Below are 230,937 nucleotides of genomic sequence, written 5' to 3'. Positions count from 1 at the left end.
AACTCAGTTAACAGGCTCTTTCATATTCTGTTGATTACAGACAACCTGCTCTTGTACCTTATTCCTTTCATTGTTTTTCTGAACGGTAACTTCGAGTAAGACAACCTTAAATCAGTTTACATAGAAACCTGTAATCAGCCACACGGTGGAGCGGAAGCCGATTCATTAATTTCTCTATACATTTGTGTCAAGTTGGAAATAAACAATCATACAAAACAAATAATGTAGGAATACTCACGTCTGATCCTTTGTGTCTGCTGCTTTGCTCGGCTTTATCGCTGTTCCCACGCTCTCCTCTCTCTCCACTGTCCTCCAGATTCTCCATCTCCTCTTTGATCATTTACCTTTTGAAATGTTCTTAAAATGACCCTACATGTTATCTACAATCTCTGTCTTCTACCCCCTTTAACACATTTGAAGTATTCCTTTAATAAACTAAAACATCATTCTTAGATTGTTCATCGGCATCATCAACATCCTCCTAACATTCTCTCAAGCTGCCCCCGCAGCCAAGGCAGAACACACGTAGCTTATCATGAATGAAACTGAATATAATAAAATAAATATAGACTAAATTAATGATCCACCTTAACTAGTTGGCAACAGACAATGCTCCCGTTTTTAGACTTCTTCCACTGGTTCTCTGCCCCGTGGGTAATGTCCAGTATCTTTCGCACAGGTTTCTTAATTCTAATTAATTGTAACGCTATTAAAAGCAACTTTGATTTTGGCGGTCCTTGTGGACGGAGGTGATAGTGTTTCCGAGTGCTAGATTCTGGTTGTCCCGTGCCTCCATTGCCCAGCAAACAGGCCTGCATCTCCAGCAGTGTGGTGTCGGCGTCTGCTCCCTACGAGCACCGACGGAGCAGCGAGGCGAAGCTCTGCTCCTGGGCGGAGGAGGAGACGCTGCTGGGCTCTCCTCCTCCTGCCGGAACTTCCGACTGCAGGTCGAAGGCGACAGCAAAGCCAGATCTCCATTGGAAACGTATGCTGCCGTTTTTGTTTGGGAGGGATATTCTTATACGATTTGATGACATCTAGTTCTTGTCCTACAAAACACTCTTAAGACATTTTGAACAAAAGCATCTGCTAAATGAATGTAATCTAATGTAGCTGTCTGTTTGACTCGTATCTTGTTTGTATCAGCATGTACCAAAAAAGTTCCTTTGTTCACAAAACCAGACAACTATATTTTTCCAAAGATGGTTCTCATGCATCATATTGTCACTACATGAAAAAAAAAAAATATTGATTAAAGTTTTTATTTAAAATGAGAAATCCTACATACATCATTGGCTCCTGGCAGCTCAAAGACTAAAGGACTCCACTACTACACCCTTCTCCATGTGTGTGCGTACGTGTCTCTTCAGCCTCGTAGAGGTAGAGAAACTCTTCTTACAGAGCTGGCAGCTGTGTGGCTTCTCCCCGGTGTGTGTTCGGACGTGCATGTTGAGGTCGGAGGAGCACCTGAACCTCCTCTCACAGTGGGAGCAGGAGTAAGGCCTCTCACCAGTGTGGATGCGCTTGTGGAGGAGGAGCTCGCCAGAGGTGAGGAAGGTCTTCCCGCACTGGGAGCACTGGTGGGGCCGCTCTCCCGTGTGAGTCAGGTTATGTCGGACGAGCGAGGTCGACTTGGCGAACCTCTTCCCGCAATGGGCGCACGCAAATGGACGCTCCCCCGTGTGCGCGTTGAGGTGTTCGCTCTGAGCTCGCTTGGTCTTAAAGCTCTTTGGGCACTGTGGACAAGCGTACGGCCTGAGGTTGCTGTGGCTGCGCTGGTGCCTCGCCAGCTCTCCGTGCGTGAGGAACGTCTTCTCGCAGGTGGTGCAGAGGTACGGCCTCTCGCCCGTGTGGGTTCTTTCGTGGCGCGTGAGGCTGGCCAGCTGGGTGAAGCTCTTCTCACAGCGGGAGCACTCGAAGGGCCGCTGGCCGTTGTGCGTCAGCTGGTGCCGGTTCAGGATCTGGAGCTGCGTGAAGCTCTTTCCACACTCCGCGCAGGGGTGCGGACGATCCCTGGTGTGGATCTGCTGGTGCTTGTTCAGGAGCCACACGTGCGTGAAGCTTTTCCCGCACTCGCAGGCGAACGGCCGCTCGCCGGTGTGCTTCATCTGGTGTCTCTTGAGGTCGGACGCTCGGCTGTATATCTTCTCACACATGGAGCATTTGAACTGATGCCTGACCACGTGTCTCTGCCTGTGCCTCATCCGCTCCAGGATGCTGCTGAAGCTCTCGCCACATTTCTGGCATTTGTACCGACCGCCCCCTGTCTCCGGCGTCTCCTCCGCTGCCACGACCTCCGTCGTGAACTCGACGGGAGGGTTGCACGTCTGGCTGCAGGCGGTTCGCTGTAAATGCAGCTGGAGCAGCCCCATCTGTGTGAACCGCTTGCCACACTGGGAGCAGAGGAAGGGTCGCTCTCCGGTGTGAATGCGCTGATGCCGGGTCAGATCCCAAGAGTTCTTGAAGCCCTTCTTACATACCTCGCAGGTGTACGGGCGCTCGCCCGTGTGCGTCCGCTGGTGACGAGTCACGTCCGAGGCGCGCGTGAACGTTTTTCCACACTCCTGGCACGTGTGAGGGTCGGGCCGGTTGTGGATGGGGAAAGGCGATGGGAACTCTGGATGACGGTCCTTCTTCTTGGGGACGTCGGCTGCCTCTGCAGAGCTCTGGAGTTTGCTGTACTGCTCAGGGTGACTGTGCTCAATGTGCTGCAGCAGGTAGGACTCCTGCATGTGGAAGAAGGGACACTCTGAGCAGGCGAAGACCTGGGTGGACATCTCCACAGTGGTACCTGTGCAAAACACAGAAAATATACGTAGTTGTTCTATGTTTCCCGTAAATGGGGGAAAGCGTTTGTTTGGAGGCCCTTAGGCCTACAACATTGGAGGTTTCTCGACCTTCTCATCTAAGTGTCCCATGTGCCTTCCTTTCCAATATAACTACAATAAACTGGATAAAACACTAGTGGGTCCCAGAATCATTTTATAGCGATCTCCATCCACACAAGAACACCCGAAGAACAACAGTAGAACAAGTCTCACTGTCGTGTTTCGTCTGTCAGCATCTCCACCAACATGTGGTCGACAGTCTGGCTACTCTGCTGAGTCTCAGCTCATTCAATGTCTGTTCAGTGTCCAACGCTGTTGTTTTCATTTGTATCTGTTTTCTCTTTCTTCTGTCAGAGAACTGACCATGGATAGATTACTGAACAGGCCTACCAGGCACAGGAACAGGGGTCCTAAAGTGTCAGGGGCCCTCCTGGCCTTCACCTGCAAAATGTCACTCGAAGAGACACTTACTGACCACAAAGCGATTTAAAACAACCACAAAGAGACACTAATGACGACAAAGAGACACAAAATGGCCAAAAGAGAAACAAAATGACCACAAAAAGATGCACATCGACTCCAAAGAGACGTAAAACTACAACAAAAAGAGGCAAACGCATCACAAAGACAGTGTGTCTGGCTCCTATGGAGGACAGGTTGTGGGCCCATTGTCTCATAATGAGCCCATGCAACTGAATGAGTAACATTTTTAACCCCGAAATTGGTCGATGGCTTTAAAATTCCTTGTGCATGAGAAATTCTATCAAACTGTAAAGTCATGCATCACATTATTACAGCCTACTGCTGTGTTGCGTAGTCATGGAACAGCGAGTTCTAACATGCAGACGGGGAGCTGGACGCTTACCCTGTGTTCCGAGGTGCTCGAGACATTTGTGGTGCTGCAGGAGAGACCTCAGGTCGTCGGGATTGGAGAGCGCTTGCAAGCAGTCCTTCAGGACGGAGGGGGCGGACGTCAGCCACGACACAGTCTGTTTAGGGACAGAAAAACAGCCTTGTCAGCAAGAATGAGCTGATCAGTACAGGGTAAATAAAAAGTGACACAACTTAAACACGTAACTCTGGTACTACTCCTGGAAAAGATAACCATCGGTACCAAAGCTAATAGGGATTTCATTCCACCCAACACTGGTTATTATTTTTTATATACACATGCAGGGTTGTAACTATTAAAAGAATATTTTTTAATAATCATAGAAGCCATTAACTTTAAATCAGAAATATAAAAACTCACTAAACACAGCACTTAAAAATGTATAAATACATTCTTATATACGTATGGAAAGAAATAATTACGCCATGTTTATATTATAACCCATATTCCAGACTTAAAATCTGAAAACTGAAAGGTTGGGACATTCTTAAGTGCATGTTTCAAGCAGCAGCAGCTGTAACGTGAGGCTGTCTCCTACCTGACTGAGGTCTGGTACCGGCAGGAGTTTCTCCAGTTTAGACAGAAACTCCCACACGAGGAGCTGCATGTCTGTGTCGTAGCTGGGACCGTACTCAGTGGGAAAAACCTCCTGGGAAGAGCAAAGGTCACAGTGTCGGGACATAGTTACAAAGAGGCAGTTGGGTGCACAAATGGGTCCTCTTTAGGAGGCCAGATGGGGCCACGTGTGAAGCTGCCTTGCCTGGTAAAAATGCTCCCTCTCTGCTGGGTCCTTCAGTAGTGTTTGGATGAGCTCCACAAAAATGGCCTCCTCTGCATCCACCTCTGCATCTCCACTCTGAAACACACTACCAGCGTTATGTCCCCAGACAATATAAGCATATCATCTGACCAATAATTACAAGCTTCAGGCCATTGTGCTGTACAATGAGAGAACCTGTTATAGGGAATTGTAATAACACTGCTCTCACTTACTCCTGTGTTTCCTGCTGGGCGGATTCGTTCTAGGTGAGGCCGTACGCACAACATGTTGGCCGTTTCCTCATTTCTGCACAACTCAAGAATAACCTGAAGAGAAAATATGTCGGAAGAAGAGAAAGGCGTCCCCTCAGTAAAGACTGAGTCCATGAAGTACACCAACATTGTCCGATTATCAACGTTTATGGGGACGTGATCTCACGTGAAGCCCCGCTGACTCACTCTTGCTCTCAGCCGCAGAAGCAGCTTGCCCCGTTGCTGTGGATTGAGCAGGTCTGGCACTGTAGCCGTCACCAGCGTCACAAACTCACCAAGCTTTTCATAGTCGAGAACCTCTCTCCGCTGAGCCACCTGCCACATCGCTGCAGAGAGCAGCCGCAGGGGAGGAATCAGCAGCCTCAGTGATGACAACGGCAGGAATATATCTGTGGCAACATAGAGACATGGGGTGGACAGGGTCATATTATATATACATATATATATATATATATATATATATATATATATATATATATATATATATATATACACACCTTTGTGATGTGACAAGTGTGGAACCTGACTAATATGTGCATGGTTGCTTATAAAATAAAAATACACTCATACATAGTCTGATGTGACTATTTAGGTTGAACACTTTAAATATGGCTTACATATTAAGAATACGACGGTAGGTAACTATTTGCTCATTGGGGATCCTGCTCTATCGGATGTCTTGTTAGAGTAAACCCAACACACTCCCACGGCGCATGTCAGCGCAGATATGGACCCTGTATTCCAGTCACAACATGCAAATTACACAGCAGACCACATCGAGAACGTGTCAGCTGAAAGCCGCAAACGAACGCAGGTTCACAGCACGACTGCAGCTGACGAGATAAAACACCGTTTAACAGCGGGACTTAGCTTAGTTAGCCACATTGGCCAAAACAGTGGGAAATGTGGCTAAATTACAAGCGACTGGTTTACAGTTTGTCGTAATCACAAAGGAGACTTCAGACTGTCGTTTGCCAAAGAGGAACGCTTAAGCTGTTGCGTAAAGTATATGTTGCCCTAATTGCATGTTTTGGAGTGTTTACATTACGTTTCTTACGTTAGCTAGCATCGCTGCTGTTAGCCGGGGCTAAGTGATAATGCGAGATAACGACACTATGCAAGTTAGCGATTAAATGCGACCATTATTAAACACTCCAAGAAAACGGACCTGTGTTTTCCACTTGGCCGGAGCCACCAGTCGTTTCCATGGTTAAGGGGACGTAAAGTCACTTTTTAAAGTCTACCATCAGCTTGCAAGCCATTTGTTGTTAGCTCCTCACGGACCGGAAACACGTGTAATAATATTTCAGAATAAGAGCGTAAATAAATAAACAGTAACTGCTCAGGAGGATTAAATTGGAGCTGTTCAAAGTACTTGTCATTAACCGTACCAGCTGGTTATATGCAGAGCGCTTTTATACAATAAGAGATGTTTAATGTGTGTGGAATGGGGATATCAGCGGTGCTAAACAAGAAATAAATGATCACCATTTAGCAGATAGGTAAAACGTTTTATTTGCAATGTATTCATTGAAAACTTTCAAGATTTAGATGTGCTGGAATTATATTCGTCAATATCAAATTGTCCTTCAAAATGTATAAGTAAAAGCTCTGCTGTCATCACAGCCCCCACACTGGATCACCAGATCACCATTGTCACTTTTTATTAAAAAGTTAGTCTCTTCCCCACAGCAAGAACGTGAATCCATCCATGCAGAAAGACGGTCCAAGCCAACTAGCTACAGGTCACCGAGGGAAGAGGCTTTGTGGGGTCAAATCTCTGATGTCAAAGCAGGACGCCACAAGTATACAACTTGCAGTTCCATGGTCCAAGCCATGGCAACTTGGGATGTGACATCCAATAATGTGGTGTTACATTTCAGTCAGCAGGACTAACGCTCCATGTCTTCAGTGTCCAGAGTCCTTTCAACAAAAGCAAAATGTTAGATCCCGGTGAAATGAATAAGTACAGATGAATACAGTGATTTGACTAGACTACAACAACTTTATTGAATTGAAGGACAGGATGTATTAAAATGTCAGTGGTTATACAAGCAGTTCATACAAATGTCAGCACAAATATTACTGAAAGAACAGTATTCAGCTAAACCTACATCAGACTTTACGTTTATGATTCAAGATTTGAATACAATCAGTGGTTAGTTAATTTCCTAAAACTACATCATTTAAACAAAAGCTACACGTCAAACTAATCATCAGTCATTTAACAGGCAGGGCACGGTGACATGGACATTTACATGGTCCAGCTGTATAAAAGATGATGATGAAGGGTCGGTTAGCCTAATTCATTAGTGGGTCGACAGAGACGAACAGAAAATAGATTGCTCAATTAGTGAATTCTCCAGACAAAAACACGATAAATTAGCTTTCTCCAGCTTCTTCTTTCATTCTATGTCTTGACAGTTATATTAGAGTACACTGGGTAGTGTTTACAATGTATTTACGACTTTTTCCTACGCAGTAACATTTCTAATATTTGAATGGGCAAACCTACATGAAGGGCAAGAATGGTCAGTGGTTAACTTGAGGAACGTTACTTTAAAAAAATAAAAGCTTCTGGGCTTGGGTAAGTTTAACTGAAATGCAACTGTGTTAGTGACAAATACATAGCTTGACGTAAATTATCTATCAATTCACATTGCGTTAACAAGACTAACTTCGCTCAGTACCGTTACGTTAGCTTAGCAACTTCCGTAGCCGCCCTCTCTAATACAAAACCTCTCCCACTTACCTTTCTACGGGACTATGTAATACATGACGAGGAAAAACACGATGTCAAAGATCACGAACAACCAGCAGTCGTACCAGTACGAATGTTTCGGTAAAGATATCGAAGCTCCGTTAGTTTTAGACATTTTAAGGTCTCTTTCTGACTCAGTCACGGGAATCGAGTCTTGCCCCATGTTTGCTTAGGCTACAGCTGCGTGCAACCCGGAAGAGAACACACATGTGAAGTAGTCCTTCAAAATAAAATAGAAAAGCCTTTCTACATTTTGAAAGCTGTGATTACTGGTATTTTATTTGTACTATTTCCCATTGAAAACATGATTTTGTAAGGTAAATAAATTTAATACTTCAGTCTTTTGAATCTTGTATCATGTGAAAACATATTGGTTACCCTTTTTAGCTCATTTGTATTTGTATTGTCAATAGTCAGAAGGCCATCACCAAAAACGTGTTACCTACGGGCTCTAGCAGTCTGTCTTTCTATCTGACTACACATTATCACAGACAGAGAGAAATTCACACAGGCAACAGTCACTTTGGCTAAGATAATATCACATGGGACCATCTACATTGTGGCCAGTGAATACATTTAAGATGTGATTTGTCACGTGTACTAAATGTTTTTTGTTTTTGGTATCGTCTCAAAGTAAAAGGAAACTGTAACATCTTGACACTCTCAATATTCACTTTGAAATACTCACCCCTGATGCCTTTACCCTCCACTCCATAAACTGGCCATAAACAGAGCACACACAAAAAAAAGCTCAGCATGCTGTTTGCTCGTGTGACACCAAATACCATTTATTAGGGCTTTACAAAGACTACAAAATCCTCCAGATGAGTTAAATCACTGTCTCTGTCTATTTACATGATATGTTACATACAAATGTACAAAATATAAAACATTTAAAGACAAATGTTTCACCCAAAACAACAGAAGAAAACTTTCCCTCAAACCAGAGTAAATGCTATGGTTTTTCAACTGAGATGTAACCGCAAAGTGTTGGGTGGGAAAAACGACCAGCTGATCATCAACACTATGGCGCACACTGTTAACGGTGTCAGTCTTCTGCTAGCTCAGGAACTCATGGCCTACAACAGGAGTGTAGAGTAGCTGAGAGGGTGAATTGTGGGAGATCTAAGCTCAGGATTGATGCATGGGTGCAACTGTAGGTAAGGAGCAACCTGTTACCCCGTGGTAACGACCCCCTTATCATGCAAATACACACTCTTGCAGGTATATGTGCGAAACCATCAGAGGCTTGGCCGCAGAGACACGTGTGAAGCTGAGCACAGGTAGGATTGTAGAGGGTATAGGATTGTCCTGAGGTTGTGACAACACGACTTCTTGGTCTCTGGTGGGCTTTGACTGACCAGTAGCACCTGTTGGTTGTTGGTAAATGTATACAGTACGCAGTCAGTTCAGCTTCGGTGCCTCGGACAGCCGGCAAAGCCTAACGTGGCGGTAAGCTCGGGTGAAAATATCCAGAGAGGAAGTGCATCCAAGGAACAACAGGGATTCCTAAAGATGGAGAGGATCCAGAGAATATTACGGCAGGAGGGGGGGGGGGGGGCTGGAAACGTGCCAATTTTTTTGTTCTCAGTCTGTGATTTTAGTGCGTTAAAAACTTGTTCTGACTGTACACCTTGTGCCTCCTGCATAGGCAAAGCCATCCAATCACCACAAGACACACACCTGTTTTCGAACAGCATGTCGAGTTTTCTCCCCCTCTGTTCTCAAAGTACAATAATTTACTCAGCGAGTTAAGCATATTGTAACATCTTTGATTCACTGTGCAAGACTGAAGTATATACAACCCACCCTGACCTCAAAGTGTGCAAAACCAACCCGCTCATTAAACAAAGAGAGGACAATCAAAATTCAAAATGGCTTCCGTCCAATACACGCATACATAACGGTAAAGGTCTCCCCTCAATGCGTCCCCTTTAAAAAGCTTTAAAACATGCTCATCAGGCTAGAAAACCCAAAAACTGTTTGGTTGTGCTCCTGTCAGTTCAAGTGAGCCCAGCTCAACTGGGTGAGAAAACAACAACTAAAAAATACCCCACCCCCTTTTTAAATGTTCTTTTTTTCTTTTTTTTTTACAATATTGGTCAGTTTTAAATTCAAATACATCAAATCCTTTATACTTTGAGGGCGGTTTGGAGGAAGAGGGAGCAACCAAAAAAACAACATAAAAGGCTGTTTTTCCGACTACAAGCAGCTTCTTTGACGTAGCAGGAAGCAGATCATCATCAACCGACATCAACGTCTCTTTTTCTCACTCGAGAGCAGAGGATGCCTCCCGAACGTTTGCACATCTAAGGCAGTGAGAAAGCACCAGTATCATTGTTCCCCTATTCAGCTCTTGGGCCGATCTGGTTGACTTGCATTTCAAAACACTTTGGATTCTGTTTTTGGTACCTCACGGGTCCCAGAGGGGTGCAGATGCTGAACAAGACAAGTCTAATGAGTGCCGGGAAGTTCCAAGCAGGACACTGTCAGCTTGCCTCACTCAATTCAATACTACTGACACTGTGTTGATTGATCAGCTCTGATTCATTTTTGTCAGTCTACTGCTTTCCTGTTACTTTGCCCTGTTGCAGCAAAGCCCCACCCGCTTGGTTCTCCATGCAGGGTAACGCAAATGTCACAAGTATTCAGCTTTTTGCAATTGACTGTTGGCTAAGCCCCCCCCCCCCCTTCGCAACTGTTGCCATGCCTGGCAAGCTTTCCGTTCTCGCACCTATGCAGTGTGCAAAGACAACGATTGCATATTTGCCACTAAATCACATTTGATCAACTTTTTTTTTTTTAATGTTTTAAAATGATAATCTTGTAGCCTATATGGGTCTTAAATGTGCACTTGATGCCTACATGCATGATCTCAGGCTAAAAGACGAATAAACATGTCCCGGGTCAACAGTCAGCATCCAGTCAGTTGCTGGTCCACGTGGAAGTAAAGAAAAAAAGCATCGTTCTTGACTGCTATTTCATTCGAGCATAACTCTTTTTGGCTGCTTCGCTTGCATACTTTTTCATAAACTGTATGTATGTTCTCACTTTTCAACGATACACGGGGAAAGGCTTTTAGGATGGTGACTAAGCTATGTGCTCGGCTAATGCTATCTCACTACTGTGAGTAGTAACCATGTCAGCCCATCGTGCTAACATTTGCAACTGACCTTCCAAACTCTAACTCTCAAACTACATCTCCATGCGCAGCACCATTTAACTTGTGGAGAAGGCTTGACAGGGTTGCAGAGTCATGGGTGCTACTGATAGGACAATCGCTGTTCATGGGAGGCCCACAGAAAGTGCGGCCTGCTGTTCACGTGACGCGTTGTAAACTGTGGAGTGACACGGAAGGCCAAGAACAACCTAATCCAAGTTTACAACCATGGTTAGTTGTGCCTTGTGTTAAGTCTCTATGTGTGTGCGGTTGCGTGTGTGTAAATGGCAGTAAATCAAAGGGAAACATTGGCACTTGTCCGTTTTCTTTTTCCTTCACAGTCGCAATGTCGCTGGATGACACGCAGACAATGGCGCTTTCCTTATGCTCGTTGTTGGCGTGCCGGGGGAGAGCGAGTGGCGGCTTGGCAGTGCCCCGACACCGAGGAGGCTCAGGGCGGGAGACCAGCACCGTGACACTCGACTGGCGACTGAGCCGGAGGGGTCGCGTGTGTGTCGCAGTGCCCTCAGCTCAGCAATCAAACCGAAAATAGCAACTTGCGAGGAGCCACTTCAGTTGAACAGCTGGTCGCTGACATTGTTGAGGCTCAAAATCAATCTGATGGATCTGATTTGTGTGTATAGAAAATCAGTTGTCTGCCAGCTTTTTGACTGCTGAGAGCCTCGACCTTGGCCAGCAGGGGGCACTACATCACCTGTAAACACTCAACAGTATTCTCTTACTTGACTCCCGTCATAAGTGGAGTGGAGATGAGGGTCACAGGGTGGAATAAACAGTGCCTTGCTCAAAGGACACTTTGGCAGACTGGATTGTTGGTCACACAGGGTGGGGGGGGGGGGGGGGCTTGAACCAATCAAAGCCTCTGATTAAAGGACAGGTTCCTCCTGCAGCCTGTGTGTAAGCATATATGTGTGTGTGTGTGTGTGTCCTCAGCACCTCTGTAAACAAGGAAAGACATAAACAACAGAACCCCCCACACACATTGTAAACATCTGAAGATATATCTGGGATAAAAAAGAACAACAAAAAAAAAGAACAATCCAGTTGAAGTTCTTGGCTTTCTCTTTCTCTCTGTGGTCGGTCACGGCTGAGCACAAATGTGATTTACTCCTCGAAAGTCAACTTCAGAGGAAGTGCTGTCCCTCGGCAGACCCGTCCTGCCTCCACATACAGGGCTGTCTCAGAAAATTAGAATATTGTGATAAAGTTCTTTATTTTGTGTAATGCAATTAAAAAAACAAAAATGTCATGCATTCTGGATTCATTACAAATCAACTGAAATATTGCAAGCCTTTTATTCTTTTAATATTGCTGATTATGGCTTACAGCTTAAGAAAACTCAAATATCCTATCTCTAAATATTAGAATATCATGAAAAAGTATACTAGTAGGGTATTCAACTAATCACTTGAATCGTCTAATTAACTCGAAACACCTGCAAGGGTTTCCTGAGCCTTGAAAAACACTCAGCTTGGTTCAGTAAACTAAATCACACGTATGGGGATTATCACAATATTCTAATTTTCTGAGACAGTCCTGTATATGAAAAGTTGTATTCTTAAATGTTATACATCCAATAAAAAATGACTAGCTGACCTGCCTATCGGATGTGATTAAAATATAGAATGGATCCAACTTGCATGATTGTTCATCACTTTGATCACTGAGAACCACGTTGGCCGCTGCTCTTGAAAACATACAATAATTTGATTTGAATATTGCACCATTGTAATGTAAAAATATGGGGTGTTCTTTCAATACCATTTCGGATAATAAAACATTTCATACATCCTACATCTGTGCACTATCGGAGGTGTCCGGCGGCGGTCTGAAGGTCCCCCTCGGGCTCTGGGTCTCATAGCGCCGACTCCAGTGAGGAGTCCAGCTGGTCGTCATGGTGACTGGTGCTGTCGCTGTCGCAGCTCTGCGTGCTGGAGTAGTTGGCTGCCTCCTGCAGCCGCAGCAACATGTTCATCTGAAAACGCAACACACAGACGAAGCCTCAATGATATAGAGATACGCAGTATTTCAGATAATGCACGCACTGGCACACTGAGCAGTACTAGTAACAGTTTAGTAGTTTTAGTTTTTAGCAGTGGTGTTTCTTCCTGTTCTGCTATCTGTCTATCTATCTGCTGTCAGCCAGAACCTGCGATGTTTATGCTCACACTGTACAGATCGAATAACAGAGTTTCCAAAGTGCTTCGACGGACAAAGCAAAGCAAAAGCAGGGACACAAGGCGACTTCACAACAGAGAGCCAAACAGCGAGGCCAAGCACAAGCAAGACAACACTCAGTGAAAGAGCAGTGAGCTGGCGTGATCTTTAAAGCACCCATTATAAACTTAGGTCTCATGACTCACAGACTTTGTCTCTGTACTTTACATGTGGTAAAAGGCACTTTTTAAATGCGTGCGGTAAATCACCACAGTAAAACTGCAGAACTTCTCATCCCTGCACCTGAGCTAATGGACTAAATGATGCAGAAGTGCTGCTGCATCTGGCGCATTGCCTCAAGTGTTCCTAAAATGAGCTTAAGCACACCTACACTAGAACTGGTCTCGTCTGGATGAACAACACACGCACGCGCACTGGTTAAATCGAGCCAGTTGTTTTTGGATGACTACCCTTTAATTTCTCTTGGGCTGCAATAACCCTTCAAATGGAAATTCATTCTATCTCTCTCTCTCTCTCTCTCTCTCTCTATCCTCCCTGAATAGTTCCTCCTGTGTGTGTGTGTGTGTGTGTGTGCCAAGCTTGTGTTCAGGAGCCTAGCCACGTTACTAGCTTCTCTTTGTATTTTGTTTGTTGTTTGGAAAAAGCCAAGGTAACACTCATCCCAAGTTTCTATGGAAACAGCCATCCTTGAATTTTACTTTTTGGCTCTGCATCATGTGCTGTATCACCTCGGTCCCAGTTCATATGGGGAGAATGATCTTTTCTGTTCCCCTCTTTTTTTAAGTGGTGACACATGCAGCTAACATCACTTAGCTCAGATTCCTCTCCTGCAGTTTGATTTCTTACATTGGAGATATTTTAATTCACTTTGAATATATTCATATAAGTCCATCCATATCTTCCTCACCAGTGGGTCTCCCTCGGTGTCACTCTGGGACACCTGCTTGGACGAGGCTCCCTCTTTGGACGAGCTGTAGCCGTCGTAGCCCACGTCCTCCGGCCTCAGTTGGAGCAGCGACTGGCCGTCCTGCTGCAGCGAGGCGGCGTTCCATGGATACGTGTCGTTCACCCACTTGGAAGGATCCTCCCACGCCGCTCTTTTGCCGTACAGCTGCAGGTGTGTCACAGAGGGAAGAGGGGGTGTGAACAATGCGGGAGAACAGACACGAGTGAAGAAGAAACACTCGTACTAATCGCAATCACCAGCACGCGGACAAATTGAGGAGTCCTCGCTCACCTGCTGTTGTTTTTCATATTCGGTCTACTTTATGTGCCTCTTGTGATGTGCAGTGACATCAAATCAGAGAGTGTGGTGAATATCATTATCTTCTCAGGTTCATTATCATTTAAAACAGCTATGCCAGTCACAGTGGTGCGTGGAGAAAACGCTTTAGTAAAAGGACTCGTTATGCAGAATGACATTTCATGGTTCCAAATTCTCAAACATGAAGATTTGCTGATTGTCCTTAATGAATGAATGAATTATATTTTGGGACAAATAAAACATTGTGAAGGTATCACTTTGGGTTGTGGCTAATTGTGAAGGCTTTTCCCACTATTTTCAGAGTTTTTACAAACCAAACTAATCCACTAATGACGAAAATAATGAGCCAATGAATCCATAATGAAAATGATGATTAGTTGATAGTTTTAGCTGTAGTGAGCATAACCTCCACCAACAACAGTCAGCAACAATGATCCAATCACAGCGGCCATTACTTTGCTTTGAGTACATTTTCTGGACGACACTTACACACTTTTACCGAAGTAACATTTTGAATGCAAAACTTTTGATCTTAACTGAGTATTTTTACAGTGTGGTACCACCACTTTTACTGAAGCAAAGGATTTGAATATTTTCTGGTAGCTGGTAGCTATAGCTGTCAAATAAATGTAATCAGGTGAAAAGTCAAATATTTCCTATTTTTAAATGTAGTGGAGTAAACCTATACTTATATATAAAGTCAAAGTACTTCTAAACTGTACTTCGGTACAGTAGTTGAGTTACTTTCACCTCTAGATGTGGGAAAACATCTTTTGTCCTGGAGGTTTAAAATGTTGTAGCCACGCAGGCTGGTGATCCAGAGAGCTCATTTCACGTGTTGCCAGGACGTACCTGCAGCCCTTCCCTGACAGCCTCCAGCAGGTAGGGCACCAAAGAGTAGTTCCACAGGTCGGTGAACCAAACCCGGGAGCCTTCTACGTCCATGGGACAGGACAGGAAGAGACGGGGGCCTGTCGGGGACAAAAGAGCCCAGGGGATGAGTGTTTGTTGAATGGAAGGCGGAAAAGACAAAAGACACACGGAGCAGACTCTGAACACACACACGCTGATAAAGAGTGGAGGCACAAGCTCACACTCACTCACTGGCTTCGGTATCAGTCTAACAGTACAGGCGGCCAGAGAGAGAGAGACAGAGAGAGAGAGAGTGTGAGTGTGTGAGACTGACCTATGGTGACATCGGAGGAGCTGTGTGCCTCCAGGAAGCCGTTGAGGTGCTGCCAGGTCTTGGGGATCCAGTCGATGATCTTAATCAGGTCATTGCTGCGCATGCTCTTGTCGATCTCCGTCTCTATCAGCTTCCGCCGCAGGAAACGGCCCAGGAAGCCTTTGACCGGCTCGGTGTGGTTGGTGCACAGCACCCACCTGCGACAGGACAGACGATCGATGGTGAACCAGAAGAAGCGGAGGAGCTGATGAATCAAGCTCAAGAGTAACCCACATCTCTCATCAAAGCAGCTCAGAGGTTTCAGCTCATTCCACTCTACCATACTATAATCGTATTAAATGTCTGGCCCGTGACGGGCTTTCCCTAATGACTTTATATTTGCCAAATCATCAGCTAGTCAAACATGCCGAGCAGAAATGATTCTCACTCAGAACCTGCATAATGTTCCAATCATTTTCATCTAACGAGGGTAATTATCTGAGAGATGTAATTACAGCGCTCCCCCGTGGAAGAATGCCTTTAGTTTACAATCTGTGAGAAATAGCATGTTGACGGAGAGGTGAAATCAAACGCATTATCTGACAGGCGAGACGACGCAAAGCCAATAAAACCACAAGTCTTTTCTAAGCGGAGCCGATAACATCCGTGCACATCACAAATATCCCAATGTGGTGAGTAACTTCACCGACGCCGTCCCGTTTTCAGTGACAGCGTCAGAGTTCAGTAGAAGTCGAGCTGGTGGTTAACGCGTGTGTCACAAACCTGAAGTTGTGGTGTAGCTCAAGGTTAGGAGAGGAGGAGACCCCCTGGTTCATGGTCCCGATAACATAAGGGCTGGATGGAGACACAGACAACAACACAAGACGCGTCACGAAATGTAGATTTAAAAAAAAAAAATGATGTTGCTGTTGGACCAGCCATTTCTAAACATGTGTTATTTCTGCCATTATAGTTCTTTTAGGTAATATTTTATTGTTTAAACAATAAGTATAATACATTGCATATCTGACTCACCATTTGTGGTACTTGCAGTTGAGGAAGCCGTTGAATATGTCACTGAGGGAGCCAATATGGTGGAGGTTGTCCAGGATCACCACAGTGGGGAGCTCTGTGTCCGTCTCCTCGGAGCTACACTGCTCCGCCAGGTTGGACAGATACTGACGCAGGTCCTGGGAAACAAAGCATTACCAGACAGGTTTTCATTTGGACACAAGTTTTTGAAAGGATCTGAGTCCCTTTTTACCCAATTTATGTTAAACTCTAGTTATTTATACGAAAGCCAACCTCTACCGCTCACAACTCCTTATGCTCACTCCTGTCCGGGGTTTTCTCCCACTGGACAAACCTTCACTGCAGATAAAACGTCTGCTACTAGTGATGCTTGTCACATTCTGGAGCCCATTATCTAAATGCTAGTATATTTTTTCTGCTGCTGAAGGATCACGAAAAACATCAGAGGAAAGTGTCAGGTTGTGGAGTCGGTCCATCAGAGGCACAGCGTAAAGGCCATTTTCTAGAGATTCAGTTTGGTACCAGCATTCAGTACGCAAGTACGATCAAACAGGGAGAAAATCCATGGCAGGAGAGGCAGAGAGACCAATTTGTGCACCAGAATGAGAATCAAATGCATCCAGGCATACATATTGCAGATCTGTTGAAAGGATAGTTTGGATGTTTTAGAAGTGGGGCTGTACGAGGTACTTCTCCATAGTCAGTGTATTACCTACTGTAGATGGAGTATCGGCACGGGAGCAGCAGCAAAATGTATTTTAGCCACCTAAAGAAATCGCTTTAAGTATATACGCTATATTTACAATATTTTCACCGCTTTGGTCCAACGCTGCCTTGATTGATTAGTTTGTATGTTATTGTGTGACTTTGGTGTTTTAAGGGGTTAGTTCGGACTCACCAAAGTCACACAATAACACAACAAACAAACTGACCGAGGCAGCGGTAGACGAGCAAATTCTGTCTCCTGAGAGGTGAAATGACTGTTCTTTTGTCCATAGCTAACGGCTTCAGTTTCCCCCTTTAGAAATGGCTGTCTGACAGCAAAATAAAGCACTGAAAATATTCTAAATATAGCCTACACTTCAATTGTATCGATTTCTTTCGGTGTTTAAAATATGTTTTGCTGCCGTCCACAGCAGTACATTGCTTTGCTCCCGTGCTGGTACTCCTGTCTGTTTCTCTATACATCTACTGTAGGTATAACACGCTAACTATGGATAAGTACCTCATACAACCACTCTTCAAAAAATCCCTTTAATATGTGCATGTTTTGCCTTCCCATGTCTGGTAGGCTGGTGGTCACTTTTCACAATTTAATATCCTGAGAATCTTCTCTTGGCGTAGGAAGGCATTCTGGGAGATGTGGGGAGTTACTAAACTGAAACGTAAGTGATGTAGATGAGGTAGACTGGGTGGGAGGGAAGACTCAAGACTTTGGATTCGGATCCAAAGAAAAATCGCTGCCTTGTTGGAATTCCTCTTCCTACCTTGCTGGAATTCTGGTCCACGTTGAAGCTGGCCACGTTGTGCTCGGTCACCGGCTGCCCCATCTGGGAAATGATGTACTCGGCCAGCTTGGCGGCCATGAAGGATTTGCCGGTGCCGCTGGGTCCTGAGAGGATGATGCGACGATGCTCCATCAGCAGGTTGAGGTACCGCTGGATGATGGGCTTCGGGATCAGCGTGTCAAACACCAGGCTGTCTATACTGTTCTCCCTCACACCTAGGAAGAGGATGGGAGGAAGGAAGGAAGGAAGGAGGGAATAGGATGGATAGAAAAAAGAAAAGAAAATTGAAACAAATGCAGTTGCATTTTGTATTTCATTAAATGCGGTTCAAGTTAATATTTCTTTCTCTACTCCAGAACCCTTTCCTTGCCAATTCAAAGCTGGCTTCAACATCAGCCGTGATGCTGAAATAGAAACTCCTCGTTTCCTCGCTGCCGTACCTTTGAGGTTGACCTTGATGACGTTGTTGTCGCCCACCAGGTAGCCGCAGGGCAGCAGCTCAGGCACTTCGGAGGTGTGGGAGCGAACCACCTCGCCTATCCTGTAGGAGACGATGCTGTCTGAGCTGAGACCCAGGCTGGTCAGAGGGTCCACCCGAAACACATACTCCTGCAGGGAGGGAGGGGTTAGAGGAACAGAGGGAAATAAAGAACTGCACTATTGATTATGCTTAAATATAGGCTGACCAACTCATCTTCAAACTGACAGTGGAGCTTGTTGTGTGCGCCTGTGAATCTGTAATAACAGCAACAGAGACAGTGTGCAGGATTGTCTCTTCTTTTTTTCATTTTTAATCGAGCTGCACCTGCCACACACATTGAGGTGTGGAGAGATTTTTAACATTTTCTTTTGGAGGTTTATAATTGACTTCAGAAGAGGAAAAAGTACGCCTTCGTCCGTGGGTAGGATGGAACAAACTAAATACAATTCCATGCAACCGAAGTGGATTAAAAGGGCTTTAATAAACATGGACCACTGTCTCGGCAGACAGCATTTGTAATAACAGCACATGCATCACTCTCTTTTTTCAATTAGTTTCATTTGAAAGAGCAGTTGTATCTTAAATGAATTCATTAACTCCTCTTATTAGAATAGACACATGACAAATCATCTATTCTACACCACATATACAAACCAGAGGGATCCAACTACCATGAAATATTTGGATAAACATTTCTTCGTGACATTTTGACAAACTAAATGGAACAGAACCATCATTACTGTAACTAGTCGTGTGTGTGCATATCCTGCCATGACAAGTCAAAGTGTGCGTCGTGAACCTCTGAGCAATGGGCGCGTTTACCTTGAAGAGGCGTCGGATGACCCCATCCAGGACGTCCCACTTGGTTTTCCCACTCACACCTATAGACCCAATCAGGTACGCCTGGCCTACCGTTCCCTGGAGAGTTGGCAGATGAATCAAAGCAACAGGAGTCAGAACCAATAAGACCCGTACAGTGGTTTTAGCTGGAGGAAAAAGGGGGAAAGAACGTCCACCCCTCGTCCACTGACCTTGGTGGTATATGGCCCGCGGCTGATGGTGACCACTATTCGCACACTCCGGCCCTCTTTGCGCAGATTGCCCTCGTAGCCGTCATCCAGCAGAATATCTGAAAAACAGAACTTTTCTGTTAGGAAACGCAATCAACTTGATTCATTACAAACAAACTCTCACTCTGCCCGCTGGCAAATTAGAGCTGGACATGGACAAACAGACTCCAAAGTAAAAAGAAAGATAATAGATAATGGGTTTCTTTCGTGTGATAATTACTTTTACATTCAATCAATGTTTCCATACAGAACTTTTTCTAGTGAGTGCACAGAATGATAATTTAAGAACGACTACGTGTTTTGAGTACAATCTAAGGCAGAGAAACAAATAAATAGGATGGGAAATCACTCCAAAGGATGATATGAGGTATTTGTTGAGAGGATGGGGACTGTGACATCATTGGGACAAAATCATTACGTAATAAGTCAGAAGAAATGACAGCCGTTGGAAGACATAAATGACTTATGATTTATCAACCTGACAATGTGTGTAAAGAAGTAGAAGCCACTACCGTCAGCTTACAGCAACAATCAGACACCCAGCACCTTTCACATTCTCCACCGACAGCAACGGAGCCGAAGGCAAACTGATAACAGCTTCCTCAGTTTACGAATTTCAAAAATATCTGGAGGCGGAGCTTGTTGAGTTTTAGATTCAAACTTATTCTAACCTTTGTGACGGATCAAACACCAGAAACAGTTTCATATTTGACCGTCATTTTTCATGAAAACCACTGAAGTTCTTTTCAGATGTTTCTCATCTCATGCTTAATGGAACCGGCAACAGCTGATTATTTTCCAAACACGACACATCATCACCGTTTAAGTTGACAGACTTGTTAGCACGGCTAACGGCTGCCTATTTACACATCCAATGGACAAGGAGCCACATTTTAATTGATGTCGAGTCGTGTTTAGGACCACCTGGGAGACTTTAGGTAACTATTCACTCTCCTGAAGCTCTATTTCTGGTCTCCACCAACACCTGGGAAAAATATGTGGCTATTTAGCTGCTAAATGCTCCTCTGTGTTCACCAGCTAGCTAATAACTTTGTCTATCTGTCTTGTAAAGTGGGCTTTTAGAACTTTTTCTCTGAAAAACATTTGGCTGCGTCTGCCATAAACAGTGAAGTTACCGGTCAAAAAAGCCACAACAATGAGCTGGTTGCTCTCTAAGGGTTTGTCACAATGATCAACAGCTTTAACATTCAAGTAGTCATGTGATCCAGTGTTAATCCAAAACAAATATAGCAGCTTTAACTATTAGGGACCACTACTAACACAGAGTGCACAATAACAAACAATACAAAACTGTAGAAATTAGTATTTTACTTTGTGCAAGTTTGACTTATTTGTTAGTTTCCCGCCACCTCTAACCTTTGACAACGACCACGCCGCTAACAACTCCAAGTCTCTCGCTTCATTCTCTTTTTTCCCGGAGTCCATTTTTGGAGAGGGTACTTTGTATTCGGCTGGCCTCCCTTAGCTGAGGGCTCTGTGCTGGGCTGATAACAGCCCGTTGGCCCACTCGTCTTCCCACGCGTCACTGCCCTCGGCTCATCCCCCCCCCCATCAATTAATGAAGGCCCGAGTCCTCGGAGAGAGCTGCGCCTTCTATGTTAATTACAGGACAAGTGAGAGAGGGGCAGAACTCTTTCACTTCTCCAATGGATCGGGCCTGGAGACATTTTCAGCATGTTCTTGTGTGTGTGTGTGTGTGTCTGTGTGTTACAGGCTCCTGCTGCGTTAACCAGCCCTCGCAGTAGAGAGAGCAGCTATTTCGTCATTTCACGCGGGGCTCCTCCGGATCATTTCTCTCCACAAACACAGTTCTCTCACATTTATCGAGGCGAGTGTGGAGGGAGCTAATCCAGCTGGATTCCCTAAGAGTTGCTGCAGACCATAAAGTGTGTCCTACGGCTTAACTAGACAAAAGAACATGGCGCTGACATGACTGAGGTTTAATTCTTTATAGCTCAATACACCTGCCGACGGTTTTGAAATGTAAAGAAAAGGACTATCAAAGTCTATTTTTCTCACTACCACCACCCTCACACGTCTCACTTCTGAGAAACAACTGCAGGCTGCTAGCGCTGATGTACAAAAACACTTCAGATGGACAACGCTTGGCAGGCTGACACTGAACTGACCTGACATGATGGTGTCAGTGATGTTGAGGTTGTTGAGCGACAGCCCCAGGGACTGACGGGAGGAGGACGAGGACGTGCTGGAGGTCTCGGAGGGCGGCCGGGCCGTCTTGAGGGGCGTGGCCGTCGGCGTGGCGTTGCCGCTGGACTTGAGGCGATCGTTCTCCGCTTTCAGCGCCTCGATCTCGTTCTGTTGGTCCACAAACAAATGAAAATGAGACAAAAACCGGACAGAAGTTGCATTCAAAGACTCATATTCCTGCATTCAGGCTGACCACTGTTGTTATATCGAATCTGTATGATTGGCGTTTGATCTTCAAGGCTCTCTTTGTGCTGAGGGGTACGTCTCAGATAAGACGCCTTAAATGATCCCCAGATCTGAGAGGAGACTATGAGCTTCTACAGACGAGGCAATCCACAAAGAGCTGCTTAACAGTGGAGACATTTATGGTAATATCCTTTGAACATGTGCTGCTTTTAAGAATATGAAGTGACGCAGCACCTCTGAACAGTGTGCTTTGAACTGACGGGTCGCGTTTCATTGCAACACTTCATGATATCAATGAATGATATCAACTAATCAAATATGTGTACTTGCGGGGGGGAAAAAACCTTCACTTTGTATCATTTTATTCAGCTTCATGAGGAAATCAAACAGTTCCATTCCGCCTCTCTGAGGCGTGTTTACCGTGACAGCTCATTCAAATGACACGTCATTTATTAAATTGCTAGTTTTGGAGGTGATGCAGCATGCCGGCTCACTGTGATAGCTGGAAAGCCTCCGTATCCAATGTTCCCCTAGTTTCTTATTTCCTTGTATTGCTCTTCTAAAAATATTCAGACTTTCAGACTCCGTGGGGAATGAAGCAATATCATGAACTACAATTTAATAGCGAACCTGCATGAGTGCTATGTGTATAGGTATAGGATAGTAGGAGCCCTCCTGGTGCCCCTCTGGACCCCCCTCAGCCATCCACTGAGTGCAGTGTTAACTGTTCTAACTGGTAGCAGCTGTCATGCTCCAGTGCCTTTAGGGAGGAACACACCGCTTTAGCACAAATAAATTGGACGGACAGAGCGAAGAGTCTGAGCCTTTTGCGAAAAAAAGAAAAAAGAACTGTAGAACAACTAAAAGTGCTTCTTTCTCCATGAGATGCCTCCATCTGCGTTTGGCAAACAGAACTAAAGCCTATTTGACACCTAGAGTTGAGTCCTTCACCCACAGCTCACCCAGCACTCAGGTCACCAGGATCTCACCTGCATGCGGTTCATGGCCTCTCGGATCTGGTCCAGGTGGTGGGCGGAGCTGAGCGCCTCCAGGCGGATGTCCGTCAGCTTGAGCTCCTTCTCCCTCAGCTCGTTCTTCAGCAGGAGGATGGTTTCTGCCTCGGCTTCGGTGCATTCGCAGAGCCTGCGACCGGGGGTTACACACAGGGAGGTGGAAGGGATGGGAAGGGAAGGGGGGGGGGTTACCAAACACACATAATCCAGAGAGAAAAAATGCACACTTTAAAGGAAAGTTCAGAGGGAAGCTGGAGTCAGTGGCGGAGATGTGGGACATCTGGGAAAGTGTGTGACCCCCCCCCCATTTATAATACTCCCCATTTACTTACAATGCATTGCCAGCACATTGAGCAACTATAATATACATGTTGCAGCTATACTGAAGAGGTGGTAGTTGTCCCATCATCATGATTCAGTTACTTTCACAAACACCAGGCAGAGATCTGATACGGAGTTAGATGCAACGCTATTTTGCTCAAAGTCAAAAAACACAACAAGACTAAGTCACATTTGGGTCGTTCACTGCATGACAATTCTATAACTGACGCCAGCACATGCTTTGGCCTACGTCAAACTCCTTAAAAAAGAAGTCATCTCACCAGCTGCCACAGGTGCACAGTACCTGCATGCTGGTTGCCGGTCGGCAAAATGGCCTTTTGTACCAGCGGCATAGAGCCAATTTGCTTGGGTGCGAGCTCATCCGTCTCACCCTTTATTCAGCCTACTGCTACTTCTCCTGAGCCTGAGACGCTTCAGAGAGACCATCACCTCCGACATGCCGAGGTGCTCACGGCACCGAGATGCAGAGGGAAAAGTCACACCAACACAACCCCACGGCACACACACACACACACTCCCTGGGAGCACGCTGCGCAGCGCCTATTACCGGGATCGGTGCTTGTAGACCACGTGACCGTTTTGCCTTTTCTTTGGCGTCCAAATGGGGGAGTACTTGCTATCGCAAAAGCACTTGCTACAGCGGGAGGGGTGTTCAAGAACAGGATGAACAGAGAGGTCAGAAAAGAAAAAGCGTGGTGAGGATTAACAGACATTTGTGAGAAGATAAAAAAAAAACAAGAAAATATCTGAAAAGAATTTAGTCGATTTGTATGCAAGGAAGCGTGTCCGAGTGGAGAGAGCTACCTGTGTGTATACGTTATGTGTAACAGCGGATGCATGCGCATACGCAAAACTCACTCGGTGGTGGAGGGCGAAGAATGCAGCGTGGCGATGCTGCCCTGCCTGTTGTCGTGCTGCAGTTTGGGCGAGGACGGCAGCGAGTCGGTCATCTCCTCCATCTCGTCGTGCGCCGACTGGGATTTGGATTTCTTCTTGCTGAACGCCTGTTTGAAGGAGCTGCGCAACTGCAAGACAGAAAAACACAAACATGCCGGCGTCAGTTCCCTGAGAGATCAGGGGTCTGGTGACATCACACCCTCGCCAGATCAGGAAGTCACTCTGTGTTGTTTCCCAAGCAGTGGGCACTGTCTGGTTTAGGTAAAGAGAAGGGGGCAAAAAGCAAGACCGTAAGTAGAGGTGGAATGAGAGATGGGGGGGACCAGGCTTTGAACAGGCAATCCAAATGAACAAGGGAGCAGGAAAAGGAGGAGGGAAGAATAAGGGGGGGGTGGGGTTGCCGTATCCATGCCAACTGTTCCAGAGAAGGGAAAGAAGAGGTTGCTCTGAGGGGGGAAGGAGGAACAAACAAGGGAGGCGAGGAGAGGATGGAGAATAGCCACAGCACACACACACACAGAGGACACTCTGGGAGCCACTGACCTGAGCCGGGATGGAATCGGCCACCTGAAGATGCAGAACACACCCAAAGTTAAGCCGCGCAAACACACACACACACACTCACCTCACCCGCCCACAAACAAACCCCCCTCTGCTTGATTAAAGATAAACGCCATTAGTGCATCTGATTTACAGAGCACCGTGTCCTCAGCAAATACAGTTAATGCTGCTGCGAGGGGGATGATAATGAAGTCGATGTCTGTTATGATTGCGTAGCGTTCATCTTCCCGTTATCTGATTGGCGGCCATGTTTGTCCCTAGGCTGTAAGCACGTAGTACAAGATGTTGCATGAAATCCACGGCACCTAATCATGCTCAACAGAACACACCAACACAGCACATCCGTTCGATTTAAGTTCACGTGAACGGCTTTAAACATTTTGCAACGCCGCCCAGTGCATTCTGGGAAAGGCTCCAGCCTCCCTGTTACGCTTGCAGGATGAGCAACTATAGAAAAAGAGGAATGGATTGGATGGATTTCGACACATTTCCACATCCATGGCCAGTCGTGTTTGTGAGCCAGTGGACAGCCCTGATGCTTAAAGAACGTCCTCTGTGGGGTCGGTGTTTGCCACCTTCCACGGGGAGGCTCCTGTCCTGCTTGAAGCTACTTCAGCAGGTCAGCAGCCTGCTTGCTGGCACAAAGCCGCTGCCCTAATGAAAGGCACTCTACCAATTTATTATGACAACCTTTGTTTGTTTGTTAGCTTGATCTGCTGCTTTTCTGCAAGTTCAACTCAATCCGTATCTCCAGCCGTGTGTGCAGGGAGGCAGGATTTATGCAAATGAATAATTAATTGCTGCTTAAGTAAGAGTTTGATTTGTATTCATGAGCCTGAGGGTTATTTTTTTTGGGGGGGGTGTCACTCTCAGCGGTGAACTTTTGGGCTGTAAGCGTGCGTTTCATTTCAAGGGCAGGCGTTTTGCACTGCAGCAGAGAGTGAACACTGGCTCTGCGCTCTTTGGCTGAGACTTCTCATATGTCATCCGTCTGACTCAGGGGGCTGCAGCAAACAACAGCTCTCCAGCCAGGGACACGGAGCCGCTATTGTACAGCGAAGCAAAGAACAGAAACATCTGAAAGAGGGCTAGAGAGAGAGGGAGAGCAGAGAGCTTCATGGGCATTTTTAGATAACTTGGCTCTTTTTTTTCTTCTTCTTGGCCCGTGGGTATTTGTGGACAGTCCTCGGTAGAAAGGACACGCCCCATGGGAGGTGAAAGTACAGCTTTGGACACTTATTAAGCAAACTGAGCCATCAAAGGAACAAAGTTTTGTTTTGTCTTCCCAAAAAGAGACGGAAGTTAAAGTGAACTTTGTGGAAGACTTTTGAGTCTTTCGAGACCATCAAACCTGACCAAGTCCCGTCGAGTACCTGGGGGATTAAGAGCCCTTCTCAAAAGCACTGTGTGAAGTGAGAGTGTTTCTCAGTTCCACCCACTTGCCTCAGATATTCAACCAGCACTTCTCTAACCTCTGGGCAGCTATTGCCGTGGTGTACAGCTGGACTTCAGTAACCATGACGTTGGTGGCCACTCCGCCTCTTTACCAGCCTAATTTGCATGCTGCTGTCACTGTCTGTGAAACTCAAAGTGCGCCTCGCACAATAATTGCGGGGCGGTTTGACTCTGCTCGACCCCTTCTGTTGGCCCTCGCCGCCGGATGTTACCTCAGCCACTCCGCTGACACCGTCTCGGCACTGTAACCTAGCAACGGGGATATGATGGTAGGGTGCACGGGTTTGAGGGTATTGCAGATCACCAATGAGAGAAACTGGAGAAGTTTCCAAGCACATGAAGGTAAGTGGTGATTTGACCGCAAGCAGTGACTGGTTTGAAATTGGAAGACCAATTATTCATTTCACAAGGGATGAAGAAAATCACAGCAATACAGAATTGTATTGCCTTTTGGGATGGAAATGATCAAACTACTTGTGATTTGGGAGCTTTGATTTAATGAGTCACGTCCAAAGCCAGTCATCCGGAGGTCATGGTTAGGTCGAGCTACTGTATATGCAGGAACACTCCAGAATACTAGCTGATTGTGAAGCTCTTTCAGTGGCTGCAACAGTAGAATAAGCTTTATTCCACAAAACTGCCTTTATCTATGTAAGGAAGACATTTAATCTTTCAATGCGGGCTTTATGAGTATATATGAAATAGATTAACTGCCACTGAATTATTCATATGTGTTTAAATGTGGAGTCTTTCACTATTTAAACCAGCCCCGAAACAATGACAAGTAAACTGAATGTAAAATACACATCATTTTGTGCAGGAGAGCAGTTTTGTTTTTTTGTTTTTTTTACAATTTCTGCTCTCAACCTTTCTTTGCTGCTTCCGTCTCACAATGACAACAGTTTCTACACCTACCCAGCTCTTCTTCTTCTTCTTTTTGTCCTCGGCGTCCTTGCCCAGACTGCCCATGCTGGAGTGACTGGCTGCGCTGTTGATGCTGGACATGCTCTCCGACGAGTGCTGCCGTCTGATCCGCAGGTCTGCAAGTGACGGACACAATCTTACTCAGTGCTCCGAAAAGACCGGTCACAATGCAATGCTGGGCCATGTACCAAAACGTTCTTCAAGCTTCTCTTTGAACTTATGATCCATTACATTTGAGTCCCGGTTGATACTGATGGTTACTGGTGGTATCAGATATTTAAGTTAAATACTACAGCCAACACTTGTTGAATGGCTACTTTGTCAGAAATGTAGCTCAGCCTAACAAACTAACGTTATTTAAAATGAAGAAGTCAGAAGTTAAAAGATCAGATTCTAGTAGCCACTATACATTGATTTGCTTTTGCTGCAAAATATGGACCATGAATTGTATCAAAATCTGAGTTTTTAAATTGTAACTTATAATAACTTTATCAGTCAGCTATGTTGGGCTCAGCTTGTCTCGAATAATCAGCGATGAGGAGTTTTGATACTTGAAATGAAAATTGATCACACAACTGATTCAGGTTGTTTCTAGGACAAAAAAAAAATGGACCTATACAGCACAAAACACTTCATTTATTAGGGGCTGGATTCCCCTTGTGGCCAATCAGGCTTAAAAAAAAAATGCATCGACACATGGAACACTAATGCAGCCTCATCATGGTCGCGCCTGCTGGTTCCCTCATTACCTTTGTGCAGGTGGTCAGGGCCGTTGAGCGCCACCTGGATGGCGGTCTGCGCGTCGGTGTTCTGGGTCTTCAGCGAGTCTATTGTTTCCCTCAACTCCACCAACTCGGACTCCTGGAGAGAGACACAGTTGTTAAAACGAAGGGCGACGCACCGAAAAGCAGTTCCTCGTTCGGCCAAATGTGTGGCGCTTCGTCACTGGAAACAAATTCCTAAATTTGGCTTTGGCGTGGCTTTTAGTGGAAGGGAATGAGAGGCAAAACATGAGGAGGATAGGAGTCTCCCTGTGGATTTGCCCGAAACCCCGCACCACCTGCTTAGAATTAAAAAAACGAAAAAAGCTCCACTCTGTTGAACCAACGATCAGATAGAAGGAGTCTCCTATTCTGCCATTCCCGAACCCAAGGGCTGAAGATAGGGTTTCCGCTTTAATTAAAAGTTGGGACGGCCTTGTTTAACAAAGACATCCCACCAGATCCCAGTCTGCTTTAATTTATAGAGGATTAAAAAGAGCTGCCAGGGCTCGTCAGCATTCTGTGTGTGTAATATGTGTGTGTGTGTGTGTGAACAGAGGGAAGTATTCATAATTTGTGGTAAGGATATATCTTTGAGCATATTGCTGCTGCTGTGTGATCAGTGTTTCGTTGCAATTCAAGCTCTTTTCAAACCTCCCGTCGGTCAAAAGAGTCGAATGGAGAGAAATAGACCCAGGAGCAGATGAATGCTGGAGGTTTTTCTGGAGAATACACTGGTTTTAAATGGGTTTGTGGGCCTTAGGGTCAGGGAATATGCTGAACCCTTGCATGTTGGGCCAAAATCGGGCACTTTCACCTTCAAGTGAAGCAAACATTTTTTACTTCAGACAAGCAAGTCAATCACCTTGGTTAAGGTTAGAAGTAAAGTTAGAGAGAAATTCAGGCAACGACGAAAACCTTTCAACGAAAACTCCAAAAGAAACCTTTCAAGTGCTTCGGGAACTGAACCTAAAGATAAAACATATCCATTAATGTGCAACCGCCGACCTCTCACTGAATCATGTCAATGTCAAACCGGAGCTGGTTTCTCATCATTTCTCCTCTCTGTGATCCCTTCGCCATCCATTCACACGCAGCACATTTCAAACTCAGGACTGAGCTCTTGTACCTTTTGTTCGGCCGTCATGGTGAGGCTCTGCAGGCGGCAGGTCATGTTGCTCAGGCTCTTCTCGAAGGCCGCCACCAGGTGAGCCTGCAGACACACAGAGAGACACATATTACAGGCTGGAGTGCAGGATAACATTTAGTTTACCACAGGCTAGCTATAAGAACTGTGTTCAAACTGTTTGATTCTCCTCCGAATATGAAAAACTAAAGAACCCAAAACCGATGAATTGGGACTCCTGTCAAAAGTCAAAATGAGCTCAGGCAAAATGTACGCTACGCTAAACAAAACTTATCACTTGTCGATGCATAAATCAATATTCATGAATGTTTTCAAAAAGCCCATGCAGAGAATGAATAAGTTGGTCTGCTGGCTGGCGACGATAGCTGTCAAGTGAGTTTTTTTGCTCGAGCCAAACAAGACGTTCCGTGGAAGGTTTGCCCTTCTGAAGAGGTTCCCTGTACCCCATGAAGAACTGCTGCTGGGATATCTAGCTTTAAAATACGAACAAACAGCAAAAACACGTTGAGTCACTCTCAAATTTCAAGGGCAAGTTCACACGATGCATTTTGAGAACGATTTATTTGCAGAATGTTGTGAATTAACCATTATGGATGTCGGCATGCTCCAAAATCCTCTTTCTGGAATAATAACACCAAGAAAATAGTGAAAGAAAAGATGGATCCCACAGAGGCACACAGATCAACGACCCCCCCCCCCCCCCGACTTCATCTGTCACCCGGAGATGCAGAGGCGACGTGCTCAGGGACGGCAAATGTATCGTTGGCGTCATGCCGTCTGCTCTGCTGAACCTGTGGGTTGTGTATGTGTGTGTCTGGATGTGTAACTGGATTTGCTTGAGCATCTGTGTGTGTTTTTTTTTATATACATGTTTGCGTCTGAATGTCTGGTGAAGCCTTATGTTCACGACTGTGCAAATGTGAGTCTGCAAAATCTGCGCTTGTTCTGCCAGCTCATCCTCTCATCCTTAGCTAGAGACCCTGAGACACCTGTCAGGCCTGGTGTGTCACACGGAAGTGGGCAGCGTGCCCAGGCACATCAGACAATCTCTGCTTAACACAAACACACACACACACACACACACTTGCATTTTTATACATTCAAGGACTTTCATTGAATTTAACAGCTTTTCTGTTCCAAAATGTGCGATCTAGCTCTTTTGAAAAAGGGATAATTAATCATCTTTCTATCCTTGTGAAAAACCAGAAATAAACAGACACACACACACACACACACAATAGCACACTATGCTGCCTCCTCCACTTTGTGTCCCTGGCTGAATCAGCAAAGGTCTTGACCTCTAGAAATGCCACCTGCTCCGACTCATCTCTCCAACTCCACATCTCTTTCCAACTCCACCTGTGAGCTCCGACTCAACAGCCCCCCCCCCCCCCGCGCCCACCTGTCCGCCACGGAGGAGGCGCCGATCAAACTCTGACGCATCCCGTGGCTGAACCGTCTGTCCTGCTCATGGGGCCTGGCCCCGGCTGACACACTTGTGCGCCGGGCCCCCTGTTTTTCGGACCGCCGATCCGATCCCGGGGTCTGGGGTCTGGGGTAGAGGTTGACGGTGGGCCAAACCAGTGAACTGGATGAAGAGAAGTCTTTTGGGGCAAGAGTTGCCAGACGACATAACAAGGAGGACAGTCACGACTACAGCGGTCCAAGCCAGCACCTGCTGCTGGGCTACCTTCTCTAAACACTACAGCATAAAGGGGAGGTGACGAATGGGAGGGAGGGAAGGGGATGATAAGGGAGAATACGGCCAATATAGGGAGAAAGAATAACAGAATAGAGAGTGATAGGGAGGGGGAACCTTTCATGGCTGAGCAGAAAGGGAGAGGCGACAAGGTTAGGGTGACACAGTGACGGGTGAGTAGAAAGAGGAAGGGGGATTGAGAGGGGAGGAGAGGTTCCTGTGTAAACTCTTAAACCAGAGTTAATGTCAGTCGAGGCAGGAAAACGTATCGCCTCCACCGGCTGAAAGGTGGTACAATACTTCACCAGTTTGGCAGCATTTGCTCTTCTTAATCCCTTTGACAGGATGTTGGTTTTACTAATTCTGCTCCATTTTGATCAAATAATACCAAAAACAAACACGCGGTTAATTAAAAACGACGAGTGTGGGGTGTTCTTAAGCCAGCGTGAGCGCACTGCGGCAAATATGTTTTTAATGTGAGAGTCGGCATGCGTGACCGTTGACACCTCCCCTAAAATTCGATTTAAGATCCAAATTCAATTTCCTGCACAAAAGAAACCCAGAAAATGATAATAATTATAATGATGTATGCAGTGGCACAGCAGAAGCCAAGATCAGATGACCTCAATCATGGAAGAATCTCCTCTGTGGCTCTCTGATGAAAAGACAGGAGAGGAAATTAAAATGCATTCAGCCAACGCAGGACGACACAATGCAGGCAACTGTTTTGCAAATCTCTTCCCCACAAATAAAACCCCTCTCACTAACCTTAAAATATACATTTTTACATTATCAATTTTGGGGATTTTTATGGCCAAACTCCGAAGGTTGTGTTCCTCTTCTGACATTTGGATGATTGACGCACTTTCTAAAACCACAAGTTAAGGTCAAATATGCATTAAATTGAGGTCACAACCAAATTGAAAAGCCCTTATAGTATACACACCATATTAAAGGATAAATGGCGAAGAAATTAGTGGTAAAAGGAAGCAAGGTATCCTCAAAATACTGTTTCAAAATGATAAAAAAAAGAAGGTTCTGTCTTTTTCAACATTTTGGAAAAACCAGTCTTTCTCTCTGTGGCCACAATACGAAACACCCACCAATGTGTAGGTTTCCTGTACATTTCAATGTATTTCTACATGCGTTCCAGGAATATACACGACGTCTCTTTTTTTTGGACCGTGGGTGGGCGGCATCTCGGGGCTGCTAAGGCTGACGTATCCGTGTCGGGTCACACTCCCCATTGAGAGGATAACACAAGCTCATAGCACCATCGACTCACCGCGCTGTCATGTGGATACAGTGTGATGCAGCTCCAGTACAACACCAGGGATGTTGGTTTTTTTTCACCTTTTCTTTTTTAAATCCCAAGCCTCTAACATGAGAGTGGGAGCTGTAAAGCACATGTGGGTGTTTGCATATGGCTTGGCACAGTTCAGCTTTTTCCACTGCCGTTTTATATGCTAAGCGACCCTGTTAATGGCCACTGAACATCAACACATACGTATATGTTTTTAAATGTTTTTTTGCTGCACAAAGCCACGGCAACATACTGTAAAAAAAATAGACGCCGCTAATAATTTGGCCCCTGCAAAGTGTAAAAATGTTTCTTCTCACCCAGCCATACTTGAGAAGTTCTTGACTGTTTTTTTTCTTCCTGCTTCATATTGTTGCAGCATCTCTTTCTCGCTGCAGGGTGATCGCAATCCTACCAGTAGCTTTTGAAACCAGCTCGTGTCAAATACTGTACGCGATGATGCAGCATCAGCAGGCGCTTACTGAACCAAGATAAACTGTAAAGAAACTGTAAGAATTCTCTGTTTGTAATGTACACATAAAATGTGGGCGCGAGCCACCCACTACTACAGCTGTGGCATCGACCTGCGACGGGGAATTGTCTCTACTTTCATCCGAGGCTCCACAGTGGCTTCACTGCTGGTGTCCTGAGGTGATGACATGTGTTATATGGCCTGTAAACGTGCCACACTGTGAGGTACAGCCTAAGCTGAGTGGATGCTGTCTCATGTGTGAGTCATGCTGGCGACACTGCCAAACACTTGTGTATTTATCGGTGTTGGGCAAGCGACTTGAAAAATACAGATTACATTTTTCTTATTGCTGTACTAACTCCTCAACAGCAAAAGTCATTTTTTTACATCACTTGTTAACGTGGCTAAAAAGCCACATTATGTAAACAACACAACTTTGGAGTTAGCAGTAGCATTTCTCTTCTTTTGGTAGAAGGTTAGTAGCCTCCCCACAACTTGTGAACCTGTGTCAAGCTAACCCGTACATGACCAGTTTATCTGGTTAGCCTTCAACTAAACTATAATACCAAGTCCTTTGCTACGTTACGTACAAGGTCTTCACGGGTCCACCCGACCCTTAGGACGCGAGACCCAACCCAGGACACATACGGGTTTGGATTCATGGTTTATACGGTCAATCGGTTCCTGTTCTATAGCCCTGGGTCCCTGAACTGTTCAGCATTATGTGCAATACTCAACTGGATCCGAGAGCACCCGGCCTGATCAGAAAGCGCCGATTGTGATGAAACAAGCAAACTGCAAAGAGCATTTCTGGCCCAAAACTGTGTCCCTGCTCTGGAGGTGAAGGGTCGGAGAGCAGAGGTCGGACTCATGATAGAAAATGAGCAATGACAACATTAGCAGCTATTGTTGGCATTGCTCATTTCCTATCATGAGTCCGACGAGCCAATCGTTATTATAGTTAAAAAGTACAAACAGTCAAAATTATCTTTATTATGCTTGATGCAAAGATGATGCTGAATGAGTCCCAATTGTCATCCATCCCCGTGACAGCAAGTGGACTTTTAAGATGTGAAAACGAGTGGATTAGCAATGCTAATCAGCAAGTGAGGAATAACAGAAAACCTGGATGTATCCAACCAACTGTCTTGTCAAGGAGGACGGATTATATGCGTCAAGGCCAGCCACAGGGGAGAGGGCTATCGGGTGACCTTAAGGAACAAAGTTCTGTTTAACTTAAGAGTGAAATGTTGAACTAACTTGAACCTCTTCATAGCAATTAGCTGTAAAATCAGTGACAGTCACCTGTAAACAGACTTTGATATCTAAAATCGGTGGAGTTCCCCTTTCAGAGTATTGAATTGTAAATGATTCCACTGAGACTATATTGCAAATGTGAAGCTTCATCTATCAAGTCCTTTCACATGACCCAAACAAAAGTGTTCTGACTCTCCCTACAGAACTCTTTCACAAAGTCACGTCTCCCTCTTCCATTCGGCAACTTTCCCTGCTGTTTAGCCTTCAGTTTCAGCTCGGCACAACTTTGTGATCAAAGCCTCAGACCGAAGCGAAGACCCCGCCTGCCTCCACGCTTGATCAGGCACTTGGCATTGAGGGTGGAGCGGCTGAGCTGAGTCGGGCGCTGAAGTTTGTCGATCTATCAGCACAAAGACAGGCTCCGTCTGGGGGTTGGAGGTCTCTGCATCTTGCTCTTGTTTCACCCACGCGTGACGTCTAGATTCACTTATCCTCGTCTCCCCCGTTCTCTCTCCTGCGCCAGTCTACCTCTCTTATTTGATTCTTCCTGCTCGGTTGAATCTGGGCGAGGCTCTTGTTCTCACTGAAAACCCCCCCCACCGGCTGAGACAAAAGGCAAGGAGGCAATCCTAGCTGTGCCGCAGGTACACAAACACGCACAAGAAAACACACACTAAAAATCAAACAAGCAAAAGCCTAAATACAAGCACCTGGCTTCAAAAACAGAGATAAGGAATTAGTGGGCGTCTGAAAGATTTACAGTATATTCTTTCCAGGGCTTTGATAGGCAACGCTCCCCATAGAAAGCTCTCCGACAGAAGTTTGTCATGCAAATGAGCCGGCTGTTCTGACGGAGTCTTCTGAAGTAAACAAACTCACGTTGGTAGACAGCTGAGACGTCAGGGTCGCCACCTTCTCCTGAGAGGCGTCCAGCTCCCGACGCAGCTTTCTGATTTGCTGTTTGGGGGGAAGAAGAGAGAGCAAAGAGGCGTAAGTTAGCGCTCCTGAAAAACACAAAGACAGCAAGAACTTTGAAACTCCCGTGCTGATAACTTTGATGTGAAAACTGTGCAGTAGCATGGTAATACTGTGCAAAAAAGACACTGGGGTAAAGTGTGAACACAAAGTGTGGGGGATTACCGTGGAATTTTGGACTGTTTGGCCCTTGATTGAAAAGAGAAGAGTAAATATTAACACTATGTTGCATGCCTCCATCAGACAGAGGTTATCACAAGCCACAGCACTGGTTTTCTCATGGCAACACTTTGAGCAGCGCCTGGGTCCTGGCTCAAAAAACATTTGCAAATACCTGATATTGTTTCTTACATAATAAAATAAGTGCCAGATGTGTCAGTTTACCAAAGTGGACGACACAAGGACAACGGCGTCTTAGTTTCTTTCACAAGTTCCAAATTGTTGTCAATATCAGAATTTTGGATCACTGTTTGTCTGTTTTTTGGATATAATCCATATGACAAAAGACATGTTTCCCTCTCCTTTCCAACACATTGACAGTTTTGACATTTTAGGAGGATTTTAGATTTTTCCTCGTTTGAGAATTCTCCAAAAAATACCAAGCGAGTCCCTTTTATGATTTCTTTTCATTGCCGTTACTCATCCCCAATGCCAAAGCTGCGTAGCCAAGTTGCTGTTGTGCCAACATGACAGCAAACGTCTCAAGTAAATGATGATAAATTGGAGTCATGTGCAGGTCACCTGTCTCAGGGTCTGAAAGTGGAAAACATAAACTGTTGATGTGAAGGAGGGAAAAAAGAACCAGGATCGTGGTATTGCACTGTGACTGAGCATTATTGACGGTTTGTACCTCATGAGCTCTCCTCAAATGCTAAACTCCACCCATCTGGCAGGGTTGAAACCAACACCGCAGTGTATTTGCCAATTTAGTTTGATCCAAGCTTGAAATAAAAGCTCGAATAAAGACACAGGACACAGAGCAGGGATTCTAACAGAAGTCAGAAAATCAAACCATAAATCTACAAAAACCTCAAAGAAGAATCAGTGAAGAACTGAACAGGATGGTTGAACAACGGCCAAAGGGCGGGGCATGCACTACATATGTATAGTGTACGTTTCTGTAATATGTTAAGGATATAAGCTATGTAGCACTGTATGGTTGATGAAAATGAAATAAATGCAAAAGATTCACTGATGCAAAAAGCAATGCAACATAGGGTTAAACTGCTTTGTTGTAGAACCTGATACCATTTTATCCACCATCACCGGTACCATATTTATGTGATTTCTGGCTCAAAGTATTCATCAACAATAGGCCAAATTTAGTCGAGCAAATATCACTGTTTGAGCTTTGATTGACAGACAGACCCTCTCTGATTATAGACGCAGTGCAACAGAAAAGCACAAACGTAAAGACGTGTAGATGCAGGAAAACACCTGAAGGGCATAATCAAAACGAAATCAGATAAACTCCTTTGTTCTTCCTCACAGCTACCTTTGAGGTGCTCATGACTTAACACCCGCCCACATCTGCAGAACAAGGTTTGAGTGTTTAACTGTCTGAATGTGAAGCAGGAAGGTGCTAAGGAGAAGCGGACATGCAGACGGATGGATTATTACCCATCCTTACCTCTGAGTGTGCTTTCTCCTCCGTCTGTAAGGAAGAAAAATGAAAAAGATTATTGGCTCCGCGTGGTGTGTTTAATCAAGCATCTTTCAAAGAGTACATGGCATTTCAATGTCAACGAAGAGAAGTTATGAAACGGCCAAAACATAGCCGAAGAGATTTAAACCCTACTTCAAATGAAATGAGATTAAAATAACAGAAAATAATCTCCATCATCCTTCCAGGCCTTTCCTCTGCAACCTGCGAGTGCAATTGGAAACAGGCGGGAACGTTGACTGGAACGCTGCCTGTGCTATTAGAAAACCCAACACTTGTCCGGAGTCTTATCTGCCAAAGTTAAATGAGAAGCATGCAATGACGGAAGGTTCTTTCTTTGGGCTCTACGGACACAGAAGGGATGAGATAGAAATAACGTAAGAAAGTGTATGTGAGATTTAATGCATCACTGGGAACAGCTGATGCATTTTTTCAAATGTACTGTCACATTTAAAAAAAGTTAGTGCAGCTTTACACCTGCACTAACGTTTTTGGGCAGGGAAACAAGTTGTAAACACAACACTGACACGTTATATAAAGGTTTTACGGCAAACTTGCATATTTACACATTTCACAGAAGCTAACCGACATTAGCATTAATTTGGAGTTGTGTGTCTGGCCACCTGGCGAATAAAAGTGCTTTATTTACTTTCCTTTTCCTGTTATGGTCTCCATTTGAGGGAAATAGCTTTCTTTTTGGCTGCTAAATGCTCCACTGTTTCACAAGCTCGTCACCAACTTTGCTGTTTGGTGCTACGCCAAACAATAAAACCGCTGGTTGGAAAACCAAACCAATGAGCGGAATGAGGCTAAAACTCCACAGAGGTGAGTGGAACTATCAAGTTGGATTGCAATTCAATCTGCATTTGTCTCTACAAACTCCTTAAAATGTTAATATAAAAGTAGTGACTGGAGCAACTTTGACGTGTTTTTACATCATATGAATTGCCATTTCCCCCCCCCAAATGTTCAGGAATCAGTGAACCATATCAACATTATGGTTAACATTAAGTTTAATAATGACACCACATCAAAATGAAAATCTCCAACCGGTTTGTAGTTTTATTCCATCCATACAGGTAAAGTTTTCTCCCATAATCAGGACATTGTAATTATATATATGAGAGCACTATACAAGCACGGTGCTATCATTATGAAAACATCCACATCTAACCCTACCGACCTTCAACCGTCTGCTTAAAAGGCAACGAGTACTAGCCAATCAGAGGCAGAGCAGGGCGGGTCTTTGCGGAATGCGGGAGCAATTGGTTAAGCTAGTGACACCTAAGGTTGCCTACTTCTAGTTTACATCATGCTTTACTAGTTTTACATGAACAGCACCTGACTTTAACTCTAGCTCTGAAAGCCGTACATTTAGGAAAGAGAAGTTGTCCGGCTACTTACCGCAGAGTACAATGAAGACGTGCTGGAGACCAGAGACAATGAAGAGCCATGGACTGTAAGCACATATGGAGAGTAAAGAGTGACAGAAGTAATTAAAACAGGAATTAAAGAATGACTCTGTGACCATATAATATTCTAACCTTTTATATTAAATCTGACCAGGAGGCAGTTCTGCAATTGCTTATTTATTTATTATAGCTGGCTCAATAGCTATGGTAAGTCATTCAGATGATGTGCTCAGTTATACTAAGTGACTGAGGCAGTGAAAAAACAACATGATTTAGCCTGTTAAAAAGCTGACCTCTACATGAATGCAATCACAGCCTCTTACATCTCTCACAAAAAAGATCAGAACAGAGTGAGCCATCAGCCAAGAGCTCATTAAATCTGGTATTTAAGTCCTTGGTGACTGATGGGACTTTGCTTTGCTGAATGTGGCCCTAAAATGATCTATAATGGCTCCTCAGTAGGTCAAGAGTGTCGGAGAGTGTGTCCTACCTTCGTCGGTGCTGTCCCTGAAGGAGCCGGAGCGGCTGATGCCCCGTTGGCGGTCCTCCAGGGAGGTTGCGCTGCCACCCAGTGGATGGCCCTCCCCGTACAGGTCAAAGGAGTCCTGGGCAGGGATGCTGTTGGAGCGGCTCATGCTGGTGCTGCCTGGTGGCAGGTTATACTGGCTGATGTTGGTGGGGCTCACTGCACGGAGGGGAAAAACACCAAGATCTGTGTTGATAACATTATATTTTCCCATCGTTACATTTGTGCATGTGTAAAAATCACCAGTGATCAACTATTGATGCATGACATACAGCTGGATATGATCGAACAATGTTGCAGATGTGTCATGAATTAGATATTCTTAAGCACAGGTTGAAACAGACAGTTAAAACTATTGTTTTTCACCATTTAGTTTGCTTGTGTCTCGCCTTAAGTTGGCATAAAATGAAGAAGCATTAGTAATGGCTGGTGGCAAGTTGTACAGGCTATCACAGGCTCTTGGCTGTGAGAAATTACATCATATTAACACATGAAAATAACTGGGAGCAAATACAAAACATTCACTGCCTATGGACACGTTGTAACTCAGATCTATTCCAGATGTGCTACAGTGAGTTTGTTCCTATAGCCTTACGCAGGTTGGAGTAGTGGTATTTTCCAGTGTTCGTGCAGGAAGCTCCCGGAGGAGACAGTGGGGACTGGCTGCCTGTGTCCTGAAGTCCCCCTGTTGAATGGGACCTCAACCACTCCTTCCCTTCCTCGTGGGACGTCTGCCGGGAGGACGGAGGGTACCTGAATCCCACAAAGACACAGTAAGCACGAGGCAAGTAGAGACGTATTTGAAAGTCCAAGCAGTGGATTTCTGTGGTGATGAAATGAGTGCAGAGCTACATAATAGAAGCATGTGAGCAGATGGCGAAAAAACAACAACCACCATGCAGCCACACACAGATGCTTACACGCATGCATCTACACACATTTAGTCGTTTATACACGCAGTGCGCCAAAGCTGCCAAACGCACTGCCGCTCATCTCTTCTCTCCCCAGCTCCAAAGTGGCTCAGCAACAGAAGGCCCCCTTATCGCCGGCGTGACAATCGGCCATATTTAATCCTCTGAGGATGATAATTGAGTTTTGCACTCATCCCTTTTCAGAGCCGCCTTCCTTCCGACGTCCCCATTACTACGCTTGTCACATCTGACCCTGCTTCGGTCCCCCCCACGCCTGTGCTTCGCATTCCTCCCCCAGCGGGGATTGGGTGTCTGAGAGTACAGCAACGTTCGACGCTCGCTGGTGTTGAAAGGGAGCAGACTGAAATATCCAAGGGTCAGTGTGTGACACAGTATACTTGCAAAATGCCCATAAGCGGGACTAAACATGCTTAGTGATATGACTAAAGGGGTCAGGCAAAAAAAAGCTGCCTGGTTTAAGATGTGAACAGACGGCCGTAAAAACACTGCAGTCTATACTGAACATCCCAACCAACAGGCATAAAGTGGAGTATAAGATCGGAGGCTTTTAGGCTAAAAAAGAGTGTCAGCACCAAATGCCATCGAAATGAAAGAATGGTTTGAAGCCAGCAGGCCCCATTCAACCCCTCTGCAGCGCTGCTGTATAATTGGCTAGAGAGGTTGTTCCCTGCAGAGGTTGTGCCACTGTGATGAATGGGTTATGGTATTTCTGTCTCAGTCTCTTTAGTCCCAGCTCAAATCAAAAGTATCCATTCTACTTCCGCCCCTTCGGCTAACACTGCAAATGTTATCAGGAGGTTTGGGGCCATGTTAGGGAGCTGAGGAAGAACTGCGCTGTCATGGCGGCTGCGTTTTGCCGCATTTCTAAATGATGGCAATCGGATGAAGATGCACACAGAGAAGCAGACATACAAACGGAGGGACTTAGGCAGCATTTACACTGCATCAGAACATTTCGCCCCTCTTAAAGAGAGTTATAATCTAATTTGGACTTCAGGATCTGTGGTAAAACAATCAGATCCTGACACATGAGAAAGCATTATCTGGAGGTGAAACAATAGGTCAAAGGTTTAGACTTCATTAGGGTTTGGGTTGACACTTCTGTCGAGTCAAACACTATTACTGGGTACACAAGGTGACCAAAGCAAGTTGGAGTCTGCATTGTATTACGTAAGGCATTCTCAAAATCCACAGCTAGTCTGATTTGTGCAGGAACGTAGTACTGCAGTGTAAATGCTGCAAAAGACAACCACAACATTTGCTAACCTGTAGTTCCCAACCTTTTCTCTCAATTATAGATTACTTTAAGCTAAATATTTAACCTGTATATTCATTACAGGAAACTCTGGTTGGGAATCACTGCTAAAGACGGTGTGTTCATCGTCCCACCCACACATACAACAACGTGAAAAGTACACTTGATATCAGAATGATTACTTTCATGCAAATGTCTACTAATGATCTATGTGGGTGATTAAAAGAAGAACAGTTGAGGATGGGCTCTTGCTGCAGATGTGTTGTACCTCAGTCCCTTTTTGGGAAGCGTGTTTCTGTCAAGAGGCATGCTGTTAAAACACAAAGGATGAGTGAATTAGATGGACAACAGAAAACATTTTTGTTTGATTTACATGAGAAAAAGACTTGGGTCACATTTTACAAACTTGACCTTTGACACACACACACACACACACACATACACAAAGACACACACAATGAAGAAAACAAAGACACTACTAATGTATCACAGTACAGAAATATATAGGCCGATTTAAATATGAATCAATTGTTTCATTTTTGAGACATACAGCTAAGCTAGTAAGGGAAAATAAACTACCATGATTACTCTTCATTCTGTTTATGTATTGCATGGACAGTATGTGGACAAAACAATGGAAACACCCTGATAAAGACTTCTCATGGGAATGAGCGTCTGGAATGATCTTAATGTATTGTGGGACTTTTCTAGCATGGCTTCAGACCCACAACTACTAGTGTCTTGATTGTTTTAAATAGGTTAAATGATGATCCCAGAACCACTAAGACTGGTACCTGGTCAAGGCAATAGACTAACTGTGGAAAAGTTGGCACGTCAGGTGGGTCAGTGAGTAATAAAAGGGTAAGACTCTGGAAAGAAGGAGAATACCAAAACCATGCTGGAAAAAAGAAACCTAAATCCAACCAAGCTTTGTGTTGGATTGGTCAATTTCTTCTTCTTCTTTTAATTATGTTGCTGAGGCTTCCTCTGCATTCATGTTTATATCTTAGGATAAAGACCTCTTGTCTCTGTTCTCAAATGAAACAATGAATACGATTCAGCCCAATCGTATTCCCCGTTACTCACCCCTCAGACAGGGTGGACTTGACACTGCCGGTTCGTGTAACCTTGGGCCCGTGGTGGCCCAGCGGGAGATCAATGGACTCAGAGCTGGTGTGCAGACTGGTCATGCTTTGGCAGCTCAGTGTGTCCTTGCTGCCAGCTGACGAGCTACAGGCCGGCCAGGGCCGAGCGTTGGAGGGCAGGGAGAGGCCAGAGGCCGGGCTGGACGCCGGGGAGTCGGTGCACAGGTCTGGGGTTTTGCCGTATAGCGGGCTACTGCCGCCGCTCAGGCCGCAAGCGCTGCCCAGGCTCCCCGTGCCAGAGGAGGGCGAGTCCAGACTGACCTGCCTCGCCAGCGTGCCGTGGGGGCTGCCAAGTATTGAGGGGCACTTGCCAGAGTCGGGAGTGCCCGGAGAGCTGGCCTTGCTGCTGGCTTTGGTGCCAAACAATCTGGGGGTAGAGAGGTGGGTGCAGTCATTCAGAAATGCTCAAAGTGATGAGCCTCTGCAAGATCCATACTGGAAAATGAATTCATTTTGGTACTTTCAGAAAGTGGATTACATTGAGGTTATCTAATGTATATTGCATTTGATATTGTATTACTGCAGTGGTCACAGGCATCAAGAAACTACAGCAACTCAAACATCCCCACATCTTTGTTGTAACACCGACGTCAAACTACGGATAAAACACTGAGCACACTTCTCAACACATGTATCCCTCGCGGCAAACTCCACCTCATTTCAGCGGCAGATCCTCAGTAACTTACATCGACACATCTGCTTTCACAGCTTTGCACGTTTCAGCCCTGTGACTTTTAAGAACCTAATCTGTTAGGCCACTCAACTCCGCTCGCCTCCCACATATGCTCAGACAGCCTGCTACTCATATTGCGCCTGTCCCAGTCTGTCATCGCAATCACATGAAATATAAAAAGGTGAAAAAAAAATATAGCAAGCTTGAAGGCATGCAGATGAAACGGGTCGGCCTGACAGATCGGATAGGGACGAATGTCTGGCCGCGCCTGCACAACGCGTGCTTCTAATGAGTCAGGGATCGGCGAGGCGAGAAACTCCTGTCTCCTGTCTGTTCTGATCAACAACTGCTGAGCTGGATTTGGCTGAACCCGAATGAAAAGCCATCGCCCCTTCATCTGCGGGGTAAATATATGTTTCATCTGCAGTGGCTTATCACCTACACCAGCGGACAATCTATGCGATGGCCCCCATTGGCTGTGCAGCCGAGTGAACACGCTCAATCAATCTTTCTGTGGAGGCGCAGAAATGTGATTTATTAAATGTCACGTATTGATCTTGCGCATCAAAACATATCTAAATTTGCCGGAGTACTTTTGGCGAGACTTTACCACGACAGACGAGGTCTTCAATAAATGCCCCCTATCTGTTACAGGAGTCTGGGGAACCAGGAAATGATAATGAATGAAAACAGCCTTCAATTCTGAAATAGACAGAATCACCTGAATCCAAAGTACAATCTAAGTACTGCAAGACCTGAACTTATATTGCATCTAAAAGGCACGCTTGCTGTAGAAAAACATCCCTTGTAGCTATTAACCAAATACAGCATGTGATGAAATGCTTGAGTCACGTAGAAACACACACGGCGAGGGACAAAGACAGAACGGAAGCCGCGTGCATGTTATTGTGTGTCTGACCTGCGGAACGTAGGGGAAGCGATATCGGGGTACTTGGAGCCCGGCTGCCTGAGGCCTGATTGGCCGGTTGAACTGGAGGTGGGGCTGGACTTGGGAGAGGTGGACAGTCCTGCTGAGGCGTCCTGGTCTGACACCGCCACTTTCTCCTTGTCCGTCTGGTTGATGGTGATGGGACTGGAGCGGTCAGAACGGTCGGAGCCCACTTTTCCGTCCCTGCGCTTGGCACCCGCTTGTGTCGCCGCAGCCGCCGCCGCTGCCCCCCCGGCTGACTTGCCGCTCACGTTCGAGTCGATGCTGCTGGAGCTGGAGCGGTGCCCGCCGCGCCCTGCTGCTGCTCCGCTGGAGGATTTGGCCGGTCTGGGCAGAGAGCGGTACTGCAGGGTCACTTTGGAGGCACTGCAGCTGAGCAGGATGCCGTCATCCTGGGGCTGTGAGCCGTCCAAGCTGGTCTTGCGCACGCCGCCGATGCCTGTGCCTTTGCCGAGGGCAGCTGAGGATTTGGGCGCCTTGCCCAGGGTGGCTGAGCCGCTGGCGAGCGTTGCCCCGCTGGAGGTGATTAGGGTACCACTGGCACCGGGGATCTTCTTGTATCCAAAAGACGCAGTGGTGGGTGGGCGGCCGATGCCGGAGGGAGGTTTCTTACCTTCATCTCCGCTACTCTTCCCGGCATCGGAGGGTGAGCGCTGGATGGCTGCTGAACTCTTGGAAGGCGCCTTGCCCTTCTCCGAGGCCTTAGTGTCATCAGTTTTGCCTGTGAATTTGCATAAAGACTTATTAGCACAAATACAAAAAACATCACCCCCAGCAGATTCTTGGCCCAGCGGTTGTTTGTTTTTTAATCACCTGTGGTGCCACAGAGCAGGGAAAGCCAAATTAGTGTACATTTTGACCAGCAGCCAGCTGTTTATCACAGCTCAGCTGCAGTGAAAAGCGAGCGATACTTATCTGCAACAAAGCTGCCCAACTTGCTTAGTGGACAGAAAATGTAAGAGCAGCTGCACAGTCTCCAAGCACAGCTAACAGTGACACAGAGGCAACAAATATGCTGCAAATTCACGACTCTCCATTACAAAACATCTCCCAAAACCAATATTAAAAGCAAAGGCACATCTACTGTATTTCATTTCTACCTGTGGATTATAGATATTAAAACAAATCTCACCTGGTGTTTTGTGGGCAGCGGAGGTACCCTTGGTCCTGGGTGGCGTAATGCCCACCTGGGCCGTCATGCCCCGCCTCCACGAGCCCGTCTGGGACATCTGGGCCAGCGCGGCGGCCTTCTGACCGGCTTCCTCGTACTGACTCTGGGCTTGAGCGGAAGAGGAGGACGAGGAGGGCTTCCAGCGGGAGGAGCCGCTGCCGGGGTCCATGCTCGCGTCCAGCTCCTCCTCCACCTTCTTCAGGTCCTCGGCTCCGGCCCAGCTGCTGCTCACCTCCTGCTCTGCATGTTTGGACCTGCTTCCTTTCTGGGACTGGGGGGGGGTGGTGGGTGTCAAAGAAAGCACATATAGATTATTCCGTAAAAATAATGACTGCTGTACCTAAAAGAGTACGTAAGATCATACAGCCACCACAGTGAGATATAAGTCCCTGCACCAACGGAGCAGTGCGGTGTGTGTTTGTGTGTGAAGTCGTAGCTATCTCTGGAATCACACACGTCAAAATCTCCTCTTTTGGGACTCGCGCAAACACGCCCACACACACACACAGCAGTGATAACTAGCCTACCTTGACAGATGGCTGGTCTCCTTAGCAACACCAGAGTCTCTTAAGAGCCCGGTCTGTTGAGTATTTCATGAGGGGCCAAAGATACTTGGCAGAATACAGCTAACGCCTGCGAGGAGAGCTGAGCGGTGGCCTTCGGTTCACAGTTAATTCCCTCAGCTGTGATTTCAGAGCTCACACAAAGCCTGGCCTTGGGTTTCATGCTCAACCAGCACGCTTGCAGCTCCGCATTTGATATAGATATTTAGTCAGATCTCACAATTCAATCTTTTTATAGCACAAAAATGTGACTTATTTTCAGTCTTTTACAGCTAATTTTCTGTAACTGCTTTGTAAACTTTCCCCGTGATGTTTTGTGTTAAAAAGGTACTCCATGGGTTTAGTTCTGCACTTTCATAAAGTTGAGGGATTCAGAAGAGACAGGTTGAAAAAAGAATAACCCTACTTCACTTCCTGGTATGGGTCAAGCTACAAACACACGACCTACGTTTCCCGCGATGCAACCAAACAGCATCTTCCATTAAACCCTCCCCGCCAAGAGGACCGCTTTAAAACTGGAGTTGAAGTTGAGAGACAACGCGTACGACCGGATTCTTTCACAAGTAGCCAGTTTACAAGCTCATTTTAAACCAATGAAAAGACAATAGCGGGTTTCCCAGATTGGATTTCGGCCAAAGAGCTCCGCCTCTTTTACTCTCCACTCGGACAGTTTACCCGCATTCAACCAAAGCCTGCTAGAACGTGATTGGTCAATACTACCCGGACTACAAACATGAATGCAGAATCTGTTTTATGGAGGTAAAGCCCCTCGTGACCGGTAAACTGAACTTCTTGTGTAAAGAATACAAAATAAGAATCACACCACATAATGAGTTCTGGCTTGGAAGGTAATTACTGTTCCACTGATGTTAATTAACTCCATCTACAAGCTGCTGTATAGCTAACAAGACACATAGCTACATGCTAGCAGCTCTGTGAGGCTGAACGTAGACACAGTGGTGCTTTGAGATAAATGCTAGCACGGCAACATGCTCGCTATGACGATGCTAGCATGCGGATGTTTAGCATGTGTAATGTATACCATGTTCACCATCTTAGTTTAGGATGTTAGCATGAAACTGTTGCTAGTTAAACAGAAAGAACAGCTGACGGGAATGCCATTAGTTTTGCAGGTATTTTGGTGAAGAACCAAAGTATTGAAAATAAATGAAACGTTTTGACCTGATGGCGGCGCTAGAGGAAAGCTCAGGGCGTGACCAAGCGGTTAGTGCACGTGTCCTCACCTGCGCTCCTTTGCTTTTGCGCGATGAGCTGTCGGCGGAGTAGGTGGCCGTGTTCAGATCATCCGTGCTGATGTTGTCCAGAGTGTCGCTCAGGCCGCTGCTCACCGAGCTGCTGTCGTCCCAACTGCAGAAGGAGAAGAGCAGAGGTCGGTGAGGTCATTTCTCTAGTTTGTGTAGTAATTCCAGCGCGTGCAGCGGTGGCGTGCGACAGCCATTCTCAGACCAGGATGGACCGATTTCCTCTGACCGTACACAGCGGTGCTCTGTGCTTTACTAACAAAGCCTGCGGCACATCTGCCACCTTCACCTTCTCACTCGATTACAACTTCTAAATCACTCACTGACTGAAGGTTTTTGCAGAATAAAACATCATTTTCTCACCAACGGATTTTTAGATAAATTGTAATTGCCCAATTTGTCTCTTCAAACAGCGGCACTTCTTTTTTAGGGCCCCATTGAATTCAATTGTGGGTATTAGAGTTATTTTTTCTAAACCCCCCAACACTCACAAAAAAGGCGTTGGCTCATTAATCGTTAAGCTTTTTATTGTGCAAAGGAATAAAAAGGATCTTCACTGGCACCGTTATCATTTAGCTGTTGTTGAAGGCTGACAAGAGCCCCCTAGACGTGGAGCTTATGGATCCAACAGTGATCACTTCCACACACACACAGACACACACACACAGACACACACACACACAGACACAGACACTCTCTGTTTAATTACAACAGAATTAAAACTCCTGCAATATGTTTCACTAATCTGAAAACCCATTTTCAGCTATCAGACACAATGAATCACCTTCAATTACTATATATTATCTCATCTTCTCTTTCATTACCTCTATCTCTCTCTCTCTCTGTCTCACACACACACACACACACACACGCGCATCGCAGGTGTGACAGCTCACATACACCTCACAGGTATCAACACTGCATGCATGTGTGCCTTTATGTGTGTGTGTGTGTGTGTGTGTGTGTGTGTCAGAGAGTTTGCATGACAAATCTGATCAAAACATCCTTGAGAGTTTAATTTAAATCCAGAAGGAAAAATGACTGAGCAGCAGACACACAGAGAGAGAGCGATGACAATCAATACTAACAAAATGGCTGTTAACACAATGGCATAACAGACAGATAACAAAAGAGCCAACTCATTGTTTTTCACAAACAGATCCTTTCATCTGATGTGAATTTCCAGTCTGATGGATCGCAAACAACACCCCGAGTTTTTAAACAAAAAATAAAATAAAAAATACTTCCAGAAGATAATTACACTTTTATCAACCAGTCAATTCGGGCTCGCCATCTATAATTCATCGCAGGCAAGGATGGGACCCGAAGGCAGGCGGAAAATGAGAGAATAATGACTCATTCTTTACAAAGGCTCACAATGGAGGACGAGGACGGGGGGACGGGGGCGGGGGGGGCTGGAGACATGCGGACGTGTTCAGTTGTTCTCCGGCTGAAGATAATGGCGTTATTGATTTTCTAAAGTTTGTTCCGAAAATAATAATAATAATAACTATAAGAGTTGTTTTGCTTAAAACGTACATGCCAGTCATGAGCTATATTGCATCCTTTTATTAAATTACAGTGTTAACGGTCATGAAACAAAAAAAGATAAAACACTCTGGATGATAAATGTAAAGCAGCCAGTTGCTCGAGTCTACATGCAGAAATGAACGGGCGGTCTATTGACCTGCCACCTGAGAGCAGACAGCTTGCAACCCAGTTGCCCACTGGTGCAGTGTGAAGGTGCAGTGTGAAGGTGCAGTGTGAAGGTGCGGTGTGAAGGTGCGGTGTGAAATTGATTTGCTCTTATGACAGATTCATTTATTTAGAGTCATAACCGCATACAACTACAAACTGCAGCTTTAGCTCTGTAGAATATGCTCTTATGCAGACTTTCAGTCTGAAAAAAAGAAGAAATATATAATAATGAAAATGTATATTAAAAAAACGTAAAGAAGAAACCGTGAAAGAGACAACAGGCAATGTGTCTTTGTGTTGTTGAGCATTATAACCAATTTCTCCTTTTACCATCCATGATCTCTCATCTTGAGATTCAATTTTCCTTCAATTCAGAGAAGGATGTTTAAAGAGCAGAGCAGCTTGTCATACGACAAAATAAATGGCATCCTCGCTGTCAATCAGAGCTTTAGCGTTGTGTGTGTGTGTGTGTGTGTGTGTGTGTGTGTGTGTGTGTGTGTGTGTGTGTGCGTGTGTCTCCACAGTTTTACTGCAGTTCTTTAGTTAAAAGAAAGGCAGCTGCCGAGCGCTGAGAGTGGAGCTCTGATATCAGAGACGAGTGTGTTTGAGTAAGTGTTTCTACACACGCCGGGCTTTTGCAAACAAAGCTCGTGGAAATCGATGGCTTTGAAACACGCCCGGCTTGTTTCCCTTTAATCGGTTCCTCTCATCTGCACTTAAGCCTGTCTATGCTGATAACGCGGCTGTGCTTTGAGTTGAGGGCGGCGTCTGTTTTAAAGAAGACCACGGCGAGCGGAGGAACATACTTCGGGTGTCGAGGTTAAACTCGCGGTCTTTCGCCGGGGGGGGGTCTTTGAGCTTTAGTGGTGATGGCGGCTGCCGGGTCACCTTGACGATCTGATTCGAAGTTTGCTCAGCTTTACAGCGACAGGGGAGTTGCAGTGCACTCTGCAGAGTCCTCTGAGACAAGCCTTCAGCGCGGGCCAAGACCGTGGGGGGGGGGGGGGCTCCCAACAAAATGAAGCAGTCCAAAGTGACTTGGGTGCACAGACATACAGAAAGCCCTGTCTCTATAAACTATTATATTCATTTGTTGTAAAAAGAAAAGAAAAGGCTCCTATAAGCATAAAATTCTCAGAGAGAAACTTGCTTTAGAGATGAAAATCAGGAGAGATCAAAGACACAGATGGTCTTTTTACAAGCACTGATTGCTCCTTATGCCTAATTGCAGATCTCAAATATCATTCAGGCGCCTTTTAAAGTGAGAAAAGGTTCACCTTTTCCACATCGCCATTCATTTCCCCCAAACCGAGACAAATTGGAAACAGAATTCAGCGTTCAGAGGACGGTTCGCCTATCGCCGTCTACAGGCAGATGGCAGCGAAGGAGCTCACTGACTTCCAGTTTGATCTAAACAGGAGTGTGGTCTCCTTCCTCCTCGGGTCGTCTCTCTAATACAATATTGAAAATCCTCTTACTGGCGAATCAGCCGGAGACCTGTGGGTAATATGATTCTAACTACGTGGTGGGTAATTCCCGATTAATTAACACAATGAGTCATAGCGGAGAGCTCTTGGAGTCCTCGTCACAAAGTAAAGACGCCCTTAGCTTTTTGCGTTCACTTCTGTCAATGGAATTCTTGAGTCAAGTTTCTGTTAATGAACTGACTTGCACTGTTAGTATAATGGAGCACGATAAAAACAATACTTTACAAGATTTTAATAAAATAGAATATGACGCTTGCATGATTCTCAAACTACAGAAAAGAATTTCTGAAAGACACATAGCATGGCAATAGCTGAGTCATCGATATTGATCAACCACCCCATAAACCCTGCTGATAGGGCAGGGAAGAAGCTTCACTATTGCACCCCTCAGTGCCCGGGCTGCTTCAGCGGAGCTTCTAAGCTAACAGTAATGGAGGACTGTGTTCGTCTTTGTCGATGGGAAGATGGGAACCGACGCTGAGGAGGAGCATCCGTGCTCTGTGGATTTTTCCTGATGTAAAAAAAAAAGGGGGGGGGGGGTGTTCATCCTCAAAAAACCGAACTCGATAACCCTACAGCATGAGCGGGCGAGCTGGACTTTTGTGTCATAACTTCTTAAATTAACAATGAGCGACGATGTACAGAGCGGAATGCTCGAGAGGAGGCCACTGAGGAGAACGTTGCCTTCTCTCCCATATTCACATGCGAGGCAGTGAGCTGCACAGATGGCACCAAACAAGTCGCAGTATCCATAACACACTGCATTTCCATTGTCAAAGTTCTTTTCATGAGAAGACTGCGATGCCTTGGATCATAACGCCCTACATAGCGCGACCTTTTGTCGGTTGGTGTAAAACAGAGGTGGTATGGAATCGTATGATAACTAGAGCTATAAGAAGCTCTGGCCTGATTTTCAAAACCCTGAACCTGTTGGGGAAATCTGGGGCGTAACACCAAAAAGCCGGAGCAGAGCTTCTCACCAGCCAAAGCCAGCTACCTAGTAGATGGGGACTTTGAAAACAAGTGAATTGAATGAGGATGGAAACAGATGCCTGCCCTTCCAAATGTTTGCAGTTCTTTGCAGATTCTATTGCAAATCCCTGATTTGCGCCCGCTGCGACGCGGCGTTCTGCTGCTCCCGTGCTATGAACACACTGCTGTGGCTCCACTCAACCGCGCAGTCATCCCCTCATGCAATATTCAACAGGCTTGGTCTTGTTTCTTTTCAAAAGACCCAGAGGACGAAATGCTATTAGCAGCATGAAATAAAAGGAATAACGTCGGTGATTTCTCCGTTTCATGGAGATTAATGAGATTATGATGAGGGGGCTGATAAATATTTGGGAGGAATGGTGTTGAAGGGAGTGGAGATGGGACGTCCACAGATGGGGGAATGCAACGCAACGCGTACTCAAGGGGACTTCTTACGTAACGCTCATATGTAATGGTATTTGAAGGGACCCGTATGTATTCATGAGCGTCTAACACTTCATTTAGAATATGTATCATTACTGTCAAAATCCTAACTCTATGAACAGTTACTAATGCTTTTGGCTGAAAAATAAAAACACGGGGATGAATTGTAAAATATATTGGCAACAACATAAAAGTGGAAGAATTAAAAGTAAAAAAACAAAACACCTTGCAAATGAATTCCTATTTCCTCCATCCTTTGATCATTCCGTGTACAAAGAAACAACAGTTTGTCGAAGCTGGAACGAAGGGAGAGGCTTTTTGCTGCTGCTTGGTTGACAGTAAATAGGAGGCTGAATGAGTGGGCTGATAATAAGCCAACGAATAAATCACCTTCATCCACAACAGAGATGTTAACTCTGAACTAAAGATGATACCAAGGTTGAATAAAAGCCAAATACCTTCGCTCTTTTATTCACAAACCTTCTCATTAGCGATTCATGTCCTTCTGCCTCAAGTAAAGTATTTATTTACCTGTTCACCGGGGCACACTGGCACTTCCTGTGTTTGCTTGTGATGTTCGCACTGAAGTCTGCTTCAGTTCATTCACTGTCTGTGGATCTTAGTCTATCATGCAGTCTAGAATGACTTTACCATCCCACAATATGAGAAACATCACCACTGATGGTCAAAAAATGCAGCAACGGGGGAAAAAAAGCAAAAAATATAGGTTTGTTCAACAGCGTGTAAGTTGGTCTAACATACATAAAGACATCGAATACATCGGGCCTTGGATCACAACTTTTAATGGTGTGTCATTGCGTTTGGCGGATGCTCGCTTCAGGGACCATAATAAATCTAACTAACTAACTGTACACACAGCAGGCTAGAGAGCTCAGAGAGGGAAACACAAGAGCCACAACAAAGACGTCCTTTCTCCAACCACCATGACAACTATCTGTGTCACACGCAAAACTTTGAAATGCACGGTTTCTGTTCTTCACACACACACACACACACACACACACACACACACACACACACACACACACACACACACACACACACACACACACACACACACACACACACACACACACACACACACACACACACACACAGAGAGCAGGGCTCTGCAATGTAAATGGAAAGCGCTCATCCTTCATTTGCCTGTGCCGTAATCCCAGTTAATGCCTCTGAGCCCTCGCAATTAAACATGAGAAAACACCAAGACATCCGCGCAAATGACTCTTCTTCTCTATGGGCCGCCAAAGCTGGCGAGGGTCTCACAGACTCTGATGGAGAGCACAAAGAGCCGGCCTATCAGGGCACATTAGGCAGTCTGACTCCACTCAAACGGCAGCACAAAGAAGCATCAATGAGCCGTCTCGCAGGTCGTGCGGGCGGAAGAGTTTCTAGCTGTGCCGTCAACTCACCTCTCGTGGGATGGACGCCGCCCGTCCCCTTGCCACAGAACTCTCCCACTACCACGGGAGGAGATACCCCACCTGACAGAGAGGCTAGAAGCTGTGAGACGACTGGGAGTCCGGAGAGGAAATGGGAAGGAGAGACCAAGGAAGGAAGGAAGGGACTACCTCACTCTTCCACTTTCACCCCGGTGCTTTCTGCTGCTGTTGTTGCTGCCCCTCCCCTCTCTCTCTCTCTCTCTCTCTCTCTCTCTCTCTCTCTCTCTCTCTCTCTCTCTCTCTCTCTCTCTCCGTCTCCCCTCCCCTCCCCACCAAGATGGGCCTGTCAGCCCTCGGAGAGGAAATCAGACATGTCATCAGCAGCGGGGCTACCGAGGGTTAACCAAAGCGGGATGACAGTGCAGAATCTGGCCAAATCAAGAAAGGACGGGCTTTGTACCTTAGCCTTGGCCGAAACCCATCTGACTGGAAGTGATCTCATGCATAATACGTGAGACGCTCAGAAAAGTCAGCCCGGTGTTGGGACATTATTCATGACCCGCAAGCAGCGTAATGGCGGGCAGCCGAGCAGGAGAAAAGGATGATGGAGTTGGTACGTTTGTCTTTGTTCATACAAGAAGACTCACATCAGTGCACCAAAGTCTTTATTTGCTGAGGTCTGGTGTCAGAGGGCAGTCAACGGCAACCGCAGAGCCAGAAATCTCCTCCAACAGACTGCAGTATATGAGCCCCCCTGCTTCATCCTGTCTTTTGGGGTTTCCGCTCACTGCTCATGCTAACAACCCAATTCTTATTTCTATTACAATAGAACGTTTCGTCTCTGATGCTGGAAGTGTCATTGTACTCAGGAAAGAGCTGTAATGAGCTGGATACAGGTTGAATCACCACTGGGAAATGAGACTGGGTGAAAGAAATAAGCAAAGCAGGATTATTAAGGTTTTGTCACAGGAAGAGAAAGAATATTTGTCGAGACTTGATCGACTGTGGGATCCAATTCAGCTCGGCACAACTCAATTAAACCAAAGGAACAGAGCGACCTTGGAGGGACGGGACGCAAATGTGTCCGTTGCCAAGCAGCGACGGACAGAGCTGACGGGCTGGGCTGGTTAAAAAACGTCCAGGCTTCCAACCGCAATGCAGTCAAAGACGACAACAAAATCGTTAGCCGCCCAGCAGCGAGGGGTTGCCGTCGAGCTGACGCAGCCCGGCAGGGGGTTCGTTTGAGGCAAACTGCTGGCAAGTGTGCAAACAAACAGCCAGCGTTAAGTGCTCGCGAGCCTCCTCCTCCTCCTCCTCCTCCTCCTCCTCCTCCTCCTCCTCCTCCTCCTCCTCCTCCTCCTCCTCCTCCTCCTCCTCGTCAGGCCAGAAAGGACATGAACTCACTAAACCATGTTTTAAATACACTGTAAAGTGCATTATTTTCTTCTGACATGTGAGGAAGACTGATCTATTACTTTAAACTATTCAAACACATGAATAGGAGATGAGCTTAGAACGTAGAGCCGAAACAATACAGCGATTAAACGAAGGACAGAAAATTCTATGATGGTTATAATGACTATCTCTGGAGTTCGGACTGCCGGTCAGACAAAAACAAGCGCTTCGAACACGTCATCGTGGGCTCTGGGAAGATGCGATGGGCAAACTGTTCCCCACCAAACCCGGCACCATCTCCTGTTCCGCCATAGAGAATCCCTGTATCTTTCCCAGGATCATGGCATCAGAACTTGACAGATAGCGGCAGCTGTCCCAAGCCCCTTCAGCCGAGGTTTGAATCCCACCACCGGTGATCTCGGCGCGCGTCCAGAATCACTGATGAGCAACCGACATCGGACTGCCTCTCTATGGGAAACACTTGACGGAGTTATAACCGATCTGTCAGCCTTCACCTCTTTTATTGTGCTTTCATGTGCTCAACCAGCAGGAGAGATAACCAATGATGATGAGGTAACGTGATGTATGTATGGGATATTGAATCTATTGATATTCAGTTCGGGTCATTACGGGTTATCTTTACAGGGGCACTGAAGAAAAAAGACAACAATAGGTCGCGATGCAGCTTCATAAATGTTCGACTGCCTTAATTACACCGTAACGCTCGTCATCTAACCAGATTACATTTTCATAATCCACAACAGACTCAGGCTCCACGGCTCTGAAGTGAATTAGCAGCGATGGGAGCTTTGTCGATTCTTATCTTCACATACTCATTAGGCCTGTCAGATGACGAATGGAGTCATATCCTCTGCAAATTTTCGACCACACGAAGTGGCCCGCCCGCAGCAGAAGTGCCCCGTAGCCTACTTATCCTAAAATCTACCTCGCATTAGCACGATATGAAGACGGATATCTCACGTACCCTGTTATCTACAGACACATTAGGGTTGTGTCACACAAAACGCGAGACTTTTCAGACCATACCGAGTCACTCCTGCTGGCTGGGTGGATTCAGAAAATATGGCAAGAATGCTTTCAAATGCTCCCATTTGCGAGTTATGAACAAAATGACAGGAAGTTGCTCAGATGAATGACGCACAATACCCTGAAAGTGATAACAAGAGCTCAACGCGAGCCTGCAAATCCAAATGTTGTTTTTCTTCTTTTGTTTTATCACAACTTGTTTCCGAAATGCGTCACAGAGAATGCACGCTTTGAATCATAAAACATGCAGACAATTCAATCCTGCAAATGAGTTCCCAATCCAAGTCAACTCTCAGGGGGGGGGGGACACAAATAAGCTGCCGCTCTCTCCTCGGTAAACACTCGGCCCTTTTAACTACAGACAAACTTTATTCGATTAAAAGTTGGAAAAATCACCGGAGCGTTCCAGATATATTGTAATCATTGCGGGTAATGGAGGGGATCGCTGTCTTCCTAATGCTGCACTACATCACCGCGCAGTTAAGATCTACGGGGTCACCTTCCTGTTTCCCTTCTAACAATACATCACGCGCACACAGACGTTCATTTACATATGGGGCTTAAAGACACATGACGGTTAGAGGTAGAAATGTCTCAAGTCTGAAGTCTGTCATTTGAGTGTGAGTTCCCAACATGCCGTGTCTGTTTCCCTCGAATCTTTAAGAGATCAGAATAAATATGACTGCATGGCATGGACATTATGTGGCTTCTTCAGCACATGCATTCTGCACTAGGGAGGGCTATGAATGTCTTATTACTCTCTTATGTCACCTGTGTCACCAGCTCAAGAAGGACACAACAAAAAGACTCGTCCCAAAACTGTGGCAGGCGAAAGATTTTGAGAGATTTCTTCATAATTACATTTTCCCTCTATTCTGTCAGAAGCCGAAACATGAGTGGAACAGTTGAGGAAATGGAGGAAAGTTAGGGATCGTAAGAAATTGATTGGTGTGGGGAGTAAGGTCGCCGAACAGAGAAGGGTTTTTGTTTTTGCCACAGGGAGGGTCATCTGAGTTCTTTCATTTCTTCTCACTATGTTTCATGTTAACCTTCCCTACAAATCACACACCAGCATTATCTTGTTGAATTATAATGTTAACGCTTTAAATGACATCATATTTTCATGCTTTGCATCTCTCAGTTATTTAATGGTGTAACAATTCACAAATGGAGGGTCCGAAGAAATATTGAAAACTTAAAAAAAAGAAATCTAAACATAAGTTTCAGCCTCCCTCCACAGCCTAATGCTGTCATACGGTCCCTTTACTCTCATAGAAAATAAATATAAATATATTATATAAATATGGCCGGCATTGAGGCTGAAATGACCCATCTAGACCGTGACCATATGGGACCCGTCATCGATCAGAGGTCTGACCTCACCCAGCGTTAGCCCTTCAGCCTCGTCAGCCCCCGGGTCCGGCCTGAGTCCAGGTGGGTAGACCACCTACGGGTGACATCTCCAGTGTGTCTGCTGTCGTCTGTGTCTTTAATCAAGTTGAATCTCTTCCAAATTTAAATATCTTGTGAGTTATTATTCAACAGTGGCTGCTCGTGGTTCCTCATAAAGAATTCACAAAGTCGTTCATTCGTCCCGTCTATAAGGTTTCAGCACATCAGTATTCTGATACACATATGGACATTTATAGGTTGAATAATGGTGAGGTGAAGTAATAACATTTAGAAAACCTTTAGAAACAAGCCACTTCACCTTCTTGCAGTTGAATATAACCCGAACCCTGGAGCCGGCAGTCGGTTAGCTTAGCTTAGCATAAAGACTGAAAACAGCTAGCTCTGCTCTGTCAAAAGGGAAGAAAATTGCCCTGACAGTACCTCTGAAACGCCAATCAACAAATAATATTCAAGTTGTTTATTAAAAAGCTTGAAGTTGGAGGGCTGATTTTTAAAAAACTTTTGGACAGAACCAGGCTCAATATTTCTTTATGCTAAGCTATGCTATCTGGCTGCAACTTCATATTTGTGTGTACTACTATGAGTGATATCAACACCAGCAATAAAGTACATTAGCGTATTTCCCAAAATGTCAAACCACAGTTTTTAACCAATGACTTGGTGCTAACTTGTGGATCAAATGTAAAATCCTGGAGCTTTTTATTACTCGCAGCAGTTCATTTCTGGTGGCTTACACTGTCAAATATAATGAAGAGGTCGCCAGAAGCTACATATTTCTAGAACATGGTGCCATTTATCAGCAGTTTCTGTGACAACATCTCAAAATGAATGATCTTGCGTTCAGCCACTGAGGGCCATGCTGTGTTTCACCTCTCAGCAGATAAATAACCCGCCCGACAGACAGAACTCAGAGGGGCATATGGTCCAAAAGATCATCATGCTGAGTCAGCCTCAGAGAAGGACGAGCTGCCATAACAGAGTATCTTAACAGCACCCATCAAACATTTTATATCTAGGATACAGTATGTCGATTCTTGTCAATTTGTTCCAAAAGACAGGACATTTAGGGGAATAATTGGGGAGATATTTAAGCATGCACAGATCAAACACAAAGCAGGATGCTTTCACAAAGTACAACTGAGGTTGTGTAAAAAAATATTGACTAAATTGGGAACTCATCTAAGGCTGAATTCAGACAAAAATGGATGTGTGATTGCTGGACTGGAAGGATCGTATTTAGCCAGTGACACAGCAGCTGTGGACATTTGGGGCTTGGAAGAGGAAAATAGAACTACATTCATCCGAGTGTCGGCACTACAAAGCTCACATCCAGAAAAATGAAGCGGGGCGGTGTGTCTTTTGGTTTCATCACTGCCCGTTCTGCAACTACTTGACTTCACTTATTAATTCAGTGAGCAGAGTAATTAATGAGGATATCCAGCTTCCTCTGGAGGAAATTAAGAGAAATATTCAGATTCCTGACGAATAGAGGGAGAAGCATCCAGAATGAATCACCGCCAGAGATTAAGAAACAAGAGGATAACTTAGCCTCCCATTCCCCCCCGACAATGGAAACTTTCTCTTGAGCTACTCTGAATGAATAGATGTTAATTAGTGCGTGTTTGTGTGGGCCGCAATTTGCCTGTTTTTGAGAGGAAATGTATCTGTATGCAAGCACCTGCACAAGTGAGGACACACATTTGCATGAACACACACACACACACACACACACACAAGGCAGACACAGCTGGGTACTCAAATCGGGCGATAAAACTTCTTCCAATTACCATCACAGTTTGCTAAGTTTAGCCTGTGCTCGTCATTAAGGGGGGAAAGACTGAAAAAAGACAAGTGTCTGAGAGACTGACGAGTGCCAGAAAACTCCAGACAGCTAGAAAGCTGAGACGTCGAGGCGCTGCACTTTCAGGTAAGACGTGAGGGGAGATTTTTCTTCCTGAGAAGAGACGAACCACAACAGGAACTTACATAACGACGGGCTTTGTCATTGATGGCAAAAAAACAACAACAAAAAAACATCTCCTCTCAAATCTCCTCGCTGCTTACGGCAGCACCGAGGAGCCGCTGCAGCCTCAACCACGACTGTCAACCGCTCCGCAGAGTGACAGCCGGGATCCACACACACACACACACACACACACACACACACACACACACGCACTCACACAAGCACGCACGCACTGGTCTCCAATCCCCCAAAAGCTTCAAATGACAAAAAAAAAAAATGCAGAGCAAGCTGCCATAGTCCAAGCCTCAAACAAGAGGGTGAGAGAGGAAGAGCGAGATAGTGCCACACACACACACACACACACACACACACACACACACACACACACACACACACGAGACACCAGGATGCTAAAAGCGGGGCCCCCGCTTACTTATTCATGTCTCTGCTGAGAACGGGAAGCCTGTCGGTGTCAAAACACTCTCCATGGGCGTCTTTTCTCGACAGTAGAGCCACGAGTATGCGCTCATCTATGTTGCATGACAGCAGGGTATTTTTAGAGAGGGGCAAAATCCACCATTGTTTTAAAAATGGACCGATCGGAGGAGAGATCTGAGCTTTTGCTGTTCTGTTTGGCCGCTCTGGGGCAGATGGTCAGTTTCAGGACTTTCTACTGGATTCTTAGCATGAGCCTAAAGCAACTGTGTCTTTGACACTCTTTGTCACACTAATTAGGGCCTGTATACAGACATTTTTTAAACAGATATTTCCCTCAACATTTCCAAAAAACGTTTATGTCTACAGCACCTTAATTTTACAAAATATTTACGCTCACACTAGAACACGAAAAACATTCCCAACACTCGTTGGGCCTATAGGTGACAATAAAGGCGATACTTCAAACACCAAAGAAGAAGATTTTGAGCATGCTCATTGAGCTTATTTTCCAAAGAAAAAGCAAATTATTTCTTTATGTATACATACTTGATATGTGGTGCTATGGAAACTCAATTGGACTCGTATGTGGACGGACGACGAGGTGGAGTTGCTGCTTAGCGTCACTTTACTATATCAGCAAGATGGACACCCACACAGCTGATCTGATCAAGGAAGAGAGATCAGCAGTATCTAACGCCAGCTACTGTCACATCATGCACAGATCGCAAAGTGCGGCAAAAATAAGCCCTCACTGTTCCAGCCCCAGCCGGTCTCTCAGTCCACCTGCAGGCCGCGAGTCTCGGATCTGGTGAGTGGTTTCCATGAATCTCCTCCGGGGCTCTGTTGGTTTGGGATGAAGCTGCCATGGGGGTAGTTATGGATGGAGAAAAGCATAACGAGCCTCGTGGGAGATCGGTTTGTGTACACAGACCACAAGTCTCTCTACTCCTGCCAGTGTGCTGGGAGAACTATGCTCCCAATTAATGCTTATTCCAAGAGGTGGGAGAAAAATGCTCTGTCGCTTACTTTACTGATAAAAAACAATCATTTTACAGTTCTGTATAATAAAAATAGCAAATACTTTGTCCAAAATTATACTTCATATCCAGCCAACAAGAGTTAAAATCCCCCGCTCTGCTCTCCCTACTCCTAACTCGATATACAGCCACTCTATGTCACGAGGCTTCCTGAAAGTCAACTTATGTAACCACAAACATTATGAAGAAGCTGTTACTTAGTAGTAACACTGATAGCCACTGAAGACGTCAAATACTGCAGGCTGTGAAGCCAATGCGGAAGCCTTGCATTCCCTCTACTGACCAGCAGGGGGCGACTCCTCTGGTTGCAAAAAGAAGTTTGATTGTGAGAAAGTGACTCTACTTCTCTCTTGATTTATTACCTCAGTAAACATTGTAAACATGAGTTTATGGTCTCAATCTCTAGGTTCAAGTGTTCTTCAATACAGCATGATGTTCATTTAGTAAATGATAGTCCATTTAGTGTCAAATAGACCATAAAGCAGAGGATGCTTCAGGGCGGGGCTACCTTGTGATTGACAGGTCGCTGCTGCTACCAGAGTCGTATTCAGTGTCTCTACGTCACTCCTCCATCGTCCAAAAACTGTCACTTCCATTCACTGGTTGCAAAAATCCAAGACGGCGACGGCCGAAACGCAGAACTCAAAACGGCAGTCGACAAACCAACGGGTGACGGGCAGAATTACTGAACCCGCAGCATCCCAGATCGGATTTTATGCTACTGGAAGTTTTTTTGGTATTGTTACTTTCTTCATTGATGTTTTTCAGAGACATGTCCTTGTAGCTGTTACATTATCCCAGAGGACAAACACACAGGACAGTAGGGTTGTGTGTTGTGGTTTGACTCTGAAAAGCTCTTGATAATACACAAATGACTGCCACAAGTTCATATTCCTTCTCTGGGGATCCATTGGTTAAAGACATTCAAGGACATTTACATTTAAATGAGCCACTAGATAATGAGTAGAACATAAATATTAACTACAACTTTTATCAGAAAATCACTACTGAACGTCATCAATTGAAGATACACTATAGGCCTGTTTTGCCTTTAGTGAACTACTTACTGCACACTAAAATGTTCTCTTGGGAGCAAAAAGAAAGCAGCACTGGAGCAGACACACGAGCAGAAACATCTACGATGTCGCCTGCATTCCGGTTACAGTGACCATAAAGAAAATAAATGTGACAGGGGGCAGGAGAAACTACACAATATTATATTCGTCTCACTTACAATCTAAGAATAAATGCTTTGCTGGTATTTGTCGTTCCTAGAACGGCAGCTTGTGCATTTGAGGAGATGAAAAGTTCTTCAAAGTTAGCGAACGGATTGTTTGAACTTGGGACTTATCCGCTACTCATTTCACTTAAAGCCGGGGGGAGGAGGGGGGAGGGTTATGTGGAAAGGAAGACGAATGCTTTGGGATAAAGACGGGAAAGCAGATCCTGTCCTACGGAGGGAGCTAAAGCCGGGCTGAGGTGTGCAATCGCTTTGGAAATGAATCCCCCCCCCGAGCTGTGTCGCGTGTCAGTGAGAAGTGACAGCTCAGCTTCCGACAATCACACATGTCAGAGAGAGGCAGCGGGGAAGCATTAAAGCCATGTGTGCTTTTTTTGTGTTTGTACACTCACATAGTTTTGTCGGGGAAAATGGAGGAACGGAGAAAAAATAAATACATAGGGAGGGTTTCAGAGTTCAAATTCTGCTCCAGTCGGGAGTCTGATGCCTGCAGGCATCTTAAGGGGAAGAAGGCATCAATATTTCCTCATCGCCCCCTGAGGCCCCGACGCGCTAACACAGACTGTAGCTGTGAAAAGCCGCAATTCTTTTCATGTCAAGGCAAGGTGAGGAACACTTTAGGCATAATATCCAAATACAGAGATAAATTGCGAGCGGGGTGAGGCTGTGACTTGGAAAACAGTTCACGGGTTTCATACTTATTCTAATCCGATCCGTCCCCTTCTCCCTCTGAGTGTCAAAGTCTGACAGGCAGACCAGCGTGAGACTGACAGGCGGCGCCGGTTAATCGCCCGCTCCGAGCCTCTCGGTCAGGTCTGGTGCGTTGGGACGCTTGGCCGATCACAGACATGGTCGGACCGGCTCGGCCGACTGTTAGTGACGGAACGCGCCCCTGTGAGAGCGAGCACGTGGACCAGAAACAGAGGGCTCGACAGTTGGATTATTTAGACCGGTGGCACAAACTAACTCAGCAGGAACAAAAAATCTTCAAGTCTTCAAGTCCTACCTGGTTAGAATTTGCCTTGTATAACCGTGCACAATTAGCACATTGGCACCTGGAATGGGATCTATAAGGAGTCTTTAACAGCCCTTTACTGATTTAAAGCATGACAGCAAACTTGAGAGCTATATCTGATCGCTTTACAGGCCTCCCACTCCTCCAAACACTGCCACTCATTAAAATCTTGGCAGAAGTTGAGAGTTGCGACGCTGGGAAATGTCAGCGGGTCGGTCGATTCCCAGCAGCCTCTCTGACGGCCTGTCATCACAATCCTGGCTTGACGGCCTTAAAAAAAAATCGATGGCACGTCTCTCCCTCTCACCTCACTTAGTCTTGGATGTCCCTGCAGTGCCCTCTGAAGGACACAAACTTACCTCCTACTTTTTTTAATGTGTGGCTTTAAGTTTGTTTGTTTTTTCAGTAGTTTTATGTTTTATCATGTCAGCGCTCTCAAGCTACTTCTAGAGAGAGCTAGAGGGCTTCTTCTCTTTGTTAAGTAGCGGCCACAAGGTGAGCGTGTTACCTGCCGACATTTGCCCTGGCAAACTTCCACCTGGCTCCGGCTGAAAGTGAAGGGCGAGCCTCTGGAGCTCAAACTGTCCAACCCGTCGCAAAGGGATCGGCTCAGTGCCAAAAATGTAAAATGCAGTCACTGTTGGCAAATTTGGGATATTTAACAATTTAGCATTTTGCGTATCCAGCGCGTCCGTGCGTGTATCGCAAAAACCTTGGAAGGTCAATCAAACCTGGGGTGTGGTCCACGCCGAAGTCAAAACGCACACCAGGTAAAAGCGGGCAGGGTGATTGACGGGACTGTGTCCTTACCTGTCGATGTCGCCCTGCATCTCTTTGCTCCCTCTCTGGGATGCTTCTCGAGAAGAGGCGTCGGCGTCGGCGTCGGAGGCTCGGCCCGCGTTCCGCGCATACAGATGGAGGCCGCCGTCTGTGAGGTATCTGTGGGAGGGAGGCAGTCAATTAGAGGAAGTAGATGTCGAAGAGGGCGTTGTATGCTGTGCACAGTTGTGAATGCGTGATATTGGGCTATGTAGATCGAACTGACCCGACTTGACATGTCCGGCCTCAGTTTTGAATAAAAAGTCAGTTATTCAGTGTTTCTGTTTTTTTTTTTTAATGAATAAAAAGCAACAGATCAATTAAACTAAACCAGTTGAGGGAATACACTGATTAATGAGCACTGTTTAGGTTGTGTGTGCTTTTTTTTTTGTGAACTCCCCCAAAAAAAACTGTTTATATGAATACGTGTGTGTGGCAGCGAGTAAATTGTAAGATTTCGAGGCTACTGCCAGAAAGCTATCAGACACGCCTGATAAGACACGGGGATCATTAGTGTTGAGCTAATTAAGCTAATAATTCAGCTAATCACCGTCCCCTCCCGACGTGTTCTTACATTTTCTGTTCAGACACGTCTTGAATCCTGCGGCTGCTTTACTCCATCAGTCCTCGCTTTACTTCCCCCGACAGTTTACCCTGCGCCCAAACTTTTATTCGGGTAATCTGAAAGTGGGAGTGTGTGATCTTGTGCGGTGTGTGTTGAATGTGAATTCTCTTGTGTTCTTTTTAACAGAACTCCCACTCGCTGAAGGCATTTATCGCTATTCTGAAGGTGATTGAAGGTCAGAAGCCCACGCTCGCTCGTTGTCGTTGATGTTTTGTGGAAGACACTGACTCATCTTTTTTCCATTCGGGTAATCTGTCAGTGTATAGAGTGCCCTCGAGATCCACGCTCCCCTTTCAATGCATGACGAACCTATGATGGCCTCGGTGCACGTCAGCCGGCTATGTGTATTACACAGAAAGATGGACGAGGCCTTGGGTGACAGTATGAATACACAGCCAGCCGTGAATTTCGGACAATTTCTGCGACATTGAATGAAACTATTCACTTGTATGGATGATCCTTCAAAGAACAAACGGCCTCTAAAGCAGCATTTAAGTTAGCATAAATGATGTGGAGGGTCAACCCATATTCAAGCTCCTGGCAGTAAAGCTTACTCGTCTCACATTATGTTTTTAACAAGTAACGTGTTGTGGATTATGAAGTTATTGGAATTTCTTTAAGCTGTTTTAACATTGCAATCCCATGAATCAGAGGATTATTGCAGATATCTGTTGTTAGCGTATAGCGTTAGCCTTCTGCTTATTATTATGATATCCGAATCATGTAATAACAATGACTGATCACAGACTTCGCGAGCTATATGAGTCCCAAACCATTGCAACAACGTGCGTGGCCCGGCCGTGTGCATCACTTTTTAGTGTCCCCTGGAGACAGTTGTTGTTGTGTTGTGAGCTTCTTGCAGCACGTTGAAATGCTGCGCATGTGTCGTCACATGGAGCTTTTCCTGTGTGCGTCAAGTTAGTGAAGATGTCGAGCTCTCGGAGCAGTCAGAACATTTGAATAGAATACACAGAAATATTCAGTCACTGATTCAAATATAAAAGCCCCACCACCAAAATTCAAAACAAAGGTTTGGTAGCTGTTATTCATTTCAGAGAAGTTTAAATGCAAAGCCTCTAGCAGCACTATGGAGCAAGGTTTTTGATTTGCATAGCTCCTTCATCCTACAGTCAATTTCATGCTATTCCTTTGGTCAGCAGTTGGTGGCGGTAATGTGCAAAGACACATAGCAATGCGCCAACAAAGAAGAACAGTGCTAGCAAGCAAATAAGCTAGTAAACAATGCACATAAAGGAAAATGTGCATAAACTTGAAATTCTTATGGTCAAACCATTGATTGGGCCTTTAAAGCAGGAATTTAGAATTAGTCAGTGCATCAGAGGAAGCTAACATGCTTAGCACTAGTCATCCTACCCGCTGGTGATCTCATCCATCCGGCCGTTCCTCCCTAGGATGTCCCCATCACTCACGTACCCTGCCATCTCCATCTGCTTCCCTCCTTCCAGCCCTCCTCCTCCTGCCCTTTCCCCCTGCTCCGCCCCCCTCGCCCCCGCTGCCGCTCGCCTCAGGGGGGCGCTGTACACAAACCTGGAGGGGTCCGAGTGGCCGCTGTAGCGCCCGGTGGTGGTGCCGGCGCTCGTCGTGCTCGCCCTGGGTGCAGCATAGCTGCTGGGCATTGAGGGGGCATCGCCCGCCTGGAGGCGCGGGGTTTGGGATTGGCCCAGGCGCCAGGCCATGGGGGAGGAGCGTGTGGTGAGGGCTGGAAGGCTCCGCCCATTGACCTCGGTGGTCACCGTGGTGTCAAAGGTCGTTTCCAGTGTACTGTGGAGACAGAGGGAATAAGGGGTTAATTCTGCCGTCTTTGGAAAAGTGCCTCAAATGATCCCAAAACCCAAGTCGTCATATCAAGTGCACTCCTGTGCAAAGGGCAAATCATTCAGGTGAAAAGATCACATTTGAAGCAGAGAGCTGTCCACATCCGTTGAGTGCCACTCCCCTCATGCCCCCGCACTGTTTCTTGTAACGTTGCCTTATGCATGCGTGTGTATGGCTGTGTGACCTTCCCTAAAGTGCTGTTCCTTCCAGTGAGTTAACTTGAAGGGGGGGAGGAGAGGAGCGAGTGAAGGCTCCCATGAGAGCGCACGTCAGACCATCACGGTACATCACATGGAGATGGGGAGAGGGAGACAGCTCTGTTTCCATCCAACTACCAAGTATGTTTCATCAACACAAAATATAAAACTGGTTGATTTACACCAACTGGGCTGTTAGCAAGTAAATAAACCCCCGAAAGGACAGGAGAAAAGGTGTTAATGGCGAGGCTCTTTAAACGGAAGCTTCACAGGTCTTTACTGATTTGTCATTTCCAGATTTCTAAATGGTTTTTATTACCATAAGCACATGAAATGCACGATGACAATGCATCTAGACTAGTGGAAAGAGAAATCTTGTTTTGGAAAGAGACAAAGGTGTGAGTTTGAGAGTAAGTGAAATGTCAGCAAGTAAAAGCAGCCAAGACAAGGAATGGAACCTGATTGAGGGAGACAAAGAGGACTGACTCACTATCTTACCAATCCTCCATTAGCCCCGCAACAGCCACCGCATCCTGTTTCTTGTCACTAATAATAATGCTGCTGCGGAGGGATCGGAACAACTACTGCGCAACACGCGACTTCCATCTATCGAAGGATGCCTAAAATCCTAACCGATTGTTTTTTTTTTATTTGCAAGCAGCAACAGGACTGTGAATGCAAAAACAGCACACTCATTGCCACTCACACACCGAGCCCTGCAGCTTGATGTGTACGGACACAGGGAGCCGAGCGTGGCGGCAGTGGCACCTAGCTTGAGCTCTCTCTGCTGGGAAGAAGGGTGCACTGCATTCACAGGCTTCATCATATTTGAGTTACACATTATAAGGATATGATGTTTGTATGTTAATATAATAAAGTAGTATTAAATTGTAGCTTTACCAGCGTATTCCTTTTCATACCCGTATTGTGTGCCAGTGCCCACTAAATGATGTAGATGTAGTTTGCTGCAATGTTGCCTTTAGAAGTAATTATAAGGGCATAAATGTAGATCGTGATGCGGATGCTGGACATGTGGGATGGGACGGCTCTTTGGATGCCCGCCTTTGTATGCCGGCCTTCATTAGGTGACACAAAGAAAAAAAGCAGTGACATCTTAAAGCAGCGTCTCACACATGGCAGTGAGAGAGGTGTGAGAACAGATGTGTGTGCGTGTGTGTGTGTTGTGTGATTGGCGAGAAAAAAGGGCGGACCGCTGCAACCCCGCGATGCCAAGTTGCCAACATGACAGGGGCAGCGAGGCCAGCCATATTCGCAACACATCTCCGTCAACACCTCCCGAGATCAACACACACACACACACACACACACACAAAACCAGTGACACGCGCAGTGTCATGTCCGACAAGCCAAATTAAGCAAACACAACGACAACAAAAAAAACAGCTGCATATCTGAAAAGCAATCACAGCAGATTGTGACGATACAGAAATCAATTTGCCGCGGTGTAGAAATCAAAATCATTTAACCATTAGTACACAATGTAGCTTGCTAAATCAGCTTATCTTTATCTCCAGGCAGCAGAGAGAGAGAGAGAGAGAGAGAGAGAGAGAGAGGCAGATACACTGAGGGGGACTGTGTGGGTGTGTATGTGTTGAGATAAATGAGCATGCAAAACGAAGGATATGGCTGAGCAGGAAGTAAAGGGAAAGGTGTCGAGATATGTAAGATACCACATATGAGCATACATGTTCCATTAAAAAAACACACAATGTAATGCATTCTAAAATGTATGATAAGAGACATTCATACATTATATTGTTACTGTATTACTAAAGCCTCATTTCCCATAAACCCTGCTGCTTTTTCACTCTCTAGTATGAAGCAGAACCAAAAACCAAAATAAAGCAGAACAGAGGGAGAGTATTTTGTTTAGCCAAGAGCTCAGCAGGAGAAGAATCCATGTTGACAGCAGGGGATTGGTTATTGCTGAGCAATGCTGAATATAAATACACGGGCACTTTTCTCCTGCTAATGAGGTCTGAGAGTTTAACAGTTAAACATGTATTTCTCCTGGCTCCTTCACTGATCTTGGTAAGAATTCTGTGGAACCACTTCAGAGGCTCTCAAATGTCATGTACAATATCAGCCACGGTAGTTTTTCAGAGCGGCAATTCTATTATTTTAGTTGAGTCCAGCCGACAGTGCAATCACAAAAGCGTAGCACCTCCAGCTCCCCCTCGGATAAACACCGGTAGCTTTGTCAGCACTGTTAGCAGCGTGGACCGCAAGCTGCCGGCTCAGACGTCCTCGTATTGAGAGCCGCGTGGAGGCTCTGAATTTTGAGTTTTGTACCTTTAAGAACAGGTGAAAAATAATTGGTCAGGACAATCCTACGTTCCTGAAATCCGTTAAAGAAGTGGGAAAAGAGGTTTTGCACGCAAAGATAATCACAAAAAGTACGACATTAGCCCATCTTCTAAATAGGACTAAAAGCATTCACGGTTACTTCTCGGTGAGAATTTGTCCATGCACTCAAAAAACAAGGTACATATAGTAAAAGCAAGTATAATAATAAGTATAATAAAAGCAAATAAGTACAATTTAAGGAACTTGGAAAGATTATCCTGGCTTTTATTCTACCTGTTCTTAAGAGCAATTGTTTCCCTTATGACTTAATGCCTCTCAGGGCTTCTTGCCTCTCTTGCATGAACATTTATGGTGGAGGTTTATGAGAAGATTGTAAACCTCAAGTCTAGTTTATGATCGATACTTATTGAGTAATGACAGGAGATTTCACTCCAGCAGTCATCTGCTGTCTGTCAAATAACAATCCAATCTAGATCACCTAAAGAGTGAAACAGTATCAGACTCTAGACTTATTGAGATGAATATATTTTAGAAGACTGCCATTAGTTTTGGTTTTACAGTGAAAGGATCCAGACACAGGCTGTGTTTTTCTCTTCAGACAAAGCTATTGCAGCTAAACACATCATCGGCCCTCTATGGGTGTGAACTTGAGTGCAGTCTGCACCATAAACTGAGAGTGACATCACAACAAAGACTTTGTACGAGAGGGTGGAGCTGGGGAGGGATTTGCATAGCCCCGCCCTAAAGCATCCCCTGCTTTATTGTCTATCTGACTCTAACTGGACCATCATTTACTAAATGAACATCATGCTGTATTGAAGAAGACTTGAAACTGTAGATTGAGACCATAAACTCATGTTTACAAAGTTTATTGAGGTAATAAATCAAGAGAGAAGTAAGAGTCATTTTCTCATAGACTTCTATACAATCAGACTTATTTTTGCAGTGGATATCCAATATGCACGTTGTAAGTCGGCAACGGATGCTTGCTGAGTTACTGCTCTTCAGCTTTGGTGGGGCAGAATGAAACTGGCGCCGCTGCCTTGTTTTGTGTGTGTGTGGCTGTCGCAGGGAGGCTGACAATGGTGCCGGCAGATGTTGAACCCTGCTAGTTTGAGAGCGATTCAGAGCGGTAGCTCGACCGCCATCACAGACACACATCTCTCCAGTCTGGATCGCCATCACTCACACACGTGCACACACAAGCCAGTCGCTTTATGATCTTCCATCATGGACTAAAACACTTGTGTTACCTTCCTCCAGCTGAATCACGTCCCTCCTCCACTCAGGCTGACTGCTCTTGCAGGAACATTGTCGGGGATTGGAAAGTGTCTCTGGCTTTGAAACATCATTACTGGTAGGAACTAGTAATTTTGGCAACTTCGGCCTCATTTCTGCGTTACGGTTGCAATCTTCTCAAATCGCTTGGTAATGACGCGTCAGCCAATTGTATATCTACAGAGAAAACCGTGCTCTCTTCAGAATCCCGTGGAAATAGCACCAACGGCTTTCTCCCCAATTCAAAAGCAATGAATAATTTAGCCTGCCCCGTTTCTCTCCGGACTCAAGAAATGTGAAGACAAAATAAACAAACCAGAACGGGTGAAGCTATCATGCTCAATAAGTCATCTGGTGGGTTGCTGAATCGCCATGGGACCAGACGGGCATCCCTCAGGACCCAGCAGAGAGGGGAGACGGGGGAGACGGGGGAGACGGGGGAGATTTGGCTTCTCTGTTTGCTGTGCCAGGTTCCTCCTTGAAGATGACAGCATTTCTTCACACATGCAGATGTTTTTTCCCCCCTGTTTAAATGCCGATCATTACAATTTTTCATTGTCTGGATAGAAATAAACCAGTGGAGGGATATTCAATGTGTTTTTTGATCAATACAGATTGTCTGTGCGGCCCCAACACATCGGGATCTCTGAGCTAATGCTGTGTTCATACTACGAGCAGCAACACGACCAGCGTTGCCAGCTACACTTTCAGCGAGTCGCCGTTAAATTGTTGCTTGAGCGCTCGTTGACGTAGTTATGTTTCCTTTTCGACGGAAAGGAACGCGGCGAAACAAAACTCATACGTTTGGCCAACGGCTGACCACGTCGTTGGAGCGCCGAAAAAAAGGTTGAGCCAGCTTTGTGCTGGCTGCAAGTGTCTGCCGCCAGTTTGTAGCCTCCATTGTACTTGTAGCGTATTGCTGTGTGAAAACAGCACTAGTGGCGACAAAGGACATAAAAAAGACGGTAAAGATCATAAAAAAGCTAGAATTGAAACATATTGGGGCTCCCTGGGGACCTGGGTGTTGGGGGGGGGCTAACTATGAATCGCTGGTTGGCATCCAGTCGGGTACTTGTGCTACAAGTCATTCCACATAAAAGGCATTAAAATGCCTCCATATAATTTAAAAATCCCCAAAATGATGAATGGAAAACACTTTAAATAAGTAAGTAAAACGTTTAGCTATATAAAGAACAATTTGAAAAGAAGGATCCTGATTACGCCTTCACAAATATACTTCAATACGGAGCATAAAACATCTGCTCTTTTGAGGAGCATAGATGAGGACAATGTTTTATCTGTGACACGTAAAACAATCCTAATGTTTCTACTAACTCAGTGCTGTTACCCTTAAAGAAAGAGGGAACTACGGTGTCTGCTTCTGTGCTAGTGGACTCCATGTCCATGCTTTGAGGGCTCCAGCTGGCGGTCCTAAAACCCAGTCTGCATGAATGAGGTATAACCAGGAAGGGAGAGCGAATCTCAAAGCGCTGAATATGACAGTCTTGTCTGCTCGAGCATAGCGGCGATTAATTACCGAAGGTGCCTCAGAGCTTCATGGCGATTACAGCCGTTTCTCCTCCGTGGGAGAGATTAAGATGGTCCGGTCGGGCTTTTGTCACGGACAGGATTGGCATGCGGACTCTGAGACAATCCTTACATTGAGAATACAAACATGTCCACAGAGGCTCGCACACAGGAGCCGACTTCCCTTTTTTGTCCCACGTTAAATCTAATGGCTGCTTACTGCTTAGCTGCTCACACACCGTGCAGGCACACCGTATATGATGCTGATGACGATGATGTATCATGATGACTGTCCGTCTCAGACCGATCAAACACCTCCCGCCCCATCCCCGTGGGCCCCCCTGCCAGATTAAAACGCGGTGATAAGACAATGGCGCTGTATTGATCGCGCCTGGCTGAGACTCCTCTGAGGAAAGAAAAAACAAATGCACACACACAGACTGCCATCTGTCATGGCTGTTTGCAGCCCGGCCACCATCTTCCACTGCAAATGGGGCAAAACACACAAAATAATAGACTAAGGGAGAGGGGGAGAGGCAGAGCGGGGAGCTGCTGCCCGGGGGGAGCCGACACAAACCAATGGTTATCATTTCGTCCTCGCCCGAGCCGCAGCTTCCACACTGTTTAGACTGTCCACGTCGCCCCGTGGCTCACAGATGGGACGGCCTTTTAAGGTGCCGGTTGTCCATCAACTCCTGAAATGTCATTACATGTGTGCCAGCTGGTGAGGAAGGTGGCTCCTGTACTTTTCTAATTAAATCCAGAAAAAAAACCGCGGAGGAGAAGAAGGCATGGCAACAGAGGGACCATCATTAACAGTTGGAGACGCATCTCCCTGTTGGATCGGTGCGGTGAATTGAGGCAGAGATATCAAAATCTGAGCCGCTTCTGTTTTCCAAGGACAACGGAGGCACAGGTGGGAGAATGTGATCACAAAGGAAACTTTGGGTATTTTCAGTGGTTATTGGTCTCCTTCACAGTCTTTGAGGAAGCTCAACAGGTCTCAGTCGGTGTGAAAATAGCCTCTGAAAACCGACCTAAAGGCTGCAGCTGAATGGTGACGTTCTGGTTGCTCTGTTGTTCTTGCGAGGGAAAAGATACGTGCTACGTTCTCCTTTTTTTGTTTCCTGTTGAGGGTCACGGAGACACTAGCATATACCCGCAAGCAACATTAGCAAAATTCTTTCGCGAAGCTGCTTCGACTAATAATTTCATATTTACAACGGATCAAATGTGTAATGTGAAAGGGGGTCAACCCAGATAAATTCATCACCACCTCAGCTCTGTGGAGTGTTCTTTTAGTTTGTAGCTTCTTGTAAAACTCACTGTTCTTGGTCCAGCCTTAAAATGAATTGTTTTGGTTCACTCTCAGCATCATCAGTGTTGTTTCCAGATGCTGCAGCCGGGTGTTCTGAGCCGAAGAGCTCTTAAAACCAACAGTACACTGCGGTTCCAGTCCCGAAAAAGCAGACAGACACGGCGGAGCACTTAGCAGCTAAAGAGCCAGATCATTCGAGGAGTTAGTGGGAAGCAGAGTTGGCCTGAACGAGCCGAAAAACAGCGGAGCAACTTTTCTCATTGTTCAGACGGAAAAGTGAACTTTAGATGTGACTGCATTACAAGTCTCTCAAAAAGGTGGAAGTATCTTAAAATAAACACTGGCAGCCAAATCCCTTTTCTCTGCATTTGGTTTACTTCTGAAACAGTGTCTGACTGAAGTTGGGTGCTGCCTGCGGTGAGCCAGTCGGGGGGGGGGGGGGGGGTCTTTGAAGCCGAGTGGGCAAATGTTGCAGCAGTGGTCGGACACGACACATGCAAGGTAACACTAATCTAACGCCAGCAGAAGTATAAATAATGAAGTGAACCACCTAAGAAGCAGATGGGAGCATTTTATATTTGGGCTGTGAGAGATTTATGATCCCATTGGAGGTGCTACATTTCACTATTGTCTCGGTTAAATAACACAGCGGCCTGCAGGCAACATCATTCACTTCAACCCTGAAACAAGTCAATTAGGTTGACGTTTGAAATTGCTTTAAAAAAATGTATTCTGATTTGTGGAGCTCATTTTAAACTCCATGAATAAAATGAAAGTGTAAAAGCAGATGACAACAAATTGACTTTAAGAACTTTTAGACGTGTGTTTTAGGAGTGAACTACTGCGATAGTTACAGCCTTGACATGTTGATGGATTGAATCTGGTAATGCCTGGGAAATTGTAGCAAGGGGATATGAATGGGAACTTTCAGGAAGCAATCACTTGTTGCTCCTTTTCACCGTATGCACGCGGTCCTACAAATAAACCAGGCAATTCATTGTCCGTGTCCCTTTTCTTAACCAAAAACCAGACCAGAGTCATTTACTATCCCCAGTAAATAATGGGTCGTACCAACTGTGTGCCTTACCTGTGGCTGATCTGTGTCCCCCGTAGATTGGACATGGTTTCTTCCAGGTTCTGCCGCAGGTCGGCGATGTTCTTCACCGTCCTCATGCGTCTCGTCTCAGGGTCCTCTCCTAGAGACACGCATTTTTACATGATTTACTGAGAGCTTTGGACACACACACACACACACAGCACCCACCCACAACCACAAAGGCTACACACGCAATACAAGAAGCGAGGAAGACATCTGACATGCAGCATTTTATTGAACGTCTCCGTAGGGGCACGATATGACGACAGATCACGGCGACAGCCGGCAACGGGCGCCCGTCTCTGAAACCATGTGCTGACAATTGGGAATGAATAGGAATGAATAGGCCTGTCAGGCTGCGCCACACGCATTTTCTTTTTTTAGTCTGAGAAGTGGATACATTATTTCACGCAGCGCTGACATCTTTCCTTCAGGCCAATGCAGAAATGTTGTGCCGTGACATAACACGCGTGCTCCGTCTGTTAGTGCGGGACACAGACGTGCCCGCGAAAGAGATAAGGGACTTCTCTGTCGGGCACGTCGGTGACGCTGCCACCCTCGCCCTACATCAGCATGCAGCTGAGAATCACATGTTTCATGTTTGTCTGAGTGCCATGTTTACAGAACTGCACTTAGGCCTATTCTAAAGTGTGCTGCCACAACAAGCACAGGGTGGGCAACACTTCGGGAGACCAAAGTATCTGCTCGTCTGCTCCAATCAAGCCTCTCTGTTGATGCCGGATTATGATGCAGGTTAGTGTTGGAAAGACGCAAATCAGCTGAGCCAGTTTTCCCAGGATAAATGTATCAATTTCAGAGTTGCCCTCAAGGCATTTGGATAAACTTTACAGCAAAAATGCACAGACTGTATACGTTTCATTCGAGAAAAAAAAAACGGTGCTCTGCCTTATTCCTACAGTTCCACACTGTAACTTGACTTGATTTAAACAGACCAGCTCGACACTGCCACCTATGTTACTTTGGTGTGCGCTGTGTGGCGGCACACAATGTTGGAGCCACCTTGTCCAGCACCGTGACACAGTCGCTTTCTTTAACATGCTGTGACTATCTGTCCTGTAGAAAGACCTTTTTAAATATAGGTGACATCAACTGAACCCTTTTCTTCCTTTTACTGCAATCGTCTTTCTTTCTAAATGCTATAAAACTCCAACGCATAAGCTGAAAATGCTGGGAGGCCAGTAACCGTAGCAGACTTAACTTTGTCTCGGTCACATTGTTTGAAGACTTGGAGATTCAAACACTGCGCCGTCTGCATTTTTCCAAAATGAAGTCAAGACACGACCTCAATTATATCGTATCAAACTGTGTGATGACCTCACGGTCTGGCATAATTGAGGTCATGTTTTGTCTTCGCGGAGCAAACAGACGGAAGATTGCGCGAGGTGGAGGTGGTGACCCATGCTCTTCACCTCCGACCCCGTGGCAGATTTTCGCACTATATGGCCAGTAATTAGAAATCCGTGAGGCACTTCTGAGCTAAACCCTACGAGGAAAAGGAAGGTGTGTTGGCGGAAGCCCTGAATGAGTTCCAGTCTTGTCTAAAACAGAGCTGAGAGACAAATGATATGCTGTCATTCCCCAGCAGGTTGACGGATCTCTGCTGCCACAAACTCAAAGCACCCCTGTGATCTGATGTTCTCTAATTCTTCTTCCTTTTTTCTCCCGTCTTCCTTGCTCCTCCTCCTCCTCTCCTCCTCTCACCAGGGCCCCTTCGAGAAAGATCCAATTACGATCCCATTATAAAAGTGACATGAGGAGATCTGGCCCTGGAGTCGCCACCATGAACGGACACCTCATGCAACATTGAGAAGCGGCCAGAGGCGTGTGTGTGCATTTATGCTTCTTTTTTTCCCATGTGTGTGTGTGTGTGTGCAGGAGCAGAGGTCTCCCCTGCACGGTAGAGAAGATAAAGGCCATCTGGGAATTTTCTGCAACGCAACTGCAGCCCCCCACACAAACAAACATATACACGCACGCATTGGTGTTAGAAAAAAAGACACCGATTGACCTGTGAGCGATTTAACCAGCTCAGCTCCCTTTATTTGGATCAAGGAGAGCCGCAGGAATGGGCTAAGCTAAATTCCCTTCGCAGCGGCGACTTATACGCGTGCGTAGCCGGGGTTTCCACTTTGCGGCGCCGCAGAGAGGTGAGAAGCCACGAAGCATTCATTTGGATTCAAGCTCTGCGTCCAGCTCTCGGTCCCCAGTGAGGCTGAGAAGCAGCCAAACGGAGACCGGGACGTTGGGGAGGATCGAAAAGGGCACGGAAGGAAGGAGAGGGAAGGTACACACACACACACACACGCGTGCCTAGAAACACACATAATATGAGGTGCAGAATGAATGCTGCTCGAGATAAACTTGCAAACGACTGTAATTTGGGACTGACACATTTAGGCACACAGGCACTGAAGCAGCGGGTGCTGTAGTGCCAGTTCTCTCTCTCTCTCTTTAAATAATGCATGGGATCTGGTGCCGATGCCCCTCGCTCTTGCTGAATACTATTAGGGAACCATCCCAGTCACCTAATTATACAAGCGCATGCCAACACACACACACACACAGACAAATGCACAAGTAGACAGCTCTACCGTTGTTACAGCGGTTTGTCACAAATCAGCCTTAATGAAGCTTTGGCTGTCAGTCACTGGTGTGTCGCCATGGCAGCTCACACACACACACACACAGATAAACAGACGGGTCGATGTATCCACACGCTATTTATTTTGTTTGTTTATTGCCCTGTTGCTGAATGTGTCCTAACAGGCGTCGCATCATTAATGCGGATACTTTGAAAGACAACTTTGACGGGGTGGACGAGTTCTTTAAGGACGGATACGGCTTCTCAGATATCCGGACAGGATATCCCCGAAACACTGGTAGCAACACGCGTGCGGAGGCATGCACCTGTCTGCATGAACAGAGTGCGGATAAACACACACGCAGGTGTATTAATAAGCTATTGATTATGTTGGCTGTGTGAGTCACAGGCGGCGAGGGAGGGTGCAAGGAATACAAGCTGTGCTTCTTCAGTGGGTGTCGGTGTAGATTTTTTTCCTTCATCTACATCTCAAGGTATTTCTTCTTCCTGCTGCATCATGCCGTGATCCCGCTTACAGGAAATCAGCAATCTGCCCACCGCCAAAGCTCCAAACGGTCCATCTTATCAGCTGAACACCCCCCCCCCCCCCTCCCACGTCCCCTTCCCTCAAGCATCAACGCCAGGTTTGTTACATGGGTGCTCTTTCCACAATCACACTGTGGCGAGCTTGACGTTAATTCACAGCACGACACTTAACAACGCTGCACACACACACACACACACGGCAGAGAGCTGCATTTCCAGAGTGTGACAGTGTGCGGATGCAAGTGATAAAACAGGATGTGTGTAAATCCGCCTGTGTCCATGACATGGAACTACTTGCTGCTTGTGTAAACCCTGTGGATGTACTGGGTGAGTGTGTGCACGAGGGAGGGTGTGTGTCCCGGCAACGTCTTACGAATTTATTTTGAATAACGTCTTAAAATGCTAATAGTGTGCCCTAAGAAATCGTCAAGAGGATTAAGAAAATAACCGGCTTATTGAAGGCTTTTTCTGCTTCGACGTAATATTCTGTCCAAGTTTGCATTTATAAACTAAACCAAAACTTCACATTACTTTTTTTACTTCCTGTACAAAGTTTCCAATTTCCGGTGTTGTCAAAGTAATCCCTTTTATTGTGCCTATGAATGTCCACATTCATGCTCATTTTCCTGACCGTGTTGACTTACGTGGGCGGGGCTGTGTGTGCAGCACCTGCTCCAGGTCGCCCAGCATGGTGAGGATCAACTCTTTATCCAGCTGTGCCGTTCCCTCGCGAGGACCTCCCCCTGAGACCTCCTCCTCCGCCCAGTACCCGCCGTCCTTCTCCCTGCCTACCCGCTTCCCGCCAGCCCTGGCCGCCGCCGGCTCCTCGTCTGAGCGCCCGCTGCTTCCCTCTTCGCCTGTGCCCCCCTCCCCCCTGGACGTCCGCGCCGGCTCCGTCCGTGGGTGGCCGCTGTACGACGCCCGCTGCGGTCGCCCGCCCGCGCCCGTGCACCGCCATGGGACCGGGATGAGGGAGTGCTCCGACTGAGAGAGCACCTTGGTGAGGGAGAGCGACAGGGATCGACCCCTGGTGTCCTGCGCGCCTCCGCCCCTTGCGACCACCTCCTTCCTGGGGCTTCCCTGCAGGCTGCCTCCCGCCCGCTGTGTGCAGGACGAGTGCAGCGGCGAGCTCCGGGGTCGGGAAAGGAGAGGCGGCGGCTCGTCCAGCTCGAAGGAGTAAACCCGCTGCTCGCCGTCGCTGAGCAGGGTCAGGTTTGTGAGCGAGCGCTGCTTGATCCGCAGGTTGAGGTTGTCGGGGAGAGGCTGGGGAGGCCGTCGAGCCGGGCTGCCTCCCTGATACACCGAGAACTCCGCTCCTCTCTTCATCTCCGGCTCACCGCTCCCCTCCCTTTGTCCGGCTTACCTTTCCGCCTCCGTGGGAGAAACTGTGCGTGCGAGTGGATCCACCTGTGCGCAGCGGTCCGCTTCACATCGTGGCCGCGCTGTCACTGGGAGAGCGAGTGGAGTAAAGGAGGAACCAGGGGGGGGACGGAGGAGGCAGAGAGATGTGTCCCACGCCTCCCGACTGAGCTCCAAGCTTTGGTGGGCTTGGTCGAATGATCGGACAGGAAAGCTCCCTCTCAGGCATGCAGGTAGAATCCAGATCCATCCTTGAGTCGCTCCATGGTCACGGCGAGACGGCGAGCCGGACGCAAATACTTGTTCCTTCCACTCCGTCTCCCGTCCTCATGTCTTCTTCCTCCACCACGATCAGGGGCGTGGAGTCGCTACATCTCTCTTCCCTCACCAAACACGTCCTCTCTCCCCTCCCGCGCTCTCTTTATCTTTTCCCCCTATTAAACGACAGCCTCTTTTCGCTCACTCTTATCTCCCTCCCTGCGCCTTCTGTCTCTCCTTTAATTACCACCTCACCGCTAGACTTCCCTCTGACTCTCTGACAGTCCCTCTCTCCTCACAGCGGAGAGCGAACGGGTGGTGAAGCCAAAGAACGGACTCGCATAGCTCTCGGTCTGCTTTTTCGTTCCTGCGTGCAGCCTGCAGTACTCCCTCCCTCTCTCTCTCTCTCTCTCTCTCTCAGCCCTCCTTCTCACTGCTCATCACCCTCTCTTCCTCCTAATCCTTCTTGTTCTCTCGCTTTTCTGCTCGCTCCCTTCCTCTTTCCCAGCCCATGTCTTGTCCTCCCTCACACTATCCTCCACCCTCTCTCTTCTCTCCTTCTCTCCATCTCTCCCTCGCGATGTGACAGTGAGTTGTTTGGACAGCAGCACCTGTGAGCTCGCAGCCACGCCGGCCGACCGACTTAATTAAATGCTATCTCGAGGAGCGAAAGCAGTGAGCCGGCGGCTTATCGCGGATCAACAATGAGACCACAGAACCCACGTACCCCCATCAATCAGTGCAGGCTTTATTAGCCCTGTCGCTATTACTCACAGCTGTCTTCCACACATTGTTTAATCGTGGTTACCAATAGCTAGTAAGGAGTGGAAGCAGGTTGCCTCAGAAACCCTAATTAAGGTTTTCCTAATCGCATGTGCATATTGGTCAGCAGCTATTCACATTTTTTTTTTTTTGCACTATTCCAAATCAAAACAGACACTTAAAAATCAATAAAATGACTCCGCTGTTTTTACTTTCCCTCGTCTCCCGATCACTTCACAAAAAGCTTAAATCAACGTGTGGATAACGAGCTTGTGCATGTAAACTGAGCAGGCCTGTCATGTGGTCGCTTGTGGTATTTGCATACACTTGAATTTCCTTCCCCAGGGACTCATTTCCGCCCCTCTGCGGGGCAAGAGTCGGGCAGTGAGCGGAGGATGTGAAACGGCCGTGAAACGAGCGACAGCAGAGAGCGTTTGAAATGGACCTCAAAACAAAGGGAACGGTCTAATTCTATCCTTCAGATGATGGGCTGCGGAAAAGCCGCGGCCGAAGGGAAATGTCTGGAATGTCGCAGCCAAACCTGACATCCCCGAAACCTGTAATCACGCGCTGTTGTTTGTGCTCGCTGCACTTTGTAGACACTCAGAGTCTCTCCGGCTTCACTTTGAACCTGACGTCTTATTTTTTTGCCGTTGAGTTTATTGCTCGTTTTGATTCATCGTCCATGTCGCCCTCTCTGCTATTTCTGTTATTCTAATGGTGGAGTTTCATTCCAAATGGCATTTTTCTACTAAACATGTCAAATTCAAATCATTTTAGAATTTTTGGAAGGATTTTCAGTGACCTAACTCAATGACAAAATGCTTAAAACAGACAATACGGTGGATAACGGGGGAATGTGCGGCAACGCAACCCTCTTTAATGTGAAAAGGGTTGCTGTTGTGACACTGAAGTCTTCTTTTGCAAATGGCAAAGATGCATTTGAAACACTGGAATGTGTCTGTGCCAGCGGTTTGTGTTGTGTGTCGCCTGCTTTGAGCTCTCATCCTGCTCCTTTGTCGGAATTTGGAGTTTGTGGTTAGAAGCTGGTCAAACGTCCCTCGGCGCCGACCTCTCGGCTGCAGAAGCTCAATTGCTCAGATGTCCGCTGACCGTAAAGGACGATAAAAATGTTGGGAGTCATCGCAAACAAACGGTAGGATTTCGATTTAGCCAGCAGCTTTCTGGTGCCGTTGAAACGGATGATGAACTCAAATATAAATGTACTGTTCCTAAATGACTGCAGCCTCTTATCACTACACCCTTCTTAAATCACATTGCATCTCTTGCTTTAAGGCTTAAAACTCTTCCCATTCCCAAAACATCCATCAAAATGTCCAGCAACTCTTTGCAAAAGCCCTCCCTCTGCTGAGGCTGAAAACAATACACGATGTGTACGTATCGATGATGATGCAGAGCTGGGATCTTAAAAACACGACGATGGCATGCAAGAAACAGAAACATCAAAGAGCCGCAGATGCTCCCTGTGTCCGTCTGTCAGCGCTGACCTTTTCCCTTCACTGCATGGAACCGGCGCGGAACAGGGATCCCCCCAGTAACCACGACTAACACACACACACACACCGAAAACACACTTGCACATCAGCTGCACGACACCAGTACATTGTGCTATACACAGCGGTAGCCTTCAAAAAGTCTCCCATCCTGCAGCGACTCTTTAGCTATTCTGCATTAAAACCCCTGCAGCCTGCTCTCACTTAAATGTTATGTAGGGCAGCTAATCCATAATGTAACACAACAGCGTTAAAGTGTGCAAAACCAATTGTTCTATTTCCTAAAGAGAGTAAATGCATCCTCTAAACACACAGAGGAGCAGTGCAGCAGGTCAACAGTAGTTAAATATGGACGCTGAACAGCAGATGAAGGTTAAATCCCGAGAGTGTATGACCAGTATTATAGGAGACAAATGTGTAATGCACATGGCATTACACACTCACGCACCCACACGGACGAATATCATGCATGCAGAGCCCGCGGCATGTGTGTCGACCCGCTGTACCTGATATCTCCTCCAGGCACTGTTTGGCTGTCTTGCTGTAGACCAGCTCTCCCTTGGTGGGGCTGAGGCAGGGGTCAGCTGGGGCCACCATGGTGCAGTCGTTTTCTGAGAATGTCCTGGAGGCACAGGAGAGAGAAAAAACAACAAGACGCAGCTGTTACAAAGGCGAGATGAGATATCTGAAGAGCTCCACTGCGGCCGCTTCAAAAAGGCTGAAAGAGGCGAGTGCTGCTGCGGTGTCTGGTTCACTCAGTCGCTGTCAAACAACGGGATCTGGTTTCCCAATGCAGGTGAACATGTCGAAACTCCTTCAGAAGAAAACTATCTCAAGGAGTTCACTCCAAAACAATATGAATTGTGTAGAGTACTCACCTCCATAAAGGAATGGCGTTAAGGAGAGCGGAGCGCCCGGTGCAAACAAACCGCGTCAGGAGACGAACGAAAGACAGCAAAGCTTATAAAACCAATGAAAAACTTTCAGAAGATTCCTGTGCAGCATCACCGAAGTGTCCTGCATCCAGCTTGTGGGCTCATGGAAATCCCCAAAAGGATTTTGCTAAACTATTGCCAAACAAAGCATTTCCGTATTATCCTCCCGTGAAGGAATGTATCGTGCATCTTCACTGGAACTGCTTTGTTTAGCAATAGTCCAGTGGAAATAGTTGTTAAATTACTTTTGCTGTCTTTTGTTCATCCTCAAGTCTTTTTGCACTGACATGCTTTCATAGAGAGCCTCGGGAGGTGAGGGCTTTACACCTTTTCCCACCAAAATTAGAGACGTATATGCAGGTTTTATTAAACGCAAGAAAACCCGCAAAAACTAGCCAACGTAAGTAAACAGCGGTAAGCAGCATGGAGGCCAGTGGAGATGTTACGGTGGGTATACGTCCTTTTATTTATCCAGTCACTCTTCAAGCTCAGTTCAGAATGATGTCCGAGCGCTGCTGTGGATGGAGACGGGTGGGATTTGGGGCTAAGTTGAGGGCCGGGTGATATGGAGAAAATCAAATACCACGATATCAATATTGTGCCGATATTTTAAGGACCATATCTGTGTATATGTGCTTCAACTTTGCAAAGGCAAAATGGTATCATGACTACTATAGTTCCTTTTGTCCCATTAGCACCATTTGGTATTTATTTATTATGGAATAAATACATACTAAAAATGTAGCATCACATAAATATATATTTGTACAAGAAAGACCAGTTACTGAGAGACGTTAGTGGTTAGAGCAGCAGCTAGAATCGTACCTCCCGTGCCTCCAGTCTGCTGTCTGTGTTTCTGTCGTGTTAAACAAAAAGAAGAGTCTGAACGTCTGAGTCACTTTTTAGTCTCAGTCACATGTGCAACAGATGGACGCCTCTAAAGGAGTGAGGGGACGCTTTCTGTGAGGGCTTCAGAGTGTGAGTGGAATGCGTGTTTGTGTGCAAACTGCCTCTCCTCCTCAACCGGGAGCTGCATCACGCTCCGCCGTTTGTTTGCCGATCTGAAGAAACGAGGAGCGAGTCCATACACCCTTCATGAGATAACAGTCCTACGCGCTGAACGAAAAGGAAAACCACGCATGTGTAAACAGTCAACAACAAACCAACGCGAAAAATAAACCCGGTGACAGTTGATACACATGCTAACACAATCAAATGCACGCACACACTCACTCACACACACACACACACAACGAAAAGCGTGCAAACTAACAACCACATGCACATGTAAACCCTGGAATACACAAAGTCAGGTTTGCATACAAAAACACACAGACGGGTCTCAGCACAAGCTACTGTATAGTATTCATTCCCTGCCACACAAACACACACACACACACACACACACACACACTCCGGGGACCACCACCACCACCTGCAGAGCTGCAGATAAAAATTGACTTCCAATTGCAACAGCAGCATCAGTCTGTGACTTCAGCTCATGTGAGAAAAAAAGCTTCTTTTTATTTTTTTTTTCCTCTTCCTGCAAGCTTCCCTCACCTCAGTGGATTCACAAATAACAGAGTTATTCTCTACTACTGCTGCACACAACAATCAGGGCCCAAAATAAGAGAGCAGATATATGGGTTAAGGGAACAATTTCAGTTTTTACTAAAAAACTGAATTCTTTCTAATTAAAAGGACGGGTAACTTCACGGATAAGGTTTACTCCTGGTTGTAGAATTGTGTTGTTTCTATCATTCCTGATACTGTTTCTGAGCAGAGGAAGATACTGAGGGGGTGAACCCAAATCAATCCTGCACACTAACTGCGGCAAAGTCCTGCAACCACTCCGGTCTGTTAAACTTGGCAGAGGCAACGCCTTGAAGTGGGCATAGAGGAGAAAGTGAACAAGACAAAGAAGCCTAATTGGGCTGAAAATGATGGTAAATTGCAGCACAGCGGGAGGCCTTTACGCTTACTGTCTGCACGCCGGGTGGAGGAAGAATATTTATAGCCAGAGAAGAGGAGGACAAAGATGAGGAGGCTACAGAAATACCTGGGCACAGAGGACAAAGGTAAAGGGGGGGGGGGGGGGGGCAATGAAGCTGCACTGTAACTTAAAGGCAAGGACAAAGTGCAAACACAACCAGGGGGTTCATTTTTAGTGCAAGTCTAACAATCTCTTGTTGGAGTCCCTTGTGGGGCTGAACTCGATCTGCACCATTTGTTTTGCTGGCAAAACTTTGATGAACTACAACGAACATGCAAGTGGCTGTTAGTAAGCCAGCTCGCTCGGAGAGGTTCCCCACTTTCAGGAACACTTGACTGATGTGATGTACAATTACACAAACTAAATGCCAAGGAGAGTAAACAGCCCAGTACAGACAAACAAAAGAGACAGACGCTTGGAGAGCTATAATAGTTCACCAACTAGCCCCTCAACACAGTCCCTTTGTCACCGATCCTCAACACCTCCTATTGTTTAAGGGCGCGTGGATGAATTTCACTGTACCTGATTCTAATTGGCCGGAGCCTTAACAGCCCAACTGTCCATTGACTCTGTTGGCTGTCAAGACAGATACATCAGAGTTTTAAATATCAATAATCAGAGATTATTGCAAATATGTGGTCTCTAATGGCCACTAGAAACTCAAGCTGTACTGATGTGATTGAGCAAACCTCCAGCTTCTCTCCCCAAATGCAAATTGTGAATTGGTTGCCCAAGTCTCTTAATAGCCAATGTGTTTTTTGGTGTTGATTTGTAAAAGCTCAGTGAACGGTAACGCTGTACTGGGTGTTCCACATCAAATCGACTTGCTATGTCGTCATTTGGAATTTATCTTCCCCGATTAGCAGAAATGGCAGAAAGTGGTAAACTCAAGTCCAGGCCTCAAAATGTTCCTTCAGAAACCTGTGGCAGACATCACAGACGGTACGTGCTTCTACACTTTCACTTTTGGTTCTTTTATAACTGACTATCACCCGCTATCAGCCCGGGACTGATGGTCGCAGCAGTTTAAACTTGCTAAACGCGTGGGATTAAAGTAATGCTAATGCTCGAAAGAGGCATCAGCTCAACGTGGCAAAGCTGACTGTGCACAACGGAGGAGGAAGACGAGAGAGGGAGAGAAGGGGTGAGGATTAAGCCTTGTTTAATGGGATTCCTAACTCTCTTTCTCTCTGAGCACAAAGGCATCTCAGAGACTTTGGCGGCTCCACCGTTTTCTCTCCCGCTGGATTACCTCTGCCGTCGTAAGAGAAAATCGGCCCTGCTGGGCAGATTTACCCGCTTCCTGCACCTCCGGTGGCAGCAACGCCAGCGAACCACGCGCCAGCTGTGTGCGTCACAACAACACCGGTTGAATGCAGAGAAGACGCTGCCGATGTCTGGGATCCTAGCATCAAAGATGAATCCCAGACAAGTGAAATAATAGGCTTTGGCAAGCGTCAGGCAAAGGATGTTAATTTGTTCTGTAATGACTGTGAATGTGGAGATGTGGAGGCGAGAGCAAGATGCAAAGTAGGGGAGCGCCAGCTGATCACTGGGAGTGCTCCAGGAATATTCTGGGTGAGTGTCTGAGGGTGTGCAGTTAGGATTTTAAGAAAAAGGGTCAATATATTGACTTCTCCGGGATAAAAAAGTGTGGCGGAGTTGGAAATAGAATACTTTGCTTGTATATGGATGCAATACACACACAGGTCTCACCTGTACATGAAGGGGGCCACAGTGGCAGTATTGGGGTGGTTGTGCTGCTGCTGCTGGGGAAGCTGAACTACTCCGTTCCCTCCAAGAGCTCCTCCTCCACAACCCCCTCCCATCAGCCCACTGGACCCAGACAGGGCTGAGGTGCTGGTGGAGGAGGTCATGCTGGTCCTTTTGCCCTCTGGGCCCCCACTGGGGCGCTGTATGTAGAAACTCCCTCCCTGCCCTCCTTTCGTCAGCTTGGCTCGGTCCCCCTCTCCACCGCGCATGTTGCCGCTGCTGTTCAAGGCGGCCTGGCTCTGGCTCTGGCTCTGGCTCTGTGGCTTGGATGTCGTGGTGGAGGGAGCTTTAAGTCCCGGCTTGGGGATGCCGCTGGAAGCCGAGGAGGCACCGCCTTCTTTCTTCCCAGATGACGGCTTCCCTCCCTTGGGGATGAGGCTGGCAATTTTGGAGGTCTTCTTGGTGGAGTCGGCAAATGACTCGCGCTCCTCTTTGGGTGGAGAGCTGTCCTTAGAGGATTTCCCAGATCTGCTTTTGTCCTCCTTGTCTTTGGACGAGGCCATGGACCTGCTGCCGTTGGCAGATGCTTTTGAAGAGGAGAGGTTGGAAGAAGAGGAGGTCTTGCTTGGTGCAGCGAGGGACGGTGGCGTGGTCTTGGTCGACATCTGCTTGGCCGTAGCGCTGCTACTGCCGCTGCTGCACACCGACCCCGTGGGCGTCAATCCCTCCTCGCCGTATTCCGACATGTCGTCTTCCTCCTGCAGAGCCATCTCCGCCACGGACGGAGACGCTCGTGAAGCCGATCTGGGGTTGATCAGGCGGAACTTCTCCAGCATGGACCTCTGGGGTCCGCCACCGCCGGCCGACCCTAATTTTGACCCGTCGCCTAAATGCGGCTGAAGGCCTTCAGAGGCCTGGGGTGAAAGGGTTGGGGAGGGCGAGTGCGTGGGGCTGGCCAGCATGGACGAAGTGGCGCTGTGCTTGAGGTTCATGGACTTGCTGCGCCAGGACTTGCCGGTGGTGGGTGAGGGGATGGCAGAGGCCAGCTGCTGCCCGCTGAGGCTGGTGGGGACCGTCCCACCAATGCCGCTCCCGTTCATCCCGCCGGGTACTGGGATACCCCTCACCGCTTCTGAACCAGGGAAGAAGAGACAAACAGGAATGATTTTTTATGATTAAAAGCAGGGTTATTTGGTACATACAGTGTCTCATATTCACAATTCAAATAACTGAGCCACTGACGGATTTGATTAAAACTTTCAGTGTTACAAATTCAATTGCATTATATCTGTTTTAATTCTGTTCTGCATTCATAGTCACCGATATCTAGATTGAGGAGAATGTGACATAGTATCCACTGGAGTGACTCTGACACTGGTAAGGACCAACATTTGTTGGAGCAAATACTCAAGTTCTGATTGTGGCAAACTTTTACAGTCTTCTTGGATTTATCTGACATGAGAAACAACCTTTTCCAAAGTCACAGCTGAATGCTCTGCTGTTGTTCCTCTATGGTTTTGCACACATTTAGCTCAAAAGTCAAGCAAGAATTGGAAACTTTCAGAGGATTTCAGTGTTCAGTCCCAGTCGGGAGAATATCTACGGCATGTTGGGTTAAAAAAAGAAGGAAAAAAAAGATTTCACTGTTACACTGGAGTCCCCAAGGAGTTTGCACTCAAGTGTGCTGTAGCTCCGTGTTCAGACTTCCACTCTCCTGATTTACACTTGTATAGAGGCTTGTCACAGCATGTTTGAAGGTGGATGACTGTGGATGACTGCAGGGATGTTGTAACCGTGACAACAAAAGAGATCACAGCAGCTGGGTGACAATGGATGGAGAATTTCCTTCCGAGAGGACACCATTCACCCAGATTTACTGTTCAACATCATCAGCCTTAGATGATAGCACTCTAAGAGTTTCAGGAGCGACTTTTGAATTTAGTGTTTTGAATCCAACTGCTTTTTATGTCAGAGACGTTCTGCCTTTCCTAGAATTATGGGTCTAGAAAGTATGGAGATGGAAGTAAAAAGTGGGCACTTCTATCTCAACTCAAAAATGTCTACATATTGAGGATGCAGCGGGTGTAGAAAACCTGATGCCTGCCTCTGATCCGGGGATTTCTCCCTGCATGATTGTTCGTCGCCGGTAGAAAATGGCAGCTCTGGAAGAAAGCCCTCGCTCCTTGTGAGACTTCAAAACCAAAATCCATGAAAAGCTGCTGGAAATAACGGGTCATCGTGTCATCCACCTTTAACCAATTATCTACACATATAAGAGCATTCGTGATGGATTTCAGCTTATATTTGTCATTTAAAGGCACCCTGGGGATTTTTTTTTTTACCTCGAGTAGCGATATGGAGCAGTGTTTTGATGAGAAACGCTGAATTCTAACAGAGCACAAGTTTCCTGGTTGTGTACATTCACCTCTATTATGTGCAAATAAATGGATTACGTTCACTGACATACCATATTAGGACAATGTGATATGTATGTATGACATGTAGCGGTTTACGTAGCGGTTACGTAACACAAATAATCGTGGCATCGATGCCAAAAGTCAAATATGTAGCAAATTTTTTTTGCCTGTTTATCATAGTTGTACAAATAGTATCCAGAGATATTCTTTCATATTTGACCACTTATCGCATTCACTGCCATGTTTCACCATTACAGGCCCGAAGGGTGAGCTACGATGCATTACAAATGTGTTTACATCTCCCAGGTTTACAGTTACATGGTGCTAGAAAAATATGACACGCAGAGCCAACTCACACACACACACCCCCGCACAGAGCACATAAACATCCGTCATGCGTGTAAAATAAACATTTTTAAGATTCCCACATTGACCTTTACACACACACACACACACACACACACACACACACACACACACACACACACACACACACACACACACACACACACACACACACACACACACACACACACACACACACACACACTACTTTTCCTGGCTGGTTGACACCCCGACCATCAGCACTCCCCCCTCCTCTCTGACACGCATAGAGGATCCAGATCCAGCAGCACCAGACAGATAAGTATAGTATTTGAGGGAGATGGACACAAAAGGAGACGGGCAGGCATGGACAGAAAAGCATCAGAGTTTGAGGCCACTTTCAGAGGGAAAGAGATGAAAGAAAAGAAACGAGGAAAAGGCAGAATCAAATCAGGGATGTGGCGGGAATGAAGACAGGAAGGCGACGGAGTGACAGCATGAAGTTATGCACCATTAGACAGAGTGAGTGTCTGTCTGGCTGTCAGTCAGCACAGTGAGCGGGGTTCAGCCGGCTGTGAGTCACCAGTCTGCAGTTTAAAGCCCCTTCAGGCAGGCAGAGGGGAGGGGGTTCGGTTTCAGCTGTGGCTGAGAGACTTTAACCGGCTTACACGTCTGACGACATTCTGTAGAAGCTGAAAGCGCCCCGGTGTACTGTGTCAGATCCAGAGTGTCGGGCTTTGCCAGAGACTCTTCTTTAAATTGGAAATATGTCGCCACTAAAACACCTTTTCATTTACCTCCATGTCTTCATTCAAAACAACCAATTATTTCGGTTTATTACTTCACAATATACACCATAATAATTCACAGCAATATCTGTGAAACGTCTGGTTCTAGTATTTTTTACGAGTGCATTATGCTTTTTATGCTGCTTTTTTTTAGGCCTGCCGTCGATCAGCAGGCGTAAAACTACTGCTGCTAATGCTGAGGTCATGAATATCTGTCTGACATCATTTCAGGAAACAAGCTACCGAAGCAGCCGGGTACTAAAACGTACCGGTCATCAGTTATGCAAGAAAAGCACCGATACACCAACTGACCCAAACACGCCGCACGTATACACAGTATAGTATCTCCATTGAAGCGTTGATATTTTAAGCCATAAATGTCACATCAATTTTAATAACTCTTTAGGTAAATCTCAATTAGTTTTGAGCCTAACATTTATTCCTCACTCCTCAGCTTAAGTAAGTAAGTACAATTTATTTATGAAGCACTTTTCACAGACATTAGTCACAAAGTGCTTAACAGCAGTGGAATTACGAGCATCAATAACACGTAGTGACCATATAAGGGCCAAAGGTTTACATTTAAGACGACTGAAAGAACACATGGCATAGAAGCTCAGGACATGAGTTTTAAACACACACCAGTCTGAACAGGTGTGTGTTGAGCTGATTGTGGAAAGAATTCACGGAATCTGCAAAACGTAAGGCTGCAGGCAGAGCACTGCACAGCCTTTGGTGCTACTGCCTCAAAAGCTCGGTCACCACGGGCCTGAAGGCGAGCGCGTGGGACAGACGACCTATCACGTTCCATCAGAGAGCGCGGGCGGGTGAATATGGGCGAAGTAGTTCAGCTACATATGTAGGAGGGCTTAGGGCCGGACAGAGAAGTCAACAGAACAGAACGTAGACATTAGGAATCTAAATATTATCTAAATATTAATACTCATCCTGTTCAAACCTGATATATTTCTGCACAGTTGCAGATAAAGATTTGACTACACTGTTATCATTAGTACTGTTATAATGTTTGCCCCACAGCTTGGAGGCACACAAAGGGAGGCACACACCTGTATCACTCATATCTATCACAACAACAACTAAATCTATGTCCCTTTCCTTTCTTGGGGGGGGGGGGGTGATAAAATTAGACGTCAGACATTCAAACCTTCACTTGAAAACCTCAATAGAAGCTTCCAATTAAAGAAAATCCAGTACAGCCCTACCTCAGCTACTGTTATCTTTATTTAAATTTGTGCTGTAGAACAGCAAGGGGTCTTACTACAGAACCTGTCATCTCAAAAACACAAGTGTGGCCAATACTACTCATCACCCTCCTATAATTCTGAATATTGATTCTACTTAGTAGGTGTTTGTGTGATATTAAGATTCGAGCACGCACAAAAGAGTGCATGTGGCTTGTCTGAAAGTGTTGTTGAGTGGTGGGAAAGTGTATTAGTACAACAGCAGAACCTCCTCTTGCCTGTAAGAGAACATTGTTTCTGCAGATCTCAAAGGCCATCGTTCTGGCAGACACTCTCCTGCTTTCCAGTAATGAGCTCGCAGGTTAGAAAGGTGGGATGAGTCGGAATACAGAAGGTTCTGATCTCAGACCAGCAGAGGGATAATTGGATTAGATTTGAACCATCAGATCCTCACAGCCCGGTCTCAAATACTCGCGCTTGGTCACGCCCTCTTCATACCGACGCACAAGGCTTATTCTGGCATCTGGATGAGATGCACCGGGCTTTGAATTTACTCCGACGTAAACCCAGCCGCATCAGAGAAACTGCTCCGATCAACATTAACCACGTCCGTGTAGGGAGGACGGATCAGACAGACACAGGACTTTCACCCAGGAGACCTGTGTGGAACCAAAATTCTACGCTGACTTATTTTAAGTCACGTACGTAAGTTAACTTACGTGACACACTTAAGTTACATCTCTGTAACGTAATCTTTTCCTGAACCTCACCAAGTAGTTTTCTTACTCTAACCCAGGGGTCGGCAAAGTAAAGTAGTCTTTAACAATGAAAGGTCGTGTTTGATACTTAAGATCTTCCTCTAAAATCTTCCTCTATGAACTCAAACAGACACATTTCGTGGAAAGTTAAATTTGTCAGACTTAGTTACAACGCTGCGGGTCTTGCTCTCTCTATCTCACATCACATTTACTTTAAAATAAACACTTGCACATAAAGGTTTACTAAATGATGGGTCCATAGATGAGGTCAACACACATCTGTCACTACAGAGCAATCAATGTTTAGTTCCTTTATAGTTTATGTGTGTGCACTTCACAATAGTTCAGAAACAATAATAAGAAAAGGAAAGTCCTCCGTTTTGTGTCCGTCCTCTTCAAAGCCGCTAACCGTGAGGTTAAGAGCTCTCTAGGGAGCAGTGCTCCTGTGTATGTGTTTGGTGGAGAAAAAGAGGTTCTGGTGAAGTGCGGGAGAAGTGAATAAAGTTGCTGCCGTCTTGGCGCAGATTAAAGGGGACCCGTGTTTATTATTTCATTACTATCATAAAGTATAGGCGCAACATTAACCCTCTGCTACACTATCAGTGGATAAATCCCCAAAAAGAAAAGTCACGGAGGAAAATAGAGTTTAACTCTGCGTGGACGTATTCATTTGCTTTCACTGCCAACGATGCTGGCTTACCTGTATGCTTGAAATGTGGCGAGAAATTAGCAAACAACAAAAAATGTAATGTTGAAAGACACTTCCAGAACTAACAGCATTCGCTGAAAAGTATCACGCTGGAGATGAACGAAAAAGAGCGATTTCTCAACTGCTGCAGCAAACTGAGCAAGTTTTCTCCTCTTCATAAGAGTTTGATATTGTTCTAACAGGTAAAATAGCAATAAAATGTCAAGATAAAATGTATTCTTGTTCTATAATTTCATAAATACAACAAACTATAGCTTTTGTATATATAACTATATATAAAACTTTATAAGCTGTGATATCAAATAGCTTTTGCGGCTTCAGACACATTTTATTTGGTAAAAATTCGGGCAAAATGTCTCTTTGGATGGTAAAGGTTGCCGACCCCTGACCTGAACCTGACACCTGACGCCAAGGAATCCTGACCAAATGTGCTAATGTGATGGAAAATCAGCTGGCATAAAGACAAGAAACCCTCATTGTGCATGTCTTTCTGTGTGTGTGTGTGTGTGTGTGTGTGTGTGTGTGTGTGTGTGTGTCTAGACAGTCAGCTGATATACATGGATGAGACAGCATCCATGCTTGTGTTTCTGTGTTTGTCTGTGTCCTCTCTGTTACCCTTCATCTTTAGAGATAGTGCAGCGGCCCTCAAGGCAGCTGTTAAATGTGAACGAAGGGGGTTACAAACATTTGCGTGACTCTGTGTGTGTGTGTGTGTGTGTGTGTGTGTGCGTGTCCAGTCAATTAACCCCGTCTTTAGAGATCCCCCCCCCCTTTCGCTTCCTCCATCACCACCCCGGAGGCGGTTTTGCAGCACCACACTTTTCACCGTGCAGTGACTTGTCGTTGCCATGGCAACAGACTCCTCTTGTCTTGTTTTTTTTTTAGTTTTTTTTTTTTTTTCCTCCGCGGCCGAGAAGAGAAATGAAATGTCATTTCTCCTGGTCGGCCCACGAAATTGAACGCCTGGATTCAAGTGATACCGCCCATGTTTGGAATGACACATTCACACACACACATTCACACACACACATGCACACACACACACACACACACATGCACACAGATGCATGGATCGCTTAAAACCAGCAGCACACATGTTGCAGCAGTGACGTGTGTACTCTTCCAAACCGTTGCTTCTTTATTATCTCTCTCTGAGTTGAACGCTTCTCAACTCCAGCTGCTCCCCCTGTAACATCGCTGTCAGACAGAGAACACGTCAGCGGCGTCTCCACCTTCGTCCGAGTTTCAAAATGGCCTCCTCATCCGGATTCCACACAACGAGCAGAACAATCACCAGCTTTCTTTGGTCCAATATCCCAGGCATGCCCTTTCCCAGCTTCAATTTAGTCGGCTGAAGCTAATTAAATAGTTGCACGGCAGCGAGGGTGACGCAGCGCTCTTCGTGCCCTTTGAGCTGTTGTTCTGTTTGGTCAGAGCAACGCTGTGTATGCAGAGAAACACATTGCTTCATCCCCCATGAGGCCAGACGTGCCTTACATTAAAAAAAGTTATAGAAACAAGTCAACAGAAATATGACTTTCACCCATGTAGCCCCTTTTCCTGGCAGATCAGCCACAGTTAGGGGTGGAACACAAAGCTACTGCCCTCATCTGTAAACATCGGTGCATTTTCACACTATAACTGCTTTCTACTCCTCATATGTAGGTGCTTAGCTGCCAAAATACAGAAAAATGATTATATTTTTATTAGAACACTACCTGAAAAAAAAAAAAGGTCTCAACTGAGTCAAAATAACAGCTGATAAGATGAGCATAAGATCACCGTGGTCATGAATAGGCCCAGTAGAAGTTAGACAGGAGGCCCTATGGAAATATAGAAATGATCATTGCGTTTGGTTCTGTTCATTCTAAAACTGCATGTAATGAGGATGTGGTCCAGATGAAAAAACATGATCAGGCTTTTGACAAAAAGGGGAAAAGCTCTCGAGGCTACTGCACCTTTGAGATGATGCCTAACTTCAGCCAGGCTTCACTATCAGATCATGATGCACTGATCTGAGATCACCAGGTCTGCAAAATTCAGATGCTGTTTGTGTCTTATCAGAACCCTTATCTGATCATATCTGAATAATGTATTCGTATATTAAAAACCTGAAAGAAAACAAAATCAAAGGATGTAGAACTGAAGAGAATGTGAAGGAGCCTCCTCCTGCTTCTCCAGAAGGTTCTGTCGGCATCGCTGACATTTCGCCACAATTGATTTTTTTCCCCTTTTACTTTTCTTCCCTTTAAAACTAAAAACATCACTGATTCATCTCCCCTGCAGTGAAGCTCACATGCCTGGCTTCTTTTTTGTCTTCTGGCAGGATTGAACCGCACCGTGTGAATAGGACGCATCCACCTATTAGAAGAAGTCAAACCAAACCGATCGACTGAATCATTCGTAATTCTGTTTGCTGAAGGAGAGACACAAACAAATAATTGATTTTTAAATGAAAGCAAATGAGAGTTCCTTCATCATTTACACTTTGTCTTTGCTCTCTTTTCAGCTCCAAACACTTTTTGCACACGCTCCCTGTGCACCCTGTGACCTTCACCACCTCTCACCATGCCCTCCCTCTTCCTCCCTCTTCCTCCCTCTTCCTCCCTCTTCCTCCCTCTTCCTCCCGCACATCCTGCGTGGACTTTTAGGATCTGACGGCAGGTGAGAAAGACGGAATCAAAAAGAGAAAAGTTCTCCCCCTCCTCCACCTCCATCACCTTCTCCTGCTGATCCTCTCTGGACTCTACAGACTGAATCCTACCGTGATCTCATCGTTTCATGATTACATACACTTTGAGCCAAAGCAAAAGGTTTGTTATTATAATGTCATAAACCCGCCGGGACTGGTTTTAATTATTAAAATAACTGTGAGCAGTGGGATCTATTTTATTCATCATCACTCTATGAGCCAGCGAGTCATGATAAATCTTCTGAATGAGCCAAAAAGAAATCTTAAAGCTATTAGCAGTACAGTTAGTGAGCCAACCTCAATGTAATTAAAGCCTTTACGAGCAGCTTATTTACTTTTGAACAGAAAGGCTGTAAAGGCGACTATTTATTTGTGAATAACCAGTTTGGTATTAAATAAACTACCGCACAGTGGAGCTCCACTGTGAGACCCTGCTCTCAAAAACATAATCACTCTGATTAGCTTCGTGGCGCTCGGCGGAGCAGCTGTCTGAATTTGCCCCTTTCGGTCGTCCCTCAAACGGCTCTTTCCATGCTGGGAAAATGTGCCGCCGCCTCCACTCAGCGGCGTCCATTATAACTCTCTTTTGAATGAAGAACTGGGGATGATTCAGCAGACTGGTGAGGACTGGGAGAGTGAGGGCCTCTCTGCAGCCTCGCCTGTCTGAGCCAGTGGTGCCACCAAGTGGCCAGGATGGGGAATGTGAAAACGGGCGCACCGTCCTACCATCTGCTCCTACCCAGGCTGCAGCTTTCTAACGCGATCGGCAGCGCGCCGCCCTCACCTCTGTCGTTGCCGCTGGCATACTGGAGGGGCTTGCTCTTGTCGATGCTGTTGAAGCTCTGGCTTCGGCGATTGAGGTTGGACGAGCCCGGGCTCCTGGAGGCCCCGCTGCCTGCAGCAGGTACTCTGGAGGGGCCTGGCAACCTGCAAGAGAGGGGTTCGGATGTTTAGATGACATATTGGGAGTTTGAGGCAGAGCTCTGCATGACAATATTAATCAGGTAGAAAAATTACAAATTGCTGTCACGGGATTTGACTTATTTTTGTCTAGAGAGAAGGCACTTCTGTGTTCAAAACCTGAAAAAATGTGAACCCATCCTTTAAATTTGAACGCTGGATGGTGAGAGAAGCTGCCGGGAGCGGAAAACAAGTCTCACCCGGAACTCAAAGAGACAGACAAGAGACCACGAGTGAGGCTTTGAGCTGTGCTGCACAGACTCTACACATCACCTCATCAAGAGAAGAGAGGAACGTTTTTGACTCAATATGAGGTTGGAAAAAAAAAAAGGTTCTCCCATCGTGTCATGATTACTGGCCCTGGGCTCGGCGCGCGTCAGTGTGTGAGATGAAGAGAGATGAAGTGAGTGCTGTGAGACATTGTGCGCTCCCTCGTGGGTCGAGAGAGGAGGAGGCGTGAACGTGTACAGAAAGACAGCGCGAGACGTATGATGGGCCTTTATTCCTCCTTCATGTATCGTCACTATTCATCGCTGTAACTCTGCTGACACTAAAACCAAGGCGGACACTAACACCTACCAAGGAGGTCTGTGTTTTCAGTCAGTCTCTGTAGCCTCTTACAGCCACACACACACACACACACACACACACAGACGCACACACTTTGGCATAATCATTCTCTCCCGACAGAGTCAAAGCTTGCCAGTGTCAAATGTTGATTTGCCACGCTGCAGCTGGAGGGTTGTCTCGACTCCCGCGAGGGCGCTAAAAGAATTATCTCATCAGAAACCTGTTGCTGCTGTACAATAACTTCACATTGCATTGTTTTATGCCAGATGCGTTCAGCCATTTGTTGGTAAGTCGTTCCAAACACAGATCTGGCATCTGGCACACGGATGTCAACACGATTTACTGCAACTTGGATGTACAGTATTTCTACCATTGATCTTTATCATCGTGGTTTGATGCGTACCATATATATTTCATATACATGTTCATCTTTTTAGATTGCTTGTTTGCACCTTGTGACTCGACTGCGGGCCGAGGTCAAGCCAATCAAAATACGTCTGACAAGAGAAAGAAAGACGAGAAGCAGTCACAAAGTCTCCCAGCTGACAGGGTGGGAGCCGATTGTAATGCTGTAAAAAAAGAAAAACAGGCACTAAGAGACGACCTTGCTTGCATCAGAGGGTCCGTGGGTGTTTCCATTCATAGCCTGGTCTTTCTAAAGAAATAACCCAAAAAAAACCTTGAATAGATTCTAACAACTTGGTGTCTTTCTGCCTCTGTGCATGAAGGCTGCCGCGATGTCCTTTAACAAAGATAATCGATTTGCTACGCGAATATGTCACTCGCGTCTGTATCACAGATGGAGCCGAGATGTCGGAGGGGAAATTCTTTTTAAAAGGGTGGAATCCTGAAGTGGTCCAAAAAAACTAAACGGCGGGGTGGGGGGGGGGAAACAACATATTTCATATGTTCCATTTTGCCTTTAAAGCCTTCACATAATACAACTAAAACAAGACAGAAATTGTATTGATTAAAATCCTGCCTGTTGAGAAATGTCTCCCAACACTGCCTGAGGGGCTGTTCTATTCCTTTGGCAGACAGATGGAGCTATGATGAAATTCATCTGGAGGTTTCGGCTTTTCCTGCCACACTATCTATCAAACATACCACAGGAGCCAGTCGGGTCAACTCTGCTTTGTCACACTGTGACAGCAGCAGGACAACCTGCAGCTGAGGGGCCACAGAGTCAATAGTGGGGCAACTCTTAATATTCCGTTTCCCTGGAGTGTCCTTTCAACACTTGAAGACGTGGGTCAGTAACGCAGCAGAATTGGAAAAAGCAGGTGATCTGTCTTTGGGCCTCGCGCACATCACTGGACGGGAATCTATTTCTTACCGAAACGAGTCCAAATAAAAGGACAAGAGCTGGCGGTCCGAAAACTGCTGCCTGCTCCCTAACTTAAGTATAATAAGTATGCTTTATTTTAAATATGCTGTTAACTATTATAAATCTGATACATGAGATAGCACTGTCTTCACATACTACACACACCTGGATAAAAAGCATTCACCCCCTGGTAATGCTAATGCTGTTTACGAGCTCATCAGACTAACCGTCCCCTGCAGTTTCTGATGCAACGAGGAAACACAGATGAAGGAAAGATTCTAGTTTACTTTGGCTGTGAGAGCGAAGCTCAGCGACTAAGCAAGCTGCACGACGTGTAGAGCAATGCAAACGTTGTTTTAAACAGGCAGCTGTGCAAAAATAAAATGTGCTCAAGAGCAAAAACAATAAAACTGTAAAACTGCAAATGTGCGAGAGAGAGAGAGAGAGAGAGAGAAAAAGAGAGAGAGAGAGAGAGAGAGAGAGAGAAAAGAGACTTTTGAATTTTGATGTTTGATGAAAGAAATATCTCACAACAAAGCAGAACTAAAAGCACCTACATGATCCCTAAACACACACACACACACACACACACACACACACGCGTACACGCACATGCACGGCAGCTACAGGGCCTTTAGCTCCCACAGGTACAATCAACAAGGGAAGGAACAGAAGAGAGGGAGAGACCAAAACAATTAAGAGATGAAAAAAAGACGACATGAAAAAGAACAAAGGAGAGAGTTGAGAGAATGGGAGTGAGAGGGGAATGGATGCAGATAGGGAGAGAATCAGAGAAAAAACAATAGTGTAGCTGAAAGAGAAAATGAGAGATAAACAGTGGGAAAATGAGGGTGAGATTGAAGCAATTCAGATGGAAATTTAGAAGGAAGTCCCTTTTATCATGAGATTCTTTCATCTTCCAAAATACATGTTTGATTATGCATCGGCAAACTGGAGCCAGAGAATGAAAAATGTGACAATGATTCTGTTTTAGGACAGACTTGGGACTGTATCGGACACAGAACGCATGAATCGGCCAGTCAGTCTCTGGCTATCCACAGCAGTTATTGCAGAGGAGGAAGCGCTTACTATCGGTTTGGGCTCTTTTGGAAGTGAGGAAGGGGCCATCGGCCCCCTCACTTTATGCACGTGGCACAATTTGGCGTTGCAGCCAGAGTGATCCCATCACAAGACGGACTCTAGTTTAAATCCACATCTTCTACTCATCCAGGACGCCATTGAGTGGTGCTATAGTCTGACAGAAATCACTGCGGACTTTACGCTGATGGATTACACAAGCGTCAAAGAGTGCGCTGATTGAGTTTGTACAAAACTGAATGGAGATCAATGGCCGATACGTTGTAGTTAAGGAGCTAAACCTACCTCGACCTCACTGCAGACACCATCAACCACAACATCCTTCTCTCTTGCCTCAAATCCTCCCTCAATATCACCGGAACTGCTCTCTCTCCTGGCTTCAATCATATCTTACAAACAGACAAACAGTTCATCAGCATCAACAACTGCACCTCCTCCACTGCTCCTCTGTCTCAAGGCGTCCCCCAGGGTTCGGTGCTTGGTCCTCTTCTGTTCATCCTCTACATGGAAATATCATACGTCAACGTGGTCTCCACTACCACTGCTACGCCGATGATGTCCAGCTCTACATCTCCACAAAGGCCATTACCACTGCTACTCACTCCACTCTCACCAACTGCCTCACTGGCATTAAATCATGGATGCAAACCAACTTCCCTCAAACTCAACTGTGATAAATCTGACACGATCATCATCGGTCCCACATCCCTCACTAAAACCAGTCACAACATCTGCCTCACCATCGACAACTCCACTCTGTCTCCCTCCCCACACATCCACAACCTCGGAGTCATGTTTGACAGCAACCGTCAAACAAATCACCAGAACTGCCTTTTTCCACTTAAAAAAAACATAGCACGTCTCCGCCCATCACTCTCCTTATCTGCTGCTGAAACATTGATCCACGCCTTCATCACTTCCAGAATTGACTACCGCAACAGCGTTCTTCATGGCACATCACCCAAAATCCTAAATAAACGCCAGTACATCCAGAATCTCCACTGGCTCCCCGTCCCACAACGGATCCAATACAAAGTCCTTCTCCTCACTCATGAAGCCCTCCATAATCAGGCCCCCTCCTACCTCACCAACCTGCTCCATCACCACACTCCATCCCGTCGGCTCCGCTCCTCTGATGCCAACCTCCTGTCTATTCCACCCAGGACCAAGCACCGGACATGGGGCGACAGAGCCTTCTCCATAGCTGCCCCCCTCCCTCTGGAACTCTCTCCCCAAAACACATCTTTCCATGTTCAAATCCCAAATCAAAACTCACCTTTTCAGAACTGCGTTTAATGTGTGACCAATATTGTGTGTTTTATGTTTTTAGAGTATAGCTTTTTTACATGATGATTTTAAATGTAAGGTGTCTTTGAGTATTCTGAAAAGCGCTCTATAAATAGAAAATATATGACTAAAGCTTGCAAACAGCTATGGTCCTTTAAAGGCATTACATTTGCCCAACAGTGCAGAGCTGTCCTCATAAAATAGGACCACAGAGCGGTTCATCGGAGAGAAAGAAATGAGTTCCAACAAGAGGAAGCAACACAATTCGGAATTGTAGAAATGCACGAGAAGTGGCACCCAATAATCACCAGTTACTCATCCTTGGAAAGCCAAGCGTGAAACACACCACACACAAAAATTCAGTGGAATGTGTTCCGCCCGCGTTAAGAACAATGAAAGTAATTCACTGTTTACGAGTACAGTTGTTGCTGTTGTGGGTAGTTCCTTTAGCTCTGGCTAACGAGCTCAATGTCTCCAAAGGAGCTTAAAAAACAGTAAAAGCACCTTGAGGGGAACGTTCTTTCAGCCGCATTCAGCACAGTATGTGGGAGAGACTTAAATTGTTGTCTCGTCGTAGAAGCGCTTAAACTTCCTCGCTTCAGGGATAGAAGAGGAGACAGTTCATGGTGATTAAAAGTAGTAATCACGCTTGTACGAATGAGGATCGGATGGCAGCGGGGCAATGGTTACAATATCACCATTGTGTGGTGTGTGTGTGTGTGCACGTTCATATTTGTGCGGGAACGGAAAGAGCTATTTCTGCAAAGCAGCAGCATTGAGGTTTGTTGTCAGTGATGTGAGCGGACCGATTACCACCCACAGGGCCGGAGCTGCTGGCTGCAGCATTTTTGCCATTGCTCAGTGGCGGCTGGAGAGGAATTATTTGCCAACGTTTCCCACTGCCCTCCAGCTGGAACAGATGCTGCGAGCATCAGACAACTGGACTCTGGGGTGTGTGTGTACGTACAGTATGTGTGGGTCTCACACGCGTGAGGGCCTCAATGCTTATGTTAACGAGACGAGAGGAAGGGCACTGGCCTTTTTGGTGGGTTTGATAGGTTTACCAGCTCACACGTGACCCCGAGAAGAGTAGCTGAAGCCTGTGGTTCCCTGACTGCTGGCTGCAGCCTAGAGCCTGGCAACACAAAGAGTGTCATTATAATGTCTGGTGGCTTATTTAGCAGCAGCTTCTTCTGCCAAGACGTGTCAAAGGGGTATTCCCAGAGGACACACCACACAGTGGAAGACTTCTCAAGTAGCGAAAGCGATGGCCTGAGGACAGATATTAGGTGCAAGTCAACTATTTGAGTGAAAACTTTGCAGGGATCCTGGATTTTCTTTGTTTTTGTGTGATTCTAGCGACCTTTTTTTTGGTGCAAAGGACTCACTGATGAGTTCATCCACTGAGCTCCTCAGCGGCCACTGGCCATTCAAATCATGTGGGCGTGCCTGTGATGTCCGGCGGTGAATGTTTTTTTCCCGTAAAGTTGGACCTAGTTTTGGTGTGAGTCATTTCAAATGAGATACTGTCATTCATTCTTCTTACTGACTGAATATTTGCTCGCTTGCGGAATACTGGTTTGGAGGAAAATGATGTACAAGCACCGATACAATTACACGTTCGCTGAGTCGGGCGAGTTTAATTATACCGAACCAACCTGTGAAAAGGTAACAGAGAGTGTTATAATGAATATGTAGCGCGTCTTCTCACTGTGAGGCACTGATGCAAGCCGAGGCCCGTCTACGCACTGCTGCAGTATCCTCGAGCCAAACACTGAATCCCTACCAGCTGCTCTGTAGCTGACCCTGACCTTTGACCTCCCCGAGGTGGTAACACAATATCACAAAAGCATTACGCAAAATGTAAAAAAACCTGTGAGGGCATGCAGGTCATGCAAAAAACACAGACAACAAAGAATCCATAAACTAAAGGTGGTACATGAAGTGCCATATTTACCTTGTGTTCTTCTTCTGTGGGGACCCTATTCCACTGTGGCCTGGAGGACTTGCATATCGCGCTGTGAGACTGAAGAGACAGAGAGCAGATGACAGAGGGACCGTTAACACGGTTAGAGGAGGAATGAGTCCAGCGTCTTGCTGGAATGGTCTTAATCCATGCCTTAATGTAATAATGTGCGTGAGAGGAGTCGTTCAGATAGAAGCAGAGGAGATAACCGGGGGGGGGGAGACAAAGAAAAGAAGAAGAAGCGCATACCGCATGCTGGCCTGTAGCACGCCAGAGCACATTTCAGTTCTTCTGCACATGATGGCTCACATGTGTTTATTACCACGCGTGTATGACTAAGCCAACAACATTTCTCCGCTGACATAAAACAGCTCGAGACACTTTCACAATCGAGAAGTTCACTGTGGCATCGTTTGAAGAAAAAACCCAGAGACCCACTACGCACGAGGCAGAGGCGAAAAGGAAATGCCCACGGTACCAGTCATGGTTTACAACCCGACACTCACTGTTAGTCATCCACGGAGACGGGGAATCAAGGCGGGCTGCCCCTCCGTTTGTGTTGGACAGGAAGTAGTTAAGCTACTTGTGGAGTGCTTTATGAACAAAGACGTGCCTTTAATCATCGTGCCTACACCCTGTAAACAATGTAAAGTGGAAGGCCAGGTGGCGGGGCTGCTGTTTATTCCTGTGTGTAAATGTTCTGAGTGTAACGTCCTGTGACTCACAAACCATGTGAGAGTTTCTCACTTGTTGTCATAAACTGTGAACAGAGCCTCTATTCAAAGCCCATATCTTCTTATTTCTCGAGCTTAAATACCTCATATCACAACATATTGTTTGTGGCTGGCTTTATTATTAAAAAGCAAGAAAGTGAACCCCCCCCACTCTGAGCAATAGTATCATTTTAACTTAAAAAACATTTGGGCTAACTGCACCTCAGCTAGCATTGAAACACATGTGGCCTTTTCTGCTGTTTTTTACACTCTTTTGACAAAGAAAACTGCTTTTTTTACAAAGAAGTAATGAAAATAAACACAGAAAAACAGACCGGGGTAGAAAATGTAACCAAAATATGATGTTGATGTCAGTGTTGTGAGAGGCAGGCTTAGCTAATGGGCGCCGACATTATTGGCTTAACCGACTCAGTATGTTTACAAAAGTATTCCATTGTACATAGAAAACTCGACATTAAAAGAGTTCTAAATTAAAGAAACAAATGTGATATAGCATCAAATAACTGGCACACAACAAGGTCCCCCTTCAAGGAGTTTTGAATACTGCAAGCAATTTCTTCTTGACTGTTAAGTATTACAAATAAATCACTTTATAGAGAATTCCAGACTTGTATTCATACCTTTCACAGGCTGACCCGAGACAGAAACCCGAGTTTTCCAATCGGTCCCTTTTGAGGACGGAGTCACAAAGTCGCAGAAGTTCATCAACTGTAAAACAGTCTTCAAACCGTCCTCTACAATGAGCGGAGCAGTTGAGCTCTGTGCTTCAGTTGGAGGACAGAAGACGCAACCGACACCAGCAGCCTGTTTAGACTTCCGTCTTCTCTGACAACGAGGAACAACTCGTCCTCTGTTTTGCGATTGTGGGCCTGCTGGTTTGGCGTTGGTGAGTGAAAGTGGACCGAGACAATAAACCACCTATACTGGGATGGCTGAGTGACGCACTGCAGTCATCTTATTTCCTGCTCTGACTGCTTTTGCCGTGCAGACTTTGCATAAGACTGAATATGAATAAATGGCAACGGACTTTTACATTTCAGCACTTAAGCTCTGTGACCCGAAGTGAAGAACCAATACCAGAGAACCAACAGCACAAGTGACTCACAACATTGCTTTGAGTATCAAATGATCACAGGGACAAGAAATATGAAATATGAAAAAAATATGTTTAATATATATGAATCGCATGCCCCAGATATACCATCAGACACTGGTATCACAAGGCACAGGGTTCAGAACAAACAGTGCCCATGACTTCTGTTGAGCATTTCAAGTACAACAAAAGGACTGCTGCAGAAGTTTCAGTCAATATCATTTCCATCATTCTGTGAAATCAAATCAGCCGGCACAGAGCGAGCCGTCTAACTCTCTTAAAGTGTGTCTCTGGGTTCCTGTTCTCTGTGACACACATTCCCATTCCTCGTCTGCCTCTGCTGCAGATGCACACACACCCTCTCCAACACACGCGCAGTCCTTCTGTGTTTACGCCTCGCTTTTAAACCCCACCTGCGATAAAAGTGCAGAGTCACTGTACATTGCCAATTGACCTTGCGGGGTTTTCATGACGCGGCGTTATGCTAACGAGCTCCGGAGCAGACAGCAGAACAGAGGGGAAACAAGTTCAGGTTAGTTTCCCATTATGGCGGCGAGCGCCGTCGTCATGTCATTAATTAACTCTGTGATACATGACACGTTGGTTAATGGTGTCTGTCGACTAAATATGTTCTTCTTCGTTCTCCAAAGCCCCTCCCCCCCACGGCCCGCACCACATTTCATCTCCCTGTGGTATGTTTTGTGCTCTATTAAATACCCTAAATGGCACTTAGCACACAGACAGGACCTGCTTAGACAGAGATTAATGGAGCCTGTCACACTCTAAAAACGCCTTTTCAGCGTTTCGTTGGAGAAAGGGGGGTCGAGCTTAAACTTGTGCATCACATTCCTCTCGAAGCAAAGCTTTTGTGCTTTTGCTTTCTTCTCTTTCTCTTTTTTTTGTGTCCGTACTCAGAGGGGTCAGCGAGGGTCGTCTTTAAGAGCGAAAAAGGCCGCAGAAGTCTGAGAGAAGGTAATGTAAGTGAAGCTCATGTAGAGGCAGCCCACAGTTGTATATGACAGTGTGGTTCATTTTTCCACCACAAGGCCTGTCCTGACCCCCCCCCCCCCCCACACACACACACACACACACTTCCAGCTTTATGAAATGCAGTGAAACATGAAGGCAATGGTATAGAGTCCCCAGTCTGGAGTGCTCATCCAACCCACAGAATTTAAGATCTTTCCAATGTGGAAAAAGAGACACCAGAACACATGAGAGGGCAGGATTTAGGACTGGGGAAAGGGGATGGGTGGAGGTGAAGAGGAGAAGAGGGGGGTTACAGTCTGTCACGTTTGATCCAAAACAACATACATCAACAGGGCCTCCGTTTAATAGCCCACGACACTGCGGTGCACATGCGAGCGATATTGGATGCCTTCGCTGTCCTGTTAAATGTGAGTGGTATCAGTTTCAGCTTGATTGTAGCCGCAGCCCTGAGGGCAGACACAAACTGTTCGGGTTTGAGATCCCAAATGGCGTGCGCTCAGCCACTACAGGCCAACGTGATGACAGCAGGTAATGAGATGTCATCCGACCTTCGTGTCCGGGGGGGGGGGGGGGGCTGGACACATAGACTCCCACATGAAGCCACATATCCACTCAAACTCAAGTAGCTAATGTGTGCTGATGCTTGATATGTTGCAACATGTTGAACTTAGCGTCTACAGCCAAATGCTGTGGAAATTGGTCTTCATGCATTTACAGTATGCTGCATCTCACCAGCATTAAATGTGTACACAGAAGAATCCACAGTAGTCCAAGCTCTTGTATTCATCTTGCACCTTTCATGTGACCAACACAAGTCGCCCCAAACTTAACTTCGACAAAACAGGTCATTTTGGAGTGTCCTAGTGTTCTAAGGGTTTAAGGTGCCAACAGTGAAACCACAACATCCCTCGTCTTAAGTAGAGGTCCCATTCCAGAGAAAACTACAAAATATGATGTGTGCCTACGTTAGCTGGTACCAAACAATTTCAACCGATAACATCATGGCAATCTAAAACCTTCAGCGACAATAGAGGTGTGTGTGGAGCCACAGTCCGTATCAAGCTCACCCACTAAGCCCAACATAGAAAACGACATAGTCAGGGACAGATCATGCTTCAAAGAAACAGTGACCGTTTGCAGGACATCGGATGCAAACGGCGGTGAATTTGTCGTCGAAGTGAAACGGTTTGTACGCCAAAACCATCCAACCTGCCCTGTGAGGTGTTCATGTGCTACAGCAGTACGCCGCTATTTACTTGCTTAGCTAAATTAAAAAAGTTGTATTTTTCAGATGAGAGCACTTTTCAGGATCAAGTGTCGCAATACAAACACATAACTAAAGTGTATCAAGCAACGTCACGAGAGTGTCAACCACGAGCACACACATGCAGCACATAAACGGGTATTTATTGTGTAGTACTACATACTGCTGATAAAAGACTTTGACTAAGACTTCACCCTGACAGTATCCCACGACAAAGATCAGGAAAATATCCATATCTATGCATTGACAACCGATGACAGCTTAACACAGATAAATAAAAACTGGAACCAAACCATTTACCAGTTCATGATGCCACTGGCACTAATCCATCCTCCTCATACCAAGCTAGAACAGTACCTAGGAGACGAGTCGGGCTTGGCCAGGCTGTTGGCTCTCCCGTAGGGCAAACGACTCTTCCTGTCGCGGGACACGGCGGTCGGCAGTCGTGAGGAGCGCCGCACCAGGGGGTCAACTTGTTCGCCCCGGGACATGGCGAGTTAAAGAGGGAAGTTTTCGCTGCGCCCTGCCAGTGCCCGGGCCCCCCCTGCCTTCTAGAGCACCGAACAACCTCTCGTGGCTCCGGGCTGTCGCGATCTGTCCAATGGGGAGTTCCCCTCGGACACACACACACACACAGTCACAGTCACACACACACACACACACACACACAGTTGCATACATCCCCTGCCCCAGAGAAACCAGTCAGGCCAGCAGGTGCTGTCTATAGAAAGCTCCTCCATATCCCGACTGTAGATGCGCACTAGGCCAAATGTGTGTGTGTGTTAGGGCGTGTGTCTCCGCCTGTGTGAGTCTGCGAGGCAGATAATTTGATAATTTAAAAAAAGCTTAACATTTTGAATTTGAAAACATCCATTCTCCTGGCTTATCTGATAGCTTATGATGTTACTCAGAAATGCTTAATCTTCGGGGTCGGCCAGCCCTCGCAGGAATTCATCACCGTGGAAAATTGGAATTAAAAAAGATCTTTTTTTTTTAATGACTACATTTAATTACATTTCAGTGCTTCCAAAAAGTGGGTGAAAAGCAGAGGGAGTGTGCACACCAGCCAGGCGTGAGGCCTCAAACAAAAGGAACCGAACAAATCTTTGAAATGATTTGGAGTTGACAGCGCGATATGAAAAGTGCAGAGAAAGCAAACTTGGACAACAGACATATCATCACTTTGTGCAGTAGTCAGATGCTACTTTACATACAGGAGATTCTTCAGATCAATTCGACACAGTCTGGGTGAAACAAGCAGCATACATTGCTCAAGCAAATATGAACCTATTATTCTTTACTTACGCTTACTCTTCAATATTGATTGGAAACAACTTATTCCACACTGTCTGACAGCATCAATATCAACTTGATCCTGCTATTCATTAAAGCTATATAATCTTTACAATGTGTGAAATGTTCAAACCCAAGATGACACGGCTGCGTCATTTCAGACTGAAATATTTGATTTCTTTCTGCTTTGGAAAACTCTGTGATCTCCGCTCGAATTGAAAATAGACTTCTGTGGGTTTAAATGACGTCTGACGGCACAGCGTGAGTTTGTGATGACTGACTGTACCAGTGAGTCAGTTGCGTTTAAGAGGTCAAGTCATCTCAGAATCTGTTTAGGATGGATTTTTCTTTTCTTTGTGTGTCAAAAGTGCAGCAGTACCACTGCATTATGAGAGCGTCCCATAACAACTCAAAAGGAATCTGTGTCTTGATGGCGGGTGTATTGACGGGGACTCAACGGCGTGTAGAGACACATTTGGTTCAATTTGGACATGCGACACATCCAATATTAATAAACTTGTGCAGCAGCGGGGGGGCGGAGCTTCAGGGTCGAGCGTGACGTCCGCAGCGGGCCTTTAAAGGTTGCGGGTCATTGACTGCAGTTCACCGTTGCTGCCGGATGTACTAAAGGTACAACCGAACTCTTCTTCACTTGGCTGGAGTAAAACGAGCGATGAGCGGATCTCGAGTATTAATAGAGCCGAGCAACAGGTTCCAAATAGGCTCATGGTCCAAGCGGGCACTTGCTAGTTATTAAACCGCCGGAGTCCATTCTGACTCACACTTGAGGCAAAATTCCTCTATACCTCCAGACATTTCTTTACACTGGTTGTGTGATCATATCAGTGCAACATATTTGTAATCCTTTCCCTGATTTTCATACTCTGACTGAATTCCCTTCGGGGCGGTGAGAGGTTGAATGGCGGGGAACGTCCCCAAAAGCTCACAGTTTAAGGGCTCACTCTTAACGCTGACGGACAAGGACTGATCCTCCGACCTCCGCTGTGGCCTCCAACATTCAGACGTGATTAACTTATCAGCCCCCGGGGGAGGGAGACTCTACCGGGGCCACGGCCGGCGAGGGCAGAGGGGTCTGTTTGGAAGATGAACTGAACCACTTCAAAGTCTTTATAGAAGTCTTTTTCCGCCATGAATTTATATGTCCTCCCATTTGTTATTGGAGTCCACGAATATCTCATCGAATAAAACCTCAAGTGTCTCTCAACCAACTTGTTATCGGACTCGACCTGGTACTTCATGATGGTGAACTCCTGTAAACATGCTTTCCAGGACTGGACTGTGTGCTTCCAACTTCACTGATCGCCGTCTACAGTATGTGTGTGAGAGGGCTCTCCACCTGTTGTGGCGGGGGGGAGTGTGGGAATAGGAGGCAGCTGTGCCCCTAATAACCCCCTCCCACACACACACACACACACACGATACACCGACCCCATCGCTACCACCTCCTAACTCGTCCAAACAGGGGCTAAAGCGATCGACGATATCATCTTACCCACATGCCCCTTTCCTCAAGCGCTGGGACTAACTGCTCTTATTGCACACACACACACACACACACACACACACACACACACACACACACACACACACACAGCACTGCCAAACAGAGCGGCCGTGCAGCAACTCGAGCCGGTCAGGGGGAATGCTGCTCATGTGTGGCATGTCAGGCCTTCCTTTAGATGCTCTTCTGGGCCTGTTCTGTCTATTTACATCACACAGGGTCAGGCCTCCTTTGCTTTTACTGCATTTTAGTGCTTAGCTGCCTGTTTGACCAAGACTTCCACTGCACCATGCACGTCTTCATAGTATGAAGTTCCTCTCCTACCAAAGCTCAACATCCCTTTAAAAGAGTGCTTCGCAGATATAGCATTGCACTACTGCCACATTGAGAAATGTTGAAAAGTTGTTGCGAAGAACCAGTGACAGAGGTCGCGTTTTCGTGCAAATGTAATGCACATTTTAACAGAAAATCAGCAAAAGACAATGCAAAATGACTGCTTGTTACCATCCAGCACCCTATGCAACTATCAGGAGTTGGTTTCATGGAGATAAGCAGTAGGTGGTGCCATTTCTCCACCCGGGAAACCGTTTTACTATTGCAGAAGGCGCAACAAGATGACATAATTAAAAGAACGCCAGTCAAGCCTAGCTGTTTCCCCCCTGCTTACAGTCTTTATGCTAAGCTAAGCTAACAGGCTGTAGCTTTGTTTTTACCAGACAGAGATGAGAGCCATATTCATCTTCTAACTAACTGTCAACCAAAGAGTGAATAAGCAACTATGCATACATTGTGAGGCTAGGACTGCATCCTAAATGTAATGTAAATCTGTCCGTTAGTCAGCTTGAGTCCTCACGTGTCAAACCTTCCATATGGAGCTGATGCAGCACAAACCCTGATGAGAAACATGTTCCATGAAGGCTGTTATTCATTTCACACTGAGAGACGGTCATAGCCAACAAATTCCTGTTTACAAAACCTCTAACTGGACCTAATTAAGCATCCAAAAGCGATAAATCAGTCGACCCCTCTGCCAGCAGAGATCCTTAAAAAAAATAATTGGTCCGCTAATTCAAAACAGTGACATTGACCTAACCTTCTGGGCTCCATCTGCCCCAGACATGAGACCCAAGCCGACACCAAGCTACTGCAATGCAACTGTGCGGAGCGCAGCGTACCTGGACTGCATCTCCTGCGTCTTGAGGCTGCCGGCGGACGGCGCGGTGCTGCTGGTCTGCTGGCTGAGCTCCACCAGGGACTGGTAGTACTGCTGCTGCTGCTGCTGCTGCTGCTTGTAGCGCGACAGGATGAAGAAGAGGCCCAGGATGCTCTTCAGGTTGCCATTCCTGATCTCTGCGGGGGCGAGACAGGGAGGGGAAATGTCAGTGATGTGCCGTGGTACGTGCGGTGCTGCTCCACCATGTGCAGGGATACATCTTTACCCTGCATGGAACAAACGCATCTTCTTGGTATGAAGCCATTTTTGCGAGTGAAAGTAGTGCAGGACTTTTTTTTTGTTTTTTTCGTCTGGAACGAAAGCAGTGTCCCGTGACGCTTCAAATTAATATTTTCCAAACCATTTATTGTATCTTTCAAACACTGTAAAGTGAACACGTCACTTGGGGATAGAGCGGCAAGTGCAGCTGCTGTGCAGTAGGCTGATGAGTTTTTTAAGAGTAATTGTACCCTGGCTTTAACTGGAAGAGATACGGATGTGCTGTATATAATATGCAGAGTTATAGCATTTAATTGTATAAAGCACGAGGTAACACTTACTGTGTGTTGGAACAGTTTAGGCCAGTTGTCATAGATTCCGGTCTAAAGCGTCTGCTAACACACAGCTGGTTCATTTAGGCGTGAAGCTCAGCATGGGAACTGCTGCGCTGGTGTTTAACTGGCTGACGTCTGGTGTGAGGGCGCGTCTGAGGCCAAGCAGCCACAAATATACGACGGGAACTTCAATTACGGTTCTGCTTTTGCCACGAAATGAGGAACTGATAGTGTTTTTTTCACAGGTGCAGTGAAGTGATATGAATGGATAAGATACAAATTAAAAATGATACCAGCTGACTTGGACTTCACTACATAAATGACAACTGAAAAGAAACAGTAGCACGGATAATGGGGCGAAAAGACAGATAAAACACAATAACACAAAACACATTAATATTACAAAAATGAACTCAAGTGTAAGAGGGAGATTGAATTCATTATTTTTGATCCAGCAGAAACTGCAGGCCTGCAGATAAAGTTACATTTAAAAAAAATGCTGAGCTGGCAACAAACAGCGTGAAAAAGCCCCTAATCGATGGGCAGCTCTGTCTGAGGTGTTCATGTTTATCATCAACAGCTCCTGAGTCAGAACTCACACACACGCAGCCGCGGTGGGATCCAGCAGTCGCAGAGGCGGAAGAATTGATCGCCGTGGCTAACGCACCCATTTGTGAAATGGGACTTTTCGGATCAGAACCCTCAGTGGGAGCTGGCACGCGGAGGGACGGCGGCGGCTGACGCAGGCTTTTTTCGCTCCATTTTTCAATCAGGCGTTCTCCCCGGCCATCCGTGGCTACAGTGTGCCGTTTGCAGGCTGTGAAAGTTGGAGACGATTAATCTCTCGGGATTGTTGTTTTGCTTTTGCATTTTCTAACACCATGAGGCGGTCATTCATACGGGGCCTTAGAGAGTCTGAACAGCAGCGTCTTGCTGGGCTTTAGGGAGAGACTTTGTTGCAGATTCAGCCGCCCCCACGGGGGCTGAAACTAGTGGCATCTGGTAACAAAGTAACAGAAATGATAATGATGATGATGCTACATCATCCATCGCAAAGGGGGAAGTTGCCCTGGAAGGTCAGATCAGAACAGCACATTTGCGTCAGTTGACCTGCTGTCACCTGATCTTCGAGCCACGTTTTGATGTTCCTACTAAATGTAGAATAGTGTTATTGTCAGAAAAACTGCTGTTTTATCTTGTAATCATTTTTCCTTTTGCTGCACAATGTTGGAAGAAGAATTCTCTGCAGTTGTAAAGCAGGACGTTTAGCAGGATTTATGCATGGAAAGGGACTTTGAGAAGTTAAGCATAAAGTGACTTTCTGCCTAAACTTAAAGCACTGTAACACGGACAAGAGAGCGCCACACTGTCCCTTTTCCTCCAAAAAGGATGTAGGAGAGCTACGAGCACTTTGGATGCTTTTCACACAAGGTTTCACCTTTTGCCCCCTTTTTCAACTTGGTGAGAGTTCTTGGGGAGAAGTCGTGACAGTCCGTGAGACTGCGATAGGACATCGCTCAGGCTGCCACAGACTTTCCATCCCATGAACGGAGGAGGGCTCTTGTCGCTCTGGAGTGGTGCGGAGAACAAGTGTTTCCTGCTTGGCCCCCGCTCAGTGAAAATGTGCCTTTGCCGCTGGAGGCCTTTTAAGTGGTTGCAGTGGTTTTATTCAATCTTTTTTTCATTATTTCTTGGAGAGGTTAGTTATTTCATTCATCACAGAGGACTTTGGAGGAGGAGGAGGAGACGTTCTAGCACGGTCGGGTAATAGGAAGAAGACTACAAATACCCTGTGAGCATTTATGACCACATATTCTGTCTTTACCTTCTTTAATCAGCCTTTCTTTGGGTTTAATCCCCAGACAACACACATTCAAACACGGCCTCTCCTTACAACTCCACAGCTGGTCGCGTCTTGGCTTCCTCCGCTGCCCTCGGCTTTCTCTGAGTAAACTTGCTTTGAATTCATTTGTTTGGCTTCCATTTATTTCCAAATTAGGTCTTCAAACAACTATCGTTCCAGTGTTGTGTATTAAACTAATTACACAAACAGTTTTTGTTTTTTTTGCAGCTAAGTATCAGAGATACACTGAGCTGTTCTGGTCAGAGACCCAAGTGCGCACCCCCCCGCTGACCTCCAGCACAGTGGCCCTAATGAAATCAGACCCACTTATAAAAATAAATGGACCCACTGAGATCAAGCAGGAGGGACTTTAGTGCGGTGAGCAGGTCATTCTGTGGGTTGCCCTCTGGCTCTACAACCAATAAGAGGCTGTTCTGCTGTGGCAGAGTCCCTTCAGCGGAAAGAGGCTTTAATGACCTGCTGTGAGGACCCCTCACTGTAACCCATTATCAGATGCAGGAAATGTGTGTTTTGGAGCTTTACACCTGCTTTTTAAGGCTGGTAACGACAGACTGAACTTCCTGATGATAATTATCACATTTCAAGTCGTAAAACTTCTTTTTTTTTTTTATTTCTGGTGGTTTAGATTTTCTGTGCTAAGGGGCCAAATGGGAGTTTAACTTGCTTTTTCAAGAGTTTAGAGCCACACTAGTGGCCCTGCTGTACTTGTACAGAGCGGTGCTTGGTTTCTCAATGACAAAAAAAAACAACAACCGTGCCTTGTTTTCATTATGGCCTGTAACCTCCCTCAGCGGAAACGTCTGAGGGGGAACCAGAACGCTCTTCAACATGATGGCTTTTTCCGGAGCTTCGGTTTACAGCCTCCCAACCGGAGAGATGCAAGGCAGCTTCTAGAGAGGTTATTACAATAAGTAGGCTCTCTGAGGAGAAGGGGGAAAAAACATGTGCCTGTATGCACATCAAACATTCCACTTGGAGTTTCAAAACCCACGCCTTGTAAAAAGATAATAAAGGCCACATATGCCAGCCAACAGAATCTGGAGCGCAAACATGGCCTACAGAGTAAGAGGCCGACACAGGCAGGGAGCGACGGAGAGAAAGACGGGCAGAGGGAAGTGAGTGATGACACGCGGCAGCAACAGTGATGGACAGAGTAACCCAATAGCCCATATATTTACAGGCCCACTTTGAAATACCAGGCCCAGCGAGTCACCCTCGCTGCTTTTAGTGCTGCAGGATTTAGAGCTGTCGGTCAGTGTGTCAGCCTCTCGGGCTATTTCTGCTGCGGGAGAGGTCAAGGACACGCCCACCTCTTTAAGCTTTTAAAGGGGAGCAGAAACAACACAGGGTATGCGGGTTCTAAATAACAGCTGGGGACATTCTCGGCGGATATACTTGTACCTAGAAAAAGACAAATCAGAAAGATTTGACCAACTAGTTCTCAGATCACTCTATATTTTTATAAATTACTTTTACACTGTAAACTGTACAAAACATTTGTGCCTCTTTGAATCAAGATACGCCACTAGGTTCCCCTTTGACACGTGTCAAAGCTCCAGAAAAGCAGCATTTGTTTCACATTTTGACCTTGTAGGGTGGTGTGGTTGAGCGACAGAGAGAGAGCCAGGTGGAGGCGCTCTGAGCTGATCAGCTGCCGGCACCGCGGCACAGAAGAAACTTGTGTCGCGTTAATTCACGTGCAGTGTCACACACACACACACACACACATACGCACGTCCTGGTGGGGATGATGAGTTTACTGCTTCCTATTGAATTGAACGCTTCAGAGACGGAGGACACGTACCAAGCAACCTCACTGGAAATACATCGCTACCAAGTTGTAAATGGGCTAAGATCATGGAAAGTTGAAATTTGGAGATACGTGGTTTTCACAGGACAGCAACTATTTGCTCTCCAGTGTGACGTGTCAGGTGTGGCCGACAGGTGTCGAATGGGACACGTCACACGATGTAATGCTACACGCATCACTTTGCAAAAAGAAAACTGACTGCAGTTGGACTCATTCAGAGTCCAAATCAAGTGTAAAAACAAAATCATAACAGATGGTTTGGTACCTTAACTGTAATTTCAGCCCTGGCCTTGTGAGACAATTTTTAGCTTATCGTTCAATTTGACATGATCCGTGTTCTGGTCGTGGGCGACGAATCCCTCGCTGGAGTTTTTTTTTTTTATCCTCCCACAATCCACTTTGATGCCCTAATGATTGCCTACACTGCCGTAGTGAAAGCTGGAGCTGGAGAAACTGTGCACCCTGTCACGATACCAACGTGGTAAATTCCACTGCCGTGAAGTTTAATAGTGTGTCTTGGAAATGGGCTTCGACCTGCTTTTTTCGAAGGTATTCGGTCCTGTGGAGAAATGGAAAGCTGCCCGCAGAAGGTCGGTCGGCTCTGGAGCCCGGTGAATTTTCCAGGTCTAGAGATACAACAGGGAGATCCGTCTCGTGCCGTTCCCCGCTGATTTAATTAAGAGTTTAATCAGGCCTCGAATGATGCGTTGTTGATTCGTCTTACCTTCTGCCGAGAGCCCTTGCACGTTCACTCCTCTGGCGTCCAGGAAACTGAGGCAGGCGTCCACATTCTCGATCTGTGGGGGAAGACGGCAGACACAGTCAGCACAAAAGGACACACACGGCGAGAATGTGACCATGCTTTAACATTCAGCGAAGCCTACATGTCTCGGGGCGGAGGGCCCCGAAAAGGACGGGGACCATCGGCCGTACCCGCCCATAAAGCCAACCATTGTGTGGCTATTGCCCGACCCCCCCCCGCTCCACTCTGGGACCCGGTTTGCGTGGCATACTGACTGCAGTGTGTCGCCACCTACACAGCCGGGGGTTCAGCCGGCTTTTGCATATCTCACACACGTCCATATATATATATATATGTACAGAGGCAGACATACATAAATTCATATCCACACACAAACTATAGAAACACACAGACAACAATGTACACATTTGCACATAAACACAGGTCGTGCGGGTCAGCGGGGCCCACTTAAGGCCTTTAACAGCGTAGCCAATGTGTCACCTCGGGAGCCTGGATTCAGTTTCACAAAGTCCCACTGAGGTCGCCGTTGTGAGGGGGATTTTTTTGCATTCGTCGACCGCGGCTAGAGGGTGGCTTCATTAGCATGTCGGCGAGCCGCCATTGCCCCCACAGGAGCTCTTTTATGAGGAGGTCAAAGGTCGGAGCGCTCCCAGTCAGCGCAGTGTGCCAGGGCCACACAAAGGGCAGGCCGGCAACGCGGCCAGACATCCAGCGGGAATGATGATTCATGAGCTGGGACTCCGCTCGGCTCTCTCTCTCCCTCTCTGGTTTAAATGCTCTCTCACTCAGCGTCCCTGTGTCTCTTTGTTAGCGACTTAGAGCAGCACTGCGATAATGAGTCATATCAGCACACGGGACGTTTGGATGCTCAACCGATTCGTCTTTCACTCCTGATATCATGAACTTTGTTTTCTCATAAGTTCTTATTTGTTGTAAGAAGCAACAACATAACAATTATCCCAATGTTGGCACTATCGAAGGAAATGAATCAATGTGTTTTCTCCAGTGTTTACTGATCTGGAAAGAAAATGACGCAGCTGATTCAGCTGCAAATTGATGGAAAGATGTGAAAGTGCTTTTTTTAACCAAACTATTTCACGATCACTTCACAGCGTTTGACGTGTTTTTCTCCCTCTCAACATGATAAATGTCACAGTCACGTCACGTCACAGGTCATGGACAAATTTGTCCTTTAACTTCGAGGCTTTCAGCGGAGCTGCGTGGCGACGGCGAAGAGCCAAGATGGCGACTAAAAACGGCATCCACAAACCAATGAGGGACGTCACAGAGACTCTGTCCACTTCCTGTAAAGAGTCAGTGGTGTCAACTTGCCGCCGTAGAGAGAACAGAAAACACAGCCGATGTATGATCACTGCAGTGGATGAGTACTGCGAGCGTTTAGAATATTAAGCTTCGATATGTATCAATAATTCAATACAGGAAGGATTGCTGCCTCCACATGCTCTCTCCCTGCACCCGTCTGCACACTGCCCGGTGCAACCACATCCTCGGAGCAGCTACGCTGCGGCTCGAGCGCTTTGCATTAAGAGCAAGCAAACAAGTTGCTGAAGAAGAGCTCTTCCCCTCCCCGTCACTTTTCCCTCCGCAGACTGATGTGTTTACCCTGGTCGTATCAGCAGGGAGCCCCTGCGGGACAAGAATCCCGACACGGAGCTCCTCCATCTGCCCGCCACTACACGCGTCACCGCGCGCATCCTCCCAGCAGGCTCCCCCCCTTACATGTGGGCCTCCGGCTTTTCTCTCTCCCCACACACCAGACGCTGACACATGTGTGTGTGCCCTCGCCCGGGGTGCTATAGTTGTTTGATTATCCCACGCGCACTCTCAGACGTTCGCATGTTGGGGCGACATGTGCCGAGCAGCGTTTTGTGAGGGCTCATTACGACGCTCTTAATTAGACCAAGCACCGGGACAACGTGGGACGTAGGAGGTTGTTAAAGTGCCACCGCCTGCCAAAAATGCACAGCCCCGCGGGCACGGACGATATGTAAACGACAATATTTGTGCGGTAACGGACATTTTCGTCAAGCGACTTCTCAATTAGGGCTCAGTCAGTTTGAATACAACAGAAAGCTTCGGGAGGCCTCGCTGAAGGATGTTCTGCTCCGCAGGCAGCACGTGCATGTTTGAAGGCTGCTTTAAGAGCTGATAAAGACAAAAAAGGAGTGAACTCATAAACGGTAAATCTCTCCATTTGGAGGCAGACCTCTGTGTGCAGGCGGGCGGCGCATGGCCGACGAAACCCGCGTCCTCTTCCAACGAGGCTTTTAGATGCGAAACCGCCGTTTGCCTTTAGTCGGCCTTAACTCCGAAATGACGTAAACGAGCGGAATGATGATTGAAGGCGTTGATGACGGCCGGGGCATTAATGTTCCGCAGGGTTTCTGGCGATGTTTAACTGCTCGTTTGGTGGGCGCTCTGGCTTTGCGGCATCCTGTGATAGCTTCTCGGGAAACCGACATCGTTTATTTTTCCGACGCGGGCTGGCATCAGACCGATCCACGCGAGCCATTAAAAGCAATTTGGAAGAGGGCATTTTGATGAGGCGCACTTTGCCCAATCGTGAGGCACTTACAGCAGGGGGAGCATATTTTTGTGAGAGGTGACAGGAGGGCACGTGTGGGGGAAGGAGACTCACCACTAAGCCTGGAATAATGATGGGGGGGGGGGCTGTTAAGTTTCTGTGATAATCAGTTTCAATTATGCGATGTTGCCGTTACAGAGCCGCACCACAAATCTAAATGTCACGTTCCAACCAGAGCGGAGGAAAGTTTGTGTCACGGCTGGCAGACGAGAGGAAAAACCAGAATCCCGGCTTCAACCTGTCCTCCACAGTCTCCTCACCACCACCGTAATACTGACGGAAACCCATCCTGGACAGAACACACATGCGCTATATTGGCTTAACACAAAGCTATTGTAACTTTTGGTGGTTGAATTAACAAACATTTTTCATACAGTTCTTCATGGGTAAATGTGGCTGAAAGCTTCAAAAGCAGCATGTAAGTGGGCCCTGCGATGGTGACTTTTTGGTCATATTCCATGTCTGAGGTGAAGAATGAACCCTTATTTGACGATATCATTGGTTAAAGGATCAGGCCGGTGTTTTTGTTCAAGTTGTAGCTGCTTTACTTACACTTTTTCAATGCACACTTTTTTTGTCCTTCTGTTCAAAGCTTTTATTCACTAGCAAACAATCTCTGCATTTTAACTTCATCATCACCGAGTGATATAGTATCTTTAACAAATGCAAATTCAGACATGAAGTACACACATGATACAATTACTCTCGAATGTGTTCATTGATTTTTTTTTACCAAAGAGAAATGAATGGAAACCAAGAAGGAAATACCAAAATGTGTATAAAAACACCCTGGTTTGGTTCACTATGATGTGAAGCATGTGCACTTTTCTGAGTAAGTGACTCATGATGCAGTGGTTTTGAGCAGCTGTAAATTGGCCATTTGTGGTTCCACCAGCAGTCAACAAGAAACAAACACTGTATGCTGGCTTTCATTTGCTTTTACGCTTTTTCTTCTTTTCTTTCTTCCTCACTTGAAAGACAAGTGTGAACTTTTAAAGCTGCACGAGGAAAATCTGATATAAGAATGTTCTTTGTGAAAAACGGGTGTCATCTTTAAAAAAAAAAAAAAACTAAACTTAAAACGTCCCTTTGGTAAAACGGTTGTTAAATCTCTACAGCAACGCTGCAGCGTTCCTACGGTACTTTAGTGCATTGTGACTCTCTTTCCACTCCTGGTGAGAAGGAGACATGGTGAGACACAAGAGGAGACGGTGGCTACATCTGCTTGTTCGCAGCTTAATTTCCTCACGTCCCTACAGCCTTGTGAAAAGTGTCCCGGGGCACGCTGGGCCTCTCCAAACATATCAAGTGACTGATGCATGATGGTTGGATTTGGAAAGTGTTATCCCTTAGATGCAACTGTCAAATACAAATGGGCCAACACTTTAATTATCGCTTCCTACGGGGGGACAGAAAACAACCTCCTTCAAGACGGGACTGGAAAACCAGGCGTTAGCGCTTTTACAGCACATGAGAAAGGCTCGATAATTGAGGGGTTTTAGTGCAGAATGCTACATATCCAGTGGAAAAAAATCACGCCACCTTAAATCCCTAAGTCAGTATTTCAAAAACACAGACGACTTGAGCTTCGCAAACAAAGCCATTTTGTGAGTAAGAGTTGGGGCGGCTCAGCTGAATTCTAGTTTTTCTTTCCAATGTGTTTGACTGTGGACGCAGTGGTTACTTTCTGGATGCTGTCGGTGTTCATCAATTCATTTCAAATCTCGTCCTGGTTGTTGGAACCTGAATCACCAGTGGGGCCGTCAAGGGCTCTGTGTAGAAAACCAAAGCGGCAAAGAGCTGATTGGCTTTTGTAGCATCCCCGTCTTTTGTCCAGTGATGAGTCGGGGGAATCTAAGTAAACAAAAATCCCCCACGTAGGAACCACTGTGTCATCGTTTTAAGCCGAGCAGATCAAAATCGATACCAGCTTACAAAGAAAATGAGTTTGTCCTCAGACACCCCCCCTGTATCAACATTTGCTTTTTCTTCTTCCACTCAGGGCACCTGGCAGAAAGTTGACAAGATGAACACGCACTTTTTTTGCACCTATTAATTCCTCTTGGCACTGGACGCCTAATGAAGCAGAGCTCATCACTCACGCTGAGGCGACACATAACTGGGATGCCTCTTGCAGCAGGAGTATGCTTTATTAATCATTGCCGCTGAGCGGAGCTGCTCTGAAAGCCAAACATTTACACGCAGACAAAGCCAAGTCCCTCTGCTCACTGCAGCGGAGTTGAAGCCCAGAGGTCTTGAAAATGCGAGAGTTATTTGTTTTTCCCGAGCTGTTCTCTCTCTCCCGCTGACGGTGGCCCTCGCCGTCTGATACCCTTTAGACGCAGCACGCTTTCATGACTCCAATGTAAACCCATTACTGGACGCTTAGAGCAACTGATTTAGTATGAAAAGTGAGCGAGTCCGAGTAGGGCAGGTGGGATTGGTGGATGGACGGGTCAAACAAACACAGGACTTTCACTCAGGAGACATTTGTTCGCATCCTGTGTGAAGCCAAGTCTACGTTGACTTTACTTTAGTTTTATTGTAGTTTTGTTACGTAACTTACACACTTTACTAACGCAGACTGTATGTATGTAACATTGCACTTCGTCCCTGAGTCCAAAAGTGACTCTTGAGGGTTACCCAGAGCTCTGGCCACTGACCAAGCTGTGGTATTTGACGAGCTGGGATTGAGAACACGTTTGTTTTTTTCCCCATGAAAAGCCAGGACCTGAAGGACATGGTGGCTTAGAGTACTAACACTAGACTGTCAGAATCTGAAGTCTTCATTTTACCAAACAAAGCACTGCTCCAGTTGTCCATCACCTCTCCGTCAACTCTCCTCGTCAGACCGGGGGTCTGACCCCGTCTCTTCCCCAACACTCCATTGATTCCTCTTTCACCCGGCCCTTTTGCTCTGAACGCATCCAAAGCAGACAGCTGCTGACAGGCGACGAATCAGAATGGATCAAATGGGACGGAGCTTTACGGCGCCTGATGGGCAGAGGGTCGGCTGGGTCAAAAGATCCTGTCTCATAATCCGGGGATCATCGCTCATCACGTCAAAAACCCAAAGTAAAGAAACATTTTCTCATCTGGCACCGGCGCGGGAACTGTTTTATGCAATATTGATCACAGTGGCAGCCCCCATAATTCCTTGCCCCGACTGAAATCTTTCACAGCCCATAGTTTGTCTTTCCTAAAAATCTATAAAAAAGTGGTAATTGCTCATTTTTAGAAACACCATGAGAACTTCACGCTGAACCTCCTAAACCCAGATGTATCTGGCCTGCTGGGGCTGACAAAGACGATGTTTGCTTTCATAGCAGCCTAAATGTTATGAAAGTGAACGCCATAAAACTTTCTAGAACGCAAGAAAACCGAGCAAAGATGATTCAATTCAAGTAGCACAGGCTCCTGGAGACAAAACAAGCCCCTCGCTGATTTTTATCACATCATGCCTCATATTTGCGTAAATACAACAATCATGTTCTCGAAGGATTTGACTGGCTGTGACGTTGCCAGTTCTGCAGTTCTGAAGCTGCAGTACTAGCTCAGTCAGCATATAAACACACATGATGTATAATCAACGGGCTCTGCATGGCAACACAGGCCTATAGCCGCGGATGTGTCAATGACATATGGGGGTTCAATTTCAAATGTGTACAGCATCAAATAACTCGGAGGGCCTCCATGTGGCTTTGCGCATCTGCTGCACAGACAGTGTGTGTGTGTGTGTGTGTGTGTGTGTGTGTGTGTGTGTGTGTGTGTGTGTGTGTGTGTGTTGGCTGTGTGAACGAGTGGCAGGGAGCGAGAGACAGTCAAACAAAGATGTCTCATGGTTGACAAAGACCAACAAGTCACCTCATCAATCTCTCATGATCACTTCTGTTCATGGTGCCGTTTCAACGCCTGCCAATATTTCACATCAAAACATTTGACACCCCGGCAGCGATGCGAACTTACGACAGTTGCAGCACTTTTTCATTAAAAGGTTTGAATAGATTCGTGCAGGATCAACTATTATTGACCCAGAGCAGCGTCTGGCAGTCTGTCTGAGGTAAACCGTAGAGCCTAAACTACTGGATATTTTATTGAATTTCCTTCAAACAAAATGCTCTGAGTGAATTCTACTCTGGTAAACAGTTACGCAGTGAATATGTCTTGGGCTTTTATTGTGAAAGGTAAGAACGGAAAAGGACTGGATCTGGTCTGCGCTGCCTTTGTCAAGGTTTTAAGGAGTAATAAAGTTTGCATCATGTTAATCCACTTTTGGAAATCGCTGTACTCCAACCATTTAGTGATGCATTTGCATAAGGTTGAGGGACACACTTTAAAAATATGTCAAAGTCAAATGTCAACGTAAAATCCCTTTAAGATAAATGTTAAACAACCGGGAGACAAGCTAGAAGACTGATCTTGGTTAACCTCCTCTCGGTTGATGGTTTTGTAAGTCAACATAAAACAAACAGCTGAAAGAAGATGTAGAGGCATTATTATTAATCTCCGCACCAGAGCACATCAAAGTGAATATGCAGAGGAGGATAAATGAGCGGCAGATGTTTTTCAGTGGACCACAGCGGGCGGCTGGGGGAATGACTCGGCTGTGTCACGTACACACCGTTACAGTCTGCGTAGGTAGACATCGCCAACATGATGGATAGCGTTACTGTTGACAGGCGACAAATTCGTCTGTCAGCCCTCGTCTGGGGCTGCTTCTCCCCAAAAGGGTCAGCGGGGTTAAGCTGCTGACTCTCAAAGGGTCTGTGTGCGTAACCTGCTGACCGGCGATGACGCACGGTGAAAAATACCTCCACGGTTCTCAACCTCTCTGCCCGACTGTATCTCACTGCAGCTGTTTACAGCGTGTAGAGTTTAAAGTGCAAAGAGCTGTAATGCAAACGTGACTTTTGTTTTCATCAGGCTCTTTTGCTTCGTGGGCAATTAAATGCCGCTTAATAGTATCCGATGCCGGACTGTCAACAACGGAGCGCATTCAAACGGTGTTTTTCTGTTTGTGAATGTGGAGAATTGGTTTAAGAGACGACACTTTTGGAGCTGCATTCATCCTGCAGGAGGGAGGCTATGCTGTGTGTGTGGAGACATCACTTTAACAGCCTGATGTTGTCAGCAGCGATGGGTGGGTTTATGATGAAAAATGTGTGTAAAAAAGCTTTTTGCAGCTACCAGATAAAACAAATGAAATGTAATGGGCCTATTTAGTATTATTGGCTGCTTGGATCATAACGTACCTAACTGAAACTGCTGCGTCAATAAAAGTCAGGAAAATTAATCAGGGTTGATGTGCAGATAAATTCGTTTGTCACATTACTATTTCGTCTTGTGTTATGGTAAAGTAACTTCATGACGCACCTTTAGAATTTGCTGCAGCAGTGTTGTGGCCACTGCAGACGCTCAGTCACTGACCATTCGTACTCGTCTGACGTCTCTCTGTCTCTCTCTCTCTCTCTCTCTCTTTCTTACTTTCTGTTTAAACCTGCCACAGTCTCTCACCGTCTGTGTGTGACCGATGCAACAGTGAGGACAGATTGTGCACCAGCTTTGCCCAGATGTTGGATGTCAGATGCTGCAGTGGTCAGTCAGAAGAAGTGATACGTTTTCATTACCTCCACCTGCGCGGTAGGGCCAGCAACGCGGCAACTTCGGTTTAGTCCTTTAGTAAGTAAGAGCACGTTTCTCAAAAAGCGGTGCAGCCCTGTTTCCTGAAAATTAACATTCACATACAACGAAAGCGCATGGCGAATTACGGGAGTTAGCGTTCAAAAACAATTTCTTCGGTTTTGGGCAGTGAGGAATGAGAGTGGCGCTCAGCGACCACTTGCAGCCGTGACACTCACCGTGTCGAGTCGCGGGTGGCCCAGAGGGGAGCCAGGCGGGTTGGGGTTTACTGAGGCCCAGGGAGGCTGGAGAGGGAAGCTGGCAGCACCAGCTCTCCTTACATACAGTAAGCTTGTTTGTAAGATGCGGAGGACGCAGGGAATTTGTAAAAAGACTGATTTATACTTTATTAGGAATGAGAAAAGGTTCAGGATAGTAAATAGAGACTGCAGCTGGTGCTTCACAGTCCAACGAGATCAAAGGTTACCAGTCCTCCAATGCGCCCGCTTTAACAAGCCAGCTCATCGCTCCCTTAACAGAACATCTGCCATTGCCATTCAGTTATAATGAGTGATTAAAAGCTTCCAATTGAGCTACAAGTGAGCCTGTAACGAGCCCCCCGGTGCTCAGTCAGTGCTGCTGAACTGGCTGCCATACGAGGGGGTCGGCCTGTGCACCAGAACACACACGTCTCGCAGTAAAAAGCAAACACACTGTCACTTTAGCAGGGCGCAGCAAAGAAAAAGACCCCAAAAGAAGCTTCACAAGAGTCGGGGAGAGCGATGCTCACGCACTGTGTTTCAGCACGACAGCTGCTGAGGCACTTGAGCAGCCATACGTTACGAAACCCGGATCGCACTCCAAGTCCTTGGTACTGCCTCTAGACATCCTAATTCGGAGCATCACGCATTCATCATGCACCCCCTTTCAACGCCCGGTGCACTAATACGAAACACGCTGACACAAGATATCTTGCTCTTTGACTGTGTGCTGCGCTGAAAGCAAGACAAACGTGCGTCGGTCCAAACGAGACACGCCTGCATTGGCAACAACCTCCTTTTCAATACGTAGATACAATATGAAGACGGATTAACACCAACTGTTCCTGTTGAAGCTATATACTGATGATTTATACTGCATTCATAGTGCAATATCAAATGGAAACAAATTATTGAGGACCAGCTCCAGCTTCTCTCAACCAGCTCTCTTTAACATCTGGCAGATAAAATGAGGGGAGTGCATGTTTCTTCATCTGATTAAGGGTACTCTGATCAATGGGCCAGAAAGGCATTCTAAATAGTTTGATCGTTGGTCTCTATAAAGCCCCTTTTACATGGCGACTACTTCCACTTGTATACAGTCTATGGCTGTAGGGAATCACTCACTGAAGTGCATTTGACTTGATTTACATTGTAACCATTGTGACTCCAAGACGTCTACAGTTGGAGTTGTGTTTTTAACGGACAGATGTTAGTCCAATGTGTTTTGGGGCTCCACCAACTCCAGAGAAAAATATCCGGCCCAATGCTCCACTGTGTTCATCATCAGCTCATCACTAACCTCGCCTGGGCAGGTGGTCTAGAGTTCTTCATGGTATTGAATGTTTTGGAACTAAACAAAGGTTTCCCATCTGACAAAGGATTTGAACTTAAAACCTTCAGGTCCCAAACTCCCGCTCTTCCATTACGGCATCCATGACTGTGAGCAAGAAGAGAGAATGAATGATACTTCTTGCATAGCTATAGTTTCAGCGGTCCAAACAGGCCATCTGCCTCTGCACTATGTTGGCCACTCGCTGCCAATCGCTGGGCACGCACAATGACATCAGGGATGTTTCAGAAGCCCACAGTTCCCATCAACCGTTTGTCTGCTTATATCCAGACCGACCAACTCTCATTACGGGGGAGTAGACTGACAGACAGGGCTGGTGTACTCAAATCAACGACCTGAGGAAGAGTGTCACGCAGATGCCAGTTGGTTTGGCCTTGCAGGAACCCGAGCCAGGTGCTTAAATTAGGAACACAGGATCAATTAGGGGCTGAGATTAATGGCGAGCTGTGCTGATGATGAAGTATCAGGCCGGTGAGGATGATACTGCTGAGTGGCTCTTGCTATTTGTCCTCTTGTCTGGCTGGTGTGCAGGCTGCCAACAGATGGGGCCCAGATGACACTGGTGGGGTTTTATAGTCTCCAAGAAACCAGAGACTCAATTAGACCTTAAAGGCAGCACACAGTCCAAACCTGCTTCTACTGCCAAAACACTGAGCGGTGGTACCTTTTCTAGTATAAGTAGAAATTACTCATCATTTTGCTGTTTCCAATAGGTTTGTTGAGTTAAGTTTAGTTGAAAGATTAACCGTCACTGAATATGGGGTTAACATATGAACATCATGCTGTATTGAAGAAGACTTGAAACTAGAGATTGAGACCATGAACTCATGTTTACAATGTTTACTGAGGTAATAAATCAAGAGAGAAGTAGAGTCATTTTCTCATAGACTTCTATACAACCTCTTCTATACTTCTTTTTCAACCAGAGGAGCCGCACCCTGACGGCCATTAGAGAGAATGCAAATCTAGGGCACTTAATTAATTAAGTATTGGCTTTGCTTTTCAGACCCAGAGGTTGCCGCCTGATTACACCATGAGGTTTCAGAGCTCCTCTTTAGCTCAACCTTTTGTTGGTTTCCCTTTTCTGTCAGTTTAGTACAAAACTAGAACTGTTAAAGATTGCAGCTCAGCAAGCACCCATCAGCTCCACCGCTGAAAGCTCCTGATTTGGTCAATGACACCGAGGAGTCAGTATTTCAGCTGCAGATTTATTGTTTAACATTTGTATGTTAATGGTCCGAAGAATATTTTCCATGGGAATAAAAAACACCACCTATCTCTGAATCACAGCATTTTCCCTTCAGTTTGAAGCAGACAGATATTCACTCAGCATTCATTCATTTTTCCTTTTCATTTATATCATAAGACCTATGTAGAGTTTCTTCATCATCTTGGAAACGTCTTACTTCTGACAGCACTATCATTTATTAACAATGTATTCAGAAAGATCCTTCATTTTCTAAATACTTACATATTTAAAACACAAAGATCACAGCAATGTGACATTTTCCTGTTCACGCCGTCCTGGACATGGTGCAATGTAACATAAAGTCATTTATCTTGAAATATGTGGTGCACTAAAATTTGACAAATTGTATCGCAACTTCACACAAACGCTCCCTCACCGTAAATCAACAGCCAAAGAAATTAAATTGTAAAACGAAACTGGATTGGGCGTGAGGCCAGGGCTGCATATAATCGATCTAAGTATGATCCATGACACACTTTCAAATCCAATACCACAAATGAGAAGCAGCGAGAAGGAGTTGACTTCAAAACGTTAAGAGTTGTGTGATGTAATCTCTCGGCCCGGTTCTGCTGACAGATGTTTGCATCTCTGCATCTCTGCATTCATGTAACATTTTGACTGTGTTTGTTTTTCCCTGACATCCTTTGCTGAAGTCGCTAGAAACACACACACACACAAACACACAGAAAGCAAAACTGCACAGTCATCCGTATTGCAGGGACGCGCTCTACGGTTTGCTAATGATGTCTGTCTATAATGAGGAGGATTAGTGCTGCGAGGCTTTCATATTTTCTGCTGAATGGGCCTCTTCTGGTTCCCTCGCCTGCCATTCTCGTGTTTGAGCACGACTCTTCTGAGGAATTAAGAATATACAAAAATCCTTCACTCCTTCATAACGCCGTTGGTTGTCTGCACAACTACGGGGGAAATGCACCGTCAGAGGCCGTGAGGTTTGGGTGAGAGAGACATTGCAGAGTGCACCGTGAGGTGGAGCGAGAGACTTGGAAGGCTTCACACAAACAACGTGTGAGATCCTCAATCCAAGGAAAGTGTTTATAGTTTTACATCACATGTATTTAGCCGACACATTTATCTAAATCCCTTTCATTGCAAGTGGACAAGTAATCTAGAAAGGCTGAAGACCAGAGTGTGAGATATGATAGGAGAAGACATTAAAAGGGAAGGTCCATCTGTATTCCTTTTGGTTTTCTTCAAATGAAATACACTCGATAGCAATAAAACAGTAAAAACAAGACGTGCTCAATCTTAGGGAAAGAAACAGAACCAGCCTGTGCCGAGTTAAAAGCCCCTCCTACCACACTCCTGTCATTTCTCATTCCCATCATCTTCACCGGCTCACTCAGCAGGTTTCAGACGATTCCTTCCAGGACCAAACATTCGGTGTAGGGTTGTGTAGACGAGCCCCCTGCTCATCCCAGCAATCATTAGCTCCGACACAAATAAATCCAACTGAAACTATTCCCCGAAACACACCTGCCACAAGCTGTTCGCAATTCGGTCCAGTCTGACCACGGGGAACGCCTGGCCTCAAATGTGTGGAATACCATTTGCATTAATGACGTAGATGTGTCTACATGAAGTAAGGCCTCCGGGAAATGCAAAAGAAAAAATACTTATTCTCTTCTGAAAGCGACTACTGCACAGCAGGGATGCGGCCAAAGCGGAGGGTCTGACGTCTTGTTGTGGAATCGCTGCACGTTTGCTCGCACCTCAAGAGAAACATTAAGAACGGAAACCTGTCCTGATTTTTCAAAGTAGTAAGACCAGCGATTCTGAGAGAGGATCAACCAGGAGTTAGTTAAAGGCTGGAAGTCTTTTTTTAGTACGGCATTAAAGTAAAAAGCTGGGGCATTCCACCTTCTCAACCAAAATGACCAAAGTTTGACCTTTTAGTATTAATACTACACACTATAAATAAACTGTAACAGACAGGAGATCAAAGGTCAGACTCTTTCACATATTGTCAACTGAAGGCACGGCTGAGCTCATATAAACAGCAAATACAGAGATCACGTAGCTTCATCTGATCAGGTATCAAAATGAATAGAATACACTGTAAATGCTCCCATTCACTCCAGCGATAAGACGCAACTGGAGCATTTTGAAACAAAAAAGGACGTGGATGAATTGTCTGCTGGAGGCAGATGTCTGTGAGAAGCCATAAAAGACGTTTCTTGGCGATTACTCTCGCTGATCGTCCCAAGTTTTTTCACGACGGATTAGCTCTGCAGGAAATGCTCGGACTTCAGCTGACTTTTCCCTTTCATTGTGAACTTGTGGTTTTGGAGAAGAAGAGTGCATTATGCGAGTAGATTATCCGTAAAAACTCGCAGATTCCGTGCTGGTTTTCTGCTCCTCAGCTTCCAGCAGCTGCTCCGTTGGCCTCGGTCCACTCACCGGGCCGGCAGCGACCCACCACTTGGACAAACTGGCTTGTGCCTGCAGGATCACCATTTCAAGTCCCAAGTGGGGAAAAAAAGACAAAAAAGAAATCGTCTGCCACTGACAGCTGCTACAGCGATGTCTCTGGCCGAGGAGTTTAAGCTCCAGGTGCTACAGAACGTGGCCAGTGGCAGGTTTTCAATAGTCACGTCTCGAGTTGTCAATATGTGGCCAAATGTTATTCTCAAGACGGGGGGGGGGGCTGTCTGTAAATAACGAACGCTTCAGATTGATAACCGTGTTCAAGCCTGTGGGATAAACAAGTCTAACAAATGAGTGTTGCACTTGGAGAGCAATTGGTTCATGTGTCATCACCGTGGTCTTTGGGGGGTTTAGCTCATTTGGTCCGGCCAAGGAGAAAAAAAGCTACATTATTGCTTTATAGCTCTGGCCCGGTTCCTGTTCACACTGACTTTTTTTTTTTTTTTAGAACAAACTGAGATCTGTGCACATTAAGTCAAAGGACTGAAAGGTAAGAAATCGATTGGACAGTTTTGGCAGCTGTCATCTGACCCGCGTCATCGACGTGGCGTGGATGCAAGTTTATGTTTCATTCATATTCGCTGGTCTCAGTTCATAACGAAACAGTGGACTCATTTTATGAATAATTATGACAAAAAAAATAGGTTATTGCAACAATCATATTTAACCTAACAAAATAACTATAGATTGCTTATAGAGACACGATCGCTTCCCCGACAGTTCACGATTTTATCCAAACAGTATGTTCTGCTCGCCGGCTCCATCTCTCTGGATGTTATGTGTGTTGGTTTGAGTCAGATGTCCCCCCCCCCCCCCCACACACACACACACACACACACACACACACACACGCACACACACACACACACACACACACACACACACACTCCCCTTTTTGCAGCCACGCCATAAGAGTGCTTTCTCAAAACTTTTCCCCAAAAAAAGAAACAGTTTTCCCAAGCTGACTCTCTGTGGTCAGAGCAGGTGGTGGATCAATGGGCTTAGTAAGAGCAAACCACACACACACACACACACGCTGACGTTAAGGGTCACCAGGGCTCACATTACATGGCCTTGACATTTCCATCCTTCCTGCTTCTTTAATGTTGTTTTTCTAAACGAGTGCCTCCATTGCAGCCGCAGGAAGAACTGCGATGGACGTGTGAAACCAGTTGTAAACCAGTAATTACATTACATTACAGTCATTTAGCTGATGCTTTTATCCAAAGCGACTTACAATTCAGATGCTATGATACCGTAGGCAAAGCGGGTTAAATGTTTTACTCAAGGACACATCAACATGCAACCAGTGGTGCCGGAGCTGGGGTTTGAACCGCCAACCATCTGATGGAAAGACGGCCCTGCTCTCCATTCAGCCACAGTCGCCCCCGTGAGGCCGTCGTGGAAAGAATCCTCAGATTCTACTGACTTCTCTACTAACTACCGGAAATGCTCTCACACATTAGGACAAAATACATGGTGCAGAAAGTGCTGCACGGTGAGCTCTGCATATACAAAACACCGCTTTAAAGAAAGAGGCACAAGGACCGACACACAGACGCACTCCTCGCCCGCGGCAGCTAAACAGCCTTAGTCACTTTTAATGGAAGGAGGGCCGATGCCAGGGCCAAACCAACGCTGCATAAACACTTACTCAACTCTAGTTAAAGTGAGGGGCAATCATCTCCCAGTGACGACAATCAGCGGTTAAGCAGCCAGTCATCTCGTTAAAAACAGAGAGGGTGGGGTGGGGGTAGTGGTGGGGGGGGGGGACACACACCGCCTGCATCGCTCAGCCAGATTACACAGATTATTATAGTCGAGTGTGTCGTAATTTCTTCAGTTTTAAGTGGCCATGCGGTTACTGCAGTCATCGCCATCTTTCTGAATAATAAAGATGATGTGGGTTTGTGACCTGAGCGGCTACGCTTGGCCACTTGGAATCATGGAGTGAAATCAAGACGCAGAGTGACACATCAGTGAGCGTGAGTGGCAGGTGGTGAAAGAAGTATTCAGATCCTTTACTGGAGGAAAAGTACTGATACAGAAATTAAAAAAATAAAGAGACTTACATGCACTCAAACTCATACAGAAGTACTCAGCTTGCTGGAAAAGGTGCAGGTGAGTGATATTCATGTGTGCTACGTTACTGGATTGTAAATACTGAAGCATTAATGGCATTTTAATGATGTAGCTGCTCGAGGTGGAGCTAATTTGAACTACTTTACATGATTAGGTATCTTTGCCCACTGGTTCTCAACCTAGGGGCCGGCCCCCTCCAAAGAGCCGCAGGATGAATCTAAAGTCTCATCTTTTGCTTTTTTTTGTGAAATATCACATAATTTGACATCTTTGGGCCTCAAATTCAAAAGAAACCATCTGAGAAGTCTATGGGGACAAGTGTCTCACATCTGAAATATGATGAAGACGACGATGCTTTCTGAGGAGACACGAGCCAAAAAGGTCGGGGTTCACTGGTTAAACAATGCATAGTGTTTTAGAAGCTCATCTCTTGTGTATTCTATTCTCTGAATCTGAGCAGTCTCAACAGCTGTCAAACAAGTGAAGTGGAGTAAAAAGCACAATATATCCCTCTGAAAGTCTAAAGTAGCCTCAGATATTCCTCTTTAAGATCATTCTCAGGGCTTTAAAGAAGATAAAAGTTGGAACACTCACCATTTGCGACTGGCTCCTGGGGCTGCCATTGATATCCTCCACCTTCTCATTTGCTGCGGGACAGAAGGAATGAAGAAACGAGATGTTTACTGTCCTCCCATTTACCGAACCTTATCATCGCGACGTCCAGTGACTTTTGAGCTCAGGTGCACAAATCCAGCAGGAAGGTTGGCATAGGAGAGTGTGTGTGTGTGTGTGTGTGTGTATGTGTGTGTGTGTGTTGAGGTGCAGAGCGACGCAGGAAAAGGTCTGGGAAGCAAAGCTGCCTAATTCGTCAGCTGCCGCCAGAGAATTACTGACAGGCCAGCTTGGCTTCATTGTCTGTTGGGGGGCGAGCAGGGAGGGTAAAGTTTCAATCCAACGGGGGGGGGGGGGGGGGGGGGGAGAGAGAGAGAGAGAGAGAGAGAGAGAGAGAGAGAGAGAGAGAGAGAGAGAAAAAGAGAAAGCGAGGGAGAGGGAGAGAGGTAGAAAGAGTGGTAGCGAGAGTGAGAGAGAAGTTGGAGAGAAAGGAAGACGGGTTAAAAAAAAGAGAGATTTAGGGAGGCAGACGGCATCTGTGAGAAAGGCAGCATATGAAATAGAGGGAAATGTGTTTGTGAGTGTTGGAGTGTGATAAACACAAGGAGTCCCAGGAAGAGAGAAGCTCAGTACCAGAGACACAAAGAGAAAGAGAGAGAGAAAGAGGGAGAGGGAGAGGGAGAGAGCGCAAAGACAGTGGACGTAAGAAGTAGAAGGAAAAGAATGTGTGAGAGCCGGCGCTCAGAGGGTTGCTTCAAAATCACTCATTATTTGTCCCGCTGTGATTAATGGCGGGTTCAACAGGCAGTCAGTGGTGGCAACCGTTAATAGACCACATGACCGTTGTCTGACCTGGCGTGCTGACCACAACGTATACGACTGTTCCAGACTGTTGATGAAGGGTTTGATTAAAACGGTAGTTGTATACGGTTGAGGAAATAACACCTGCATGCTACAGTTTTAGTGCCTCCTTTTCAATCCTACTTGGATCTCCGTCAGGTCAAAGTGGTGTGTGCTTAACTCCTCGTGATGCACGTATATAATACATCTTCTTCAACAGGGAGATATTGTAACCATAGACTAATGAAACCAACATTGACCGTCGGTTAGATGGGAACCGTGAAGAGGAGAGGACCGTCTTGAAGGTGACACATGTTTCTCTTCTGGCGTTCATGATAGTCTCCTCCCACGCACCATCAATCTACCCCCATCCATCACACTCCTGATGAGACGGTCAAAGAAAAGCTATCAAAGAAACAGGGTTACGGAGATTAGTAACTGCAAAGCCATCGCCGCATATTAATTGTAATCCCTCACACTGGTGTTTGCTCAAAAAGGGAACGCACATCACTGTGATGCGTCAGTCAGACCAAATGTGTTACGGCCCAACACTGGTGAGAGCAAGTCGGGAGGAGAAGAAGAGAACGTGAGATCAGAGGGAGGAACGAGGGGAGAGAGAGCGAGCGAGAGACGGAGACGAAGAGAAGCGGAGCACCAGAGAGGGAGAGATGCAGAGACAGAAAAAAGGGGGAGCCACAGAGAGACAGAGGGGTGCCTATTGCACCCCAGGGTGTCAGAGAGCCCATAGATCTGTGCCGCTGCAGCTCACCCTGCCACCCAAAAACAAGAGAGAGCTGCTGAGATTTGGCCCAAATATCAGACTGAGGAACCGCTTCCCTGCAATTCACCACAACAAAGACCAAACACAGAGTGTGTGTGTGTGTGTGTGTGTGTGTGTGTGTGTGTGTGTGGTGGCTTCATCTACCAGACAGAATGAATTATAGGCACACGCAGTGTTTTATTACTGCTGATAACACAGATTTATTCATCTTTGCTCTATTGATATTATTTCTAAGCACTGGAACATGGAGACGTTCTGTCACGGTAATTATGTAATAATAGTAATAATTATTGCAATTGAATTAACCTTAGGTGTGAGCTTAATCACTTGAGCAGAAAGAGAAAGAGAAAGCTGTGGAAGGAAGACGAGAGAGGCAGATGATAGAGTAAAAGACACAGCAGATAACGGAGGAAAGACACAGGTATGTGTGTGTGTCTGTGTGTGTGTGTGTGTGTCTGTGTGTGAGCGGATGCCTACCTATGATCTGGATGATCTGTGCCAGCAGGACTCCATCGGTGACGTCCTGGCTCAGGTCCTTGATGAGGCGCTGACAGCCAGACTTGGCCAGGTAGTGGTTGGCCCAGTCCGTGTAAATCTGAAAGACACAACGGGACGTCCTGTCAATGTTTCTGTGTGTATGTGTCTGTGTGTGTGACAACGTTTTAAAGGTTTTACATTTGGCAAAGATGAGCTCACATGCATTTTCTGAAAACATAGCGTACGTTGGGACGGTGTAAGGGAAGGAAAGGCCAGTTTCTGGCTTTGCCCCTGAAGCCTACAGTCGTAAACATTAACATAGATGAGAGGGGTGTTAATGTGACAGCCTGCACTGGCAAATACACAATGTCCTCTTTTTAATAGAGTACTTTGAAGAACCCGAAAACAGATGGGAAAACAACGACGAAGCAGAGTAAGAACCAGCTTCAAACGAATGAGGCTTTTCTATGATGAAGTCTTAATGAAGACGTGTGCTGCAACAGGTGGCTTCTCTTTCCCCCGAGGTGTGCCTCTAAAACCCGAAGATCTTTTGCATTGTCACCTAAACCTCTCAGCGGCCGCTTCGTCTGTCATCAGAGCCCGTGAGCCGGCCGATAAGCGGCGCTTTGTCCGGGCCGGATCGACAGACTGATCTCGACAGCTGCTGCGGTTTCACCGGGCTCCGAAAGACGTGAACCACATTTTGGCCCCGTGGACCCCCGGCTTCTACTTCTGTGCGGATGGCTCCATTTTCCACACGTGACCTTGAGGGTCGAAGCAGCTGCTTTGAAGGTTGAAGGGCCGTCCTCCGTCCTGGTTACGCTGGCTCAAGCACCCCAAAGTAGTTTTGTATACCCTAAAAGTTTTAATTTGTTTCCCTCTAATCTAGTCCTTCCAGACCTCTCTCACTGAGAACCAGACCCGGGAAATGAAGAGAACTAGAAAGAGGAGCCGGTTCAGACGGAACATCTTTCTTCCTGCTAGGCCTGAATTGAGATTCTGGGAACAAACGAAGAGCTGCACCAGCTCACAAAAAGACTCTAACTGCTGCTCCGCTGCTTCTGGAAACTTATCCCCGGATAAGAACAAGAAGAAAAAAAAGCGCAGGCGTGAAGAAGAGCTTTGAACGGTGAAAATCCCCTCAGAAATGTGAGATCTTCCATCGAGTGTGGGGGTGTTAAAAAGAGGAATTAATTCAGATGTATTATCCTTCCTGTCTGTCAAACTGTGTGGTGGGACTCGAACATCTCTGTCTGCTGATGAAGTCTCTATAACTACAACAGGCTCCTCAGCACTTCCGATGGTTGCCATTTCCCGAGGAATCCCCCCTCATGAAACGCGTTTGTCACGATGAAATGATCCCGTTTTCCCCTCGTTTACCTCACGCCGCCCCGTAATTACGAGCGTTCCTCTCCCGCTCTTTTTCCCTTTCTTGGAAAGTCTCAGAACTTTGCGTCTGTTGTGGTTTCCCTCGGCCACTTTCTCCGTGATGAGGAGTCGTAAAGTCGAGCAAAAAAAAAGAACCCCAATGCATACAAATAAACACACACACGCAAGGGGCTCTCACACACACACACACACACACACACACACACAGGAAAACACCCACACACTGCAAATGCAAACCGCATCCCGTCGGGGGGCAAGTAAACAAACGGGAGGGCAGGAGGATGGAGAAAGTGGGGAGGATGTATGAGTGTATGTGCTGCTCCGCCTGCTGACAGCTACAGTCACATATCAGGCTGCGGGCTCGTCCACCAGGGCTTGAAGACAAGCTGCTGGAGAACGAGGTGGGTTTTGATGGAAAGGCACTTCACGTCTCTGGGAAGAACCAGAGAGGCCTTTCGATCACTTCCTCCAGAGGAGGCGGGGAGCGAGCGGGCCAGATACCCTGACGGATGAATTCAATCTGGGCTAATTTGTGGCTAAAATAGCCAGCTGCCTGCGCATCTGCTGCAGCTCCTGGAGGGATCTGACTCCGATGAACACACATCTCCAGGGCTCGGCGCTCTCTGTGCTGTCAAGCCCGGAGGTCAAAAACGTTGCTTTACTGCGGCGTTCACCGCGGCGAAACAAAGCCAGCTTCACACAGAATGACAATCACAGGAAGGTAAACTGAGGCCACTTTAAAATCCCACTTTGAGCAAACACTCAGTCTGTCTGCAAACACTCGTCTCATTGAATGGAACAAAGCCTCCGTAAAGAATCTAAAAAGGATCACACGGGCATCTGAAGGTGTTGAACAAAACGTCGGTGACATCCAACAAAGACTGACAAAGAGTCCCGTCACAGAATGTTAACGTTCACAACTTTTAAACTCTGTTTACCAGACTTTCTGACAGCTGAGCTCTTTGGGCTCTTTGACCCTTTTTTGGTTGCTTTATTGCTGTGAAAGCCTCAGTCTGCTCCATTGATTCATATTTCTTCTCTATTTTTTGCCAGTTAATCTGAAGAAATCTGCCTTTAAGCCACCAACTTCTAGATCTGGATGTTTTTCTGAACTCCAGTTTGAAACATCGCAAGAAAAAGAGTCAATAGAGCTGATGTGATTAAGAATCTCTTCGGAGCATGCAAGTGTAAGCGCGATGTCCTGGGTTTGAACCTGACCTGGGACCTCTTGACCCCCCCCCATCACTCTCTGGTCATCTCTTGTCCCTCAGCTTTCTGACAAAGCACAGACATCAAAAGCAACCATTTCCCACGGAGCACCGACTCACTGATCCGCTCTCTTCGCGACTCCTCAGTGGCGCTCGGAGTTTCAGTCTGTCATCAGCCTCCTGCACCCGTTAACCTCTCTCTCTCTCTCCTCTCCCTCCCTCCCTCCCTCTCTCTCCCTCAATCCCAGTCTACAACAGAGGCAGAACATCAGCTTCAACGCCAAACTCCAGCTGTGATGACTGAAGCCACTGACATCATGCTGGATGAGACAACGCGCACAAACGATCTATACACATTTAACAGCTACTCATACACAAGCAAACACACACACTCTCCACTTGCCCACCCTTTCTGTCTTTCTGCAGAAAGCATCAATCAGCAGAAGTCCGGTCTCTCAGCTGACGTTATCCTTATTGATGAAGTATCTCTTCCTCTCCTCCTCCGAGCCGATCTCTCCCCCCTCTTCAGCGCCGCTCACAACAAAACAGCTCTCACCCCGGAGTCGATAAACTGCCTCCAACAGTCCTGATCACAATGCAGTGACTACAGCTACGCAGGTGTTATTGGCAGAGGCTGCAGTGGCGCCTTTGAGCCTCCGGGGGGAGCAGGGTGAAAGGAGGGAGAGAGAGAGAGAGAGAGAGAGAGAGAGAGAGAGAGAGAGAGAGAGAGAGAGAGAGAGAGAGAGAGAGAGAGAGAGAGAGAGAGAGAGAGAGAGAGAGGAGGAGGAAGTCAAACTGTGCAGGACTCCCTGTGTTCATCAATGTGCCTCCACTGAGTGAGTGCTGATGTATGGGCTCTTTAATCAGGGCTTCATTCCAACGCAGTCTAATGAATTAAGAGCTTAAATGCTTTCAAGGGGTTTGTGCATGCACACAATCGCTGGGAGGACGTTTAGCTGTGCAGTGCTGTTTTAAAAAAACCAAGAGGGATGTCTTCATTGTGGCTGCACCGACTCGGAAAACAAACCCAGACTTGGCATGGGTGGTGCGCCGCTCCCGCGCGGGTCCTAAATGTAATTAAACACGGCGTAAAAGCTGCGTTAACTTAAAAAAAAAACAGACAAGCGATGAGACGAATCGATGGAGCTGTGATGTGATGGAGCGCCCTCCCTGATTCTCCTCCTCCTCCTCATTGTCTCTCATCTCCGGGGTCATGAGAAACCAGGAGTGATGGAGAAGGGGATGGAGGCAGCCCGGATGGGAGGGCGTGAAGGGTATAGAGACAACAAAATAAATCAAAAAAAGATGCGCACAGGAAGTGAAGCTCAACAGAAAACCTGTACTGTCTGTTCTGTGTTTGGGAAAAACCACAGAAGTAAAAAAAAAAACTTGAGAATTTCGCCAATTCTTTTTTCTGAATGCATGAAAGAAAAACGATTCCTGCATGACAACAACAAAGTACAGGTTGATATCTACACGAACAATACAGTAAAAGACCCCCTTTCACATAAACATACTGCTCAGAATATCAATGTGTGACTTCAGATGTTATTTTTATTATGTCGGCCTCCAAACTACTTGCACAAAGTCATGCTCGTGCGATCGCTCAAATCTCAGGCTCAGCACAGAGAAACTTTCCTCCACCGACCGATGACGGTGAAATCTGCATTCTAGCATCAAACTCCGCATTCTGCAGCAGTGAAGGTCACACATTCAAGTAGCAATATGCAAAAGGCATTGTTAATAAGTGGAGCGGAGGCTTTAAATAATAGAGTTAAAGTGAAACTATTAGGCTTGAAAGTTGGGTGGATCGTCCACATGGTCGGGTCAAGGCCTTGTGGTACTTTGTAAATCGATAGCCAGTGGGGGAGGACTGTGGTGGGCTGCTCACAGTAAAGCTGGTGGAACTGGACAGCTGAGCATCAAATAGAAAACTGTGGTGAAAACAAAAGCATGGATGCGCTCCTCTTGGGTCAGTACAACAGATGAGTTGCCTCATGGTGGAGATATCTTACTGTGAGCATCTGCTGCTTCCAGTGAAGAAGAGGTCAGGGGGGGGGGGCACAAAACTGTCAGTGTCCCGCTACATTATGGGAGCACCTGGAAGCCATTTCCACTGTATAAACCTTTTCTGGTGTTTCCTGGGATAAGTTTGACACATGTTCCCTTTAGAAACCATCATTATCTTGTCCTGGGGGCGGAGAGGAGAGGCCTCCTCTCAAACCCACCTAATCCTGAGGTAATGGCAGCAGGCAGCCATCCAACGTGTGGCCCCACTCCAATCTCGCAAACACCCGAGCGGAGAGTTTACGCCACTCGATATACAAATCACACACTCCCAAGTTTCCCTTCGCGGCCTGGCGCCGGCGAGGGGGGATCAAGAGTAAGAACTCTATTTACGTGACAGCGTTATCCGCAGCTATTTTTTTCTTCTTCTTTTAAGAGGCAGCGATGGACTGCAAACCTGGAGGGACGTGAGTGCGATGAGCGGCGAGCTCGTTAGTTGCCGTGCCAGCTGTCTAGTGTTCGGCTACAGATCCGTCCGGTTGTGTTTACAGCCGCGATGGAGCACACAGCGATAAAACACTAATCAAATGCAACAAACAGATGGAACGTAGAGTGAATGGATGTGAGCAATCAATTAATGCACGTTAGGATTAAAGCGGGGCACACAAGATTCACTCTGATTTCTCTTTCCAGAAGAAAGCTCCTTTGACTCCAGAGCCAAACTCTTACTCACTATTTCCTGAGAGCCTATTAAGTGTTTGTTTGGCTTATTTCTTCCAAGGAAAACGGATCATCGTGCTGCCTTCAAGGTCCTGCTGCACACATTTGTAAAACTGATACGTCATTGAGCAGCTCCGGACAAGCAGGTGCCTTGCCCGTGGGCACTCGAGGAGCTGTTCTGTCGGATTTAAACCAGCATCCAGGCTGGTCTCAGGCCAAATGACTCCGCTAAGATCGGTCGATAACAGGAGGGAGAAGCTCACGCTGCTAAAAACGGACACATTTGCTCGCGCCCTCGCTCTGCCAAAGCCACTTGGTGCTCTCGGGGGAAATCCCTGAGCAGAAAATGACATAATTGCACGTCGGGGAGAAGTTTGGACACACGAGCCGTGTTGGACGCGCTCGCACGCGTCAGTCAACGCAAGAGACCGAAGGCCAAAGAGTGAGGAGAGGGAGAAAGAAAGAGGGCACAGTCAGAGAGAGGGAGAGAGAGGGAGAAAAAGAAACGAAATGACAGCTCCAAAGCAGTTAGAAGACATATGAGCAGAGGACAACGTGGAGACAGACAGCAGCAGGCAGACAGGAATGAAAGACAGATGTGTTTGTTGACCAATTTGATAAACCGTCAGTGGTTACAAGCGGCAATTACAGACAATCGTTTGCCACAGCAGCAACATTTTCAAGATAGCACACAGAAGAACTATTGCATGTAGCAGCTTTCCATTATTTTACTACTAACTACAAACGTACTTTGTAACCTAATGACTGTGAACGTCAGCATCGACGCCTCAATTTCCCGCTGACCTCAAACCTGCTCAATGAAAATGCACGGAGCAGGGCTGGAGTTCAGCGCCTGGTTTCTGTTTATGTGATGCACAACTTCCAAACACACATCCTCAAATCCCAGACCCCAAACCGGAAGAACAGAGGATGTAGACCGCCTCTAGGTCCAACGGGTCATTTAGGGTACATCCCAAGTCTCTTATTTGTCATTTCCTCGCTCCTCGCTTGAACCGGGAAGTTGTTCTGCTCCGCCATATTGACGGCCGTCCCAAAGCTCTTGTATCTGATCTGAGGAGCTAGGATCAAGGATCGAGGAGGGATCTCCGAGGAGCCATGAGCGAGGACGCATGAGGACATCCTTCCAGGAAGTGTTTTAACGGCCGACACGCCTCCTCATTGTTCATCAGTTATGTGATTGGACGCTGCAGCTGATCGGACTGACTGGAGTTTCATACCAGAGTGAAGACAGATCAGAGATTAAACTCTAGTTTTATATTTGATTAGTTTTCTGATTCACCATCTGGTTTAAATATATGTTCATTGTAGGCTGAACAACAACCACAAACAACTTTCTTCATTTTTTAAAAAGATTTGTCTTTTCATGATCTGTTATTTCCCTCAATAACTTTTATTATGAATACCATTAAAGTCAGAGAGAGCTGGAGAAATGAAACACGTTTTACATCATCTATCATCATTTCATTCAGTCACATGAGGCTGATCATCCTGAGTGTCTGGTTTGATGAGTTATATCATTTAAGTTTAACCTGAAACATGGAGCCTAATAAATGAATTCCAGTATTCAAGAAAAACCATAATCATACTCTGGGTTCATTAATAATGACGTCACAATCTGAATTTCACAACGTACAGGTGCAAATAATTAATATATTGTTTATCATGACAGTTAGAGCAAATATAACAACATTATTTTTTACTAAAGTCACGAAATATAGCTTTAAAGATTCTACGACAGTAATGTGGCTGTTTCATCCTGACCCTCAGAGTGCTTTACTATCATGTCAGCATTTATTTTATAGGAATAAAAGCATTTGGCAGTGCGCTTGTCCACATCTCATTAATGTTTTTACATCTATACCGTGCTCTAAATAAAGATCTGCCATACATATTTCAACATGTATAAACTGCGGTCGTATATTGTACATTTCTTTTAATCATTTCATTCTGTCACTGTTATGTCCTCCCCTCTACAGGATGTTTTATCACCGAGATAAAAATATTAGAACTCCCATAAACCACAGCAGTGTGTTCAAGCGATCATCTCTGTCCTCATAGAACAGACATGGAGACTGCAGCAGATGCTCAAGCAGCCACACACACACGCACGAACACAAACAAACACACACACGCACGAACACAAACACACACACACAGACACACAGCGAGGTTTACGAGACTTTTGCAGCATCTCACCTCACCATGGTAACCGCAGCATGTGAGGCAGCGTCTGGCTTGCTGTGGCCTCGTGAGCCAGACGCTGCCTCCACGCTGCTGGTGAGGAGCGCGCGCATACACATTCCAGATCACACCCAAAATCTCTATATAGAAAAAAGCAACAACATAATAACAAGTTATGATCTCAGATCTAGTTCTGCTCTGGCCACTTGAAATAAACAAAAGAGAAAGACATGTAGCTCGAGCAGCTAATATAAATAGCCAGCAGATATTTGTGTGACATTTAAACGACCAGAGGAGCCTGTGGAGAGCCCCGTGCTAATTAGCCGCTAGCTCACAAGATGAGCTCCTTCCATAGGCTCAGATCACACCAGTGACGTGCGGTGAGGTTCGTGGCTGGTGAGGCACTGAGTCTTCAGAGTCAGATTTACAAATACATGAACCCAATAGAGTAGCTTAAACCACCATTCAATTGGCAGCTTGAACATTGACTACTGGTTGTTTTTCATATTTCATATCAGCATTCTTTACACACACATAGGTAAGGTACATATTTGATTCCGCCAGGAGCGTGTGCGCCGCGATCTGCGACCTGCCCCACCGGGAGCGTTTCAATAGCGGAGCGTTCGCGGGCGCCACCCGCGAAAATCTCGAGAACCCGCGATAATCTGTGCAACAACCACGGAGGTATAAAGACGACAACAAACACATAAACGTTTACTTTACCTGTCTGACGTTAAATTGCTGTTGATTTGGTCATATTTTCCTGCTTTTTGAGAATTTTTTTAGCTTAGATATGGAATCTTCCATTTTTGTGGTCAAGGCAAAATATAAGAAGAAGAAGATAAGTGTAGAAGAAGAGCAACGGCAGAACAAGCATAAACCCGACCCGTGGGCTCTCGCACGCCCCCTTCGTTGAGAAAGAAGTACTGTTTGTCTCCCCTCTGTGCTTCTTCTCTGCAGTTTAATGTAAGACTAAATAGGTTCTACACGTACGTGAAATACATTACCTATTCTATGGAAAGAAAGGACATACAATAAAAGTGTCTACAAATATTACAGTGGTGACAAACAATGAGAAAGCAAAAGGCATGCGCTCAACCCAGTTAGTGAGGGATTGCACAATCTGAGATAAGGCACAGCTCGTCACTGCCTCACCTCTCGTGTCTCCTCTCTGTTTGAACAGGACATGCGCAAATTCAGCGATTTTGATTATAAAAATGCTTGGATTCATACAGAAATTACATTTCTAGCACAGATCAGTAGAGAAATATAAATAATTTATTTTATCATTATTAGTTTTTTACTTTTCATGATGACAGGTGACACTGACTCACAGCATCCGCCTGGCTTGCAGTTGATTATATCAGGATGAGTCAGCTGCTCGGTTTGAGTAGTTGTGGTTCTGTTCTACAGACCGGGCCCCATTGAGCCTGATTTGGAGGCACTTTCACTCACAGCTGCTTTTGCCACAATAAGCCCTCTCTGGACAGTCGTGCTGATAAGATAGATTTAATTTGCAGTGGAACGACCTTTTTATCAAAAGTAAATAACAGAAATAAGAACATGGTTGTAATCAGGCCTATGCAGCGTTTCGTCGATAAAATACTCATATTTACAGCCCCGAGCTTCTGGCAAACACTGTGTTCTAAGCCCACAAAGCTATCAGCGGCTCGCAAACGGCTCCGATGCTGATCAGGTATCAGCCCCTTTGGGTGTATGTGTTGATTGTGTAAAACAAAACAAAAAGCCCATCTACATGCGGTGCACAGCACATGTCTGTTTGGTTTCAATCGGCTTCTGCCATCTGCTTGTTGAGGAACAAATTAATGGATATCGCTAGATTAATGGGTTTTTGATTGGGTGCCGGCCAGACTGCCAGGAGCCTGGGACGTGTTTTTTTCTTTTCTTATTACGAATCCTCTCAGAGGCCGAGGACAGGCCAGCGACGCTATACGCCCAGCCACTTCACTGCTGCTTGTTTTGGTACGCTACTGATGAGCTGGTGCTTAACCGGGAGAGGGTGTCGTTTGTTTCAAGGGGTTGGTTTGTACTCTGGATGCAAGTCGTTGTGTGGAGTCTGTGAAATCAATCATCCGGTCTCTTTTATTTATCAGTTTAGACGTTTGTTTTTTTTGCTCTAAGTTTTGTCCAGTTCTACCTGATCAACAATCTTGTTTATTGTTAAAGAGGCGCTCAAGTTGTATGTTGTTGTTTGCGTAGTTTTGGACAGTTTCTATCGTGTCAATAAAGTTAAGATTTAAGTATTTAGTTCATTAGTTTCTTTATTATAAGGTGCCAACCATGCCCCAAGTCACGTCACCCTCACATTTATTAATGTCCTGTGTTTTCTGGTGTTTATGCAGTGATGTGATAAATATGCAGAGGTTAGTTTGATTTGATGGCCTGCCCCTTGCTGGGCTTCGTCAGCCTTGAGACAGCAGAGGATACTTGTTCATCCACTCCGAATGAAATGCTCTTCCACACGGCGACCAGCAGAGGGCTCCACCACACTGACCCTCAGCGTCCTCATCCAGCAGCGGATTCTGTGGAGCAGAATGCGGAAAAGGCACTGGGGGGGGGATCAGTTCCAATGAACTTAATGAATCATCCGAACATCATCTGTGAATCGCTGTTTGAGAGTGAAAGCCAGAGCGGCCAGCCACATCAAATGCAGAGCGGCTTTGGCTCTCTGGTTAGTAATGAGGCATACTTCCCTGTGTTCTCTGCAGCCATAACCTATAAACCAGACCTTAAAGGAACACATTACTGACAGTCACAACGAAGGAAATGCCCCTTTAAAAGGCTTTCATTACTCACTTTTAGAGATAGTTCTAACGCTGCACAAAACTCAAGATAGAGATTTAGAATATTGAAAAGTTAATTAAAGGGTGTCACCATTTTACACATCACTATTAAATTACTCATCATAAAGGGTATTATTCAGACTGTGATAGGGTCATGATGTGGTCTGTGGTTCTGGGGAAAAATCTTTGTCAAGTCTGGAAAAAGTAACTTTGATGATGTCAACGAGGTTGGCATGAAGTTTGAAAGATGTGGGCATTTACCATCCAGGGAGGGTCTAACAAAGGGACTGTGTTGAGTTGAACTATGGGAAATGTAGGGTCCATACCAGGGAGTAACGTTGAAAGGCAGCGGCTCGCCGCAATAATTACATTTTTCTGCGATCGGGAGGCGTGTTCATGCCAACTTTTAGTTTGACCGCACCTCGCTGCAGAATAAAAACGGCTGCACTTCACCCCTGCTCTGTCGTGTTTTCAGATCTAAAGTCAGTATATTTCGGCCCGTGCTGAGTCGATTGTGTCTTCTCACATTATTGCACGACCAAACGAGGTTGGGTCACGGCTAGGTGAAAGGTCAAAGCATAGGGCAGGAAGGGGTTAGACTTATAGAAGGCATCCGTTCTGCTACAACAAAGCATGTGGCATTCATTTCAAGCAACAAGTGCTACGCATACCTAATGATGATGGTAATCAATGGGAATACAATTGTATTAGAAGGAGATATTTCAACCAAAACAATTTTCTTAATCAACTCAAGTCCACAATAATTCAGAGTTTATGACCACACCTGGTACATTTAAGGCCTCAGACACACTAACTTACATTTAGAAACCATTTCCTTTCTCTCGTATGCTCTCCTCCACAGAGTTATGGAAACCAGAGACTCTTCCTTTATCAGTAACCATATAAATAATTTTGTCATCACAGCCCTGTCTCCCCTACTGTTCACCCGGTCTCTCCCTGTGGGAGAGAGTCATCTGACGCTGTCTGCACACTGCAGACCTCCATGACCTCTGTGCCCTCATCACACCCAACTACACTCACCACTTCATTTAAACAGCAGCATACAGAAGAGGTGAACTCGGTGGAGGCAACAGGAGGTGTGTGAGTGTGAACCAATCAGGGGGAGATTGGGGTCCTGACCCTCAGGGGTTGGGGACTGAATGAACCTCATTGTCTGTCTAATGGTGCTGTCATGGGGGTCAGACCTTCACTTCACTGAAGGTCTTCTTCAACGTCAGTATGTGCACAGAGCTCCGTGGTATCACTAATAGCTTTTTTTTACACAAATCAATACGTGCCTTCACAATTTCTTGTTTCTTTAAACACCTTAAAAGAAAAGTTTAACTCAATTTAAGCAAAGCACGAAGCCGGAACGCATCAAAAGAATCCAGCAGAAAGTAAAACTTCTGCAGAATCATAGAAACACATGGATGCGTGGGTTGCCAAGTAGAGGGGCACGTGGCCAGACTCCCACACAAACGCATTTCACAACCTAAACCGTCATCCACCAGTAAATAAAACCCCCACACCATGCCAGAGCATCATGGTCGGGTTGCCAGTTCTGTGCCTGCACCAGTAGAGGGACCTGCAGACCAGAAACAAAATGTGCTTGATCATTAATTGACTCATTCAAGTGATAGTGCCATTAATCCCCCAGGGTGTTTACTGTGGCTCTACCAGCTCAGACAAATCTGATCCCTCTGTGTTTATGAGTCATCCTCAATCATGAATCATGATGTCACTGTGCACGACAGCAGCATACTTAGCTGCTAATTTGCAGGCTTTTAATGAGTAAAAACACAGGTTAAATGACGGCGCGGTTAGCTTGGCCGCTTGCACCCTGTCAGCCCCGACATTTACTGTAAATGTGATGCCGATGTGCTGAACATCTGGGGCCCTGGGTCTGTGACTCGGCCCTGAATCACAGGTGACTGCTGCTGAGTCACGGGGTCCACAGAGTGTGGATTCACTGCGTGTGTCTTCTCTTTTCGCCTGCTAACAGACTGTGAGTCGCTCATTGCTGCCTCGTGTGTCACTCTGTTCTGGTGATTGATTGCGCCTTCATACTGTATGTGTTGCTTGTTTTTTATGTTGAGACGAGGCTATTAATCAAGGACTACTTCTATTTCTGTTAATACAAGGGCTGCAACTAACACCTATTTGTATTGATCAATACATGAATCTTCCGGCCTATAGAGTGTCAGAAAAAAGTGAAAAATGCTGTATCATTGCTTCAACTGAGCTTTCTCTTTTGTTTTCATTCCTGTCCGGCCTGACTCTCTGAGCAGGCTGTAATATGCAGCTGTTGCAACAGAGGCTAGAGTTCATTCAGTCAGCGCTCTGTCAGGATTTCCTCCTTTTGCTTTTCGACCCGAGAAGCCGCCTCGGCCGAGCAGGAAATAGCCTCGTTCTGACAGATGCGTGGAGACCGGGCACAGCCAGAAACACACTTCTACGACACGGAGCAACAGGAGGGGTCTCCTAGTGCATGTGCCCTCTTTGTCTCTGTCACAATCCCCCCCCCCCACACACACACACACAGCTACAAAAACAAGTGTGCGCATGTGTGTGTGTGTGTTCAAGAGGAGAAAATGAGGCAAGAGGTAACCAAAAAGCGAGTAGCGTTAGTCACTAAAACAGGGAACTAAGAGGTCTTAAACTCCAGACTATAGTGTCGGAGACCCATGAGAATCTGGGCAAACAAAAAAGTTCAAGTTGGGATTTTTAAAACATCTGTATTAGGACCACGGCCGTGTACAAACACCTGCTGTCAGACGGACTGCGGCGTCGTGCTGGGGAGAGACCCGAATGACGGAAAACAGAGGGAAGTTTTTTTTTATACGTGAACCTGCAGGACTTCCAGTCGGGACAAAAAGAAAAACACCAACAGCTATTTTTGACCCGAGTCAAGTTGACAAATGGCCCCGGACTTTCAAATTCCCTACGACTTTGTTCCTTACGCTCCTGAGTTCTATTGTTTGGCACTGACATGGGGCAGAAAAAGAAGAAGAAGGGAAAAAAAAAAAAACCTGCAAGGTCGAGGCGGACCCTGCCAATTTGCAGTGTGCATTCAAAGGAGCTCAGAGTGCGAGGAGCGGCTTTGTACCCAGGAAGAAGAAACGTCGCCTGTAGAGAGACTTGTCAAGATCAGTGAAGGGACGCAACCTTTTTTTCCCTCTCTTTCCCCTACAGCCTTTTGTTTTCGGGAGGGGAACATGAGACGATGCGTTGACGGGGAGGCTGCAGGAACTTTTCTACAATCATATCATGCTCGGAAAGTCTCGGGGGGGCCTTCATCGCAGCTCTTCTAAATGCTCTTTTTAAGCTGAGCATCAACAGCACCCCTCCCCTCTGCTGCTGCGCTGTTTGAGCTGGGTGCCTATTAGCTTCCCTAATCAACACAGATCTTCCAACTAGGGAGGAATAGGAGGGGGGGGGGGGGGGCAGGGCTGAGAGACGGCGAGCTCAGGTTACAAGAACACCAGCGGCTGACAACTGTATTTATGACCCATTCCTAATGGATTTGGAGTGACAGCAGTTTCAGTCCACTGGCAGGGTCAAAGGCAGAGACAACAGAGAGCTAATGGCATGACGGTGACGGGTCGCTTTGTAACCGACCCCATTTGGGTTAAGGGGGTGGAGGGGGCTCAGAAAATTGGAAAAGAACAAGAAGGAAGAAGGGTTGGAGGGGGGAGGGGGGGGACTTTTCCTCTCTCCGAGGAAGCGAGAGTGATGGAGAGAGATGTGTCTGGGGACAAGACGGCGAGTGTTTTTCCAGTCTACTTGCACTGCGTCTAGACTTAGAGTCAACGGGACAGGCCCAATAAAGAAGGCTGGATATTGCAGGGCAGAGGCCGGGTTAGACAGAGTCCAAAAACACAGAGGAAAGGCTGCACTGTGGAGGAGCCGAGGACACTGAACTCCAGTGAGAGCCATCGAAAAAACTCGCCCATCCTCACCGCGCCTCGAGCGCTGGATTCTCATCTGACGGCTGAAAAGAGAATCGGAATTTCTGCAACAAACCTGTGAGACTTTTTTTTTGCAGGTGGACTTGGGAGGTAACGCTAGCTACAGTGCAGCAAACAATCATCCATTAGCTTCCATCAAATAGGGCAATTACAAGTCTGAAGCAGCGCCGAGAAGTTTCCTGAATCCTGTCCAAGGGATAAATACATAAATTAAACATCACGTTTTGGATGCTAAGGATCAAAGTACATTGTAGGAGTGTTTGATGTAGGCACGGATTGAAATGTGCATATTTAAAAGGAGGTTCAGTGTGTGTGTTCTGACGCTGATTAATGTGCATCGAGTTTTGGCCTGGCGTTGGGTAATCAGCGTCCTATGATCAAAACGGCGGTTTGGACCGTAGCCCTCTGCGCCGTCGGAGGAGCGTGACCACGGGCCTCCTGTTCACTGTCCTCAACTCCAAGGGGTGAGGGGTTCACCTCCCACCGGGGCATTATGGAGAAACTTAAGACAATAACCATATAATAACCAGCTCTGGCAATTTTCACGTCATGTCAAAAGAGGGATTACATTCTTCCTTTTGGGGGTTGAGAAGTGACTCCACCCTCCACCTTGAGCTTTGCATTGGTGAAACAAAACAAAAAAGCACCGTCATCAAGGCTCTGGAAGTGTACGGGAGAGAGAAATTACACACACACACACACCTGCCAGGTCACCGCTCCTCTGACTCAAGAGTCAGCACAGTTACACTCAGTCCCCGCGCTAAACACTGATTGATTTGTTTTCCCTTATTTAGCTCCAAAAACCCCAAGAGGTGCAGAGCGCCGACCAGACACCGACGAAGCAATCTGGCTTCTCGCTCCCAGAGCACACGGCAGCACACTCTGTCTGGAGAGCCCAGGGCTTTGGCGTGGTTGTAGATCGATTGTCTGCCTTGCAGAGAGAGCAAATGATAAAAAATGACCGCGTGTGTGTGTGTGTGTTTTCTGTGGATGTAAAAATGGCTGTGTGGGTGTAAGAGTTTGTGGACCGCATATTCACTGCTTTACAGAAGGCTTCTTTTACCCCTACTAACTACAAACCTTAATGCATTTAAAAACAATTAAAAAGTGAAGAATTCACAGATTTTGTTCCGTTTGCACGTGAAACCTGTAATAGCTTCATTTGTAACAGACACACATAATTAATGTGTCGGCTGTAGAGAGGTTTTTCAGCACCAATATGCAGCGCAGAGCATTAACAAACATGAGACCTCGGAGGAGAGAAACAAAAACCCAGAAAAGAGGAGACCTCTCTACGGTGCTAGCAGAGCCATTAGAAAAGCATTCAGTCCAACACGCTTCCACTTTGTTTAGAAGACATTAGGAGAAAGGCCTGAAAGAGTTCAGATTTCAAGTGTGGGTGGCAGATGGAGATGAAGCGTCAAGAACAGCAAAGAAAATGTATGAAAGCCTTTGCTTTCTACAACACATTTGATGTTTGTTGACGCACACAGTGGCCTGTTGTCTGACTATGACGAATAATAACGTCTTCCTCGGCTGACTCGAGACTTGACTTGGACCTGCCCGACTTAAAAACAAGACTTCTGTCAATACACGCAATGTATTCACACTAGCTGTATACATCAGCTACATGTTCACAGTCACCAGCAACATCGAAAATGAACTAAACGCCTCATAGTTGTACGCCTCCGCCAGTCCAGTTGCGTTAACCTCTGTCCAAAATGTCATCACATCATAATTTTATCCTACTAGACATTTGTGTAAAATTGAATAACATTCATTATTTAATGATTAAAAAAAAACCTGATTTGTGAGGTCACAGAGACCTTTGACAACAAAATTCCTATCACTCTCTCAGCGAGTCCAAGTGAACGTTTGTGCCAAATTTGAGGACATTCCCTCAGAGCGTTCCTGAGATATTGTGTTCACGAGAATGGTACACAAATAAGGTCCCAGTGACCTTTGACCACCAAAATCGTATCACTCCTGTGCCAAAGTTGAAGAAATTCCCTCAAACCGTTCCTTGAGATATATCGCGTTCAGGAGAACGGGACGGACGGACGTATATATGGGAGGACAGACAACTCGGAATCATAATGGCGGCTATTGCTGCCGCCTAGCACGGCTGTCGCCGGCTATCGTCAGCCGCATAATAAAACACGAGCGAGCGACCAGCCAAATGAATGTGTGGAAGAAGGATGGAGGGATACAGTAAGGACAGGAAGCAATAAATCCTTTATCAACGCTCATCTTCCGGGCCTGAGCAGAGGAGAGATGCTGATAGCGGGTGTTGAATATCCAAGTCAAGTGCTGCTGCTGCTGCCTGCAGTGAATCACAAGCAGGGGACGCAGCCACATCTGCAGCCCGCTGGAAGACGAATAGCGCAACCAATGAGTGCCTGTGCTGAACTAATAACCTGTCTCTTAAAGTGGCCTGCGGTTTAGCAGATAAAGTGTGCCATTCAGGAGTGCTTCAGGAGTTCACAAAAAAAAAAAAATCATTATCTCAAGTTCATTATTGAGCGAAGTGGGGAAATATCCAGCTGGTGCATTCGATATGATTTTGCCTGTTTTGAAGCAACATTGTCAAACAAAGTGTTTTCATCCTGTAGAAGCTTGTGAATAACAGGCAGTATGGTCGAAGGCAGGAGTAAATGAGTTTATCAACTGAACCTGCCATGTTGCTACATAATCTATGTCTGGTGAAGGCCTCCGGCTGCTTTGATTTGAGGACTGACCTTTTCTCTGCAGTCTCAACAGCAAAACTGATCACCATGTTGTATTTTCAGCTAAAAAAAAACAACTCTTCAAGAAATGCCTCACTCGTCTATTTTCTTGGATCAGGGGCCTGATGACCCAACATAACTTGCAGGAGAATGGAAATTGGTGTCTAGATTGGTTTTGTTTATTCAGATTCTTGTCAGAGCTATATTGCATATTTTAACTTGTCTAGATACTACCTTCTACACCTCCACCTGCATTTCTCTGATTGGTCCATCCAGCTGTCAGGCTTCAAGTGTGCTGTAGCCTACTGAGCCACACTGAATCGCACAAATAGGTGTAACAGCGCACACTCTCGGGCAGTCGCTCTACAAAGCCGCTCATAGAGTTAACCTGAGTTGTACACAAAAACCCCAAAATTGGACGCAGACCCTCCAAAGACATTTTTACTTGTCATAGCAAGGAAAGACCAGGTCAAACAAATTGACCTTTGCCATGGAGATTTGGTTTGTTTATCAGCAGGATTACGGAAAAACTATGGGCCCAATTTCATGAACCTCATTGGAAGGGTACAGCACGGGCCAAGGAACAAGCCATTACATTTTGGAGCAGATCTGAATCAAGAGGCAGATACACACATTACTTTCCCTTTTGTTAACATTACGAGCTACACGGCATTGGCAGAGCTCTGTGCTGTCTGATTGCTTGTCTAGGCACTTTAAGACGACTTGGCATGGGAGGAATGGTGGGTCAGTGGGTTATGTTTGCCCCGAGGTGCGCTAGGGCAAACACACTTACTACACTGTTTGATTGACAGGTGATCGGCAAGCACTGAGCCCAAAAAATGGGAAAATATATATAAAATAACAAATATAATGACTGTGGCACACAGTGGGAACTGAGGTGAGCGAAGCAAAAAAATGTTCCTAAAAATAAACTGGAACTTTATACCCACGGTGTTGCAAAAATGTTGCAAAACCCTCGTTTGATCGTACCATCGCAAGAGTTACATCAGAACCCCTCCTCTCTGCTTTTAACATCCACTGCTGGCTGTTGACATTCTCCCTCTCTCCTCCCTTATCTCCCCCCCCGTCTCCTACTTCCTCTCCGGCCTCCACCTCTGCTCCCATTGCTCTCCCATATTCCCCTTCCTTCCAGTACTTTCTCGCACATTAGTCCTTCCTTCCCATTACATCCTCCGCATCTTCCCCCAGACGAGTGATCACAAAGCTGTGCGTGTACCCTGGTGGGATACTGAGGGAGAGAAGTCTGGTCTCTCATATGAGACAGAGGGAGATGATGAGATAATCAGGTGCTTTGTCTGGATGACATAATGCGACTGAATAAGCCTTTCACAGCCTTAAAACTCTGCAATAAACAATTCCCTGCCTCTCTCTTCCCCTTTTTTCCTCTGTGAAACTGTCTTATTTTCTCATTTCCTTCTTTTCACTCTCCGTTAGACCTTCACTTAAGAATCACCCTCTCTTCTTCCTTTCGCCATCTCCTCTCCCTCTCTTCGGGCTAACGCAAATGAAGAAGATATTCCGAGGAGGAGGTTTGGTTTCGACATCTCAGAGAGTAACAACTCAACAAGAGGCAACAGGGGAGATCCAGGGGTGTGTCTGTGATTTACCTCCCCAATATAATGTGGCCGACCCAGAGGCTTCTGGGAACCGACAGCGACTCATTTCGCTCACGGATGGATTCTCGATCGAGACCCCTCGCTCCCCCTCTCTGCAGCTGTACATTTCACATATAAATATACAGTACAGTATAACTTATGCCATTTGTTGGAGGCTATAATCCAAAGTGCTTTTCAGTATGGAAGGTGGGGATCCAGCGGGAGTCAAACCCCCAACCACGTAAATCAGCAGGCAGTTTGGATTTCTCAAAATGAAAACAACCGTACCCATAAACCTCTGGCCTTGCTCAGTTTGTTTTTAAGAGCAAAGAGAAGTATAAGAGCTGACAAGAAACTGCGATATAGGCCAAAAGACACTCTGATCAGTTCAGACAATGTGAGCTTTTAGTTATAGAAGTCTTGTCAAACAGTGACATTCAAGGTAACATGCAGATGAGATTCTGGTTGGGGATGATGAACCTTTTATAGGTAATGTTTTCTGTGTTTTTCTGTAAGAAAGTAAACAAGTGCATTTTTCCAAAATGTCAAACTATTCCTTCAAAGAGTAACTGCACCAAGCTATAATCTTGCTCTCTCCACAGCCTACATGTACCTCCTTCTTGGCATTTTGAACTCTTTATTCTCCAAGCAAAGAAATAACTCGCAGCTTGTAAACTGCACCGAGCTGCACTGCACCTTGTTGCGGTTTCTCTGCAGCTGATCAGATCACAGGCCACACTCGTGCTTCTGGACAGCCCGTCTCTCTGTCTGCTGCCATAGTCGCTGCAGTGTGAAACAGCAGCACACAGTGTCTGAGGCTGGAGGTGGAAGTGGGACTGTGTGTGCAGGCGTGTGTTTGAGACAGAGTCCCTGCTGTGTCTGGCATTCGCAGCAGTTAATCCTAACAGCCATGGTGTGTGTGCGCGCAGGTCAATTGCAATTTAAAGTGAGTGGCTTCATGTAGTATAGTTGTATTAGTAAGTATTAAAGGCAGAACAAAACTTTTCAAACCAATATCTTGATTGATCCCGAATTAGGACTGAATTGTTACCAAATCAAAACATTACAACACAACCAAACATCTGACCATTTACCACTGGCAGTTTTTACATTACTTACATATCGTAGATACAAAAGGGCACATCATTTTAAGAATGTGCCCACTTCCAAACTAAATGACTTGAGTCTTGTAAGAACTGGCTGTTTTTACTATGAGCTCCTTTGTGTCCTTGTCCTTCTGCTCCTCTGGGCCTTTTCCATGCCATCCATCATCCACTGTGGTCACAGCGAATGAGGATTTCAACTGAACTATTCTTGGCATCACAAAAAAAAGCCCAAAAAAAAAAATCAATCATCAGGGCAACACTTGAACTGGCTTTGAGGGGGACGCGAACGAAGGACAAATCTGCTCTTGGAAGTGATTTTTTTTTTTTTAAGAATATGGGCTACCCCTTAATTATCGCTAAAACCCAGAATGTTCCATCATGCTTTGAGGCCACGTGACGTCAAGACGTCTCTCTTCAAATGAGACAAAATCATAAAAGAAAAAAACAGTGATTCATTTTCACCTATAAAATAAAAACTGCTATCCCAGGGAAAGCTTTGTAAACGATACGCTGCTCTCCGATGGATGGTTTTGAACGTGTGGGCCCTTGAAACCTTAGACCACGGGGCCACTTGGCTTTTGTGGAGCGTGTCAGTAATCCCCCCCCCCCCCCCCCCCCCCCCATCAGGGAGAAAGCGATATTTTGCAGCGACGGGGGAATCACCACAAACCTCATCTCAATAGCCTAATATACAGTGGAGCTAGTGAGAGGGGAGATGAAACGAGAAATGAAGTGAGTTATATCAAATGAAGCGACTCTCCATCAAAGGCAGCTCACAGATCAGTTTGTCAGGACAGAGAGAGAACAAAGCCAGCCGCCCTGTGCACTCACACACACTCTATCTCTAAATGCCTCCCCCCTTGTTATTTGTCAGCAGGGTCAGTGGCTCTGATTGAAGTGGAATTGGATCCACGCCGGTTTATCTGGTGACCAGTGGCCCCGCTAGAAGCCACATCTGGCAGGATTGGTTTTAACCTTGACTGCCCTTTGCCGTCCTGTCTTGCTTCACTGAGAAACAATACCTCTGTAATCACCTCTGCTACAAACATTGTTCATACTTGTACTTGCTTCTGAGTTACGTACAGTTACTCTTCTCAGACCCTACCAGGACACGAGTAAAGAAATGTCAAGCGTGGCAGAAAAAGTCAGATTTGATGGAGGTTGCTGGTTAGAAAATGGTTAAGTTAACATCAAGTCTGGAGCATAGCTGGTTTGTAGGACGGTAATACTTCCACTTTGCTTTTCATCTGACACGTCTGTATATAGTTACACATGTTGTAAAAAAGGCGAGTTATAGAATGGCAGTAGCTCAGAGTATAAAAAGAAATATACACACAAGGAAAGTAAAGAAAAGTTCATAAGAGAGGAAGTGTCAGAGTGTCTTTGAACAAGGTACCTTACACTCAAACCTTAAGCTTCTTATATCTGCTAATAATTCAGAGTCAAGTGGATGAAAAATGAAAAGAAAAAGTATCAACATCAACCTGCCATGCATCGGGAAAGCACGTCTCATCGTATCTAAATCCAGAGTTCCGGTGAACACGTCCTCTCACATTGTGCCTCTGAACACTCACATTTTCAGGAATGTGCGTCAACCTCCAGTTCCTGCAATACCTAACTAGTGTTGGAGGTAGTTCCCACAGCCAGAGTGACCTCAGGCTGGACAGGTAAACACCCGCTGACCCTCGGTAAACAAAGCCAGCTATTTGGTGAACACGGGGCTCCTGCAAGAACCCGTCCCTGGTCTTTTAGTTTGGAGTACGAAAGCATGAGTGTGCTCCTCGAATGGCACCTTTAGCCATTAGAGCATCTGAACCTGCAATTAGACCACCGAAGGACACTAAAGCTCCATAGTATATATACTATAATAGTGAAAATGATAATGAATGCTAACACATGTTGATAACCTTGATGCAATGTTTTAATCTTGATTTCAGAGATTGACGTTTCTGCACATCTGGCCCTCTAATATAACTACTGTGTAGTATCTATTCTATCATCTAAAAGAAAGTCAACACAGCTTTATTCACTTTTACCAGGGAGGGATATCCTTCATATCAGAAATTGTGACACTGTGCGTTTGACACATCCAATTTTCCACACCAGTAACTGACATTTTTGCGAGACCCCACAAACCTCGACGAGGTAATCAGCTGTCAGTTTTGCAAGGCTCCAGCTCACCATCACCGCTCGGACACAGTCGAGCTGTCAGTCAGAGGTTTGTCTGAAAGTGTGTCTGAAAGCTTCCAGGAGCTGTGCCAGCATACAGTCCTCGGGGGTCGACCTTAGCCCCCGACCATTTGTCAAACAAACAAGTAGTAATGCGTCTCTGGGACTGGAAAGGGTACCTCACCTTACCCTGAGCCCCGGAGGAATGTGGCAGCCGGGCATGTTGGAAGGCTGTGCAACAGTGAAGCACATCAAAAGCTGATATGGTCAATTAGTTCTGCAAAGACTCAGGGAGAATCAGAGTGCTGGGCTTTGCGACGGGGGGCTTGGAGGGGTTTTAGAGGCTAAAGTGAGCAGTGACTTGCAGACAGTCAATGTCCCATCGCTCGTGCAATTAACGGGAATAAAATTGTGCAACTACGGCTGATTGATGATGATTGCATCAATCACAAATAAACATTGCTTTGCATTTATTTTTCTTGCCTGCTGTTTTACCCACGTTTGAAGGGCAATTTATCTCCAGTGGCACAAAATGACCATAATATATCTGCAGGGAGCTAAACGGACTATTGATCGATACCAATGACTCAATGATTCAGAAGCAGAGAGAGAGAGAGAGAGAGAGAGAGAGGCGGTGAGTGTTTTGTCTCTGAACATCACTGCATCCTTTTCAATCCATACAGACTCAATGTTCAAACCAAAGCTACAGCCAGTCCCAGACGCATCATTCCTTTCCTCGCTCACTCACTACTTGATTTGTTCCAAGTCATTTAAGGTAACAAGAGAACAAACGATAGGGAGGAAGAAAGCAGAGTGCATTTCTAACAAAAACACAAATTTGATTCATTCTGCCTTTGGGGAGATACAGCAGGGTCCTGTTGGCTCCGTTTTAAACCACACAAGAGTGGTTTAAAAGTTTTGGAAACAATCAGACTCACTTTGTCCTCTGAGAATAATGAATACAGGTAAATATGTCTTGGTGGCATTGGTGCAAAATCATTTCAAAGCTCATTTTGTGATTAGATTAGAGTATCACTGTTTTCATACATTCACGGTAAAACGAAGCCCTCCAACCGTTGATCACAGTGTGATCTGTGTACTAGCGATACCAGACCTGGGAAGGACGTTTCCGGTTACCAAACAGCACGCCCGAGTCTTTGGCTTTTCCAACCCGTCTTTGCATTTGACAATGTAGTCTGATGAAAAGCACTCTTCGCCGCTGGGAGCTCTTTTTCAGGGTTCGCCTTGAGGATCAAACCACCGGCTGGCCTGAGTGTGCTGCGACAGGAGGACGGAGCCTCCTCGGGAGAAGCCAAGCTCGTTTGTTTGCAGCATGACTGAAAGGAGCCAGCAAACAAGCCTCCATGACCGCTGGTAAACACAATTAGCATGCCATAAAAGATGAACGGCGTGTCTGTGTAATTGTCAAAAGGAATTACGCGCTGGGAACAAACCGGAGAAATCTTTGCAGAGGGGCGACGCTGTCGAACAAATTACGGGTTGACAGTATTCATCCTGTTTTCTGTTCCCTTCCTTGCATATTGAACAAAGCAGAGGCTCGAGTAAGCATGTTTGTTACACATCATTAACCACTGTATCATGTTACATTGCCACTAATGCGCTGAGACAAATCTCCTTCCCTCCAATGTCACTGATAAGCTCCCTCTATCTCTTATCTCGCCTCCTAAAGAGTATCAAACATTTGCCTCATTAGGATATCAAAGTCTTAATAAAGGCTCTTTATCTCGTCCCAGCCAGACCCAGCTAATTGAATCCAGAGCCAGATAGCGATCTAGTAAGTGTGTCAGTGGATTAGTAGGGCCTGTCACCATGGTAACCCAGGAGGAGGAGGAGGACTGAAGTTGCTTCCTGGGTTTTTTGTCCTCGCTCAATATCCGCCTGATAACGCTTCCTTCCGGAGGCGAGCGCCGCGATCCCTCATCTTTCTCAATATGCGTCAAGCAGGAAATGAGACCAGATGTAAAACATGACAGTTCACTGACTTGAGACCTCCTTGTTGCCAGGCCATTGTCAGCTTGTATATCTGATGAAAACAAGAAACCTTTAATTTGGAAAAGAAAAGCCGAACCCCAGGGTGTCTCCGTCTCTTTGTGAAGCTTTTATACCCTTCTTTTATTAGGTTTTGTTTGCTCCCTTGATTTTCCAATCTCAGCCCCCTCCCCTGTGTTTGTGTGTCTTACATTCTTGTTTGCCTTCCTTTTATTTGCTCCTCCGTTCTGGATCGGAGGATGTGAAATCATTCGGCGCCGTGCAGCGGTTGCTGGCAGCCTCGGTTTGCCAAGGACCTTGAAATGTGGGGAGAGTAACTTTGACACAAAGTCACGCGGCCTGCCCGAGATCAGGACCTTGAGAAAATCGAGATGTTGCGGTGAGACGCAACACTCGAACGCTTCTGGTCACGAGGCGCGGCGGCGGCGGCCTTGTCTGGGGTGTTGGCCTTAACTGGCCACAACACCAATGCATGGTCAGAGAGATGGTCGACATAAATGGCTTCATGAGGCATGTTTTTACTCGGTTCCTTCTGTTCTGCAACGATCCTAAAACGTCTTCCCTTCATTTCAAAGATATTAGACAGATATCGGAAATGTAAACGGCATCATTGTTTGTGCACAGAAGGATTTTTCACTACAGGCAAAACTACCAGACACTGAGGATTTTGAATGTTTCACGAGCGAGGGCCATATCGACTGGTTGTGTTGTCGCATAATGGCAGCACATAGCGGAGAACATGCCCACATGAGAATAACACAGATTTACTGGAGGAAAGATATATTTTGAAGTACATTTTTTTACTTTCACTATTCATTTGCTGCTTGATTCTGGACTTCGGTCGAATCACAAAAATCCCTGCAAATCATTAACTCTCTAATCCCTGCCAGTCCTCTCTCTTCCCAACATTTCCTTTCTCATGAACTCCGACGGTGTCAACTCCTGCTTTCTCCCAGGGGCATCTTCCTCTTCCTCCTCCGACTCCTTTGTCTTGTGAGAAATGGGCTTCTCCATGCTCAGAGGACGGTTACAACACAGGAACTATACTGCTGGCCGAGGCAATCCCGCCTGGATATCATCTCAGTGGTTGCTCAACTGTGGAAGTGCATCTTGGGAATGTGCTTAACGGGTGGAGGCCCAGAGATAAGGAGGATAAGCTAGAGGCTGGTTTGTAGTCTTCATTGGAAGCAAGTCTCATAGATACCCAATTAGTGCCTATTTCCTGTTTTGCAGATTTGCTAAAGTGAGCTAAATTACAGAAAAATGCAATTGTATTGCAAATTAAGCCAAAACAAGTGTGCAGAAAGTGCCTTTAGTGATTCATCTTTACACACCATCTACCCGCTCAGCTGCCGTGTTGAGCCGCCAGGTGCAAACCCTGTCTTAACTGGGATAAGCACACAACAACAAGCCAGGTTTGCTCAGCGCTGAACTGGATACAAGCCTGTAAAATACATGAAAAGGCTACGGTGGGGAGGTGATTTGAAACGAGCCGGGCGGAGCTGGAGAGCTTCCAAACAGGTGCTGCTGAGCCGGCGTCCCAACAGGAGGCTGTAGGCGAGTCAGACAGTGTGTGTGTGTGTGTGTGTGTGGTGGGGGCTGGAGGAAGGTTTTTATGCTTATTATATTATCTTATCCTCTTGGGAACCGGTTCCTGATCTGCTGCTTCCTGCTTCGGGGGAAGAGAAAGGACAGAGTTGGACAGATAAATGTCGCCTAGTCAAAATGATTGTGTGTGTGTGTGTGTTTAGACAGGAGTGATGTCTCAAATGATTATATTACACTTTTGAAATTTTGCCCGAAGTAAAATGGGAATCCACATGTTTCCATCGATTACTTTTATCGCTATGAAAACAGGACACGATTACATAATGAATCAAACCCCAATAACTGACACATGACGGTAATTCTGTTGCGGCCTCCCACTTGAGTGCGCAAAAGGCCGCTTCTGTTTGTGCGTTTCTGGAATCTGGTCGAAAACAACTCTCAGAGAGACGCACACTTCAAAGCGTCACAGGGGGACTGACGGGTACGGATGGGCGAGTTATTGTCGGCGGTGCTTTGCGTTGCAGGTGGGATTCTGAGGAACCCAAGCCGACCACTGGAGGAGACTTCAGAGGAAAATGTCAACATCGACGGCCTCTCAGACACACACACACACACACACACACACACACACACACACACACACACACACACACACACACACACACACACAAGTGATCGCCACAAATGTTAAACTCGCCTTTGAGGTTTAACAGGGATGTTTTGCCGCCAGCGCACTCACACACCCACAATAACTCCAAGTGCCGGGATTGTCTTTGAGGTGTATTTTATCTTGTACGCTAGCTCTCACATAAAAACACACACACACACTCACACAGTACATAGGATAAATCCAAGTGACACGGTTGTCTTTGTGGAATATCTTATTTCACCTGTTAGCGCTCACACAGCTTCAACTGCTCTGTTTGCCTTTGTTGCGTATCTCATTTCGTCTGCAGCTCACACACTAACACACACACACACACACACACACACACTCCAGAGGCTGCGGCTGTCTTTGAGATACACCTCCAGACTCTTCTCAGCAAAAGACAAAAAGTCTTTTCAAAGAGTTGTGGGCTGAGCGAGGCGGCCTGTAAACTCAGGTAGCATCACAGTGTGACTTCAAACGCAGACGTCAGACGGCTCTCTGTCTGTCAGAGCATGCAGTGTCGAGACTGAAGCTCCAGAGGAAAGACACTCAATCACACACACAAACACACACAGGTTAAATAAACCAAAATGGAACACTTGTCTCATTTGACAAAGAAAACGGTACATAAATACTAAATACTAGGAAAGACTTTCATTAAAAGAAGACTGTGGTAGTGGGTCACTGAAACCTTTCCCCAGCCCTCTAGATGTTGTGTATTTGAATGTGCCTGCAACAGAGCAAAGGCAGTTTACTCTTCTTCCTTCCTCTGATAACAGAGCGAGTTTGAAGGTTATCTTTCAGCCAGATCCGACTTGAAAAGGCTCTTCTAGTTGTGTCTGTGCGACAGACGCAGGCCGGCCAGACGCGGTCCTCCTCGGTCATTCCTGTCGCTTCCTGCCGGGGCGAGCAGGACCTCGCAACATCAAAGCAGAGATGAGCTCCTGTATCGCCGGGGCCAAGGCTGCTGAGGCAAATCCACCAGCTCCCCCCCTCTCCCCACACACACACACACACACACACACACACACACACACACACATATACACAATGAAGTTTAGATACAGACTGATACACAACCAGCTATATCTTGCCAGCATGTCTTCCGTGTTCAGTGGTGATGGTGGCAGGTGAAGGCACTGGGAGTCACGCTCCTTTTCACAACATGACGGAGCAGCAAAGACCCGAAAAGTTGTACTGTTGTGAGACTTACAGCGAGGTTGTACAGAAGAAATAATTGTGCTGAACTGGACACTTTTGCCTACTTGCTTATCTGTAATAAACTATTTTTCTTTTTCTCTCTCAACTGGATAGGAAGGATAAGTCTGATTGTCTACTTGAGACAAATTGTGGCCCACAAATTAGGCCCAGATGTACGTATATGACTAAGTGCATTTCAAATGTACTAAATAATGTATTTATTTAGTGATTTTAAAAGAGAATATTACAGAATGCTCAAGAAAGATTATTATGAGAACCTTCAATATTCTTACAAAACAAACCACTGAAAGTAAGGTTGAGAAAAGCTTCAACAATCACAGAGAAGTCCTCTCACGTAGAACGGATTAAAAAAAAGAATAAAAAACAACGGAGAAAGACATTCTTTCTTTCATCAGAGCAACCAGCAGAGGAAGATATGAGAGACGAGAGAGCGACGTCACAGAAAGGAAAACATCACAACACCACATTAAGCAGGAGACTTCTCCAGCCACGCAGTAACTAAATAGGCTGCTATTATCATGATGAACTGCTGAGCTTATGAATCTCATAAGCGCGTGCAAATATCGCCAAACGGCACAGATACTGAGACGGGCGGAAAAAAACTCGCTTTAATTATACATTTCTATTCCTCGCTGGGTTTTGTTGCCACGGGCCAGAGAAGAGCTCTCGTCTTAGCCACGGCGTCTCGCCATTCGTCTGTTTGCCCATTTCTGTCCACCAACTATAAAAGCTATGAAATGTTCATGAAACAAACAGCAGCTTAGCGCAAAATGAAAAGGGAAGAAAACAAAAGGAAAGAAGCCTTAAGAAGCTGCTACATGACCTGTGTCTTAACCAGCCTATTAAGGGTCTTATTTTCCAGGAACAGGGAATTATCCTCGTCTCCATTTTCCTGCCCTCTCTCTCCCGTCGCCATTTGCCAGATAGCTCTTCACGGTTCATGAGTATTTTCCTTTCCCTTAAAGATAATGCCGGTTTATTGCTTGGGTCTCTGGTTTTGCAGTTTTGGCTATCTTTTAATTTAGTTATGACGAACACTGGCGTACCAAAGTGGTTGCTGAGGTCTGAGAACACGGCAACGCTGCCGCAAAGTCTGATGGGCCGAGAAACCCTAGAGGCCAGATGATGAGACAGGTTGTAGACATGCTTACAGTTGAGCCAACTTATCTCGTTTACTGTATTTGACGGTCAAACTGGAACTGGCCACGCCTAAAATATTCCTTATTGCACAGGAAGACTTGGTTTTGTGCCTGGTTTGGTGCAAAAAGTACAAAATGACGTTCCCAATCAACTAAACTGCACTCTCAATTACGTTTTAAAGGAAATGCATTTTTTCGTGGATTTGAAACACGTGATTCAATTTTGTAAATTGAAAGAAAACAAAAAAGAAGTTAGGTTTAGGCAACAAAACTATTGGTTTTCTACTATTATAACTGTTGGGTTTAGTAAAACATCATGTAAGTTGTATGGGAACGTGATTTTTAGGAGACAGGGCTGCATGTTGAGTGCAATGTAAGTATTATTGATGGGAATGATGGCCAAAAAAATAAAGATGAAATAAAGTAGAACTACTCTTTAATTGTAATGAGGCCATTTCATGCGCTCCCCCACTTTGGAGAGCAGCTAACGCCAAAGCATGCACTAAACAGCAAGAGTATTTTCCCTCTCCAAGTTTGATTGCTTCATTTGCATATGTGTTTACGTGTTAAATCAATATTATGCATAGATGAGGAATGTTTCACTGCAGTAAAACCAGCTATTTATCCCCCATCTGGTCTCATCAGCCCATGTTTGTGATTCGTTGTCTTTTATTAAATTCATTCCTCATTGAGAACTGAACTTTGAAGTGGATCAGAGCTGGTCAGAGAGCCAAGTCAAAAGTTGATTTCTCTCCATGTGAAATATCTGCGAACTGGCAATCGAAGTCCTCTTACATTCCCGCTATAAAAAAACGGACCACTGGAACAATTACGACCGCATCTAAATTAGCCCCGCTGCACCCTCCCTAAAAAACACAATCCATCAAGAAATGTGAGGGAGAGCTGCGGTCTGCATTTCCTCACTGCTTAATGAAATGCCTGGATACAGTCTGAAACAGCTTTCAGCTTCCCAGAGGGAAAGAAAATCTACAGAAGGCTATCAAACTGAGGTCACTTTGCTTTCTCCACACATCAGCGGCGTTTCCTCACAGATGTCCTCCTCAAATATTCCAATTAAAATTACACAAATCAATGCCCTTGTCTCAATCTCACTATACAACAGGCCTGCGAAAGGAAAAAAAAACTCCCTCAGCATTCTTTGCGCGGTCTGCAAACTGACAGAACGTCTGTATCTGTGCCATGTGCTTTATGATATGGGCTCTAAATGTAGTCACGACTGTTGCTGTTTATTAAGCTGCTATGAAACCGTTTCCAAGTAAGCACTGTGTCAAATGTGCCCCTGGCTGTAAAGACAAAGTCCTTTGACTTGCTGGATTTTCTTAGTTAACCTGAAAACTTGCAATATAACGACGGAATTTAGGAAACACGATTCTTGCGGACGTATCCTTGAAAATATTAATTCCCAATCAGGTTCAGGGGGTTCGTACAAATTGGCGACTGGTAGGGTGTGTGAGTCTACAGCTAGCATCTGTGTAAAGCCGTACTTGGGCACAATGGGGTTTAAGCTAAATGTTAACTATGGCATGCTAACCTGCTCACAGGAGCAACATGCTGGTGTTAAGCCGGTACCATGGCGGACATCATAATTTGCATTTTAGCATGCTAACAATTGCTAATTAGCACAAAACACAGACTACAGCTGAGACTGATGGGAGTTTTAAAACACAAACATTATTAAAATATACCCGTAGGAATGAGTGTAATGAGTGTTAATGGCAATCAATCCAATAGTTTCATTTGAAACATCAGATGCAGGCATCATAGGGGCGACTGTGACTCAGTGGTAGAGCAGGTCCTCTTAAAATCAGGGGAGCGGCGGCGGTTTGAAGCCTGGCTCAGCTTCTCCATGTCGATGTGACACTTAACCCCAAACTGCTCCCGTAGGCTGTGCCTGCGGTGTATGAATGTGTAAGAATGTAGGTCAGTTCTGATGGGCAGGTGGCATGCTAGCCCCTGCCCATCAGTGTATGAATGGGTGTGAATGGGTGAATGACATGTAGTGTTGTTATTGAGTGGTCAGAAGACTAGAAAAACTACAAAAGTGATGTAAAAGTTACCAGGGTTCATCGTCTGGTAACCATTAATGTGTGTACTAACTGTTGGGCCAATCCATTTTTGGAGACTTTGAGCTGTTTCACAGATTAAGTGAAAACTTTGACCTGCTTGTGGCAATAGAGGAGAAGTAAGGGGATCTCCAGAGTCATTAGGATTCATCCTCTGGGGAACAGGAACGCCTGCACAACATGTCATGGCATCACTCCAATAGCTGTACAGATATTTCAGTGTAGACCAAAGTGGTGGACCAAACAACCACTAAAGTCGATAAAAACGCTGCCACTGGTAGCCAGAGGCTTCAAAATTGACACCACTGTTTGAATTAGTGGTATTGCCCCAATACATTTATAAGCTTTCCAGGACCGTGGTACAGAGAATAGACTGTGGGCACTGAGAGCATTTTGCAATTCAAGAAACTAGAAACGTGATGGAGTTTTTTGTGTTGCATTTGAGAGCTAATTTCTAAGGACATTCAGTTCACTTGTTGCCATATCGTTCCTAATGACACCTAAAGAAAGCACACCGCCCCCTCCTTGAACTTGTGTGTTTACAGTATGTACGGAGTCTAAGGACATGAAGCAAAACCTTTGTTAACCACCCGTGTCTCTCTCTCTCTCTCTCTCTCTCTCTCTCTCTCTCTCTCTCCCTCCGATAGTCAGTAATGCTCTCTCATCCACTCTTTCAGCACTTTGCTGACAGCTTCAAGGCCCTGCTCTCTGAACTGAGCAGGGCCTCGATGCTGCTAATGTTCCGTGGATCTGCCTGACCAAACTCTCAGTGTCTTGTCTGTGTCAGTGAGCATGTTGGAAATTCTGACTTCTTAAAATGAATAATACAATGGAGCAGGCCTCAAAGTGATTATTTCAAGTAGGAAACTGTCTCCACCCCAACTTTCCTCAAATTTGACGTCAACACAAAAAGCGCATTATTCATTACTTGTTTATATTGCTAAAATTAACAAGTATTCCACGCCGAGCACTTCAGCCGAGCTAGCCAAAGTTCCCCAAATACTATTGGCAACATATACTGGCAGTGGCGTGGGTGAAAGGATTTCTTACGGCGTCTATGTTTCCCTGCTCTTTTTTTCTGAACTGGTCCAAAAGAACATATACAGAGGTTGCAACTACGAGCCACTGGCTGATCATTTCCAGCTTCTGTCTCAAAATGGGAGGGCAACAAGACACAGAACAGCAGCTCCTCCAGCAACTAAAGCACATTCAGGGTGAGGGAGCAGCCTTATGGACAGACAGCCGCTGAGCTTCCAGATAATGTGTGCAGTGTTTATGAGGCTGATCGGCGTAAACAACCCCTATCAGCTGACCCCAGCCTGTTGGGGCACAGAGCAGGCGACCACCTTTGAGATTTTCTACGATCCTCTAAGTTCCAGACGTTTAGAAAAGCCTGATGTTTGTGTCTCTGGGCCTGAGAGATAAATAAAAAATAAAAAAAACATTGTTGAAAAAAGACGGCTTTTGAATTTTGGTGGTTTACAACGAAAACATGTTGCACCATAAATAAGCGCCTCTCGGGCCGTGACGTGTTTGCAGCGGGCCGCGAGGAAGATTGGATCTAAATCTGGATTTTTAAACGTTTTTATTTATCCAGGGAAGGTTGACTTAGCGTGCAGCAGCTCCTTACTTCATACTCACAATGTTCCACGCTTTCATGTCTGAAGTCATCTGTTGGCTGCTGAGCAGCTCCAGCAGACGACTTAGACGTCCAGTGCCTTGCTCAAGTGCACTTATGCAGATTTAAAAGCTTTTTAATTTAAATTCCCCCATCCCACATTAAAACCACAGGGCTTCTGTGACCTCTGGACTGCCTTTTTTCTCAAAGCTTCGGCGACTGAATGAAGACACTAGCTGTAGAGCGTGTGTTTGTGTGTGTGTGTGTGTGTGAGAGAGGATGGTTGCATGGTGGAAACTGAAGGTGGAGTGGAGGACAAACAGAAAAAAAAGAAATCTGCTCTTTCACAGTAAAATCTCCAAGTTAAAAGCTTAAGAGGAGGCTGTTGACCGGATGCCAGGGAGTAAAATCAGGAAGAAACGCCAACTCCTAACTGCCTCAGGGTGAGCGTGACTTATCGAAGCCTCTAAAGAGTATTGACACTGAAAGAAAAAAAAACGCGCCACCAGTCGGCTTTGCTGACGGAGACTTTGTGCGATTTTTCCACTGAGGACAGATGGAGGCTCGCCGCTAAAGAGAACTCACTGGGAAGCCTGTGCAGTCGTGACGCAAGAGGGAACATAATTCCACATGTCACAGGGCATCAATAAATATGTTAAAATATTTAAATAGATTTCCCCTAATTACACCCCTTCTGACCTCTGGATGCCATGCTGCCTTTGGGCCGACCACTTCAGGCTTGTGTCGAAACAACCGCAGGGTAATTCCTCACGTCGAGCGTCCAAGTTCGCCCGGGATGATATTATACGGCCTCACCGGCTCTGCAGCCGCTTCCAAGGCAAACATACTTTCACCCAGTGCGGCTAACGCTCCGGCCCAAAACGTCAGCTGAGGTGTCTTGTGCCGAGGACAGACGGAGTGCAGCCACTAAGTAAGCTGGCTGCTGTCTCGGCTCGGTGTTTGAGCTTGGCAGATGTGAGGACAGCGGTGGAAAATGTACCCATAATTTCCTCCTAATGTTCCACCCACCTCTTGATACACCGACTGTCTGTTGACACAATGACTCATTTTGGCTTAAATGTCCCTCTTTCCTCTTACCACCTTGTCTCTTCATGGTGGTGACAGCTCCAACTAAAGCAAAACACTTAATAATGTTCAAGATTGATTTATTCTGATGAACTAAGACAAATGGAAAAAAAACAGGTTGATCCCTGGCTCCGCTAGTCCATGTCGTTGTGTCCTTGGGCAAGACACTTAGTCCTGATGGGCAGGTGGCACCTTGCAGGTTCACTCAGTGAATGGTGGCAAAACACTATTTTACATTCCTGCTTTTAACTCTGAGGTCAAACTACCCTAAAACACTACAACGATTACAAAAAATCACTTTCATGAAAACTAAGTAGAGAATGCATCGTTGATTCTGCACAATGACACAAAAAAGGACAGAAGCAGGGCCGTGGTTTGACTTCAGGAAATACTGCAGTCGTAAACACCACGTCAACACACACGCAAACTCTATCAAACTGATCGTTTTTTCCCACTGCTCCATTTTGAACCGCTATCCTTTCACAAGATGAAAAGTTTAAGAGAGCGTGCGATGCGAGGCCTGCTGCTGCAGCCAAACATTGGAAATGTCAACTTCCTGGCAAGCACTGATCACCTTTAATCATCATATTGTAACAGCACGTTCCCCCTTCAGGCTTGAGCGGCACAATGGTAGTGCCGGTGAAGCCTTCGCCGCTGTTTGCGGCTGCGATATTAACACAATGCATACCGCAATACCTCCTGGGCAATCTGTCGTGTGTTGCTCTCCAGATAAAGCCAGCAAATTGCCTCTGTAAGTCACTGCCAAGGTTTTGGGGTCTTGTTCTCACCAGGGCCACCCATGCTAACGCTACAGTGTGCTCCCGCGGTGCTCTGAGGCGCTGCTTTGACATTTTCACTGGAACGTCTGTGAAAATGTCAGACATTAAATGGAATAATCTCCAAATCGTGTGGAATGTTAGCACCTAGCCCTTTGAAGAGTAACTGTGGTTTGTGGGGTCGTTTGCAGCAGTTAACTGTATAAATGTGGGCAAATACAAAGCAAGCCGCTCATTATATCATGACCACTTACACATTGGGGTTTTGACTTGACCGGTCGGAGCTTATTTTGCAATAATGAGTGGCTTACTGGACATTAGCCTGCTGCTACACAGCTACTGGATAAATAGACTGAACACATTGAAACTCTTCCTGACTAACGATTTTCATACATGATAAGGAAATCTACAACGTCCGCAGGATTGCAGCATCTGGAGCTAGCACCCACAGGCTACAGTAAATTGTAAACGAAATGTAACCATGGCAGCATAAGCAGACGTACACAGTATATACACACTGTGAGCAACCTGTTGAGTTTACAGAAGGAGCTAAGCGCTATGATCAAGCGTTTGGCAGCTCCAAAGTTTGATTGCATAACCTGCAGTTATTATAAAAACACACACACTAGAACTATTGGGCCATAAAATCCGTTAGCAAGATGGGTGTTGAGCAAACTAAGCTGTAAAAATGTCTACATGCTGCTTTGGCAAAGGCAGAGGAACGCTCCCAAAATGGGGGTGAAGTGGGTTGGTATTAAGAGTAAACAACTCTGCCATTAAAGAGTTACAGCCCGGGCTTTCAGTGCCAAGTGCTACTCCAGAGTGGAGACCTGGGAAAAGGAGGCTCACACACACACACACACACGAAAGGCGATCGCACGATCCTCTCTCTTTTTCACACACTCACAATCTACTCACAGTGAATGCACATGCACACATACAAATGTACACAAAAAGAGAGGCTGACACACGCTTTAATTTCATACACATGTATGCATGCTAATTGGTAGCATGGAGTGTATAAAAGGTAAAAGCTGCAGTCCAAGTTTTACAGGGGAAAAAAAACCTGCAGCAACCACACAGTTTAACTTCCCAGCCGGTTTGAAACATATGTAAATATTCGGACTATCGGGCCTTATCATCATGCGAATGGAGGCCTCACCTGAAATCAATGAAAACTCAGTAACCGAAAGAGTAAGTGGACAAATGTGAGCGAGCTTTACAAGGTGCACACCACCAAAAGAGGAACTTTCTACAGAGCAGTAGTTACAGTCAGAATCATTTCGCTTTGTCTAGAGATGCACCGATACGTGCTGATATCAGTCCTATACTGACTCAAACAGCCGGATCGGGTATCGGCTACAATGGGCCGATCTGGTATTTGATACCATTGTTTTATTATCTCACAATTCAGTCTACCTATATCTATAAATTTATTTGATACACTTTGTTTTACAAAGTTAAGAAAGCAATGTTTAACTGAAGTTAGATGTTGCCTGACACAAAAAGCAACAATCTCAGACGCTTACAGTTTATAAATGAAACACTGGTATTGGATCGGTACTCGGTATTAGCCTAAACCCCAAACCCAGGGATCCCAAGTATCGGGAGCAAAAAAGTTGGATTGGTGTATCCCTAGCTTTGTCCCAGTACTCACCCTTAACTCTCATGTAGTCACCTTTGGTTTGTTCTGGCCCTCCTAAAATACCTCTACAATGAGAAGTAGTGAAGCAATTCCCCTACTGAATTACATTACGGTCTTAATAATCGTTATACTTGAGCTATCACAAGTTGCTGTATGTAGTTTCTGCTTGGAGGGAAAGCTGAACAGTCTTTTAACAGAGCAACGTTTTGTGCTGGGACACCACGAGGCCAATCCGAAGGAGAAATGAGGAAATTGGATGCAGCTCTACCAGCACACACCTTGGGGTTTTCCATTCCTCCCTACCGTCTTTGTTCGGGTCGGGTCAGAACAACGGATATCCTATTAAATTAAGCCCTGGATTTTTATGTCAAGTCTGTCTAGCAGTTTGTGAGTACCAATTAACCAAGTCAATCCTGCTGAACACCCGCTGTTCTCAATGTATTCCAGCAACCTTCATTCTGAGAGAGTGAGAGGAAGGGATTGCTGGGTGGGAGTGTAGCCGCTGCTGGACCGACCCAGATATCAGTCATCGAGTGGAGGTTTGTTGGATGTGGGAGAGGACATTACCTTTCAACCCAAAGGCCCTATCTCGCTCTCACTTTCTCTTGTGTGTGGCCAGGGAAGTAACGCTGTATGGGATTGAGGAGCAGACAGCCAGAAGGCCCACTGAGACCAGCCCTTCCTCCTCCTGCTCATTCAACACAGTACAGCGATCACGAGGAGAACTCACACATCCTGGTGAACAGTACAGTCAGCACAAAGACCGGACCCTGCGGCCTTAGTTAGTGTAGCCAGTCCGCCTCGGGTCTCCTGGTACCCAACATAAAGGTCCTCCTCCAGGTGCTTCATACAAATAGCCCCATCAGATACATGGGAACAACAACGAATCAAGCTTGAATATTCACACTGTGAAGTAGGCATCAACTTTGTGTAAATCCAACATGATAACATGTCAAGCTAATAGCAACTATGAAATATTCACATTTAAAGCTCTTCTACTGGCTGAGAAAGACATTTCATCTTTCCCACACTTCCAATACAGTCTGTCCAACAGCTTCTCCCTCTCTGTGGTCTGGGCTATTCTATATCACACACTGTGTATGCTGCTACCTGTGCCAGAGGCTCCTTACCCCCTAAACGCTGTTACTCAAGCCGCCTCCCCAAGACTAATGGTCCCTGTCAAGCTCACGGAAATGAATATCAACTAACGCTGATCTGAGGACAACAAGGGAAGAAGGGGCTATGTTTGCTGGTTTACTTCCATAAACCTGCTCACACTCATCCAGACGCTCCTCCGTGATTCCCTGTGCATGGCTCGATGGATGGAATGATTGTGGGCGGGATCCAATGTTGGTCAAAAAGGAATACACTCCAAGTCAGTGGGGCCCCAAGGATCCTTTCGTATTACAAATTTCCAAAGAATGGTCCAAATTATATCTCTGTAGGTCATCCTGTACATGAAGCACCTGGCCCACAATGCACCCACCTCCCGACCCCATAAGATCAGCCTGGAATATGCTATTAGACTTTTACCCTCAGTCCACTTCCTCTCCTTCTTTGTCTCTCTCTTTCGCTACTTAATTCAAATGGGCTGACTCAAACTGTAACCTAGAGATTAATAGAGAGAGAATATTTAGCTCCTTAAATCATGGCTCACAGCAGTCTCCCTGACACAACCACCACTTTTTGTCCTCTCCCTTCAGGATCACAGTTTTCCTTCGCACTGTCCAGATTTCCTCCCCCCTCCACCCTCTTGGTATCTCACCTTCAGTTGTCATATCCACAAGGCCACGAGGAGGGAGCCAGATGCAGAGAGCGATGAAGGTTTTAAACCTGAATGAGGTGCCTGCATCTGCTTCCAATCCAGAGGCAAGCTAACTCCTACCATCCCCATCTTCTTTGAATAAATACTGAATAATAAAAGAAACCATCCCTTCTCTTGAGTGGCCATCCGTCTGCCTGATTGCTTTCAGCCCTTGTACTTCCTGGTTCATCAAGGGTAGAATGACCTTCCCTCTCCAGTTAGGACGACAGAGTCACACGTCGGATTGGGTCATGGGCAAGTACTGTGCATCAGCCTCTCCACATGAATCATATCCTCTTGGCTCCTCTAATTGCACTCAAATAATATTTTTCCATCCCTCTCCTTGACTGTTCTCCCCAGTACATGTTCCCCCCTTTAAGTTAGAATTGTCTACAAATTATTCTTTAGTGCTGGCAATTAACTGTGGCATTAAACACTGCAATACTTATATTTTTTGTTATTATTGTTTGTTTCAAGAGCATGACTCAAAATAAAGCTTAGGTAGTCAAGCGGTATAAGGTACACACCATGGGCTACATTGTCTCTGGTTCAAATCCAGCAGTGGACCTTTATTGCATTTCATTCCCCAACTCTCTCCCCCCCTTTCCTGTCAGCTCCCTGGTACTGACTCTCTAATAAAAGCATCAAATGCACGTAAAATAATAAAACAACAAATAAAAGAAGCTGACATGTTGATAGAGTTGGCCAATGTCTACAAAAGAAAGAAATCGTACACATAACCTGTCTTCGTTTTGCTCTAGAAAGAGGCTTCCAGCTAAACTTTGTGAACTGCTTGTCGACATCTGCACAGGAAAGTAGCGCGGAGCAATACAAAAGCCTCTTGTCGCTGACGTTGGTCGGACAAGCTGTTGGCATGTGGCCCGTTAGCACGTGAACCCTGGTGGCTGCTACAAGGAACCTCTTGTCCTCTTATTACTACTCCAGTAATGAGTCTCTTCAGTCCAAGATGGCCGACAGCCCTTCCTCATCATAAAGGGATTATGAGGGAAAATGTTTGCTCGTTTGCACAAGCTTTCTGGACCACCACAAATCTGCCTTACAGGCCAATGATTGACCTGAACCAGCAACCCATGAACCCATCACTGAGGCAATGACCTTCCAGCGCTGGCAGAGACAAAGATTCTCTGTGTATGCAATTCACCTCCCTGTGCACGTGATGAGGGCCATTACACCATTTAGAAGATTAAAATATAGAGTCTTAAGAGTGAGTGCTATTCATCAGCAGCAATAGAGAAGCAATATAACTGTGTGGTAGGGGGGAAAGAGATCACAGATTAACAGACTCCCATTGGGTGTAAGCTTTGGCAATACCACTGTCCTCGTTGCGGATGCAATTCAAAAGACCCACTGCTTGTTTAAGTGACAACAATCAAGGCCACTGGGTTTGGAGAGGAAATGAGCAGAGCCCCGAAAAAGCCTCAGAGGATGCATCAACAAAAAACCGAGCAGTTGTTAAAAGCGAGAGTATGATGGTTCACGTGGGAGCAACAACAACAGCAGCCAGTAAATAAAACCAAACTCCAATGTGTGCCTGGAGACTGTGAGAAAAGTTGCTCTGGCCCAAACAGCAGAGCTTTGTTGGCCATGTGGGGAAGGCCAATGGAGGGGGGAGGGAGGGGAGAGGGAAAAGAGAAAGGGTGGGTGGAATTAGGCTTCAACTCTCCATCTCTGGAGACTGTGTCAAGGGCCGGTAGTTCATGCTGAACTCTCATTAATGGCAGAGTTAACACACTTTATGGGCAAACTGAATACAGTGGAATGGCAGAGGCAATAGGGTTGTGATGTTGAGGCGGAAATTACTTTTTTTTTAATGGAGAGTTGCACTTTGGTGGAAAAGAGGCCCACCTGCAGCCCAGAGGAAGAGCATTATCAAGACAGCAGAAGGGCAACAGAACAGAGGCCAGTGTTGGATGGATGTAGATCATTAAGACCTGACCTGGGAGTCCTCACATATGGTCAAATTATACTATAATAAGCACCACTGAAAAAATCATCGCAACCCAGCATACAGTAGATTACCATTAAATGCGACGTATAATCATACCTATGGGTGATTGAGACTCTCCAATGCACTTAACTTACATGTCTATAAACCGTGGGAGGCAACACACTTGTTCACGGTGTGAACACGAAAACCACATAAAGAAAGAAACAGGGCCAGGAATCAGGGCCAAGTTCTTCTTGCTGTCAGACAGCTTCGTTGAAAAACTAAACCACCGAGCCTCTAAGCAGTGAAAAACTGCTTTGTAATTTATATTACTGTAAAAGACCTCATTTCGTTTCATTCCGTTTTTTATTGACGCAGACGCGCAGAGACAGGCAGGCACCCACAAGGCTCCAGTTGCAGCTTCGCAACATGCAGTTTCACACTCGATTTACCGCCACCAAAAGGCCACGGACACATCAAATGCTGCCACGCTGCTCTGCAGACGGCCCAGAAGGCTGGAGGGGTCACGCACCACTGCGTCAGCCTATGAGCTCATGACTACATTGGACCTGCACGATGTTTCCGCTACTGTAAACCTCCGAGAGCCATGTCTCAGTGTGTCCAGCGTCGCACCAACACTGCCAGGTTAACACTAGAAAAGGCCAGTTGACATCTGCCTTGCATTTCGGAAATATAATCTCCTGGGTCTCCAAACATTCCGCCATAACCACATTCTATATTCAGACTAGGAAATAGTTCCTAAAACTAATAGAGCTAAAAAGTTGTATTCACATTAAAAACAAGCTGTGCCAAAGGATGATTCCCAATGCGTTTTTTTGGGGTGCTTTGTTAAGCCTTTAAAGATGTGTCTTCTTTTTTCTCCTGACTTAATTTACCACCTGCAGCAGATGATATGACCTTTTCTAAGATGACTTAAATCCACTGTGAGGGTCAGGGTTTTGATCCAACTGGGCCACCTACCAGCATCCACATATGTGACTTTCAAGGCAATTTGAACCAACACTTTCACCAAATCCCCTTACAGCTTGCTGCTGCTGCTCAGATTAAACATACAGAAATATATGAGGAACCATAACAATTTCCATTTGGCATTCTATTGGCTCTTACATACGCCCTGCAGAGACAAAATGCAGAAAATTGAAAGAAACTGACATGTCTGGATTGAAAAGAAAAGTGGAAAAATAATGAGAGCATAGATGCTGGTTGAGAGTAATGATGAGTCTAAATGTGAGGGCTAACCGCTCCAAAAAAACATGTGTGCTCGCTCTGTTAAGCACCCTGTAAAAGGTCGCGCCAAGGGAGGGTACAGCAATGAACCACCACCCAGAGTCCCACTAGAGCCAGCTTTTTCATCAAGCCATCTGCGTCTGCGGGTCGGTTTGTGTTTCCTATTTATTTATCAAAAACAACCAACAGTCGACCCGCAAATATGGCCCATTGCTGGATGATTGATGCTGTTTTTAACAAACATTCACACCTGGGAACTACCAACGCAAACCACACTTTTTACTGGAGCAAATGGAGATGACGTTTTGGGTTTCAAACTAGCAAACATATGAACATGTTCAGCTGATGCCCTCGCCAGCTAAATACAACTATCCAAGCATTTGAGTGTTACATTTTTTCGGTTGTTGCTTATTAACAGTTAACGTCACAAAGAAATGTACGAGATTTGAAACCAAGGTTTTAGTGTCTTTGAAGGATGTGGTTATGATGGTTATGATACTGTAATACACAGAGGTAAAGAACTATGCTACACCCCATCCGATCCTATTCATGCTGATCAAGTAGCTGTTATTCCCTATATTATTCTTAGTATTTCATAAAGCCAATATTATTTACAGAATGTAATCAAAATAAAAAACATTAATAATATTTATTAGAGAATATTTATTTATATATGACCATTTGTGTTGTATTATGTTTTATTTTGGTGCATATAGGCAGCTCAACTCAACTTTCTCTTTCTATGACCAGCAGCACATTCTGTGCTGAGCTTGCTTCATGAGTTGTTTACTCCGATTCGTTTACGACAGCAGGAAACAACAACAATGCTTAATACATAAATACTGGGTTAAAATCGGCCCTGCTCCTTTAGCCCATACAATGGGCTCACTCTTAGCCTGTGCATTTCACTGCATGTCCATATAGTCACCGTTACTCCCCGTCCGGAGCGCCGCTCTTCACCCCAGGTGCCTCTGAAGAGCCAAGAAACACAGTAACCGTGTTGATAGTCGGTGATCTACCGCAGCCGCTGTGTGAGCCGTGAGTCAATACCACAGAGACCGCTCGCTTGACTCATAACACCAGCAATCATTCTCCGTGCATGCCTAAAAACAACACATCCGCAGAGCCAGGGCACATGTTAGCATGTGCTACGGGATGTGTTCGGGTGTTTGCTCTCCGTCCATGCTTGTTGTTGTTGTCTCTCCCAGATGTTTCCCTGCTGCTGCCTGGGTCAGCGCTAGACATGCTGCACAGAGAGAGACGTATAACAAGGGTTTGAGGAGAGGAGAGGAGAGGAGAGGAGAGGAGAGGAGAGTGACCTATTGGTTCAGCTAAGGAAAGGTTATCTGTGACAGCTGGAGAGACAGAACTGGGCCAGGTGTGTGTTAACTGTCTCCTGCTGCTTTTTGCATTAAAAGTATCACAGAGGAAAGGATAGAAAGGTGGAGGAAAAGATGATCGGGGGAGGGTGAAAAAAAAAGAAAAGAATATGACAAAGAAAAAAAAAGGGAGGGGGGGGTGAAAGGAAAATACCAGTAAGTGATTTGGAGGTAGCAGAGTAAGAGAAAAACACCAGCGAGGAGGGACAGAAAAAGGAGGACTCCGAGAGGAATGCTGGGAATGGGAAAGAGCAGAGAGACGGTGACAGGAGACGGGGTGTGGAAAAAAAAAGAAACAAGTGCCGGGAAGATGTGAAAAGAAGGGATTGAGGGAGGATAAAGGACAGAGAGGAGAGGACGCTAAGAAAACACAGCAGACAGAGAGACTGCTGACAGACAGCTGAAGAGAGACAAACGGAGGGGAAATCTGAGGTGGAGGTAAAGATGATCTGCCACCGCACGGCGATGAAAAGCATGACCTTGTAGTAACCTCATATGTGAGCATCAAGTGGGAAAAGTGTTCCGCACAAAGAAAATTACAGTTTATTCACTTAAACAACAAGATCAGATAGACGTAACATACATCGTGTAAAATGTGTGTCTCCGTCTCCAGTACGCGCTCCTTTCACTTCCCCACGTTTCTTCTTTTACGGCATTAAACTACAAACGAGCGCCCCGTCCGTCTTGGATCATTTAGCGAGCCTACCTTTGAACTAGCAGAGGGCCTGGAGCGAGTGTGTGCACAGTGCCGCACCAGAGTAACTGTCTTCCACACAGGCCCACACTGTCCTGCCTCCGTAATTCAAGGGTCAGAATGGGTCATCTTTTGATTTATACAAAACTCCCATTAATAAAGAAAGGCTTTATTTTTATCGATTCTCTGGTAAACAAGAAGGAAGCCTCGGCCATCTACCTAAAAAAGGTTTCACTGCTGTGCTCGGGTGCTTGTCTCACTTCTCTTGGTGTTGTGGAGCGAACTCTGTGACTGTACTTCCAGGGGAGGGTATTTTTAACCGGTGTGGCTGTACTGTAAACACCAGCCGCTATGTGTGTTCTCACTCCAAGATTTAAACACGGCGGCCCACAGCAGACTCCCCGCCGCACGAAAAGGCAATGAAATACTGTGTGAGACAAAACGCACGGGGAGACGGAGAGTGTTGGAAAGCATAATATTGTCTTGCATTATTCCGACCCCGGGGGTTCATTAAGGAATCTCAGCAGTGTGGGGAATTATGCAGAAGTGTGAAACATGTGAGCGAATCCCCTTTGTGGTAGTGATTCAGCTGTGATATATGTATTTTTTCTATTTGATAATCTTACGGTTGAAAAATCATGTGTTGGACCAAAAATCACTGCCATGTTTCCAACTTGGATGAGGCCAAGAGCTGGGGTGGACTCCCATGTTAACACATTATCTCTGATTGGCTGAACAGACCACAGAGCGTTGACCTTCGTCCTGCTAACGCTACTAAAGTTGCAGGGACAGCACGGAGAGCGTCACAGAAACTGCAGTAACAAACCAGGCCTGCGTCCTTTCTCTTGTCAGCGGTTTCAACCAAGGCAATTCACAGGCCAACTCTCATGTCATTCTATACTTAAGTTCAAGAAGTTGTGGTTCCCTTTTTAAAGAATGCAATTTAGAATCAATGAGAGCCTAACGACCGCTCCTGTCCCGCTGCACTGTGTTTCAAAGATTCAACCGCCGGCCTCGCTGACGTGCAAACATAGCAGCGCTCCTCCCGCTCGTTAGCGTTCACATTCACCCTCACGACGACGCCGTATCTTCCAGATATGGAGTCCGGCACACGGCGAGTCAGACCACCCATGACTAGGACACTCATTCAGACACCCCCCCAAGGCCCAACACATCCGACCCCCTCCCTCGGCTGGAACAAGTTGGCCCCCTCTCGCTTCCCTCTGTTCTCTCTGTTGTTTCAGCGGCGTCTCGAGTGGAGAAGAGTGAGAGCAAGAAAAGACGGAGGGAGAGCTCTTCGACTGGCGATGTGCTGGACAAAAAAACCATCATGGTGAAATATGTTTCCTATTCAAAGTCCTCCTTTACATCACTACAAATGTTGACAGCAGATGTCACTGTACTGGAGCTAATAAACAAAAATGTTCGTATGTGACTGTGATGGCAGTACTTAGTACAAATGTTTCCCATGCATATGAGCATATGAAAGCTGTTTAGTTGTATGTACAACATGCATTAGGGATGTACATATTACAGGCTCCATGGATGGTATGATCAAGTGGTGCATGTCTACGTATGTTTATGTGTGCTGTATGTTTATGTGTTATAACATATAACCTGAATCAGTGAGGAAGATATCACTCTACAATTACCCAGCAAAGAGCTTGTTTGCTTTTTGGAGAGTTAGCAATCATTCATGACAGCTTTGCGTGCAGACAACGGGCAGAAAAACGGAAGAAAACATTGTGGGTGCGATACAAAAAAAAAAAAAGAACAGAAAAGGAGCGAGAAAGAGGACAAGAGAAACAGACAGTGGCAGGCCCACCCAGAGAAAGAGGCAGAGGTTTGTTTACATTCTACTCGCTCACTCAAACTCACTGGACCCCGACATCGCTCCCTGGGGCACTCCGCCTCACTTTACTACTTTGAACCCACCCATGAGCGGCAGATGCACCAAACAAGAGAAAATATGCAAAGACACATCCTGATTATTCTCCTCAGTGTGCACACGCACACACACACACACATGACAGGATGTTTTTTGTTCTCTAAGTGAGCGAGTGTGTCTGGCTCTCGTCCGCACTTCCGGCAAACACTTGTGTACTTATTCTTGAGGAACAACATTCCGGGATAACATTTCACTGACAGCAGAGGCCGGCCATAGTAGCAGGCTGCGACGGTCTCGGGCTGGTGTATACAGTGAGCTGCATTTCTGAGATAAAGACACGTTCACCATATACAGCATGACTCTGTTCTGTTGACACAAGAGGGGGCCTGTCAGTGTAGACTGACAGCAGAGGAAGATAACTAAGGATTTACAGGAGGTACTGCTATTGTAAATAACCCCATTCGTGCATTTTTACTGCACCCAATCACTTCTACTGTGGCTATGCAATTGCACAGCAATTGTATTTTTAACATAACACTCTTATGTTTTTAAAAAGAAAAGGGTTATGAGACCTGTAAAAGGAAGGCACAACTTGAGTCTCTTAAACATTTTTGCACCTGGGAATGGAGCGAGTAAGTGTGCGATAAAAAAGGGCACTATGTGGTAACTCTAAATGCTAAACTAATTGGCATTTGGAAGCTGAAATAACCAAGTTTTCTTCACACTAATGAGCTAGATTCAGTAATTGGCTGCATTCTCAGGGTCAAGACCAAAAACAGGCTGAGATCAGAGGAGCGAGCTCGTCACAGGTACGTCATTACTTTCTATGTGCAGCAGAGTTATTAAACACATTTCACTCAAATCATTTGCTGGGAAGCAAAATGAGGATGAATCCCATCCGCGCACCCACGCAGTGTTTCAAGGATGAACAGAGATGGATCCAATCAACATCATTTCTGCCATGCTGTAGATCTAATCGAAAGAAGTGACACAATTTTCAGTTCCACCACATAAGAGACTCACTAAATAAGTCCCGGGGCTGTGTGATTTGGACACCAGCCCAAAAACTCTCGATGCTCAAGATAACTCCACACTTCATCAACACCCGGTCGACTCAGATGAGCTCTTTATTCCAGCTCGTCATCCCGCGGCGCCAGAGGCTGTCAGCGGAGAGTACGACAGGAAGAGCAGACGTCTCACCGTGTCCTCGTCTCCAGGGTGCAGGGGGGAGTGGGAGTGCTCTACAGCCCTGGAGCCGTAGATGGATTAAGACCGGGGGGGGGGGCCCAGGAAGAGGGCAGGTGTTGCGATTTAAATTTAACTCGTAAAATTAAGCAAATGCAGTCAAAAGGCAATATGCAGATGGCCACGCTGCATGTTTCGATGTTGAAAAACCCGACAGCCGTGTTTCTGTAAAGCCCCGCGGTATCCACGACAACTCAGACAAACACCTGTGCACAGAGAGAAACACACACATGCAGACGCGACTCGCCGACACTCCTGTGAAAGTGGGCGCAGTCAGTGGTGGAGAAGAGCTGAGGGATTATCTATCACACAACACATGCAGACTGGACTAATACAGCTGAGATTAGCTGCAGCTAATTCTGAACGCTGTCCGAAATGAGTCCCGTCTGGGAGGCTTAGCGTTGCCCTTTAAACAGCACACCTGCATCGGCTCTGTGGCTCTTTTGCAGATGGAGCCCGAGAGCAGCGGTCTTCCACCACGGCTACATCTGTTAAATGTGAAACCTCTCATTCCAAATATGTCGGGGGCGGGAGGCTGCAGATCAAATTTGAGCTTGTCTTTCACGTGTACGGGATTCTTCTGGACTTCCTCCTTGTCTCAAAACAACATCGGGCCTGCTGTCTTCTGCAAACACCACACCAAAGGAAAAACAAATCCCTTCTTCCTCTCCGCTTAGCGCTTAACCCTCTTATTTATTTTCGCTTGCTCTCGTGCCGTGATCATTCTGCTTGCACAGGAATAATGTCCGGGGTAACTGTGGTGCTGATTCTTGCACTTCTGGCTGCTTATAACGCAGGTAATCTAGGAGTTTCAATCTATTTTGCTATTACGCTGACCGCACGTCGTTCTGCACGACAGCCACGATAAAATAGCAGACGTAATGAATAAATAAATGTGTCGTGGGTCAAATACTCTGAACCTCTTTGTTGACCAGACAGGAGGAATTTTCCACCAACACACTGCGTTCTTGAAATAGAGGGAAAAAAAACGTTCCTGCTTTGGCAAACACCACCCAGGTTAGGATAAGTTTAACCTCGGGCAAACAAGCCAACACATGCTGACTATTGTATTTACATGGGGGCTTGCATATGCACAAACAAGCATGCAGTCAAGCACTGCACACACACACACACACACAGTCCTAGGCTTGATCCCGCTTGATAATAGTGCTCCAAATTAAACAAGGAGTGTTGGTGAATGTGAAGGAGTAATGACAGCGTTCACTCCACCGTCTCTCCCTTTTTTTCTCCCCCCTCTGAAAGCCTGGATAGTTAAGCTCTTAAGGGACTACACAACACAATTAGACAGACTAATTACCCCCTCCATACCACCCATTCCTCACCCACACCAACAGGCTGGGGCAGGAGTTCTGTCTGCCTACGAGCTTCCCAAGGACAGGGACTATAGTGCGGTGCACTGATTGGACATTTTAAGGCAAATTAGCGGGCGCTCTATCAACAGGAAGGCAAGAGCAAATCTTATAAACCACCACACAATACGAAGGGCAAAGGTCAGAGCCACAGAAATCTGACAGCATTTCTGTTACAGAACAGCTTGAAGATAGAAGTTAAAGTTACTGCAAGGAACTTTAATATTGTGTAGATTTTGGCAGTCCCTGTGGACAAAAGCGGCAGTGTTTCCGAGCATCAGAGTCCTTTTAGAAAACCTCACATTTGACTGCGGGGTCTGACAGTCTGCCATGTGCAGTCCTGGTTCTGGTTCTCCCGTACTTCTCTTCCCTAAAGTAATATGACCCGGGCCTAAAGTAGCGGGGACCGGTGGAGCAGCGAGGCAAAGCTCCCCACCTACCGCTGGAGCTCTGACTGCAGGTCAAAGGTGGCGGCGAAGCTGAATCTGGGTCTGTCGACGGTGGGTTGAGTGCGGTTGGAGCCTGAGCTGAAGGAGGTCCTGGTGAACCTGCATGATTAAGTCTAATTCTGTACGGAATCGGACCAGGTCTCAACCATGACAAGCATCAAGAATAACTACATAGACATGGGTAATCTTCTCCCCGATGGTCTAGTTTACTTCTGAGGTCACACAGAGACATCAGTATTAAATTGATACCATTTTATAAACAGTTAAAAGTTCCTCACAGCAACTTGAGTGAGGAACAAGTCAAACACAAGTTGAGGAGCAGCGGGTGGGGAAGCCTGCATGAAGGGTTTCTTTTTGAGGATATGATGGGAGATGGATGCTGACACAAGTCAAATCAGCCTTCAGCATTCATCCTCTTCAAACCCAGATAAAACGCAACTCTAAGAACCGCTTTTAAAGGAGCAAGCGAGAGGCTTGTAAGAAACCGGTTGTGTTAACAAGCTGAAAGTCAAGCTGAAGCTGCCAGTTCAGCGGCAGGTTAATGATGAACGTAGTCACCCTGCAGGCGAATTGGACTCGGACACGGACACGCTGGAAGGATTTAGAGGCAGGGGAGTGCTGACCCGCTCTTTGATGTCTCCTGCCCACATTTCCTCTGGGTCACGAGGAAAAGCTGCAGCTTTGTACAGTATCAAAAGTCCAAAAGCCAGAAAAAGAATCAGGGTCAGGGAGTCTTTGCATTTTTCTTTTTTTTCTCTTTGTCGGGAAGTTTTGTAACGGTAGAAAGAGAGGCGGAGGAGAGATCAACCGGCCAAACAGGAAAGTTTCAGTTTGTGCTCTGACAGCTGCGGATGTGGGACGGGCCGAGGCACCGCTGAAACTATTTGGCGGGGAGTTTTGAAAACTCCTTCTTCCTTGAGGACGGGGCCAACCCCGCCTCCTCTCTTGCAGCCTGAGAAAGTGAGCCAAAACTTCCTGCGAGGAGGAAAGGACTCTGGCACGGCCTGTGTTTAGTATGGTGAACCACTTCATGATCTCTGTGCGTCCATTAAACCATATGTAACTTTTTTTCTCGCCGTTGGGGGTATATTAGGAATATACTCTGGGAGTGAAGGCGGCAGCCCCGGTGATCTTTCTGAAATATTACCCAGCATCGGAGACAGATTGAGGAGAAAAGCAGGAGCGGGGGGAGAGTGTGTTCAGACCATGTTCCCCTTAATCTTTGGGGCTTCTCAGGTAGCACCCATTACCCGTAGATTAGTTTCCCTCCCTATAGAAGAGCAGACACGCATCACTTCCCAGGTAGGGATCTGTATAGTCCTGACTAAATACTTAAATACACACAAACACACTGATTAGTAAATCATGTGCCGACTGAACGGGCAGCCAGATGAGACAACTCACTGATAGAGATGCATTACTCATCTGGTTTCCCCTCTCAGTTGATGACCAGAAGCCGGCGACATCATCCCACCGGAGCACACATGACTCACCACCATGTGCCTGAGCTCTGCTTCAGAGCTACACCTGCTTAGATGAGACCAAGATGGGAAAGGAGAGCGTGACAGATACTGAGAGAAAGAGAAAGACACCTGCGGAGTGTCACCATGCTGCCTGCGGAGACACCACCACTGACCTTGCAGATCTTGCTCTCCTCCGTCTCTGCTCTGGACCTCCCCTCAGTTGTCCTCTGGTACCCGGACTTGATGGACAGCTGGCAGGAGAGCCCCGGGGCGCCCTCGCCCGCCCCGAGCTCCTGCTGCCGGACAGCGTAGCCCTGTGAGGCGGCCGCCCTGACCGCGCTGGGGATGGGGAGTGCGTTATGCACCGGCTTGCTGCCCACCGTGGAGGGTTGCCTGAGCTTGGAGGCGACGCCGACCACTGGCATGGTGCTCTCCCCCCTCCACCCCCCCGGGCACAGAAATAACTACACAGGAGTGGGTCCGAAAAAGTACGGCGAGGAAAAGGGGAGACAATTCTGTTGTGACTCCTTCTGATGTCTTCACAGGAGAGGAAGGAAAAACTAAAAAAAAGAAAAGAAAAAGGAAAAAAAAAAAATACAGCAGTCGCCTCTCAGACTGAGAGGAGAGCAACTGTGCTCATTCTGTTGCCTACAGCGAGCAGGACTCGCAGAAACTGAGAGAGCTTCTCCTTCCTCCAGTTCACTCCCTCCTCCTTCTCCTCCCACAAGCAGCACTCCTCCCTCTCCTTACTCTCTCTCTCTCTCTCTCTCTTTCAGAAGTGTACCACAAAGTCAGCCAAAACAGTTCAAGGGGGCGTGAACTCTTCTGGAAGGTACAACCACCACTGGCAAAACCCTGATTGCTCAGACCTGGCTGAGTGTGTGTCTGTCAAAACAGCTCTCTCTCTCTCTCTCTCTCTCTCTCTCTCTCTCTCTCTCTCTCTGAACACTAGAAATAGACGCACTCTCACCGTCTACATCTGGAGCTTCCCCTTCCTTTGATGAAAGAAACAGTGGAAAAGTGAGAGGGGGAAAAAAAAACTCAAGAGTTATACAAAATATGGAAATCGCAAAAAAAAAGAGGTTTGAGGAGTGAAATTAGAAAAAAAAAAGTAGAATGAAAGTTGGAAGCTCTTTGTGAGAAAGAACTTAAGGAAAAAAAAGTTAATCAAGTACCAGATTGCAAGTTGCTCAACTGGTTTCTACTGCTGAGCCTCTCACACTACTCTCTCACAGTATTCTTCCTGAACGGAAACAATGAAACTTAAACAAAAATAGCCTCACTAAGTGATCTTAAATACCTAATTGTTTTTGTGTTGTTATTCGGTATTTAAAATGATGAATCAGTAACCCTTCAGCAGGTGCCAGAAGTCTTATACTTCAACAGGAATGTGGCAGCAGTGGCTAGATCCAATACACACTAATGCATCCTGAACCCTGGAAACCTTCGGTAATGTTTTGGCCTCCGTATGCTTCAAACAAAGTTGTGACAAAGTTACTTGTGAGACGGTGCGACAGTATCTCAAACACCCTCGCCCCCCCGCACCTTTCCAATGCCGGCGGTAGGGCTGCATGATGAATCGTTTCAGCACTGACAACTCGATTTGTGCATGCGCAACAGTCACATCGACGGATGGGCAAAGTCAAGTCAGGGGAATAAACTCAAACACGTCATGTTACGACTTTTTGTGATGATTCAAAAGGAAAACTCGCATGGTTCTGACTTTCCATGACTAATCTACAAGAGAAGTCTGTCTGATGGAACATAATTTATTCCAATAAATTCGTTTTCTAGTGACTGACATGCAGGCTCTGCATGCACAGTGAACCACCAATCACAGTCTTCATCAATTTATTAAAAGGACCAAAGCAGGCCCCGCTAGGTTTGCGACTGACAACTTTCTGAGAGCTACAATCTGACAATCGCGTCAACTTTGCACAGCAGTTGTCCAGGTATGTGGAGGTGAATATAGGCAGGATATACGCTTCTCTCTTAAGCTCTCTTTTTCATTCTCTTTTCCACTTTTCATGTGTACAGCTGAGATGCCACTACGTCAAGTTGTCAGAGCTACCATGGAGCCCACACTGTCACTAATTGCAGTCCCTGAAGAAATATTATATACATTTTGAATGAATTGAAATTAACCTCTCGGGTTCAAGAGGTTTTAAGGAACACTTTTCCTGTGAAACGGATAGGTCTGTATTTACTGTTACAATCATTCGAAAGCAAAAGTAGCATTTGTATACGTCCAGTATACCTTCACTAGCTAGCATAGCATAAGACGTGCTAATGCTAGTTCATGAAGCGGAACGTTTTAGAAACGTATATATCCTTCCAACCTCTCCGGGTAACAAATATCACAATTACACAAAGTTTGACCATGACGAGCTCCAAATCTACTGAAATTAAAAAAAATCTAAAACCATTGCATGAGAGTCTACGCAGCAGAGCTGATTGGTAGTAGCGAAAAGTCAATTGGTAAATTTCTTTAAACAGTAAGAGGGCTTAATCCTTAGTTGAGCATTTAGAAATCTATGGTTGCTGTATGTTATTGCTTACTGTATGTAGCTTTTCCTACATTGGATTGGGTTTGTCAGAATGTGTATAGCTGGCATATGCTCAGTGGTACAACCCTCATGCATTAATAGAATATGCTTAATGTTTTGAGTGGTTAAGTGGAACTAAATTGGCTAAATGCTGCCATTATGGATGAAGGCGTCTTCAGATAATTGAATCTCAAGTTAATATATTAATAACGGTTGGTAAAAGTACGTAAATAATCTTGACTGAAGTAAGCAAAGTGGAAATGGTGAAGCACGAGGAACAGAGCAGCTGCTGCCCACAAAGCTGGCTTTAAGCTGCTTTTCTATAACAAGAAACAGAGTTTGCATTAGTGTCCAATGTATATCACTGATGTGGAGAACAAGAGGCTGACAGCATCACTCACAAACATCAAAACCACAGCATTCTCCTCTGGCCATTCAGATATCATCAATATCAAGTCTATCCAAGCTTTTTATTTTTTTTATTTCTCAGATGGTTTCAGCAAGACTTTTGTGTTCCAGTTTTTGATATTACAGAAAGGACAGCAGAGTTAATGCAGCGCAGATAGAAATCCGTGAGTGAGGATTTCTTCAAAGACTACAGCTGTACAACGGCATTGGAAACTACATGTTTTCTATCAAGCGCTTTGTTGGTTGGTGAGAGACAGATGAGACAGTACTGCATTTGGACTGCATTAACCGGACACAATATGACATGTAGCAGGTTTTTATTTTTCCTCCTTTTACATAAAAGGGAGTGAAAGTTTTATATGGAAAGGCTCCATCTGGTTCAGGTTAGGGAGGCGAGGAGATGTGCTGGAATCAGAGGGGCACATTGCAGTGTCACGGCAAACCGGAACTTTTTAACACGGCATCGTTTAATAAAAAAGAGCAGGCGAGTGGAAACCAAAAAACACAGGGCTCGTCTCACAAATGTGTCCTTACCACAAAACTCACAACAGCTCAAATGTAACTCCCTCCATGAGGCCTTCTGTTTAACTCCCCTTTTTTGTTTTGAGTTTGACTTGTACAAAAAGGTCAATGTAAAAAGTTCTTAAAAGTGCGACATGATTACTTTACACGCAGCTGCTTCCTCTTCTACTCACTTTCATACCGCCTCAACGCCTCTGACAGTCAATTGCCTTAATAGGGACGCTGCTTGCCCCGGCCCCAGAATAGCACCGGCTGCTCCAGCATGTTTTCAATCATGCACCAGGAGCAATCATGACAAGCCTAAAACAACAGGATACCACGTGAATGAATGGCGCAAGTCCAACCTCGACTTCTGCTGCCGCTGCCTGCCGAGCAGCACGAACCGGAGCGCACTTGGCAGGCGTCCAACCTCGCCTGGATCTGTCGGGAAACCCATCTCTGACGAGGCTCCCTACCCGGGGAGAGACGGGGTTTGCAGAGACGAAACGAGCTCACGCCAAAACCTCAGAGAGGTCTTAAGAAAACCATCTCACTTCCCGCAGGTTGTTCTGGAGGTTCTGGATCCTACGCTGCAAAATGTCTCCGCTATCTGCAAGTGATGAGGCCACCGCTGGAAGGTTCCTCGTTTCCAAAGTCAACAGTGACAAAGCAGATCTCAAGTTCACTTCCATCCTCACATGGCGTTGGGGAGGTCAGCATCCTTATGTTTGGCTAACGGGGCCAACCGCTTCTCTAAAAATAGTAGGACGCCAACTGTGTCACGGTTGGAATGTGGAGGGAGCGGGGTGAGACGAAGACTGGAGCGGATTTCACTGATGGGAAGATGTTGACAAAAAGGAGATGAAATGATCGCGCTGTGTTGCTGAATTGCTCAACTTTTGTCTTTGTTTAATATTTCAGAATACGTGGCAGGCCAGACTGCAAAGCGATCAGTGGAGATGAAGTCAAGACCACCTCGTTGAGTCCAGGTCCATTCCAAGAATAGGATCCGGTCAAATTTATAACCTGGGTCTGAGCGATCGGTCACAACTAAGACAAGAAAAACACCACAGCAAACCAAAAATATGAAATAAAAAACTAGGAACAAAGATGTGTAACGACATATGTGCAGGAGCGCAACCCCTTCAGCATCCAAGTAACTGATGTGTAACATTCTGACCATATTTATCTGAAAGGTGAAGTCAAAGGCATTGAAGATAACCTCTCGTTAACATGCCTTCATCTTGTTTTGGCACGGACATGAAAACGACCTCACCGCACCTAAATGTAAAGCTCCGGTGACTATTCCTGTGACGACTGCCCAGCAAAGCTTCCCTGGGTTTCCGGCAAAACCACCACTAAATATCTGGTGGAGAGGGAAAGCATTCCAGCGGAGGGGAGGGGGAAGGTGGAGGGGGAAGGTGGAGGTGGCGTTTGAGGAGGGAGGGATGGAAGCTGGGAGGTTGACACACTTGCTAAGTGCTCCACAATAATTCCCTGCTAAACGTGACTGGGTACCCCTAAAGCCTTTACACACTGCAGGGCACGTTAATATAGTTTTGGAACCGCTTTGTCATGAATACTCAAACAGAGCCCTTTACATAGAATACTCGCGGCAGAGTAGAGCATGTTTTCGTGTTGTCTATTCGTAACGCCGCCAGACCAGTCATGACCGAAGGAAATCTGAGTCGACTAGCACTCATACGATGTTGTCGACTAATCGTTTAATTGATTTAATGAACAGATCAGTAAAAATGGAAAATGTATTCCCACTGGTTACATTTGGTGCCACCTTTGTGATGCTCATATCCATGTTCTGTGGTTTGGATGCTGTTGGAAAACAAAACAATCTAATATTACTGGGTTATGGAATCAATAATGTCATGTGTTTATTATCTGTTCCTGGCAGTGGGTGGATGGTTGGTAACCTGCACTGGTGTGTGTGTGTGTGTGTGTGTGTGTGTCTGTGTGTGTCTGTGTGGTTTATATGAAAAATACTGCCCAGGGTCACATGACGTCAGCACTGAGGTTGTGCTGTAGCTGTGAAAACAAACACGCTGGGGTGCTGGAGATAAGAGAGGGTCAAACACCTTACAACCTCCCGGCATACACACACACACACACACACACACACACACACACACACACACACACACACACACACACACACACACACACACACACACACACACACACACACACACACACACACACACACACACACACACACACACACACACACACACACACACACACACACACACAGATTCTAAACCCCCCCCCGGGATACGAGATAGTCACGCACCTGGATCTGTCAGTGCTCTGAATGCTATCAGTCAACCGCACGTCAGGCAACATGGGAAATAAAACAAACACACACACACACACACACACACACACACACACACACACACACACACACACACACACACACACAACAAAGAGGTGCCCGAGCATTCGGAGGCCTGCACGGTGGCTCGGTGAACACAGGCATGTGCCAATACCATACGTGAAGCGTGACCCGGGTGGATGTAAACATGCAGTCACTTTCATCTTCTCCCTGGTTCAGGATTCACAGATAGATTCCTGCTCCTCAGTCAACCTTTGGCTTCTCCGCGCTCAACCACCCACGCAAAAAACACGCATTCATCCGCAACACACCGGAGCATCACAGGAAACCTGTTCTCCTTTCACACAGGCTGTAGTTCACAGCGCAGGTGTTCGTATTCTGTTCAAGATGTCTGCGCATGTGAAATGTTTTCAATGGCTTGAGGTATTCTACCTTCTGTGTCGGGCAAATATCAAGTCAGAGAATCAGCATAATAAAAATGTAACCTTAAGGTATGGATTTTTAAGATCACTCAACATCTAATCATATATCCTGATGAGCATGCATGTGAGGTTTAGGGTTAGCCCGAACCCTAAACATAACCCCGAACCCTTTTCTTGCTTTAAGACCATTACCGGCCTGGATCGCTATTTGACCTATATGTGTGCCGCCAGTGTTAGTAATACAGCTTTACGTTCACTGTTATTTATTCGTTGACTGACATTTGCATTTGCTCACTCCCTTATTCCCACCTCCACTTACTTCCTTGTGCACTCAGTCATTGGTAAACGTATGTTGTTCTTGCTATCTTTACTTTTGACTTTCAGTAGTATTTCAGCACTTATACCTTTTCCCAGCTCTCTCCCTCTCCACTGCAATAGCTCAGGTACTCACTAACTAGCTCCTTCACCCTTTCACTTGGATATTTTCCCCTTCTGCCGCGCCGTCTTCCTCGCTTTGATAGCAAAGTCCCCCCGGCTCGTATTACAAGTGAAATAATGCGCCACTTCTGGGGTCGAAGCTTGGATCCAGAATTACGGCGAGAATGTTCGGGAGTGTCGAGAGAGTCGTTTGGATTTCCATCCCGTTGTGTTGGAGGAGTGAAAAACAAAACACATCATTCCTGTTCTATGACACAAGGATAAAACGATTCTACGAAGGGGGGGACGAGGCGATGACAATACATCATTTTCACCGCAGCTTCGACATGGTGCGATGCTTCTAACTGCTCTCCAGTTTATCAGTGACGTGATTCTATTACAGAGAGACGATCTACCGTATAGAAAGCCGTTTCGGATGACGTTTGAAGCAGCACAGTACCCCTCAAAGCCAGCTCTTACAAATCATGACGACTGCTCCTTGTTCTGTCAAATCTAGACACCCAGCTCAGCCCTCCATCGCAATACATTGCTTTATAGGCTCCACTGTCAGAGCTTTCTTCACTTCCCCGTCGTAAAAAACACTGCACTTTTACACTTGACGCATCGCAAAGGCCACTGACTTTGATTCCTGGCGGCCCTGCCGGCGTCAATCAATTCCCGTTTACAACCATTGCATTCCTTTTCGCTACGGCCTTCTCCACATCCACCCCATACCTCGACGTTTCCCCTCTTGTGAAACACTGGTGTCCTCGGCGAATCTCTGATTTCACAGCTGGAGTTGATAAAGTGCTGAATGGGACTCTTCCCCTCAAAAACAACAAGCAGGAGAGGGAATGTGGAATTGTCCTGACGTTTGGGTGAGCTGTGCTGGAGAAAATAAAAAGGAGCGGACCATTGAGTCGTGGAGTTTTGAGAAGGTTGAAAGGTCATTTACTCTTCCCGCTGTCTCTGCCGATGCTTTCCTTCTCTCTGTAAAGCTCATCTATTGCACTAATGACACAAATAATTCATAATTATTGCTTTAAAGGCATTGATCCAATCTGTCTCTGCAACCTAATAGTGACAATAAATATCACTAACTACTTCAATTACATTGTTGTTCTGTGCAAAATGAAAGGAATGGTCACAATGCCGTGCCATTGTTCCGACGGCCCGTCATTCTGAAACCCACATTTTTGGAAAAACGTCCCATTTGAACGAAAGCTCATTTGTCAAACAGCCTGTTGGCCCTCCATGAAACAAACAGAAGCACATGGCTGATTATTAGGCAGAATGAGGGCGAAGGCATGACTCTGCCTCAGGTTGGCTTATCTGATTATCTTACCCTAAACTAATCAATCTCACTCCTCATGGCAAAAGAGTGTGGGAACAAAGCAATGTACTGCTGCGGGAAGGGGCAGCAGGAAAATGTACTTTAGACACCTAAAAGAAAGGCTGACCATTGATAACTTGTGGCTTTAAGGAGAGTATAGATAAGTTTCACCTATCCAACCCAAACTATCCTTTTAATAATAAAGAAACCTGCTTATCCAGTTTCCTTTACACGCTATTCTAACAGTATCCAGGTTTCTGACTCTCTTAGACACAATTATTTATGTTCCAAATGACGTATTGCTTCATCCATAATATTACCGTGAATAGTGTCTCCAACATGAGACATTCTTGTCTGCAAGTTCTTTCAAAAGTCTGCAGGGAGTTGCAGTTGAAAATGCTGATTAATTGTACGGTTAGCTGGTAAAGCGCATTCATCTGTGACAATATACACAGGGTCTGCCCCAAAATGCTGGAGCTTCCCAACACAACATCAATCACCGCAGACAAGTACCAATCCTGTGGGAATCAGTAGTTACACGTCAAGTCCACAGGCTCTCTATTTCCTCCAAGGTTCCTGCTCACATGCATCATGATATGACGGCAACTAAACCAATTTGGAGGCTCAGGTTGAAATGTTTTATTCACTGCGAGTGCACCTGAAAATAACAACCACCGTGTGGGGGCAAGATGGAGACAAACTCAACTCAAAAGGTCACGGTCAGTCAGCTCCGCAGGAGACAGACTGCAGGAAACTCTGCGTCAGCCGGCAGGAAGACATTTCACCACCTCCTGTATCGCGTCTCCACTGGGGACAAATGTATCATGCTGTACTCATAGTGACAGCAAGTTTAACAATGAAAACCCACGTGCAACAAGAAAATCAACTCAATGCATCATTGAATTAAAGCTTTGTATTCGATCTGATGGAACTCATCATCAGCTCCCATGATCATCGAAAAATAACTTGTTTATTATCACTACAGTCAACACCTTCATAATACCAACAAAGGCGGTGTGTTTGAACCGCATAAGCTCTTGCCAAACAACAGACAAGTGCTCTTTATCCCCTGAGTAACCAGCTTAAGCCTCATTACTTTCGAATGTGCGTTAAGGCACAGCTTTTAACCTCCATCCCCCCCGTGGGCTGTAAAACAGGGAGAGCTTGTTGTTTGCTCATCTGATAAACACATATTGGTGTCATCTGTAGCTGGCCCCGGGTGTTTGCTTTGACTCAACCTCATTAGCGCCGAGGCTCTTGCACAATGGCCGCTTTAACGCCGTCTGAGAGCGCCGTCTGATTAAAGAAGAGGGTTGGAGGCCGGACCCCTGGAAGCTGGCTCGCTGTCAACGTGTCCAGATGTGAGGGTGATGCTGAGCACATGTGCCTCTCATATGTATATATATATATACAAAAAATACTGTACGCACAGAAGAGTCGCTCGCAACATTGCATGATAACAGCCTGCATTCCCCGTACAACGTCTCATTATGTTTAACGTCCACTCAACAGCACCAGCTTGTTAAGGATGCCTTTAAACACAGCCCGCGGCGCTGTGCTGTACATGCTCACTGTCTTGTAAACTACACACGGTCGTTGCATAAGCTTCGAAGAAAAAAAGCGCAGCTGGCGGGCGTCTCTCCTCTGTTTTGATTTATGGTGCGGTGAGGGGGGGGGGGGGGGGGGGGGGGGGAGTGAGGACAGTCATCTAATTGGTACGCTCTGACCTACGGGTGCAACAACTCGAGAAGTTTCTTCTCTGAAAGATCCAGGTCCAGCTTCAACAGCTGAGTCGCCGTGAGCAGGACGACCGTTGACCCGTGACACTGTGTGTGTGTGTGTGTGTGTGTGTGTGTGTGTGTGTGTGTGTGTGTGTGTGTGTGCGTGACAAGACAGCGGCGGGAGTTCCTCTTCTCTGAAGCAAATGCGTCGGCTGTACATCCTGTTGACTGGAGGCGTGCTGAAGCATGGGCCCCTCCTGACAAAGTTGCTGAGCAACTAGAATCTTCATTCCTCGTTAATATGTTAATATGATAACTTCTTATTAGGTCTACAGTAAATGCCGTTTCAGAGGATTAACTTCTCTTTCTCTCGTCGACTAAATGTTTACACAAAATGAGCATTTCAATGATGATGTTACAACGTTTTGGGGTTCTGTACCCGTTTCCTGTGGGCGTGTTTTGCCCGTGTTGAGCTGCTTGTGGTTGAGGCTACATCACACCCGAACGTCGAACTCGCAGCTGACAAAAACTGAGACTTGTGTTTGTAGTGACAGCCGGTTAATATTACATGTATAAGCGGAAATCATCGCTGATGCCAATCTTCTCCGCATCAACGGCGACTCTGAATCTCCGCTGTTCCTCTTCGCCCCTTATCTTCCTTCCCTCTTGCCGCCTCCATCAATCAGCGAGAGGCCGCCAAAGCCTCGCAGGCCGTACAGTGTAAAGTGTGCGCGGAGCACAAAGAACAGGGGGAAAAAAAGGTCAAAGTAAAAGAGAAGCCAGCATAGCCTACTCTGTGTGTGTGTGAGATACAGACAGATACTCTGTAAAGAGTGTTTACTCCTGTGTGTGTGTGTGTGTGAGTATCTAAGGCAACTAGCCGGTGTGTTTACACGTGAGGCTCTTCTCGGTGTTTGATGACAGCCGCTGAAAGCTTAATGGTGCTCCGAGTCGCCCCGGAACCCTGGTTATTACAGGATTCTGTTACAGGTAAACAGAGACGTACACACTGTCTTTTGATTTCCTGGACCAGGTTAACAAATACATACGACACAATGCTTAGCGTGTGGACCATCGGGGTTAAAGACGGTCTGAATCTAAAGCGTATTTCTGTCGAGTTCGGCAATCGTGACATACACCAAGTACTGCCAGCCAACCCTTCAGATTAGCCATTTCTGAGCAGCTCTATCTGGTGGTATGCAGCACTTAGAGACTAGTGCAGACGGAGAATAAATGAACTTCATAGTTTCTCCTGTTGCAGAGGGGTGGAACAGGTGAGGATTTTACTGGCAGCTGAGTCTTGGATTGAATAGGGAAAGCAAATGATAGCCAAACCTGCTTGTGTTATATTTCTGCATTTTCACTTAATCGTTTTGTTTTACCGTGGAACCAAATGAATGTATTGTTACATCAACACACCATCTGGATTCTTATAGGTCTTTATGAGGGTTGGTCGTGTTGTTAATAATAGGCAGCTGTCGACAAGCTCTCAGACTTACTGTCAAGCTTGTCAGCTGTTGCCCAGTCTGCAGACAGGAAACGTTCATTTCACTCATCACCGCTGCAGATTAATTAGGTTCCTGTCAGGTGCAAAATCACAGCGAAAGAAACAGGCCCATGCATGCACCTTATGAGCCTCTGTAAAGAGGAATCCAGGTCACTAAGCATTAGTGGTGTCAGACTCAAATGTGATTAAACTACTAAATAATATATTTCAGGATATATTGGCCAACACTACATTTGTATCAGAAGGATATATGTCATTCTATCATGTTAAGTTGGCGTGCTAAATAGACAGGTTTCCAACCAGGTTTGAGGCCCTGTTTCTCTCAGAATCTGGTGTTTTGACACATTTACTGCAGTTGACAAGGTCGAGCATTAAACCAACTGTGGTTGCAGTAGGTAGGGCATGACATTAATGCATGGTACCCCTCAGCTCTACTCAACTCACTTTTGGGACCAGGTCGTTCTCTCCAATTAATTTGCAACTGCAGACAGCCCCCCCCCCCCCCCCCCCCCCCCCCCCCCCACATTGTAGGAGGGATTCTCAGCTGACCCACTACTCAGCGGCGCTGAGGTTGAATAGCTTGGCTTTTTAAAAATGGCGGTTTGGAAGATGTGCAGGACGTCCCGTCAAGTGACGATTCTCTCTGACCAATCAGTGGTGTTATGTTATGGTAACAATGCCTGAGAGTGAGAGGTCATATAGGTCCATCTGGCATGTAATAGATCTGACGACATTTCTCGAGGAACAAGAGAAAGCACTGGGCCACCTATACAGAACAACAGGCATGGCTACAGCCGCCAAGCATTCCTCTGGATGAGTCATCGACCAATCAGATGCTAAGACCAGAAGCCATCTAGTCAAAGTGATCTAGCAGTGGGGGAACTCATGATTTAGCAGCTGGAGCTACAATGTCCTAACACTCCGGGTCCCAAACGCTACTGTGGATAACCACTGGCAAGAGTCAGAATCGACACTTTTCCTTTACACAGACCCGGTGGCCACTTCCCTGTAAAGGTCACTGGCAGTGCAGTTACTGGTACTGTGATGTGATTAAAGGGCTAAATTGACTTTGAAATCATATCCCAGCGTAACACAGAATTTATTTTCGTCTCGCAGCAGTGGAAGTAAATCAAATCAAAGAGGAAAGAGCGAGGTTGCGGGGCTGCCAAAAAACGTCTAATTCCTTTCGACTTCCCTTCGTTGGCTCCTTGCCTCCAGACAAACAGAAATCTCCATGTGCAGATCTGTCGGTTTGGCTCTCGCAGCGCTTAGACTTTGATGATTCCGGGAGTTAAAGAGTTCTTTTGCGGGGAGGGCGTATCTGAGGGCGCAGGCGGCTGGCTCGCAGCCCATCTCAGGTTGTGATTGGCAAGAACAGTCAGCGGTTAGTCCGTTTCCCGTCACCTTTATCACATTTCCACCTCGCACATTTTACTGTGAGTTATGTCGCCTCTACAACTGTGGGCTCTTCTGGGCCACTTTATAGTTAGCAAGCTTTTCATTCAAATTCCTCCTTCTGATCAGGCAAAGCCAGGATGAAAGGAAGGATTTGCTCAAGCAAACCGCAGCTTGCCAGAGTCAATGGTGGTTATTGGTAGATCACCGCCACATGTAACAGTTTCCAATGTCTGTTGATCATCTAACTGACAGCAGCAATAAGTCACTGATATCTTTACCTCGCATTGACCCTCCTAAGTAGATGTGAAGACCAGCATTTTCCCCTCTTATCTACATTTCTTTGTCAGATAGACGTAAAAGAGCAAGAGAGCACACTCGCAAATCACTTTAACTGGTCACTGTGCTGGTGCAGTGCAGTGAGGATGAGGCTGTGGGCCTCTCTGTGGCTGCATGCAGACTTCATTAAAGCGCTGAACATGTGGCTAAGAGCTGAGAGCCCATTTCTCTTGCTCAAATCACTCTGATGAAAACCAAACGAGGGCTGGGAGAGGCCAACAGGCCAGCCATCCAGTCAGTAACCCCCCCACCCCGCGCCACCACATGCGCATTGTCCAATTACGGTCTTCTACTCCCCGCTCTGTGCCCAGGCAGACTGCCACAGGCTGCCAAGTCCCAAACAGTCTGGTCAGGGGAGTTAATCTGGCTCTCTGGGCCTGACGGGACTGGGTGTGTGATGCTACCCGCTCTGACACTTCATCGTCAGTGGGTGGGCACTGGCGCGTGGGCACAGGGCTATAAAAGGCCTGGAGGAGTCCGATCTATGGCCCCCTACCCCTCCTAGCGCTGTGTTTGGACCGACTGCCAGTCTGAGGAGAGTGTGCGGATGTGTGTGTGTGTGTGTGCCCTGGAGCGAGGTGGCCAGACTTTACACTTGCTGCAGGATTGTGAGCAGTGTTATAACATATTGCAGACTCCTGCCAGTGAACCATAACACTGAGCCGTGACTTTGCTTGAAATGAAATGTCGCTTCGCTGTGAAAATGGCAAAGGCTAACGGGCTGCTGGGTTGGCGGCTGCATAATGCAACTGGCTGTCTCTTGAACTCAAGCAATTCTGCAGGGAGAGCAGGAGAAACAGCACAGGAGAGTCGACTCAACTTTGTCACAAACTAATTATTATCAAAATGTTCCAAAATGCCATTTCCATCCAAGTTATTTTCTCGGTGATTGGATGGAGAGGTGGGGAGGCGAGGGGTGAATGTTAGTTAAAAAGAATAGTTTGACGTTTTTGAGGATTACTCTTCTTTGGTTCCTCGCCAACAGTTCGATGTGAAGACACTCGTATAGTTTCAACATGAAGCTGCAGCCAGCAGCCTGTTAGCTTAGCTTAGCACAAAGACAGAGGGAGACAGCTAGCTTGTGCATCCACAAAGTCCACCTACTAGCACCTGCAGAAGAGAAAGTCATATTTCTTTTGACTGCAGTTTTGAAACCTTGAGTTTGCCGTTTTGGCCGTCGCCATCTTGGCTCTTTGCAAGCAAGATGGTTTTTGCAACCAGTGAAAAGAAGTGACCATATTTGGATGGTGGAGGAGTGACGTACAGAAGCTGTTTATTGCTGTGGTAGCAGTAGCGACCTGTCAATCACAATTAGCCCGCCCTAAAGCACATCCTGCTTTATGGTCTGTTTGACTCTAAATGGACCATAATTTACTAAATGAACATCATGCTGTATTAAAGAAAACTTGAAACTAGAGATTGAGACCATGAACTCATGTTTACAATGTTTACTGAGGTAATAAATCAAGAGAGAAGTAGAGTCATTTTCTCATAGACTTCTATACAACCAGACTTCATTTTGTAGATGAGTCCATCCATGCTGGCAAGTAGAGAAAATTCAAGTTTAAGACACTTCCACATTTGCTTCACTCCTAAGAACTAAAGTTTGCCCCCTGGAATGAAGTATTGCCTGATGTTTGGCTCAGGACCTTAACAACCTAAGCACGAAACCAAACCCCGGAGCTTCACTCATGAACATGACAAAACAAGCGAATGATCACCCCCTCCTAAAAAAGATGAAACAAATTATAATAACATAGCAATAGCTGCCGGCAGTTGTTTTTTATGTAATAACTAATATTCTTACAGAGTTCTTCAAGTTTAGGTGCAGTAATAAATGTTACACGTGTTTTTATTGCCATGCCAGTAAACTCGGCAGTGGAAACAGCACTGCAGCAGTTGGGCAGATAAAAAAAAAAAGTGTTGCTCACTTGCAGAGTGATTGATGCGGCTGTAGGGCCAACCTGAGGGAACAAATCACTCTTCCATTCTCTCCACAGACCAAATGCACGTGCTATCTCAACACCAGCGGACCAGGGCCAGGTCAGGAGTGCTCTATTAGCAGATCACTTTGCAGCCATATAGAAAACGAGCCCGGCTGATGAGCTAGTTCATCTTGAGTCGAAAAAAAGAACAAACCACGTCCTCAGGTTTAATTTGACCACTGCACTGGCTCCAGACTTGACAACTCAATGAGACTGAAAGCAGCCCTGCCTCAGGCATGACAAACACACTCAGCATCACTCTGCGCAATCGCAACCCGTTGCTGTAAATCTTTGAGATGCTGTCAGATAACGCATTGATCTCCATCTGCCTCTTTGGTTTCCTAAAAACCCTCAGAGAAAGCATGAAACGGGTTAGCGCCGCCAAGACCGGGCCCCCGGAGCGGAAACACAGGACGGGGGCCAGCAGCGCGCTCGCTGCTCTAACTTCTCGGCTGCCGCTGTCTTCAGGCTTTCATGGAGGGGAAACGGCGGCGGCACTGCAGGAAAGAGTTTTCCAGTAGTGACGGCGGTTGCTGGTATGTCACAGTCGGGTGCTGCAGTTTCCTACAGCCACTGTAATTAGATGACACGCATTCGCATGTGCGGATGCGCGCACAGATATTAGTATCATAATATCTGCCATCAATAACGCTAAGTATGGGCTTGGATTCCACACGGCCTGAGGAAGTCATTACTGACTCTGACCGAAGCCTTTTCACATGCAGGGAGACGGTGGAACAGGTTCCTCTCTACATGTAACGGTACAGTGGTGCTGGTGGAGCCCAGTGGCTGCCGAGCTCCGTTTTTCCAACCAAACAAGTGACGTCACAGCACCTGTCAGGACAAATAGCGCAGAGCTGAGAGGCAGAGCGGTGTGGCTTAATGAAGGACACACACGTGATATATCTATTCTGCACACTTAATTAAGGAGAATGGAGAGAAACGGTGGGGGCATAAACAGTGTGGTTACTCTAAAAAAGGAGAGAAAATAAGGTGAGGTTCAAGATGGGGTGACACAAACAACCAAGCCTCCTCGACCGCATGAAAAATGTATGCATCCGTCCATCGACCCTTTATTGATCCTGAAATCCTTCTCTTTTCCTGTAAAGGGCCAATAAGCCCATTTCCACTGTGTTTAATTAACAAACCACAAAACTGTTACATGTCATTAAAAAGACGACAGCAGGACAAATGGACATTGAAGGATGCTGTTCTGTTGGCAAGAACAGTCGTAGGACCCGAAAAATGCAATAAGTGGGGCCAATATTGATCCATCTTTCATGTTTACATAAGTCAGTGAAAAGTCAGTATCACCTTATCAATGGTAGGGCTCCACCCAGGGCTCCGCCCAGGCATATCTTAAGGCTACATCATTACATGGGTTCATGTAGAAAAGGGCCTGTGCACAAATGAATGACTATACAACTGCAGAATCCAGCTCCAACCAGGACTGTGCTGCCCACTGGATGCTAACAGCTAACGTTAACTAGCTCTCCTCCTGCCCATTACAAAACTATTTGTTGTTCACAATGTAGCATTATCAGGGATCAGCACCTAAAGCATTGATGCCGATCTCCTGCTCAAATATTTCCACTGAATATCCGCCGATTACAAGATCACATTTATTTTTCACTTACCGGACAACTGCATGAGGCATTCCATTTCCCTGAACACAGAGTTTACTTGCCCGCCCCAACCGTTAACGTCGAGCCCTGTCAGCTAAACAGAATTGAAAGCTGCTGTGAGAATCCTGAGAGATTTTACAAGCAATATTGTGTAAAACCCAAATACTATAAACCTGAAATAGCAGAGCCAAAATCATCTATTCATCAACAGCTTTCTTCTGCTGAAATAAGCGGGAAACATAAGCCATTGTGCTTTTGTCATGACATGAGAACTAAATACTGGTTTGAACTGCTGCTATTGAGCCAGCGGGCGATGCGCTGTTCCCGAGATTATTAAGTTTCCTGGAGTGGAATAAAGTGCTTCACATGGTAGTTTATGAAATTGAACATCCCCGGCGCTGAGTCATGGGGAGGCCTGAGTGACTTCTCAATGAATTGTAAAGATGTTTATGTGCATTTATGTTTATATATGTGCAAATGTTTTTTGTCTTGTAGGGGTGCTAACCAGTTCATAACCTTTGACAGCTTTGTAATGACTTGGGAAAGCTGGAGCTGAACCACAGCAGCGGTGGAGAGAGGGAGTCAAATCCTCCCATAATTTAAAAAAAACCATTTGTTGTATTACCCACTTTGAGAGCCGGGATAAACATTCACCACCACCAGAAATTAATAGAACATAATATATTCAGCATTAAGAGCCGATTTCACCACTGCAAACATTTCTCAGAGGCAGAGCTGCTGTAGGAGCAGAACTCACCTCATTGGCTGGGTTTAGTTTACCCTGTACCCTCTCTCTCATTAGATATAAACCATTTAAAGGTACGGGACTGACAGAAGTGGTATCCCATGATGGAAAGTGAGCAGAGGCCGTAGCATCCTACCCACCCAGCTGGAGATCGCTCCCTCGACTGCTGGACTGTGAAATTACCACAAACACGACGAGAGAGGGAAAAAAAAAAACAGAAAACATTGAGGGCCAGAAATGTTGATTTCACAAACAAACTCCCCTCCAGATTCTGCAGCGGGGAGATTGTGACATTAGCCTTTCTGCGGTTTCTGCACAGGAACAGAAAACAAATAAACTCCCCGAGTCGGAGAGACCAATTAGAAAACACAACTGAAGCTTGATGGAGAAGCTCGAGGCGAGAAGTCAGGTGGGAAAGGTGAGAGGAAATATCTGGCAGAGTTGGGAGCTGTCAATCAGGATTAAGAATAGAAATAAAAAAACAGAGGGTGGTGAATGAGTAACACGCTGGATAATGCAGTTTGTCATTAAGCAGAGCTTTGTGGAGCACACTGTCGACAACTGCACGTTGAAAACGGACACAGCAGCTGTAATTAAATGCATTTATATTCCCTTTTTGGGTTTTTTTTTTTGGGGGGGATGTTGTTTTTTCTTCCTGCTCCAAGACATATTCTTTGCACGGCCACTTGAGCGTGAGGTCAGGCCAGAGAGAGGCCAGGTTTGGCTGAGTGCTCGCGGCTGGGACGGTGGGAAACCATCTCCCTCCTCATGGTTAATGCCCCGCTGGAGACAGCCCAAGATGGGGATGAGACGAGCGGACGCTGTTGGCCCGAGGCAGGGCAGGCGATGGGCTTCCGAATATTTGCACAAACGGGTCGGGAGCACACCTACTCATTATGGTAATAGCCAGCTCTTAAAGGATGACGTATGGACAAATGGCTGTGGTGGTGAACGGGCGAAGGTCACAGAGTGCGTCCGCAGGATGGAGGAATCCACTGCGTGTCCTGGTATGACCTCTTTATTCCATAGCAGTCATTTGGGGTTTACCCCCTCATTCCTTCCCTCCTCTCACTTGCCCCATAGAACAATTTCGCAAATCACCTAATTTAGAGGGATTACGTTCCCACTAATTGTGTTTACCTGAGCGGGCTGAGCCTGGCAGCATGTCTACAGCTTGAGAAAGGAGTAAATCCACTAATTTTCCCCTTGTCTTCCATCTTTCTTGTGATACCAACGAGGGTGATGGGTATGACGATGGCGCGGCTCAATCCAAAGCACAGTGAGTACACATATTGTCAGAATCACAGTTCAGAATACACATGAGTATGTTCTCAAAAGTGATTTGTGGAATCAACAATCCAAACCCCCCAAATATTCAATTTACATTTAATAATGTAAGAGCAAGAAGAACATCAATTTCGTACATTCAAACAGATGGAACTGTCTGACATTTGGCTTGAAAAATTATTATTATTATTAAACAATTATTCAATTATCAAATTGGTCTCCGTTTAATTTTCTATAGATCCAATAATCGGTTATTCAACCAATCTTTGCAGCTCCAGACTACTAACAGATTGTTACATTTTTCTGTCGATTGTTTATCAATTAATAATTTCAGCGCCAGCTGTGATGCATCTTGGATTGTCAGGCTGAAATGTATCCTCTCCCCAAATCTATATAATGCTTAAAAATAATACTTTACGGGTGAAGTAAGGAAGAAACAACGAGTACAAAGCTGAAGTAGAGGGAAGGCTGACGAATGCTACCAGTCATGTTGACCATGATCTCACTGAGAATGAAGTCATTCACGTGGCACCTCTCCGTGTGTGACAACTGGGGGCAAAAGCAGACGTTCTCCCACACAAGCTGAACACCTACCATCTGGAACTCGACCAGAAGTTACAAATCAGACACGAGCTCAGCAGGCTGTCAGCGCTGCCGGCTGCATGGAAGGAACACGGCTCTCTAGGGTCCGTGTTAGCGGCTCTCAGTGGCCCGTCAGGGTGTCGCAGAAAAGCGGGGGCTGACGCTCGAGGCGGCTCGAAGCCAGGGGCCCGCCCGGTGGGGACCGGCAGAGAAGTCCAGACATCAAAGTAGTGCTGCCGTAAGCTGCTTCTGATTAAGTCACTGTCTGCATGGACTGTCCTGCTGCTCCCCGGACTGTGGGCTTTTTGTTCTCCGCTATACTGCCTTTCTTTCTCTCTCGCTTTCCTTACCCTGCATAAGGAAGGAAAAAGCTTCACAGCGTCAGCACGACTCAGCAGTAGAACAATGAAGAAAATAATCAAAAGAGAGAAAAGTCAGCCGGTCCCAAAGGACACATCTTTAGTCTATAAAAGCTAATCGAACTCTTGGGGTGTTCTGACAACTTGGGTAAGGGGAAAGTTCTCTTTTCAAATGTCCAATATGTATAATGCCAAAAAAGAAAAAGAAAATGTTCCCAGCCGTGTCGGAAGAAGCTTTTGAAACAGCGTTCAGACCATCATCGGACATTACGACTCATTCAGACCAGACCAGGCCAGGTCAATGCTTTCAAGGTCGCCAGCTAGAAAAGGACTCGACTGCCACAAAGAACTTTAGGACTCAATTGACACGAAGGCCAAATGTTTTATAAAGTGTAGCATTAATAAAGTTCATCACAGGTTTCACTAAGGTGGGTACAAACTTCAATATTTGTTATTATTATTACTATAATGGCTAAAATGTGTCAGTATCACTGAGTATGCTGGAAGTGGGGGGGGGGGGGGGGGGGAGAGACACCATATATGTCATTTATCCTCCAGCATGTCTAACAGTGATTAGAGCCTATATTGTGGTTCAGCGGTTACACTGCTAATTTCTAATCTAGTCGCGGGACTGAGGTTCTACGCTAATGATCCAAAAAACTAATAAGGGAGACATTTTGATGCATTCTCCGCCTTCATTTACAGTGCTATCACATACAATCAAAAATATGTTGTTTTTTTTCCTCTCCCGTTTCTCCGAGCAAAGTAATTACAGCTGACTGGGAGGAGGAGGAGGAGGAGGAGGAGGAGGAGGAGGAGGAGGAGGAGGAGGAGGAGGAGGAGGAGGAGGCGAAGGACCCTTTCTGCAGCGCCGCCATTTCACCGTCCCTGTCCGTCAGGCAGCTGATGTCTTTTCTGTTATCTCACTGTGGACGGTTAAAGGACGACTTTTTAAATGCATAAATCACTCAGCCATGAAACTCATTACTGCGTGCATGAGGAGTGTGTGTGTGTGTGTGTGTGTGTGTGTGTGTGCGTGAATGTGAGGGTACTGTAAGTGTGTGTTGGGGTGGTTTGGCCCCTGACTCTGGGCTTCTCTCAAACGATTGGAATATGTTCTTTGACAGGCAAATGATCGGCCTGGACACCAGAGCTAAGTGAAGGGAATCATTTAGAAATCTACTCAGTGATTCTGTCATTCCCGAAGGAGCCAAAAAACCGTGATCTGAATGCACAGGGGATAAAACAAAAGAAACACGTAATTATAGAACATCCATCCTCCAAAAGCTCCGTCTCAATATATAAGGTCAGAGGTCACGGGCAGAGTTCAGATTTGACGTGGCCAAAAATATACTATACTACTACTGTAACTGCTTTTAAATGACAGACAGTTCCGTTTCCCGCTCCTCCGCAAATCTGTCAGAGCAGGAGACAAAGCGTAGAGTGATTCCTCTTGTTCTGTGGCTCGGCGCCGGACGCTCTAAGTATCTTATAATAACCACTTGGCCATCTCCTATATGATTCTGACTACTGTGCTTGGAGGCCGCTCTGTGTTTTGCTGTTCATCCAGGGCCAAACCTGTGTTTTTCAGCCCAAATAATGTCCACTTTGGTCGAATAGCACTGCATGAGAAAGTCCAGCATTTCAGCCTCCAATGACTGATCTCCTGCCGCTCTTCTTTTTTTTCTTTTTCACTTCCTTTGGCCCACGTCCTTCTTAAATGTACATTTTTACAGAACACGGACTTCCTCAGACCGCCTTGCAATAATTACATGCTGCCAAATTAAAGGACAATTACGGTTTATTACAGCTCAAGTCTTATTTTTGTCGAACCATTTCCACCAGCTCAGTCAGCTCACATGGGACAGATTACACGTGGCTGTAGATTACTTAGAGGGCTGATAACTGCTGTCTAGGCTCCGACCTCATCACTCCCCACAAGGAAACAAAGCAGGGAGTGACCATTTGAATGAAACCACTGTCTGAACACCTGCTCCCCCCTCCAAGCCTACAGGTGGATTTTGCAATGCTCTATGTACAGCAGCAGCCGTAGTGGCATCGGGCAGGCAACAGAAGACTGAGTACAAGTGCATCGCCTTAATCAAAAGGGAGCACTGGGTTTCTGTTGCAGTGAGAAGAGTGTGGCATATGAGGGTGGACTCACGCTGACTGCTGGGACTCGCTTGCAGGCTTCTCTGCATGTGTGCAGTGGTGGAGAGAGTGCTCAGATATTTGAGTTGAGGGAAAGTACCAACACAACTGTGTAGAAACTAGAATGCTCTTACCTATAAGGTTCAACATTGTCCGAAAAATGTAGTTAGTTATATAAGTTATATAACTAACTAAAGTTATATATTATAACGGCCATTTGAAGTTTTAATAACCAAATATTGCCGTACTTTAAATATGGCTGAAGTGTCCGCTCCGGCAGTCTGGTTAGGAAAGCACCTCGTTAACCCGGTGTGTGATGTAATGTTTGATGAAACACCAGCTGGTCTAAGAAGAGTCATGTTTGAGTTTAGTATCGCTGACACCATTAGCATCTTAGCGGGCGAGTGTGATTCCTTGAGCTAGCTAGCGTTAGCCCACTTTGTTGATTCTCAGTCGCCAGCTTTAGTCTGGCTAGCAAGCTAGTGAGCTAGCTTCAGTGCGCTGCTGGCCATCCAGTCGCTGGACCCAGGCAGGCGGAGGGCCAGGAGAACGCGGCGGTGTGGAAATGACAGGGCACCAGATTTGCAGAGAGCAACAGTGAGACAGTCTGTGTCAATATGTAACCGACTAGTACTTCTGGTGCCGTTACAAGGTCCTGCATTCAACATGTTACTTGTGCAGAAGTTTGATTCTGTCGTTTACAACAGCTAGTTTGGGGAGTCATGTGCAGTTATTATTCCAAATAAGCTTGGCTAAATTGGGTGTTTGTTTGAAATCTGTATGATTGTCTGACTGCTCATGTTTCTTTAACTTGTAATTGTAATGTCATTATAACCAATGGATGATGGCCAGAACTATGGAAATTAGTTTGAATACATAAACTTCAATAAATCCTCAGGAAGTTTCAAAAGCAGAAGGGTGAAATGTCTCACACTCACCAATGTAGGAAAAAAAAAAAAGTGAGAGTTAACAGAGAGGTAGAAAGTTTTCCAAGGTGAGGGGCAAACTAAGGCCGGCGCAGGAGGAGAATGTGGAGGAGAGAGATATGATTCAGCAGTGAGAGGCTGACGTGAGGAACAGCTGAAAGTCCACCGGTCCACCAATCGGGCGGGGATGGGAGATACCGCACACACGCGCCTCGCTGACAGGCTCCCAGCATCATATTCACACATGAGCGAGGCGATTTCTTTCTCTGCAATCCCAGAAATAACACATTGCATAACACTCTCTCCCCCTCCTGCTCCTTTTTTCTCTAATATTTTGCTCCCAGTCCGCCTCGCTCCGTGTCTTTAGACTGTAGGTGGGATGTGACGTGTCCTGGATTCTCATGGAATTTGGAAGTGTTACTTTTTTTTGGCGTTCGGCCAGGCTGGAAAAGACTTTATTAACCATGGATCTCTACTACCAGAACGGTAACAGTAAATGTCAGAAGCCTCTTAGCGCTGTGAAGACCACGTTGATACAAACTGACCATTGGGAACAACACAAGGTGGAGACTGAGCATTACTTACACTGCAGCCAGAACATTAAAGTTCTTCACAAAAACAAAACTCAAATGCTAGTTTCATAGAAACAAATTGAACATGTTAGTGGGGAAAAGTCTGACATTACCATGGTAGCGGCAAAAATGTGACCGATACAGCCTAAAATCCTGGATCACATATGGACGAGTGTCCGAGTCTATGCACTGATCCGATATCGTTTTATCTTATCATTTACGCTACACAGGAGCAACAACAACACGCATTACTCGCCATCCAGTCTGTAAATCGTTGCCCATCATCATTTTGGGAGAAAATGAACGCTGTGTCTGAAAACGATGATGGAAGTAGCTAAGGAGTGAGCCTTCTCACTTCTTTGTCGTCTCTGTTGAGAGTTGCCCACGCGCAGTACACCGATCGGAGAGGTACGCAAGTTCAGGTACCGGACTCGGGAAGGGAAAAAATATCATGGGAACATCTCTAAATGTTTAACTAGATCAAATATTTCTTTATTCGTTCATTAATAGATTAATAGATTTTTGGCCACTTGGGAAGAAAAAGTTGAAAACAAATCACTACCATCACCTATCAAATATATTAATTAGATTAAATTCAATTATTTATATAGGAGAGGAGAGGAGAGGAGAGGAGGCTCAGAGAGCGAGTGACACTACGCAGCGGTGAAGAGAGAGAATGAGATCTTGAGACAGAGCGATAGAGGGAGAGACAGAAAAACACGAGGACATTAGAGAGGAAGGTGTTGATAGAAATAAAGAGAAAGAGAGAGAGAGGTTAATAGGAAAGTCAATGGGGCTTCACACTGCCAGCACAGTCACTTCAGAGGCAGAGAGAGAGAGGAGGTCAAATCATCAGCATAACACTTGAGGCAGAGTGAGAAAATAAAGACTGATATAGAAAGTCAGTGATAGTCAATGGATAAACACAGCGAGACGAACCTCCGATCTGTTTGGGTCCTTTTTTTAGGGAAATAATTGTTAATGTTACATTATTCAGCCTTTGACTCCACCCATTTTTACTTTCACTTCTACGCGACAGAAGGGAAGGAAGAGGAGGCGAGAGAGGGCAGGGAGAGGAGGGGAATTGAGACGGCAGATGGAGCGAAGGGGCGCAGACGCAGCTACTCGCGGTGAAGGGAAAAAGACAGAGGGGTGAGGGAGACAGAGCCGTGGAGGTCACCTGGTCTGTCTGAACAGAGACAGCGGAAGCATTAGTTCAGGGGGATTTGAGCAAACAGTGACATGAAAAGACATGTCATCCTTCCACTGGTTGGCTTCACACGTCCATCTGACGCCAGTGACCTTCACACATGTTACAGTAGAAGTCCCTGAAGTAAGTCAAAGTCATGCTAGTTTGCATATTACATATCTCCTAAAAGTTGGCTAGACAGCGTGAGCAATGTTAGCCATCATGTATGAATAGACAAAGAAAAGAGCACGATTTAACCCAAGAGGTCAAGCACCACATGCCCCCGAGGAAACGGATAACGGGCACAAAATAAAGTGTAAGAGCCACTTACAGCCATAACGAGGTGTTACCGTATTGATCCGAAAGGCCTGAGAAGAAGGCTGAGAGGAGGATTAAGCAACGGTGCTAATAGCCGTGAGTCATTTATGGTACATTCATCGACCGGCACACAGCTGTAGGGACTTCCCTTCTTATCTGCCTGTGGCCTGATAATAGAATCAAAGGGGCGACTCAACGTCGAACCGTTGTTTCCTCTCTTCGTTCCTCACCTGACACCTTTTTCTCTTTTCCCTCTGTTCCTCTACAAGATGAGGTTTTCATTTGTTTCCATCTGTTCGTTCTCACATTGTTCTTTTTGAGCCAACTAAAGTCCTGCACTCTCTAAACTCTAGTTTCCACCTTGTCTATCTTTGGTTTTATCCTAGCTGCTAGTGCTAATGATTCTAAAGGTTTCTAAAGCACTCATTGTAAATATATCTGGCGAGGATGAATTAAATTCAATTGTGGACAGGAAATGTTTCAGCTTCTACCTGGCACCCTCTCTTCCATCTCCTCGGCTTCCGTCACCGTCTGCGGTTGCTTGAGAAAAGACACACCATCGCAGCCCCGACTCACTGGCTCTTGTGATTCGTTAAGACCGGATGATTGGGGCGCAACCCGCTCATCAATCACAGAGCCTCGGTCAGAGACATTCCCGCTGTAAACATTAGGTGATTCAATATTGCTCAGCCCTCATTATCTGCTATTAGGCTGGGAAGAAAACGCCAAAGTTCTGACTCCGTGCCCCCCCCCCCCCCCACCAAAATCCTGCCTGGGCCCTGGACGAGGAAGTAATCACTCCGCTGCAGCGTCTGAAGATTTTCAACACAAGCGAGGGCCAGCCAACCGCCGAAGCCGCGGCGGAATGAAAAGGAGCAATTAATGGGCATTGAGTTAGATAGTTGCTTTCAGCTGTTCCCATGCCTTTGTACCGACCCCTGGGGTCATTTCGGAATGAGTCGACGTGCTCCTCCACATTTCAAATATCTGCTTTTGTGCGAGCATCGATTTGGACTACGGTTTGCCATCGGTTCCGCTCGCACTTTGGGTTCTTACGCTTGTTGTTTTTAATTTTACCAACAGATGCCACCATTGGTTCGGTGGCACTATGGAGGAGTGTAAAAGGATGTTAATATACATGCTTGGTATGAAACACACGCCCAGACTGCAAACTGTTTTCAGTCAAAGATCAGGGTCAGTCGGATTAGATCAGGTCGTATCAAATGAACAGTGACAGAAGCAGCTGTGAGATAGAAACAAACCACAGAGTTGTACTCGGGTGACGGTGCAGAAGGAATGAAGTTTAGAAAGGAGTAGTGCATCACACACAAACACACACAAACACTGAAGACGACATGTTTAGGGGTCATTCATCGGTGTGTAATGACTTTGCAGCCCCCGTGGTGCTTTCATATTGGATCGGTCCTCACTCATTAATATTTATGACAAATTGTACATGCGTGTATGCTCTAGAGAGAAACGAAAGCGCACGTGCGGCAATTATTTCTTGCTGCTCCACCTCTGAGAGGAACAAAAAAAATGCAGAGTTCTCCAACATGAAGAATATGATATTCAACAACATCCGATTTGAGTCTGGGCTTTTGACAAAGGATCAGGCAGCAGGGGGCTTGCAGTGATATTGCATAGTTGCAGGATCAGTGCAGCATGGGGTCATTGTGAGGGATTAATACTACTACTGTGGCTCCACACATGCACACAAACATGCACATGACGACCCATTATTCTCCAACGTTGCTGCGCACTTCCTTTCCAGCAGTATATCCGTGGATTCATGAGAACACGTCGCTGATTATTTGGATTATGCTTGGATATAATGGGAGGTTTGCAACAGGAGGGAACAGGCTGCAGCTATTTCCACACAATAGCGCGGTGAAGCGCTGATTCAGACTCACTGTAAGCAAAGGGAAGCAGGACGTCCAAGCAAAATAAACTCATTCCTTGCTTCTCGTTTGCATTTGCCGGACAGTGATTTTGTGCAGGTCGCGTGCACACACATGAGAGCGCTGTCTCGTCCGTTCACCGCAGCACTAGTTCTCATCGGATCAAAACCCGAGTGCAATTAGACAAATCGTAAAAATCAACAAAACAGGCAATCAAGAAGGAGACTCCGAGCTCGGTGAGGCGCATAAAAACGGCACAGAGCCAACAGAGTTGATTGGGAAACCCTCAAAAAAGCAGACAAACTGAGAAACAGACAAAATCAAGATCTGCTTCTCAGGTTGATTCAGCTTACCTGCTTGGCGTTTAGATCTGCCTTGGAGGGCATGCTGGGGCTGGCAGCCGGGGTCGCGGGGGCACTACGGCTGCCCCCGGACAATATCGAGCGCACGGACGCCAGCCACTTCATGGCTGTGAGGGCGAAGGGAACCCAGAAAAGAGGTGTCCGGAAGGAGGGGGACGCAAGAGTGGAACCGAGCCTGGAGGTGGATGGAGAGACCCGCGTGGAGAGACGTACGCCCGGCGTGTACTTCAGGGGGTTTGTTTCTGTCTAAGACCCATTCAGTCACACAGATCCCTCCCTAACACACACACACACACATTTACACACTGACACAGATCCAACGGGCAAGCGTGCACACATTTACAGTTTATACGAGCATACAAACACTAATCCCACAAACATGCACACACATGGATACATGTACACCCCCCCCCCCCCAACCTAGTGACACACAATCCTATCCCCCATCACTCTGTCACCATCTGTCACTTTCCCTGTTTCCCCCTGCTCTCCAGCCACATTACTGTAGCCCTGACTCGCATTCTTCATCCCCACACACACACACACACACACACACACCTCCTGCTGTGTCCCATGGCCATCAGACACAGCAGAGATGGATGACTGGTGTAAGTCTGTCATTGGTGCTTCCTGTGCAGGTTGAGATGTACATGTGTCTGTGATGGAATGAGTGATGGACAAATGGAGGGACTGATGGTTGCTGCTGATCAATTTATGGTTGGGAAGATTTATACAGAGACGTGTAGTGATTTATATTTGGTGGGATGCATACACGTGGATGTAGATTAAAGTAGATTTATACGTGGGTGAGAGGAATGGATGAAGGGGGTGGTGACGCTGGTTCTAATGGAATGTCACTGCTGACTGTTGGTAGGCCTCTGTCTTTTTGGTGGGCATTTGGTGCCACTTCAAACAGGTCACTCTGCTCCACTGACAGATACCACTTTGCATGAGCAAGAGCGCACTGGCATCTTTTTAATTAAATACATAGACAGAAGGGTTCAAACTGTGCACATTTTTCTTTGCCAGTTGAATTTGAAGTCCTAAGGAATCTCTAATCTCTAAAAACACGTTGAAAGCAAGAAAACCCCAAGGAAGAAAAAACATCTGAATGTTACATTTACTGTTTTGACAATATAAACAATGAAAGCACTTTATCAGCAGAACTCGAGAAGAAAAATCGTATCGGTTTTCAAGTACATGTCGGAACCACGCTGGTTCAGACAAATCAGCGTCCTGTGAAGAGCTACAGCTACAGATGTGTACAGGTGTGTGTGGCAACATGGAGAGGCGACTGTTGGTTCTAAACAACAACGGCGGCTCCTGAAGAGGTTAATGTAGCTCTTTAGTAGCATTGGTTCTATCAGGACTGGAGAGCAAAGATCGGCACTAAAGGTTTTTCTCGACTGAAGAGATTTTTTCTCTCTTGGCTTTGGCAAGAGTTTGATCGACGGATGGTTCATCCAATCACGTGCCAGGTTGTTTTTTTTAACAGTTTCCAATGACGGCTTCTGAGATGTTCAGTGTAACAAACAATCTGGTGCGTCAAGTTAGCTTTAAAATAATTTGGATAAAAGCTGCCTGGAATGTCTGTCTAAAACTTCATCTCTAAAAAATGACTTTCCAGACAAAACCAAGGAGAAAAAAAAATCAGTTTTATATCAATTTCACTGTTTGAACAATACAATTCGTATTTCATTCACATGAATGTATTTTGTGTCTGGTGTGTTAACGAACCACCGCTTGGACTGAAAAATTTCAACAAAACTTAAAGGGACCCAGTGTTTGATCAAAACACTGCACCATAACGTCTCTATGGTCAAAAATCCAAATAGTACGGTCAACGTCCTCCCAATGAAAGTGGACAGTCTGCTTCTTTAGGCCCTACACAAGCATGTCACTGAAGATAAGACTCGTCCTGTTAAACCAGTAACACCAGAGGGGGTGTTCTCCTGATGCTGGGTACGGCTGCTTCAGGGATTTGACTTCATCAAAGTAACCGCAATAATGGTGAAAATGTTCTTCACGATATCCAGGGTTTTATGTGGCGCTTATGCATGCATGTGTGCGGGATAAGTGAATAGAAACAGGAGGAGCTCTCTGGTTTACATAAGATTTGGTATATAGGAAGCAATGGGAATAATCGGAACAAGTGGAATGCATGTTTGAGCCATCGCTCCGAGTTAACTGTGCACTTATTCAAGTCCTTACGACTGGGCCTTTTTGTGAAAGCCACACTCTGATCCCACAAGACAGCGCTTCGTGTTTTTGAAGTGACAATCCTGCAGATCAGAAATAGCAGTGCGTGGCAACAAATGTCAGTGTTGTACATTTTGAAAGAGGATAATCCACCGCAGGCTTTACAGAGGGCTGGGCTGTTTTATTGCTGGCTGGAAGACACCCTCCAGACGATACACAGAAGAGGGGGGGGGTTAGTGTGTGTGATGGTGTGTGTGTTAGTGTGTGTCCGGCTCGGCTGGGAGGGACGTGGCCATACGCGGAAGGCCAGCCGTCCGTCTCTGTGTGATACTGGGGCGAGAATTCGGCCAAAACTTCGACTGAATTCATCTCTTAATCCCCCGTCTCAGTGTGGCATCGCATATGGCACGGGGCTGTCACGGAGACGGCACAATCGACGGCACCTTCGGTCCCGAGACGAAAGCCAGTTTTGTGGAAGAGGGGAGGGGAATCAAGACGTGGGAGAGGATGTGCAGTGACAAGCATACCCTACTTGTGATGACTGCTGAATGGTGACTGAGTGTGTGTGTGTACATGCATCCGTGTGTTTATAAGAGAGACCTCTAAACAAGGACTTGTGCCTCCGGGGAGACATCCGCTCCGTCTAATCAGCGAGACTTTTTTCCTGGTGACAAACACTGAATCATGCTAAAACATGTCACCGAGACAGTGCACAGACTTATGAGCGATGTGTTAAAAAACGTCTGCGTCTCTGTGATGACTTCAATGCTACAGAGGGAAGGATACAATTAAGCTTAAGATGAAGCAAAAACCCAACAATGGCTCTGACACGGATACAGCCGGAGGCAGAGTGGGATACGACGGGTGGCGTGTTTAGGGGTGGGCGGTGGAAAGGGAAATGAAAGCGGTGTCAGTTGTGGTTTGTGAATGAAGATGTTTCTAGTGATGAATGGAGACTAAACAGCACACATGTTGCACATCCGTGAGATTAAGTCATTGGTTCTTCGACAGCCATTAAATACTAGCAAATAGGACGTTTTTCGTGAACTCAGTTATAATGCTTTGGACAACAATGTCTAACAAAAGATGAAGGACCATGTCAATTGTTGTGTTATTGATGCTCTTACCTTAGTTTGACATTTATTTCCCATCAACGAAACATGCAACGGGAGTTTTTATAGTCCTGAGTGGTGTCTGGAGGGCTATGTGTAGCCTGACAGACCTTAGCCAGGGCCCCAGAAGTCCACTCACTACTCCCTGCGGCACTGTTTTAAGGGCGACCTACATGAAGATGAACGTATTAACGTTTCTATCAACTCAGAGCTTCTCCTCTCTGGATTATGACAGCTGGACCTTTAAGAGGACACTTTTGAGAGGGATTGTAGAGACTAAATCAGGGTGCAAGTACAGGATTTAGATGTCCTTGAGTCAGGGGGAAGAATGGCTCTGCAGTGTCGCAGAGGTTCAGAACTTAAATCAAAGTGGACTTATCTTAAGAGCTCTCATAAACAAGCAAACTTCTGTTCTAAACTTCTGTCTACAGCAGACTGAAAGCATTTCATCTTTTGAGAAAACACTTCATCGGAGACTAGAGAACACACGGCCACAACTTTGTTCCAAACTTATAAACATCAATGTAAACCACACTCCCTGCCACAACAGGGGGTGAGGCGGAGGAGGATGGAAGGGGAAAGGATACTGAGGTAAGAACAGGAACAAATACTCACACAAGCAACCGACTGGTTTTAAGAAAAAAAATCATCTTTTATCTTCATGTTTTGGCAACAAAAGCCCTTCATGTGAGGCCAATGAAACTAATTTAACTGGAAGTGAGAGTGACGGATGAAGAGGAAAGAGGGGATAAAAAGTGAAGTTACGAGCGTTTGAGCGGCGAGCTTTGGAACTCCTCCACATTCCTTCCCCGCTCCCACAACCCTCCCACGTTTTTCGGCGCTCACTCCGTGCTGAAATGCCCCAGTGGAGATGGACGCTTTCATCCGGCTCCAGGAGGCCCGAGAGAAAATCAAGAGGGCTGTAAAAGTCTCAGGCGTGAGAGAGGCATTAAAGCTAATTCTCTCAAGACAGAAAAGGGCTTTTCCAAAGCGGGGAACTCCACCCTGGGACATGCTGCTGTACGGGGGGGGGGCGGTCGTCACCTTTGAACCACATCTCTTGATACAGATGTGGCCTTTAGTTGATCCATAACTTAGCTTTTACAGAACAGAAGTTTTAATGTATAGGGAATCTTCATTGTTGTTATTTTGTAGAATCTCAAATGATATCCGACTGCAACATCCACATTACAGATCTGGACAATGTGTTTGTCCCTGCCAGCACAAATACCTTTCCAAAAACCTAGGAACAATATTAAGACCGGGAGCTCTATTAATCTAAGACAGGTATAACGTTGCCGTGGCAGAAAAATGCATCCTCCCTGCAGACTGTTGCTATTAGTACCTGTCAGACTGCGTTGCAGCCAGACTGTTACAGCGAGGAGTTAAGAGAGAAGCAGAAAGAACAAAGTCAGGAAATCCCAGAGGGTCCAGAGAGCTGTTAGTCTGCCTCGAAGACTGCGTATATAGATGTATGACGCGTCTTCACTTCCTCCCGCTGTACAAGAGTGAAGCCAAAACATGCCGGATATTGCGAGCTGGTCAGTGTGAGAGCCAGCTAGCTGCTACGTTAGCACCGCGGTAGCAGCTTTGGCTGGAAAGACACAACGACTAACCATATTGCCTCTTAAACTACATTTATGGTCCAATTGGCAGTCGTTCCATGACACAGACCCAGGATTTTACTCAAAACAGCTGTAAATCACAGATGTTGCAACCATTTTGTAGCATCAAATAACCAATTAAAACCCTACTTATCAGAAGGAATGAACACTTGCGCATACATCAGTGTGATAAGAGCCTAAAAACACAGAAAAATGTATTTGACTTTTTGGTTTGTTCAATCCGCTTACAGGTTATGTGTTCGGTGGTGTGTTTGTTTTGGATGGTGTTTTTATCAGTCCACACACTGCTGAGGACCTCTCGGACGTTGCTCTGCGGCTCATTTTTAGTGTGTTTTAAACTACCAGTGCACACACTGCTGTACCTCGCCGCCACTCAGCAGGCGGGCAGAAAGCTCGGTTGGTTTACCTTTGTGTTTGGGCACAATTATATGAAGTGTATTATCCAACGACTTTGAGCCCATTGCTTGTACAACGTTACATCCCTGCTAGCTTTTGAGTTTGCATGAAGGGTGTGTGACAACGCCTTACAGCACTATTCATTCAATCACCCTACAAACCAGGGGTTGTTGAAGGCCCACCTGGCAGAGATCGAGGCTGTTTCACTCACTGTAGTCGGGTATAGTTACTCTGGTCATGCTGGCATGATGCATCCTGTAATTTGAATGACTCCATGACATTATGACTTTGAATGCAAACTGAGCAGACTAAAGTTAGACTGCATAGAAACGAACATGATTCGATGTTGTTTGTGCTGTTTCTCACTGCAGCTGAGTCTAATCTTGTGTCTGCCTGTGTTTCCAGAGACATTCATCACCTGTGTACGATAGTTTGCATTGCGAGAGTAAACAGCACCTCGCTCTCCTTTCCCAGTTTGTTTAATGGCCAATAAATCACCCACGTCACCTGAAGTAAAACGCAACCGGCCGCTTCTTCCACATGTTCCAAGTTCCAACAGACACGCCTACTGTATAATTAGGGCTGCAAAACGGAGTGAACAACAACCCTCGTCTTACAGAGCAGCGCTGGAAGTAAAGCAGCACAGGTGGCTCTAGGTGGAGGATGACATACAGCAGGGTCAGGACAGGCCACTGTCACACTGCACATGAATATTGAGACGGCGAAGCAGAAGCACTTTCAAAAAGACGTGGTGACCTTGATTGGACAAATTAACTTGGAGCGAGAGGACTGGTGTTGCTGCAGTGCAGTGCAGCTTGGCTGTAGTTTTGGATGGCCTCTCTTATCCTCTGCCAACGGATCCAGGGGCCAGCGGGGACTTTAGACGTTTTTGGAGGGCTTTTTTTTCTCCCCCAGAAACAGCTTTTTTGGAATGAGGCAGATGTAAACAATTACTGAGCAAAACTCTCATGACGGGGAGGAAACAGAGGGGGATTAGCTGAGTTTCATCTCCAGAGTTTTGGCATTAATTGACACACAAGCAAAAGCACGTTTTTGGGTTGTTGTTTTTTTTTAAATAGGAGGGAAAGGACCCCCCCTTTCACATCCCGTCTTCAATTGTGTAGCCCACAGCTCCTGGCTCGGTCAGAAGCAGCACTGAGACCCCCCCCACCACCAGTGAAAACAGTTTGAATCAGCGGTTTCTCTTCACTGTGTCAATCAAAGGGGAAAGGAACTGAGGACTTCGGTTGTGAAGGTCACAGACGGAAAATCTAGCATTCGTGGAAAAACACGGGGGTTACAGTCTGACATATCTGATGATTTCCCAACTTGATCCAACAGTAAATCCTTCTTTTTGTCTTTTAACTTGATGAAAGGGAATAAAAGAAAGTGTGCACTGAGGCCAAAGGGGGGAGAACAGAAAGGCGCGTAGAAAGAGAGAAGAGGGGGTGAGACAGAAGGGGAAAAAGAGAGGGACTTTAAGGTAACCACTACTGATGCAAGAACACCTCAAACTATCCATGAACCTGGATATAAGATGCAGTTAAGCCTGTTGTTCATTGGGATCAGTAAAAACCTGAATGTTAAACAAAAGGGCTGGTTGCCAGCTTGTTGCCACTCAAACACTGTAGCTGTAAAACAGAAGAAGAGTCTTGCCTGATTTATATATACTTGGTCAACATTCTCTGAATACACAGAAGTTACACAAAAAAAAAAAAAAACGCAGGATTTCTTTCATCTCCTTAAGCGGTTGCTGAGCACAACGCCGTCCCAGAATAGATTTTGGGTAACGACTCCCCACACTGCCTGAATAATTTATCCCTCGCTTTTCCCTAGAATAAGGCCGGAAGGTTTCTGCCAAAAATAAAATCTCTAGTACACACGAGCTCTTTAATATGTGTGTGTTTAAAAAAAAAAAGAAAGATAATAAGTGGGCATTACAGGGTAGAAATGCAGCCTGGCATTTTTGGCAAGCACATGTCTGGTTTATGACACGGCAGGGAAGAGGAGGCGAGGGAGGAGGTCACGAGGTACATCAGCGGACGACCGGCCTTACAAGAGGGCCTCTGGAATGACTGACACTGTGCGTTTTGTACTCTAGGTGCGTGCTTGCAGAGTTTGAGAGATGAAGGAGGCATGCCAGGATTATTCGCATTCAGAAACACACACACACACACACACACACACACACACACACACACACACACACAGGAAGTAGGTGTGTGTGTACCAACTTACGGTCGGAGCTGGAGGCAACTCGGTGAGTGGCAACAGAAAGAGATGTTGTGTCAAAACAGAAGGTGAACAACACTGCTGCATTGTTTCATTGCCAACTTGGACTGGCGCACCGTGATGCTTTGACAGTAGATCTTTTTTGTGAAGGCGACATCTCGTCAAACTGGTCGGCCCTCTTCGGATGAAGAAAAGAAAATGCATTGCTAAAGTTAAGCTTTTATCTGACGATGGCAATAAACATGAAACTGATTCCTCTGTGACTGAAATGTGATACGAATGAGGAAGTAGTGGAGTTTCAGGTTTCGGATTCGTAATCTACCGTTGGCAAGCATTTACCCAACGGAAGCGCTTCACTGGCATCAAAGCTGCTTCTGGTGATGGCCTTGACCTTTTGTGGAGCGGTGAAAAGTGTGATTCTTGAGGCTTATTCTCTTCTTTGCTGAGGGACTTCCTTAAGGCAATTCAATTTTGGTGTCAAACGAAGTTGTCTTTGGTTGTATTTGTTGTTCTTGCAGCTCTTTTATTATCTTCTCTGCACTTACTGTGGAAGTATCATCGATGTCAATATTTTCTACATCTCTGCTCATCCAGTTATCATCACTTTGCAAATAAGCTGATTCTGGTGAGATACCGTGTCTCAGGGTGGACTGGGTTATGCTTGACTGGTTATTCCATACAGCTCAGGGATTATCTGTCCTCATACCGTGCATTACAACCTAATTAATCATCGCGCAGCATGACAATTCAATTATTGTTCAGCTTGTCTCTCCATCCGCCCGATTGTTCCAGAGGCTGTTGTGAAAAGGTGCGCAGCGTTTTTAAGTTGACATGCCTGCTCTTTTCAGCAATGGCCTGTTTATTCACACATGAATACAACTCTTGTCACCCGCAAACCACCAGATGTTATTCGTTGGAAGCATACGGCCCTGGAGCTCTTTCCATTGTGTTGTGGGTGAGAAAAAAATTGAGTGAGGTTTATTTATTTATTTTTTGATCAGATAAAGAAAAGAATATGCAGCCTCGAGCCTCAGGCAGCAACACAAGTTGGCACCATGCAAGAAGCCAGCAAAAGAACAAAAAAATGACAGCATAACAAACCACCACATCACCAAAAAGTCAAGAAGCCAATGTCAAAAACAAAATCCACAAATAAGTGATGGTTGAAAGATGAACTGTTTGGGGACAGAGGCTGGAAAACAGAACCATCTTCCTCTGAAAGGCCCTTTGCCAGTTTCTGACAGAGGGAAAGACGCATGTATGCTGCTTATTATTTAACAGAACGTCTGAAAGTTCAAAGTTAGGTGTGCAAATCTGAGGGACATTCTCAACCGTCCTGAAGGCTTTGCCAGTAACCTTTGATCACATGGGCCCCCTTTGCTGAGACATCACAGCAAACACACCACAAAGGCCCACAGGTCTCAAACTGGCAGCCATAATGGTTTCCCCATGGCACGGACACAAACAGACACCAATTTAGCCTCATACACAAGCATGTGTGGTCCTCTGTTGACTTTCTTTTGTGTGTTGCTGTTTTCCTTCGAGGTAAAGCAGGCGTCCGCGGCAGCGGATTACTTTTTAAGTGGCTCTGGTGACTTCACGGGACAAACAAGCACCCAAAAACCTCAGACTGAGCTCCACACACGGCAGGAATTTTAGTGAACGAGAGAATGCGTCAGTGCATGCATTTTGTTTTGGACGCGACTCTTTGTGTGCTTCCTTTTGCTTTGTCTGCGAGTGCACCGAGCCTTAAATCGAGTCGTTGCTCCTAAACCGAACGTTGAGGGTTTTCAACGGTTGATATCACAAGAAAGGCAGAAATGTATTATTTTTATTCCAAACATCGTTTTCCTGTTTCCCTCTGCTGACAGGAGGAACAAAATCCTCACCATATACTTAATTAGTAGGGTGAGCTTTCACTCACGCATTGTGTCTCTGAAACGTCCGTGCAACTCCGGGCAGCTGCCAATCGGTAATGAAGAACAAAAGCGGCACATCTGCTGTGGCTTTGGTGAGGGAGCACCAAGGCGGCCTCAAAGCAAACTCCGTCCTTTTATAAGAACCATAAAAAGACCACACTCAGTGCTGGGATATTAAACAAGAAGGGGAAGGGAAAGAAATCATAATAATAATCTGGGTAAACAAAATCTGCTGGCTGTACAGAAACACGCTCGGATGGAAAGTCGACGGTGCTCCGAGGCAACAAGAGGACAACTATCGACGGGGCTGATCCGTGGGACGTCTTCCGACTGAGGAAACTGGACACCATCATTATATCCGCCGTATCGGCAGTTCTGGTAAGAAGGAAAACACGCAAACTAGACTATAGTCTTGGTGTTTGAAAACTCTGACGTGTCACAAACAGATTTCGAGGGATGAACAAGTCCAAAGAACGACAGCACATGAAGGTATTCTCTTGGAGATGTGCGTTAGCCTATCGCACGAATTGGAAGTCCGACAAATATTGCTACCCATACTGTAAGAGGGATCAATGCTATTGCAAAAGAGACTTCCAAGATATAACTGAGGCAGTAGTTAGGCCAGATAGGAAGAGAAAGAATTGGATTAGACAGAGCTGAAGTTTGGCTCTTTGGAGACTAAAGCAATTGGGGTCAAATAACTGAAAACACAGCAAGAGTCGGCCATGTCTTCAAGATGATCCCTGTCCGTTTCAACTAATTGACAGATTGGTGTCATGGGGTCACGGACTTGACAAGGACGAACAACTTACATTAAAACCACTGCCCTAAAGTTACTGCGAGCGGCCCAAATGTGGGAACCAAGGCGAGCATGGGTAGTTTTGCAACACTGCTCGGTGATTCATTTTATTTGTATTGCGACAGCATCGAATTTTAGACGCCAAGGTCAAACCCAAAATGTTGGTATCGCAGCAAGTCTGCTGCTGAAGCTTCCCAGCTGTGGGCTGAAGCCACCAGCTCAACGCTGTAGTTTAGTGCTGCTGATTGGAATGGCATGAAAGCACCACTGGGGAAACAGGCGAGCGCCATCCATCACGTCCCGATGAAGACGTCCACCGGAAACATCTGCATTTTCCACTGTCAGCAGTCGTCTGCTCTCACAATATGTACTGGGCCTCCTTCAGCTTCATTGCTTTTTCTTTTATTCCCTCCACTGGGAGGTCAAAGGTCAGGATCAGCCACCCATAGAGGGGGTTCGCATTTAGTGTCTTAGCCGAGGACACTCGAGCAGGGAAGCTGGTGTGGGAATAGCACGCAATGTTTTTAGCACATGTTAGTTGACTTTACTGCTTGGTGGTTAGAGGGACTGCTCTTAACCTGAAGGCTGGAGGTTCAATCCCCAGTTGAGCTCTAAAACATGCTGATGGTTAAATGCAGGAAAGGATCGAGCGAGTGTAAAACTCTCGGGAGAGTTTGTATGTCTCCGCGAGAGTATGCGTTCATGTGTTTACATTCGACGGGGAGCCTCGCAGTCATTGCGTAATCAATCCTGTATCTCTACACTTGCATTTGTAGTTCTGTGTTTTTGAATGCAGTTTTGAATGCAGTGTTTCAAGGTTACGTTATTGTTATTAAGTCACGAGTATAAGTTGAAGGTTGAGGTTATATTCTCTTATATTACTTATATTACCGGGGACCGGTGGAGCAGCCAGGTGAAGCTCTGCACCTGGCCGGAGCAGGAACCACTGCTGCCGGGTGTGGAGCACACTCCACCTCCTGCAGGGAAGCCGGATCTGGGTCTGTCCACGGTGGGCTATTCGCTGCCGTAAGTCCTGCTGGAGTCGCAGCAGAGTTTGAGCTGAGCCTGCATGATTTCATCCGATTTCACTGGAATCAGACCCTGTGGCACTGATGGTCCAGTTTACTTATGTAGGTCACATAGAGGTACCAGTATTTAATTTAGACTGTTTCATAATGAGTTAGAAATAAAAATAATAAATAAAAATCAACGCACTACAGAAACAATCTTCTCACGCCAGCTAAAGGCATCGTCGATCCTTTTCCTGGTTTGTTTTTTCCCACAGAGTCGCTCCGATTACAACGAGAACGTGACGTCTTATTTACACGAGACAGATTCTAGACATTAACCTAAAACATTTCATATCTCTGGATCCACTTAAAGTGGAATCATAATTCTTAATAAAAAAAAAGAACTGAACAAACACTGAAATGTAATAAATGTCTTTCAAAATATGACATGTTCTTTGCCATCCTGGGTATGATGGTATTGTGACAGGTAGGCAGTACAAAGCAGCACACCCACAACAACGATTACTGGAGACAACGTCCTCACTGGTATTAAGGCTTTTCTTCCACGGTTACAGCTGCATGACATGTTTTCTTCTCCGTGGTGAGCAAACACGAGAACAAAGACGGTAAAAGCATGACTAATTGGGCTTCATGGGAATTACCAACACAGTTGGAACTAATCTGTGACCAAACTGTTTGGTTGAGTATATAACTAGAGTATAAGATACATTAGTACATGCCATAACAAGTAAGTTCTAGCAATTATGTGAGACCAAAGAATTTGCTGCGTCGTAGAAAAGTTGGGCCTTAGTAATTTGCCGAACAACCGTGTTTTGGCAAGTAAAGGAAGTGGACGGCCTTGCTGGGAAAAGCTACCACCACCCAAACATCTCCTCTTGTTTAGACGGGGCCCGGTGTAAAAAAAGGTTTCTGGTTTGGACAGAGCAGCAGGCGAGGCTGTGAGCTGGAAAGCAGAGCTGAATCCCGGCTGCCTCCATCCTCATGCCGCATTAGGGGAACAACAGGCCGGCTGCCGCAAATCCTATCCCAGAGCGGGAGCAGCTCTCCATCCCTCATCCCTGCTTAAAGGGGGATACCAGAGTCCGTTCCCCCTCCCATGCTAATGCTGCACAAGGCTGAGCTGTTGTGATCTGGTGTCACTAACAGGGTTCGGATTCTGCAGGCTATATGCTAAGTTAGTCTCCTCGCGGAGACTTTGTAACTCGCAGGGGCTGCATGAAAACAGCAGTAGCGGGTAGTCAAGAGCTACTCCTTCCACTATTTCTCCTTCTACTACTCACAGCAACCAATGTTAACACTCAAGAAATGATTTCTTCCCCCAGGCATCTTAAATGACGAAAAAATGCAAATACTGTATGTGCTCTGTGCTGTGAAAGGAAGACCAAAACATGACATGAAGAAGACTGTGGCAGTAAAATAACATTGTGTATGTGATCACCAAGCATGGCAGCCGGATTCACACAAAAAAATCTATCATGACAGGCCTTAAGTATTGACCAATCAGCGTTCGGTGAGGAGCTACTGGCAGCTATGGGCGTGGTTTAAAGGTGCGAGATGGCGTAAAGAAGCAACTATGACAAGTCTACAAGTCAACAAGGGCTGCAAGAGCATCAGTTTGATCAGAACTGGGGGAAATTCTTCATTGAAAGAATAGCAAAGAACGACACTGAAGGCTTTTCTCGATGTTTTCGCTCTTCTTCCAACTGGCTTTGGTAAGAGTTTGATTGACAGATGGTTCATCCAATCACCTGCCAAGTATTTAGTGAAAGTGCCTGCCCTTTTCCAAACGATTTCCTATGACGGCTTCCCAGATGGTTCTGTGTAACAAACAAAGAGTCAAGGACTCTTAAAATGCCAAATTGTTTTTCTTATTGAGCCAATGTTACACTGACAGTCATGACTTTGTTCCATTTCAGTCACGTATTGATACAAATTTGATGAACTTCAGGTGATAAGTGTGAAAAGTATGTCTGGGTCACTCTTGGTCCATACAAAGGGTAAGGCAACTAAATTGTCCAGCAACACTGAATATGAATATTTATTTACTTTTTTTTTTTCATCCAACTAGCTTGTCGAATCACAGTGATGTCAAATAATCCTTTCACAGGGGTCACACGATGATCCATGTCCACAAAAAGCAGGCGGCTTATAAGAGCTCACGCTCATTTCCCAAAATGTGATGTGAGTGTGTCGGGGTATTTTTGGGCGAAGGGGCTGCTGCTGCTATCACTGAGCTTAAGCCAGGAGTAATCACTGATCTACACTGACTGTGTGACTGACCGTCCGTATGATACCCTGTGAGACCTGTGAGACCTGTGTATGGATTAGCTGACAACTGCGGATCAATTTGTTTGAATGAAAGTTAATCTCCCACTGATGTAGCGGAGACGGCGCATGGAGAGAGTTCTTGGTTATGACTGCGTTATATTTCATTAGCAGTGCCAGGGAGTGGATTTTCTTTGAAGGGACCTCCGTGCTATCAACGACATTGGCCAGGAAGCACTGAATGGTATTCACAAATTCACCTCATATTCAGTCTTTTTTGGGGGGATCCCAACTGCCTCTGACAGGCAGCTTACAAGCCTCCTCCTCCCTGTGTGTCGTCTTCTAATACCTAGAAAACAAGCTCAATAATTCATAGCTACAGTCTGTACCTGCAGAGGACCAGGACGAGCATTCGTCTTGTTGGGCTGTGCAGCAGGAAGAAGAAGAAGGCGCGTTACTGCGCGTAACGTAACGTTACGTCAACGTAACTGATCAGGACACTGTGTAGCATGAAAGGGTCAATCTCAAGATTTTGGCTTTTAATCGTTGCACTTCAGGAACGAACCCCTTCAAACGTGCTGTTGTAATGTCAGCTACAGGTATATACTGCATGTTTTTTTGGGTTCATTTAATATTTTATTTTTAAAACTTGGCATGAAATATGCCAAATTAACAGTCACAGTGAATCTAAAGATATGCATGTCATGTCTGTGTGTTTGACTGAGTAATGACTCAGAAGGAGAACTCCTTTTGAGTGAAATATCTCTCTCCCTCACACCCTGTGGGGAGGCTTTGTCCTGTGGAACGTCCACGTCTATTACAGACCATATCCTGTAATTTTGCGACCGTTAAAATGTCGTCTGGAGCGATGAGTTCAATTACCGAGGAGCACAGTGAATGTTTAATTCCCTCTCTAGTATTACGACTGGATCTTTTTAGCCATTCTGCTTCTTGTGGAGATGAAATCGTCTCTTTCTCTCCATGTATTTACTGTTTGCATCCCTCACTCAGCTGCCGCTCTGCCTACGTGTTTCAGCATCTACAGATTTTGTACTTGCTCGTCACGTGGCTGTGCTGCATGTGCGACTGGCTTCGGTCTTAATGAAGGGACCGTGAAAACGTCCACAAAACACTGACCGGAGTCCTTCCTGTTGGGGCCGGTTGTGCACCGGCAGGGGAAAAAACGCTGACCAGAGAAACAGAATTGTCTTCTGAGAAATCAACCGAGAGAAGTTATTTTTGTGTTTTCATGATTTCCTTGGGCATTAAATGACATAGGGCTTGAAGGAATTCTTACATAAGTGGGAATTATGTTCAAACGCTTTGCTTTTGAAGCAAAACTGTGCGACTGCCCTATTTTTTTTCAAACGGCGTGTCACCGCCTGTCTACCGGCAGTCCCATCAGGGAACCACAGTTACATAACAACAATGCTTATGAGTGATTATGTTAAATAGTGTTTATGTACTAACAAGCTGAAGGAGCCTGCTCCATCTCATCATTCAATCTACTGCGGAACCAAAGCCCTATTTGGCAGCAAAGCCTGACGCGGCAATTAGAAAAACTAAAGACATTTAAGAGGCTATTAAGAGCGTGGGCCGGGGGAATCAGTGAAGAAAGAACCGTATTCTTTCACTCTAATGTCATTTCTTTTGTTTGTTTTTTCTCCTCCTCCAAATCAAATACATGTGTTCAAGCGAAACTAATCTACTTAGCTCTGAGTGGAATCTCTTACAAATTGATTTACATCCCCTGAAAATAGAGTCAAATACAGAGAAAATACAGCCTTTTCACTCACTTTCGCTATCATTTTAAACCACCATGAGAGGCTTCAGTAAGTACAAATATGTTATATAATAAAAAGCTGCTGTAATTAATAATTTGATGTCAGCAATGGGAAAAGAATGACGCATGTAGTGTGAAAGGTGCTGCTTGTAGTGACCAGGCCTCTAGTTAAAAAAAGTAATGCTAATGGGGAAGTGTCTTAAACTTCCATTCTCTCTACTGGTCATCAGGGGGAGACTCCTCTGATTGTATAGAAGTCTATGAGAAAATGACTCTACTTCTCTCTTGATTTATTACCTCAGTAAACATTGTAAACATGACTTTATGGTCTAAATCTCTAGTTTTCTTCCATACAGCATGATGTTCATTTAGTAAATGATGGTCCATTTAGAGTCAAATAGACCATAAAGCAGGCTATGCTTTAGGATGGGGCTACCAGAGATGAATACAGAAAAACAAGACTGGGTCCCACTCGTAGACAAACAGCTCTTGAGGTCGAACCTTTAAGTCAGTTTGGTTGAATGCATCACAGATCTAACAGTTCACTGTGCCCTTGTTCTTGGTTCTCAAGTTCAAACCGCAGCGCGTGTACATCTAGAATCCCACTCACGTCCACTTACAGCTGTCAGCGTGTCCCCCGCTATGTGCAGGAGACGACAGTCGTGGGGCTGATGCAGGCTGGGAGACGGGATGCTCTGAGGGCTGCCGCCGTAAGAGGAGGCACTTGGAAGTGTCATCTCGCAGACTCCGTGGTGCGCCCGTCAACACTAAGGCGCTCACCGTTGTGGTGCCGACATTAGGCAGCGACATCACTCCGACCGGAGGAGGCCGCGACTCTGCCGTTTGCTCCTGAGCTCAGGCAGAAAACTGGCAGATTAACCGGAATCAGGGAGGTGAGAGCTGTCTGAACAGGCTGTTTTGACAAAGGAGCAAACACACCGCTGCAGGTGGATGATCACTGATTTCAGAGCATTGGCGCCACATTTCAAAGTGTACGACTGCATGATTATGGCTATTCTTGAATATATTTTTAGTGGTAATTATCCAGTTTCGATCAGTTATCACAGCTATATTATTTAGCTCACTTTGGCATCTAATATGTATTTTTCAGGATCCCAAGGCCTGTCTGCTGGAGAAAAGGTTGTTTAGGAATGTGTGTGTGTGTGTGTGTGTTTGCACATGCAAAGTGGGGATCTTTGCACATCATCACTTTCAGGGCAACTGGCTCTCGCCCGAAGCCGCCTCGGTCTCAAAAACAAATCAGAGCAACAGGGTTTAGGGGCTGCATACACATCGGCAAACACACAGAGACGTGTACACACAGATATACGAAATACACTGACATTGTCTGTCTGACAGGCAGATAGTAAACACAGAAGATATATGCGTACAGACAATGGAAAACAAACGGGTAAATACAAATGTGTAACTCTGTCCCTGTCTTTCTCTGTTTCTCTCTCACCACACACACTTTGCACTGAGCCACACACCTCCAGGGTAACAGGGGAAGCCAGCCCCCCCCACCAGCTGCCCTAAGGTCTCTGGTGTTATGTAATACGTTGTCATCAAGGTCCAAATGTCGAGTTATTGACAGCCAAGGCACAATGAACGATTATCATTTTCATTGTTGATAAATCTGTTCGTTATTGACTCAGTTCATCGATAAGGTATTAGGTCTTGCAAATGTCAGGACATTACAGACTTAAAGGAAATGAAAGATTTAGTATTTAAAGACTTTTTGAAGTTATTTTCGAAACAAAAAGGGAGTTATCTGACTGCTTGTGTGAATTCATGGAGGAGTAACCGTTTGCAGTAATAAAGAATCTTGAGGATGTGAGAGATGGAAATGCATTGAACCGAATCGTGAGGCCAGTGAAGAATCACACCTCCACCATCTCGTTCACATTATACATAGTCAGTGGAGTCATTGTTATTGTACACATATTGCTCATAGCCGCTTTAAGGAAATACATCAATCTACTGTCCTCGGTGCAATGACCATGCTGGTTGTTCTATTATTCAACTCCATCAAACTAGTACTGTACCTGCAGTAAGAAAAGACTCTGACTACTGGAATTGGACTTGGGAGAGTTTTGAAGGTATTTTTAGTGACTCATCCTTTAGGTTTGGTTAAATTTCATTAAAAGAACTTCAGGAGTCAAAGTCTCCCCCTTACACACACACACACACACACTCGACCTGACCTACATACTGCACCGGCCTCTCTTTGTTCGTCACGGCCAGCAGCAAACTTCCGAAGCTCTGAATCAACTCTCACTGCAGCAGCATGAACAAATATCACCGCGCTTTACCTAAAACACTCATGTGTGATAAATGACTGCGCCTGTCACACACACAACACACGCTTAGTGTATCTCTGGTCATGACGAGTTTCACAACACCTCCCATACTGTGTGTTCTTAGTTATGAAAGTTTGAAGAGGGGAGGCTTTTGCTTGCTTACTTCCAAGACAGAAATGACTAAATAAGCTCTTCCACATGAGTCTGCTTCGTCTTGGACCAGCAGTCGGAGCTCCAGCGGGAGGAGGTGAGCTCCGCCACCGGCAGCAGCAGCAAAGCCGAGTGGAGCCTCCACCACCGACACCACGTTGCTGGAGGCCCAGCCCGACCGCAGAACCACAACTGCGCAGGGACTTTCAGACGCCTGCTTCAATACAATGAGAGCTTTTCTAAAAGGGAATCTGGTGCTCAGACAGGTACCGCCAAAAGCATCATATTATTAAAGCTCCTTGTAGTTGCTTTAATTTAGGGCTGCTCTTCAGGATTATTTCCATCATTGATTATCGATCAATAAAAATGTCATAAATTAGAGGGGTAAAAAAGCTCATCACAGCTGAGCAAAGTCAAGATATTGTCATAAAATTGCTCCCTAACTCAAAAACCCAAAGTAAGGAAGCAAATCCTAAGAATTTAGAAGCTATGAATAGGAACGTTTCGGCATTTAAGCTTCAAAAACTACATAAACGATTATGCGATAATCAAAATAGTTGCAGATTTATTTTCTTTTATTAGACAAACGGATTACATGACTAAATGTTTCTGAATAATGGAGTTGGTCACTGTCCAGGTATCGACAGGCTTGTTGCGTCTAATAAGCTGAAAGGTACAAGGGTTCATTCTCTATATATGTGTCTATATCATTATTTGTCTACTACTGTATAGCAGTAAAGTGTTTTCATATACTGAATGAATGCAGATTGAACAAATGAATAATAGTTACAACCGTGGATGAGTAATATCTTCCACCCCTTTGTTTTGCAGTTTTTATTCCTGTCACATCAGATTTGCCTCTACGCTCAGTTCCGTCAATGTTTAGAGGAAAACGAGATCACAAACACTGCTTAGCATTTAGGGCTGATTAATAATGCAATAACCCTCTTAATAACATTCATAAATCAATGTGCGCACTCACCAGTATGTGTTTAATAAGCCTTTCATCAACCGCACGACACTAAACGAAAACCAAAGAATGATCTCAACTTCAGCTCTTCAACGACTGACCTAATAGAATATTTACGGTCTCTTCTCTTGGAACGCGGCTCCACAAAACGCAGCTGGGACTTTTGTCACATGTGCAGCAAATGAAAGGCCTGCAACTCATTTGGATCTTGACCCATATATATATATTTTTTTATATTTCAAAGACTTTCATTTATTTCCATAATTTTTGGAATGATTCAGATGAAGGATTTTGTGTAAACAATGAAAGGGATTCTGTCATAATTCCAAATACACAGATGGATTTCATTTTCAAGAATGGAGGAGTTGTCCTGTTTTGAAGTGTTATACTTATACCCTGATCTTTGTGCATTTTACCCCAGCATGGAAGAGAACACAGAAAAACACACTCTCTATACGACACTATCCTTCTATACGCTGGTCATTTGAAAAGCCACCCAAAAGCCACCCAAAGAAAGTGGAGATTCCCGCTGGTGCTGCTAATAGCTTAGAGCATGAAGGTTAACACGGCATCTGTCAAACATCACTAATCCCTCTGATCTACACACAGTGGGCTGTCTCCCACCCAGACTGACCACTGCCCCTCTCCACACCCCCCTCTGGTGGTTACATGATGTTTGAGGTCAGGCTGGCGGTGTGTGCTGGCTGAAGATAAGCCCCCCTCCTCCACAGTGTAACCTGAATTATTAAAGTGATCCGTGACCTGCTATATGGTCTGGCCCTGTGAGGCCCTTGCAGGGTTTAATCCCGACGGAGCCGCACGCACTCAAGCTACTGTAAGTCCTTTGCCATACGCTATGTCATCTTTTTAGATTTGTTCAGCCTTGGTACGATCGCATTTTGGCTGCTGGATGACGTCAAATTTAGGATTAGATTACAATGAATTTGAAAAGTCTACTGTGAGTGAGCGAGCGCATTATTCATTTTCCGTTAACCGCGTATGAGCAGTTGCGCACGCAGCCCTGCTCCACAGGCACACCACACTGTTTTGCCAGATGGGCATTGATAAGGTGGCCGAGTCTGCAGCGACGTGGCTCTGTGTGTTTAGCCCCTTTAGCTCTGTCAGCACTGTTGTCGTTGTTCACACTGGTAGCGCTGTTAGCACCGTTAGCTCCTAGCCGCCGGCTCAGCCATCGCCATGTTGAGAGCCGAGTGGAGGCGACAGATACGCTCTGAATTTTAAATTTAGCACCTTTAAGAAAAAACAATATGCACCACCCATGAGGGATTAATGTAAAGAGGGGAACTACTACCACTATCTGTACACTCTTGTGATAAGACACATGAAAACCAGCAACACACACTATAATAACAAAAAGAAAAGATTAAGGGGCTTAGGGAGCTCTGTTCCTGAGAAAATAGCTTCTAGGCTGTTGGTCCGCTCCAACTCAGCTTCCTCCTCCACAGATTGATAGCAGAGACCAAAAGAAGAAGAAGAAATGAGAAAAAGCAGCCAGAAGTGAAGAGGGGAAATATTTGTTCGACAGAGAGGAACAGTCGGGGAAATGAACTTGAGGCAGGTGAAGAGGAAGTGTCAAAACAGAATTATTGTTGCAACCCAAAGCTTAGAGGTGTGATAGTAGAAGATATGAGGAGCCGACTCCAAGTTCGACCGTACACTTTATACAGGACAGAAGAAATGATTTTATATCAATGTAGCAGTTGTTTGTCTCACTCATCTGGTAAGGTCGCTGAGCTACTGCTGCACTTTGACTTGATTTGCAAGATCGAATAAGGCGATCTGGCTGAAATTGATACCAAACAAAGAATATATATTCTCTGATAGTGATATACATGACAAATTAAAGGAACAAACCAACATTAAGTGTCTCAATAAGCGGTTGTTCCCCCACAAGCCTCCAGAACGCCATTCAGCTGCATGCAATATGATATGGTCGGGGGAAGAAAACATAGAAGGAATTGCCAAATGGATTTAAGCACCTTATTTGAGCACCTTATTTTTGATGGTATCACATCCACGGTATCAGCCCGCTCATCACACCTAAGGCCAGGGCAGATATTGCACTTCACCCTCCTCGTTTTCGCAAACATGCTCAATCCAGGATCATCTGGATTATGCTATAACAACCTACTCTAAATCTAAATCAGATCTTGTATTTCTCCCGATTTACATTGCCAATATCGGTGACAAATCTGTGTGAGGAGATTAATCCTTCATTCTCCAGAGGTCCCTGACGGGACGACAGCATTAGAGCCCGCACCGCTCGCTGCTCGCTGAGTGGCATGCATGTGTGGCACACACACGAGATAGGATGTGTAAATAGTTATTGAAGCGACTTCCTTCTGACACACCTCACTGAATTAGTTTATAATTCAAGGCTCATCCCGTCCCACTGGAGATAATAAACCTGAATCTCCAATTTTACTTTTCCTTTGCTTTCTGTTCTGTGTTTCCCCCGAGCATCTCTCTCTTTGTGTCCTGCCTCCAATCCAATTACCTAACTGAAGGTTGCACGCAGTGCATGCTGATAAATGCTGCTAAAAGGGATGACTGATTGGATTTCGATGGGAAGCAAACAAGCTGTGGATGGAACAAAGCTAATCACTTTTCACTCCGTTCATTCTGACCGAGATTGGACGGAGATCAGAGCTCGCAAACCTCAGCTGGGTGGTGGGGGGGTGGGGGGGTGGTGCGTCTGGGAGGCATGTGTTTGCGGCTTGGCTCATGTGTTATCTCATCAGTACAAACAGGCTGAGCACAGTAACAACATGAGGCTGATAACAATCAGCACACTGGTGGCATGTTGGTCCTTCCCCACTCTGACCACGTGGACTCGTTCCAAAAATGTACACACATGAAGCACAGGCAGCGGTGCATGCATACACACCCTGAGGCAGCGCCTCCGAAATCAAAACCTCATTGAGTCACTGTCAAAAGACGAAAAACACACAAATAAAAGTGTCATTGTGACTGTAGCACCTGCCCTCTGATGCTATGCTTCATTCCTCTAATACATGTGTTTAGTGATACTGCAGATTGACCTCCAATCCCCAAAAAGGTGGTAATTATGCGAGGAGAAACAGAAGCGCAGGCCTCCCGTTCAAAAGCCCCTGTGATTAATAGCATCCGTGTCTGCCATAGTTCAGTGCCGATTGGATTTACAATGGCGTAATTGATGGGTGAACTCCTATAATGCAAGACAAAAGTCAAGGCAGGATTTCCTCCTGAGCTGCGAGCGTGAAGATTCCCGCTGTGCGCGGATGGAGAGAAGTCGGACGGAATGAGAGCCAAACCATCTGCTGGTAAAATGAGCGGAAGATTTGTGGAGATTTGTGAGAGGTGAGTCTCAGGTCCCCCTTCCTCTGAGCAGCTCTGAGATTGGAATACCGATTGAAGACGGAGCTGAGAGAGACAGAGGGAGAGGGAGAGAGAGAGGGAGAGAGAGAGAGAGAGTGACCTGAGTTTGTTCAATGGAGGACAATGGCTCCATAGACTGTGAACAAAGAGTCTTTCACACACCTGAATGTGTGCATTGACTTGGGATGAGATCATAAATTAGCAGATAGAGGGGGTAAATAGGTGAGGATTGAAGGACAAGGGGTTGGAGTGAGGTGGTGGGGGGGGGGGGGGGGGGGGGGGGGGGGGCTATTTAGGTGCAATGAAGGAGAGAATGAAGGGAAAAAAGAGGGGGCTGTGTTTGCCTTTAGGGTCACGTTGACACTGTCCAATAGCAGCAGGCAGAGTAACTTGTGTGGACAGGGACCAGCCTGAAGGTCTGACATGTGTTCCTGCTGCGTTCAGGTGAAGAAAATGGGAACAAATACTAATGAATGGAGATGCACAGATAGCACTTAAAGCACTGTGCTATCACCTTCCTTCCTGGAAGGTGATAGCCTCATGCTAAGTGCTAACAGGGTGAAGGAATTAGCCCTCTGCCCCGTGGTGCTTAGTTTTACAGTGCTTTTTGATCCCATGGGCTGCGTGGGTTTTTAAAACTATTTTAGGTCATGTTGTTTTCAGATGAAGAATTTTTCCCTTTGGCACTACAACCGGCTGCCTTGGAGCGCTGGTTAT

General features: G+C 45.9%; 2 protein-coding genes across 2 annotated transcripts; both read right to left on the bottom strand.

Annotated features, from left to right (window-relative positions):
• Positions 1-1,307: 1,307 nt before the first annotated feature.
• On the bottom strand, positions 1,308-6,041 carry LOC306713829 (uncharacterized protein; the record flags this gene model as incomplete). The annotated part of the gene is made up of 7 exons (XM_079183670.1): positions 5,921-6,041; positions 4,939-5,141; positions 4,714-4,806; positions 4,481-4,576; positions 4,259-4,369; positions 3,694-3,817; positions 1,308-2,791 (listed from the first exon to the last, which is right to left on the bottom strand). The coding sequence occupies exons 1-7, from the start codon at positions 5,958-5,960 to the stop codon at positions 1,308-1,310; spliced, it is 2,151 nt and encodes a 716-aa protein (XP_079039796.1). The 5' UTR covers positions 5,961-6,041.
• Positions 6,042-8,294: 2,253 nt separating this feature from the next.
• Positions 8,295-181,545, bottom strand: nav3 (neuron navigator 3; the record flags this gene model as incomplete). The annotated part of the gene is made up of 41 exons (XM_079183853.1): positions 8,295-12,669; positions 13,780-13,983; positions 14,989-15,107; positions 15,323-15,519; positions 16,085-16,156; positions 16,337-16,491; positions 17,821-18,056; positions 18,282-18,450; positions 19,145-19,240; positions 19,354-19,451; positions 21,543-21,729; positions 22,797-22,950; positions 23,710-23,796; positions 24,021-24,187; positions 24,603-24,626; positions 26,967-27,115; positions 27,749-27,860; positions 28,890-28,973; positions 34,515-34,592; positions 34,776-34,799; positions 36,241-36,264; positions 37,678-37,730; positions 38,176-38,370; positions 38,807-38,964; positions 40,667-40,708; positions 41,485-41,910; positions 43,136-43,886; positions 44,298-44,607; positions 46,144-46,267; positions 62,527-62,655; positions 64,535-64,942; positions 72,732-72,840; positions 80,288-80,403; positions 84,426-85,554; positions 94,097-94,239; positions 100,512-100,580; positions 108,592-108,766; positions 113,582-113,654; positions 129,826-129,878; positions 131,942-132,059; positions 181,294-181,545. The coding sequence occupies 41 exons, from the start codon at positions 181,543-181,545 to the stop codon at positions 12,550-12,552; spliced, it is 7,389 nt and encodes a 2,462-aa protein (XP_079039979.1). The 3' UTR covers positions 8,295-12,549.
• Positions 181,546-230,937: the final 49,392 nt, after the last annotated feature.

This window comes from Pholis gunnellus (assembly GCF_910591455.1).
Source record: "Pholis gunnellus genome assembly, chromosome: 22".
In the NCBI taxonomy this organism is placed as follows: Eukaryota; Metazoa; Chordata; class Actinopteri; order Perciformes; family Pholidae; genus Pholis; species Pholis gunnellus.
The sequence above is the reverse complement of the archived record's forward strand: the minus strand, read 5'-3'. Positions and strand labels throughout refer to the sequence as shown.